This window comes from Myiozetetes cayanensis, unplaced genomic scaffold (assembly GCF_022539395.1).
Source record: "Myiozetetes cayanensis isolate MyiCay16 unplaced genomic scaffold, myiCay2020 scf6-25, whole genome shotgun sequence".
NCBI classification, from domain to species: Eukaryota; Metazoa; Chordata; class Aves; order Passeriformes; family Tyrannidae; genus Myiozetetes; species Myiozetetes cayanensis.
Window position 1 is genome coordinate 33,662,416 of NW_026087853.1, and position 288,358 is coordinate 33,950,773.

The 288,358-nt window shown below is 40.7% G+C and overlaps 4 protein-coding genes across 21 annotated transcripts; 2 read left to right on the top strand and 2 right to left on the bottom strand.

Moving 5' to 3' along the window:
- Window positions 1-536: 536 nt before the first annotated feature.
- MED6 (mediator complex subunit 6) lies at window positions 537-13,515 on the bottom strand. Of its 2 annotated transcripts, none has more exons than XM_050336990.1 (8): window positions 13,459-13,515; window positions 7,093-7,252; window positions 6,004-6,095; window positions 3,724-3,806; window positions 2,897-3,005; window positions 2,413-2,528; window positions 1,626-1,653; window positions 537-1,052 (listed from the first exon to the last, which is right to left on the bottom strand). In XM_050336990.1, the coding sequence occupies exons 1-8, from the start codon at window positions 13,478-13,480 to the stop codon at window positions 922-924; spliced, it is 741 nt and encodes a 246-aa protein (XP_050192947.1). In that variant the 5' UTR covers window positions 13,481-13,515; the 3' UTR covers window positions 537-921. The 2 variants fall into 2 exon arrangements, with proteins under 2 accessions (XP_050192947.1, XP_050192948.1); XM_050336991.1 differs by lacking the exon at window positions 13,459-13,515 and adding an exon at window positions 13,245-13,272.
- Window positions 13,516-13,944: 429 nt separating this feature from the next.
- MAP3K9 (mitogen-activated protein kinase kinase kinase 9) lies at window positions 13,945-145,451 on the bottom strand. 9 transcript variants are annotated; one of them, XR_007631595.1, is made up of 13 exons: window positions 144,951-145,450; window positions 139,325-139,738; window positions 118,026-118,206; window positions 110,590-110,738; window positions 107,013-107,188; window positions 104,772-105,012; window positions 103,637-103,759; window positions 102,727-102,880; window positions 100,835-100,947; window positions 99,354-100,169; window positions 97,801-98,138; window positions 93,335-93,455; window positions 13,945-14,190 (listed from the first exon to the last, which is right to left on the bottom strand). XR_007631595.1 is itself a non-coding variant. In XM_050336915.1 (12 exons), exons 1-12 carry the CDS (start codon window positions 145,249-145,251, stop codon window positions 78,668-78,670), a joined length of 3,042 nt encoding a protein of 1,013 aa, XP_050192872.1. In that variant the 5' UTR covers window positions 145,252-145,451; the 3' UTR covers window positions 73,829-78,667. The 9 variants fall into 9 exon arrangements, 3 of the variants coding, with proteins under 3 accessions (XP_050192872.1, XP_050192873.1, XP_050192871.1); XR_007631592.1 differs by adding an exon at window positions 78,511-78,703 and having other exon boundaries at window positions 93,335-98,138; XR_007631591.1 differs by lacking the exon at window positions 13,945-14,190 and adding exons at window positions 73,829-75,727; window positions 78,511-78,703 and having other exon boundaries at window positions 93,335-98,138.
- TTC9 (tetratricopeptide repeat domain 9) lies at window positions 31,129-59,191 on the top strand. The gene is made up of 3 exons (XM_050336917.1): window positions 31,129-31,510; window positions 52,745-52,927; window positions 58,037-59,191. Exons 1-3 carry the CDS (start codon window positions 31,144-31,146, stop codon window positions 58,114-58,116), a joined length of 630 nt encoding a protein of 209 aa, XP_050192874.1. The 5' UTR covers window positions 31,129-31,143; the 3' UTR covers window positions 58,117-59,191.
- Window positions 145,452-164,364: 18,913 nt separating the features above from the next.
- Window positions 164,365-253,931, top strand: PCNX1 (pecanex 1). Of its 9 annotated transcripts, none has more exons than XM_050336192.1 (36): window positions 164,365-164,632; window positions 172,483-172,691; window positions 178,789-178,894; window positions 182,009-182,054; window positions 182,943-183,032; window positions 184,518-186,218; window positions 196,859-196,991; window positions 201,535-201,716; window positions 208,924-209,014; window positions 210,717-210,774; window positions 212,870-213,087; window positions 214,139-214,292; window positions 215,038-215,070; window positions 216,134-216,305; window positions 219,787-219,897; window positions 220,396-220,487; window positions 221,739-221,848; window positions 223,567-223,672; window positions 225,378-225,470; window positions 226,922-227,072; window positions 228,895-229,036; window positions 230,440-230,617; window positions 231,017-231,125; window positions 231,730-231,859; window positions 232,880-232,938; window positions 233,719-233,934; window positions 234,321-234,574; window positions 235,481-235,711; window positions 237,096-237,196; window positions 238,406-238,556; window positions 240,232-240,462; window positions 240,840-241,114; window positions 242,446-242,687; window positions 243,747-244,183; window positions 245,549-245,689; window positions 249,192-253,931. In XM_050336192.1, exons 1-36 carry the CDS (start codon window positions 164,480-164,482, stop codon window positions 249,330-249,332), a joined length of 7,047 nt encoding a protein of 2,348 aa, XP_050192149.1. In that variant the 5' UTR covers window positions 164,365-164,479; the 3' UTR covers window positions 249,333-253,931. The 9 variants fall into 9 exon arrangements, with proteins under 9 accessions (XP_050192149.1, XP_050192152.1, XP_050192151.1 ...); XM_050336195.1 differs by having other exon boundaries at window positions 212,885-213,087; XM_050336194.1 differs by having other exon boundaries at window positions 196,862-196,991.
- The last annotated feature ends 34,427 nt before the right edge of the window (window positions 253,932-288,358 follow it).

Sequence of the window (288,358 nt, forward strand, 5' to 3'; positions counted from 1 at the left end):
TTAAAAAAAAAAAGTTCAATAAGCTGTCAGTGGTGTTTCTCTTCCACTGCCCTGCCTCCTCAGGTCTAAAAGCATGATGTCTAATCAAGGAGCAAGGAAGTGCTATGAGCACAGAGGAAGAGATGTAATTGATATATTTGAGTTACAGTGAAAAAATAAAAATATAAACAGCTTCACTGAGTGTGCCACAGCAAGAAATTTTATCCAGTTTTGTAACAAATCTCTCTCACAGAATACTAGCTTTTATAATAAAGTATCAGTTTAGCCTTTAATTAAAATGAGTACCCAAGAACATTTAGAGACTGAGAGCAGTCTGACATCTAATTACACAGATTTGAGGCTCCAGTTATCAAATCTTTTATCTTTATCCCAAGCATACTAAAGGCACAACAATTTATAGCAGGCAGCCTAAATCCTTTAGTTGAACTTTTCCTCCTCAAAATAGAACACAATATATTCCAATAGCCAAGCAAAAAAAATGCTGCCAGCATATATGGTATACTTGCTACTAACAAAGTATGCATTTAAGAAAGGCATTCCATGAACCAGGAGTTTTATTTGCCAAGAATTCCGATTTTTATATATATATATAAAGTTTTTTTCTTTTTACGTAGAAAACCTAGACACAAAGGATGCAAGAGTTTGTAAAGTTTTCAGGAGGCTGCTAAATATGTCCATCTAAAAACCACTCTCAGAAGCCAACATAAAAAAAACCCATGAAGAATGAAAACACCTTCTTTGAGGCAGCTCACATCCTGACATTAATATTTGCATGAAAGGTTTCTACAGAAAAAGCTGTTACAGGAACTTCAGTTCCTGAGTTGTCAGTCTCAGTGGAAGAGCTTAAATATAAAGAAAGGGGAGCAAGAATCTCATGTTTTCCAGGTAATGACTAATCCAGAAGTGCAACAACTTCTCCCTTCACTGGAGTCTCATTCGTTTTTCGGGTGGTCCTTTAGCAGCAGCAGTCTGCTGAGCATTCTTTACAGTCTCTTTTTCCTCTGGCTTGACAGCTTCAGGGGCTGGTTCTGGTTCCTTCTTGATTTGATCCACTAAAGATGTAACAGCAAAAGAAAGTCAAACCTCTGATTTTTATTGCTAAAATACTATTCAGAGTACATAGAAAATATTATTGCTGTCAAAGGGGCAAAACAAATTTCAAAGGCGTAAGAATAAGCAGGGAGTAAATTCATGTTTATGTGTGTTAAAAAGTGGATAGATTGAAGAGATAGAGTTCATCTGTTTCCTGTTTTGAGGTTGCTTACGATCAACTCAAAGTCTTCAGAGGCTTTCTAGAGCTTGTAGTACCATGAGAAATCACTAAGATGCTGGACTGACTAAACTGTTCCTCATTCACCCTTTCACCCTCCTACTTTCAAAGACCATTTCCTGCATTAGGACCTTCAAGCAATTCAGTTTTACAGTGAGAGCAGGAGTAGAATACACATTTTTTTCATTTTCATTCTAGCTCTCACAGAGAACTCTTATCCAGTATTTTGCACAATTAGGCAATGCCAGAATTCCAAACCACTTCAGTAGCAGCAGCAAGAAGCTTACATGGCAACTGGAAAATACTGCCATATAGAAGCTATTTTTTATGTCTTGTGATAATATTAGAGTTTTACCTGGGATAGGCTTTTCTCCAGGCTTTTGCTGTAGGGGAAGAAGAAGAAAAAATAAACCAGTATGTCAGGGGAACCAAACTCATAATTCTTTACCCTTCCAACTATTCATTTAGGAATAAAATCCAGGCAATGCACTCTTATACATATGAATTGAGGGCAGAATGGATCACTAAATACACTTCAAACAAAATCCAATTAACATTTTATAACGTCAAGATTTTCCTCTTACAACTGAAGAACATTAAAGCAAAAATATGTAGTTAGCCAGTCTTTACCACATCTGAGAAGCAAATGATTTTGTGAGATGCTGTAAACATAATTTCCTTTGCTCCCAAGCAGACCACCTGGTGGAACAAATGGGTACTAAAAATAATCAGAGGTAATCACAACAACTTCACAGAATGCCAAGAATTCCACACTAATTAATGAGTCTTCAGAACAATGGAGCAAATAAAACAAAATATTGTGGTGACTTGATTGAGCTCACAAAGCAGGAAAATGGAAGCAGCAGTAAAATCTGATAGCTGAGGCCCTCTGTGATTAGATAGGGAGTTTGTATAATAAAATTCACTCTCATAGTTTTGCCAAAGTCTTAATGACTCCTGCAATTACAAAGGGGAATCCTGCATGCCAATCAGAGCCTTCCATTTTACATTTATTATCTAATCCACGTTACCACTGCAAAAATACACAAAATTCCCATTCAGTTTCAACTATTCAAGTACTTATGACTGTCTTTTAATTTCTAAGTAAGCTACAGCAATATTGCAGCTTTTAAGTGTCATACCTGAACAAATTTGGGTGGAAACTTCTGTCTTAGGTCTAAAAGCAAAGCGTCTACCCGTTGCCTTTGGAAAATGGAACTTGGTTCTTCTTTCTTCTTGGCTTTTGGTTTAGCTTTCTCTACAAATCACAGAAACATTAGAGAAAGAGGTATTAAAAATTCTTTTAGCATCTCTTTGTTGTACAACAAGTTGGTATTTGACTCTCCTCTAATCTTACACTTGACAAACTTGTTTGACTTATGAAAATGTACACTGGTCTCCAGTTGCCCACTTTGTTGACACTCAGCTCACCATTTTCATCTCTGACCTATGCCTTGATGTTCATCCCCACCAGCACAGAAGAACAAGATGCGTTTCCTCACCTAGGGAGCTCTCACCCTTTAGACACTTTACCTCACCTCTAAACCATCACTGTGCATTGCCTCAAGCTTTTCCCTGCATTACCTTTCCTCTTCCTAAGTATGCAGGAGCAGCTAGGAATCGTACCTCTTTCTTCTTGATCTTTAAAATGCCACCAGTAGCCTTTGGATGGGTGGTAGCGACAGTAAGACATAGCTTCTTCAAAAGCAGACTGAATTCCATGCACTGCAGTGAGCTTTCAGGACAGGAACATATGGCAGTGTTAGAATTTAAGGAGAAAATACAACATAAACTTTTGAAGGCAGAGTTTCTAAAATTAGTATTCTGTATTCATTTTTATTCTGGGAAGGGAACTTGGGACATCTAGCTTTGGACCAGGAATATAATTTAACAGGTTCTCACAAGGCATTTTCTGAAGTGCTCTTCTAAACTGGCAGAGAAAAACTTGCAAAAACAGTAGTTTACAATAGAGAAGGAATCAAAGCAAACCCAAGCATGCAATTTGAAAAGAAGTACCATCATATCAGCTTAGAAAAGTAAGCCTCATTTAAAAATAAATATTAGCATTAGCATATAACATTAACATTCACATTTCAAAGCAAGCTTCTCTGAATATGTATTTAGTTACTATTTCATAAGTATTTGTCAAGTAATTTTTCTTTTGATTATTCAAACCTCATGCTGTTTTAGCAATTGTGTAGCTTCAGTTACTCTGATCCTTCATCCTTAAGCAATGTATATCACTTTTTGGGCAATACTGCACTGTCACAGGATCTTTCATTTTCATGTGGTATGCACACAATATTAACCAGTGAGGTTTGTTTTAAGTTATATACACTGTTACTACATGATCTTTCCTCAAAAAAGTGAAGGAAAGATTTAAACAGCCTGGAGAACAACCAAAAGTAAAAACAGACACAAACCAGTATACATCAAATGCACAGAACACTTACAACTCTGGAGTTAATGACAGAGCCTAAATCAGGTGCTTGATAAATCACTCCAGCAATAATATAGTAGTCAGCCAATGGAATAACTGTAGGGGGAAAAAAAAAGGCAGGATCAATTTAAAGCTCTGGCTTAAGACTGTGTATTTATTGCTGAATTTCAGTAGTAACAGCAGAAGTTGCAATATTTATCACAAAATTTTCTCTTCTTAACCTTTTCCTTCAAGATGCTTTATTTGCAGCTTAGTCATAGACTGATAAGAACAAAAAATCCCAAAGTCTGTTTTATAAATCGAAAAGAATCAGCTTTAAGACTTCAAACAAATTACTGGCCTAACAAGAGCTGGGGTTTTCAGAGCTACACTAGTAGAGTCCAGTGAACTGCACTGGAAGTAATTCCACTTGCCTTGGCTACCAGTATAAACCCACAACAATGTAAGATATCATTCTTCAGGACTCAGCTTTCTCCAACTCTGACAGTTCTCTCAGCTAGACTTCTCAAACCAAATAGTATTAAGCACACTTTCTAAATTAATAACATTTTGCAAAAAAAAAGACTACCTTCCAAAGGCATTTGCTAAATCAGATTTGGAACCTCTACTGACCCTTCCAAAATTCTTGTTCATTAGAACTGCAGTGCAGAGGAACATCACAATTGCCTCTGTAAAAATCTGCCAAACATTCTTCGACTGAGCAACAATCACAATGCTATCAGCTTTGCATTCCTAAGGACTTTACCTGTGCACACCTTTGTTGCAGTTCCTCCATCTGTATTAACAATTCATCCAGTACTTGCATTTAATGAAGCTTGGACCCCTGCTTAAATTAACAGTTCAACACAGCTGGGTGCATAGTACAGCCAGTACCCACTTACCCTCAAAAAAACAAAAAGATTCTCAGCACTTCCTTACAAGTGGAGCAAAATACAGAACAGCAGCTTTACTGCCTCAGAGCTCTGGTACCAGAGCATCCTACTTTCCTAGACAGGTTACTCTCCCTAATCATTGGATCTAAAGATTTTTCTAAAATCACTTCAAATAGGCAAAAACTTGTCTTAAAGAATTTGAAATATAAATACATCTTTTTTTAAAACACACAGAAGTCATAAGACAGGCCTGCACCTGTTGTATTTGAGTACCCTACACTAGCTGTGAACTCATTAAATTTTAGTTTTCCTTCCCCATTCCCATGACTTAAATACACTAATATTTGTACCATTACGAAATGAAACACATGGGTAACATCTGAGCTAGGGAACTATGTGACTCAATCAAGGTACCCAGCACAAACTGTACAGTCACAGGGAGAAAAAATGTTACCAAACAAGTCCCAGCTAAGATCCACCAAACACACATTTGCCTTACAGCACAAGCCTGAACACACATATTGTGGAAATCCAATCTTGATCTAAAAAGTGTCGAAATCAGAAATTAAGGGCTGCATGATATTTCCATACTCACCTTTTGGAAGCTAGATTCAAAACTTTAATAAGGAAATAAGTCAAATCTACCAAAAGAATCAATCATGTATGTTCTTTTTCAATATGGAACTGCAATATAAAGAGGCCATTTCCTAATATAAGCAAATAAGAAGCACTGCAAGACAAGGCAAAGTCCTGTACAAGACCAAAATGCATATGCAGAGCTTAAATCCCTAAAAAAAAGGAAGAATAACTAGCACTAAAAATGCCTTTCTTTTCTATAAAGTTTACTCTGTAATAATCTAAATTATTTTATATAAGCGTGCAGTAAACAGAGAAGATAGTCCAATAACTACTGAAATGTGACTACTTATCTGATTAATCACACACACACACAAACAAATTAAAGGTTAAAAAGGAATAATTATGCCAGTTGCAAGCAGATGGGGAAAAAAACCTAAGGTATTGGATTAAAATCTTGGAAAGGTCATCAGTGACACTGTAAGGAGTGGTGCTGTTGTCACATGATTCCATCACGATAAGAAAACACTCTTGCATAGCTTGACAGATAAATGGGACGTGGAATGAGTGCTATTACCAATTTCCCGTGGCAAAATGTACCACGGGGCAGCACTTTCTCATTTGCTCTTCCCGTTTCGCCACAAGATGGCAGTCCCTGCTGCTGGCACTGCAGGTCACTGCTGGAGAAATACCCCTGCCCCACCACAAAGCCACAGACCCTTCCCGATGGATTTAAGGTAAAGACAGAAAAGGGGAAACAGAAGTGCTTAGACACAAATTAGGAACTGATAAAAATTATTAACTGATTGGACTTCTCAACAGTGGGAAGAACTGGGTGACCATACCTTGTGTTGGAGATTGCCTTTGCTGCTTTCGGATAATGAAGAGAATGGGCTCTTGGGCATGGAGAAGGATGTACTCCACTCCAACCATCTGGCTGAAAAACAAGCAACCAGAATAAGTATCTTCCTCAAAGTAAAATCTGTAGCATGCGAAGAGCAACCAAAAGGCCCAGCAGTAAACTAATACAGTTCTGATGCTTTGGAAGCTCTTCTGTATAATGTGCAGTAAATAAAGGCACTGAGTTACCTATCAAACCCTAGGTGCATATATAAAGGGAGTTATAACAACCTGACACAACATCTAAGTTGAACATATTAGCAACAAATCAATGTCAAGAAAGATAACTATCTATCATCATCGAGATCTCATTTAAACACAGCAACTAAGAATCCGTGTACGATGTGACCATCTGCATGGCTGGTGTAAAATCCTCTCTGCAACCAAAATGAACCTCTAGCTCTGCTTCCACACTCCCAATCACATTGTGGAGTCTTTAAATAGTTCTCAAACAACTCACTTGTGCTCAGCGTAACAGATGGGGAACTGCAAAGAAAGTTAACTTGCACATCCTGCAATCTCATTACACCACCATATGTGATCAGTTTATTTACAACACTCACTACTCCTATTATCCATACTAAAAAGCCAGCTATTCGGAGGAATTATGTACTGATTATGGCACATAGCCAGAAGGATATGGAAACACAAACTATTTACAAACTCCAAGTATCCCCTAACATAAACCCTATTCACAACAGAAAAATGTTTAACTACATTACCGTTAATCAGGTTCTGTTGAGCTGGAATGATGAGAGAAGATAACTTTTCTATTTCAGAGAAATATCTAAAAGGTGATTTACTGGAATCTCAAAAGATACACAGAATACTTCATGCTTAACACCTCCTTGAAATAGCACAAGAGAAAATAGAAGACATCCAAATACAAAAGAAGCTGGATTCCCTGGCTAGTGGTGGGACTAAAAAGCACAGAACAGAAGGAGGTTTCCAGCATCCTTCCATTCAATCATCAAAGTCTTTGGATGGAGGGACAAGGGACACTGCACAGGAAGCAGTTGCAAATTACAACTTACTTCAAATGGTCCAAGGTCATCCGCTGCATTTTGACGACTTCATTGTTACACGTTCGGTCATAGAATGGGTTACTTCTCTCTGAGAAATAGTCCAACACACTCCCATTGTTTAATATTGGAATCCAGGAGCTGTCAACCCAGGAAATTCCTAAAAGGTTGTCTGGGAAGATAAATCTACACTGAGTACCAAAGCAGTCATAAACATACAAATACATCCCAGAGTAAATTGCCACCAGTTAGTGATTATAGCAGAGAAAGGAGATGGAACACAGCCTCACACAAAGCAGTTATAATTAAAAGTGTTTCACAGAGTTCAAATAATAATTGATAACTTTTAACCTGCTGCAGTTCTCTTGGAGGTACACAAAATAAACAGTCTCTTTTTATGACTGCACTTTTCTTTCCTTGACCACTAGTTGCTGATATACCTTTGTGTCTCAAGAATGTGAGCAGGGTCTGTGTGCAAATATATGTGCTCTGTGCTGCTGGGAGTTAATTGGCTCTGACACTGTATGTAATAATGCTATCATACCACATCTACTCAGCAGCATTATATACAAGTTTACTTTCTCAACACAGCATCAGCTGAGTAGAAAGCCAGTACAGTGCATGCTTCCTTTTGAAAACTAAGGCTGGTTAAATAAGATGAATTTACTCAGCTAAGTTAGAATCAGTTATGGAGGTGGGAGTGGAGTGGAAGTTATATAGTCCACACTAAATATGAACCTGGTCATGTTTAACACAATTTATTTCTTACAAAAATTGTTTCCAAGCTGTAAACTATGATACTGAAAAACAGGTAGAATTCTACAGATTAAACCAAAAATTTTCCATTGCTAAAGCCAAGGAGTAAACTACACTGAGTGAAACAAAATAGTGCTACTAGTAACATTTCTCATATATTCTGTTACTAAAATATGTATCACCATGATGTTTCAAAGATTGTTATTACACCAAAAAAAAATCCCAAGAAATAACAGCAGATACAGAGATGCTATCTTTGGGCAGATGTTTCCCATTAGTCTTGAACAAGAGATTCTATTCCTGGCTATGTAATTAATCTGACAAATTGCCTGCAGAAAATGATTTATATTATATTATGATTCCATAACTCAGTGGGTATTACAGAAATCAAAATACAGAACATTATATAAATTATATAAAAAGGAAGCTTTTAAAATGAAACATACTCGATAACCTACCAGTCATTACATGCCAGTTAAATTCCTACAGATTTAGGGAAAATTGCATTAATATCTCTGGATTTTATTATCACACTGCAGCAAAACCATATTCATCAAGCAGACCAAAAAGCCAGTGTCAACAATCACTTTCATAGTCAACAAATCTGATAACATTGGACGTCCATGAGGCTCCTTAAAAAAGACATTCAAACTCATCCATTTTAAATTGCAGAAGCAGCAAGAAAGCAGGAAAAGACATGCATTGTTTAGATTCAAAAAAATGTAAGTGATGAGAAGTCACTGAAGACTGACTGAAGAACTGAAATTCCCTCTGCACAGGAACCACTCCCTAAAGTTCACACATTATATACTTACCCAGAACTCCCACTATCATTCTGCTAAGAATATTTTACTTCTGTGCAATTCTGTGACAACTCAGCATGCTCAAGGATGACTGGATCAGTCCCAAAAATGTCAGCTCATACACTATTAGCAGCTTCTCTGAGGAACAGTTAATTAGGTAACACTACCTGCTCAGCTAACCAGGAAAAATGCAGCATAAATAGCTACACATAAACCTTGTTAATCTCAGAATTGCCAGCCTAATTCTTCTTGGGTGGGGAGCAGGAAGTCTAGCAGCATTCATGTTATTTCACATACACTATTCTCTCTCTTCACTATAAAAAAGGAAATCTCAGTAACACAGCACTAAGATCCATTATTAAGCACTTAAGTCATGGCAACACTGATTATTCCAAATGCCTTTCAAAGCCAAAAAAGCTTTCCTTTCAAAAAAACACACAAAATCTGAAGTGCTTGCATTATTGTCATAATAAATTCTCACATTATATTTCAAATACAAACTTATCTTTTTTGTATGTTTAATAATAACTTCATTTCTCAGAGGAATGTCAGGCAAGCTTTAGATCTATATATCTATAGCTATAATGTTGTATATAGACTGATAAATGCATTGTAAAATGGAATATAAAGTTGGACTCTAAGGCTCAATTATCCACAGATGCTTAGCACCAGTATTTACAATTGCCTTTATAATTAGCAAGATTGTTCTCTTACACTATTCTTGGAAAAGGGAAGGAAGAATAAAACCGACCATGAACCTGACATGCCTGTTATACAAAAGGAGTACTGTTTATTTTGGGTATGAGAAAGAAGGGATGGTGTTCCCGCCTCCCTCTTCCTTTCAAAAATAGGACATCTTGTTCAAAGCATTTCTTGTGAAATTTGCATCACAGATGCAAAAGTAAAGTGCTTGTGACAATACTGCCAATCTGTCATGAATTTCAAGACAATTTGGGAGACAAGCCAGCAAACCACAGCAAAAAAGAAGAGTAATTCACACAATGAGTTGTTCCTGGCCTTGACGGCTGGATAGCCCAACGTTAGGCTTTGACAAACCAGGTGAACACTAAAATAGCCTGATAAGGTATTGGGTTTGCATGACCAGGTTTTGGTAGTGGGGCTGCTACAGGGGTGGCTTCTGTGAGAAGCTGCCAGAAGCTTCTCCTATGTCCCACAGAGCCAATGCCAGTTGGCTCAAAGACAGACCTGTCACTGGTCAAGGCTGAACCCATCAGCAGTGTCAGTTCCACCTTTGCAATAATGTATTTAAGAAAAGGGAAAAAAGCTGCACAACAGCAATTTCTGCTGGAGAAAGGAGAGAGAAACAACTCTGCAGTCAGTGAAGAATGAGGGGAAGGAGGTTCTCCAGGTACCAGAGCAGAGATTCTCCTGCAGCACGGGGTGCAGACAATGGAGAAGTAGGCTGTCCCCATGGAGATCCACTTGCAGCCCCTGAAGGATCCCACAACAGAGCAGGTAGATGTCCAAAAGAGGCTGAAACCCCAGGGAAGCCATCATTGGAGCAGGCTCCTGGCAGGACCTGCAGTCCCATGGAGAGAGGAGCCCAAGACTGGAGGTTTGCTGGAAGGACTTGTGACCCTGGAGGACCCACACTGGAGCACCTCGTTCACATTTCTCCCAATGCCAAGTGCAATACAAGCCATGCCAAGCAGCCCCACGAGTTGCCAGGCCCTGCAGAGCTGCCAGGTCCTGTCTACCTCTCAAAGCTGGCCCAGAGGACAGGGCAGGTCAGAGGCCATGCTCTCTGTGAGAGAGCACAGTCCCTTGGGGGGTGATGTCCATCCTGACCCAGCCCTGGGGCTTGGTCATTTTGGAAAAATGAGGGATCACACATGTAACCAAGCTACCCATCCTGCGTAGGAACTACTTAAAAACTGTAAGCAGGTTGGTTTAAGTGCAAAATATTCATCTGCATTATTAATTCCATCAGTTTAGGAGACCAAGATGGATTAAACAAAATTCATTGCTGACCTGTATTTTAGATCACACATGGTCATTTTCAAAAATTTGTGGAGATAAAATTTTCTCATCTTCTTTGATTCCTGAAAACATAGTTGTTTTAGTGTCAGCAATATCTACTTTGAATTTAAATGGTTCTCCCACATTATTGTGGGCCCAAAGGCATAAGGTAAAATTATACCAACAATTCCATTTTTCAGAGGTGTAAAATTTTGGATTTTTCACTGCTGGTTTTGCTGTATGATGCACAGAAAACTGGGATGCCTTTTTATAGGTAAACCCATTGATCATCCACCATCCTACTTTAATTTCTAACCCTTCTTGAATTCAGGGAATATTATTATCAGCTTCAACCTTACCTGAGCCCCATTCATTTTTCAAATATATAACCAAAGTGGCTAGGCTTAAATCTGGTTTACTGGAATGTACCAACTTTTGGAATTGTCAAGCTGACTGATAATCCTAACTGGGGAGTTATGAAGGCTATGTGAAATATCTTTTTACTGTGAAAGAAAAGAGAACTGTATTAAGGCCGGTGAAAGGAGAGCAACAGGCAGGGGTGGTGGGCTCTAAAAGGGCTCCCACCTTTGGCCTGATGTTAACCTTAGGGTGCTAGAGAATTTTTGACAATGAGGAAAGGGGACTGGGGGAAAACACCAGGGCATCCCCAGATCTCCCAGTTCCAGTACAACCAGGGAATGGAGCAATAGATTTCTTCGACAGCAGAGCCACACATTCAGTAATAACTAGCTGCAAGGGCCTGCTAAGTAAAGTTACGATACTGATTGTTGGAACAATTGAGAAAAAGAGATTTACTGCCATTCTTGACACTCATGGAGTGCCCAACTGGACTAAACTGACTCACAAGTTTCTACATACAGAAAGTCCTCTTCCACTGTTGTTAACTAGTCAAATAACTTTTTTTGAGAACTCTGTACAGCTACACATCTCACAGGAAAAGGCATGGAAAGCTCAAATCTTTTTAGCATGAACCAGGCTTCAGAGGAACCCAAAAATGTCACCCTGGATGCAGTACTGAAGGCTGCTCAGAGACTGTCAATCTGAATTTAACACCAGTAAAGAAGCCTCATTCTCAGGAGCATAGGCTGGTACAGAGCCTATATTTAAGAGCAATAAATCAAATACCTCAACTCTGCGTGTGGATGGGCTTCCTGCACAATGGGTAAAAGAGCCCATTTCGTGACAACACTGGAAAAGTTCATGGAGAACAGTCCCCCATGGGAGGGACCCCACAATGGAGCAGGGGAAGAGTGTAAAGAGTCCTCCCACTGAGGAGGATGAAGCAGCAGTGACAGCATGTCTGAACTGATCACAACCCCGTTCCCTGTTCCCCCTTGCTGCTCAGGGGAGAGGAGGTAGAGAATTTGGGAGTAAAGTTAAGCTCAGGAAGAAGGGACAATAGAGGGGAGATTTTGTTTTATTTCTCATTATCCTCCTCTGATTTAATTAATCTGATTCAATTAATTTTCCCACATTAAGTCAGGTATGCCCATGACAGTAACTCATGACAGGTGAGTGATCTCTCCCTGTCCTGCTCTCAACCCACAAGCCTTTCATTATATTTGCCTGCCCTGTTGAGGATGAGAGTGATAGAGTGGCTTTGGTGGGCACCTGCCATCCAGCAAGGGCTAACCCACAGCAGACAGCTTAAAAACAGACGTATGCCTCCAAATCTACTTAATCTATTGAATCATGTCAGATAAAAGACTCTGAAGGAGCTTAAATGACCTGGATTAAGACAGAAGGTCCTCACACCAGTTAATAATTTACCACAGTGCTTCTCCATTAAATGTCCCAATAATTCCTTCCTGTAATCTCAAATAAGGCAGTCAGAAAAACACACAGGACTACGCATATCATTAAGAATTTAAAGAAAAAAGAAGAAAACTTCTGTGGCATTATCAAAATTGATTCTTCACAAGCTTTCCCTAAATATCTGCTCTTGATCACTGAGACTCCACCACAGAGGCTTCTGATGTGATTCCATTAGGACCGAAAAAGTCCTACTTAGAGAGCTGGTTTAGGGAAGAGGACGTCAGCAGGCACCCTTATGAAGAAAAATAATTTCCTTTCTCTTGCCTTCTCAACCCCCAATTCCTCTCTCAAAGTTCAAATTATTCACAGTAATTTAACTTATATTCTGATTACAACATAAACCTTCTTCAATACTTTATTCAAATATCACCCCTTCTTCAAAATATTATCTCTTTTTTTTCATAGTCCTGAATTCTCACACAAATGTTTCTTGTTCTCAGTTACTTCAGCTTGCTTTCTGGTCTTCCTAAAACGTGGCCTCCCTCATAACATCCACCTGAAATGCTTTTAAGATTACCAGCCTCACTCGCTGCTCTGGTCTCATGCAAGTCCCACACACGTGCCCGTGTTTCCCACTTTCCTCCAGACTTCAGAGCTGAAACTCTCTTTTTTTAGTTATTCCCTTATGGCACCATCTCACCCAAGGGGATGGTGGGTCAGATCCCACCTGAAAAGGCAGAGCCTACCAGAAGGAGGCTTGTTTTGCCCTGCTGGCCCTCAGCACACCCTCCTAACCTGCTGCATATCCAAGAAAACTGGCAGGGTTTTTTTAGCAGCTTTTCATCTCACCGCACGGGTTCATTAGCAACGCTATTTATGCACAGTTTCCAAGGACCGTCACAGCGTCACACCGACCGCCTCCTCAAGTCGCCCCGCCGTGCTGTGCCCCACAGAGGGGCTCCGCTGTGCCCCACGGAGGGCGCTCCCCGCCCGCGGGCGGCGGGCAGAGCCCCCCGGAGCCGCAGGGAGCGAGCCCCGAGCGGCCGCCCCGGGCCGGGCCTACCTCTGATGTCCACAGCAGCCATGGCCGCGCCAAGCACGTCCGGGGCGGGGCGGGGCGGGCCGCGGGAAGCGCCTTCGGAGAGGGGAGGCGGCGCCAGCGGGGCGGGACCGGCGGTGTGGGGAGGAGTCTCCTCCTTCCAGCGCGGAGCTGCTGGACAGAGAAGCACCTTGAAGTGCTTGAAGCGCGGTCGTTTTCACCTGATCTTGACTCTCTGGGAGTTGCCGGTCACTTTCAGAGCAAAAAAGAGGCGGGCCGCAGGTTTGCTGCTCAGCGTCACACTCAGCCTGGCTGAGCTGGCTGGGGTGTCTCTGATTTAGTTTGCCATGTGGGAATAATATGGGATGTTCGAGATCACGCTATCAGAATACTGCATGGCTCCTGTCCTGAGGTTTGGTCCTTTGCATTTTGGCTCTGAAGTGATACCATCGGTCATTTACAGGGTGAAGAACAGAACAATGTTCAGTGGGTGAAAGAATATACATGCACTAAAGATTTACGTGCTTTTTATTTAGATTGACAACTGCAATCTACCAATCTGCTGTACAGTGTCCAATACCCTTGTGTCACGCTAGCGTAGCTCCAGGCACTCATCTTGCCCGGGCCTTTGCAGAGGCTGCCGAGATCAGCCCTTCCCTCGCTGGCAGCAGCAAGGTCTGAGTCTGGAGATTATCAGCTCGCTGATGGCGCATCATGGTAGTTAGTGATGGAATTTCTTCCTCTTCTGTTAGAGACCTGTGTGAATAAAGTACAGGAAAGAGATATTATTATTGTAGAAGAGCAGTCAAAAAAAGTTGGACCAAACCCAAGCTGCTGCTCCTTATTTGCTCTTTATTCAGTCCTCTCATACCAATGCGTTAGGAGACACACATTATGTTGCAAAAACACATACTCTTCCTCCCGCCTCTCCCCGCCCAAGGTTTCCTGTTTCGTTCAATATGTAAGAGTCACTTCCAAATAGTCTGGGCTTATTTTCTGTGAAGGAGAGGTGCCTGCAGAGCACTTGCTTTGTGTGTTTCAGGTGATGAAAGATGTGAAGGTACCAAGTGAAGGCTGCAGAAAGTGACAAGATCAGGCAGAATAATGCTGCTTTGGAAAACTGGACTTTAGTCATGCCAGTGATACAGTCATACATTACATTAATGAAGCTTTCTTCAACCTAACATGCATAGATGTGCTGAGCCTCTGTTGCAAATGCAGTAATGGTCATCATGCTTTGTCTGTTCTGTAAGTCTTCTGCACACTGAGAAGTTAAGTTCTCTGAAATCTCTCACACTTTAATCACCCAAAACAAGATTTTTGTAATCTCAGTACCTCAAGGCTGTATCTCTAAAAGGGGGGGTGATGACATGCCCCTTAGCTCTAAGTGGTTCATGAAAATAAATTTAATAATGTCTGCAAAAATGTGAGGCTGGGGTGGTAAGTATTCTGAGAAAAATTATCTTCTCTTCAAAAAAAAAATTTGCTTATTGTGCAAAAAAATAAGTAAAAAAGATTGAGCAGTGAAAACAAACTACTGAACAGAAGAGCACTTTTCAATTGTAGCACTGAATTCAGAAGAAAGATATGAAAACACAGCACTTGGTAGTCTTTATTGGCACAAATACAGTAAAAATTGAATCTAACCTTAATTTTTCAATTTTATGATTCCTGAGTGCTCATTTTTGTTACCAAGATAGTATTCTGTGAAATATACTTTTCCATGGGGTAATTCACATGCACGTACACTGCACATCCCCATGCATTAGGTAGGTGCTACTTGTCAGCAGTTTTTACCTTTGCCAAACACATCTCTCTGGTGTTATCCTCACCAGAGTGTTTCCAAATAATATTATGATAGGTTGCCATTCTAAACCAAATACTTTAATATCTCTGTCATGAACAATCCTCCTGAAAGGCAAAAAATGCCAACAGACATAACAGCCACCCTTCTGGAGAATCTCTGACTCCCTGTCTCATTCTATTTTTGTGCAAACCATTTCTCTTCAGTAGCAAATGGGAACTCAACCTCTATTTTAATTATTCATGTTATCCATCTTTCCTGCTGACTCTGCACCTCTCCTGAGCGAGTATGTCTTTGGATGAGTGAGGGGATGAAAAGTAAAGATTCCTGGATGGGAAATAATGGGGTTTGATGGCTTACAATACATTTTCAATTACATGGTGAGACTAGCCAAAGCACTGCTGGAAAGAATTGTTCATCTGGTAACATTTTCACCTTCTGCTATAGCATAAAAGGCTAAGGCTTTTTCACTCGACTTCCTCTAAAGGGAGAGTCCTAATGAGCATTGTGGCTCTGTCCTTCTCAGCGGGAGGCATGGATTACAGATGGAGAGCTAATGAAAGCTATCAGGTAAAATGAGGAATTTATGCACACTGATTTTGATGTCAAAGAAAGGCACCTTAGGCAATGAATATTTAGACATATTCATTCCACTTGTGTACTTAAGAATGCATAAAATACTTGGATAAAAACTGGCACCTTTTCATGGCTTGGTATTTGGATGTCATTTAGTGTCACCCTCCCCCAGTGGAATTATTCTGTGTATTTCTCTGGTCAGAGTTAATGAGGAATCTCATCCTACTGTGCTCCCCTCTACACATATATATAACAGAAGAGACTATCCTTAATTTTACAATGTTTGTTATCTCCAGTGGATGCAGGATTGGTAATTCTGTGTGCTCCAAACCACATTATGGGTACAGCGGGGAGACTACCAAGGAGTCCCTTTATAGTCTCAAATAAACACAGCTAAATTGAGAAGATTACATCTTAAAAAGGATGGAAAACCATCTCTGTGCACATCTCTATCAGTCTGCAGGGACTGAACAATAATCTAGCTATATGCCATCAGGTGAAACGTATTGTGTGTGTATCCTTATCATTATACTCTGTGCAGTTTCCAAAACATATTAGAGGCTGCTGAAGAAGATCATCACAGCACTTTGGATTCTGCCAACCTGCATTTGAACTCACAGATTAGTAGTAAAAAGCTCCAAGTCCCATTCTGTGTTCTAGTTAATCTAGTTCTGCAGTGAAGCACAAGGGAAATTTAAATTCCTATGCTAATGAAAAATTGCTGGGCTTGAATTAGTTATGAAATGAGCAATTTGCTACTGTTTTTTTATAGTAAATAGGAATGGAAAAATATTCTTTTAAATCCTTATCTTATAAGGAAAGACATCAAAAAATAAACAAACCAGTGATAGAAACTTATGGGCAAAGCCCATAGGAAAATGCTGAAATCACAGAATTTGAAGGGGGGGAAAGGAAATGTTTGAGGGGGCTACATAAGTTCATCCCCCCCCATTTTGTTTTAAAATTTTTGCTGGTGAAGTTTCTTTCTTTCCACCCTGAAAACAATCACATGGCCAGTGTCTTCAGATGGCATTGCATATGAAGTAATTTACAGAACAGCTTCCAGTAGGCCTCAAAAGCCATCATTGAATTGTGCTTTAGAAACCCATAGCACAGCCAAATTGCAAAATTCTGGTTTCTAAATCCTTAATCAGGCACTTTTGCTGACTTCAAAGTCTGTTAATTTCTCCGTTCGCTCAGTGCATCTGCGTGTACTTTTCCTTTTCCTGAGATGCTGTTTTCTGCACAGTTTTTATAAATACTGCTAATCACATGCATTGACTATAAAAAAAATAGCCAGGCTTGTAAGCTCTTTTTTTTTTTTCTCCTGGAAAAATGCCACTGGGAAGATCTAACTAAAGTGGCTGCAATGATGGCTGCAGCTGGTGCTCTTCTCAAAACTGGATCTCCCCTCATTGCTCTTGGCTCTGGGCTGCAAAGAGTAGAAAAGCGGGGGGGCACTGAAAAGAGTGATGCTACTGGCATCCTCAGATCATTTTAATACATCTCAGTGCTTTATTCAAGTCTCCTGTTTGAAGGGATGGAGAAAGAAAAGATGAAACCCTGCTAACAGTCTAAAAGCTTCCTGAAAACAATTAATCTCCCAATAAACCCCAAAAGGCTATCTGTCAAGAAGTTAATAAAGATGAAATGTCAGGATGCCACATGGCTGCTAGCAACTGCAGGCAGGAGGGGAAATGAGCTTCCAAGCAAAGAAGCACCAGCTATGTCATCCTGCATATGATCATGTATTAAAACCACACTGAAACTTCAGATGCTGATTTTGTGTCTCTGCGGACATCTCTGATCTTAGCAACTCTGCTGCTGCATTGGCATTAGCAGCACAAAAGCCCATGACAAAGAGGGATGCAGGAAGTACAATCTGCAGGTGTTGCATAATCCAGAGGGGACTGGTGGGAGAAACAGAAGCTGCCCCATGTCCCAAGAGCTGCACAGGTTAGACACAGGCCAATGTCCAGTGAGAGGCCAATCGAGCTGCCAGACAACCTTGGAGTATGGCCTCCATCCCATACGGCTCTACTTGTCTGCATTTGTTTGATGGATTGGGAATCAAACCAATGTTTTATTTGCTCCCAGTTTCTGAAGGGCAGATCAGAGCCCTGGAGCAGAGCCCTGGCCCCACTGCCAATGAGCAAACAGTGCCTGCTGACAGCCCAGGCTTGCTCAGGACAGAGAGGGGGAGAAGAGCAAAGCAATCTTCTCACCATGCACCCTCTTTATTGCACAAGTCTAATAATTTAATATTCCCAACCTCTGAACTGCACTACAGATTTAGTATTTGAAGGACACCTCTCAGTAAGCTTTGATCCCTCCCAGTGGGAGGATGCAAAACATGGGCAGGCTGACCAGATCAGGAAGCTGAAAGAAACAATTTCAATGCTTCAAGATTGCAGAGAGCTACAAAATCCTGCAAGCAGCACTGGTGGCAGAACATTAATGAACCCTTTAGCATTTTCTCTGCTTCAACAGCCTCAGGCCTCATAATGTTAAAAGGATTCTATTTCTCTTCAGGGAAGAATTTTCATGTCTACTCCATCCATTTAGTCACATACGTTTTTCCCCTGCACCTTCTGTCTACCTAAAACAGATATCCTCACCTACTATGAGATCTTATGGTACACACTTCGTCACTGTCTCAGGTACCTAATGGGCCAGGCAGGTCCTTGATTGGAGCCCTTTTTCCCTGCTCTCCTTTTACATTATTTTTTACTAGTGTTTGTTGCCTGGTAACTCTAACACCTTTGCTTCCTTCAGAGGAATTTTATATGCCCCTGCTCCAACAGGTACTGAAAAAACCCACATTTTTTCCATCCTGGCTGCTATTTCCTTTTTCATCTGTGCCTCCACACTATGCAAAGTTGAAGTCAGACAAGTTGCCCAAGTGCTGACCCCAGGAAATAGCTGCATAGCCAGGGCCACTCATCCCTGGGACCAGAGCAAGCAGGAATTAGTGCTAATCATCTGAGCTAAGCTAAGGTGGGGAACCTGGCCTATTTGCTGGGCCTGTGAAAAATGATCTATTCAAAGTGTTCCTTCTGTGCTGGGTAATACTGCATTATCAAAGGTTATTTGCAAGGTAATTGGCACTGTTTTGACAGAGGAAAGGTCGAGTTTGGTAGAGGTGACCTAAGTTTATGAGGGCCTTTCATCTCAACAGCTCTTGACTGCTTAGTCTGAACAAGGTATTTTCAGAGGGGGGATTTCCTCAGTCACTGCAAATGTGGCTGAGAAGGTATGGGTTCCTCTTCCTTTCCATTCAGAAGTGGCTGCAGAGAGTGTCATTATAGGCTTCACCTTCTTGCTGTATAGCCTTTAAACTGCAAAGTCCTCTATGGGGTAGGAATCTACTAGTGAATCAGTGTTCAGCATGGGCTCTGGGTTCTGCACTTTATAGAGAAATCTCAGGACTATCCCTTGCTTCTCCTGCAGGATTAACAGAATTCTTATCACAGATTGCATTAAAAAAATATTATGGGTTTTCCTACCCGAATACAGATTATCTTATACTTGGCTTCAGTATGGTCCTAAAGAAGGTCGATCCCTTGTGTATCAGAACACTATCAGCCCATCATGTTGGTGCTGCACTCTGCGTCATCAGAGACTGAAAAGAGTCTTGCTGTGCCACTTCACAGAAACTTAGAGAGACTGCATTTGTGACCCTGAACTCACAGTGTACAAAGCTGGAAACAATGTAGCTTTGCAGGAGGACACTGTCCAGGACATTTTTGCACATGAGAGAACCCTCCGTTTGGATATTCTCTCAACCACATCAGCCAAGAATGGGCCAGTTGGAAATATTTTACACCAGACTTTGATAGGAAAGAGTAGATTAAATTAATTAGGCTCACATCAGAGAGATTCAGTGTCTGCTCCAAACAAAAACGAACCTGCACTGATACCAGAGCTTCATCTGCATAATGGAAAGCATCACAGCACCCCTCTGCTTTGCAGATCATACTGAAGTCAGTAGATACAGAACATGCTGGGATAGTCGCATATCCAGCAAAGAACTAGTCGTGTTTTTCTATCAGTGCAATGGAAAGTGCAGCCAGGACACTCACAGATTATCAAGCAAATTATTTTATTTGATCATTCCCCCCACTCTCATCTCCCCAGTGTTTTAAATATCCCTTTTGTTGAACAGGAAAAAATTAGAATAGCTAGGCAGGAGATATATGAATATATCTGACCTACTGGAGTGTAGCCACACCAGCAAAGTCAGGCATGTGTTTCTATAGTACTTAGCAGAGTGGGGCTCCACTGGGACTCAGAAGCTATCATGATGCAGTGATAAATAATGATAATAGGAACATCAGGAGATGAATACAGACAAGCTGTATGTGCTACAAATCTGTCAAAAATTATTAACATTTACCATTAGCATCCACCACATGACCTTCATAGCTTGATTCAGTGCCATGAAGTGTAGACTGTTGTTTGTGGGAAAAAATGGTAATGTGGGCCAATAGAGCTGTTTCTTCAGGATGGGACAAATCAACAGCAAAGTGTTTCATTCACATATAGAGCACTGCATCTGTAAGAAACTGCATTTCTGCCTAGTAGGAAATGTCCTCAATCAGCTTGGGCTCTGCACTGGTAAAGGACATCATGAACCTTAATGAGCTATACAGTCTGATACAACCATACAGCCCCAAAATAATCCTTGTTTAGTGTCTGATACTTTATCAGATCTCTCAATCATGTTAATTTTTTTTATTATTATTATTCCAAGTTATAACAAGATTTGGATTTAAGGAGGGTAGGTTAAGTTTCCTTGTCTTTGTAAATTCACTATCAGGCCTGTGGTAAAATCAATATCCTTCAGACTTTAGTTCCAGGATGACTGTAGTATATTTTCCGTCTTTATTATCTATTCAACTCACTGTTGTTCCTTCCTAAAAGGGAAGGTTGAGCAGAGAGGAACATTATGTGGCTTATGACTTACTAGCCTTTGAGATGAAACTTTGGACTCTATTCTGGGCAGAATAATTGATAATTTCAAACTGATTCTCAGGTGAGTATCAAGGATTGAGAAGCAGTATCTTGAATTTTTGTATTGCTCATGGGTTTTCTACTTTCTCATCCATACTTGCTTTTATGGCAGATCAAATGTCTCCTCTGTTGAACATTTACATAAGTGGACATGGAAAGCTGTATTCATCTTGTATTTCTTTTTCTGTATGAATCTCATTTGTTAAAATGCATATGTTTATCTGTTTACAGTCCTTTTAAACAAATTAATCAATAAATTTTACATAACACAGAATATATTAAATGTTGCAAATTCTTGGGTCTCACCACAATAATCTCAGGTAATGCAAGTTAGGACACATTGACGTTCCCGTTTGTGAATACCAAGTTTCCAAAGCCTGACTGCCTTTCAGTGCTGAAGTGCTGAAGTGACTATATATGGCATTTGTTTTCCAGATTGTAACTCATCTCCCATACCCATTTTCAGTGCAACAGCTTGTCTCAATGACTCCAGAATCTACTCCTCTTTAGAAGCAGTTTCTCATTTCTGTAACCCTGAGGCCTCAGTCAGCTGAACAGATAAAGACTGGATTTATGAGTGCAAGTGTATGTCAGAAAATCACCTCTCAAACGAAGAAAAAAATTATCAGTGAAACTACAAAGATGTTCCTACTTATCCAGTCCACACATATAAACCTTTATATAAAATATTTGCTATTATATAAAAGTGACCTGTTTGCTTACAATCTGTAGATGACTGTGGTGTCATACAATGATTTGTAACATGAACATGACACTAGGTGATTATACAAATTTTTGTGTTCCTCAATGCAGCTCAAATATCTCATTTCAGCATTTATATTAATTGTAAAGCACTCTTAAGGCATATGGTAAACAATTAAAAGCAAATTTCTAAGTACTGTGTCCACGCCTGTCTTCTCTTCATTCCCTCATTCAATAGGAAAATGCTAAAAACACATCATACATTTACAAGATGTGTTTACATTTACATTTACACTGATACGGGTCCTAATCACCAACCTCCTAGAAGAGTTGTAGCTGAGAAGCCTCATCCCACCAGGAGGTGCTGCAGGACACGGCAGGGGCCTGGGTCACTGGGAGACGTGGGACTCATAGGATAGAGGTGGGAAGGTAATTCGGCTGAGATGCTCGAAGATGTTGTTAAGAAGTTGGACCACCTATCCTGGATCATATTCCCAAAGGTTAATGCCCTGGCATGCCACAGGGGTCAGTTCTTGAAATCAGAAGCTTTGAGACCCCTATGCTGCTCATGAGCATGTGATCGCCCATTTTGTGTTATCAGCTGATGGGTTTGTGGCAGTATCCCCTGTTCACATGGGTACCTTTCTACAGAGGGCATTATCAAAGAGTAATCTGAGTAAACTGTATGACTTCAAGAAGCTCTTCATATTTATTAACATAAGCTATATGTATGATTTCTGTAGGAAGAACCCTTAAAGACAATGAAGAAAAAAGAATAATCAATAAACTAAACTGAATACTAAGTGGGTGAGCAAGCAAACAACACGAGGATGATTGCAACATACCCCATTTCTCCAAGCAGAGTGGCTGAATTCCCACCATTCCCAAAGCCTCTCAGTACAGAATGAGTGATCTTGCTAATAAGGTCAAGCATAGCTTATTCTTCTAACTGCTCTGCATTTTTTAGCACTGGTATTTCTAAGCCTAGCACTGTGATGAAAACAGTCAAATAATTGTACAACCCCATGAAGGAAGGAAACAGCTCAAGGAGAGATTTATCTAGGCGGACCCTCATGAGCAAACCATCCTTAACTGAAAACCAAACTGGCTAAGAATTAAATGAAGTCTGGATACCAAAGTCAGTGGGTGGTTGACAGGACATGCAAGCAGAGAAGTAAGCAGAGGCATGGTCAATGAGCAATTTAATAAATCTATATTAATACAGATATTTTAATTTTGGAGGAAAATAGTCCATTTTCTTTCTGTTCAGTCTCTTCAACACCAGGAAGCCTTCCTTTCCTGAGCTGCCAGGACACTCATACTCAGGGCTAAGAAATTATTGTGACAGCTGTGCACAGACAAGTAGGTCCATAAAGACTGCTCACCTGACTCTCCTCAGGGCAATTTTGTTAATATAAGCTGTGCATGGTAGCTATGGGGAAATACCTTTTGCAAAGAGTGTACCAATGCAACAACAGTGTGTTGCAGGAACCACAAAATAAATTTTCCGCAGTGAAATCCTCAGTGAGCTTCGATTAAATAGTGGTAGTGCTAATCTCTACATGTCCACACTGGGACCTTACATTTACAATATCACGTGGACCAACTAAATGGGTTTAAAAGGCTTTCATAGATCAAGGGCCATTAGAATTTCTGTGCTCTTTGCAGTATGAAGCAATGATGTTTCTTCACTTAAAGTTCATTTAAGCTTCCAGAATACACAGAGTTATACTGATACCACACCATAATGGCTACCTTCCACCAGTGCAGTGTCCTAGGAGATGAGGTCTGGCCTGGAAAGCTGTCCAGATAAGGAACAGAACCATTTTTGCAGCAAAAGAAGAAAGCTGAGAACCTTACATGTGAACTGCAGGGCTGATGCTACTGGGACACGGTATGCTGCTTGGGGCTTTGTGCCCATCAGACCTCACAAGTTTCTTTGAAGCAAATCTGGGAATGCATGTTCTCAGGAAAACCTCACATGTTGCACGATGATAAATATTGGGGTTGCACCATTACATATGCCTCTTTCAGAGGTTTTCTTCCTTTTTCTGCTTTTCTGCGAGCAGATCACTCATACATGTGGTAAATGAGCTTAAAGATGTCCGGTTTCCACTGCAGCTTTCACCCAAGTGGTTTCACTTGAGCACTTCTTTATATACAAGAATCCCTATTCTCAGAAATGGATCTGTCTCTAGGATGAAGTGAGACATCTGCTTAGCTGTGCACTGCAGCACCCTCAGCATGTTAGGAAAGAGAAAAGCAAGCAGAATAACTACATCCAACTGGAAAAGCAACTGCAAATGCATTTACACTGAAATTTGACCCAGGTCCTGCAGTTTACACTTCAAACTCAATAACAGCACAAGCGTATTAAAGGTCAGGAGCATAAAACACCTTCATCTCACCTCTCTTCCAAAGATAGCATAACCAACTGAGCTGCAGGGCCTGCAGTCTGCCAACACGGTGGCTAAGTGCTCTCTTAGGGGAGTACCATTTACTGTTTCGTCAGCCACACTTCTTGAAATAGCCTGTTTCTCCTCAGAGGCCACTCATCTGATCACCATCAACAACTTACAGGGACTTTAGAGACCAGACAGGGAAACAGTACAAACTTCTCTTTGACATCAGCCCAGTCAGGTATGTCTAGCATAGCAAGATCCTTCCCAGAGGCCAGGGTTTGGTACCCCTCAGGTATGACAAAATAAGTTGGCATAGCAAAGATGCCATGACACAAGACAATGAAAACGGATGAGATGTGTAAGACAATTAATGTAAGCCACAGTTTTCAAGGACATTGCCAAACTAGAAACTTTCCAGACAACTTTGCTTGTTGTGAGATCTTAACTCCTTCACACATTGCCAGAACAGGTATTAAAAGGGCAGACACTTCTCTAGCAGATCTGCTTGCTCTGTAAAATGAGCGCTCATAGTTTTCCTCTTGCAGTTCAGCTGTAAGAGGGGTTGGGAAGAGCTGCGCCTCACACTATCTGGCAGTGGCACAAAGCAAGCAATTAGAAGCACAAGCATCCCCATTTGCTCCCTTGTGTCATTTCTAATCTCATAAACAGAGACTAAGACATGAAACCGAGAGAGATGTTTTCTCAAGTTTAGAGGTAGTTAGATGCATATTTGATGTGTGTCTATATGTTACCACAGAAGAAGTCAGCTGAATGAGAGTAACAGCCATATGTGTAAGTTCAATCCAAGGGTGCTGGTGTTAGCTATAGAGATAATGGACAAGTAATGATAAATATGCTCTCATCCTGGTGTAAAGACTAGGCAACAGTTCTAATGTGGACACACAAACTGAACAGGCTTTACTGCTGGTGGTGACTGGATGCGTTTCTGTTCTGACTGCCAACAATCCAAAGTTCATGGGCAGTCAGTGCACTTTAGGATTCTTTTTATGTTGTTCAGTAATTCAATTTCTAGTTACACTCACATACTGTCTCATTAGACTCAAACCCAACTGACTTACTCCATACTCTTGTACAGATCTAAATGCAAAGTGTCACCTGGTCACTCTTGGACGTAAGTGACCCTTACTAACCTTGAACTACTTGGCATTTACCTGGGCAGTAAGAAGATGCCAGACAGGAGCAGACCCGCAGTAAGTGCTTCTATGCAGCCTCATTCCCCACTAATGCTGCACAATATGCAGCCTCCCAGCATTACGAGAATGAGTGTCTTCACCTTCATGGAGGATCAGAACAGGCACCCTGCCAGTCACAGTGGAACAGCTGATGCACAGTAACTTGAGCCCAAACTGCTGTGACAGCATTAGGCAGTTCTGAAGGTCTCCCTGGGGCAGTAGTAACTGTGACAGTGGAGAGAGGGTCTGCTTCCTTAGGGTCTCAGTAAAAGCATTGTTTTCAAGTCAGATCTAGGTCACTGCTAACTCAAAAGCCTCACACCAGGCTTGTTTGTCTGGTGTAGAAGTGTCTTCAGAATTAGGACAGCCTTGGATTCTGGAAGGTAAGATAGAGGAAAAATAAGGATTGAAAGATAGGGGAGTGCTTACTTAACAATTCTAAATATCTGTCTGATAAGCGAGATGTGGGTGTGGTTTTTCCAAATCTACTCTCTTCACACACAACGTAAGAATCAACCTTCCTGGTCTTTATTCCAGCCTGAATAAAGTGCAAGATTTACCCAGAGCACTGGGATTCACTTGAGAGATTATAACTGCAGCTTGCAGATAAGCTGTCAACAACTGATTTTAAGAGATTAAAAGTGTTTCTCAAACTTTGTTGGCAGCATTCCCTTCCAGTATGATTGTCCTGTAAATCAAAGCACTCATTTTTAATTAAAGTGCAAGAAGAAACAGTGGGAGTGATGTTAAATAGTTTTGATTTTACCTGTTCTGGGTCCCTGGTTAAGCCTCTTAGTTAGCAATTTGTTATCGCCTTCATGAAAAAGAAAGAATTCAGAATGCTAAAAACATAATTTGAAACAGTTGTTTTAATTCTGAACAGCTCATCTGTTTAAACATTTGCCCCTTAGTATTGTCAGCAAACATTTCTGTGACAAAGGTGGTGGTTATATACACGCCCAAGGAATGGCTTGTCATAGATACTCTCATTTGCCTGCAAACATTTCTGTTGACCCTTTTTCCTTGATTGTATACTATTCCTCAGAGTTTCATTGTAGTCCTAATTAACCATTCTCAACTAGGCAATCAGCAGGCATCAAACAGCCCAGCAGGATCAACTGACCAATCAAAGAACGCAGACCATGGAAGAAAACACAGGCACAATACCCTTTAAGTGGTTTGTTGCATTTGATGAACACTTATAAACTGAGGATCTTCTGTGATAAAAAGGACTTGTTGACTGCAAAAAGTGACATGGGGAGATCAAAGGAATTTGTACTAAGGTGGCATCTTCTGTTGCATGTGATTTTATTTCCTTTTCCTCTCTTCCTTGGGTATAACTACATAAGATGATCTCCCAAGCAATGGATTTCAGAGGCTTCTCTGGTTTTGTGTTTCTAGGCCTTTCAGAAGCTCTTTCTCTTCTTTTCCCTGTATATGGATGAAAGGCTATGGTGCAGAGCTTTACATACAATTTGGAAATAAATAATGGATGATTGACTAAGCTGGTGACAGACTGTAGCAGCAGCAGCTGTGTATGCTGGAAGCTCACTGCTGCTTGGGAATTCTGCAGCTGAATGGAGTCAACGAGGGATCTCTTTTCCACCATTTTCATCACAATCAGAAATGGATGAGGCTTGCGCTTTGGCATGAAGGACTTGATGAAACAACTCTCACACGGCCAACAGTCCCATCAACATGAATGAATGAACAAGAACTGGACTGAGGCCTTACATGCTGTACTGCTTTCCAAATGGATATCTGGTTTTGCATGTATATAGACTTGCATCCTCATAGTAGCCCTTAAAGTTCCAGTTTATAAAAAGCTCACCTCACAGCATAAATGCTACAATGGATTCACATCCATCTAGAAGAATCATAGAATGGTTAGGCTTGGAAGGGATCTTAAAGATCATCCAGTTCCAACCCTGCTGCCATGGACAAGGACACCTTCCACTAGACCAGGCTGCTCAAAGCCCCACACAGCTTGGCCTTGAACGCTTCCAGGAATGTTTTCTCTAGAAGCTTTTCTGGGCAACTTGTTCCAGTTCCACCACCCTCATCATAAACAAATGTCCTCTTTATGTCCAATAAACCTACCCCCTTTCAGTTTAAAGCCAATCCCCCTTGTCCTATCACTACATGCTCTTATAAAAAGTCCCTCTTCAGCTGTCTTGTAGGCCCCCTTTAGGTACTGGAAGGCTGCAATAAGGTCTCTCCAGAGCCTTCTCTTCTCCAGACTGAACAACCCCAGTCTCTCAGCTCATCTTCATAGGGAAGTTTCTCTAGCCCTCCAGTGCCCAACCAGAGCCCAAGTGCCCAGCCTCCTCAGCTGTCTTGGAAGCCTTTCCAGTGTCCTTATAGCAGTATCCTGAAATGCAGGGAATCTGTCCCATATGCCTGTAAATTAATCATCCTATGGGCAGGCAGAAACAATTGCAGCTAAAGGAAGGCTGGAAGAGCTCACAGCTGTGTGAGATCCAGTATTTTTCTCAATATTTACCATTTCACCTAAGAACACATCTCCCAACCATGAACATGACTCCAAAAAGACAATTTTCTTCAGGTAACCTGTGAACAGGAAATTATGGTTTAATGAGTCACAGATCCTAAAATATCCCTATGAAGCATGTGACCCCTGCATAACACTACTATTAATAATAATTGAGTGATGCAAGTGTATGCTTTTGGAACATGCTAAGGAAATCTCAGTGTGGAGGAGGAAAGACGGCACATCCAGGCAGTTTTAGACACACAGCACCTGGGGACATCCAGACAGACAGGCACACCCCATCTATTACAGTGTGAGACAGATAAGCACATTCTGCTTCTATGGACGAAACCCCATCACCATTGGACAGAAGTCAGGCACAACAGCTAATACTGACTAATACCATGACCTCATCTCATGGCATACAGATAATGACTCCAAACTGGCCTAATTTTATCTGAACGTATGTATGCCTTATTTCACAGTTCAGTGTATCGATTTGATATATAAGCTTACTTTTTCTGATGCTTTCAGGTTCCTGTCTTGTCTTCAAGCTGGATATCACTAGAGTTGTTGACCATGGCAAGCTTGTACGGTGAGTCTACTGGGCTCCAGGCAGCTGAAATCTAGACCTGAATATCACGTCATATGTTAAATGAAATGTGATGTATCTCTCGAGTACAAATCTTGTCTGACTCAGGAAGGTGATAGCTTCTCTTGTTTTCCCCTAAGTACTATGTTCCCCTTGAAAAAGAAACAAACACAAGGGGTCCCCTACATGAAGAGTCAATGGGGTGGCCATATGACTGGTGTGATGTTTCTTAAATATTTTAGTGCTGCCAACACACTACTTAACTCAGCTCCTGAAGGAAAGAACTGATGGGCTAAACTGACCTTTACCAGTCATCCTACACATCTTAGAGCAAGTTCTCTGGCTGAGAGATCCAGCTCTCAGGTGAGGGATACTGTTTACTATCAACAAGTCTAAGTTGGCCAGCAAAAGCAATCATTCATACACTTCTGTTATGGTCTGTTTTGGGATTGACAGTTGTGACATTTCTCTTCACGTGCACCCACAATATCAGGAAGACAGTTTGGACATTTCTTGAAGAACTACAAGATGGAAAACCCATTTGGGTGGTTAGGCAACATTCAGGACTAAGTCACAGTTTGGTATATTCAGTATAGTTCATAATGTGAGGAGCACCCAGTTTTGTCAATATTTTGTGACTGTTTCTGACCACTTCTGCACCCATATTGGCAATGGCTACTGACAGACTTTTCTGTAAGAAAACTTCCAGTTTTCATTGCTTGTTTCAGACCTCTGCTGTTGACCAATAACCAGGGGAAGACAACTCAAAAATTCCTTAAGCACAGGTGAGGGGAAGAGTAGGAAACATCACTTATGTCTCAGTGCCCCCTATACCATGTGTATCTATGGGCTCAGGCAAACTCTGAAAGAGGGAAGCAACATTAACTCCCAATGTCACTTTGCTACACTGCCCTCCAAGAAAACAGTTCCTTCTTCAATAGCTTCTGCAGCTGCTCAGATCTGAGTAATTAATCCTCTGTGGCAATCCCCTTTCCTCTGGCAAAGTCAGCGTTCCAGCACAAGAGATGTACATTGTCCTTGTGAATTCTCCCAAGCAGCAATCAATAATGGTACAATGAAACCTCTGAAATTACTTAAACTTACCTCGTGCAATATGACTAGCAGACAGATTAAAAAATGTCCCAACAGGAATTTTCCTTCCTTAATATTTAGGTTCCACACACAAATTCCACTCTAGCTACTGTGACTAATATCCACCACCACCACACCCACCCCCCAGGATTTCCTGATTTTAGATCAGATGCACTTTGAGCAAGATTTGTAAGTAATTTATCTCATTCTTGGCTTGAGGTACCTGAAAATACTGAGCACTCATTTCCATAAAGTAAGATTTCTTGAAGATGTCTAGTAAAGCACTTGAAATCATTTTATCATTGCTGAATATCTTAACTCTAATTTCTCTCATGCAAGTATTTACAACATTGTACATCTATCACACTAAGTATGATGCTATTTGCTTCTCCTTGAGGCTCCGATTTTTAGATTTAAGTGAGTAGATGTATGTCTGTCCCACACTGTGACCACAACTTCAATAAGGTCCAAAAACCTAGCAGCAGGGACCAATGCATAAAGCACTTGTAATAAAAATAACAGGTAAGCAAATTGGTAAGCAATTTATTTGCCCTGCTAAAAAGGAATTATACAGGCACCAGTCCCAGACCTGCAGTAATACCTTTACATGAAGTTGTGCTACACAGCTATCACACTTTGCCCAGCACTGCAACACCATGTGCCATCACAGTAGGCTGGTCATATTTAAAGAGAAACTCAAGTCCCATTTTAAAATGGCATCCTAGTTGCTGAGAGAGCTTGAATACATTGCACCACAGCTCTTTACCATGTAAGAGTTGCATGGGTAATGAAAAGATGCCTCCCAATATATTATTTAGAAAAAAAAAATCTGTGTTTTCATCCAGCCTATAATTTTTAAGCAAGAGGTATGACCTACAAAATATCTTGGCACAACAACGCATTCAATTACATCAAACTGCTCTCATATTCAATGCAGACATGGTGTTTGGCCTAACAAAGCAATGCCTGGTGCTGAGCACAGTTCTTCTGCTGTTTGTCTGCAGGAGGAGAGCCACTCCCCACTGGTACCACCCAACCGCGAGATGTTCCTGGCTTCAGCGAGCATCGCCCCATTTTTCAGCAACACATGGGGAAATCTGCTTCAGGAAAATCAAAAGCTCTGAGTGGCTGGTGCCAGGGCAGTTACTGGGCCTTGGCTTTTGCCTCACTGATGTGGAGGACACAGGAAATTTCATTGCCTGGCATTTGTTTGCCCGGCGATATGGAGTACACACACCAAAACACCTTGAGGGACCATGAGCAGATGGTGGTGGTGGGTGGCCACTAGTGGGATCTGGGAGAGGCAAGAGAGATGGGGAACGGGGGTGAGAAGAAAGGAAGAGGTGGGATGCCAACCCGCAGACAGGGAGGCGAGACCTTCAGGTACAGGCAGGCAAGGCACAGGGTGCAGAAGGGACTCGGCTGTGGGGTCTGGGGGGAGCCAAGTCTGAGGGAGAGCGGGAGGGTGGGCAGGGGGTCTGTGGAATCGGCCAGCCCGGGGATCGGGCGTACGCTCGCCCCTTGCCGGGCCAGCGCGGAGAGCGGGGAGTGGGGCCGGCGCATCCCCACGCCCCGGGCTCGCCCTCGCCTCCCCGCGCTGCGCCGGGCGGGGGTCGCAGCGGTGCGGGGGGCAGCGGTGCCCGCGGCGGGCGGCTGGTGGCGAGGGGCGGGCGGAGGCGGGCGCCTCGCGGGCGGCGGGGCGAGGAGGAGGAGCGGCGGCCGCCGGAGGATGGGAGCGAGTGGCGGAGCCGGGGAGCGGCGCGGGGGTAAGGCCGGGAGCGCGGCGGCGGGCGCCGCGGCATCGCCCGCGTAGGGCGGCGCGGGAGCCGGGCGGCGCCGCGGCCATGGAGAGGGCGAGCCCGGCGGCGGGGAAGCTGAACGCCGGCGGCCGCGGGGCGGGCGATGGGCACGGCCCCGCCGGGGGTGCCCAGCCGCGGGCGGCGGCGGCGGGCAGCGCGGAGCCGGGCGAGCTCATCGGGCGGGCGCTGGATTTCAAGACCGAAGGGGCGCAGTGCTACAAGGACAAGAAATTCCGGGAGGCCATCGGCAAGTACCACCGCGCCCTGCTGGAGCTGAAGGCGCTGCTGCTGCTGCTGAGCCAGGAGCCGGCCGGCCAGCGCCCTCCCGCCGCTGCCGCCGCGGCGGGGCTGAGCGAGGAGCAGCGGCAGGCGGTGGAGGCCATCGAGGTCGACTGCTACAACAGCCTGGCAGGTCAGCGGGGCCGCGGGCGGGGGGTCCACACCTGCGCCGCGCACACCTCCCTTCTCCTCCGCAAAGCAGCGCTGCCGCGCTGCTCCGCTCGCTGCATCTCCTTCCCTCCCGCTGCCTTCCATTTTCACGTTCGCGCTCACGCCGGGCACAGCGGTGCTGTCGGCGCACGGCCGGGAGCCTCGGGCAGCTCTGGGGAGGGGGCGCACGGCCGCGCCGCTCCTGCTCGTCGGGCTCGCCCGCGGCCCCCAGCTCTTCCCCCGGGCGGCTCCATCCGCCAGCGATGAATCCCGTGCCCTCCTCCCCCGGGAGACAGGTGGCAAGGCGGTGGTGCGTGCGTGGGGCGCTCCGGCTGACAGAAATCGTGGCTCGTCAAGTGGCCAAGATTGCATGCTGCGCTGTGTCCTCAGCCCGAGATGTCCTTCAGTCCCTTCAACCACAGCTCCGCTTTGGTGCCTGTAATTAACGGTATTACAGAGAAACAGGCTCCTTCTACCACATTTGATGTAAGGAAGGGGAAGGGTTTGGGCTCTGCTGCAGTAGCTCCAAATAGTTCTACTAGATATAAAAAGAATTTTTTTGCCTCTTAGCACTTAAAGCTGAAAGAAAATACAGCCCTGGGTTTTCGCTAGCTGCCAGTTACCACTGTGGTCAGTAGACGTTTGATCATCCCTCCCTTTGCTCCCTGCCATCTGTTTAGAAGTGCTGCAGAAGATGGAGGGGACGAGTGGAGGGTTTAACCACTTTGTAGTCTGATTCTGAAGTCCTAACAGAAACAGAACTCCTGTTGACTTCAAACAAGACCTGCAGGATCAGAGGTTATTTTTGGTCTGCAGCAGCGTATGTGGTTTTTTTTTTCTTTCCAAGCCTGAAAGCATCTCTGAAACAAAAACTCGTACCTAGGTACGAACAGAGAAGAAAGCATTCATAATCTGGACAAGGTGCACAAAATAACAACATTAATAAAGCTCTGCTGTTTTCCAGAAGAATGAAGAGTTGCTCATTACCCTTTATATCCTTGGGGCTAAAAAACGGAAAAAATCAGGGCATTAGCTTTTGGCTTCCTAGGCAGAGTTGGTTAGCTTTGTTTTCTGTTCTTTAGTTCTAAAAAAGATGCAGAATGAAATGAGTAGTTTGAAACACCAAGCCAGCATTCTCTCTTGTCTTAATGCATGCCAGTCTCTTATATTCCACATGCCTTTTGGGATGTAATGGGGAGCACAATTTAACTCCCTTTCATCATGTTTCCAAATACTCTTCCTTCAAAAGCCTATTGAAATCGCATAGAGGGAAAGGCAAGTGAGATTTCAGAGCGATACCATAATTGCACAGCTGTAATTTTGTCTCTCTACAAATTTCTGTTCACAGGTTTATTAAAATCCATTGTATTTGGCAAGGATCATTTAGATTGGCAGGGTTATACAAAGAACCTGTAATACTCTGAACAATATAGCTTGGTGAGTTCCTGGGCTTGAAAAGGGCTCACAATATCTCTACTAGATACAAATGAGACATGGTAGATAGAAGGTAAATGGAGTGGGAGGGAAGGATAGAATTTGCTTCTGTGGCACTTTCTGCAGAGTACACAAGTTCCACTTGCTAGAAACTTGTCAGCTCCTGCTGACAGAGTTGTCCTGTGTAATGGTCATTGTCCAGCCCATTTATTTCCCATTTCAGGTTTGTGCAAGGAATTTTTGTCTTTTTTGGTTGTATTTGATCTTGTCATCAGTAGCAACTGGTGAGAGAATCATGCTCCATCTTTAACCTAGATATGAACAGATTTTTTCCTAAATTTAACCAGTATGAACGCAGGAGGAGATGAGTATAATTAACCCTGGAGTTACAAGCAGCACTTTTCCTGGGATAACCTCACAGCAGGTCAAGCTGTCATTTTGCACAGACGGTTGTCACATGTTTTCAGTAGATGGCATGCACAGAGCAGAGAACAGCATTTGTCTTGGAAATGCATAACTTCACATGGGTCTGCTGGGCTGTCCGCAAGCAACTTTAAAGAAATGCCCTGCATGTTGGAGAGGGCAGTGTGCAGTTAAACTGGAATTGCAGTTACTCCTAGCCCATTCCAGAGCTCCCATTCCAGCAGGAGAATCTGTGAATTCATGTCTGAGGTGAAGGGAAGAGGGGAGTGGAAATTTCCCCAGAACTGTAACAATAATTAGTATACCTTTCTAATAACTACTTCAAGAGGTGCAGCAGTGGGACTTTATTTGCCAACTTTATTGCAGACGGCACCAGTTTCTTTACACAGTGGTCTCTAGCAGAGGCACCAGCACATACTCTTAGAGTTGAAGTCAGTGTTACTTGACCTGGGAAGGAGAGGAGATGCAGGGAGTTTTGCTTTCAAGCACTGCTGGGTGTCTAGAGCTTTTTCTAAAATATATAAATCTGTGTAGTGCAGAAAGCATAACAGCAGTTGATATTAACTCTAGAGAAGGCAGTTTTTCACTTAGCTCTGAAGTATACCTGGTAGCATTAGCAGCTGTCATCTCACTGTCCTTATTACCAAGTTCTTTTAGCACCTCCGCTTACTCTCCAGGCTTGGCATTTGACAAGTCCACCTTGCTTTTGCACTGTCGTTTTTCATGTGGCCCCCACACATCCACCTGTCAGAGATGCTTTGCTTCACAACTATAGATGCACACACACACACATTTACTTGTTTAGATGCAGGAAAAGAGTAAGAGGAGAGCATCAACTACAAGTAAATATGCACGTAGGTGAGAAATACACCCCGAGGGGATTTGGGGCGATCTCATGGATGAGGGCTGGGGTTCTTTGTTTGTTTGTTTTTTTAATCTGATCGATTACATGAGTAGGAACATGTGGGCAAATACTAAATTGTTGTCAGTGCCTGTCATTTCCTGCAGAAGGTAAATGTAGGCACAAACGTGCACACAGACTCTTGTTTAGCTCTGCTTCTTTAGCAGAGCACCTTCAACAGGCAATTCTGTTGTAAGATGTGGTGGCATGGCCAGCTCTCATATTTAATCAGAGCCCCACAGTATTTGGTGTGTTTTCTAAAGTACACTGTTGTGGAGTTGTGTGGCACCCCCACAGCCTAAACTATTTAGCCCATTTCAAAGGATCTCAGATCTGCTGGGTTTTAAATTCGTGTGATTTTAAAAAAGTATTATTTTAAATCAGCCTAGGATTTTCATGCCATGCTATTGGCAGAGCTCCTCATGTTTCTTTCACTAAGCTAGTACCTGGACTTCAGTTTAAGCTCCAAGAGTTTGGCCTTAAAGGGACTCCACATCTGCAAAATCCAGCGCTGCTGCATTCTTACACAGGCCTGCCAATAATTTTACCACAAGTCATTCTGATGAATGTCACCAGAGGCAAGAGCAGCAGCATGGTCAAGGCTCCCAGAAATTGCTAGGGTAGGCAAAGAAAAACCCCACCAGCAGCACAGAGCTTTGCAGAATGAATGCAGGCTTGTAAGGCAAACAGTCCTTTCTTTATGACTCACTGATGGTCTCTGACCTTGAGGGAGTCACTCGACCTCTTTCTGCCTCTCTCAGCCTGGTTGAAAAATAAAGAATGGAGACCACAATTTCATCCTGATGGCGCATTCAACTGAGTTTTCTCAAGTTAGTGGTTTATGTTCTTTTGAAAAACAGAGGGATATACAAAGAATGCTTGCAGAAAAGCAAACTGGCCAAATACACCTCAGGTCTTGGTCTCCTTTCTACTTCTGCAGCATCTTTGATGTAGAAGAAGCTTAAATGCTTTATGTATTGCATGCAGATGGGGATAATTTGCCAACTACAAATGCAACCATGCAACACAATGATTGTTTTATTCCACCATTACTGCCTAAAATTCTACAGGATCAAAAGGACAATGTCTGCTCTGCAGAGAGAAACAAGTCCTAGTCATTCCAAAGCAGCAAAATGCTAGGGGTAAGCACAGTTTTAAGCTTTTCTGGTGGTGAGGGAATGTTGCAGTGTGATAAGCAAACCTTTGCTGATTTTCCTAAGCATGCAGAAATGCTAAGCTAATCCTGGCAGGAGAAATGGAATCAGAGAGAGATCTGGGGATGATGAGTTGCACAGGGGCTCTGGTTTTTAATCCTTCCCCTCTGCACTAACCAATTGTATTATCTTCACCAAATCTTCCCTAAACTTCAGTTTATCCATCTGCATTAATGACCTCCTGGGAGTACTGTCAGGCTTTGCTAATTACATGAATGTAAATTAAATGCAGCATGTTTATATTCTCATTCAGGTATCCTTAGTTTACTATAGGAGTCTTGGCAAGAGGGTACACATACCTGCAGAGTATTAAAAATGTAGCCCTCCAAGATACACGTCAGCCTCGATAATGAGGTTTGGCTTCCTACACTGGCAGAAACATGCACTAGTACCAATCATATGACTATGTGAAGGTCATAGGGACAGTCACACAAAACATGGCACTTCCATCAGCATAGGAACCTTCAAGTGCCCTCGGCCTGGGGTGTAGGTACTACTTCCAATTGTCACCAGTTGCATGGACTTTTGGTGAGTGCTTCAAGTAAAAATACTTATAATACTTAATCCAAGTAAAAATGTAACTAAACATGAGAAAAACTGGTAAAACTTTCCACTGACCACCCACTAGGACACGTCACAAGGAGTCTCTGCTAAAAGCCCATTCCAGCATATAGCCGCTAGCAAGTACAGACTCTACCAGGACACATGGTGCTGTGGGTGTTAAAGCAGTCTTGGATTGTTGCTTGATGTGATTTTTTTTTTTTTTAATGTGCTGCATCAACAAAAAACACCCTCTGTAAGGATGCCATGCAGTGGGAGAAAGGAACAGCAGCAAACAGAGCAGCCGGATGTGGTCTGCGTTTTCACTGATTGCTGTGGGGGTGTTTCCTGACACTCTTGGTTTAGATATATCTGCCCAGCCCAGAATGCATGGAAACATCTTGTTTCACAGGATTGATGCAATTACTGCTCCAGGTAGGTGCAACTGCAGCAGAGAATAAACACGGATCACTGTGTATTGGTTTTAGTGATAGGCCCAAACTCTGACATGTATTTAAGAAAGGTATGGGTTTTCAAGCTATTATCATTAATTACTGTTTATAAATACTCAGTATTTACCTTTACCCTTGTATTTAGGATAACAAAATTCTCCCTGTTAAGGGAGTTTCTTGTGCATTGAAAGGATGGGATGGAAATACATCCAGATGCCGGGGGGAGGGAGGGAGGACAAGAAAGGATAGCAAGCTGCCACCAAACTTGGTTTAAATGATACATGTCTGACAGCATCTCTTACTGAGGCAGATGCGTTTTCCTCTATATATGTAACTATTCATCCTAAGCCTTTTCAAAACTTGAGGCTTTGTGGATTGGTTTGGATTTTTGCAGCCACTTCTACCACATGCTGAATTCCCTTTGCATGAGGAGAAACTTGTCCCAGCTGATCTTGTCACCATTTGCCTGAAACAGAGTACTGAGAAGGTACAGATTCCCTGGCCAGACTGTCCAGAGGAGCTGCAGTCTTGGTAAGCTGAGATCCCTCAAAGTCTAGCTACACCTTACTGTGGGAGATGAAGCAGGAGATATCAAAATCCCCAAAGCTTCTCCAAGAACAGCAGCAGTGGTTAATTTGTTTACCTAAGAGTACTGGTTGTTCTCCACCTTGAGAACACTGCTGTTTTCTCAGAGTTCTGTAGTAGCACATCGTTCTAGCTTTACTACATCTTCTGAAATGCTGTCCTAGAGTTTCCTCCAGCAAAAGTTATTCAGAGTCACAGCCTCTTAGACCTCCACACGTTTTCATCAGTGCTGTGCTGAAGATGTTTCAGCTGGTTCAATAAAACCTAGGGTTAAAATCAAAGCTGGGTCCCAGTCTGTTGCTAAATACACTCATGAGCTCCATGGTTACCACCTTTCCTGAGAGCTGGGCCACCTCTGCGTGGTTCAGCAGGTGGAACATCCTTCTCTTCTTGCTCTTCACTTGGCCTCAGGCCCAGAAATTTCTAACCCAACTCCAAACCTCTTTCTCCAGCCTTTCTCCTAGAACAGCTTATCAGTTCAGCAGCACATCCCAAGTTCCTCATCAGTGTCCTCTAGCATTGCAACTGATGCTCCAAGAAGGGAGAATCACCAGAAGTTCTCACATTAGGATTTTAGGATGATTAAGGAGTTACTATGAAGAAAGGAACTGTAAAAGTAAACAGTATAAATAAAAGGGGAGGTCTAAATGATGCCAGTTTGTTCCTGACATTGTGCCATCTCGCAGAAAATAACATACAAAGGACTATGAAACTGAGGGAACAAAATGAAGAAAGGGAGAAAATACATAATAAACTTTATTTTCTTCTTTATTTTCTTCTTTCTTCTTTCTTCTCTCACTTCATGGGTGAGAAACTGATACAGAAGGAGGACAAGTGTTTAATTCTGGTTTCAGCTTACTCAGATGACCATACCAGTGACTAATACAGAGGGTCAAAATGCTTTGAAAAACAGTCAATATTAACTATCATTAACTAGGAAGTTGTTACTAATGGCTGCTCAGGAATCTGTCTCCTTTTGTTCAGTTCTGCACTGCATCTTGGATGGGAAACAGTAAGCTTAGGACATTGATGGATGAATGCAGGTAAATCTTGTGGTGGCATGGAGTGTTGCTATTCTGTTCCTTTTAACAAAGATTGTAGTCAGTGCAGTTTCTGAAAGCTTTGCTGGAATTGCTGAAGGTACACTTGCTTATGTGAGGCTGGTAGGTGGTAGTGTTCTTAAACACTTGCCTAGGCAGCTGCAAATGGCATCCATTAAAGATCCATGGATGGATCTCCAAGGGGGGCTGGAGCAGCAAAATCAGTCTCAGTATAGCCATTCGGACTTTAGGACACTGCTAGAAACAGTACAAAGACAGTTCATGGCAGTGAATTAGGCACAGTCCCATTTTCTCTCTGATAACCTGTGGCCCAAGTGACAGCTGGGAGCAATGATCTTTAGCCGTCATAGCTTGACATTCCAGAGCTCATCTGTTACTGTGCATATGCAGTAGCTAATGTCGTGATCTTTCCTTCAAAATCCGCTCCATTTTTCCCATTTTCCAAAATTCTTGACATGCCACTGCCCTGAGGCTCATAGGCCGGATAGCACCATCTGCTTCTCCTTGTCTTTGCCCTGTGTACCCAGTTCTCCCATCTTATTTCTCGGCACAGGAGCTGGGGCTGCTTACACAGTCCATGCCTCTACCCTTTGAATTCTGTTTATCGCTCTCCTGGTTGCAACACAGCTTTGTCAGACGTTATGATCTCCCACACAAAGCTTTGTCCCTTTCCCAGATGCCCCCATCTCTGCTCTGCCAGTGAGGTCCTCTCATCCCTCTGTGGGTGCTGTGACGCTTGCAGTAAGGCAGTCACCTGGTGCTGGTTACCTGTTTATGTATAACAAGGAGGAGCACCTCTCTACAACAGAGTGCATGTGTGCAAGTGTGAGACTCTATTCTTTATATTTACACGTTTTGACATTCACCTTGATAAAATTACCAATTCTCCAATCAGGGTATGAATTTTAACACATGCTTGTCCTGTGTATCCATGATCACAACTTTGCCCACCAGATTAGCACGTACTTATCTGGAAAGCCTTAGCAAATGTAAGTCACCACCGCTGAACGGTTCTGCAACAACCTCCCAACAGGAGTTTTGGGGGCAAAAAAACCCTGATGCTGTTTGCACCTCTAGTAGTTGTGGATGTTTGCCAATAAAACCATAATTGCCTGACAAGTCCTGTGTCCCAAGCTCCTGACTGTCGTGACATCTCAGTCCTGTTCACTCACATGTAGCATCAAAAAGGCAGGAACTGCAACCCTTTACATGTCCCCAGGGGCAGAGAACAACCATCCTTACATTGCTGCATAAGCTTTTCAGGAAGCAAGATACTGATTGTTGCTTGCAAGACTACAGCACTTTTCCTTCTCCAACACATCCATGCTTGACAGGTCAAATCTCTGCCCTATTAAGCGAATACCTTTATAGCCACTGCTCAGTATTCCCTTTCTTTCTTTAGTAGGAGCACTGCCCACTGCATTTAGTTGCTGCCAGTTTAAGGGGCTGTCATATAGATTGTTCTGCATCGGTGGCAACAGCATCTTCTTTCATATCAGAGTGGCAGACAGCAAAACTCTGTTGATCCAGCAAATTATGTTTCTCAAATTTTGATTCCAAAGCTCCTTTGATGCCCTGATTACAACTGTCCTTTTCCACGCCTCTGACGTTGCTTTGGCCTGGCCACATCAGAGATATCTAAAGAGCTCATTTCCTACCCGATGAAACTCAAGTGAGGTACCTTGAGTATAAGGCACCTTATTCTTGCTGTAAGTCACCTTATTCCGTAAAGCAAGAGAGTTCAGGGCCCTCTTGGTAGAACCTAATCAGGCAATGGTGGAAATTCATTGCCCATCTGATGTGTCTGTGAGGCTTAGCCTAAAATGTAAAGACTGATTTCAGATCCGTCTGATTGGATGCTGCTTATCTTTGGCCTTTTCCAACTTGAAAACTTAACCCCAGACAGCAGAGCTGTTTACTGCAACTTGAAGAAGGAGGACAGGAGAATACGAAACAAGCAGTGGGGTATCCTTGCCCTGCATATTCCCCACTGTAGTGTATGGGAGAGGAAATTTACTCCCGGAAGCAAATTAAAAGCAGAGAAAGTGTCTGGGACTGGAAAATTTACGTCAGACTTTTAGTGCTTCCTTTGTCTATTCCTGGACCTGTGTGACTAACAAACATCTACCTCCGCTGTGCTGTGTTATCCCTGCAGTCACCACATAATCCAGAAATTCACCCTGAAATGAAATGCATCTTTATGATATAAAGAATGATCTTTCAATCATCTGCAGGGAAGAAGCTGTGAGAATACACATTCCTCTGCTCCAGTTTTGCTCCCAGAGAGGGAGAGGACAGAAAGATTGTGTTTCATCCACACTTTCAGAGAATAAATCCACACAATGGCCACAGCCTCTCCCAAACAGGAGCTGCCCACGGAGGCATCACCCCACCCAGTTGATCTTACAGAAGCAGAGATCAGAGAATGAGAGAAGGAGTCTGTTAGGATGCTCTGGAAAACCATAAGTCAGCCCTAGCTGTTGTTCTGCAAAGGCACTTTTTTTCTTGTCTAGTGATTCAAAAAGAATCAAATCAGGATCTCTGCACCATGCCTATAGCAATGATTCTCTCATTAAACACTGTGGTGCAAAGTTAAGCCTCGATTCCTTTAAGTCACCATATATTTTTAATACTAGGATAATTTAAATCCCAGATTGCTATCCTCTTAAATGCTTTTCAGTGATTAATTGCTTAAGACACAGTAGTGTGTTCATGTTGCAAGGAAACCAGAGCAGCATAAGATCCTCACCTATACTGGAAATACAAAGCAAATGGATTCATTGTCCTTTTTACATTCTCTAACAACTGTGATGGAACTCAAACTGAGGCAGCTTAGGAGCTTTGCTCGTGGGGTGGGGTGGTAAATTCAATTAATAGATTAATACAAAATAATTTTTAAACCCCAAGTCTGATTAACTTGGGAGTACAGTGCCAGAAGGTATCATGGAGTTAAAGAACCTAATAAGGTTAGAAAAGAAGGCTTAGGCATATAACTAATCAGAACACTCACTGCTCTATTAAATAGGATAAAAACTGTAAAGCAAATATTACATTTTCATGGTTGAGAAGCACTGCTAACTGGTTTGAGTTTTTGAATAAACTTCTCCGAGATTTTCATTTCCCTGTCCACAGCCATGTCACATAAGTGACTCATTCTGTGATCCAATAGCATATTCACATCCTTTTCCTCTTTGATTGGTTTCTCACAAATTCTAGCAAAAATTCTTAGTAGCCCCAAAGAGCACAGTCTTAAATTTTGTATCACCAAATTCCATCCCAAATGAATTTATTGCTGTGTACTAGGTCATGTAGTTCTTTTTATATCACATTTTCATCCTCATCCCTTTTGACAGTGTCTTTGAACTTGACAGTCAGTAGGTCACTCTGACTTTTACACAGGGGCATTAATAAAACACTAAACAAGCTCCATTCTGAAATTAATTTCTGAGGTATTCTACTGGTGATCTCTTTGCAGACCAATATGCTTGTCCACAGAACCCGTTTCAGTCCCTTCAGCCATCATATAATTCTTATACTGTATTTTCACCTTCCTTAGCTTAACCAAAAAGGTACAGTCAACACAGAGAATTCTACTGATTCAGTATAACAATTCTGGTGTTCATAGTGCCTGAAAACAGCCTCTCTATTTGGGGTGGAAGTTACCCCAAGTCAGACACACGCTCCTACCTCCTTCTTCCACTGCCAGCAATGCGTTGCACAGACGTGGTTCGTGAACACTTTGGGAGTGATCTGAGATCTTTACCTGAAGCACTTTGCCACAGCTTAGTAAGAGCAGGCATCTTACTAGAGTTCTGGCTTATGCTCCTTCACAGTTCAAAACCTGACTTTTTCAAGCAAATAATATATTGAATCATCCCTCTGGTCTTTAGTTTATTCATTTTCAGCCTGACTTCTAAAGGCAATGAGTCATGAGCATGTATGTTTTCTGCAGTCTGCCTGTCAGTACCCTCTCAATAATTTTCAAACCTGTTGGCCAACTAGATTTGATGTATCAATGATACTAAGTTTGTATGATATAAATGGAGGACAGGGAAGTGGTAAGGACACTAGAGGCCCAACTACATGAAAGGGTGATATTTAAACTCCCTTTACACGGTCTGTCAAAGCTCAGGCAAATGACAGCCTGGACAGCCAGGGTTAGTTCGCTGTTACTGACAAGCCACTCTTCTCTGTTTGTTTGTTTCATGCATTTTTAAGGAAAATAAGTTTGAGACTTTTGTTTTACACCTCTCCCTCTTCCATTATTTAGAAAACAGTTGACTTGACCATCCTTGCCTTTTTGATTCTGTCAGTTGTTCTCTCCATCCCTCCCACAGAGGCCATAAAGGTTTCTCTCTGTTTCAAAACATCATTAAAAGGAAAAGGCTTTGGGCTACACTGGACCTGGATAAAACATGTAAATGAGTAATTAATTTAATGAAGGAAATGCTCCTCCTCATTTGACATCTCGATGTTGCCAGATGATTCTTTTCAGCTAGGGAGCGTTCCAGGCAAAACTAAAAGCGTTTCAGTCCCTATCAATTATACATGGTACGAATATACAAGGAGGTGGCCCCAGGGCAAGCCTGCTCTACACCCCTTATCAGACTCTGCAATGGTCAGCTCTTTCATGTGTCCTGGGAGGTGAACTGTGAGCCACCACAGGGCACAGCACACAGATGTTATGCAGCCACGTCATCATGGCTTGTAGTACAGGCTAAAGAACTAGCTTTCATCCCAGATTGAGCATGCTGCAGTAAGCAAGCCTTGAGGCAATCATGGCACGCACAACTGTCTGTGACTTCATTTGAGAGTCTTCAAGCTGTTCCAGCTGCATTTCACAGTACTGTTGTCAGTTGTTTGAACCATTGTGAGCAAAGGATGCTTTTCTCTTCAGTAGAGAAGGCAGCTTGAAATCCACCACTTCTTCCAAAGTGCCTCCCTGTTTACAGAAATTCCCTCCTTGTCTCAGATGGGTTTTAAAATACCACCATTCTTCCATTAAGACCTTGATTTCACTGTTTAATATATTCCGGTAAGAATCATAGAATATTTGATGGCACTTGTTGGAGTTGGACTGCTGTTGAATGCCAGACATTTACTAGATGGTTGTCTGGTGTTGCTGATCACTGATAAAATTCTGTGTACTTTTCCCTTTTGAAAACAACTCAAGAGACAAGATTCCTTCAGTGGATAACAATAGCAACAGGAGGCCAAAGGAGGAAAAGATATGATGTAGAGAAGGTACCACAGTGAGGGAGTAAAGCAACATGAGGTGAGTAAAAGCAAACAGCAAGGAAGAGGCACTGGAAAAAATAGAAACTGGAACAGATCCGAAGGCTAAGCATATGCAATTGACTGGACTAGACTAGACTAGATGATTTTAAAAGGTAAAGACAGGTCAAAGATTACTAGATAAGTCAGAGAGGAGGAAACCTCCAGGGTGTTTAACCTGAGAAATCAACAATAGCAGCCTTGGCAAAAACAAACACAAGGAACTTCCATCTCATCTAATGTAGCTACAGTAGTAGCTAGTGTTTGTAGAATCAAAATTATCTACTAGTTAAAAGCTGACTGAAGCTCTTGTTCCACCAGTGCTTTGATAGGACTTTGCTCCTACCTCTGGGAAAAAAACAAAGGCATGCATGTTAGAAGATGCAATATGAAGATCATCTCCAAGTGAAGCTCTTTATTTTGGTAGAATAAAGATTTTCTGGTACACAGCTGGAGGCAGATTTTGGCTTTAGACAACAATTCTTGTTTGCATGACATCTAGGTTTCAACTACTGCTTTAATATCACCACAGCTAAGAATTTTCAGTAAGCCTCTGGTTTAATTTTGAAGGACCAGTAACTACAGAAAGTGGTAGCTCAAAATACTCTTTTGAAACAGAAGCTATGGGGATCAGATGAAAAGTTGGCTGAAATTCTTTGCTTCTCAAAGCTTTGTCCCTTTGAAGGAAAACTGCAGTATTATATCACTGGATTTGTGACAAAAAAGAAGCACAAATCACCACAAACTTACCTTAAAGTAGCTTAAGAAACATAATTTAGAAATAATGAACACTTTTAAATAACTGTGCTCTTCAAAACTAAAAAAGTCTGAAATATGGGAGTATAAACACATTGCAAAAGCCAGCAGTCATGCCAGCTCTTATTTAAATGCTCACCTGTTCACGTGTCCTGCTAGTATGTTGCTCTGACGTCCTCCAGCAGGACCTTCTGATAGGAATTAGCATTAAATGGTAGCTGGCAAGGACAACTCAGGATTTTTTATGCTCTGAGTGTTACAGGACAGTCAAGAATGGGACTGAAGAGCTGCCAAGAGCCTTCTATCCGTACCCATGTGTGGCACAAGTGTACAGATAAGACAATATCCCAGATAACTTTTGCTTAAGCTGTTCTTAAACACTTGGAAATGTAGGAATCTTAACAACTTTCCCAAGCAATCTCTTTCAGAGCTTCTCTCTCTTTACTGCTATAAAGTTTTCCCTATCTGAAATGTAAGCCCTCTTACTTCCTGAGTACAAGAAGAACAGATGGTATCCTGGTTATGCCCTTCTTTGCATTAGAGTTGGGGTTTTTTCTTTTTACATAGATGATCAGAGTTAGCCTCTCTTCCCTCACTGTCTCCTTGAGGGCTTATATTCTGTCCTCTCTGGACCATTTGTTTTTGTCAGGGTTCTCCTGTGGATTTTCAGCAGAATTGTTCTCCAACCAACTGTTCCCCTGCTGTACTTACACAGTGGGGGGCTTTCCTGCCTAACTGTAGGACTTTTAACTTTCCCCTGTGGAATTGCATCCTATTTTTATCAGGACAGCACCAGTTTGTGGGGATCCTTTGGAATTTTACCCGTATCTTCCACCAGACACCGGCTCCACACGTCTGGGTGTTATCCGCAAATTGACAAGACAGTCTGCAGTCTGTCATTTGGGTCTTTATTGACAATATCAAATACCATGGGGCCTAGGACAGATCAGTGCAGAACCCTACTTAATGTTGCCTTTCGTTTTGTTAACAAAGTTAAGTCTATTCATTGAGACTGTGCTCCTTCGACTTGCTTAAGAAAATGTCACTAAAATTTGTCATTTGGCTAGTGTAAAAGCCAAGATATCCACTGTTTCTCTTTTATCTTCAAGATTGATCACCCTATCACAGACTGAAGTTAAACTGATCTGTTCTGACAGCTCATATTAGCTGTCACTTATCTTCTTGTTATCAGCTCTTTGCATTCCAAGGGGAAGCAATAGGCAGAGCCCTAGTGTGGGCTGCCCACCACAGAAAGCCTGACACACAGGCTCAGCAGCTTCTTTGAGAACTACTGAACACCTTTTAATGTGTACCATGGTGGAAGCATCAGCATACTTCAGTCACTACCATTGCCTCTCTCTCTCACAGAGAAGCTAATTGGAATGGTGAACTCAGGGTCCTTCTTCTGGAAGAGGTATGAAGGACTCGGGAGCAGCAGAGGACTGAGAGAGACTGTGCTACCTATTGTAAGGAAAGCATGGCCAGGCTGGCGGGATGGGGAGGAACAGTTGGTATCTGTTTACAAATTGAGAGGCAGGATGAGAAGAACGGGAAGGTGGTTTGGAAGAGGTGGCTTACTTTGGGCTCTCCAAACATTTGTGGATCCACACTTCATTTAGCATTAAGCCCTCCCTATGGGGAGAAACAACCTGTCATATAGTTTGGATTTTAATTTTCCACACGTTTCCTCGCAAGCAGAAACATACGGGCATGTTTAGGCTTTTTTGGTACCTGGAGAGGAATAAATGAGAGCCACTGGCTGGAAAGTTGTACCATCATTGTGATATTCCCTTTTCATCCCATTAAGGTTGTCTGGGAACTAGGAGTCAGCTGATCAGATTATTGCCAGACATTATCAAGCTGTCTATAATTAGCTTTTTATTGGTGAGGAGCCAGAAAATCCTCTTTGTTTGCAAGCTTGGACTATAGAGAAAGAAGAAAAATATTTAATGGAAGAGATTGTTTGGAAACTGTAGATCCTAATTAGTGTCTCAGTCTAGTAGTGAAACTACATGCAGCATTTCTCTGAAAAAAAAAAAAAGATATTTTAAGCATCTTCTTTTGAGGAATGCTGGGTTGCATTCTTGAAAGGCACAGCACACGTGGAGCTCTGTGCAGCCATGGATGCTTTACTCTATTCCTTTGGCAAAGCTTCTTACAGTCAGCATGTAATATGGCTCCTTTTAGGCCAATCTATTGAAAATTTAATACAAAATAAAACATAGGTTAAAAATTGGGCTGTGCCTTCTACATGTAGCCTGTGCAGTTTGCAGACTCAGGATCAGTAACTTCAACTTTGGAGAAATTTCAATAAATATTTAAATAGCTAGTTCTTTTTATGCTGTGCATTAAAATTACAATAGTTTAAGTCCAAGGTGACTTTTAAAGATAACCCTTTACATTTTCAGCATCATCTTATGAGTCATGTTACCTGATTTATTTTAGCAGCTTTATTTAGAAGATTTATTTTAGAAGCTAATTATATTCAAATTACAAACACATGACTGACATTTTTAGTCTCATGTAGTAATGGTATTCCTTCTTCCAGTGTACACTGCAAGCTCCATGTGCTTTTTGTAAACACCATTTACACAGTCTGCAGCACACGAAGATTAATGATACATCCATTAGTAGCATTGTTAGAAGGTTGCTGTCTATTCCAAGACAAATATTTTTTCTTTTTTTTTCCCCTCCTGATTTGTTGTTTTTGTTGTTGTTATATTCCAATAATTTCTCTTCCCAAATGCTTAAACCAGAACTTATCTCTACCATCGTTTCTCTTTTCTGAGGAAGAGCATCACCATGAAGGATGCCAAGCCTTCTGAAGTACAGGACTTTCCTAGTCTGCCCTATTAATTTGAGTCTTAGATATGAGAAAAAAGCCTGTTCAATGATATATAAAGGTCTTAATGAAATATCTGAATAAAAACCTGAAGCCGTAATATCAAAGTATTAATCATGTTCCCAAAGTAGAACCAGAGGAAGAATATTCACCGTCTTCCTGCAATTTAAATATTTTAAGTGAGCTGATGGCTGCTATACTTAAGGTGAGAGCATATCTGAAAGCAAAGTATTTTACAGAGTTTAACTGTGGTTATTTTTAGGAATGACACTGTCAGTTTGTGAAATACAGGTTGAGTTTGTAGTGGTTGGAGTACCTAGCACTTGCTAAAGAGTAATAATCCACATAGGTTGTTAAACTTCAGCGATCGTGTCAAGAGTAAATACAGTAAAGAGGAAAGATCTACTTCAGGTTTAAGCAGTAATAGGTTTAGCTACTTCTCTCTGCATTGCAACCAAACAAATCAATACAGGCTGGTTTTTTCATTCTAAAGAGTGGGAAAAAACTAAGGTCATTTGGATTCAGACCCTTTTGCACCGGTATATGAGAGTGGTTCAGCCACGTGACTTGCCATTAGCTCTTGTATAGAACACCTGCTCCAGTCTCCAGGGAATATTTGCAAGGGCTGGCTTGCAGCACTGCAGGTTACTATCCCTTGGTGAGTATAGCCAGCAGAGAAAAAGGTGATTACAGCAGGAATGTGATTGGGGTTAAGTGATCTGCCAAAGAAGCTACTGCCATACACAGCTAGGGAGGCTGGTTTCCTCTGCACAGATTTCAGGGCTATAAATGCTTCTCTTGGTCTCCAGGCTGGCTGCACTGTGTCTCCTTAGCACCTTGTCCCAAAGTCTTAATTCCACTTCTCTGCCCAGACTTTGCCTCCTCAACACACCTCAGCTCCTAACTCCCTTTCACCATCCCCCTTTTCTGTGCCTCTGTCCCCACACTACTCTCAGCTGCAGTCTCTTCGCCTTGCATCTGCCTCCCTGTCTTTCTGTCATATGTGAAACTTGATTTCCACTTTCTGCTCTCCTTTATTCCTGTGACCGGTGAGCCAATAAGAGGATTTTTGTGCTCAAAGTTTCCAAATCCCCACTTTTTCTAGATCAAATTGTGACCTGGGTGGACTGAAATATTCAAAGGATTTGGGTACCAAATTCTAAAGCATATCTCTACAGTGTGCAGTACCATACTGGGTTTTATTTTCAGAAGGTTATCAGTTGGCCAGCTATAGATTACTGCAGGCATAACAGAAGGCACCTGCTTGACACAAATTTTATCTGCCAGATTTCCATTTGCAAAGCCAAATGGTGAGGAAACGAGATGCATCTAAAGAGACAATCACCAGAGATCTTTAACAAGGGAAAAATAAGATATGTTTCCCTAGCCTGTTTTTAAAAAATACCTGAACTGTCTTGGCTGACATTTTCCAAAAGCAGACATCAAAGGCAGATATCGCACATGGAATATTTTAGTCCATAAACTTAAAAAACAACAAAGTTACAAGTTACCCTATCCTATAGTGGAAGGCACAAGGCAATCTTAAAAATAGGCAGTGTGACCAGCTTACCTGAGTGATAGCAAACAGCAAACAAGACAGGAGTTTGGGAAACATTAACTTGCAACCCAGGATTCTCCTGTAAGGCAAAGGCATTTCCATCTCCCAGAACAACAGCAAATGGATTGCTGTTATGACTAACACAGTGTGCTGAGCCCAAGGAACATGCCACAGGGTAGGGATATGCTAATGCTGCTTGCACAGCAATTTGTCCCACTCACTTAAGTGTTCTGTAATATGGATGGGTCTCGAGCCTTGCCTATAATGGGGATTTAGCCACTGGTATAAAAAGTCTGGATGACTGTTCTGGCATGCAGATTTACCCTTCAGTGAAAATTGCCAGGTGAGCAAGGCTCTCTTGATATTGTTGTTGAAAAACTCTGTGTTAGAACCTGGACATGCTACTCCCAGACTTAGTTCTTAGCTCAGCCAAAATTAGAAGCCAAAAGTTCAGGCCAAACTGAGCTATTTGTGTAACCTGCAGAGGTATTCACACAGAAGAGGTTTCTGTGATAAGATGCTAAATGACAGCACTTTCAGTTGAACTTCATTTTGCAGGTTCAGAGAACAGCTGTAAAAGTGAGGAAAGATGAAAACTAAGGATATTTTTTTAGTAAGAGACTCTAGTTACCTCTTTATAGGGGCTAAGAAAGAGAAGATGGAGTGACTTGATCCTTGATCATAATCTCAGAGTACCAATGCAACAAGGAAACACAAGCCTTTCAGGGTAGCAAAGGTGTGGATAGTCAACTGCAGCTAAACAAAAAAATCAGAATAGAAATGTCAGTGATGTTTCTTAAACAATTTAAGTAATTAGCCTTTGAGAGAAAAGGGTGGTCATGGATCTTTTCTCATTGGCACCAGTCAAGGCTAGATAGCTTCCTGAAAGATATTCTAGAATTCAAAATTACTTCAGGGTGGAATAAAATAGAATCCAAACCCCTCAACTGCCAAGATTTTAGTTACAACTTCCCACCATTGCTAACCACAGCTGGTAGTAAAGGTTAAAGGTGTAGATGTATTTTGGCTCTGCAAGTGCTTTAATCTTTGTTTTGCCCAGCCTTGTGCTGAGCACAGATATAATACAAACTATCTCAGTTATCTACTGGTACCAGATCGGTACTGCACCTCCCAAATTGTTGCAGCTCATGGAGCTGGCTGGCATAGATTTGAATCCACAAATTAAAATGTACAAATCTAGGCTTAACGTTCCTCTTGTGAAGAAAAACAGCCAAATTTCCTGTTTCCTTGCTTAAACATCAGTTGGAATTGTGATGGACAGGGCCCCTCCTGTGGGACTAATATCATTAACCTTCTCCCTGTTCCCATGGCACATTTCACCCAGTAGTTTCAAGATGGCTATTTTATTTTATTTTACAGCAGATGGAGACTCTTCAGCACTATGTGACATACATGGTTTTAAAGTTAAGAGTTACTTATTGCTTAACCTGACACAATAAATTAGCTGCCAAACCAAGAAACATAACCAAATATGGTGCAGGAAGCAGGACAAGCAACATTTCTGAGCTGGGGAGATGTAGCCACCAGGTGCTGTATTACAATGACCGTGAGACTCACAGGGAACGGATGACTGTAGGCTTGCATCTGCAAGTAAAGGGCAGCCTTCTAATCACCAAAGAGCTACTAGAGCTGATGCTGAGCACAATCAAGCCCACAGAGTTTTGAGAAAGTAGAAGGAGGATCTGGATAAACCTCTAGATTTGGTCTTTCTCAGTGAGCTCTATTCCTCAGAGGGATTCACTGGGGGTTTATTATGAACACAGAAGGAGGGTGATAAAGTGTTTGATGTGGTAAACAAACATTCCCAGCCAGAGCTGCACATGTCTGTTTAGGAAAAAAATACATTTTCGAAACAATTCTCCCCTGACTGAATTAGGTAGGAAGTACAAGAATTCAATGTCTCTTCCATTTCTGAAAGCTGAATTACTAACAGCCTCAATATTTGCATTGGATCACAGTTGATTAAGATCATTTTAGTCCACCAAGAACTGAAAACACGCATGTCTAAATATTTATAAGGGAGATACTCCCTCCAGGTTCGTTTTCAACAGCCGCTTCCAATGCTGGGTCTCCAAATGGCCAACTCTTCCAGCAGAACTGTTTCCTGCACATCCATCTGCTCGCTCTGTTCAGATAAACACACGTCTCTCCTGCTAGCCATGTGGTACTGACTTCTCTTCACTGCATGCCTGGTTAGTGGGGATGCCCTGCAGAAGCTTTACTGTGAGTATGAGTCACAGAAAGAACCCAGCTGGATATCTGGAAACCCATTTTGGTTTGTGAATTAGCAGGACATGGGAGAGAGTTTCTTTTCTTTTAAACCAGTCCATGAAGCAAGTCCAATATGGAATTACTGAGTTAAAATATATCAGTACTGCTTGTATTATATATATTAGTTAATATATGAAACTGCCTGTCATTTTTCACAGAGGTATTTCTATGACTCTAACTGGAAATGGCAAGTAACAAATGAACAGAGAGACTGAAATCCGTCCCCTAGTTGCTCTGAAAGGCAGTTTCACAGAACGTGAAAGGCTGGCTCAGATTGGCAGTATGCAGAAAGCTACTGCCACTGCTGTACATGCTACTGGTCAGCAGATAAACAAAGCAATCCTGTTTCCAGGGTGGTAAAGCCAGTAGTAAATTTACACAGCCATCTTTTTAATAGCTTTGAAAAATAAAGGAAAACAAGGCACAGTCATTTCAAGCTCCATTAGAAACAGAGTAAGAAAAATCAATGTGTGACAAATAGGAAGGGACAAACTTTGGATAAGGAAATGCTGCTAAGCTTTTAAAAACATACATGTTTTTTTAACTGGCAATCAAATAGCAAGCAACCAGAATCTTTTGAAATACCTGTGCACATTAATGGCAGGAACTGTTAAAATATATTGACTTTCCATTATTAAAGCAAATGGGACAAAGCTCTGGTTACTAATGGCTGCGTCACTCAAACAAATGTACCAGCAGCAGGGCTAGTTCTGCAGTCCTTGTTCAGCACATCTGCACCATCAGTGCTCTGCTGGTAAAAGCCTGTTTATGATTGTTCCCAGTAAGCTCTTTAAGCTTTAAATGTGTAATTGGGTTAGGAATGTGTTCTGTCCACGTTAAGTGATCATAGTCTTGGACTAATTTATATTGGAAGGAATTTTTGGAGGTCATCTAGGCAACCTCCTGCCCATGAAATGTAAAGTGGGATAGAGAGAGGGTGTGGGGCTTACATTAGGGGTGCAGGGGAAGAGGATCAAGAACTGCATCATATTCTTGACCCAGCATCATATCCTCTCACCTGCAGTTACCATGGAAAAAATGAAATCTGGCTGTTAATTTGTGACACCTGAACTGTGATGACTTGGATTTCCAGGAGCAGTGAGTCTTCTTCTTGCCAGAGACACACTGAGTAACACCACCTGCCATGGGAAATTTCTCTCCATGCCCTGGCACTTGAAACTGCCAGTCTCTGAACCGATCCTTGTAGTGGCATTCTGCCTTCCTTCCCCAAATTGTGTCATTCCCAAAGTTGCCTTGGAATGCAGCTCTAGATGGGCTTATTTTTGGCGGCAACACATTCCAACAGGGCAGAGCCCCTTGTTTTCTATAGCAAAACTCCCCACAGGATCTCCTAGATAAAAGGCAATTACATGCTATTTTTAAAACTAACAGCCTTGGATTAAGCCATATACAAAATTTGATCTAATTTATCCCCCTTTTTCTTGTCACGTAACGATTAGACTGCCTTTCTGTATTTTTTGGAGCTGCAGCCATCAGTCTGAGAAGCAATGTCACTACAAATGATGCCAGCCACTGCCACGAGACTGTGTGGCATTCCAAAGCTGCAGAGGGGCATTTATGTTCTCCTCTCTGCCCCAGTGGTGTGTCCGTGAGTGCACTGTGTGTACGTGTGTCCCAAGAGTAAACACAATCCCTTTGCTTTGCAATGCCAAAAATAGAAGCATTGGTATTTAAATTGCGAACAATCGCAGGGTTTGGCAAACAATCCATATGACTGCACCCTTTCTGAATCACGGGGCTGAGTCATTTCCCTCACCTAAGCTGCTCTCTTCTCCTACAGATTGCAGGAGCAGGGACAAATAAGGCACTAATGTTCTCCTGTCTGTCTGTCTGTCTGTCTCCCTGTCATACCCGTCCCCTGCAGCCTGCCTGCTCCAGGCCGAGCTGGTGAATTACGAGAGGGTCAAGGAGTACTGCCTCAAAGTGCTTCAGAAGGAGGGCGAGAACTTCAAGGCGCTCTATCGATCGGGAGTGGCATTTTACCACCTGGGTGACTTCAACAAGGCCCTCTACTACCTGAAAGAGGCAAGATCCCGCCAGCCGACAGGTATGGGGAGGGGAGCAGGGATGTGGCTTTGCACCGAGTGCTTTTGTATTTCTTTTCATGAGACTTAGTCTGTCCCTCACTTGATTGCGTTGATTTCCACAGGGATGAGCATGACTCACTGTGTATCCTTTATTGTACTCCCCTTCCAGCATTCTCGGGTAGTGCAGCAAGGTTGCAGTGCCCAAAGATTAACCATTGCCAAGGCTGCAGCATGACCTGGAAGATGACAGCATTGCTGGAATGCCATCGGTATGGAGGGGATCCGTCCGTCCTCTCTTTCTCTACAGGGTTTATTTTTGAAGAAGAAAGCAGAATGGAGGAAGGGTGTACCCTGACCATTATATTTTCTGAATCTGAGAAAAAGCTTTTTCCCCTTAGCAATGCCAGGAGACTATTTGTAATCCTCAATAGCTGTGCCTTCCACCATCTCAGTAAAGATACTTTGATCAAGGAGACAGACATTTACCCACAAAGCATTCATTAGGATGCTTCAACTTTTGCCATGAAATCAGCCAATTGCCTGCTAAGTATCTGTCATCCATCTGTCAAAACCATACAGTTCATTTGGGGACAGCAATGAAACTGTATATCCAAACAACTTAGCCTTGCTAGAGCAATCATCGTTATTCTAACCTGCCCAGCCTCAGAAGGCAGGTGGCAGGCCATGAGGCAGAGGTGATGCTTTCATTTTTATATAGTAATAGGGAGATAAAACAGCACTATGGAAAATTAAAGGATCACAAGAAAGCAAAATGTGCAAAGAAAACCACACAGAGCAGCTCTTCAGCTGAACCTGAGAGGAAAGAGGGAGAACTGGGTGTGAAACAGGAGCGAGCCTGGGTCCTGGCAGAGCCCGGTGGAGCTGATATTCATTGAACTAGAGGAGGGAGGGGAGGCTGTCAGAGCCGGCTGTGCTCCATGTCCTACAGGCATTGGCCCTGCAGGGCTCCTGCAGTGGCTGTGCCCTGGAGGAGCATCAGGGAGGGTGTGCTTGGGAGTGTGCTGGGATCTCCTTCCTTTTCCACTTCCCATAAGGGTGCTTGGTCCCATCTGCTGCACTTGGCCATGGGCTCTGGGCAGTCTGACAGCACAGCTGTGCACCCCACACTCCCAGAGCAAATATGTTTAAAAGCTCAGTTTAGCCTATTTTAGTTTACAGTGTGCCCTTCTGCGTTCAGCCCGTGCCAGAACCAGGAAATGGAGAAGCATATGCAAGAGAAAAATAGTCAGTGGAAAATAAGTTATCCTAACCTTGAGGTTTTGACTAAGCTCAGATGTGAAAAATTACTTTTAGCTGAACCACTTTGCTTCCATTTTTTAAAATATATGTTTCTGTGCTCCTTTACCCACCCCCCCTCGTGATACTATTTATTTGGTATTCCTCATTGCTCCTTGAAATAAATACTAATTTATTCAACAGCAACAACTTCAAATACCATAGCTTGCTACAATGTCCCTAAAGGCCCTTTATGTATACAAAACCAGTTCTGGCCTTCAGCTCTGCATCAGAGGCTCTTTCCTGTTATTTGTAGGCCATTCAAGGCTGTTGTTTCACTGTTTTATTTATGATTATGGAAAACTTGGAGGGTATTCAGGGGGAAAGAATTGAGCATGTACAGTAAGAAAGGATGTGGCTGCTAAAACACAGCAGTAGGAATCAGGTAACATTATCAAGAATTATTATGTGACCAGCAGTAAGTCAGTGTCTCCACTTGTAGTGTCTCCATCTGCCAAGTGTGACTGCTTTCCTTTTTCTGAGGTTTCACTAGGCTCACTGGTAAAAGCGCTCGTTTATTATTACAGACATGTTCTGTGTGTTCTTTTTTTTTCTAATAAGGAATGTTTTTGGTAAAAATCACTGGCAGTTATTCTCTTTGGTGCAAGAGATTTTGAATGGTAAAGAGGAATTAGTTAGCAGAGGGTTTTACTGTTCTAAAAGGCTGTCAGTGCAGCAGATCCCTTATGGCTATTTACTATCTATCCAAGGCGAAGGAAGGTTGGGTTTGGCTTGAATTCTTGTTCTACCTCTAAACAAAAATCACAAAAGCAGATGGAACTAACACGAGATAATTGTATAACCCTCCTTACTCAGGGAGAGGGAAGCTGTTGCTAAGTCATGGAAAGCGTGGCTGGAGCCCTCCATGATCTTTGTGTGCAGAGGCTGCTGAAAGATGGGCAGCCAGACATGGCTGCAAGCCTTTCTCAGCCCTGTTGCACTGGGGTGGATTGTCAAAGCAGGTACTGAATGGGATTGGGACCAGACTATTAGCTGCTAATGGCCTGATAATATCAAACACAGGTCTCTGCTGGCCCTGTGCTGAGAGCCACCTTCAGACATCCCATGGGCTGCCTGTACAAGATGTTTCCTGTGCTGTGTGGGACAGGCTTGTGGTTGCACTGGGGTTCTGCTTTCCTGGACTCCTGCAAATCAGAAGTCCTGGGAACAAAACCCAGCCCATGGTGTCTGCACAGAAGATACGCAACTGGGCCTTGTAGCTACAGCAGAAACAGAAATTACCTTTAAAATGGCATTAGGCCACACTGCTGAGGGACACAGGCACAGTCCTAAGAGCCAGGAGACGTTCCCATTGCAGCTTTGTCAGTATGTCTTTGCATGGGTCCAACCCCTCAACTGAGTTGTCCTGTTATTTCCACATCAGCCGTAGGGGATCACTTCCTCACTGAGAGATGAGAGCCTTCTCATTAACATTTACACTTTGAAATACTTCCATGGGCAGAGCTAGTATGGTGCAATACTATTTGGTAGAAAAAACTTGACAAAGACTGGGCTCCGTTTCTATAAACAGAGTGCGCTGATCTCATTATTTCTTCTTGGTAAACTAGTGGCCCTCAAAAATGAAGCAAAACATGCCAAAACCTGCTGGAGAGATTTATAAGTAGCTCACAACAGGAGCATCTCCTGCCCTCTATCAGGCTATACCTTATTTTGCCCCTGGCTTTCCAGGCATGTGGAAGTCTCCCAGGTGAGTGAAGCTGTGCCATCAGCAGTCACTACCTTATCTGAAAGCTAAAGGAGGCTGGCAGCCTTTCCCAATTATGCACTGATCCCACTTCTGGCCCCTCAGCTAGATGCCAAGTCCCTGTGCGCCCAGGCAGGTGGGATTTCCTGCCATGCCCACGCAGTTACACCTTTCCTTTTCACCTGCACCGGGCAGGCATTTAGAGCGTGGACCTTGGTGGCAGGGATGTGTACCCAGAGTGCAGCCCTGAGAGCCTAGGAGGGCACGGAGCAGAGAGGTTGCAGTGAGGTGTGGGCAGCACAGCAGGACCCTGGCCAGGCTGCGTGCCCTGACTTTACACCACTGGGAGTGAGTCAGCCACCTGCCACCTGCACCCATTTTATTTCAAGTCTAAAATTCAGGACTACCCCCTCAACTGAATTTGTTCATTCCAGGAGGCTACACAACTAAAATCAATTTGGTTTTTAAAAAAGATGCTTTAAAATTTGCTGGGCTGGTAAGAAATGCTAATGCATGAACAGCCCAGGATGCTGGTGCACCTTGTTTGACACAAGCAACAGCAGAACTTCTTATCTCATTATGAATGCCCCAAATGGGGCAAGTAGCTTAGTCATCGAATCCCAGCCTCTGGAGTACCTAGGATGATGCAGTTGAACCTAAAGAAGACTCAAGGATACCCATCTCACCAGAGACAGCTTGAGAAGTCACAACAGCACCACAGTGCCACAGCCCACTGATGCCCCATGGCATGTTTGTGGATAGCTCTGTATGAAAAGAAACCAATCCATCTCCCACTCTTTCAGCACTAGCAGAGGGCTCAACAGAGATGTCACTTTCTCATATCTGAAGGAAGCTTTGCAACCACAACTGCTTTGGTGCTGGTGCTGGACATGTTCACAGTAATTTGTTCATTGCTTTGAAAGCTCAAGCACTTCTCTTTTCTCTAGCTGGTGTGGAGCATATCATTGTTTGGATGAGGAGGAGACAAGATTTCCCTCTGATTGGACTGCAGTGCAGTTCAGATTGGTTTCTGAGGATCTAATACATGGACCAAGCTGGTCCTGTTTGTATGTCTGAGCAAGGCTCTGAGCAAAGAACCATTTTTCAACCAATACTGAAGTGAAAGTGGCTGTGTTTTTGTTTGCTTGCTTCTGGTCCCACATGGCTTTTGCACTATGTGGGTGCTGCATGTGTGGGAGGTCACCCTCATGATAGAAATAAACATGATTTGATAAGGGATTGACCATGATTGCAGAATCATTGGCTCTGTCTGGAGGCACAAACCCCATTTAGATCAACCTGTGATTCAGGATGAACAGGTTCCTTTATAGCTGAGGCCAGGAGGTAAAACAAAACTCACATGTTCTGTGTGGTGTGTTGATGCTCTGAAATGCTGGAAGGAAAAAGAGGGCTCAGCTTATCACCTGCACAGTGCTGGGATCTCATAGTTCTCTGCAGGGATGAGTCAGTGTTTCTCTGCCCCTAGGAACTTTCATTAGACAGGACACACACAAGACAGTATGCAGCATACAGCATATGACAAAAATGCAGATAGCGTTGTGGTGTCAGATTGTGTCATGTCATTTTTATATTTCCAAATAGAAAAATTAAGGAAAGCAAGGATACCAAGAGAACATGAAGCATGCTCTTCCCAATTCTACTCATCATGGAATAATGTGAAAGGAGTGAAATAGACTGTAAATGGAATAGGAGAGTGAAAAGGCAGAGCATGAATGTACACAGAATGCCTTTAGGGGCTTGCTTGCAGGCACTGCAGGAAGGGAAGCCAATAGAGGTGCTGTTCCCCAAGTACAGGGAAGGACTACCTGGATAATTTCAACTGTGCAAGTTCGATTGTGCTGACCAAGACTAATCAGAGAGAAGGTAAAAAGTAGTGAGGCAAGACTGTGACCAACAGGAATGATGAGCACAACTCAGAGCAGGTTCTCCAAAACCAAAGCTTTAGGGTTTGGTTCAGAGCCCCTTTCAGCTGATACTGTTCCAGCACACAGCGCTGGAGCTGTGCTGCTCCCCAGGTGATGTACCAAGGATGAAGATGCATCCTGTCTGTCTGCCACAGGGAGTTGTGTAACCACTGTACCTGTATGTGTGCATTCTTTCCCTGCAGATACCAATGTCATACGATACATCCAGCTGACAGAGATGAAGCTCAGCAGATGTTCCCAGAGAGAGAAGGAAGCTTTGTGAAAATGAAGCCGCTTCAGTTGAAGTGCCCAAGGGGGAACATTTCCTTCCTAGAAGCTCATTTGGTGGATTTTCCTGTTTGCTCTGCCTCATCCTCATCTCCTCATCCATCCACTCTCCCTTGCTCTTCATTGAATACCAGTTTTGAAAAAAAAGAGACTTAGACGCTGGATATGGCTGCTTGCCAACCATGGTAATACCCCTTCCCCGTGGCAAAAGAGCACAACAACTACAGCCAGCCTTGTTCCCAGACAGTGTCACACACCTGGAGTAGGCAATGCTGGGGGACCTGTTCCGGTCTGGAACTGACTGCCTATTACCTATTAGGGAAGCAACCCCAAGAGCAACGACTTCCTGACCAGGCAGGTTGGAGACAAAGAGTTTCTGATCTGAGTGAGCACTGGAGCTTGGAAGAGCTAAGAAACCAAGAGGGCCGCTGGTCATTTCACAGGGGACAGTAAATGCCTTTTTACCATCAGTTCCCTCTGCCTGCTTCTCCAGTGTGTGTTATTGGTCTCCAGTGAGAGCTCACATGCTCCCAGTCTAATGTCAGTGAAAACTGTTTCTAAACATCCTCTTAATGAAAGCACAGAGCACCCTATGAACCCCCTGCAGAGCTGTCCCGGTGCTGGAGGAGAAGGCTGTGGGCTACCACAGAGCGCTGAACGGACTGTGAAAGCATGGTGTACAGTGTGAGGGAAAAACTGTGAAATAATTCATTAAAGGCAAATAAAAATTATTCATAGGCAACAAGTCCAGGCATTGCTTTTCAAAGGGGCCTGTTGGGTTCCCCATGTCCAGACAGACAACATTGCCTAGTGTTGGGGCAGCATGGGGTGGGGAAGAAGGGATGTCTCCATTCTTACCTTGGCTCTGCCAATGCCTTGATGTGTGATCCTGGGCAAGTCACTTAGCCTCTTGGTGCCTCGGTTTCCCTATCTGTACACTAGGGATAAATAATACTTCCCTACCTCGCAGGGGTGTTGTGAGGATGTATTAGTTAATGTTTGTAAGTAACAGTACAGTGATGTACAGTGCTAAGTATTATCAGTACATTGGATTGAGGTCTTGATTCTGCCACCTTGTGTTGGTGCTTCCTGTGTCCTGTTTTTTTCTCTTGTAGGAGAACACGGTGCCGACAAACAGGGAAGGACCAACAGCTTTGGAGCCTATTTCAGCAACCCATAGGGCCTGTTTAGACCTCCTCCAGCAGTTTGATTGTTTCCAAGAGCTCAGGCTCCTTGGCTCAAAGGTCCTTTTCTGAAACTGCCAGTAATGGGATCAGTAAGTGCCACAAATACACTTGCAGTGTGACTTGCCGCAGCAGTGGCCCAGAGAGACCTGTTTTTACAGTTGCAGGATGTACATGAGTGGTTTCATCCCATGGCGGTCACTGTCGAGTGAGTATACCCAGAGTTACTTCACTCAGCCCTCAGCTGAAACATGGAAACTGAAACAGGGAGCTGAACAGAGTTCAGCCAAGTGCTGTGTGCTTTAGTCCCAGTGGATGTCGTGTCTGCAGACAGTTGGTTATGACATTCCACGTTCCAGCTGTGGTATCTAGCCACACTTTTCTCCAGCCAAAATTTGAAGGTGGTGTTAAAGAAATATCAAGAGAAAAGGCAAATTGAATATAAGCCAACAGTGTGCCCTCGGGGGCATCAGGCGGTCGACAGAGGTGATCGTCCCGCTCTGCTCTGCAGTGGTGTGGCCTCACCTTGAATATTGTGTGCAGTTTTGGGTGCCACAATATAAGAAGGATACAAAGCTCTTAGAGAGTGTCCAAAGGAGGACTGCAAAGATAGTGAAGGACCCTGAGGGGAAGCTGTACGAGGAGCAGCTGAGGTCACTTGGTCTGTTCAGCCTGGAGGAGACTGAGGAGAAACCTCATTGCAGTCTCCTACTTCCTTGTGAGCGGAAGTAGAAGGGCAGGCACCGATCTCTTCTCTGCGGTGAAGAGACAGGAAATGAAGGAATGGTGTAAAGCTGTGTCAGGAGAGGTTTAAATTGCATATTAAGAAAAGATTTTTCACCAGAGGGTTGCTGGGCACTGGAACAGGGCCCCCCCAGGAAGTGGTCAGGGCACCAAGCCTGTCTGAGTTCGAGAAGTGTTTGGACAATGCTCTTAGGCACATGGTGTGATTTTTGGGGTTGTCCTGTGCACGGCCAGGAGTCAAACTGTAATGATCCTTGTCAGTCCCTTCCAGCTCAGGATATTGTACGATTCTATGATTTTATGAAATCTCTATCGTCTCTGAAAAAAGTTAAGTCATATTCTTTCATATCCAATCATATCCAGGTCACATTAGAGGTGGGGAAGAGACCATGTTTAAGTGGCATATAAGTCTCTGAAATAATGCAGACCTACATAAACTGTGTGAAACTTATATCAGCTGAGATGGCACCAGAAGTTCATGTTCCTCTGGTGGGTGGTGGAAGGCAGCTGCTTCCCAAAACTGGGAACACACTGTGCAGTGACTGTGAAGGAAAGGGCTGCATGCTGGAGGCAGCAGAGTCACCGTCTTCAGATGGCCCATTGTTCATACATCTGGACCAGAAACAGCAAGCACCCCTGCCCATCACTACAGATGTCTAAGCAATAAATGGCACTACACTTTTCCTGCTGCTAGGAAAATAATTGATTTCAAGGCAAAGAGGACAAATGAGGGAAATTCTGTAAGTGGTTTTAACCAGACCAGAAAATAAAGGTTAGGTAGAGATGTGCTTGGCTGCATGTAAGGTGTACCTGGTACTGCATAAAACAGAGTTAATAAGATTCTGGTTGTCAGATGCATGCAGTCCTCTATATCCTAAATATATCACAGCACATAAAAAATTCAAATAGAGGTGACTCTCCCCTACTTCATATTGCTCATGACAGTTCATCCCTCAGCCACATGTGTCTCTTCACTGGGAGTGAAATGAGGATTCATCCTGCAGGCCATGCAGGAGGAAAGGACACCACCTACGCAAACAGTCTCTGCCCCAGGAAAGCTCAGACAAGCAGAGGCAGGCTTGTTACTCATGACCTTAATGTAAGAGAAAGGGCATTCTCCAGCCACTGGAGATGTAGATCCATGACTGTCATTTTGTCTGAAAATAATTTTAGACCTCACAATGGCTTCACTGACATACTGTCACTGCATCAGTCTCGTGTATATATTAGTATAAAAAGGGCACAGCAGGCTCCAGTCTCCTCAGTTTTCAGCATTTTTCCCTCTGGGAGCACTACGAAGGGTGGGAGAAAGAGGGAAGTTTGTGAATGTGCATAAGAAAAAGATCTCAGAGAGCCTTCAGGGACTACACAACAACCTATTTTCTGCAGAAAACTGTTGTCCCTACATACCTTGACACCCAGAGCACCTGCAAGCAGTGCACACTCACAACAGAAGCTGAAGAAGGAAGTCACCAAAGAAAAGAGTCAGGGACTGTTTTGACACTACGTAGCATTTGTCTGTTTCCACAGTAACACTGAGCCTGAGAGAAAGTGGACAAAACTCCGTACTGGGGGCCCTCCACATGCAAGGAGAGACATGGCAGCAATGCCACTAAAGCCCCCAAAACTCCTTTGGGCTCTACTCTCCCAACAGTAGCCACTTCTGCCTTGCAGTCTAATTAGAAAAATGTGCAGACATATCACCTCTACTGTGTATGTCAGGAGAGTAAGAAGGAGCCTTTGAAACCTTCTAAAATGCTTTGTCTTCTGCAAAAGAAAGAGAAGGCATATTTGACATCTGACACATCAAGGGGCTCTTCAGCTCTAGAGAAGCAAGGCCCTAAAAGACCATGGGCAAATTTATCCCATGGCAACTCCTGAATTTAAGAATACCTAAGGGAGAAACTTGTGTTTTTTTCCAAGAACTGTCTTAACAGGAAACAGAAAAGTGAAATAAGGGTTGGCTGTAAAGGGGAGAACCTAGTACCAAGCCTCCAAGAAAAAGATCTGCATATACAGTAAGACCCTCTAGAGTCCATAGTTTAAATAGAGTTACACATCTTTTCCACTGAGTAGTCCTTAACATCCAGATGTGGAGGTGTGGGCAGAGGGCACCCAATCCCCCCCAAGTTATCCAAGCATTGTTACAGGGAGCTGGAGAGACAGAAAAGGACCTGTCTCTGTTGGAGGTAGTCATGTCCACTACAAGTTGGTGGTATGCTTCTGTGGAGCAGTCAAATGGCAATGTGAAGATACATATCCTAGAAGTCCAAAAAAGCAAACAAGGCTTTAGCTCAGCCAGGTGGTATATCCGTATGTCATCAACATGCGGTACAGAGGGGAATGAACACAGGTCCCTACATGTACCCAGCAGGGCTAAAATCTCTCCAGTGCAATGAGAAATGAGCCTATTCATCCATCATGTGAAAACAAATGACAGGTGCCAGGCACAGCACTATAACAGCAAGCAGGAACTGAGACTGAAAGGAGAGAGGGATGAAATGATCATGGGATGCAAAATATGAGCCAAACCCAGGTTCATGGGCAGAATGAGAATTGAAATAATAAAAACCCAACTGACCAAAGGCTTAGCCACACTATTTCCAGTTCTTAACAACACCCAGTTTTGGCAGGATACACAGCAGAAAAAAAAGGCAGCAAGATTAGATGTGATTTTTCCAGCTGGATGGGACAAAAGAGGGGGAGGCTTCCTTCCTCCAGCACAATCATTTTCGGTAGTGTGAGGCGAAGACAAACAGATGCTGGCTACAGAATTTTTCCAAATATATGTTAACAGTTGCTGTTGGTGGAAGTGGCCTGAATAGGGTGAAAATGTCTTTGTTTAAACTAGGAAGAGGGTATGACTGGTATATGGAACTGATGGGAAGGCAAATATCCAGCTATTTTTGCTTGCTAGTGAAATCCAGGAGCCTAAAAGATGAAGAGGAGGGTCTTAAGTGTGGAGCAACCCCCTTAGCAATGCATCTCCATTTAGCTTCCACAGAATTTCTCTGCAAGTTTCATCTTTGTAAATGTTCTCCCCAAAGTACAGCCAGCAGGCCCAGGAGTGGCTGTGTTCTCCTCATGTTTCACATGAGATCTCCAGAGGTTTTGTCTGCATGGTTTTCTTTATGCTCCGTCCCTTGATGATAATCTTTCTTCTCACTTTTTTTGGAGGGGCATGAGAGGGGAAGGGGGAGGGTATGCACTGGGCAAAGGGGAAATCAAACCAAATTCACACAAGACCTGCTGACTATCTCTTCTCTGCTTGTTTGTTCACCTTTCACTGATGTTCCTCCCAAGTTTCTATGACAAAACTTCTTGATCTGCACAGTAGTTTAGAGGCTTGGGCAGGGGCTACTTAAATAAGGAGAAACAGTGGTGGGCCAGTGTGTCATGTCACCCAGAAAGGATGCTTGGGAGGATGCAGTACATTATCAGGTTTCTTAATACTATCCATGTGTTTGCATAACCGATTAGTAGGACTTTGTATCACTGCAGTTGGTAAGTGCTGGATTCCAGAGGCTGTTCTGAGTTGATCTTCTTAGGAGTTCCTTGGTTACTAAGTGCTGCAGGCACACCAGCAACAGCCTCGATGCTGCTTCAGCAAAGGTGATGAAAAGACAAGACACCCTCCTGGCTTCTCTCACACCTGCAATTGAAGGAAGGTAAATTCATGGATACTTGATGAGAACATGAGAGGAAACCTGTGCCAATATGTGACTTTGAGGCAGTTAGCAGCTTGTGAGGTAGAAGGCACAAGGATGTAGAGAGGGGGAAAAAAACCCTCTCCTTTGCTTCCCAGAGACAGATGCTCTGTCTCTCACAGAAAGGGAGCAGCTCAAACTCTCTTCAGCCCAGAGAACTGTGCCTACAGCAACTGTTTCCAGATGTGGTTAGGAATCAGCAAAGAAACAGACTGTGTAGTGCCCAGCAAACTATGTTGTTACTCTACTTTCACCTGCTCTCTCCTTATCCTATGGAAAGCACCTGTTGTTACATGAATAGGTAAGGGGACACATGGCACTATTCAACAATGGCCATGGTGAATGAAGCTGCTCTCCAAGAGAGGCTTCACAGGCCCTACCCACAGCCTCCTTCCTTCCTTTATTGACACCCAGGTTTTATAAATAGCAGCAGCTCTGCAAAACCAACTTCCACAACTTTTATTTCCTTCCAGAGGGCTCCCCTTTTGCCTGAGGGGAGTGTGAACCTGTGCCAGCTGGTAGCTACACCTCTGGCAACTCCTGTCACTGGTGAGGAAATAGTTTGTAATGCAGCCAGGTGGAACTGGCAAGGGCATCACTAAATAAGAATTTGACTGGGGTTTTGGGGCCAACATGGATTCTCATACAAGCAGTGCCACCAGATTTTCAGTGATTCCACATGCCCAGGCTCCTGTATACATGTATACAGGAACACTGTGTATGTGTACACATGGCACTCACGAGATCTGCTCCCTATTGCCCACCAAGCCCAGAGAGGATGTGGCAGATTAGCTCAGAGAAAGGGTGAATCACTGGTGTACTCTCGTTGGACTATTTTCTCCCTACAGATGAGCTAACAGAAGCACATAAGCATATGTTCTCTTGTCTATTGTCAGAGCTGCAAATCAAAACTGTGATTAATGTGAAACCGTACATTTTATGTATTAGACCCCAGCTAACCTCAGTACTGTAAAGGTTTGCTGTTAACTATTGTGTAATATTGGCATCCAAAATGCAAAATTTGAGCACTGAAGATGACAGAACAGCTTTCTATAACGAACTCTGCCAAGAGAAAAATATCACTTTGCAAGAAAAGGAAAAAGATCTGGTTACTAGTAACAGAAACAAGATTTAATATTAAATCATCTCGACCGGTGACTTTTTTTCCATCACTTAAGGAGGCATTCCTCATCTATGCATATGTGAATGTGTGGGTGGGTGGGCACACGAGGGGGTTGTGAGGTGCAGCCCTGAGGGCAAAAATGTACAAGACAGAGCTGGACCAGACCACATCCTGCTGCCCAGTCCATCCCACAGCAGGACCTGCTCCAGCTCAGCCAGTCCTGGTATGTTCTTACTGACTGGTTGACTCCTGAAATGAGAGCAGGGCAAATGTTTGGTTACCCATTATTGCTACTATTATATATTATATTGTTACAGTTCCCATTTCTGCAGGCTTTTATCTGGCCATGAATCTGCAGTGAAGGTAACATTTTCCCCAGGGAGAGAGAGGAGGGAGGAGATATTCCAAGGGAAGCGAGAGCTTCATTGAATGTGAAAACCAGCCTGAGTACTCATGGCGAACCAATCAATCAAATCAGATGCAATTCAGAATCTGGGATCCTGTTTGAGCAAGAAAGGAAAGACTAATTTAGGTGGGAAAAGGAACACAGGAAAAAGAGACACCAGATACCAGACACCAAAGATACCCATAGCTGAAAGTCAAAAGGGCCTGGCAGGAGCTCTGACTGCAGGGCAGAGGAGGGGTTTTGGAGTGACACAAAAAAGAGTGAAACACAAGAGAAAGAGGAAATAGAGAAATGGAATATGGTAAAAAATAATCAAAATATAGAGCTGATAACCAGTCTTCCAATCCCAGTAGGACTTGGTCATCTGGATGACCAGATTCTACCACAGCACTGACTCTGAGGACAGAGCAAGGAATAGTGAAACTGATATCATCCTGAGGACAGAAGGAGATCTCAGGCAATGGCTATCTGCTGGACCTTTAAATGCTGATCCCTTTCTTTTGCCTTTGTATTGCTTCCAATGTGCTGAACCAAGAGACAAACCAAATGCCTTGTCCTGATGTATTTTTTAACACAAGACAGCAGCATCAGGGCTGAGGGGACAGGGACATCGTGCCTAGGGTCATTGTTTTAAGACCTACACTAGCTGGTAGGGGTAAGTCACCTTCGGTATGTATTTTGGGGACAGAGTTATTTTGAGACCTGAAACAAAGCAAATGAGAGCTTTTTTCCAAGCTGATATTTTCTTGATGACTTTCAGATTCCAGCTCTTCTGCCAAAGTTGTCCATAAAGCAGGCTGCTATTCCAGTTTGGTGGGGGGAGCTTTTGCTTCAATGCCTCTCCTTCAGCAGTGGTCCAAACTCAGATGTAGTTGCACCTGTTTCCTCCTGCAGCAGCATCTTTAATTCATGTTCTAGACAGAAACTGTTGCTGAGCATGTGATACTAAAATTAAAATGTATTTTAGTGGCCACTGGTAAAATGAGGCCAATATTCAGATTACCCAGATTGAAACAGATGGACTAAGCATTTCTCTGATTTTGCTTAGCAAAGACAGCTGGGGAATTTACAGTTGGGAACAAAGGATTTTCACTTCTTAATCAACAATGGATGCTTTGCAGCCAGTCTGGCTGCCTGTGTTATTCTCATTTCATGATAGCAGCCCAAAGAAAGCATCTTAGCATGGCCTGGAACAGCCTCAGGGGAAAGTCATGTGCTGGGTGGACTGTGTTATCAGCTCCCTGAAAAGAGCTGATGATAGAGCTACAGACTCTGCAGACTTCCTCCACTTTACACAGCAGCAGTACTGGGTTACAGCAGATCTCTTGGCAGCAGATAAAATCCCAGCTGTTCCATGTTACTTCCTACAAACTTCTGGTTAGAGAAATGGCCACATGCAAATGGCATATTCCTCACTCAGAGGTGGTCTCCAGCATCTTGCTGGGGCTGAATTAGATCCAACCAACAGCTTGCTGAATTCAACAGGTTGTCTTCGAAGCTCAGCTGCCTCCTGGCAAGCTCTGAGCATTGACTCAGGGAGACCACATAAGCCCAAGGACACAAGCCAAGATGGAAATCCTTTCATGGGGTCCTTTAGATGGCCTCTGGCTGAGCAAGATATGGGGGCTCAGCCAGCATGCTCCCAAAAAGCCAGGTCTCGGCATCAGCTGAGCAAAACAGATGTGTGACCCTTTCGTAGTCCAGAGGCCAGGCTTTCACATCAGCTCTGCAAACTGCAGGGGCGGGTCACAAAGCCAGGGCTGACTCTGACTGGCAAATCCACATTGCTAACAACACTGCTGGGACTGTATCACACAGGCCTGGGCTTCCATATAAGCACAGAAAAATAGTTATCTAGTCATTGGCCCAGCAAAATGGAAAGGTTGAGTAAGAGAAAAGCCTGCCTTGAGCATCACCAAAACAACATGTCACAGCACCAACCCAGACTTAAGTTTTCACCTCAACCTGGCAAGGTCAAGTTGCTGTTCAACAGGCTGTCAGTCTGGAAGATTTGATTGATGTCTGGAAAATTCTTTCCATATGAGAGAAGATGTACACAGGAATAAGGTCTGAATCTGCAGATTACAGGTAATTGTATAGCATGACTCTCAGATCTGTGGTTGGAAATACAACACCATCAGTTAGGAAAATCCTGTTATTTAGAGCATACACAGTCAAAATTCAAAGCAATAGAAAAATAAGGAATCCCACAGTGTCATTAGTACTGGTTCCCATTATAAAATGAGCTCCATTTTTCTTCTCAAGCAATGCATCTTCTCCTATGACATATGCTGCTGTTGAGAGACATCCCTGTTATTTTCAGTCTTCTGGGACAGCCATTTCCCACTCCACCTGTTATTAGTCCAGAGACTGCTGTGGAGCTCTAGGGATCCCAGATGTTTATATCTCTGTGATGTCAGATGGACTCACATATCACTAATGAAAGATGGCTGTCTAATAAAAGATGAGATCTCTCCTTTCCACTCATTATCAGTATAAACACAAAATCCCTGCAGGGACTTCACAGCTCTGTTCATGATGAGCAAGCCAAGCCAAGCCATATCATCTCATACCATAAATCTGAGGAAGTATCAACTCTGAAAATAGGACTGAAAAGATCCTCAGGAGAGCATGCACATCACCCATTACCTTAAGGCAATTGCGTCAGATCAAGTTAAACTACTCCTGAGAGATATTTATCTAACCTGTTCTTAAAAGCCTCCTGTGACAAAATACCACTGCCTTTTTAGATGGAAAGTTAAGAGACTTTTTACTAAAGCTTAAACTAAATCTCCTTTCCAGTAATTTAGACCAACTGCTTCTCTTTTCAGCTACAGCAGATACGACCACAAAGTTAGTCTCTCTCTTTGCAGCAATTCATGATTTTTGTGAAAGGCTCTTCTCTAGGACTGATCTTGCAGCTTCCATCAACGTTTCTGCAACTCAGCAAGTTTTCTGGCTTCTTGCTTGTTCTCATTATCCTCTGGATTTCTTCCAGGTGGTTTACCTCAGTGCAATGCTGAAGGCAGGACAGTTCTCCAGCTATGGCCTTCCAGCACAAGACAGAGCAGCAGCATTATTTCAGAGGTACTATATAAGATAGGCCTTCTTACATATTTGCTGCACTAGCAAGACATTGTTGACTCAAGTTCAAGTTTCACCCCAGACTGCTTTGACTCATCCCAGTTTTTCTTTTGCTCTGTCGTCATTAGGTCCTTTTGTATCTGTGCAGTCAACACTCCTTACTGAGATGCATCCCATATGACTGAGAAACAGATTCCACAAAAGCAGACATGACAATTCTTTTTCCACAGAAAGAACAGATCTCCGTCTCTCTACTTTTTAAAGGATGCATGTGGCCAAATTTTAAGCAGCAGCAAAAGTAAGATTCAAGCATAAAGTACCAGGTTTTGGGTGGGGAAAAATCAATATACATGTTCCACTTTTGTAATATTGTTAACAAATTCTACAGCTGCTCAAGCTCTTCAGTGCTTTAGCAGTTAAGAAAAACACTGACAGCTGAGAGGCACAGTCTGTAGGGAGCATCACTCACAGTTGTGTTTCATCATGCAAAGCAACTTCTGCTCTTTTAGATTGCCTTGCAGAGTCAGGCCCACTCAGATCATCCAAAATGAGCAGGAGTAATAATGCCTGAGCAACACAGCAACACTGAAGAGGGACAGCACAAAATCAAGTCTTGGTCACCAAACCTTGAAAGGTCTTTCCCCAACATCCCCCAGTCAGACAGAAGATATATGTTTCTTTCAAAACCTTCTAAGCAAAGTTCACAGGCACTGCAGCCCATGGATTTGAATTACCCTATCTCCTGAGTGTCTTGTATTTTCAGTGGCTCATGCACCTGACCATGAACAGAAAATCAGATGATGCTCAGCAGAAACTAAAATTAAGGAGAAGAGATGGGGGGAAGAGGGGGAAGAGGAGGGGAAATGTTAATTGAAGTTTTCCCAGATTCCAGTGAAGATTATGGCTTGGCTTCTGTTCCTAGATTTTTATCCCATACTCACAGGTAGTGAGTAGTTCAGTGTCATCCAGAAAAACATTCTGGGTATTTGACTTGCTGTGTGTGCAACAGAGGACTTGATTTGGTAGGTCATGAGGTTTGAATCCACACATTCAGCGTTTCTGTCTTTAATCAAGACCTAAGGAACATGCCCCACATTAGTTGCAAGCAGTGTGAGGTTTCTGAAAACCTTGAAGTGGTGTCAGTGATCTCCTAACATTACTGAGCATCTAATTCCAGGGCAAAGCCAGCTTTGAGTTGGATCTGCTCCTCCGTGTGGCAAGAGCAGAGTCAAATCCGTAGCTGCTTGGGTATACTGAACCAGGCTGTAGGATACTGCTAGAACTCCCTACCCATTGTGGGCTCCATGTCCAGGTTCATGTTGAAGGTGTTAATTGCTGAGACCAGACCATTGCTTGAGGGGCAGGTAGGTCCCTGATTCTCCAAGACTATCAGTGAAGGCATAACGCCTGTGATGTGTGCTGCCATGCCAGACCTTCAGGCAAGCACAGGTTCCAAGTGTGCCCCTGAAGCGCAGCTGAAGGAGCCCGATACAAACATCCATCATCCACCTTCACTAAATCCTTTGTTGCACGTACAAACTCAGCCTGTGCTCACAGCCCAACCTGGTGGGGTTCAGCTTCTGCCCAGAGAGGAAATAATCCAAATGCTCACCATTCTCGATGGGAGCAGTGAGCTAAAGACATCTTAAAAAAACGCTGAGTATCCATGGGAAATCCATGGGAATTTAGTCTGAGAATGTGGGCTGGATCCAGACAAATATCAGCATTTCCCCAAGCTGTTGAAGGAAGTAATGGTGATTAAAATGACTGAGGATCTGATAGATGGGTACAGGGATGAAAAACAGCTCAGAGGGGAAGAAAAGTTGCGTAAGGTAGTAGAAGCTGGACTTCTCTCCTAGCTCTGCACTCTCATTTGGCCCATGTCAGAGACCTGTGCTGAGACCCATTTCTCACTTCACTGAACTAGCCCCACCTTCTGTTGCTGAGTATGGAAGAGTTCAACAAATAATGTTTCCAGCACACTTTTGAAGGGACTCTATGAGCATGAAATATTATTACTGCTGTTGTTAGAATCAAGAACATAGTCTGCTGCTGAATAATTCATCTGATGTGAAAAACAGCCAGCGAGTTGTTGAACAAAAATGCTACATAACTACAGAGTGGTTATAGGGAGCAGGATGCAGATGGAGCTCTCAGGTTGGCCGATGGTGACATCAGACCATGGACAAGCAAGGATGTGTGTCAGGTTGCATACTTCATTTTCTGAATTACTGTAACACTGTGCCTTTAATCTTTGAGATACCCAAGGTTTATCTCATTTGAAGGGACCATTTCTGGTGGAGAAAGAGGATTTGGTGTTCCCAGCCTTTTTGGTACTTGACCTTTCTGGTAAGGTGGTAACTATTGCTGACCGGGAGGCATTGTCCTGTCACATCAATACTGGATGTCTTGAAAGGAGGAATGGGCAGAGCTGCTCATTCCACACAGATGTGTCATGTTGTGGACACCAAAACTTTCCTCAGCAGTTTTTAAAAATGGGAAGGGAATTCTCTATCTCAGATTGCTGTTGAAAAAAGATACCAGCATTCACACAGCCCAGCCTGCAGTGTGGGAGCCTTAGAGCTGTCTCTGTTCCTAATCAAATCACACAGGAAAATGCCTTGGCTTGCAGAGAAAACTGATTCCTCTACTCCGCTCTCGTGAGCCACCACTTGAAGTACTAAGTCCAGCCCTGGGACCCCCAATATAAGAAAGATGTGGACCTCTTGGAGCAAGTCCAGAGGAGGTCATGAAGGTGATCAGAGGGCTGGAGCATCTTTCCTATGAGTCAGGCTGAGAGAGCTGAGGTTGTTCATCCTGGAAAAGAGAAAGCTTAGGGAAACCTTATAGCACCTTCTAGTATATACAGGGGACTTCAAGAAATCTGAAGAAGGAGTTTTCACAAGGGTATGTAGTGATAGGACAAGGAGGAATGGCTTTAAACTGAAAGGGGACAGGTTTATATTAGATATAAGGAAGAAACTCCTTACTGTGAGGGTGGTGAGGTACTGGAACTTGTTGCTCAGAGAAGCTGTGGGTGCCCCATCCTTGGAAGCATTCAGGACAAGGTTGGATGGAGCTTTGAGCAACCTGGTCTAGTAGAAGGTCTCCCTGCCCAGGGCAGGGGATTGGAACTAGATGATCTTTAAGGTCCCTTTCAAACCCAAACCATTCTATGATTCTATAATTCCTGTCCCTAAGGCTATGTCCTTTGTTCATACTTGATCACAATCATCAGCTTGAAAGTGAATACAAAACCTCAAAATCTGTTGCAAAACTGTACTGTCATTTATGTGCACAGAGCTGTGGTGCCCTCATCCTTCTTCAGGGACACTGAAAGCCTTCATTGTACCAGTAAAAAAACAGGCACTGAATCAAAAACTAAACTGAGATATACTTCAGGCAACTTGTCATCAGAGTTAAACAAAAACCCAGAACTCCCAGATACTACTGACAGATTCAAGCCTGGCATAAGAGACTGAAAGGTCCCTCTGCATCCCAGGTCTCTGGCTCTTTCTGGCCTGTGAGCCAGATTCAAGGTATGTGGGAGTCTGGAAGATATGGATGGCTTGGAGCCAGGGAGAGAAAGGGCAACATGAGAAGAGGCTTTATCAGCAATTCCTTTATAATAGCCAAAATACCCTTCTGTTCTTTCTCAAATATCCTAGATAGAGCACAACTGAAGTGTGAAGAACTGTTTAATGGATTTAGTAATAGTATTGATCTTCTGTCATTTAAGAAGGGACTCAGAGCTTAATCAGATCTGTTAGAAGTGTCTCATTATTTATTTTGCCAAAGGAAAGGATTAGATATCAGAGAAAGAAAAGGGCCTTCTCCAGGAATGGGTTTGCTCTGCAGGATGAAAATTCATCCGTTTAATTTTACTGCATACCTATTTAAAAAGGAAAGAATCCAAACAACTCTCCATGAGACTCTGCCTAGACTCAGAAGAACAGCACCCTGATTTAGCTCCATAATCTGGTCACATAAGCATTGATGGTAGAAATTGTATTGTTGGTGACAGTCAGAGACAGACTGAGCAAGTTTTCACCTTCTGAAGTGCCATCCTACCACTTAGATACAAAGCGCTGTTTACTTGCAGGCTGAACACATCTGACTGGGAAGCAATACTGAGAAAGAATAAATCAGACACCCTCTAATGACATTTTTACAGTCACCTCTGAGACAAAAGAAAATTGTCTTATCACACCATTGCCCATAATGCCCCTGCCTCAGGAAACACTGTGATACTTTACTTTCCTTGATACTTAAAGCCATAACTTCCCAATTGTAGCAGCTGTTGATTGGTTACTCAGCAGGAGTTGGGTCTACCAGCAGAGCGAAATATTTCAGGTTGAACACAAACAGTGACGCTGCAGTGAGATTTCTTTTGCAGTGAGAATTTTTCTTGTGAATGTCTCAGAAATAAGCAGTAGATTCTGGGGTAGGCACACACACACACACGTATATATACTTGCATGATAATGACGATGAATAATTTGGTTTGATTTGGCTTGCAGGAGATACTTTAAACAGCTAATCCAATTCCATGCAAACTCTACACCAGTTTCTACTACTGAATTCCACAAACAACAGAGAGAATTCAAGAACCTCTGTATTTTCCATTGCAGGAAAGATTTCACATTAGTTCTATTTCAGGTACTTCTTTTTGTAGACTTTTACTTAAAACACCTCGCTGTTTAAAATAGGAAGCTTGCAGGTGGCTTACTTTTTTGGATCAACATAGTGCTGAGCAAGGCAGATCAGCCATTGTTCTTATTCATCCTGATCTACACTTGCATTTAGTTTTGGGTTTGCCATATCCCTGGCAGGTTTGTAGTGAAGTTAATGGAACGTTATTTGGGACATGAAAGTTTTGGACATCCCTGATGTCCCCACTACATATGTGAGGAAAGGAAGACACATAAAACCAAATGACCAACAAAGGGTTACTTCTTTCATTTCTCTAACCATAAGAAACCTTCTTCCAGGGGAGAGATGGGTTAGCATGTGAGCAGAATATCTGCTTGGAACAGCTCAGGCAGGCAATCCCAATGTCCCCAAAGCACAGGAACATTGCTCTATGAATCAGAGACAGTTTCAGCATGGCAAGAAGAGCCACTGCCAAATTTTGAGAAGCCTGAATGCAACTGACAAGCCCACAGCCTGTGCCAAAGTGGCGGAGAGCAGCAGAGGGAGCGCTGTTCTGCCACAGCAGCTCTGGCGCTGGAGAAATGTCCCCAGGCTGGCGGCTGCTCCCAGGGCAAAGATGCAGGCTGGCAGGGATGGCTGGGGAGGCACAGGGTGAGGGGGAAGGGGTAGTGGGAGTGTAAATTCTCACTCTTGTATAACCAGTGGATTTCACCTGGCAGTCACTGGCAGATGATAAATTTAGCAGAAAAGGAACACCATTTTTTTAGTGTTCCTATTAAGAAGGTGACAGCAGTGGAAAGGTGCTATTTATTTATTTACCTAGGCTGCAGTACGTTACATAGTTTGGTCTGACATTAGAATCCAGTATCTCAGAGACATTTTAAGAAACCATTGAAATTCTGGTGTAGATTCAAAAAGCTTGCAGAGGCAGGAGTAGCCAGCTGCTACAAATACATTTTCTGATTACAGGAATTCCAAAGGAAGAGCAGCTTTGTCTAAAAAGAGAACTTTTCCTTTAAGCTCAACCATCTATTTTGTGCAATGATTGAATGTCTGCTGAAAAACTGTCTTGTGATCTGTTGTAATAAAAGGAATATGTTTGATCGTAGCTTGGTTGTGCTCAGTGAAATGCTGCAGTCCACAGCCTTGAGGGCAGAAAGCCTGACACAATCCTTCTCAGAGCACCCCTCATTCATACAGAAACATTTTGGGCCCCTTGGACATTTTGCTTCCAGTGCCAGAGCCCTATCCTTCCTAAAGCAAAAGCCTTTGAGCTCTCCTTCCACCGTTGGAATATTTTTACAGGGAGGGGTACCTTGGGCTTTCTATCAGGTTTGTAACCTCCTTCCCAGATTTCATGCTCTGTATTATATCCACAGTTGATCACAAAAATAGATGGCAGCTTTTATTTCCAGAGTTCACTCTGAACCCTACTGACTTGGCAGGAGCAGGGGAGATGTGGTGAATTCATCTTAGCTTGTATTGTGTCCTCTCTGTACTGCGCCTTTGTATCTGTAGGAGGACCTGCCATTTTATGAAAGCAATTTACTGCAGCGTGATCCAGACAGCTTTACTTCTAATTTTTTTCATTTGTCATCACATTTAATCTAAATCAAGTCTTACAGTCCAAAACCAGATATTCCTCAGAAGTGCAGATAATTCAGAACAAGGAAACTGCCTTATTTAGAACTGTATTCTATAATAAGCAAGTATTACTAGGATTGTTAATATCATTAGGAGTGAGGAGACAATTTTGTTTTGGTTTTAAAATCACGATTTTGTGATGCTGAGAAGCGTACCACAGTTCTGTGTTGTACTCCAGTGGCTGCTGCAATGCCAGCTGTAACGCCCTCCTGGAAACCGTAAGGAATGAATGTGCTATTGTGAGCTGGGTGTGGGTGCCTCCCCTAACTCACACAGGCTTGGGTGCACGTGTGAGGAAGGACATGAATGCACAGGCACATACACACTTCAGAGGTATTTTATATTTCCCTCAACCTTATCCCACCTGTTGAATAATGGCCTCGGAATCTCAGTGCGTAGCTATTCCAGCCTTTCCCTACCTATTTGCTCCCTCACTGAAACTGATTTTAATTCTAAATCTACATCAGACTTCCCCTCATTCAGATTAACTTCATCCATTTTTGTTTTGACATGGGTGACCCAATGACACCAACTGATACCCCGTCTCCACCATGGTCCCTGCTCTCCAGCTCAGAGAAGCACCTCTCTCTCTCCTTGGCTACTCACCAGTTCTGCTACTCCCATTCTGCCCTTGGTCTCACCCCTGGGCAATAGGACTGGCATGCCAGACCTTTTACCTTTCGTTGTTCTTTGGTACAAAGAGGTGGTTTATTGGAGCAATGCCCAGAATATCATCTGTCTTTGTTGAACACACATAGAGGGGCATAAGAGAGGGCAAGGGCATAAGGAGAGAAGGCATTTAAAGTTGTGTCAAGGTCTGGACTTGTCTCTCTCTCTCTCTCTCTCTTACCTATGCAGGAGAATATGTTATCTATCACACCTACCTGGTGTGAGAAAGGTGCATGCAGTCCATAATGCCAATCAGAGGGTCATTAAATGAGATCAAGACTTAGAAATCAGCACTGAGTAGCTGTTAGAAACACCTGGTACTCCACAAAGTGAAATGTGCAGAAGAGCATCAAAGACAAGCTTCCAGGATAAAGGCAGTTCCAGGACATACCCTGCACAAATGCAAAAGCAGCTTTAGTTCACTGGGCTCCTGTCCCCTCACTCATTTCCCCATCAGTGGATAACAGTAACATATAACGACAGCTTGGGGCTTAAGTCCATCTCTCCTGTACCATTGACCTCCTTTAGCTGCTATGCTGGGTCCTAAGTAGTGTAAAGAACTGGATTTTCTTCCTTAGATTATGAGGACAGCCCTGTTCCTTTCTCCACCAAAAGGTATTTTGCCAGTTTTTATTTTTATGATAGCATTTCACATTATTCCACAGGAAACTATTTCCAGCCTCAGATTCTTTTCTGAGGTTCTGCTTCTCAACCAGCATTTCCCTGCTCCTTTCATTCTGGTAAATCTTATTCCTTTTATTTGAATCAATACTGCTTTATTTAGGATGGCATCTTTCATAGAAACTGTATTCTCAAATGCCTGTGAATAACACCGGATCATGGCCTGCATCTGGGACAAAGTACTGCAAGTAGCAAATATTGCAGGGTGTGAAAACATTTCACACTTTATTTGGAAACACTTTATTTGTTTCAGCAAACCTCATGTTATTGATTCTTTACCTTTTCTGCAGCTCATAGATTTCATATCTGCATACTTTTCCTCTCCCCTCAATTGCTGGTATTGCCCAGCTTTGTCCTTTATGAGGGTCTGATTACAGCAGCATGAAGTCCTCAGAAAGGGAGATGTTCTCAATTAAAATATGTGCCCAGCCTATACTTGCAATGGGGATTTGATATGCTAAGGTAGACAGCTCCCTACCTCCCAGTATATCCAATCTCATTAGTTCTACCTAATTTATCTAAAGTATTGCTTATTCAGAAGAGGTTCTGAGTGTTGGCCCCAGAATATCAGCACCCATGTGTAACATGCTACTGTAAGAGATACCAGAAGCATACACTGAAGGACGAGTACCTGCCCTGACAAGGACACTTTAAGCCCAGACTTGTCAAGGTCTCAAGTCAGTAACATCAGGCAAACGGCCACTCTGTAGTAAGAAGAGGATGAAAGGTACCTTGGTGATCTCCTGGGGGAGAGCACTAAAAGGGAAAATGATAGTTCTTCCCCAGCAAAGCTTCAGACCCTCTATATCCTATCCCTGTGACTACCTCCCAGCCCCTGTCTCCCTCTCTGCAATCCCACTGATACAGGGGTACCAATACTGACTTTTCCAGAGGTATTTCCTGTATGCTTAGGATTGTCCCCCTGAAATGTGAGCAAAATAGAGGACAAAATGGGAAGAAGAGCCTCTGGCATTAAGATTTGGTTGTTTTTATATGACTATAGACCACGGGAACAGGGATTAAAAAGTATTAGCACATGCAGTGAAAACTAGGAACAGCAAAGACCCATGTACTTTGATCCCAAAATAATTTGGTTCCTCCTGGGACTCACTGATGTTAAGGATGGGTGGTTAGCCCTGCCCACTAGATTGTCTGGCAGATAACCACCAGTTGCCAGCATCTGGCTGAATCCCTGGATCTGGTAGGCTCAGGAAGCTCCATGCGCTTCTCCGAAGGGCTGGGAGACTGCCAACCCCAGCACATCAGGGCACAGAAACACAACACAGAGATCACCTCTGGTGGTGCACATAAGGGAACCCACAGCTTGGACTATGTGGTCTAAGCACTGCAGTTCAGAGGTGCTTTGACTGACATACAGCACTGCTAAGGAACGCTCATACTTACTGTGTATTTTAAGTTTCAACCAAGAGAAATGCTTTATCATTCAGCACTCACACATCTATCAGTAACCTTTCTTTATTAGCTAAAGCCTGCAAAACTCACAACAAAATGTTTGACTGATCCCCTGAGTAGAATGCAACATTTTCGTAGGAAACAATGATCAAAACCAAAAAATATCCTCAAATTTTTTATGTAATTTTTCTTCTTAATGGGCCATTAAAAGGCTCGTTCTTGTGCTACATTAATCAGTACCTAGCTACAGCACTTCTCTCTTTCCTGGTAGTGCTGCTCTTATTAGAGCATTTCATGCTTCCCTGTAGACCTCTAGAGACATCCAGCCATTTTGTTTTAATATTATTATCCCTGCTAATAGCTGAATGCAATTGTCCAAGAGAGCAAGCTAATGTACACCTCAAGTGAAAAACATTTGTGGAAAATCGAAGAAGAGCACTGGGGCCAGAGAAGGGAATTAAGAAGCAGGACTCTCAGGCTCTACTTTCAGTTCCCCTTAGAGCTTGCACCTTGGGAAAGAGTTCTTTTTACCTACTATTGCCTCAGTTTCTAAACTGTAGAATGATCCATGGAAGAGGTTAGCTTAGAATATTAAAAAGTGTTTGAAAAGGTCTCGGATTTAAGATACTAAGCGCACTCACAAAAAAGTCAGTCTGCACTTCCGTCCCCCTTAACTACACCACTTACATCCAAAAATGGTGACGCTCTACTCATTTTCTTTTCCCACACTCCATCCTCAACTTTTTCTACTTATAAGTTTTCCCTCCATATTTGGTTATTCTGTGCATTATTTAAATTGCCAGACAGAAACATCTGTAGTGGATGTTAGGAAAGCAATTCTAACAGGAAAGATAGCAAGGTGATGATCATTTCCCCCATAATGTATTTAAAAGAAAGGAAATGAGCATGTGGAAATGCCTGCCCCACAATTACTCTGTGCAGCTGCCAAGTATTGTTGATCCTCAGGCCACATGGCTGGAAAGGAGGTCACAGCAGTGCAGTGCCGTGGTTTCATGTCCTTACTGCCAGAGTGGCTTTGCTGCTGTCTCTCAGCCATCCTGCCTGCAGCATCCCAGTTTACCTCTCGTCCTTCAGTAAGTGGCTTTGCTTTGCCTCCACAAGCTCCTGCACCCGAGGCCAGGAACAAGGACACGCTGCCCGGCCTTGATGAGTCAGAGGCTCCATCCTCGTGTTGATGTGTACGTGCAGTTCCCTTCCTTGGAGGAGCACAACTCATTTCAGCAATCTTCACTTATCTGGCTCCCTCCTTGAATCTAGAGAAAGTAAAAGTTGTTGATTTTGAGATGTGCTATGGCTCCAACCGCCCACAAGACGTGTAAGGGTAGCCAAAACACAATTCACAGCTCACCAAGGAAATTTAGCCACTGAACCACTTACAAAAACCAGAAGGGCTAGGAAGAAACTTTGGGGAGGTGGAAGCACATAATTTGCACACAATTTTGCATTTGAATCATGATGTTCACTGCCAGACAAAATCAGCACAAGCCTTAGCCTGTGACTGGGACAAAAATGACAAAAGGTTGATGAGCCTTGAGAGAGAAAAAAAGAAGAAAAAAAATCTGAAAAGCTGTTACAGAATCAAATGCAAGCAGCTGCCAGAGCAAAGCCCAGTTCTGTGACGGTCATATGCTCACCTTGGTTATTATTTTGTACCTCATTACTAGCCTGTGATTTGCACCTATTAATGCAGAAAAAGTCAGCTCAGCTAGAAATAGATGTGATCTATACCAATCAGTACCTCATCTGCTCAAAAAGACACAAAAAGGCACAGCTACATAAGCCTCAAAACAGTGCTGGTAGATGAGGCTCCAGAAACACATCCGAGAAGGTCAGGTGAGAATTGGGAGACAGAATGGGTACACACAGCAGCAAGAGGAGGTGAGGAAGGGTACACAGGAGGTCATGGCTCCCAGGGTTAGCAATAGGAGATAAGGTTTCATGGTGTTCAGCCAGCAGAGAGGGATGTGTAGGCATCCTTGTGTCTGATGACTCACTCTTGACTTAGGTATAAGGGTGCTTGGCAAAAACCACTGAAAACCCAGGGACTCCTGAGAAAGCCGGCATTTTGCAGCTTCTGAAGGCACTAGCTGCATGCTGGCAAGTCACTGAACGTCTGCTGTAAAATTCAAAAGTTTCTTGGTGAAATGCAGTTTCTGCACAAGCAGCATGCTGCATGAGGGGAGGGCAGCAAGGGGCAGGAACATGGCACACACCTGCTCCCCACTGCCCCACGGCTCCCCACCTTGCCTGCCAGAGCCCAGCCAATCTATCCCACAGATCCTTTATAGCATCATCTCTTCTCTGCAGGGCCCTCCTCCACCAGTGTGGTTCAGGCTGCAGAACTCAGATGGGAGTTCTGAATGTTTTCCTTTCTATCCACAGAAGCCCTTTTATCTTTCCACTGTCAAAGAGGCATGTGGATCCTGACAGGAAAACAAGCAGCAAGTCTATCAGCCAGAGACATCAGGGAAACAGGCGTGTTTAAGCCTCACTCCCATTCCCAGCCCTTATCTGACTCTATGCAACTGTCAGGTCCTTTGAAGAGTCTGAACTGCTCCCTCACCCTGCTCAATGTCCAGGATCATTGACCTGCCCAGATCCACTGTGAGCTGCCTGGCCTAACACCCTGGGAAAAGCCCCTGCCCTTTTAGCAGCTATCTCAGGTGAGTGACAAGGGGTGTTGAACAGAAAGGGAGTTGTGTAACAACCATGGGAACCCTTGTGACTTGTCACCTGCTATTGTGATTCTTCCCACTTCATCTGCTCTGAACTGGCACCAAGTGTACAACATCAGAGACTGCTTCTTGCTTAATAATCATACAAGAAACTTGTAATCTATTTTTAAATAAAGGTTGAGTACTCTGAAAGATGAGTGACTGGGCCAAAGAATATAACTAAAAAAATAAAATGAGAAAGAAAATACACACATGTTCCCAGTGTCTTCCAATACAAGCTCCAAGAAAGGTTAAGCAAGATGGTATTCACATCCACTTTCTGCTGCTGTTTGGAGCTGCTGCCTAGTCCTGGAGATAAGGAGCTTTCAGCCCTGAGATAGATGCCCTCAGCTTCTCTGGGCAGTGTCCTTCTGTTCTGCCCAGGAGAGAGCAGTAAAAAGAGCATGTAATGAGATGTAATTAAAAACCACCACCACCATTCCACCTATGAGCAACAGGAAGGGCTTCATACAAAATGTCTCCTACTCCCACAGAGAGGTCTCTGTCCTCATGACCTTTCTGAGAAGGAGCAGGAGCCCTTTTCTTGTAGGGAGGAAACTGAGGGGTGCACATGCTAACTAAAGGTTGCCAAGCTATTGCATGGCTGGGCTGGGAGCAGGTCTATGCAATGTCCTGCTTGTAAAGCCCAGAAAATACATCCTTCAAGTGTACAACAGGTCTTGAATGGGGTAGTGGCTTCTGTGCTGTGACTGAGCAGGGGGAACAAAAATGTCTACAGAGTATAGGGCTCCACAGCACTCGGTGCCAGCAGTGGCTGCTGGCGACCACAGGACCTGAAGCAAATCAAATCCAGTGATCTCTCTGAGTGAGGCTTCTTTACCACATTGTCCAGTGCTTGTGCAACAAGAGAAAATGTTTTATTTTTGGCCTGTCACTGACAGAGCATAGCACTGAGACGCAGATGTGGTAAATTTTCTCAGGCATTAAAGTGCTGAAATTAAATGGTCATTGCAGCAAATTTTGTCCTTCAAGTTCTTAAAGCAGGACACAGACCATCACATTGTGAGTCATCCAGCCTCAGAGCAGCACAAACTTGTTGTCTATACCCTGGGTTGCCTTTTTACAGTAAATCCACCTCCTTACCCGCCTGTCACAGCATAAAGCATTTAGCAATGAATAATATTTCTGCACCGGTAGGAACATCCCCTACAGTTTGAGGATGCAAACAGTTTCTTCCTGGCAATCCATAGTGCAGCTGCCAGAGGCTACCAATCTGAGCTGGAGCCTCAGTGTTATTTTAAGCCCTGTTCCCAGCTGCAGCAGCACTGTGTTCGCCAAAATCCTTCTAGAAAGGAAGAAAACTAGCCAGACCATATGGTGGCTTTCAGGGAGACCAAGTGTTGACTTTTCTCAGCATGTCATGAGGATAAAATTAATCCATGCTTTAAGCGGTGAGGAATACTGTACACCTTTGCATGTTCAAACCTGTGTATTTTGTCTGTCTTTTTAATTCTGAATTAAACACATGTTCCTCAAAAGGCCTAGATGAATGCTTTGTTTCTAACAATCACTGAACAAGTATACGGCACAGCTGCTGAGCTGCATTAAAAGCCAAAGGTAGGGACCTACATGTAAGTGAGGATGAATGAGGTCTTTGAAGGACAGAAGGTTGGTGTCCGAGTGACACAGAGGAGAATGACAAGAAGAATTTGTGCACTTCTGACTCACCTCTGGCTAGGTAGCCAGCCTCCCTGCACACTAAGACAGACCCAGGAGTGGGCTTCAGAGAGTTCCAGACTCAGAGAGAGAACGTTGACGAGCATGGGGTCAAACTGTTGAGCAGCGACACCCCAGGAGCACAGCCCACGCAGAGAGCGCTGTGTGCACATACATGCTGTCTGAGGCAGAGGGGACACACGGCTGTGCTGCACTTAACTGAGGGCTCTGCACTGCCTGCAAGCTTGAGAAGGGTAATTAAGACATGCGTTCTGCTCCAGGGTCACCAAGCACTTCTGGACAAGTCCTGCTGCTTTTCTGCTCCCCTGCCAGAATTGAAGTTTAGCCACATCCACCAGATACCTGGGTATAAGGGTGAATGCAGGCAGCACCCACAGAACCTTCTCAGCTGCCAGCAGAGAGGTTTGCCTCCCCATATGCATAGTCTTCCCAGGACACACACTTCTGTTTTAACTACCCATCAAGAGAAACACTTAACTATGATCTCAGTCAATTTAGCAAAGGTTTGCTTTAGATAAAACAAAACTGAAGGTGAGAGCCTTGCATAATCTAAACCACATTTACTCCCACACACAAAGAAAAAAAATCCTGTATATTGTGCACCATAGCCTACAGAGAAGTATATATATAATAAACATCCCCATTCTAGAAGTGGTTAAAGGAGGGGTGTAATGAGCCATGAAGGAAACACATTGGGAAGATGAATCCAAGTGCTCAGCCAGCTCCAAGGTCTCCCAAGTTCAGTCTGCTTTCCTGTGGTGGATCACAGCAGCCAATACCAGCAAACTGAAGCGGACCCATTGGCAAAGAAAATGGCTGTTTGAGTTACAGGATTAGGCCACTGGCACTTGGTTGGCACAGCGCTTCAGTCACAAAAGAAAGGTTGATGGGGATGTTGCTGAGTGACAGACCTTCTTCTCAGCTGGTTTTATTTAGATTATGTACAGGCATTCCAAACCTTTGGAGAAGAGTAACTTTACAAAGGGTCTCCCACAAGGCTAAGACTGCCAGTCTGAGACGGATCCCAAGGTCAGAAGAACTGCATCAAAATAAGGCTGTTTGGATGTGCCATACAGCCTGAGGGGAATCTCTTGTGGGATGAGACAGGAGTTGCACAGAGCTGGCCAGGCCCCCAGATTCCCTTTGCCACATGGTCCCAAAACTCTGCCCCTGGCTTATGTGAAAGCTTGCCAACTGTTATCCAATCACTGAATGGTTTAGATGAGGAAAGCAAAACTGTTCTTGAGAGGTATTAGCTAGCATTTACATCTTGAAAACTGCATTTAAAAAAGTCCAGAAAAGACTTAATTATTAAGCAGATTATTACAGCAAATTCCTAATTTCCATACACACTTTCCGTTTTGCACTGCCCAACAACATTTTTTAAAAAATCTGTTCCACGCTTAGTTGGATGGAAAATAATTTGTGATTGAGAGTTAGACATCTGTTTTTCTGATAGCTGTTTAAGTTGAAGAACCCTGAAGACTAAGTTTTTGTGATGCCATTTCAGAATTAAGAATAGATAATATTGATTCCTTGTCCATGTCTCCAGGCAGGAGGAGAGCGAAGAATATGGCTTGAAATAGTACTGTTTGGAGGTATGTGTACAATTTGTGAGAAAAAGTGTGTCCTACAATGCACATAATTTGTGAAGGGAAAAATACTTCAGGCTAACCCAGAAGAGATGATACGTGACTGCAAGAAGTGGTCCTAATGTCAGAATTGCTACCAGGTGAGACAAACAGTTGACAAACTCAGTTATGATGGACTGCTCCAGAGAAAGCTACGTGACTGCAGAAAAGGAGCTTGGAGTATAAAGATGGAAGATTGCACAGAGAAGAAGGTGGTCAGCAGAGAATCTCAGCTGTTTGTACTACAGATACTAAGCACTACTAATTCCACCAGACTTGGCAAAAGCTGAGGTTCTGAAATCCCCAGTGGTAGTAAAAGGCCCTGAGTCCTGGTCCTCCTTCTCATCCTCTAACTGCACGTGATTACAATGATGAACTGCAGAAATAGAACAAAAAACCCCAAGATAATTATGAACTTTAATGCATTTTGTCATTGAATAGGTATCTGCCCCCCTTGGGTGCCCAACAGCCTCTGTAACGTCTTTTCTCCTTCTACAAGTTTGGCTGCTTGGGCTCCCACTCAGCTCAGATAGAGCTGTGTGTCTTTGGCTGGGACAAGAGCTCTGAGAAATTTCATCACAGACTCCCCACCTTCACCAAGCAGGCACGTTTTCTTGCCCACAGTCCTTGCCTCAGCTAAATTATGATCCTGCCGAGATACCTTGCTCACCCAGATGCAAATTCTACCTCTCTGCCTTCCTAGCTTGACCTTGGACCTGTCTTATCCCTACAGACTTGCCTGAATCACTGGACAGTGGCTGGCCCTGGTTACTGTCACTTGATCTGCTCTGTTCACCTTGCTCAGGTACCCTGGGACTGTACCCATGCGGCCACAGCCCTGCTGCCACCCTTTGCTCCAGCTCACCTTTTCTTACAGAGCAGTACCTGACACTGCTGCACACTGACACAAAAACCTAATTAAGGAAACCCAAACACTACAGGTATAACCTTGATACCACCAATAACTGCCACCAGGTTGTTTAGAAAACCTTCACTTCTTGTCAACTATACAAATGGGTTGACTAGATGAGTAGAATAAAATTTTTAAACTAGTATTGCTGGAAGCATACCTGGAAGTTCTGCTCATGAGTTTGCAATGTTACTGATGCAATAAGGAGGGGATTTATTTAGTTTTTTTCTTGGACAGGTCCAAATTTAAAATCATTTCAGAGCTGACTTGATTGTCCTGACACCAGCATAGAAACAACAAATGTAGAAGTAGCAGAAATTACAGGTATGCTACAGAGCTGGCCTAAAAGGTTCTGCCTGCCCAGAGACATCACTGACATTTGTTTGTTTGGAAGATGCAGTGAGATAACCAGGCCTACAGAGACAAGGTTCTGAGTTCAACAGGGATTAAGACCTGAAGCTGATGATGGGACATCTCTCTCCTGCCATACTTGCTTCTTGTCACTCTAGGAATTGACCCTTTCTACCCTCAAAAACAGAGAGAGATGCAAATTCTACCTCTCTTTCACACCAGATAGGGTGTGAAAAGTGTAGGTTTGGTCTTTCTTGGAAACATCCTCCCTCTGGCTTCAAAATCACTGTGAGCAGATCAGTATTTCAGGGACCCCATGTTCTCTTTTGCTGTTGGAAACCAGTTGCATGATCAGGTACCAGCCAGAGTATTTCCTCTTCTGTAGAAACTGCTGGTTTCTCCTTATTTCCTGTAGCATCCCAACAGGGCCCAACCCATTCTCCTCAGTGCTGGTTCCTGTTCCAGCCATCCTTTCCCTACTGAAGGCAGACAAGAATAAAGAAACCTTTCACCTCTTGACTTCTTCCTTCCCCCTAAGTCTGAGACCTCTTCCTTTGCCCCAGCTTCTCCAGTCACAAGTCATCATCAAGAAGCAATTCTCCTTCATAATGCACACCAGCTTAGAAGATCTTTTTACCTCCAACTAAGACCTGCAAGATCTGGAGGTATCTGTAGAAGAAGTAAATGGCCAGATACAATTGCAGGAAGATCACCAAAAGCAAAAATGCCAAACTGCTGCAAAAATAGTAAGCTCAATGTACAATGTCCAGTTGTCCAACTGCTGCCTCAGGGTCCCTGTAGGAGAGGATGATATTCACATCCATGAGAGTCGATTCTTTAAATACGGGCTGCAATCTGTGACAGATAACCCCATGCATGCCTTTTTTTTTTTTTTTTTTAAATTTCAAACCCATGAATTGTTATAAAGTTAAGATACTAGAGCATGATTTGGGGAGAAAGGAATAAATTTCAGAGCAAATTTTGCAAGCATGAAGTGTATGCACTTCGGTTATATTTAGTAAAGCGATTATGGTTTTGTTGTACTTTGTGTTGGAATGCCATCAGTTGATCCTGCCTCTTTTCATTCCACTCAGATTAGTTCATTTTTAAATTAATGAGGACTTCACAGAAGTAAATCACATGCCATTTAATAAGATTTCAGATGAAGTAGCAAAGAGCCACAAAGCATGCTGAAGTCTACTTGAAAGCTCCAGAGCTTTGTCCAATCCTTAGTCACAATTATTTCCTCTTTCACTGCCAAAGGAAACTGCAGTGTCCATTGTACCCAAGCACGAAGACAAAGCTTGTTAACCCTTGTTAAGATACTGACGTTTGTTGCTGCCGTATTCACTCCAGAATTTTTGCTAAAGCTTAGTCTTCTTGAGTCTGATACCAATATGCCTACATACTTTGCATCTTACAATTAATTACAATTGTTAAGCCTAGCTTTAGCAGGACATCCTCTCCCTTTCCTTGCTTGTCAGAAGGGCCAAGAATATCAAAATTTCACTAGAAACAGCAGACTAATTCATCATATGAGCTGCATACTATAGAAAAGCCTGCCCTCTTTTCCCTTTGCATAGCCTTGGAAGGTTATTGCAAGTTTCATCAAAGTAGCACCACTTAAATCTATTATTTCAGCACGTACCATCTGAGGAACATAATGTAATCCATGATTTCCTCACTTGAGCGCATTCATAGCTAAAGGCCTACATACAAATTGTAGATCACTGTAGAACTTTTATGCCCAACACTTGCCCACACATCAACCAATGAAAAACTGAAGCTACTCAGCCTAAAGCATCTGCTGGTGTGTTCATTCTGCATCCATGCTGACCCTGCCAGCTTTCATTTAAGATGTTCCCTCTCTGCTAGAAGTGGTTAGATTCCACTGCTTAGAAAACTATTTTATTTTTCTACTCTGTCCCAGTGCTTTGTGTTTCTGCCATGGTCTGCAGATGCTGCAGTTGCTGGCAGAAAGGTATCTGCCATGATGCATGTAGATTTTTGTTGCTGAGGGCAGCTTGAACACTATGGTAACCTTGTGGTTGTGACAGGGGAATGAATTCAGCTAGAAAATCTGCTTCTTTTAGGAGAGAATCCTACTCTGCAGAACATTACAGAAGGCAGAAATACTCAGTTTCAGATGGGCAGGATTTGGGAAGGAGTGGGAAAACAGTTTGAAAGACAAAACACTGCAAGATACCTTTTGTTGTAACAAGTGAAAAAGCGACTCATTTTGCATGCTATTATTTCTAACTAAATTGACTGCCTGTCCACTTTCCTCCCAGTTTATCACAAAGCAACACTACAGCAGTTTGAATGGAATATATGACTGAAGGTACCTACCTATGCATTGTTCAGTCTCTGTATCTGTTGGAAGGCTGTTGGGATTTCTTGCACATACCTGCATTAGAAAAAATCTTTTTTCAAAGGAAATTATGAAACCTAAGTTCTTGTAGTGCATAGTCGTTCATCAGTACAGGTACATTTCTTTAAGCAGAGAAACATGAAATGATGGCTTGGTGGCAGAGAAGAGCAAAGGTACAACCTGGGAATCAAACACATGACCTAGGAATCAAAACCATGTTATTTTGGCTTGCACACCTACAGCAGATGAAAGACAGCTTGGAAAGATCCTTGTTCCTGCAAATGTGTCTCACTGAATGACGTGGCAGGGACAAAGGCACAGCAATAGAAGCGAATCTAAACCATCTGTTAAATGTCAACATGCACAAAACATGTTACTGCATTAGCTTCAGATTCAGGCATTAAGATTCACATTTTGGCTGGAATACTAAATAAAGAGTAGAAAAATCTCAAGCTAACAGAACAGAAATATTAGCCTTAATAAAAATGGTATGCAATTAATTACCCGGTTCAGAGAAAAGCCAGAAGGGAGTTTAGCAGACAGTTACCGTGTGCCAAGACTTGTACTAAACTGTCAGGGGTTTTCCAGAAACATTTCAAAAGCCCTATGGAGGACCCAGAGCTGGAACAGTTGATCAGGATTGAGATACCTAGCAAAGAAAAATAAGCTTCTTATTGCACTGGGCAAAATTCTCAAATCCTCAGAGCAAGGTAATGCCACTGCTATTCTAAATATCTGCTTGAAATTGTTTGAAGCACAAACCCAAGAACTCAAGGCCTAAAGACAATCACTTTTATAACAGTTTTATTCAAGTCTGTGTGCTCTAGTGTTGAGACAAGGCCTAGATCAGCATTACACTGTAATACAATAATTTTAGCCATTGAACCAAGCCTGCTTGGCATCCTTGGTTTACAATTTACAGTACATCCAAAAAAAGAGCAAAGAGAAAAGAAATCCCAAAACGCCAACAACTTCCAATAGCTCTTTGCTTCGCTTAAATATTGTTCTATAACATAAAATAATTTAATACAAAAAGAACTGTAATCCAAATACACATAATACATTGACACGGAACAGAGGAAAGATACAGTAGATTATGCACAAGAGTATTCAGTTGATGTGTTACCTACAGTGAAACAAACCGGACATTAATATAATTTAACTATTTAAGCCCAAGAGGGTCAGAGGCAACAAGTCCAGGTCACAAATAAAGCTTTTTAAAAAATAATGCAATCCTCTTTTCCTCTAAGCTTACTGCTGTACAGAAGTTAAAGGAAGGCTCCAACGAATCACTTAATTTGACAACATTTCATCACACAAACAAGAAAAACTTGGTGGCCTCTGTTATTTTACTCAACTCTGGGGTACATTGCCATTTGCTAATGCAACTGCTTCACTGCAGGTTCTTCAGGCAAAATATACCTTCAGGTGCTACTTCCATAGCAACAAACTTTTCAACACCATAAACAGAAGAGAAGACACAGAGAGGTCTCCAAAACCAGACTGAAATACTGGAGTTGTAAGATGAATCTCAGTCCTACAGAGTTTGGAGTTCTTTATGAAGTACCCAACATCCTCTACACAGTGATTTCAACACAAGTAGGAACTACCTCATATCTCAAAGGATCAAACATGGGGCATGATCTTATACTAAAGAGATCTACTCACCTGGTTCTTCAGATTTACAACATTGTACCTAGGAAAGTCAGGTCACTGCTTTTTGCATCTGGCTTTAAACAGAAGCAGGAGAAGATCCACAAATAATAAGGCAAAAGAAAGAAGTAGCTTATAAAAAGAGGGAGGAAATACATTCTCTGGCTGAGAAATTCTTGAACTTTCAAAGCCACAGAAAAGACATTGTTAAAAGCACAGGTATTTTCCCTGATTTTTCCACCACTGCTGCCTGCCACTCCATTTAAGCCTCTCAACTTGAGTGAGGCAAAATATCTCAGATATTTCTAGCTTGTTGTGAATTTACAAGAAAGGATTCACATACAGCAGCACAAAGTGCTGTGCCAACAGCTGACAGACAAGAACCCTAGAACTCTAGTGAAGTGGTGGATGTTGATCACTGCTGAACCTTGTCATGTCTGTCCACCAGCCTGGAGGGATGCATTTTGAAAATGAGAACAAACACCAGAGAAATGGCCCCAGGTTAAACTGCCATTTGCACACACAATCTCCAGTCACCACTTAACTGCCCCTTTACAGATATCAATCTGCTAATGCAGAAGTTGTTGCTCTTTCATCCTATGTCAGAAAACATTCTCAATGCTTACCCTGCTTATGGTAAGAATTAGCAGTCAAATAGGCATGGCATGTGCAGTCATGGAAAGGCCACAAGAGTCAGCAGTCAAACCAGCATTTACCCAGAAGCTTGTTGAGGAACTCTTTCCTCAGGTTAACTGACTCTTTTCTCTGGCAATCCAAGTAAAGAGCCTGGTCCTTCACCACTGGTCTCTATAGGACAATCCCCCAACTTAAAGAGCTTTGCTGAACCGAGGTCTTGTGCATTTTGACCCACAGACACATTCCACTGACTTCAGTGATGTTTAAGTATGTGATGAAGAGTTTTCTGAATTGAGGTCTCTTCCCTTTTAACTTGAAAAGTAATTACCCTAAATATGAACTCTTCCTACTACAACAAGCCTAATGTGAATATTTGGGCAGCCGACAGTAACAACTCATTTTGAGACACTGACTAGGCCTGGGAGCAAAGACATTACCCGAGCTGAGAAGTGGCCACATTCACAAATTCCAGAAAAACCTAAGGAATAGAAAAACCTCAAGAAGCTCAGTGTGCAACGGAGCTATGCCACACAGCAATCAGAGGCCATGTTTGTTCTGAAACTTAACTGCTGTTAGCAGCATCTTATCAACAAAGCTTGGAAAAACACCAGCATGTCTTCCTGCTCCATTATAATCTCTCCTGCTAAGACTGCGAGACACAAAAGCATCAGCACACGCCTAGAACAATGTTTCTTTTTTTCAGACAAATATGTCTCCCCAGACAAGGAGGTTAGTTTTATCCAACCTCAACATCTGTTCTTGAGAAAAATCTGAAGTGAAACAAAGATAGAACAGGGAGACAGCATCAATCACTCTGAAATAGCATATTTAAAATGCATTATTCTAGTCTTATGTTTCAGCCAAAAACTTTTGAACACAATGTAGTTTCTCTAGCTATCCTGGCTGCTAAAATTTAGAGCATGGACAAGATCCTAGAAAAGTATTTCTGAATAATGAAAGGCCTTTTTCCCCACCATGATTACTTTTCAAATTGCTTATTTTAAGCAAATAAAACTTTGGCATTCCTCCTGCAGATTTGTTCTAAGCCCTTTTTTGCTAGCTGTGCATCCATCTGACCCACCAGCTACAGATCTCACAGTAGTCCACTTCAAGCTGAGCTTATGAATCCACTACACTGCACACTAAAAATGTGTCATAGTTTCTTAATATCAGCTATATTGTCTGCACATTAGTAGCATTCAGACACAGTAAGGACTGTTATTAGGAGCTGATACATTAGGAAAACAGGACTGCAAATACAGGAAAACAATCAGGATCATGTGTACATCCATTTTAAGAGCACATGAGATAATTAAAAAAAAAAAAAATCTGTTCTGAAAAAAACAGACTGTTGCTTGTAAAAACAGTAGTGACCAATATGAAATCACCACCTTTTGGTCTGTGGACAATCAACTCTTCCACAGATCAGAAATCATCATGAAAAATGCCCTGCCTTGTCCTTTATTGTTTATTTTGGAGACACCAATCTATAAAGAAAGTATAATCTTAATAAACCAAACGGTTGGTTTTATTTCTCCATCAGGAATTTGCACATCAAAGAGCCAAACGCAGTGTTTGCCTCTGCTCTCCCATCTCATTCCAGCCTCAATTGCTTACTTAGTGCAATTCTTACCAAAACTTGAACTTTCTTCCCATTCTATCTCTATAAATGAGGTAGCTCAGGGTAAAATACAACAAACCAACCAGAAACTGGATGAGTTGGATGGGACTTTGAGCAACTGGTCTAGTTGAAGGTGTCCCTGGCCATAGCAGAGGGACTGGAACTAGATGATCTCTAAGGTCCTTTCCAACCCAAACCATTCTATGAAATTAAGTAACTACACATTAAGTGACTACACATTCCTCAAATTCTTCTTTGGGACCCAAATGACCAATGATGCCAACAGATTACCAAGCAGCTCTGTTCTCTGACTTACATTAAGAAGGATAACTTCATTCTTATTTGTTATTTCCTGCCAACCTCCACTTTCACTTCACCCAGTTGTATCTTATGCTTCTAGCTTGGAAACCTTTTAGGTCAAAGCACACCTAAAATATGTATTGTTTTCTGTCTTAGGCTTGTTACTTTGGTAACAAGAATAAATAACCAATAAAGATGGGGCAGGGGCAAAATTCTAACAGAGACACTGAGAGCCAGTGATAGCACATGTCTTCACAGAGGGGTGTGGGCACATCTCTAACTGGGAGCACATGAGCACTGTTCTGGTATTTGGCCTGGTGTGTGATGAAGAACAGTACTGAAAGCTACAACCAGGAGTTTCCTCCAAAAAACTCAGCTCCTAGCAAGGAAACACGTGAGATGGAAGGCACCTAGGAATACAGGATGCACCTCAGACATATATATATTTCATAGGCTTAAAATACAAACCAAAAATAATCAACATCCCCAAACAAACAGAAAACGAACAAAAACACAGAGTCCAAGAAGCCATTCTTAGTAGGAAAATTATGTTCCTGGTCAGAAAAAGTAAGAGGTTTTTCACACATGTACAGAAGGAGATAAAATGTATTTCTTGTGTACAAACACTGATGAAGTGCTGGAGACTTTCCAGTAGCAAAAAGAGAGATCCTTGTTAGAGAGGAATAATAATAATCCTGGTAGCTACATCAGATCCACCACCCAGTCACCAGTGACAAACTACTTTTTAATCAAGCACACATACCTCATTAGCCTGGCAGTGACTACTTTCGACATACAAAAATAAAGTTGATATAGGTAATTTCAGAAGTTGTGTCCATCTCTGACCAATAGCAGAGCTGCTGAAAAAAAACTCAGCATGGGAAAAACCAAAAGCAAATGCACATCTTAACTGCAGCATATGACTTTCTACTAGTGTGTTCAATAGAGGGAGCAGCAGAATAAGCCATGAATTCATTTCCATACTGCCTTGTGAAACCACGAAAGTAAGGCTAAGGAACCAATAAAACCTAAGTTCTTCTTAAGAAGACTGTATTGTTTGTTAAACACACACACACACCAAAAAAAAATAAAATAATAAAAAAAAATTAAACCACAAACTTGACTGAAAATAGAGGAAAAAATCAGAGAGACAAATTTGGGTAAAAATCCTTTCTGTCCAGCTAGCTACCATACTGTGAAAACCACCATATTCTAATCTTAATCACAGTCTAATCTTAAAATAGTAAACGTAACAGAAAAACATTGGAAGGCATTCTTTCCTAAAGGTACCCTAATTACATAATCAACCAAATGTTTATGAAGTCTGAAAGTTATGCTCTGTGACAGCATGAGTATATTTTGGTTCCCATATTTGGTGTTCTTATTGCTTGTTCGCAAACACATTTTAAAACATGTTTATCCCCTCACTCTTACTGTCCAGTTTTATCCAAATTGTAGTCTTAAGTGATTTAAAAGCATGGAAGCTAAGAAACTGATCTGCAGTGACAGGATAAGGATCAGAAATCTTAGTTTCCAAATATAGATGTTCTTGTTTCATACCAAAAAAAGCAAAGCCAAAAGGAGGGCCTAAATCACTGTGAAAGATACAAACCTCCTTATTCAACACAGAATTGGTAAGAGTTCTTGAGAACATTTCCAAAATAATGAAAAAGGTTAGAAAGCAATAAGCACTTTTTCCAAGAAGAAAGATTTAAAAAAAAAAAATCCAAAAGAAACAAGCCCATTATAATTGGTTTAAAATTACTTACAAAAGTAACAGGCTGTCACTGAATTTTGGGATACAGTATTAGGTTTGGTTCCATACATCTAAAGGGACTCCAGCTCCCACATTAATCCCACAGAGATTAATTAAATTCCAAATAAAAGTTAAGCTCAAGCTAGAAAGGTGACTCAAGATGAGAGGTTTCCTGTCATGTTCTATTTAACAGAACACTCCAGGTGGCAAAGACCTTTCTTTACTCGACCATTACTGCCTCACCTTCGACAGAATGAGAGGTATCCAGTTTCGTGACATATCGAAGCAACATCTCTACGCAGTATTGTCCACAAAGTCTTAAGATAACAGCATGCTATGAAGAGGAAGGCAACTACTCCCATTCCTAGAGGTACAGAAAAATACTTCATCATAAAAACATGTCAAGCCAGAATAGGTCTTTCTACGTCAACAGCAAAATATTCACTTTAAAAATACTCCTTTTTTTAGAAAACCTTTACAAAAAGAGTATTTTCACTGAGGTTTCCTGACTCATAATGAATATCAATCCACTGCAATACTCATCTGGAGAGAAAATACCTACAAAAGGTTACATTTGCACCTCTGAAAAGGACTGAAAGGAGATCAAGACCTGCTTGCTGGTAAAACAGAGCATTGTGCAGTCCGTAAGAAGCAACGGTATCAGCAAAAAAAATCCAGAACTACTTAATCACCTTAGTTTTGACACAAAAGCTTTCTTCTTTCTACTTGTCCCACACTCAATTTCTGTGAAACCAGTAGAAATTTATAAAATAAAATCATAATTTTTTTGCACTGGTTGCTATGTCTGTGCTTTCCCCCCAGTTTCACAGGAAAACCAAACAGGCTACAAGAACAGCATATTTTGAAGGGTCAACAAACTTTTTTGTATTTCCTAAATCAGCATATCAATTACATAGTGATCCATACTGGTAGCTGACTAAACAAAAGCACAAGCATATTTCTAGACCACAAACATTTCTCTCAGCTACAATCTCATTACTACTATCAGTTAAAAAACTGCCCCATCCTCCTGTAATTAGATACACTTTACTCCATTCTTTTGTCATTACGTTTCAGACTGCTCAGTGATTTTGTGCTCTCATGTTATCTTTTTCTAATTTTCTCAGAAAAAAAAAAGTGCAACTTATTCAGATACTTAGGAAGCAATGCATTTATTGGAATTTTTTTAAATAATGTTTTCACTATTTCCCTCAAGAATACTACTAGAAAAGTATGTTAATGAACAATATTCTGAAACTTTTATCTCCCTGAAAAATGGGAATAATAGTGGTCAGTAGGAAAAAAAGATTTGTGAGCTGACGGGCTCACATCTTCTCACTATCTAGTGGACTACAGTGGAGCATTCCTTTGGAGATGTGGAACACCTCACCTCACACAAGTGGGAAGGAAAAACACCAACAGATTAAGAAAGAAGCAAATTCAAGCCAGGATGGCACAGATGGATATAGGGAGAGGTTTGGGAATTCCTAAGGTAAAACAGCTCTTTGCCTTGAGAGCCCCCTCTGCCTGTCAGAGAATACCCTACCACCTACTAAAGTCAATAGTCTTGGTTCCACAACAGTCTTCTCTTGCCTGATACCTCAGGTTAGTCACCGGAGGACAGTTATGGGTTGATGCTCAAAGACTGCCTCGGGTTAATTCATGTTCTAGATTCAATGAAGATAATTGCATCAAGTGAGGGTTTAAAAAAAACCAACAAACAAACAAACACACCCCAAACATTATGCTTCTACCTAATCTTTCTAGCAGCTTTGTAATAACAGTATCTAGTTTGAAAACCCTGACTTGACTCCTTGTCACCTGTCCTACCCATTTGATGGAGCAACGTCCATTCCGTATTAGTGAAGATGCTCTTACTGTTCAGCTACATAACCACTTTCACCAAGTGATTATCTAAAAGAGAGAGAGTGGCAAGGAGGGTTTGATATGTCATCCTCAACTTTCTTAAGCAAAAGAGGTGACAGAACGACTTGTTCTTCCAGCTGTCTTGACTGATGGGAACTAGACAGAAACCTAGAGTTTACTTGGTGAACTTACAGAAACTTTAGCAGGTTGAGTTAAAACAATGTGACCTAAACAGGTAGCCTTCCATTTCGTGCAAGTAAATGGATTTTAAAGATTTCTGTTCAAATGGGGCTATTCCAGGTGACACCTTTGCAGAGCACATGATACTCCCCATGACATTTATAACGATATTTTTTGGATAGAAAACATTACATTTAAGAACAGCTGATCCTGTTTTGTTTCAGTCTTTTTAAAATGGTAAGGCAGACTTTGAATAACAGACTGTTTTAATCCCTTTCTTTTTAGTCCCTTTGACTTCCTTGAGCTTGATTTATAGCACAATTAAAATCAATCATCTGTTGGATGGGTTTTGTCTTTTTGCTAGTCTCGGGATCACAGATTAATTTTTCAGAAATGGAAAGTAAAACTATGAATGCTTAAGAAATCAACAATGCTAAGTTCTACATTTAACAAAACAGTCAGAAATGTAAGTTTTCTTTTTTAAATGTCTTAGTCCCACATCACAACACCTTGTCTACACAGTCTATCCAACTTCAGCACCTAGTATAGCACAATTAAAGCTAGCTCTGGAGCATTTAATGGGGACCGTGGCAGAAAGTAATTCTGCCATTAAAAATTTTTCATGGAATGTGATAAATAAGAAATATGTGACCTTTCTACACAAAAACATACTGTAATTGCTTGGAAAAAAGGTGCACTTGACTAATGGCAACATGCTAGTTTCAGTCCTCAAACAGAACTAAAAAACCTTATGTACAGTTCTTCCTCACATGCTGGTTTTTAAAGTCCAGTTACATGCACGTAAACACACAGGTTCTCTGTGCTGACAGCTGCAGGAAGTATTTGGCTACACTGCTTTCACACCAGGACTGGACTGCCCCAACAGGCTGAGCACTGCATTGGCGGCACTGTCAAATGAGATATTTGCAACCAAATGGTCAGTAGATCAGCAAAATGAGCGCAGACCTGTACAAAAAGAGTGAACAGATATGCTTAACCTGCAACAAAGCAGACTACCCTATTACACTCATTTAAAGGCTACATCTCTTATTTATAGTGTTGAACCTAGGGAAGCGTGAAGCTTTCATTACAGCCACTAAGTTATACCTGTAGTGGCACAGACACACTTGGAAGTCCCTGTACAGAAAACTGTGAGCATAGGCACAACCTATTTATGTGACTTCCTCATTCAAGACAGGGGTCTGTTCTTGCTCCTGATTTAGTTTTTTAATATTTGAACAAGAATGAAGAATTTATATGTCTATAGGGCCTTTCACTTAAAGATCTCAAAGGACCATTACATATGTCCCAACCCCTCCCCTTGTGAGGTAGGTATTATTCCTATTATTTACAGATGGGGAAATTCAGGCACAGAGGTTACATTATTTGCCCAGGGTCACACAGTGAATCAGAGACAAAATGAAACAGAATCCAGATGTTCCAATTCCTGTTTGCACAATCCAACTACTAACAAGCCTCATTTTCAAAATAGCCTTAAACAAGTACCAGTGTGCATAAGAACAGTCTCGGGTTTCATGGGTCACTCCTAAAAAGTGTAAGAAAGGAGAAAAAACAGAAGATAAATTTGGGAACATGTAATTTACTTCTGCAAGTCAACACAGCTTTAAAGAAAGAGTTCCTGCTAATTCCCTTCCCAAAGCTGAGGCAATTTCACTACAGCCTGAGAAACAGGCGGTAGGAAAAAAGGGACAGATGGAACCAAAGTTTGAAACAAAAAAGCAAGATAAACAGCCATACCATAAGACTTCATCTTCTTGAAAGCACCAGGTCATAGAAAAATAGGGCTGAGAGGGACCTCAAGATACCACTGAAGTTCATTCAACCTACCTTGAAGCCAAGATCAACTACACCTACTTGTTTCATCTGGTTCACCTGCTCTCAAAGACCTCCATCAGTGGAGATGCCATGCCCTTCCCCTGCAATCTGTTCCACCTTACACTATCAGTTAAGCAAAAGAGGACAAACAAGCCTTAAGATAGCTACTTTTGCTCTTTCAGTGGGGGTACGATGATTCCCAGGCCTGTCTAATGATTTGAATATATTTCAGAGAAGGTAGTCTCTAGACAATTAATTGTTTCTGTCCTGGATTCCTTGGGAAAACATCAAACACTGATGTCTGCTATTGTATAATATCTGAGTTTTGAAAATACTGATTAATACCAGCATAGATACCAATATACTTACTGCAAGTGCCAAATCCTACAAGGTCAGTAACAAAAGGCTTTGATATGATAATTTTAGCTCATTGCAGATTCAAACTGCAATAAGAGGACAGGGAAGACTACAGAAAAACCCCACAGCAAAAGTCAGCAGCTCAGAGTTGCCAAGTTTCACCCAACTGCAGACAAAAAATTAGGCAGTCAACAATACATCTTCAGCAGAGGCAGCACCATATGATCTCTGTAGCATCCCTCCATCTCATCTGTCTTCAAAGTGCATTCTCAGTGCAAAAAGTAGGATTGAATTTAGAGGGACTCACTGTCCCCATTGGTTTCATATTAAGACCAGAATTCTTGCTTGAGTTCATATGCTGCAGCTTTGTGTGTGTTAAGTTCACTTCTGCATAGCGGAATGGTGCTGTCCTGGCTCTGCCCCTCAGCATCCATGTCCAACAGTGTCCGCTCCTCTACAGGAGGACCCACCTGGAAAGGAAGCAGTGCAGGCAGTCCAGGTCTCTCTTCTACAGTGCTACTGCTACTAGCAAAACAAGAGTCCAGATTGCTTGGAGTATCAGTACTTGAACTGTTGGCAGAAGATTCTCCCTTGGCATTGCTGGGTGACACAAACCACCAGGGATCAAGCCGCTGCCGACTGGCTGCAGGACGTGGTCGGGGCAGGAACTCCAATGTCTTGGGTCTTTCCAGTGTGGGATCCTGCTGTGCATTCCATCGTCTTGGGGTTGGAGGAAAAACAAGGTTGGGGTCTGGCAGGCGAGGGACCTCAGTGGGATCTCTACTTGGACTAGGTGTTTTTAATACACCTATCCAAACCAGACAATGTAAGAGAAGAGGGAAACATGTTAGATGTCACTGTTCCAACAGATCTTGGCTTATTGTATGTACAGTGCAAAAACATTTTCAAAGCAGAAGGCCTCCGTTCAGAATCTACAAACTCCGTATCTTCAAGATGATGCAAACCTGAAGTAACTTGCTTCTTTAACCCTACGCTGTTCTCAACACATTGCAAGACACTTGTTTCACTGACCTAGCGCATGCACCAAGTTTTGTTCATCTCCTCATTTGCTTTCTTCAATTTTCTGACTGGAGACCATGGATTTGACCTCCTACCAGAGGGGAGGGATCTCCAAATCCTTCAGAGGGCACATTACCCACTAATAGCTTGAATGGATCAGGGAGACAGAGCGTGATACACAACACCTGTTTGTCACAAGCAGGACCAACTTCCTGGAAGAGCCACTTAACACTACCTACTGCAGATGCTTCCTGGTTTGTTTTTGTTTAGGAGTGGGGGATGGTGTTTGCTTGATTTTTTTTTTTTTTACAAACACAACATAACTTTTACCATTTTAATGAGAATTCTCAACTGCATTAACCCACATTTTACTGCAGACTTCCATTCAAAATACAACCTCACATTTTGTTTTACCATTGGGAAAAGATCTAATTAAATCAAATTTTAATTTATTATTCTAGTCCTTTTTTTTTCCTCTGAATTACTAGAGCAAGAACACAGGAAAACATTTTTTAAGTTATGAAGTCACATCCACTTTTAAAGACTGCAACAGTGAGAACACTACCTATTTGTGAAGACCCCTCTTATTTGCAAAGGAATAAGAGCAACAGTGGCACAAGCACCAACTGTTCTAGAGATCCCGTTTTTACTGCCTTAAAGATCAGAACTCACTTTGAACTACAAACAAGTATATAAAGGCATTGAAGATGGAACCCCAAGGAACTGTTAAAAACGTGCAGTATTTGTACTTTGGCACCATTTTTGTCTAAGAAACAATACTGTGCTCTGCCTTACAGCACAGGGGGAGCAAGGAGTTCCTTAGTGCAGAGATGCTGGAACAGAAACCATTACTGCATTATTCTGTTAACTATTTGTGTAAAGATAGCATCCATAAGCAATTCTTGCAGGCTGGTCATCACAATGGATTCTGTATAAGTAACAAGTAATTATACTGTTTGTGTCTTTATTCTGAAGAGGAAAAGGAAGATGGCTGAAAACCTACCTGCTCCCAGTGCTCCAGTTAAACAGCTACTGGAAGGGCATCCACTGGTTGGGCACCCGTTGACAATGAGTCCACTCCCTTTGATGGCCCCATCAGAAGGTGTGCGCCTGTGCCCACTTTGCTGGGTGTGGGAAGAGACTGTCACATGTGTGGGAGTCAGGGACTGGTTGGGGTCTTGTTTGAACCTCTCAATCTGGACGTTGACCAGTGGGTTCGTAATGGCTGGCAAAGGAGCCTTGACTGTCACTGGGCTGACAGGCATTTCATACACCACAATCTCATCACTGTCTGAGCGCAGCAGGGACCGGGTGGAATTACATTCGGAAATGGAAGACAGGGAAAGAAGGGTAAGGGATGTGGATGGCTCGCCTAGCAATAACATGGGATCTTCTTTCTTGAAGATCTTCCGGGAAGGTGGACTAGTGCTCCTGCGTGGGCGTCCAGCTCGCTGAAAAATGCTGTCACGCTTCTTCTTCTCTTCCTTGGGCACCTCCGGCTCCTCCTCAATCAGCAGCTGACACTTCCCTGCTTCTAACAGATCAAAACCCAGGCCTGCAGCAGCCAGCACTGCTCCACAGCCAAGCAGTGCAACCTCACATCGCTTGTGGTGGGAGCCACTACGTTTGAGGCTGTTGGTGGGTGTCAGCTGTGGGGTACTCGTAGCAGAGTTTACAGGGGTGGACTCCTCATTGGCATCACTAGAAGGGCCATCCCAGTCTTCATTCTTCTGAAATGGGATGCAGAGGTATGACTGATTGTGCACAGGTGAAGGGTGCACTTTGTCCTCTCCATTAAGACATTCACTGTCTTCATCATCTGGAAAGCAAATGAAAACAGACTTTGCATTGACGCAACACTTCCACTAGCAAATTTCACTGTCTTACAAATATACATGAAAACAAGCTTCTCCTCAAAAAATGCAACTGTTCTCATCACAAGCATCATTCATCAACTGCCAAATACTCACAGGTTATTGTCTCCAAAGCAGATAGGTTGAGACAAATACCTGGAAGCACTATCAAAGTGGAAGAAATTAATGACTCATTAATCTATTTGGGATTAATTGCAGAAAAGCATTTCAGAAACAACCTGCACCTCAGTTACTTCTAGAGTAAATTTATATGTTTGTGATGAGCAAAAGGCAGGAAAATTATAAGGATCGCTCCTTGCAAGTGAGGGTGTGACCATGCTGCACATCTAAGTATCAATATATAGGAAAGGAGCTGAGAGATAGCATGGAGCTAGAGGAGAATTAACAGAAGCTTATTAACTTGACAGACAACAAGCACATGCAGAGAGGTGAAAAAAAAGAAAATCTAGAAGGCGGAAGTAGACATTTCACAAGGGATAGAAGAAAAATAGGTATCAAAAAATTAAGACATTGCTGTAAGGTATCAGGTGAAGGTCAGAAAAAAAAAGAGATTTATTCAAATGTGAATCAAAGTGGGGATGAGAGTATCAAGTTCAGGGAATTCCTTTACCCATCTCTGCTAAGCTGGTGAATCCTGGAAAAGCTGGTGCAGTTCTCTGGATCTTTCCAAGGTTCGGTGCACTGGATGACCACTGTTTGTATCCTTCTACCAGAGCTTTCAGACTGAAATAGTAAAAGGATGTGAGAAAATGTACCGTGCTCACCAGCAGTTTCCATTTTCCCCTTCTATATTCTCTATCATTCTATTACAGCATACACGTATCCATCCTAACTACACAGATTTGAAGCCCTCCCACAAAAAGAAATTGTGACATTTTTACAGCACCTTAAAAAAAGTCATAAGGTCCCTCCATCGTTTATTACACAACAGCAGTCAAAAGACCTCTGCTGATAACTAACAGCTATGAACGCAGAATAATAAAAAGCACCACTACAAAAATGAGATTAAACACTTTCTCTTGAAATTAAGGCACCTTGATTTCTTTTGCAATCAATCTTGCATGTAAAAAATCAAGCACTAAAGAAAATTTTAAAAAAAAAAGAGGAGGGGAAAAACACCTCCAAAAACATTTCCATGTTTACTGCCATTTTGTTCCCTTTAAATTAAAATTTGCAGTCCAGCATGACCTCAGAAAGAAGTTCATTGTATGCTAGCCATACTGCCCTCTCAGCAACACTATCCTGTTTCAAATAGTCTGCAAAATGCAATAGCTGTATCGAGTCTCTCTAGGAAAGACTCTGAATACTACAGAACATCTCAGTTGCAGAGAGAACAGGATAGTCTTATGAGTAACTACAGTTAGCAATCAACTCCCTTCCAGCTGTCTGTGCCCAAAAGCCATCAGTGCTTCAGACTGTACAGTAATGAAAACTGAAGAGCTTTATTCCCAGAATTCGAAGAACATGATTTCAAGATAGAAGTATTTTTTTCCAGCTTCAGTGATCTCCTGCCCTTCTATATAGTTAATGATTGTGAAGTCTGACATTTGTTTTAATTCTGTAGAATGCTATACTTCATCTACAGAACAAGTAAAGCACAGACATCAGTCAAAGAACCTTCCTCCACATTGCCCTGTCAACATGTGTAAGTTTATTTGAGACAGAACATATTCTAACAGATCCAGGTTCTCTTGCAGAGGACTGCAATAGTAATGCATTATGCAAACATCTGGTTTTCAGGCATTTCACACCTGAGCACACAATAGTCAAAGATTATAACCAGTTATTTTATTTTCCCTGCTAAAAATACGCCAAGAGTCAAACTATCAACTTAGCAGAGTGAAAAAGCTTCAAACTCCATGAAAAAAGTCACAAAGCATTCAAACTTCTCAGAAGATCAAAATACTCCTATGTTTAAAGCAGCATTTCAGCAATGATCCATTGGAGTCCTTCTTTAAATAATTCACACACACACCAAAAAAAGAGCAGCCACAGAACAATAACCTATAGAAAAAGAAGTACAATCTGTATCTCTGGAAAGATCACTTTCAGGATGTATTCACTCCAAGGACATATATTTGTCCTTTTCAAATGACCAAAGATATTTGTCTGGCTCTACCAGATAAATGCTATTATTTAAAAATTAAGACAAGAAAAAGCATATCTGAGAATTTTAAGAGAGAAGTATTTTCAGATATGATATGAAACTACAGAAAGTTGAGCCTGAAAATAGAGAAAACCTACTAGGTAAAGAGTTTTGCTCAGCTAGGAAGTCCTACTGATTAGAAACACACCTAACAACATAATAGCAAACAGTGAAAGCATCACTCACCAGCAAAAGATTGAATGCAGTTCTGTAATCTGAATCTCTAACATATCTGGTACAGAAAGTAAGTCTGGGAGCAGGAAAGTGTTTGGAAGAGGATAGGCAAATTTCCCGAGAGCCAGCTCATAAGCAGTTTTAGAACCCGGAAATTAGTCTGCCTCCAGACCCTCTCTTACCCATCTTCTCCTGCACCTAGCTCCTTGTGACAAAGTGAGCTTGGTCCCCAGGTGCGTCCCTTTTTCTTCTGGCCTCTCTTCTCTTCTTCCTCTCCTTCCTCCTTTGGAAGGACTGAGCTTCGCCCCCACGTTTTACTGCTTTCAGCAGGAGTCACTTCACAAGTGGGAAGAACAGTGGAAAATGGGAAAGAAAAACAGACAGACAAATTAAAGAATTGCTTCCATGGCAACATGAAGAATAAAACATAGGCCAAAACAGGAATAGTAGCGAAAATTATTTTCCTGTATTAATGACCATTTATCAACAAAGATCTAACAACCAAATCCCTTCAAAATTAGGTATTCCCTAATCCCTCAAAGTATAGGTAGCCTTTACAGCTTTATTCCATCACTGTTCTCCCTTCAGAACCACCAGTTTGATACCAGACACACAAGTGTCATGGTATTCAAAGCAAACACTATACACTAGCTAACATGACTTCCATAATTCTAAAACATGCATGTCTGCCTAATTCTGTTTTATTATGGCAACATTACTTGCATGACAAGCACCCTTATTTTTTTTCTGTTTCCTTACAACAGTAACTTAATCCACTTCAATAATGTTTCACAGATCTACTCTGCAAATTAGTATTTTTAAAAATTAACTCTATACCTCAGGAATGTATTTTCTATACAAACAGCAATACTTCAAAGACTTGGTTAAGTATGGTTTCGACTCCAAAAGAGGTGATATTTCCCCCCATCACCAACACACTCCATTTTTCTCTCTAAATGCATACATACAATGTACAAGGAAAACATTTTAGTACTTTCTTTTAAAGTCTTGTCCTAGATATGGAATCTGGACATCTTACCACGCTGACAGACTGCACATTTCCCAAATTCAATACTACATTGAGCTCCTTACACTGTATGGCCCTGAGTCTGGGAATAATGGTAGGACTTGCAGGAGGGCTGGAGCAGCTACTGATCAAGCTTTTCCTTTTATCCATCGTTGGAGAAGCCTGCACAGTGAATTTATGCTGAAAATCTGTTCAGCAAAAGAAAAAAGTCAAAACAAAAGCAGAAAAACAGTTGAAGTTTTTTTTTTTAAACAGGGAAAAAGAAATACTTTATGGTAACTTTCAAAGAGCACAACTTATAGGATCAAGGTAGAAATGAAGTTTTACAGCTAATTGCTATTTGCCCTTTGTACACACTGTTACTTCAGAACACAAATGTGTGCTCACACTCTTGAAGATATATCTTGGCATATGTGTAACACACATACACACACAGGCCCCATATGTTGACTGACATTTATGCCAAAGTATATCCCTGTATAATTCCTTTCATCTTATCTCTCAGTTTCTTAAGCACCACCAAAACAGGCATTTACAGACCTAAGGAAAGGCATAGTTAACATACACATTTTAGCATAATTGCTCTTCTGAACAGCCAATATCTCCCAGCAAATAAATCATTTCTGAAAATCACCATCATTGCTCTTAAGAGTGACTTCCCTAAGACCTCACTAATATTTAGCATTTCTTCCAGAAGGGTGGTATTAGAGGTCACTCGTGTGTTAATACAAGTTTACATAAGAAGTAGTAATCTAGAGCTACAGTCTCACAGCTATAAATCTATTTTGGTAATTTTTAGATTCTTACACCAAGAAATCCAGTACATTACAGTTTCTGCTGCAGCATTATGTAAAGTATTCCCAGAACAAGAACCTCCATCATTTTTTATGCACATCCTTTATTAAACTGGTACTTTGAATATTAACACGCTAAACTGCAACACCAGCATTTTAACCATTAACCATTTACAACCACTGATTAACAAACCTGTAACATCTCAAGTTTATTTCTGGCCTTTATCTTGGAACTTGGAGCAATGCTAGCCACAAAAACATCACATTTATTTTACTGAACCCATAAGGTACGTTTTTTTCCCGAATTACATCCAATACTTTTTAATGCTTAAGTGTCAGTAGTAAGGAGCTACCAAGCCTGCAGGTTGCTCCCATTTCACCTGGCACAGCACAACATGTCACCAACCTGAAGGTAGGCTGATATGATTGCCATCTTTTAACTTGAGCCGGTTCCTCTTGAACTTTCCCATGCGTTTCTTTACTCGAGGCTTCTCCTGACACAGCTGGTGAATGATGATGTTGAGCTCCCTTTCCAGGATGTCAATCTCGCGTTCTGCCAGCTCCTGTTCCCGCCTTCGCAGCAGCTCTTCATGATTCTTCTGTTCAACAGCAGCACGACTCAGCTCTTCTTCCCATGTGCGCAGCTCCTGTAGGGAGATAAGTGAAACTAAAAAGCTACCTTGTGACCTGTGCATTAAGACTAACCTTGCCTAATCTGAAGGTACAGCAGCAATGACTTGTGATCACAGCACTGCTACCACCACTGTTTAAAGGCTCAGCTGGAAGCCAAAAAAAATCCTCAAGGACTTCTGTGCTTGCCATTCTAGGACCTTCATACCAATACTAAAGTTTGGACATCAGCACTTGTGTGATCACACCTGAAATCCTATTTCAAGTTCTAGGCTCTCCAGTACAAGACAGACAAGGACATACCGGTGACAGAGTCCAACAAAGGGCCATGAAGATGATTAAGAGACTGGAGCACCTCTCCTATGAGAAAGGGCTGAAAGAGATGGGACTGTTCATCCTAGCACAAAAAAGCCTTGGGTGGGCCAAAGGGGGATCTTATCAGTGTACATAAAAACCTGAGGAAAGAGTAGAAAAAAATATAAAGCCAGGCTCTCTTCAGCAGTGCCCAGTGACAGGACAAGAGGCAATGGGCACACACCAAAATACAGGAGACCACCTCTGAATGCTTTTTTACTGAGTATGTTACTGAACGCTGGGCATAGGTTGCCCAGGGAGGCTGTGGAATCTCCCTACTTAGGGATATTCAAAAGCCATCTGGACATGGTCCTGGAGAAGATGCATAAGGCAAACTTTTCAGTCTAACTCTTGCTGACAAAATGAATCAAACCGAAGTTGTCCTTGAAATCTCAAAAAGACTTCTCCCTGCACTCCTGTCTTCTCCCCACAAGTACGTAAGAATTCAGAACTCGGAATAATTCTCTCCAACTAGCTAATTCCGGTGCAGAAGGTAAAAACTGAAGAATTCAAATTAAACTTCAAAAAGATAATCAGATAGATTTTAGTTTAGATTTTTTTAAGAACAGCATTGTTACCTGTCTCACCACCAGGGAGATCTGGTACAGTTTACTCTCTAAATGAACAGCACATGAGATTATTTCCCCATCACTAAAGAGGAATACTCAACCTGAGGGCAGTCTAGTAACTACTGTTTGGCTTTCTCCTTGTCTGTTGAAGTTTCTAGTTTTCAAAAGTTGTTCCAACACAGGACAACAGCAGCAGAGAAAAGCCAATTAGCTATTCTATTTTCCCCAAAAGCTACTATAACAGGTGAATAGAAATGTTTTAAGTATTGTTGTAGGACTTCTCTCCTCTGACCCAAAATCATCTTTTTTCTTCTCTCTGCCTCCTAAATCCAATCTCAGAGCCCTGATTAAGTTGGGGGCTCATTATGAGTTTATTTTTAGGCAAGAGATTGTGAACTTGAAAAAAATATTACTTTAGCGATTTTGCTGCAGTTTTTACCATTGACTGTAAAGACAGTCTCTGTCTTTAGATGCAGCAAGCTGTGTTGAAAGTATGCTTAAAGACAATTTCATTTTTTTTCACTTCTCTTTGAGGCTGATGGTCACCACTCCTTTTATTCCTGTCCGCATTTTTGTTTCCTGCTTTCTGCACAGATGGACTTCAATTAGAACAGTTACTACACCATTCCCTTGATAGCTCTCACGTTTATCATTGTCTATGCACTTCGGTTGTCTTCAAAACCCGGAAAACACAAACCTGGTAGAATCAAAGCTGCAGTGTGTACTAGAGTATATATGCTGAAACTACCCCTCCAAAATCTCCTCTTATCACTGGGTTTCTCAGTTAAGTGAAACAGTTATCAGATGTTTAAACAATTAACACAACTCATCATAACAGTTGCACAGTGTATAATGGAAGCTCCCTACAATATTAGAATGAATTAGCAGCTCAGGATGAAGATATTTATTTTTCTCATGATTCTACCCTTGTGTGCATCATAACCTGCCATTGATTCAGGGACTTAATACAGGCTCCAGTAAAGCACAGTCAAAATTATATCTGGGATGCACTATACAATGATCCCTGTTTCAATTACAAAATGGGGAAATTATAATCCAGAGAGCACAAGCAGGGAGCACTGTTCTCTCCTTACCTTTTCTTTGGCTCTGAGCTGATCAAACATCTCTTGGATCTCTTGTTTCCAGTCTTCCTGCAGGGAGTGGAAGGAATCTTTGGGCATTTCAAAGAAACCAGACTCTTCTATGGCAGTAAGATGGTCTAGGATACTGGCAAAGGAAGGTCGTGAGTGTGGGTCAGGGTTCCAACAATCTAGAACAGGACAAAGACAAGCAACTGTCAAGCACCTCTAAGTATGGAGGCTTGAGAGGATTAGTAGTACTTTACTGATCCCCAGTGGCTAAGAGTGGCATGTACACTATCTGTGTTACCCCACCTTTCCCATTTCCCACTTGCATTGACCATTGTCAAGTATGAAATTCATGCTTTCATGACTATACAATATCCAACATCACTTAAAAATCCTGAACTACCTAACTAACTGGTCTCCAGATTCTATTGCAATAATATGTCAAGTGAAATAGAGGTTTATTAATTCTACAGAAAGTTACATTTTCAAGTATTTTTAAGAAATAACAAATAATTTCCTTAAATATTTTGCTTTAAAATATGTGTTCACAGAGTGGAAATTTATGCAAGGTTTTCGTAAACAGTTCTTTTATAACAGTTACACCGCAGAGTTAACAGCCATAGTGCAGAAGGGTATCTATCAGGGTTTTTTCTAACGCCAAACTCTAATACTAAGCTGAATCATTATGGATCTCTTCTCAAAACTGAAAACCTCTCCTACAAGGCAAACTGGACATAACTCCAAATGCACTAGTTAATGTCGTTATTTTACTCAAGTTTTCTTATTTGTAAGGGTTCTTCTTTATCATTTGAGAGGAAATTGTTTGATCAGACCTTTTGCTTTTAAGAGAAACAACAGATAAACAAGTTTTTTCATTTACAATCTAAAGCAATTACTTAGCCAATTACAGAGCTCTAAAAATGCAGAATTTAAGGTAGCCATCTTATCACATAAGGCAACTCAATGAGCAACAAAACAAAAAGTAACATTTTTACAGTGATGGGAACTGAACATTGAAAACAGAAACAGAAAACAGTACCAAGTAACTGCTCAAGCTACAAAATCACTAAGAATATGTTTTTAAAAAGTGTTTACATCAAAACATTTGATTTAACAACGCTTTTGAATAGGAAGTCTGTACTCCTTCAGTCCTTCCTCTTACTGCCCCCTCACCTTTACTCCTGCAGAAAACATCACTTTTTCATTCTATGTTGCCTCATATTGACATTTACACAGGTTTTTGTTCAACAAATACCCTTATGCTCTTTACTACTGCTGGATGCCAAATTTCAGAGCAACCACAGAGAAAAACTTAACATTCAAGCGTATTTCTAGGGAACACAGCTTTTCTGCATGAATGGAAGCAACTAACACGTGGGTCTCTCTCAGTATGTTCATATTATCATTGCTCTACGTGATCACTGGATTTAAGACACACATTACTGCAGCATGAAGCAAAAGTTATAAAAAGGTTCTAAAAGTTTTTCAGACTTTGAAGTTTGAGAAAAAAAGAAACATTTTTAAAAATATTTGGTGATGTCCTCAAAGACATTCATTCATCAGATTTGTGAGCTAAAATACACCAAGGAGCAGCTGTAATTAAAAATAAATATCACTTCGCAAAATCTGTGCAACTGCTGAGGCTTGGTCTTGCAGGTAATTGATTTTAGCGTCGCTGAGATTTTGCATTTGGGAGCTTTAGTTTCAAAACTGTGGGTATCAACAGGTTCCATGAGACATAAGCTGGAATGTGTTTATGTTTATGGCTTTCAAATTGCTTCTCTTATCAAAATAGAGAACCAAGGATGTTAAAGAGTGCTCTGAAGGTCCCCTGCTGCTGGCCAATTAGTAGCTATGGGTGTTACAGCTGGACTGTCAGTGCCATAATCCCTGTCTCTTTACCCCAGGTTTTAAACATGGCAAAGCAAACATGACCCAAACTAAAATAAAATGCTGCAGCCAGCCAAATGCATGAATGAGTGAACAGGATAACTAGCAGGTGGCCCGTGGCTTTTATTTTCCCAGGCCTAGATCTGCCATTATTTGCACTAATGAGGACAGTTGTAACATACAAGTCTTTTCTGTGAAGACCGAAAGTTCAGCTTTGTTGTTTCAGTGAAGACCACCAGGGCAGTAATTCAAAAGTAAAAGCAGCATTAGGGGAACAAGAGTTCACTCGAGATGGGAAACAGCCTGTTTGAAAAACAGTTTTGGTGAAGGGGCAGAAAGCAATTGGTTTTTTTTTGTTCTCGCCTTCTCCCTGCGCATGGAGAAGCCAAGCGTTCCAAAGCCGAGTGGGTGCTCACCCCTGTGCTGCTGGGTTCAAGCACTGGCCATATGCCTCTACCTGACTTTCCCAATAGAGGGCGTTATTTTTAAACCCAGCTGCAGAACCATGACAAAAAATAACCGCCTGGCACAACGCTGAGCTGGTAGTTCCATTAACTCTTTCAGGTGCAATTTCGTGCTTTATGTTGCTTCCAAGTTACTCTACCTGCAACTCTGCTGCTGTTTACTACCCAGTAGGATATTTCTTTTTAGCAGAAGAGAACATGAAATTTGCTATTTTAAATTACCTAAAGCCTGTAACCTAAAGAAAAGACCAGAGAAAGGCAGAATTATTCTAAAAGTAGAGAAATCCGTCAGAAACATTTTCTTACAGAGCTTATATTCCTTTCTTGGGCTAAAAACACCACTGGAGGCCACAGAGTATCAGGTCTATGTTGACATTAACTCTTTGCTCACCAAGACTATAAACCAAGTTTGATTTCTCTTTACCTCAGTTTTTCTTTCTGCCAGATAGCTATCCAAATGTTTATTACATATAAACACCTGGAAATCCTGGGGAATAGGGGCACTGACAAAATTACTAAGGGTAATATTGGAAGAGAGAGAGAGGGAAGGAGAGAGGGAGGCAAGGAGGAACAACTGAAGCTCAGGAAACAATCTGCCCTCTGCAAGGGCCAGCAGAGTAGGATACATAAGTACACCCCAAAAGCTAGCTCACACAATGCTTTCTAACAACTGCAGTTGCACAGATGAGATAGTCCTTTCATGTCTGTGTAGCCCACCGTGGGCAGGAACTATCTCCACCTACAAAACAGAAAATAACATCTTTCTGACTGAAAATATTGGTTGTTTTGAAAATGTCAAAGCCACATTTCAACCCTCTCCCTGAAACGTCAGTAGGATAAAATTTCATTTCAAATCACTGCCTAGCAAGATGTTCAAGCTATGAATTGTAAAACAAGTTGAAGACTTCAAACCAGACCAAAATATGTGAAGTTTTGGTGTTGGTGAGCCTTCACTACTAGAAAACAAGCTAGATGATGACAGAAATAGTCCCCATTTTCCTACAAAGTCAGTTGATAAAAAAAGGCAGAGAAATTTCCTTCACTACTCTGGTAATAGAGGAACTGTCACAACACATTAACAGCCAAGCCTGGTCCCATAACAACCTGCACCACTGAATAAAGCCATTTGAGAAATCTGTGCTCTTGGCTATCAAAACCAACACAAAGAGGCAGTGCTCAACAGCACTCTAGAAATAGCACAAACCACACTCCCATCACAGCTGGCTTACCTTCCATGAGTTTGGCAAAAGGCTCTGGACACGTGGAAGGGATTGGAAGGGCAAGTTTATTCATGGCAACACCGTATGCTACTGCAAGACCATCAATTCCTCGGAATGGCACTTCTCCTGTTAGCAGTTCCCAAAGCAGCACACCATAACTACCAGGAAGAAACAGAAAAGAGAGTAGGTGTTTGACTTACACACATTCTTTGTTAAGCAACAAGAAGGTACCTGAACTTTTAAAAGTGAATCTGGTATATTAAAGAAATTGCAGTTTTCTGGGCAAGCGTATCACAATTGTCAAGCTGGTGATGTGCCTTATTTTAACTGTCTTTTTTGAGTAAGTCTGAAATAAGATGCCATTTTCACCTTTTAGACAAAAATAATTTTTTCTCTGGAAACTGGGAACAATGGAAAACCATAAATCTTCTAACTAATTTAGCAAGTTTCAGAGTAGCACCTCTCAAAACACTTAAAAATGTGAAGGAGGGTTGTTTGATGGGATGTTATTTTTAAAAATAAGTCAAAAATAATTCTTCAGAATTAAGTTGTTCTTAAGATGTTCTATGAAATATTAACTATGAAGTTATGGAAATGGTTTCAAGACTGTTCTCCCCCCAAGTATATGATGAATAACATATCCTCAGAATATTTTCTCTACTTCTAGGAAACCCGAACCAGAAACTGATTCTTCATCCTTAGTGACCTCACAGGTTTTTCACTCAGTCTATCTGTCCTACTCTCTTAGGACCCTATTTACCATCCAACTATGTTCTCTGGTAGTGAACTCCACAAATTTAATGATGCATTGCCAAAAAATACTTTTGTGTATTTGTTTTGAGCTTGTCACTTGGTAATTTCATTTGCTTCCCTGTAGTTCTTTCAACACAAGAAAGAGTGAACATATGTTCCCTTATTAGCTCCTTCTATGCCATCCATGATTTCACAGGCTCCCATGCATCCTGCCTAAATCACCTTTTTTCCAGACCCCCAAATCCTAATCTAGCTAAATCCTAATCTAGTTAATATCCTAAACAGAAGTCATTTCATATCTTTCATTGACCTTGACATCTTCTGTTGGAATGAGCAACATCACAAAGTTTTAAAGATACAGGGAGAGGCACAAACGGTACTGTTTTAATTTCCTTTTAAATTTTAATTTGCCACTTGCCTTTCTGACTCTTCACAAAATGAGTTAGATTACCACAGTAGCTCAAATATCTTTTTACTGACACATCATAGTAAAATTTAGAGCCTACCACTGCACCTGTGAAATTCTCCCATGGGTACTACTTTGTATTTATTACCATCTTCTTTATCATTCATTATAGTAAAACTTTTCTTCAGTTCTCTGCAGTAATTAGGTTTTCTTAATCCTGAATAACTTGATATCATCAACCATGCTACCTAACCATTTATTGTGGTGGGTTTTTTTTCAAATCACTTACAATTGTGTTGAGCACAGAATTCTCCACCAACATAACTGATTTATTCCTTTAGTAATTAAGAATTGACTAGAGTGATGGGAAACAGACTTGCTCTCTTTTTTGTCCATTAATTTACCTTCTTTAAAAGTTTTTGCTGAAAGATTTTGTTTAAAGAGTTTATAAATCCAAATATAATATAAGCAATCTTACCCTTATCCACACGCTCAGTAACTCCTTCAAACATTTTCACAAGGCATTATATTCTCTTCTATAAAAGCTGACTCTTCCACAGATGTTCACCAGCTCCCTGCTCTTTGGTGCTGTTTCTACCATTTAGAAGAACTGCAAATCATACTTGCTAATCCTCAGGAAGCTCTTTAAGACTTGTCACCATGTTTGTTGCCTTCCATTTCTGTGGTACTACAGTAGCTTTAAGCAAGAGATTCCACAGGACAGCTATTAATTCATCTGACTCTCATGTTCTTGTAGAAATCTTGGGTGTTACTGTAGATCTCAGCAATTTGTTACTGCTCATTTTATCAGTCAGTTTTGACACCTCTGTGGACTGTACTTCAGTCAGATACATCCTTTAGCTTGGCTCCCTTATAGAGAAATTTTCAGCTTAAAAAGCCTCTCTTTGCTCCATTCTGGCAGACACAAGTCACTAATGTTTTTTTCCTGTTATAGCCTTATCTTCTTTGCTTTCTTACATGTTGGTCACCTCTGGGCCATATGCTCTCCTGCAGGGTTCTCACCTGTACTGCATTTGAAAGCAAATGATTTGGTTTTATGCTTGAAGACTCTCCTCAAAACCCTTTTATCTTCTTAAGTGTTTTATGTTCAACTTCCATGCCTAATTTTTCCTCACTGGATACAGATTCAACTTTTAGAAGGAAGTCTTTCAGAAGTCTCTTCTCCACTGACTTCTTCATTTTTTAAAGCCTTTCCTATACATTCATTCAGAGATTTAACAGGTGTCTTTAAAAGGTATTCATGTTGTGTGTTCCCCTTCTGTTGTTTTTACATGAAGTTCCCAATGTTGTCATTAATCTCCTTGAGATTAAACACTGCTTTAATGGACTAATTTTTCTTCATTGCTCTTGGAAAGATATCCAATCTAAGTATACCTAAATTTGGATCATGTCATACTGTACAATCTTGAAGGTTTCATAAGCACACCTGAAGACCAAATGAAAAACCACTTCTCCTCCTACAAGCTCCTTAAATAGCTGCTCCATGAAACAGTCATTTCTGAAGCTAAAAGATTAAGCTTTCCTTATTTCAAACCAACAGTTGCCCTATCCACTTGGGAGTACATTATCACAACCTGTATTTTTGCCATCTCACCCCCCCACTCTACCTACCAAGTCTTTAACATTCACTGTAACTCCTCCCACTTTAACTGGACAGCCTTAACAGTATTTTTCCTATTTAGATGTAGGACTTGAGTCACTAAAGATTTCACCTTTGCTGCTAACACTGCTAGTTAACTTTATTCAGCAAAGTATATTTTTTCACCTATACAATATTTTGCATTTTTTTCTATGTAATTCATATTCTTGATATTATAATTTATTACTTCTTACCACCTCAAGAACCTTATTTATAAAAAACTAACTAGAGTTAAGGAGTTCCCATTTTCTTTTTTGGCCTTCTAGGATTAATAAACACTCAAAGAAAATGAATACTGGACTGAATGTATATTTGGACTGCCTAAATTTAATTGATCATTCATGTTACTCTTCAGTTTGAATATGACTAGTGGTAGCAAGAGGTGGTAAAAGCTAACAAACAGCTGTATTATTACTTTACCACTAGTATTGGATAAAGCACTACTGATGTGCTCAAAGCACTTCCTCCCCAGGGTCATTTTTAAAGGACAAAGGAATAGACAGGTGGGTGTTTCTTCTAACGTGACACTGTATGTGCATATTGCAGGAAAGGTCACTTTGCTTCTGATAAAACTGAATGCCACCTCTTCCTCACATACTTACAAGTACATTGCTGAGAATACTGCTTCCACAGAGCTAGGGGAATACTGTTTTGTGGCACTTGAACAACAGTAATCCCAAGTGATTAAACAGCAAGAGAGGTGCTGAACAGAGTGTTTTCCACTAACTCTCAAGTAGAAAATTGGGAAGTACAAAGGAAAAAGCCAGAGTCAGAAAACTTATTAAAAAAAAAAAAAAAAGGCATAGGAAGAAAGAAACAAGGGCCTCTACTCATTCTCAGCAGGGAGAAAGAAAAACTGATCAAGCTCATTTATTTTTCCAGCATCCAGTAGTAATTTTTGGACTTTAATTACAAAATGAACCATGTGATACAGACCATGCATCCAAGTCAACTGACACTTGTGTGAATAATTAACCATCTTTCAGTGATCCAGTAATCCCTTAAGCCATTTAACATCAGGTTCAATCCTACACACTGGATTTTCAGGGTGAGGGAGGCTGGAAGTCTGCAGGATTTCACATGTGATTTTGCCACCTCCCTTGTTAGTCTATGAACTTATAAAAAAATCAGTAATTCCTTCTCACTGATACTGTTCCATGCATTTGTACCACAGGTTTCTCTTATCCATCTCCCTAGGTTCAATACTTTCCCTGGGTTTCAACACAAGGAATTATCAGCTCAACAAGGAGACCCCAGTTGCAACAGAAGCTAGAACATCACTTTTGTTAAGAACAAAACCCACAAACCTGATTACATTTGAATGGCTATTAGCAGTTAGCATTTTGTGTATTACTGAACTGGCAGTTTCAGAGCTGACCTTTCCTGCCCATGGCACATCAGTCAATATGCTTCTCCCGGGTGAACTTCAGCTAACACTGCTAGTCAGCACTTCCTTGCCAGGTACTGAAGTCCTGCCAGTGCTTCATTACACACAGGGAATTACAAAAGCTTACCATCAGTCAGGTGTAGATGGAAGTGTTTGACCAACACTTGATTAAAACAAAATATTCTAATGACTGAAGTTTCTACATGCAGCACTAAATACCTCCAACTTCCTGATCTGCTAATCTGATGATTTTAGCTAGTGCTGGTATTCCATTTCCAAACGAAAATTAAATTCCCAATTATTTCACTGGTGTCAGAGCAGATACATCTTAAAAGCATCTAACTTGAGGAACATAGGGAACTCAGATGAAGGTTGTATGGTGCCTTTATATTCCCTATACCAATCATACTGACAATATGACTGTCTTTTAAGCAGCACAAGTAAAAAATGAAGTGTATTTCTTGTTCACTGCACATTTAAGCAGTCAAATTACAGGGAAATTTGATTTATATGCCTAATAACATGAGTTTGCTGTATAGTACTGGATAATCTGCAATATCCAGGCTTCAACTTCAACCCTGCAAATCCAAAGCATATCTGAACGTATAAATAGATTTACAGGAACTGACTTATTTAAATAAAACTGTGGCTTCTTTGTCCTCTGTGCAATATAAGCACAAGGTTTCTACTGTATATCTAAAGCTTGCAGGTACAGCACAGAAAAATTCACAGTAACAAGTGTTCACTAGCAAGTTTTACTAGGTACTGGTACTACTAACAGGCTTTACAGTGGCCCAGACCCCGGTGATCGATACCAATGTGTGGAGCCATTCCTCACTCTTTGAAGTTTTTTGTCAACCCTGGTTTACAGTGGGACATTAAAAAAAGTTTGAGTTTTTTAAATTGAACTTGATACATGTTCTGAAAGGATAGCAGTTAGTTACGATGTGATAAGATTGACTCAGGAAATGCCTAGCAAGCATCTTCTTCAGCATCTTCTTCACCTGTTTTTGCAGTGACAACGCAAGCTGAACAAGATTCTTGTTCAATGGCTGGGCAACAATTCAGCCAGCACTATTATTCTAACGAGCTTTAAAGAAAAGGTGTTGAAATAAAAGGGTTTGTGAATGTTAGAGACAGAGACAGCCAATTCTGTTGAGGCTGCACAGATCAACTGTAAGTTTGTCAGGTAAAAAAACTCCCGATGACTCCAATGATTAACTAAGAGGTTGAACTGGACAAGAGGAGGGGCAAGTCTAATAGGATAAGAGAATTCATCCTGTTAAGAATTTCAGGTTGCATCCTTGGCTGGGGACAGAATTTATTACACACGTCCATGACTGCTTTTGTAAAATCTAGTGCTTACCATCATTGACACACTGGTAGTGACAGCACTGGAAAGTATTTGTCCTCTGCATACACGCCTCAAGCATCACGTTCTTTTCAGTTTATTTAACTATGAATAGAGGTTTTAGCCACACAGGAGAAAAGGTTTATTCAGAGATAGTATATAAGTTCTCCTAATAGTGATGACACTCTGTTTAAGGGTGAATACTGTGAGGAACTCAACCCGTTTTCAAGGCAAGACTGGTAACTACAACAAGAGAAAGCAATGAAGGAATCTTAAATGTAGAAATAAAGTATTCTGAAAAATGACCAAATCATTTAAGTTATGTACAATCCTTAAGTCCTGAAGTGATTCACAGTTCATAAGTCAATGACCAAACTGGTACTTTTGCACAGATATAGAGGCACTTGTGCTACCTTCATGAAAATCATCAACCACTGAATTAAGTCCTACCTTTTTTAAAATGAACTCATAGTGGTACAGAACATCTACTGATCTGTTCATAGCATGCCTGGATAAGTAAAGTTACAATTACAGGGAAACGGTTTCCCCTTGGCCTTCTCCCTTTCCCTCAGGTTACCCTTAAAGGCCATTCCTGGCACAGTTTCAGGGAAGAGCAATTTGATGTTGGAGCTGTGTACAAACCAGTACTGTCATCATGTACACAGAAGGGTGCACAGCCTTGAGATTTTCACTTCTCTCAGACTTCACCCAGAATGAAAGCCTGATTCTTGCTCAATTTGTCTTAGGTTAACTAGAGAGGCAACTACATTTCATTAGAGTCAGAATTTCAGAATTTTACCCACACTATTAGTGTGCAAAATACAAGTTCACAGACTTATCACAAAGCAGTATCTATTCACCAAATCTGGATATGGAAAATGAAAATCCCTACACCAAATCTCTGCCATAACAGCCAGGCAATTCTGCCAGCTGGGGTATTTCTTGATCTGACTGATTTCACAGTATGCACTCACTTGTGCAAGAGCGTTACTGGCCAGCAATAGAACCTGACTGCTCTGAAGATGAAGTCATCCTGACATTTCAACACACATCTCCACAACAAAAACAAAATTCTCGCCAATTCATCTGTTTCAGATGTTCAGTACTAATTCTAAGTCATCCAGCATCCAGAGAAGTCACCATCCTAGAGCTATTTAATGAATTCTTTATTTACTAATTCACTTAATAGCAGTATTCAAGTTCAGCTTCTGGAAGTCTATGGGTTGATTCTTACACTCCTTCCCACTAAATGAATTAATTCACAAAAATCCCAGTGCATGAATGGAAAAGACAATATATACATGAAAGTTACTACTTATGGATTATGTACTCAGATAGACCTACAGAAGAGACTTATTATCCCATGAAAGACCAGAAGAGTGGAAATAATTAATAAGAATAATTAAAGAGAAAAACATCAATTTGGATTGAAACTGCATGGAGAATTCAATTAAGTACAGTGTGTTCGTGTATATGTACATCAGTGACAGATTACTACCAAAACATAAAATTATCTTACTATTGGTAAAACAGTAAAGTACTTCTCAAATGGTATTGTGGCCTTTGATTATGTCAGCCAATAGCCAAATAAGCACAAAAAGTTTAGTTTAGATAAAGCCGAGGGGATTTGGATTATGAGTCCCAAAATTTTCTGAATGCAAATTTATAGAACAACAAAAATTTAGAGGCATGCAGTAGCTGATCCACCACTTTCTATAGTAACAGAAAGTCTGAGATAAGTCTGACAGATGGAAAGCTGATGGATAAAGTTTCCTTAAGACCTGAATTTTAATATTTGGTTCACCATTACTCATTCTTAAACATAAAGAGGTTTCCTGGCAGGTCTAGTTACTCTTTATTATCCAATCGCTTAATGCCAAATCAATACCTCCAAACATCGCTGCCTTTGGAGAACATGGAGGAGCGGATGACCTCAGGAGCCATCCAGGCATATGTTCCAGCTGCGCTCATTTTGGTAGTTTTATGCCATTCCCTGGCCAAGCCGAAATCCGTGATCTTCAACATCTTGTTGCTCAGATCTCCATTTTCCACCTTTTCGAGTATCAGTACTGGAGAAAAGGGAAGGGGGGGAATAAAAGGTATGCAGAGTAAAGCTAGTATTTATGCAAAAAAATTCTCATGGAGATCTCCCAAATTTCAAGTTTTTCCCTGGCTTTTAGTTATTCAAACATCATACTCTATTACAAGTTATTTCAAGCTGATCCCTTCATCTGACAACTGAATAGCTGTCTAGCAAATAACTTCAAATTTAACAAAAGTACCAAGACACAGAGAACAAATACATAATAACAATTATTTAATAAAGTGTCTAGTGTTCTGTATAATAATTCTCTGCTAAGACAAAGTGAACCACTGTAACTTCTAGAAATCCAGATAAGGGAAGACATTTCCTAATTAATCCTCTCTCAGCAAGCCAGTAACAGCATCTTTTTCTCAAACTGCTTAGAGGACTTTTTTTTTAAATCCAGATGCACACACAGGCTGGATATGCCCTTCATTTAAATGTGTTAGGAGTGGAAGCTCTATGCATAATTTTTTTTTAAAGTCACATTGAAAAAATATATTTATCACTGGTAATAACACACTCAATTCCAGATTTCATATACATCACTACAGATTCCCTCTCCCATCATTATTAAGGTACTTTTTGGTTAAGCTGCCAAAGTTTTTATCTAGTTTCAGTGGCAAAGGAGTGTAAACACAAGAACTTCAAAAACACCTTGAGGCAGAACTCCAGAATGCTTTTTAGCCACAAAGTTGTACTGTCACAGCACTGGGAAATGAGTGTAAACCAGAGGCCAGAAGTATCCACTCTCCTTTAGCAGCATCTCATTATCCTCTTCATCTTAGTGTAAAGTGACCACACAAGTTGTGCCAGCAATGTAACATCAAGCAACAGATTATAAGAGGGCACTAAACTTCCATAACTAATGCAACCACAAGCCTGTGAAAGAATTTTCAGCTACTTTGTAAAGAACCACAAAGTAAAATAAATATTTGTATTACTATTAGTCACATCAAAAATCATCAAGCCAGTAATACACATCATCATGCTGCTACTCTGTTTTAATGTCATTACACTCACAGGTTCTTAGAAAACATGAGGGTGTTTTTTTTTCCTTTTCTATGTATGCAGGAATTAGAAAAAAAAAACCAAACCAAACAAACAAAAGAAAACTCCCAACAACCCACAACCAAAGAATCATGGATTATAACAAAACCTACAAAAAGCAAAACTGCTGCAAAAATTACTGAACATATAAAAATCATCTTCAGGACCAGTTTTATCAGTCCATGAAAAGACTCAAGCGAACACAGGTTTTTTTTTTGGGGGGGGGAGGGGCAGGGGGTAGGGAGGGGATGGAGGAAGGAGAAGGAAGAGGAATCTTGCATTCAATGTCATACTTCCCCCTACAATAATCCAAGTGGGGATTCCCATGAAATAGAAGCCAAAAGTGTTATTCGAACCCATCTGCATAGTTGGTAGCACACATCTAAATGTTAAAATACTGCATTTACTTTTACTAAAGTTAAACAAATTGTCTGTTCTTTGAAAATGTAAAAAAATCAGTTACTCTTTCTACATGGCTTCAGAATTCACAAAAATACTACTTCAAAGATTGTTGTGGGCCAACTCAAGCTGTGAATAAATTAGACCTGTGGTTAAGCTTTTGGGTCTTGCTTCTTTTGCAAAATCCCTTTCTAACATGACTGAATGCTCCGTTTTTTCTAATTGCAGAAAAAATAGGAGACTGAGGCCTAGAGTTACTATTCTCTTCATTTGGGCAAAAGCATATGCATTTTTAGAGCACCACTTCAATGTAGAAAAGAACCACCACAAGAAACCAAGGAACAGAAGGCATCTTCCTTTGAGCCTCTTCTTCTAGTAAGCCTACCATTTTTCCTTCTTTCTAGCAGATGAAGAACTGCTAAGAGAAATTGCCTACCAGTGATTCATTGATTACAAAGTGAAAAGCTCCCAAAGAGAAAAGCTTACTAGAACATACATATTATTTCTTCTTCTAGCACATACTCATTGTGCCTAAAGAGCTGTAAGAATAACAAAATCTAATTTTAAATTTAAATGCAGTAATACAGAGATACACAGTGATGTTGTAAAGGCAAAGTAAAACTCTGAAACAAGAAAGAATGAGTTTAGGTTTTGTTGTTTGTGGTGGGGTTTTTTTTTGTTTCCCTTCATAAGCACAATGAGGAACAACTAAATTCATTGTTCACAAGGCACATCATACTCTGTCTGAATGAGCTCAGCAGCAGGACAGAGCACCATATACTACAGTTGGTTTGTACATCCCTTCCTAGTAGGTAGTTATTTAAATCTCATTACCTTGATTTGTACCAAGTTCTAACAAAATAATTAGTACTTACATACATCTTCTGTATCCAAAACTCGTTCTTTTGTCAGATGCAGGATATTAAGAAAGTTACCATAACGAAAGACCACAGACAAGGACAATGAAAGAGCTGGATTTATTGCAAGCCCTTGATTGCTTAGTTACTAGAAATAGTCTCTCCTATTTCTTTGTAATAACTGCTTGGGATAATAATCTTGTAATCCAAAATTTTATAAATTAATTTTAAGAATGGTATCTCTTTCCAGCATCTGTTTCAGTTCTCCTCATCATTATCATATTATTCAGTATCAACGGGCTCACTTGTAACTGCCAGGAGTTTCCCTAGCCCATCTGTCAGATTTTCAAACCAAAAACATTGACTCTCTCCCCTTCCATTTGCTTGAATTTCAATGAAGAATTTTTAAATAGGTGAAATATTAATTCCTTTCAGTTTCCTCCTTAAAAATCTCTTTTATGGAGAACACAAGGCAGGTTGCTAGGACACGGCCAATGCACTTTTTACTTATGCTAATCAACACGGTCTCATTTACTTCTGTGTTTTATCTATGACCAGTTAAGTGCATCTTGTTTAATACCCTTGAGGGCAAGTCCTCTTGTATAAGTACTACTTCTTCTGCACTCATGTTAGTCTATCACAGAACAAACAAGAAGCATGAAACACAAACAAGCAACATACTTCCTACATTTACAAACATACCTTTCCATCCCTGAATAGATTTGATCACTCAGGACTGAGCTAAAGTGGCCAGATGTTGATCATCTGGCCTAACTATATAGAGCACTTACTCCAAAACACAGCTAATCTACCAAGGCAGTAAATCTCATTCTTGTCTGCTGATTTTAGAGATCTGCATGTGATATCTAAGTTTAAAATAGGTAGAAAATTTAACAGAAAATCTTTGACATTGCCAGCCTTAAAGAACGAAATTGTTTGGCAGCAAAGACACTGGGCCTAATTGTCAAGGAACTGGGAAAGAATGTGATTCTTATCAGCAGGAACATGCAGAATGTGTGTCAGCTTGTTAGGGGTGGATCAGTCTCTCCATGTTCCAGCAGAGTCCACGCAAGAAATCTCTTCCTGTGTGCATGCATAGAGCCAGCCAAGTTGTAGAGGAAAGCCTGCTATGTACCACTGCTCCTCTTTTTCCTCTGTAGCATGGACTAAAAGCTGATCTTAAGTAGCATGATGAGGAGCCAAGCAGCAGTGTGCAAAGGGGACTGGTGAAGCAAATCGGGTATTACAAGCACATTCGACATCTTTGAGCACTCAACTGCTAAAGCAAAACAACTTTATATAAGCAAATCATCAATACCATGTTTTTTGCAAACTGCAAGAGCGAAGCAAAGCGTGGTGGCTCAAACTAGCATTAAAAATTGCCAGCAACTTTAGGTGAAGTGTACCATGAACATGTGACCTTACAGGAGTAATACTCCAGAAGTGCTCACATATGTTTCCATATATTTCTGAAGGACTTGGAACTTGTCCTCTGGAAAATAAGCATTTGACAGTGAGAAATTAACTACTGCTCACAGGATTTCTGTCCAACAAGACAGCTCTTCCGTATCTCCAGGTGTCCCAACATGGAAGGACTACAAACAAATTTGCCTTAGTACCTCCTAACAAGACTTTCCCTGGATCAGGAGGTCATCCAGATGCAGATACATACAATTTAAGTGTGTAATTTCAACCATTAAGAATGCACTAAGAATTTTGTTACCACAAGGACTCTCAAGATTCATTACTGGTAACGATTCAACTCCACTATTTTATTTCCTGAGAGCCAGGTACACTGCAAGCGCTAAAAGACTACAGTCAATTAAGACAAGTAAAGTCTGAACTTACAGAAAGAAACAGAAGTAGAAATTAAATGCTGGGCCTCCTCTTATCTAGGTTATGATGAAAACTAGTCTTTTTTCTTTGAAATGAAAATGTCTGTTGAGGTTCTTTGAAATGAAAATGTCCTCTATTCTTCGAGAACATCTTTGATGCCCTATAAGAAGCATTGAGTCTATTTTCCCACCAGACTCTTGTGAAAAAATTTCCTGAAGTACAGAGAAGGAAGTAGGCACCCTACAAGCAAAGGGGTTAGGCAACCAAAGGCAATAAGGAACACATACTAATGAGACAGACTAACCAGCAAAATAGTACAAGGCAGAATTTAAAGATTTGACAAGACTCAGTCTAGTGCAGTCCTTAATCATACTGTCTGACATTACAGCAAGTAGATGAACAATTGTATTGCTAGACATGAGAAAACTTGTTATCATTAAATTTTCAGTACTTTTAGCACAGGTTTCCATCTATGTTATGCTTTGGCTTCTGCTCTGGACCAAACAAGTTGCAGTAACAAAGAGGAAAGGCAGCATTGCACGGCCTGTTCTCATCACTAACTTCACAGTCATTTTCAGTCATCTCTGAGTAGCTCAGATCTATAGGTAGCAGTCTGTAGTCTGTTCTCTGAAGATTTAGGATACCCTGTGACTGTAACTTTGGTATTTCATGAACAATTACCATCATGCTCACAGTAGTAAGTGCAGCATCCAGGCCTGCAAGACCATCCCAGATACTAAATAGCCTTTCTTAATTGTGTGCTTTAATTTGCCTTTGTTGCCATGAATGAACTGAGCAATCAAGATCCATATTACCAGCAAATCATCCTTAGTCAACAAGTCCTGGTATTTATCCCTTCTGAACCACAGTAATGTGGAAGAGTATCATTTCCACAAGAAATCCAGTGACTTAATATATGGTTCCATTTACTTGTTTTGAATTTTGAAGCAATAGTTAAGAGGCCAGAGTCAAAGCAGACAGATAAAGTTTACAAAGAGCATCTTCAGTACAGCCTGCAGATCATTGAATGCTGGCCATTAACCAGATCTTTCATCGGGTTTAATGCTCTTTGGTTAGTACGTAACACCAGATGCTAAAACAGAAATATCATTAGAGACTTGCCTGACACAAGTTGAGTTTCTCATTCCAGTCTCAATCTGCACAAAAATCATGGGGTGTTAACTCAGTCACTGGTGGTACCACACAAAAATGGTTTCTTAGGGCAGGGAAGAAAGAACGGATGATGCACCTAAAACCCTCTTATGCTTGTTTGTGATTTGATGTAGCAGCTTTTCCAGCAGGGTTGGAAGTGATGGAAACCATCTTCCTGAGGTCAGGTGAGGCCAGTTTATCTTCCCCAGTTTAAGTATCATTCTGTATGTACATTAATACCTAACAGGATATTTTAACAAAATTCAATGTCAGTCTTACTGAAAGCCATCAAGCCTGTAGAAGTACACATATCCTAGTACTAACAGATCCCAACGGATACATAGGATTATCAGTTTCATGAGTCGTTGCATATCAGTGGCATCAAGAAGAATTATGGGGTTTTTTCTAGAGCCGGGGTCAACTGAGATGCTTTTGCTGTTTAAACAAGGATTTGTACCCAAAACAGACACTACAGAAACAGATCGACCAATGTATAACTGACACAATGGTATCTGACACTGAGTCAGCTCTTCCTCCTGTTCCACCCCATTCCAAATTATTATGCTTTACTAGAAAGACAAAAAACACCTGATTCAAAGCAATACAAAAAGCAACTCAATTAAGACTTCTAAAATGCTATCATATCCTTCAGCCCTCATGCTGGATTCCTCAGTTCTGTCTCGTCATCACAAGGCATCATAAAGAGAGATGCCTTTCAGAAGCAGAAATCATGGAAACTTGCAGCTTTAAAATTTTGTTAGTGTAGACATCCTGTACTGTACCAAAACCAGAGGTTAGTTCTAAGTAGGCAAAACAGAGGATTAAATGAATTCTGAAGGAATACAGGCTGAGGTTAAGAAAAAGTGTACGGATTAAATGCTGGCCAAGTTACAACTCTGCCTTAAATTATCAGATAAAACTACAGAAGGGCTGCCCTGGAGGCAAGTAATAAACATTTCTATAGAGATGAAATTCCGTCTTGCATGCATGAAGCAGAAGCGCCCCTGCCACAACCTCACATGTTCAAAAGGTGAATTTCTTCCCCTTCCCCCTCCTCCATTTGTATGGATCATTACAATGAAAGCTGGCTTAGATGAAACAAACTCACAGCATCTCAGAAGGCAATCTTCCTAGACTCCAAACACAGTCAGAGAAAAGACAAAGCCTCCACAGAAGGGGATTCCAAGCATAAGTCTAATACACATTCTCTGAATTACTCACTACAGGAGCCTTGCTTGACTAGAACATCTGTGCTAAGTGCCCACTAAAACCACATGAATCTCTGTGGTCTGGTGTAAGCAAGCTATTTCAATTACAGAAGTTCCCCTACACACCACATGTTAGAGAGACATCTGGTGAAAACAAATTTACTTAGAGTTGCAAGATTACTTAGTGTTCTAAATTTCTTTAAAATTGCCAGAAATATATTGCTTTATTAGTGGACAGCTAATGTAAGTCAAACTGGTACTACTGTGAAATCAATCTTAAGTAAAATGGTCCCTTTGCCCATAAAGGCAGCTTGAGGTCACAAATCATTGCATCTTGCATCGTTCACCTTAATAATCACTGAATCAGTCAAAGTCAATGGTCAACATCACTGTCAAACACCCAAAGCCTTACTACAAAGTAGTATTTCCAGATATTAAACAGCTGTGTTTTCATTACTCACGCATCTAGCAGAAAGTCATAACAGCAGATATACAAATACACTAAGACACAGGAAACATTGGGGTATAAAGCTGTATAACCTTTGAGGGGTATAGAGCTATATATATTTTGATCTACTTGTACCTATATTTTAATAAACTGTAAGAGGACTGCGTAAGCCACATCTAATATGTCAGTATCATTCCTGCTTCTTGGCCATTGCTGTAAGAACTCTAAAACTGCTGAGCAAAATTTTTTTTGGCAATCTTCTCAACTTCATTACAGCGTTCCAATGCAAAGAACTGCATTGTGGATATATTTTTCACTCTGCTTAACCCAACTGATTTGTATTACAACGTGTGTTTCATCTTCCCAATTATGATAGAAGCACAAAACAGTTCGAATTTTTCCTTCTGACAAAATATACACATTTCTACCCCTTTCCTCTAATTTTCATCTACTCTCCTTGTAAACACACTCCTCTATCCTACATAAACAGATAAACCATCTGCAATCAATCTTTCAATTCAATCACTAAAAGCAACATAATAAAAGCTTTACTTAGGTTTCAAGTTGATGATTTTACAAAACCTCAGTCATACACCTATTTTTAATTCAGTACCATACTACCTCCAGTATGCATAAAAAGATAGTTTAAAGAGGTAGATTTAATCCACCAAAGGAAATTTTTCACTAGTGAAATTAATAAAAAATTTTTGGCAACAAAATTTACAGCTGCTGTTTGAATTCTCAGTTCCGCTCACATTATATCAGCAGAGTCAGAAAATGTATTTTAGCCTTCTTACACAAACTTCCCCTGGAAGGTAGTAACACTGTCAGATTTTTGTTTCTTTGTTTTGGAAGGTTATTTTAGTTTTCAGCGATACTTTTGGGCAGTTAGGGCAGCGTTCTTAGTGTCCAGTAAGCCAAAGTAGTGGGAAAGAGCAAGTAGGGCAAAATAAACACTTGAACCCATGCTGATCCAGTTGCTAGTAACATCAAAGTCCTGGTAGAAAATGGCTTCTCAACTGTCAAAATTAAGTGTCAAGGCAGCAAGACGTGGTAATATAATTGCCTTTTCCTGGTTTCTGCGCCTAGAGAAAGGATTAGGTTAATCTGCATAGTGTGGTGCTGAATAGAATACTCCTTTGCTTTGCTTTTGTGCTAAAAGGCTGACTCATCACTTCAGAAGCAGAACATTCAGGGAGGAACTACTACAGTGTGATCTTCCACAGCAAAATAGCCCATTTTTATACATAAAAGGTAGAGGAAAGGGGTCCCTGTCTACTGCACAAAATAGTATGAGCAGCCAGGCATACCAAAAGCTGGTTTCAGCTTTTACAACTACTCTGTTGTTGTATTCCCAATTTATTTAGCACACAGAACACCCAGAAAATAAAGTTCTTGACTTAAAAGGCAACAGATGGTAACAAGAGAATACCAGGGAAAGCAGGATTACCTTGCAATATCACCACAATAGTTAACCACCAACATGCCCCTGCCCCCGGCATTTCATGACAAGAGCAGTATCAGCAACTTCATGCTCCATTTCCCAGTCCAGAGACTCTGTGTGTTGTATAAGGAACATGAAAAAAATTATAAAAAATCCAAGACAGTCTCTTGCACGGGCCAGCTCACAGTTCACAGCAAGTCATTTACCTGTGCATGATGCTAATTGGTAAACCTGGCACACAAGAACAGAAATCCATTAACTAATGAACATCATCAAGCCTGATGGAAATGGTTCCAATCATTAAGTGAAAGGAGAAATAAAAAAGACAACTATGAAAAAACTTGATGATGTAGACTCAAGAAGGCCTGAAACTCCCAAAAGTGACTGATACACCTGAATACCTGTAAGTGTCAGAGCACTTCAGTAGTTTTGTTTCAGTCTTCACCACCATTAGCACTGCTGTGGGTCAAAGGCTTTGCCATCCAAGATTCTAGGAATGTGGAAAGCAGCCATATCAAGATATAAAGGAAAATCTCCAAGCAAAAGGATTTAGCCTGCAAATGCATCCCACTCACACCCATGCCCAAGAGTCACTACCCATTACTTTGTGCTGTGCTCTTGGCTCCTTAGGGCCACATCAGCTGCTTACACAGTCCAAGAGGCAGATGGCAGCAACAGTGATGGGCAGGAAGTGACAAAAGGACGGACTGTAAACAGGATAAATATGTTGTCTTTGTTATTTTACTTGGTGTAGAAGCATTAAATTCTAATATTTAAATCGTAAAGTGGTCATCCAACTAGCTGCTTAGACTCAGTGAAGTTTCTTCCCCAGTCTCCCTTACTTTGATCTGGACTCTCAACTAGGTTTCTGCTTTACTTTGAATGTTTCACCATACCTATTCTCATTTTGTTAGGATTGAAGTAAGGTGAGAATACCACTACTTACGATCTCAAATGCTGAAAAACAGCAAGGTAACTCAGACTCAATGAAATGACACCATTCTACCCAACTTATCTTTTGCCAGGATAATAGCACATTTTTTTGCCACAGCTAGGTGTTTTTGCACATCACTCCAGAGCAACTCAAGCACCAATAGATACAACAGCCTAGTACCAGACTTGTTTTCCCACAGGCCTTTGCTCATCTGCTACTGTATGATCACTGTTTTCAAAATCAGCAAGGTCAAACAGAAACTACAAAGAGGCGAACTAAGGCTTCCCCTGTCATAGCTGGAACATGGAAGACCATTGCTGGAGCTGAGTACTCACTGTGAGTGGAAATACCGGACACACTTTATTTCTTCCTCTATCCTAAAAACAGAACAGCTTACTGTGGCTTCACTTACCAAAATGTAAAATACCAAAAGCTGTCAGATAGAATAAGCATCAGCCCATCTACTTCCTCCATTTAGATAATTCAAGTACCGTAAAGGGGTATATTAGATACCAAGTCCATCAAATCTCAGGTGCAAGAACTTTCCAGAAAAAAAAGAACAAAGTACAACCTTTAGGAAAACCAATGCTTTTTCATTCCAAGACCCTTAAATGCAAAACATGAACAGGGTTTCAGTTCTAAATAATGCGAGTCTTTTCTGTGGTATGATTTAAGAGCAGTCCAGATCCGTATGGAGAGTTACTACCATTAAACTTCTCTCTGCCAGCAATACAGCACAAGTCTCAAGTGCAAGAGTTGAAGGAAACAGAAAGCACTTCCACTTCCAAACTATTCCCACTTTATTAAAAAAATTGCTTTACACAAGTTTACCAGAAAGTTAAAGGCTTCCCAAAGTCCAGGGTTTGCCAAAGAGGATAAAAGACTGATTAATATCACAAGGATCCAGACTCACCCACCCACGGCAAAATGTGTCCAAAACTGAGCCAATCTGTCACAGGAAACCTTGTCTTGAACAAAGAATCTCCTCACTCAACCCTGTACATTTTCTAAGGGTTTGTTTTTCAGACCACAGAATAAAGTTATCCAAGCCAGGAGAGCTCTGAAGGCTCTTTATGAGAACTTCTACTCCTAGCCAGAGGGTCCTTGAACACTGAAACATTAATACTACACTTAAATTTTAATTTGTTCCCTGATACACATTCTGGAATTTCACAATTGGGACAGATTTTTTTTGCCTACAAAATATTTTGCACTCATCTCCCCACATTCCATGTATAATTTTCACTTTGTACAGATCCCTTTCACTGCCTTCTAGGTCTATTTCCACTCAAAACACTTTTCAACTACTGTGAAATTCATGAAGATGTGGATTAATTTTTTTAAATGAAGATTAATTCAGAAAAATAAGTATAATTCAGTAAGCATATTTTGTCTCTTGCATGGGCCAATTACTACTTTTTATACTTGCTTTTATCTGAAAAGTGAATTAAAAGTTCCACTGTACTCTGAACAAATGCAATGCTTTCTGAAATCTTCAGGGTTCTTATTTAGAAGGTACTAAAGTAATACAAGTATTAACCTTTGTCCTCTAGCTTTTGAACAGTCCTTATTTGAAGGAGACAAGTATTCATAGATGAAATAAAAACATGCTGGCACAGAAGATGGTTTCACTAAGCTTAGAATGATTGTTCCAATCCTATTTTCCCTTCTCACAAATAAACACAACTTCCCAAGATACATTTCAGCTCAGAGGGCAGTGGTGGGAAATACTGCATGCTAGATAAAAAGATAGCCTTAATATACTGCTATATGCTGCTGCATGGCCTCAGAGAGCCAGAAGATAGCTACTAAGTCTGCAATTAGCCTAACAAGTCAGAAAAGCAGCACTATTGCAAAGGGAATAAGAGACTGAGATTGCTAGGCAATCCTTTTTTTTAATTATTAAATCTTATTGGCAGTACAGTGGCATTCTGTCTTGAGGGCAGAACAAAGCATTTGGGAAAGGATTTCAAAAATTCGCTCCAAAATGAGATTCTATATTGTAGTGGTTTGCCAAAACCTAATTTTCAATTTTAGCTCTACCTTCCACAGTCAGCCGGCACAGCTTTGCTTCGCAAGTATCCAGATAATGAGCAATCTGCTCTTGATCCTGCATTCAAAGTACTTAAAGTGATTAACAGATCTGCACATGGAGTGAGTTAGGGCTTTCCACATGTAGCCCTTACGTACCTTCTGTCGGGTACTCTGCTCTTTATTTCAGTATGACTGCATCTTTATTCTAATTTGTTTGTGCTACAGAAGGCTAAGTGTTGCACAAGATCCTGGAGAGGACAGAACTTAAGACTCACTCAAAATTTCACATCTTAGAAGCAAAAGCAAAGAACACAAATATTGTCTCTAGTAATATGCAAATATTTTCTCTCTTTTATTATTAATCATTCAGTAACAGTATATTTAAAAACATAAATGTACCTTGGAACCAAAGCTTTTTAATTACTAGGTACGTGGAGGGTTCAGCAAATCCATAAAGCTGGCCAACTGTCCTCTTCTATCAACCTAGAGGAGGTGATGGATGTGACAGCACAGCAGTTCTTGGATTTTAAGCCGTGCAGTACAGTAACGCTAAAGAGCTTCATGCATAATGGGGGAGGGGATAAGAAAGGCCTCCAGAGCCACAATATATTTAGAATCGATCCTTTTACCTAGCCAAGCTGAAAAAAGTCTTATCACCTTAGTGATCTGTACAAAACACTTGGAATGCTCCTGAAGAATGCTCAGGTGAGTTTCTGGGAAAAGTAGAGCTATTTAGCTATGGTTTCAGACTAAATCCTACCATACTGCTGACATTGGAACAACCTTCTAGCTCAGGCATGGATTATTGTACTCTTAATAATCAGTTAAATGCTCCGAGGAAAAATATAATTACATGAGTACCCAACACAGGGCATCACCAAACCGTATCAGTCTGAAAGCTTGCAACAGATCCAGAAGGCAACAACAAAAAAAAGGAAGGGGAAGAGTAAAAAAAATGACACTCATCATTTGTCACTCAAGGGACTGTCTGAAAAGAGATTTAATAATACTGCTGCTTCAGTGGGAGCTGTTTACAGTCAAATAGAAACACAAAATTCATGATAAAAAAAAAGTAGCACAGAACTGGTTTTAGTTTCAATTAAGATGCCTTTATGAAACAGTAAATAACACCAAGTACTATTCATTAATGGAATAAACTGATACTCCACAATCTACAAGGTAAGGAAGACGTAAAAGCTTCACAAGCAGTAGCACAATCCACATGATTTGTGTCTTCTGCTTGATTTTTTTTTTAAATCAGATTCAATTAAAAAAATTAGGAAAAGGTAGAGAGGTCTATTTACATTCATCAGAACAAATGGTAAAAGGCTCTTAGATGCACAATCAATGCCAAGCTACAGCTGACAATAGTGAAATTCAGAGTTTCTTAAATACTGCAGAGTTTGACCTTAAGCTGAGCAGAACAAGTTGGTAGCTGCTGAGAAAGAGAGTGGCCCTGCACTGTAGCACATGGAAGTCCACACAAGACAACAGCTCATGCAGTAGAGCTATCAGAAAGCTGTTCACTTTTTGATGTGCTATATTTCTGCTAGGTTTTTTTGACCCATCTTACTCTGTAATCAAAGAGTCTGACTATACACTAACCTGATGAAGATTAGGAATATTCCCCTGGTTACCAGATGACCATAATCACATCAAAATCACACAGTATGTGACTGATTACATCAAACTAGAAAAAGCAAATCAATAAATCCAGAATCAGGTATATCGAGTTCTATCAAAGTCATGGGATTTTTCTTATTTGCAGGATCCTTGAACAATGCAAAGCCAAAAGCAACTAAAGACTATTCTCTCTCACATCTTTTCATAGGTCCATACTCATAGGGGAGAAACAACTAGAAACACAATACTTTTCTGGTAGGTGGACATATGGCCGGGTTCACATACATCCCACCACCCTTAAACACACCATCTTTACAGCAATTATTCATGCTAGTAATTTTTTATAGTATGCCAAGAAACCCCCAGGAATCCCCAATTTAAGCCCAGCTATCACTGCGATAAGCAAAATTTTAGGGGCAAAAGTACTTACCTGTTATTAGTCAGTGGAGGTACCGGCACATGGTTATTTGGTTCACATCTACACAACGAGTCTATACATAACCAAGGTTGAAGCCCTGCCAGCATTTTAGATGTTTCCACTTGTAATAAAAATGGCAAATCTCAACATTTCTCAATAGCCAAAGCAAATTCCAGAAGCCTGTTTGATGAAGCATCAGAGAAAGATACACAGCAAACTAGAAGCTTGGCTTGTAGCTGTAAAAATCATCCTGAACTTAAGTAGTACAATATTCAAAGCACACACAGGACTTCAGAGATAACGTGAAGAATCCATATATGCACTAGATAATGTTTGCTGGTTTGGAAGGGTATTTTTATTCCTAATAAAAAATGGTGTTATAATAAACGCTTGAGCAACATAAAAGTGCTTCTAGAAAGCAAAGTGGAAGGGCAGTGTGTGGTAGTAATACAAACAGTTCAAAGGAAGGCTGCCTGTCCTTTGGCTACTTCCTTCCAAAGAGGACCCTACGTGATGCTGCACCATGCTGCCATTACCACTGTAACTATCTAGCCTACAGGGTGGGACCCAAACATTTACTATTCTGCAAGCGAGTCCTCTTCTTCCCAATCTTAAGAAACACTGATGAAACCAAACAACACACCAAACAACACAATTCTAAACCATTATGTATTGCAATAGTTTCTCTTAATCAATGAGGTTCTGTTATTATTTCTTTTTCATATCTGCAAAAAGTTAAGGTCTGAGAAAGACTAAATTTACCTTTCTACTAGCAATCAGACAATTAAGAAGCAATTAAGAGACATGCCAATCAACTTTAGCACATCATCACACCAAGGTAACAAACTATCCTAGAATGAGAAAGTAAACGTGTACCTAAAAGCAGCTACTTAAAACCATGTGCTACACCCTGTTTTCTTTCCAACAGCTTAAGGCTTTCCTTGTCCTGTCATAAGGAAATATGCACTGTGTTCAAAGTGGCATATTACTTAATATTAAGGAAACATCTTGGGTAATGAATCACCACATCAAAGAACAAAACTGTGTTTAACATCTGATGCTTCCAGAGTGAAATTGTTTCAGATATATTGAAATTCTGAATGGAATTGTTTGATAAGAAAAGCAAGAGTGAGGCTGCTGACAGAAGTCAGTCAAAATTCAAGTAAGTTTACTGATGTGGAAGCAGTAAAAAAAATAAAAAATAAAAAAAGTGGAGCTGAAAAAGTTATTCTAGCTTCCCAGAAATTCCACAAGGTTGTTCTCACTCTTGCCTTGCTTCTTGGAAATTTCAGAATACAGATTTATCCCAGTCACAGATGGTCAGACAGTGAATTCATGGGATGCCTAAGCACACCTCCTCCATGTCAGCACTTAGGTCTGTTCATATCTGTTCTATGGTTTCATATGCACAATTTGGAAAAATTCCTTAGTGCCAAGAATCTCAGGTGTTTTTTTCTTAGGAGCAGAAAGAACCCTCTAAAAAAAGAATGCAGTAGTCCAATGACTTGAAAAGGATATTAGGTAGGTTTTCAAAAGTAATAGACACAATTTCATTTCTTAAAAACAAGAGGTACTCTTTCCATAGTTGTCACTGAAGGTAATAGATTCTATCTGTAAAATGCCTGTTTACTACTTGATCTGAGCAGTAGGATACCGAAGTGTTCTTGGGGACATCAAACTTATTTCATAAAGACTTTCTATTTTTGACAAACAATTAATAGTGAAGACATCAATTCACACTCAACTAAACCAAAGCATTTACAGGAGACATATTTTGATTTTGAAGCTCTCAGAAATCTACTAAAACATATGAAAATAGTAACATGAAAGCATCTGTCAAACCTCTCAGAGGAAAACAGCTGCAACTAATTTACAAAAGCTAAGGAAGAAAAAACCCAACAAAGTGCTGAAGTACAATATTGTCATCCTACTTCTGCAAATTCCCAGTACCTCAACATCTTAAAAATTAGCAACACTTTCAGGCATAATTTACATTTTCTGAATTGATGGTAGATTAATTTTTTCATTCTTTTAAATAAAAACTTGTAGTATTAATGGCATGCATTTCCTCATCATATTACCACATGCAAAAAATTCTAGTTACTCAAAAATGGTTTTTAACCGCAATACAACTGATCAGAATATCAGCACAAAGGATGATACTCTGGGGAGACAGAGAAAGTAGTGAGTAACCAGAACTAGAAATTATGCACCATTAGCAATATCTTATAGCTTGTCCATAGAATCAGATAATTGCCTAAGGGCAGAATCTGAAAAGTCATCTTTCATCATCCTTAGCAGTATATCCAGGCTGTTTGAAAGGCTTGATTTCTACTGTACACATTTTTTAAACTTCAAAGAAATATAAAAATTTTTCCTCCCTGAAAATTCATCTCCCAGCTGTTATCTTCCCTACTACCAATCCCTCCCCCCCCCCAAAAAAAAAATCACATTTTTACAGGGCAAGAGACTACCCAATTAAGGTCAGATCAGTTATTCACCCAGTGAAAAGCACTCAGATGTCATTGAAATAGTTTCACTATACTTTACATAAAGCATTACTCATACTCATTTAATTGCACTGACAAAGGAAATCCATTCTGATAGAAAGTACAACATTGGAGAATTAGTCAGCAAATTACACTCAAGTACCAGAAGCAGCAGTAATAACAGTGCTCTCTGAAAGAGCTCTCCTCTACAGCATTGCCAGACAGAAGAAAAGGTTTACATCAAGTACTTTTCCTTCTCTGAAAAGACCAAGAGAAGAGTGCCAACTATGACTGGACTGGGATGTGAACACTGCAACAAAGAATGAGATAACAAATCCAATGTTACCAATATGTAACACTGAAGTCCTACTGTCCTTGAGTTGAACTACTTGTGTCTAAAATCTGTCTATACTTAGAAAAAACCCCAACAAAACAAAAAAACTCCAAGGAATATTGTGAGTTCCAGGAAAAACTATCCAATGTGAAAGTCAGCTCTACTGGCATCTTTATGAAGAGAAAAAGGCACTACATTAAATAAGCAAAGCTATAGGTAGAGTTTGGAATTCTTTATGAAGCTAGAGCTTGGAAAGGCAGGATACCAAAGCTCACTTTAGTGGTCCAGAAGTAGGAAAGGTGAAGACTTCAAAGAACTAGAAAGGAAGAACTACTGACTTGGCTGATTCAGAACTGGGGTTTATTTTGAGCTCTGTCCTTAACCTCTTTCTTTGACCTTGGCCGTGCCACTTTGCTGCTTATTTTCTGTGCCACTTTGTGGAACACAACCATGGTGACTTTTAAAAAGCACTTTGCTAACTGGCATGAACATCCTCAGCAAAATGTTTCAATGTAGTGTAAATAACAAACATGTTTTGCTGAGGCAGTCAAAAAAGGAGCAAATAACGCTTTTGCTAGTTCTCTGCAGTATTAGTTATCTGGCATTAGTCCTACAGCAACGCTGGCATATCTGACATTGACAGACAAACAGAAACAAACAGAACTAGCTTCATTATTTACAATACTTCACTAAAACCAACAGGACTGTCCTTTTTGATCCTAAGCATTATGTGACCCTCCTCTGGTCAGAAATGAGACTCGAATCACAGGTAAGAGATAAAAGGAAGGGAAACTCCTAAGAGCTGTGCTAAACACAGCGATGTTGACTTCAGTGGGCATTTCCAGTTGTTTTTTTTCTATATCTCAGCATTTAGATTATTTAGGTGCCTTCACACCAGGAAAAAAAGTATTACCAATTCTGTAACATACGCTCAAATGGTTCACCAACACGCAGCTAAAGAAGGAGAGGTTGGCAATATCACCAGATGAAGAAAGGAGAGGCAACCAGTGAGGACTCTGTCAGATTAATAAGATTAAATTTCATATAGAATAAATTGAACCCCTTATATCAAATGCCAAAATAAAAAGAGAAATACTTATCTCCTCACACAGCAGAACCAAAGAGCTTTCCCAAATCATCTTCCTTCTCTTGTGTAGTTTATACGACTGTTGGTAATGCCACTGAAACACTTGCCCACCAGACTCACCTCTGACTGAACTGACATTCAACAAAATAATTTCAGGGACTCTAAAAATAAATCACAGGTGTGCAATTTATTCTGTAAAGACCTTTATGCACTCATTTCCTGCTAGCATCCCGAAATCAGTGAAATAGGCAGCCCCCAGAACCTCCAAGATTTACAATAAATCTGCCTCAAACAAACACGGTAGTAAACTTATAGGGCACCTTCTCTACTCTCTAAACTTGGTTTGGTATGCTTTTTGGCAAGGAGAATCTCAAGAAATAGACATCTTCTGGAATTGTCAAATAAATCCCCTTAAGTTCAGTCCCTGTACAAGACGAAGTTACCTCCTAAAGTAATTAAAATCCTATATTCATTATTTACACCATCAGAAACATTGACAACTATTATTTTGGTATGTACTATTTGAGTCCACAAAGCTGCCATAGTTTAAATTAAAAGGGATTTTTTTTTTAAATCCTTATATAATTGGGTAATTTCTCAGACTTGTATTAATGTGCCCACTTGACACGTTACTGTTCAAAATGTAATGTGACCTTAAAAGATTCAACATAAAGCACTGTCCTTATGCATTCTCTATCTGCTGAAATATAGGCAGACATCTGAAAACAAGACATTCTCTGATTTTCTTCTATTCCAGTAGAAAACTTGATTCTGAATAAGGAAACTCTGTTCTTCTGCACTCCTCCATATGGTTCCCTAACTCCAAACTAACTCATCGTGCAGCTTCAGGTGCATAGTGTAGGTCCCAGCTGGTGCAAGACGAGAGGTATGAGAATCACTATTACTCAACATCGGCAGTACCAATCAGTAGATCAATACAGCTGATGCTCCCATGAAAGCTCTACAGTTCTTATAGATGTTTAGTACATTGTAAGAAATGTGTCTGCAAGAATCACTTCCAAGTTCTTGCAAGGAGAAGCTGTTCCCTCACCAGAGACACATTACTGCCTATCAGTAGGTGGGTGGTAACCTGCACAAAGAAAATGCTACATTCATGTAATTCTGCAGAAACAAAGCTATGGAGAAAACCCGTTCTTGATTACCCAGAGTAATCAGGAAAACTAAGCACATCAGGAAAATAGAGAAAATGCAAGCTGTATAAAAATCAGGATGCAATAACATACTTAGTCCACTAATCTTTATGAAACTAACAGAAAGCCTTCCACAGAAAACAGAGCAGAGAAAATTGCAAGATGCTTATTACATATAATGGAATAGTGATTTGAGCAATGCAGTGACAGAATAATCAAGAAAAACATGACTTGGGCCTACAGTCCCCTATCCCTATAAAAAAGCTCCACCATTGTCATAATCTAATATTTATGATACTTGCTCTATAGATTCACTCTAAAAGGAACATATGTATTTTAAAACATTCCTTCCACGACACAGTCCAGAATGAGGAACTCCATTTTGTTTAACAAAGTAAATAGATGTTGTAATATCTCAAGCCCATACTCAAGGTTACTAATTCATCTTATTTCAAAAGACAGAAGCAGAACAATCAATTTGCCCTAAAATATCTCAAGTTCTTCCCTCCAGTATCAGCTCCTACTATTTGTTTACCTTCCTGAATGTAATGCTGCTTGCTCCAGACTTAGCTGGGATAGAATTTTCCATATATCCATCATTTCTGTACTAGATTTGGTGCTATCTTTGGTCAAGACCACCTTTCTCCTACAAACATAGGACATCTCTGAATCCTCCCATGGGCATTCCCACTCGTTCTTCCTCTTTCTTTACTATCGTTTCCTCTCAAATGAGGGAAATTAAAGCAATATATATAGCAAACCCCTCAGCTTCTCACTGACAATTTACAGTGCAACACCATTATGCTCTGCTGATTCATTGTGACAAGAGACAATTTACTCTTGCTGCTGATGGTACAGATGTTTTCTAGCATCCACATCTGTTTGACTGGCAACATTGTGCACTGGTGTCCCTCCAGTTGGTCTGGTTCTCTTGTTGATATGTTTCCCTTTTGACAGCTAGCAGTCTCTGGTCCGAATAAAACAGTGAAATACCCTTAGCTAGCAATTTTTCATCTTAGAAATACCTTGCATTCTAAACTTCAAAAATGTTCAGCCAGTACTAAACAATAAAGTCTTAATGGCCTGTGAGTAAAATAAGCAAGTAAATATTTTCTTTGCTAAGGAGGAAAGGCGCAACACTTAAAGGCAATTATTTCTTATTCACAGATGCAGCCAGTAATCCATTAATTAAGCAAATCATTCCTTAATTTTACAGCATTTATCAACATGCCCATATATACTGCCATCTGTAAGGGAGGGTTTAGATATAAGGGCATCTTTATAGACATTAAGATTGCCTTACTCTAACAAAAAGGGAAACTTTAATAGTATAAGAATAATATTGTAGAAGCTAATTTGAAAGCTCTCATAGTTCCTATCTGCAAACTCACTAATGATACTTTTTTTACACCTTCACAACAAACCATATAAATTCACTGTCACAGCATTTGAGGCAAAAGAAACACGAGAAGATTCTGCAAGGCCTGGAAATTTACAGCATTTTAATAGTTAATGCTAGCTCATTTGAATCTATTTAAGATATTAAAATTCCCATCTGTCAGACCTCTTTGCTAATATCACTGCCCTCAAAGCAAAAGGGAACATATGCCTGCATCCCAGCCACTCAGGTCACAGTGCTCCTTTTTAACTCAAGCCATAAATGAAAAAGAGTTCATACTAACACACCAACCTAAACCACCACAGCCATCATGCAAATATGTGTTTGCTCTTGCCATCTAGACATAGCCAAGCAGAGAAAAAGGCTAATCAGCTGCATAAGGCATCAGGAAAGGAAATTATGAGCTTTAAACTACTGCAATAATTTGCTCCCACACTCTTCATGTTCTATATGTGTGTTTGAATTCAAGGCAATTTCAAGTCTGTGAAAAGAGACATACTATCAGAACAATACCCAAGTGGCAGACAGTAATGCTGTTGGTATTTCAGAGTACCTAAAATCACCACGATTCCTACAATCCTAACTACCAAAGTTCAATCCCCATGTTCTATAATGGCTCAGCTGCATCCCATGTAAAGCATCACAAACATCAGCTGAAATCCTGGGTGTACAAGGACATTTTATTTACCCAAGTTAATGTTTCTGTCAACACCAGCTCTATGATGGATAAAGAGAAGATTCAATTCAGCTGGGATGGGTTAAATCTCCCATAAGGAAAACAAGCTTGTATCTCACCTATACAACAAAATCTAGCAAGTAAATGAAAGCTTGGGAGCATTTATCTTAATAATACAGAGGAGTATTTACGCTTCCAGAAAGTGGAAAGAGAATACACATTTGAAGTTCAGTAAGACTTTCCAACACAAGGAAGTCTGCTGAAATGCCAATAAAACTGGACGCTATTTACGTATGTATATTAACTACTGGAGAAACATGCTTCAATTACAATTGCTTTTGCATCCAATCAGTAAAGTTTCTTATATAGAATGAAAGTATTTACATGTTTCCTGCAGTCTGTAGCACCATACTATACAAAAATAAACCCCTCTGGGATTAAATTAGAGGATACAGTGGTTCACAAGAAAGGATCACTAGATTACCATTACTCGTCTTTTTTCTTTGTATGATTTCTTTTCAGACCCATACCCCAGCACCCTGACTGTTCACTGTGTAACACTTACTGTTGCTGGACTTCAGGTCACGGTGAATTATGGGAACAATCGCTTCCTCGTGCAGGTAGTTCATTCCCCTCGCAATCTGTACTGCCCAGTTCACTAGTATGTCAGGAGGTATCCTTTTACCAGACAACACTCTATTTAGCGATCCTCCACGAGCAAACTCCATGATCAGGCAAAGATTAGGTTCCTTTAAACACACGCCCCTGAGGGCAATGATGTTGGGATGTTTTAACATCGCAAAGAGCTTGGCCTCCTGGCGGACATTCTCAATGGTCTGGCTGATGTCCTCGTCAGGGTCATAGCGAGCTGCCTTGACAGCAACCTCATCTCCTATCCACACAGCTCGGTACACTTTTCCGAAGCCCCCTATGCCAATGATTTCCTCCAGAACAAGCTCTGAGAAGTCAATCTCCAGGACTAGGGAAAGAGGAAAAAAAAAAGATGTAAATGTTTAGCAACAATGCAGCCTGTACATCACCTGAAGGTCCATGTTGCCCAACCTCACCCTTACCCTTGGAGGAAGGGCTGATTTTCACTCCAAAACAATACGAATGAAAGCAGTAGTCCCTTCCAACCATCTTTTAGTGCCAAATAGTGTCGTAAAATATATCTTGCAGTATCATAAAACTTGCATGAAGTACTTGCTGTAAATGACGAATGACAATAAAATAGCCTCCTCTTGCCACACTTAAACTCTTACAACACTGATGCCCCCTCCCACTACTTACAGCGAAACTTGCATTGACAGTACAAGATTCCAAAAAAGAAAAACACACAAACTAATCTTCACTGTGTTCACAATACAGTGCTTAATGTGAGATATCTAAAACTCAGCACAAAATGCATCTGCTTCTGCATTTGTCCTTCATTTAAATGTCTCTTATTCAATTGCCACAACAATCTTCTATTCCTTCCCAAATCAAGCTTATTCTTCCATACCTCTACAGGCTCTGCAGATTCATCCCCCACAAGAGATCTGTCAACCAATTCTGATGCTTCTGACAATAGTGTGACAGACAGATGGATCAGACCACACACTGAGTATGCAGTGCTTGCAATAAGAAATTTTTTTTTATTACCACATACTGCATTCTTATTACAGAAACTTCCTACTCCTGTGCACTCACAGCTACACTTTACAGGCTGACATAGTAACTGGTGGATATTTGGCATTGTATAGGAAAAATCTACAGATGCAGGTGTCTTAATTCAACACACAAATTGCATCTGGAGCAAAAGCAGTGAGAAAATGCGTCCTGTACAATGCACACTAAACACAGCTTATGCTCATGGGTGGCCAAAAGAACCCATCCAATACTGACTAATGTAGAATGAAAGCCCCAAATAATGACCAACGAAAACATGCTGACACAGCTGAATTTACAGCAATGGTAGGCCACTGGAGAGATACCATTCTGTCCAGTAGAAATGCTATTCTGTCTGATATTTGGCTGATTACAATTACAGTCAATGAAATTTTTAAAAGTTTTAAAGGAAGAATATCATAATGCAAGATTTAAGCAGAAAGTCACCAAGACTTTTAATACTTTCCTGCATTTGGAATGCCAAATCTGACATGGTTCCCCTGTTTTGTTTAGTAGAAAGGAAGTTAATCCTGTAAGGGAGCAGATTAGATCACATCAAAGTAAACTATTTTCCTTATTTCAATCAAATGTCTTTCCTAAGAAGACAGGACTTTGTTACAAAACTGCATGGACTTAGTACAAACTCTTCTGTCCAAAGCTGTAGGCTTTTTTTCTATTTTTGCCTGAGCTCTGTCTTTCCTGAACACGATTTTTCAAAGTCTGGCTTACTATTTTAAGTCAGTCAAACCTATAAACTAGTTCAATAAGGATACTTGTGCTCCTTTTCCTGGTGTTCCATGAACAAAAGACTCATGGAAAACAAGATAGAGAACTGGCCAGGAAAGTTTTCCAAGAGGAGAAAAGGTCCCTTCCAATGTACAACACAAAAATAATTTACTTTTCTGCTACTGTGAGTACATATTTTGGGTAACATTGACCTTCAAGGATTTGCAAAACAAAGAAGATTTCACTCCTGCAGTAGCAGCCTTGGTGCTGATGAGATAGAGATTACCAGAAAATACGAAGAAGACTCTGACCTGAAACACTGAAATTTTAGAACAAGGTTGTAATGACAATAACTCCAGATAAGAGACTGAGAATGTCACTGAGACTACACAAAAGGAGCTGCTCTTGCATTTCTCACTAATAAAAGAGCAAAAGAAATCAGATGTTGAGTCCTATCTCTTCAGTCAGTAGAATTTCAGCACTGTTATAATCCTCAATTAACCTGTTCCTAGGGACGAGCTCAGTTACAAGACTGAAAATGAACAAACACGTAAGCCACAGCACCGGGCGACTGCCTGCCCCGCAACCTCGGGACACACAGCATTCCGGTGCTGTTCCCAGTCCGTGTTCTTCTCCTCCGGCATTCCACGCACCGAGAGCGCAAGAAGGAGGCGCCGAGCGAGCCGTCCCGCAGGTGCTGAAGGGACAGCTCCGGCGGCAGCGATGCCGGCGGGGTGGAGGGACGGGACACGGGACGGCCCCGCGGCCGTGCAGGGGAGAAGCGCGGCAGGAAGGGGTCAGGCAGGAGAACGAGATGGGCAAAGGAAACCGAAGGGATGGAAAGTAGAAGCCTTTGTGTGCCGTCACCCATTTTCCGTCAGAAAAAGCACATGCCTGCTGGACGCACAAGTTAACAGGGCTGGGACGTAAAACAGAGAGACTTCAGCTTCCGGATGAAATGTCATGAGTGACGCTGAATGTTATTTTATTTGCAAGTACGGCCTTAACTTTAACTTTGAAAATGTATGTTTCTTTAAGGCAGACTGCCCAGCTCACCCTGATGTGTGGCTTCATCAGAAAAACCCTTCATTTTAATAAAAAATATTCTGGGGTGGTTTTTTGTTTGTTTGTTTGTTTTGGGTGGTTTTTTGTGTTTTGTTTTGTTGGAGTTTTTTTGTTTGGTTTGGGGATTTTGTTTTGTTTTTGTTGTGTTTTTTTTTAAAAGCTATTTTGTGCTGAATTAGCTTGTTTTCAAAGACTGAATTATACAGCTACATTAGGGCACAAAATACTTGTTTTTCTCCATATTTCTAAACACACTAACCCCATCTCTAAACTCCATCATAATTTGGCAGACACGTTGTACTGGACTATACAGGCAATGGGAATGTTTAAGGGGCATTTTTGCCTCAGAATTTAAGAAATAAAGCACTATCATTCCTCTAGGGACTGATAAAGAATTACAGAGCCTGTACACCACGAACCAGTGGCCATGCTGACAACTGCAAAGCAGGTGCTTTTAATCAGCACTTACTATACCATATGATTAAGCTATTTAATTCATTTTGAAGCGTATAAGAGCCCACACTGCAGATGAGGGTCCTTCAAGTTGGTCCACTGCTGACAGCCTCTACAAGCTACTTACTTTTATCATTCTTGCCTCTCTGAGGTAAGATTCAGGCACACTAATAGGATGACTAAAATTACCAGCCATACTAGTTCACCTCTCAGTGAAAGCAGAATCTCAAGGACTTATACTCCTAATCCATCGTTAAACACGAAGATAAACTTTACGAAAGCAAGTAAAAATATTTTCTGTGCAGAGGTGTATGTCTGGAATGACACTTTGCGTCACTCCTGCAAAGCGTTAACAGTTCACTGTCCAGTAAGAGTAGACTGTTATTCCAAACAGCTAACAAACTAACATCACCAGCTGTAAAAGGAAGTATCATTCCTTGCAAAGGATTTCTAACATTAAACTTGAAAATCCACTTCAACAGCGGCCAACTTTAACAAGACTGTCCAAATTGCATTGTTTCTTTTAAGAAAGAAATGTACTCCTTAGGCATTATACGCACCTATTGGAGGGCAGTAAGTTCTACTCTGTCATGAACAGATGATGATGATCATCAAGGCTGATAACTTGACAGAAGAGAAGTATCATAGCCCTGTTGTGGCATGAAAGACAAGAGTAAAGGGGGAAGATACAACTCCACAACTGTTCTCGAACTGTCAAACCATAGAAAATGCAGCAAGAAAGGAGAATCCACAGTTACAAAGCCTGCACTTGAACACTCAAAATAGGATGGGAGCTGAGGGTTCAAAGAGTTCTGTGGAAATGGTTCTCCTAACCACCTCAAAGGCAAAACCTAGTAAGATTAATTCATAGTGTTTTCTGCATGTGGGGAAAAAATAATTTATCCATACTGTAGCAGCATGAAAGAAAGGACCACCACTGCCAACCTAGTCCCTTCACAAGCCCAAGGGCAATGCTACAAATTACAGAGTTTTACCTAAATACTTTCAAGCGGAACACAGAATAAGAAAAAAAAAAGCTATTAGTTGTATTCCTTGGAGATATGACCTACATAGGACAAAGCATCTTTTCACTCTTTTACTTTCTAGAAAAGCCTACTAGTCTGAAGATTTTTCTCTGCCCTCCAAAAAAAAGCATTATCCTTGCCTGAATTGTCAACAGTGTTAGATAAACAGGATCCAGAAACAGTCATGCCATGCTGTTTCTCTTTCCACAATTGTATGTAGTGGCTAAAAAAATGTAGAGATGAAACAGCCCTATTCTCTATCTCTAACAAAGGCTTTCAAACTGCCATGAAGTTCACTGAAACAATTCCTTCATGCCTTCAGCATCACAACTTACTCAAGTAACCCTCAGGCAGGCCTAGCCACCCAAATGCAGATAGAACTCATTCACAGGTATTTCAGGACAAAATTTGTACGAGAGTAGAGGAACCTGGTAAGACAAGTCAACTTAGGAATTTTTCAGTCAGCAATAATAAGCGTTTGGTTAGGAGGAAGGAAGATACTAAACAAGTATTAGCAGTGAATCAACACTGCAGAAGGCAACTGCTTCCTATCCAACAACCCTTCCTTAAGGATATTCTTAAAGGGAGAGTCACCAGAGCCCCCACTGACACCACCACTGCACAGCCGCCAGGCTTCAGCCGTTTGATGAAAATTTATCAGCCTCTGGAAACACACTTAACAATGGGAAACTGCTCCTGGCGCCGGTGAAACGCCAACAACACACTGAGCGAGGCTCGGCCTCCCTGGAGCGGCGCGCTAGCCTGGAACACAGAAGGGCACTGGTGCAGCAGGAATGCGTCCGCGGGTGGGAAAGGGAACGGACCAGGGTCCTGGGGCAGCCCCAGGGCGAGAGGGGCCGAGACGCGGCAGCCCCTCCGCTCCTCGCTGAGGGCCATGGCAGGGCCCGCTCAGCCCAGCTTCCCCCGCCGCCGGCCGGGCCCGCGGCCTCCCACGGCCGTTCCCCACCTGGATGGGCCTTCCCTTCCCCTTCCAAGGCGGACCCGGCTCCCGGTAGGACCCACCGCAGGGCCGGCCCGGGCCTCCCCACGCGTCGGCGGCGGTCCCGCCTCCCCCGGGCACCGCGGGAGGACCGGGCCACAGCTCCCCCCGCACCACCTCGGTAGCCCCGCTGGCCCGGTCCCCCTTGCCCCGGTGACCTACACCCCTCTGGCCCAGGGGAGCATCGTGACCGCGCCTCTTCCCCCTCCCCCGGCTCCTTCCGTCCCGGCGGAGAAGCCCCGCCGAGCCCCCCGCCCCGGCCCGGGCCCCCTTACGCTGTATGGCGGGGGGCGGCGGGTATCGGGCGCGCAGCTCCGGGCCGCCCCCCGGCACGCCGCTGCTCACGTAGTTGCTGGGGAAGATGCCGACGCGCTGGTCGATCTTGCCCGTCCACCAACCCTCGTCGCCGGACACGTGCGAGTCCCGGGACAGCACCTGCACCACGTCCCCCGGCCGCAGGCTCAGCTCGTCCTCGCCGCACGCCTCGTACTCGAAGACGGCGGTCCAGAGCGGCCCGCCGCCCGGCGGCTCCCCGCCGCCCGCGCCCTCTTGGCTGAGCTCGGTGAGGGGCTCCATGGCGAGGCTGCTCCATAAGGGGAGGCGCCCACGGCAGCCGGGCACTGCGGGGGACGGCGGGGCCGGGACCGCCGCCTATTGTTCATGCGGCCCGGCGCCCGCCGGCACCAGGTGCCGCTGCCGGGGAATCCCGGCGCGAGGCCGCCTCAGCCCAGCGCGGGCAGGGGCGACAGCGGGAAGTGTGTGCCGTGGAGGTGTCGCCGCATCCCCCCCATCCGCCGCCTCCTCCGCGCCCGCCTCCGCCTCCCGCCAGCGCCGCGCATCCCGGAGCCACCTGACTCTCTGGCAGCTTCGGCGGCAGCCGCGGAGGGCAGCGCGGCCCCGCCCCCGCGCCGCCATTGGCCGCCGCCGCCGCCCGTCAGCACCGCCCTCACCTGATTGAAGGCCCGCGCCCCCTGGCCACGCCCCCTCACGGCCCCAGCGTCGCGCACTCCCCGGGGTCCTCTCGATTGGCCCCCGCCTGGGCATCGCGCGCTTTCCATTGGCCTCGAGCTCCGAGCTCCGCCTTCCCCGCCTCTTCTCATTGGCTGGGAAAGGGGCATGACACGCTCCGGGGTCGGATGGGCGGGGCGACCTCTCCAGCCGGCGGCCGGAGGGCGGGGCGGGGCGGGGCGGGCGCCCCCTGCCGGGCTGAGGCGGCGCACACCTGAGGGCAGCAGCGCCCTCCTCCGACAGGGGTGTGCCCCGCACCCGGGGAGCCGCCACGGCCCCGGGGAGCCGTCTGGGCCGCGGGCTCGGGCCAGAAACCAAAACAAGGTATTCACTTGTGTTCACTTATTCCGTGTTCCGCCATGCTCCGTCTGTGCTTAAGCGCAGGTGTCAGGTGGTTTCAACACGAGGTTAACCTGGGTGCGTCCTTGCCTTTGTTAAAAATAAACAGAATCTACTTCTCATTCTTGAAATCAGCATGTAGCTTCTTGGTCCTGAAAATCCAAATTCCTCCTCCCTGCTACCGAGGTTTTTACAGCTTGTTGAGAAGCCAAACCTTGCAAATGGAATCTGTTTGCTCTTGATGGTGTTATAGGCAGATTTTGTTTCTATTTCACTACAGTTTTCTTTAAAAATCATCATTCAATTTTCAGTGGTAAAACTGGAAATGAAAAGTCCCTGTTCATGATTCGTCGTAACAAAGCCTGGTGAAGCCTAATGAGAACTCCAGATATCCTGACCACACCTGATGTCTTGCCACTTATCTTGGGCTTAATTACTCTTTAGTGTTTAGTAAATGCAATTACTCAATTCTTCTCTGCAAGATGAATTTAAAAAAAAAACACACCATACCTGAGTGAGGCCTCTCTTTTGCTTTATGTACAGAGTAACTGATAATAAGTCTTTAAATTCTGTGCATTGTGGTTTTGTGTATTCATTTATCCTTGTGTTAGCACTGTGCTGCTGCTCTTCTAGGAATCACCAGGGGTTAGGCTTTTAAAAGAATTACGAAGATCTTAAGTGTAACATGCTCTGAGGTCATTAAAAATCCTTATCAGTGTTTGTAAAATATTTGAATTTACTTGTCTGTTTTCTGGGAGTACATCCCCACTCAGCTTAAACCTAGTAACAAGTATTGCAAAGAACCCTACAGGCAACTAAAATTATTTTAGTTTCTTGCTTTTTTCCACAAACTTCAGGGCCTTTATTTCTCACAGAAACCAAAAATACCTTGCCTATAAAGAGCTGGTTTATTAATATATAAATATCTATATAAATATATCTAGTTGCGGTTGGAACTAAAATTTCACTGTGACACATGCAAGATGCTGCTGCAGCACAGGTTTTCAATTGAATAACTAACTAAGGATTGAGCATTAGATTTTCACCTCTACCTCCATTGCCTCTTGCCAGTGGGGGCAGAACAGAGGATGCATCCTCTCCACTGTTCCTTTGTTATTTAAGGGTGTGTTTTCACAATTAGCATAGGCCTATCCAATACTGCTCTGTTGCTGAAAGGGACTTCCTTGCCCCTCATCACATGCTTGACCTGCTTTACTGATTGCAGCAGTAGTGACTGCGACTTCGTGGCTGTGGAGCCATTTCAGATCATTTACCTAGCTGAAAGGTAAGCCTCCGAGTAAAAGCAGCTAGTTTACAATCAGCTTTTTAGGTTGATATGACTTGTGTTGGGACTGTATGCACAGTCATTAAAGCCAGCACAGGGAAGCGGATCAGGTGAAGGGGACAGCACACCTGGGTCTTTCAGCAACATCCCATAGTTAGGTTACCTTGTCTTGATCATGAAGACAGGGGATAACAAATAGCTGTATTCATAATTTTGGGAGTTCAAATAATAGACGACTGAGATGGAACATGAAGGACTGATGTTAATGTCCCTAGTTAAAACAGCTGCAGTTGCATGTAATACTTTTCTGTCCAATTTTATTTAGGGAAAAAAAAATATTTCTTTAATTCACGCAGTGAGAAGTTATTATGCTTTATGTGACTATTGCGCTTTAAATGTTGTAATACAAAAATGTGAGATGATAAGAAAATAGAGGCCTCCTGTCTTTCAGCTGTTTCCCACCAATTTTGATTGTTGCTTTGATCAGAGCACTGGTAGCTTTAAAGTAGAGAGTTGTATTACCAATTGTCAGAACTATGATAGAAGAAAAATTACTGCTGTAGAGGCTTGGGTTGCTTGCTGTAGTGACCTGCCAAGACAGAACCCTGCCATCTTGTGGAATGCCTTGATATCGAAGCACACAGCTTTGCTTTTCAAAAGACATCTTGCTTCCTCCACCCTTTTTTTTTTTTTTTTTTTTTTCACGATGATGTGTTTGTTTCTACAGAAACGGTGTGACTGGCTCAGGAAGCCCAGAGCAGCTAGTGCCTAAAGCTGGGAGAGTGTCCAGGGAAATGCTCTGAGGAGCCATGATAGGATTTTCCCACTCTCACAGACTTCTCTTGGCGTCTTTTACCAGCCGTGCCAGACTGGATTCTGAATGAAAAGATTTGGCCAGATTGGATAGGCTGTTCTTAGCATCAAGGTAAATAGAACAGTCAGTGGATATGAAGCTCGTATTTCAGCAGGTGGCAAAAGGTAAAAGAAAAGAACATTAAAGACTGTCTGCATGCAGTCTGTGAAAGATGACATTTTAGCATTTGCAAGATACAGAAAGATTTTTGAAGTGGTACATGCCTTTCTGATGAACAAATAGCCCAAACGTTACATTGAAAGTTTTTTTTCTCTTACGTTTTCTAATAAGAATGTATTTTTTCCCAGTTCTTAAAATCTATGTTTGAATACACACCCTGTGCTTCTCAAAGTTTGGACATGGATTTTGTTATAATATGTTTCAAAAGTAGAGTATAATCTGCAAAATGCAGATGATACTCTGACTGTAGTTCAAACTTCCTCCAAACTGGGAATTATGGACTGAAGCTTTTAATTCAGACTCATTTTTGCATCTACATTTTAAAAATACCAACAAATTATTAGAAGATGGACAAAACTGCCAGTCTATCCCCAATCCTTACTTTAAGAAACAATGGAAAGTACTCAGCTTATTCAATACCATTATTAATATAAATTTAGGATTATGATCTCAGCTCTTGTCCTGACTTTTCTAGAGACTTGTGCAGACTATCAAACTAATATTCTTTCTTTCAATTAATGTCTTTTCTCTCTCTTCACTGGACTTAGCAGTTCTATAACATGTTAACACTTGGAAGTCCATAGTTATAGATCTACACTGGATATCAAAATGTTGGCAAGTCTAGGTTCCTACTATCTGTGCTCTGTGAGGGGAAAAAACCAGAATGATACAAAAAAAATAAAATAATAAAAATAGAAAACAAAACAAAACCACCCCACCCAAAACAAAACAAAAACCCACACACAAAAGGAAGAGGAATGTCCAGGAAAAAAAGAAAGAGTACCAGCACAGTGCAGCTGCACTGCAGTACTAGAAACACACTGTACTTCCAACTGTATGAAAGCACGTCTCTACCAGCACAGCAAGAAAGTATAAAAGATTAAGGAGATGCCCCTTGGCACATCTGCTTATTGCAGCTCACTCCTTTTACATCCTCTGGTATTTTTATATTGCATCTCAAATTAACCCAGCACTGATGTTCTCATTTGGCTTTTATACATTTCAGAAGGTGTACCTCAGCTGTCTTACGTGCTTATATCCACAGATAGAGCCATATATACTGCTCTGGAGATGAATCTCATGCCAGAAGCCAGATTTGTTTGATCAATTGCGGATAACTCCTACTGAAACAATGTAAACTTTACTGACAAATGGATCCTTCTGTCATTAAAAATTGCCCCTACATGGCTGTAAAACTGGACTGTGTTTTTTCCCCCATTTTAGGACAGTACTGCTTTGACAACATCACTTTAGTGTGGGTTTGTTCTTCATGCAGGGAGAGAGACAAGCCACTGGCAACAGAAGCTTTATGAACTGTGCTGTGCTAGCTAGGAAGCAGGCTGCAAATCTGGGTCTTTAGCATCTGAGTCAGGAAAGAGAGAGCTCTACTGCGCTTCATAAAATATATATGCTAATCTCCCAGATGGCTATATCTCCTTTCTCCATAGAACAGATGACCTGGAAAAATAAAAAAACTTAAAACACTGGAGAGTGGGAATTCTGGGCCAAAATCTGGGAGCTTGCAGTAGATTTCACAGACAGACTTGGCTCTTAAATTTAGTTGGAATCTGGTTTGATAACAAAATATAGCAATGGCTATTATTATAGCTATTATTATTATTATAGGTCACAGTATAATTTCACATGTAACATGAACCATTCATACATCTGCATCCCTGTAATGAAAAGAAAACAAAGGAAGACTTTCAAAAGAGATTTCTGCCTGCACTAAAAGATATACAGTTAACAGAAATAATGTTTAACTTCGGCTTAGTAATGATTAACATTTGCATACTGTGTATTACCACAGTCCAAGCCACATGCATAGCTCTTATTTAATTTGTCATTGACTGAGTTGCTGCTCCTGTAAAGGAACATCAGAATCGTGCTGCCACACCGGCAACACTGTGCCACAGTTTTGCAAGTGTGTGGAACAAAAATGTAACTTATTTGAATAGAGGAATTGAGATTAGTGCAGTGCATATACTCTCACCGGAGTTCAGCAAAGATGCTACAGCAAACCTTTCAGGTTTCTGAAATCTTTATATGTGCAGATGGCATTGATCTTCCTTTTTATGTTTTATGTGAAAAATGAAGCAGCAGCACAGTAACCTTCAGTGCCACAGCCAACATATGGTGCAGCACTCATTAAGAGTGTTCTGCACTGCCCCTGGCACCTCATCTCCCAGTCAAGGCCTTCTGCCCGTGGAATGACCAAGTCTCCCATGTTTGTGAGGGCAGTGAGATTTTGTTTGGAAATAACAAAGACAAGAAGGAAAACAAGGTATTTCGTTTGGGCTTTAAGTTTGCAAACAAAGCCTTTGGGCCAGTTTTCAGATCACTCAAGTCACCTTTGAATAGCTTCAGATAATCAACACAAACCCAAAGAATCCTGCCTCCGAGTTCAAACCATAGGGGACAGATGCAAGCTTTATTTTTACAATGCAGAGAGACATAAAACATCAGACGCCAGCATTCATATGCAAATCATAGCTTCATATCCAAATCATAACTCTGATAAATCTGTCATTATAAAGTTATGGACATAGAATTGATAGCCTTTTCATTGCTCACTGAGGCTAGTGTTGAGTCTTTTTTTCCTCCAATTTGTATTTAGGAAGTTAATTTACTATTCAGAATAATAAACCTCAATTTAATATAAGACAAATTAGATTAGTGCAATAGTAATTATCATAGAGTTATATAATGGTTTGGGTTAGAAGTGATCCTAAATAGCATCTAGTTCCAACCTCCCACCATAGTCAGGGACACCTTCTGCTAGACCAAGTTGCTCAGGACTTCATCCAACCTGCCCTCGAACACTTTCAGCATGGGACATCCAGAGCTTCTCTGAGCAACCCATTCCAGTTCCTCACCACCCTCACAGGAAAGAATTTCTTCCTAATATCTAATCTAAACTTATCCTTTGTCACTTCAAAGCCATTAACCCTTGTCCTATTGCTACTTGCCCTTGTAAATTGTCCCTCTTCAGCTCTCTTGTAGCCCCCTTTATGTTCTGGAAGGCTGCAATAAAGTCTACCTGGAGCCTTTTCTTCTCTCTCAGCCTGTCTTCATAGTAATTGGTTTTTTTCAATGTTGTCTTGAGAGAACAGATGAGATTTGCCTGCCGTCTCCTTTTATTTGCAATCCCAGTTTAAATCCTTAGGAGAATTAGAAGAGCCCCTTTCAAAAAATGTATGACTACTGGAAAATTTTCTGTCTTGATTTTCCCTTATAGTGTCTACTCTGTGCCTGGTGACTAAGCTCAGATATCATACTGTATCCATTCGATATTTCTTAAGGCAACTAGAAGATTTCCTCGTACTTACATGGAAATAGACTTAACTCTGTTTTGATCTTTCAGTTAAGTGTGGGCAGTGAGACACATCATGTTTTTATCATGCCATCTTTCCAGACTGGCAGCACCAGATCCACAGACAGCCAGAGACACACATGGAGCAGAGATTTCATGTTATAAGCTTGTAACATCCTCAAGGAGTCTGCCTTTACAATTTGGAATTGATTTGCATGTCCTATTTATTCTTTTTTGTTCAAAAATTGGTGGTCTTAATTGGTGGTCTTAATTGGTGGTCTCTGTCACACCGTCAAGGCACTGTACGGTTCACTCAACAGCTGAAGCTTTTGTAGGACGAGGGAAAGATGATTCATAGAGTGAGCCTACACAGATCAGTCCTAGACTACAGACTGTTCAGTGTCTTTGAGTCTAATTGCTACCTGAGTGGTTCTCAAAGGATAAAATTAAACATAATTAACCTTCCTGAAGGATACGTACCTCCTTCTTTCTCATGGTGTGGTATTTCCCCTCCAAATTTTGCCACTAGAAGGGCCTGTAAGAATAAGATTTGTTAATGTATGAATGACAGAATATTTGCACATATGTACTGCTTTAAGCATGACTCTTCCTGCTTCATTGCTGGTAGGCTCTGAAATTTTCTATCCCTGGGAAGAGGAAAGTCTCAGCTTTGATCCCAGAAGGTCTGCAGGTGAGACTCGAGCAAGACTCAGATCTTTCTTGTATCCAGCTTTGCCCCTTGTGGGGTGTGCGGCGTGAAGCCCCTGAAGCCCTGCGGGGGGCGCCGGGAGCCCGCGGTGCTGCCCGCCCGCTGCCGGCCCGCAGCGTCCTCGGCCATTCCGCGCTTAACCACGGAGGGATGCGAGCCCGGCTATTTTTGGCCCTGCTGGAGCCGCGCGCTGTTTCCTCAGGGCTCAGAGCTCATTGTTTTTATTCACTTAGACGGACCAATTGTAGTTTACGCGGGACGTATTTGTTTTCCAGTTCCTCAAACCATTATTACCTTTTTCCTGTTCCCCTTGAGAAAATGAACCTTTGACACCCTGCCAGGATGCATTATTATTGAATTCCCTTGCCCATTTCAGGGTGAAGTCATGATAAAAGCAGGTGCTTTTACTGCAAGGAGAAAAAAAATCACAGAAAAAATGTGGAAGAAAACCTTACTGTGGAAAAAAAGCAAGTTGCGTAATAGTGAAGGAATGAAGTGGTGTGAGTCATCCTGCTCATGAGCACTTCATCTGGTGAAGTTATCACCATCCAGAAGGGAGTTTGCCAGGCCCTGCTTACATCCCACAGCCAGTAAGCCTAGCCAGCGGTATAGCACTGAAAATAGAACTGTATCTAGAAATCCCCTAGCATTTATGAGAAACCATCTCGCGGTTGTCCTCAGTAGAAGCATCATCTCTCTTTACTTGCATTTTATTATGAGTAACATCACCAAACATGGCCTCATCTAGGTCCACAAGGTAGTCTGGAAGACTTAGGTCCACAAGCTCCCCTACACACCCAGTTCCTCCTTGGAAGATCCCTTTTTATAGTCCATGCTTCTTACTACCCTTACCATATTTTTCTCTAGCCTTACCTTCAGAACAAGTTCTTTTATCCTCTGAAACTGGGCTTGATTTCAGTTTTTTCCTATTTGTTCTCCAATTTACCCTTCTTAATCTTCTGTGAGACTTAGGTGTGCCATTACAGATCCAAAGGGTGATAATAAGAGTGAGAGAAAAGAAACACATGCATTTGGGATGTAATCTTGTTTCTTTTTGTTAAAAGCTCTGCAGTAGGTGAGAAGGTTAACTAGTTTTCACTTGAAGTTCGAATTAGTCTTAATTCAAATGTAACTGTATATGCACACCTAGGACTTCTGTTTTTTCCTCAGCTCTGATATCAGTGGACTCAGAGAATGTGACAGTTTTCAGGTTTGTGTCCTCAGAGACTGACTGATCCTCAACTCACTTCTATTCTTTATTTTGTATAGGGAGTCTTAGAAAGAAAGATGGGTCACAAACACAATGGCCATTGCTATCTTATTGGTGGGAAGATGAGGTGTTACTTTAAAGGACAAGCTTTCTATAATGAAATCTCTCCTTTTCCTCAAGCCTACACAAGGCCACACACCCTGCCTGTGCAGCCACCTCCTAAGGAATTTCCTTGAAGGTCACTCTAGCTAACTGAATTTGATGGATTTTCTGGAGGCATCAGTCCCACTCTTTCTAAACACTTCTAGCCTGGAGCTGATGTTCACCATTAAGCTCAGTCCCTTATAATTTCTCTGTTGTATTTATGAGCTAATCTGACAGTTTAAACACTTGTCTCGAAGTTTATGAGACGATAAGGTTCATAGAAACAAGAGATGAAATCAGCTAGTGAGAATAGCATCTGACAGAAGCTCCTACCATACCTGCCAGTAACATAGAAGTCTTTTTGAGAAAGTATGTGTTGTTTAGATCTGTTCTAAAGAGTGAGGCAGAAGGGAGTACAGTGCAAAGCTGGATAATTATAAGCTCTGAAATGTTTACTTTTAAGACTCAGATCCTAGAGACTTTCTACATTAAAAAACAACTGCAGAGATAAGTGCAGTTTTCCTAATGTCAGTAGAAGTAATACTTTTGAATAAAGATGCATTTCAATCTATAGCTTTCAAAATTATGCAGGAAGCTTTGACGTATACTTCTTAAAAAAAAAAACAACATTAAAATGTTTTGCTTGTTTTCAATCATATGTCATTTAAAGATTTACAAGAAAGCATTTAGGTGCTTTGCTACAACATAATGGTGAAGCAGCAGCGTGTACCAGAAAATTTAAAATTCGGTCCAAGAGTCAAATTACTTTGGACACCTGTGCTTAATTCTGCTGTTACCACAGTGAAACTGTTTTTCATATGATTTGTGTAACGGTCAATATTGAATTAAATCTTGGAAGTACATTTTCTGCTGCAAAATAGCTTTTTGTGGTTAAAATACTGTTTGCAATGAAACCTCCTCTTTTCGTGTCATGTCAGATGCTGAAACAATGGCAAAGAGATAAATCACTCCAAAACTAATTTTAACTGCTGCAAATTTTGTAACAGGCTCTCTGATTCCTATAATGTTTATAACACTGTATATAGCAGCTATAGGCATATAGCTTACAGATTTCTGATGCAACCTTCACCAGCATTTCTGGGTTCTATAAGCAGCACAAAACAGAGTATAAGTCTCTCCAAAAGAGTTGCTTACTCCACCCCTTCCTTTGTTTCAAAGTGGTTTCAGATTTTTTTGCCTTTTGGGTTATTTTTAATGTTAGATCATTTCCATTGTTTATCTCCAGAAAAGTGTTTCCAGACTGTTTTGCAGTCATCACTGTTCTGGGAAGGTCTATGAAAAGCTGAAGGTTATATGTTCCTCCAGCAGATGTGATCAGAAATACATGACTGTCATCAGCATCATACACCTACATCTAACTCCTTTGATTACAATAATTTTCTCCCTGATCATTTTCATTACTTAATCCATCAAACATTTCCCAAGGGGCTGAACATATCTTTCCATGTTGCAGACAATAAAGAATGCACCAAGACAAATGCTATTGATATGGACAGTGCCCTGGAGTGAAGATCATACCAGCTGCTCAAGGCACCCACGAGGGTGGCCTTGGGAAATACAGGTGCCTCTGGATGCCTGAAGATCCCTAAGAATCTACCATGAGGGACTTACAGGCTGCTCCATAATGGGCAAAATCCTTCATTCCCTAGCAAAAGATCAGGAAGAAACTCTTCAAAGGGTGCACCCTCTCAGAGCACCTCCTGTGGGTTTTAGCACAGGAGGGATGGACCAACAAGCAGTGTCTGTACAAAAACCTTTAAACTGGCTGAGAGCTGGAATTCATCCACCTGCAGAGCTGGAATTCATCCACCTGCAGTTCTCTGATCTGTGAACTCCACTGCTACTGTGCTGATCAGTATCTGCTCTTGATACAAAGTGGGGAACACTCTCATATGATAAATAAGCATAGAAGAATGAATAGTCTTAGTGTCATCGCACTGCCTTGTCTCTGAACCAAGAAAAAACTCACTTGTCTAGCACCAACTCTGCAGAAGCTGTGACAGCTTGTATAGATGCTCTTCATGTAAAACATCACTCTGTTTAATGGATCAAGACTTGGGAGATCTGAGTGCTGGCTTTGCCAATGGTTTACATCATGAACCAGAGTAAATTACTCTATTTGCAACAGTTTTAACACCTGTGCAAAGGAATTAAGGATACATCCTTTGCAATCTGCTTTCATCCAGATTAAAAAAAAATATATATCCAACATATGCATTAGTATCAGTGCCACTTAACAGATAACACCGAGTTGCAAAGAGGTAATCTATTTTTAAGTCTACTTTTCTTGGCCACATATAGTTCCCATTCAATCTGGTACTATTGTGACACTGCTCATGACAGGTATCATCAGGCCTTCCCTGTATGGGTGAGGACAAAGAATTCTGAAGACAGACCTCATGGATACAAGAGTAATGCAAAGAATGAAACACAGTCTGATGTGAAAACAGGCTAAAGACTATCAGCTCATTTAAATGAAAAAATACTTGCATGAAAAATTATGCTCTCTCAGAACCTGGGGTGTATCTATATATGTGCATGAACACATGGGTCAATACACGTGTTCTTTGTTCACAGAGACTGTCTTACTGCGCTATAGCAAAGAGCTAGCTGAAAGCAGAGGCTGCAAGGAGAGACAGGTTGAATGTGTGCATATGTTTTTCTATAGCTATGAGTTTCTTTTACAGTAAGAGTTTCCTCCCACATCAGCTTAACATGGAATGCTATTTTTGGTGAGTAGGTCAAAACCAGTTGCCCACTGAATGGCTGCAACAAATCCTTTCAGCCAGCAGGGGAAGAATACCTTTGTAGCTGCTGTTGTTTTCCTGATGAATACTTTGGCCACATCCAGCTGGCTGCCAAAGACCCTTTCTTTAAAAGCCATATCTCCTCTTTAATAAAGCTCTCATCACACCTCCTTCAGGCTTCCCTCATTCTGCTGTACTTATGCCTGATTTCGTTTAGTTCATGGAGTGGTACAGCTGTAGAATGATGGCTTCCTCAGAGAAAACATGGCCTAGAGAACAAGGAAAGATTTTCTGGGAAAGCAGATGTTACTCACTGGTAGCTCATATGGGTTTTGTTTCTAAATAACTCTTTAAAGGGTTGCTGGATCCCAAATTACTTTAGATATGCCATAAAGTGGCAGTGTTTCATGGCACTCCCCCCAGATTAATAATTTTCACATTTTGAAATTTGTGAACTGTACCTTCGGGCACTGCCAATTCAAGCAAATACAAAAAATAGTAGTCATGACACCTCAGGGCATTATTTCATCTGATCTTCTCCACTAAGAAGGTCCAACCTGCTCAATATTTATCTGGGAAACCCCCCCTGAGAACAGAAAGAAGGGTATAGGAATGGGCAGACCTTGTAAGGCAGCAGATATTTCTTGCCAGTATAAATCATACAACATCTCTGGGAATTTAAACCTTTGTTGTTTAAAAAACAGCACTGCTTCTTCTGTAGCTGACCTATATTGGCACTAAAGCAGCCTGTGGCTACCTTCAAAAAAGGATCTAAAACTGAGATTCTGTCTTTCTTTTCTCAAATTCAGGTTGTTAACTATGGCCACATTCCATCTCAAGGCAATGAATTTCATACTGTTTCCAATAGTCTTGAATGTCAAAATTATTCTTCACACCTCCTACTAAAGCACAGAGTCACTGCCATATTCTGCTTCAGACAAGGCTGTATTCAGTGAGGACTCTTACATACACAGTTTGCACAGGAGTTGAAATCAGACAGAAATATAAAGTTACTTTTCCAATTATTCATAATTAAGCTAAAATCCAAGAAAGATCTAGGGAAACTGCTAAGACTTGCAGGACCTCTCAACTAATTTGCCCAAGCAAATCCTTGGACTTCTAAGAAATCCAGCTGCATGAAGTTGTGAGTTATATCCACTACAACATTATCACCTTGCAATACCAGTAGTTATTCTGCACGTTTCCACGGTTCCCTGTTGATAAAGCCAACTGTCTTAAGACTGTTGTCCAAATTCTGCAAATTCTGCCTACATTTCCTCCTCAGTTTCTGATTTTGGCCTCTTTTCATTACCCTGAAATTCACAGGCATTTAATATTTGTTGGAATTCTGCCTCTGACAATGTACTTTAAACTGGAACTGTTTTCTAGGCAGGGATTGACCAAGTCAAAAGGCTTAACTTTCTCAGAAAAATGGCTAAAAAGTGCCATAAGAGAGAGGAAATCCTTTAAAATTGAGAAGATGATCTTGGGGACTCACTAGCATGCTATGGGAGCTTTGTACTTTAGACAGAGAGTTTTAACTGTGAACAAAGATCTTAAATTGCAATTTATCCCAGTGGCATTGTGAATCATTGTTTGGTAGAAATGAGGCACCACTGTGCTGTACTTTAAAGACTGTGGTATAAATGCTGCTAAAATACTGTCAGCTGAGTGTTTGGATATTCTAATTTTAGCCTTGTTTATTATGTTTCATCTCCATGGTGTTTTTAGGCAATGCATGTATCAGCAATGCTAGCAAATTCCTCTTTTTCAGAGAGACCTTGCGGTCACTGGGACACTGATGATGCTTTTCATTGTGATTTCTCTACGGACACGTTCACACAATTAGGTCCTGTAGTGTGAAAGTGCATGATGCCCTCACAATTTTTTTTGTAAGAACCACTGACAGAGCTATCTTTAGGAGGAAAATCCATGCTAAACCTCTACTTTTTCTCTAGCAATGGGACCATTAAGCCATTCCAATTGATTTTTCAGCCATGCTGAAGCAGCTGCAAGAGGTTAGGATAGGGAGACTGTGGCCCACACAGTTGCTAAAAGTGCATATCAGAAAGATGCATAGATATAGATTCTAGATAAAAAATAAAAGGATGGAATTGAAGATGCTGTTGTTCATGTGGCAACTTACAGAAAGCTGCTATCAACAAGTTGGTAAGAATTTGTTTTTATTAGCTGTCATGGGACTCCTTTGTCTCTGTGGATCTATTTTAAATGGTTTTCCCCTTTCAGCACTCCATGATAATAAGAAACTTATGTAAGTGCTTTTATTCAGAGAGAATCTGGCTTTGGTCTTATTTTGTTTTGAGAAAACCACAGGGCTCAGACAGTGTATGAATAGAACTTACATACTCAAAAGGTGGAGCAGGCAGCTGAAACGAACTGCAAGGGCAGGGCAGGGCAGGAATAATGGGACTGTGGGCTTCACAGTTCAGCTGTTTGCAGATGAGTAATTAGCATCCTCCACCCAGTGAATTAACTCTTCCTCAGTAGAACTGTGAGGTACTATGGAAAGCTAAATTAGTCATAGCAATAGCTGAAAAAAAGAAAGAAAGAATCCAAACCAAATCCAAACCTTTCTTCCCCTTTCCTGGTTTGTGGGGGCAAGAACTATGTTGTCCCACATGGAGAGAGGAAGTGCTTTGGCTTTTCCCACAAGCTGCTGGGCAGAGTGTATCCTGAAAGCACAGGTGGATCTCGGAGTGTGTTTGGTGGTGCAACTCTTTGTGATAAGGTGAGTAACCTGCCACAGCTGGGGTTGTATTATGTGCTGTGAGTACTGAACCTGCCAGCATAGCATGGAGAGGAGGTTTCTTGCCATGGAACCTTCCTGCCTGGTCTGAAACACTAGAGAATAGGCACATTTCTTTTTTTGGTTCTAAAGGCTGTATTCCGGTGGGGAGTAGGGGTAATATACTGGACTGGACTTGACTTCATGGAGTAATGTCATAGTAATCCCTTAGTGTGTAAAGCTGAATCTGGTGTGACTTCTCTGCTAGAAAGGAATTGTGATCTGTAAAAAGATCTGGTTCTTGCTTAGTAGTTTGTATAAGCCCCATGCAAATAGCAGGTAAACTGCTGTCAGATGCTAATGTGATGGCAACATGTTAAGTAGAGTCCTGCAGTTGCCAAAACCTACTCTACTGTAATTAAAAGTAAATCTAGAACAACTTCCTGACAGGCTTTATAAGAAAATTAGCTATCTTACAGTGAAACTAGGCTAGCACATGTTACTGTAGAATGACTTTCTGCTTCCTGTCATCCTTGTAAATAACTCTGCTTCTAAATTCTCCTATAAGATAATGAGAGAGTAAAACACATCTATCATTATTTATGACAATGTTCCGAAAAACCTTTTTTAACCATGTTGCAATTACAGGGAACAGTGGGGAATAAAAAAGTCAAGACTTAAAATTATGTAAAGGCTTCAAGCCCAAGTAGCAAGTATATATTTTACCATTGTTTCTTCAGGAAAGAAAAAGGTAGGTGCACTTCTCTCCTAGGTTGATCAATTATATAGAAAATTGACTTTTGTCTTTTTCTTCCTTTTTTTTTTATTTTTCGAGCCAAAATTGCTGCTTTGGATACTGTATCCAATCCACAGAGAATGACACAAAGAATGTGTCAGCAGGATGCAAAAATTTCGGTTGAAATGCTGTTGTCTAACTATAGATCCTGAGGAATTGATTTCTATCAAGAAGTTGATAGGAAGAAGTATGTAAAAGTTGGCAGTGAGCCACCAAGGCCTAGTTTGTCAATGTTCATCTGAGAATAAATGCTGTATCCAACCCTCATAATTGTAAAGCAAGTAAATTGGTGATTTTCTTATTTTCTGCTGACTGTTTTATTAGCTACTTAAAGTTTAGTATCATACTGTGATGATTTATTGTAATGAAAAGTTACAAGGCAGTGGCAGTCATAAGCTTGTTTCTGGACATAAACTTTGCCCAATTTAGGCAAAATATTCTTTTTAACTTTCTGTTTCACCTCTTGTCCTAATTATCTGAGTCATGTTCTTATAAAATTTAGGAATTCTCTTGATAACTAATTTAAAAATTATAATTTTGGGTATCCCACAAAAGATGTGTGGAGGGAAAGTGTAGAACCTCATTCCCTTGAATAAGAAGAGAGACTAAAGTACTTCTAATGGTTCAAAGCATGCTGCAGTATTATTCTTAGAGATGGCAACATGTTGAAGTGTTTTTTTGACAGGTTTGTTTTGATTAACTTTCTGTTCTTGTAATAGCACACATTTGTTGGTCCCCAATACTTTGATTTAATGCCCCCTTTCTTAAATTTTATCTGTTAAATTGATCATTCTTCATTGATGTCATGCTCTATATTTTTTCTAGAGCAAACTATTTTCCTGTACCCATCCTAAAGAAATACTGTAAGGCTAAAGTACAGTGCAGATGATGAACTAGTTATTTGTTGGATTGCAGATGTTTGATGCTCAGATTAAATTTACTGCTGTTACTTTCTATCCAGATGTGGATTATTTGCTTTTTTCCTCTTAAAAGCTAATAAAGATTTCTTTTTTCTTGCTTTGTTAATGATGCCTACAACTGGGCTTATTATCAGTTTTACCTTTGGGCATGGACGCATTCCAATAATATTATTTCCCCATCTTGTGTCCTAATGTTTTCAGTCTGTCTGCAATTAAATAGCTAAACAATGAAATTTAATTGTCCTCTCAAGCATGTGATATTCTCTCTTATTCTACTGGATGCAGACTAGATGATCCCCTGATGAAGTGCTCTTGAACAGAGCTATCTGTGTGGAATTAGGTTACACTCCTTGGGATCAGGGTTCAGTCTGTAATATTTATGTTTTGTTTCCTCTGTTTATTTTTTGCTTTTGCCTCTTCCATCCCCCCAAGCCTCTGTCACTTCATGGCTGGTCAAATGGTCCAATGACTTTAGGAGTGGGGCTGGGAAAACAGCTGTAAGAATGCAGCCTCTCACACAGGGGCACTGTTTAACACGAATCATTACTAGGACACCGAGGCTAATCTGTCCAGTGGCTCATAAGCAGGAGCATAAAGGTTTTTAAAGCATTTACTGAAGCCTTCAGACATGTTATTAATGAATGTTATCCCTCTTGCCTCCTTTTTGTGGAGAAGGTGAACAGCTTTTATGTAATTCATAAAACAGCTGCTGGAAGAGCTAATGCTTTATAATCCTGATCATTACGTATCACAGTATATTTATGGATAAAAAAGTTTTTTTAAACAGCTATATTTGTAATTTTAATTTTTAATGGTATTTTGGCAAATTATGTAGTTGAAACAGGCTTCATAGTTCAATTTTTTTTCTGAGCATCCTGTAACTGGTGAGCCTTGTCATGCTTGGCTTTGACTCAAAAGGATAAAGGGAATTCCCCCTCCCCATCCATTATAATCCTCTGTAGATTTTCACTGTTTTTTTTTTCCCTTCCCCCATCCTTATTTCCTTTCATATCTCAATCCTGTTTGGCAGAGTTAAAAAATGCTCTTTTGCAAAATACTGCTAGAAGTTTTGTATTTGAAAATGCACTATTTGAAAAAGGTTTGTTTGTTTGTACTGGAGGAGAGAGCCATTGTGGTTAAGATTTTGCGTCCATCCCTTCTCCCTACTTTCCAACTGGGGAAACAAAAATAGATGAAATACATCTGCTTTGAGTCAGTAACTTCTGTCTTCTGGTTTTCCAAGAATAGCCAAATGCTGCCATTGGCTCACCAACTGTCAGGGAGACAGTGGAGACTGAGGAATTAATGCAGCCTCTTGAAAACACCAGCCCAAATGCATGCTCATCGTGAGTCATGGCTGAGTGCTTGAAAGAAAGCCTGTGGCAGAGACAGGCACTCCAGGGTTATTTAATTCCTGTGATTCTTTTGCTGCAGAGACTCACAGAGTGGGTAAGGTTGGAAGAGACCTCAGTGGGTCATCTAGTCCAACCTCCCTGCTCAGGCAGGGTCATCCTAGAGCAAATTGCACAGGATTGCATGCAGATGGTTCATGAATATCTCCAATGATGGAGACTCCACAACCTCTCTGGACAATCCATTCTAGTGCACAGTCACCTGCACAGCAAAGAAGTTCTTTCTCATGTTCTTCTGAAACTTCCTTTCTGCCTGTTGCCTATTTTCCTATTGCTTGGTTCTACTAAGCCTGGCTCCTTCCTCTTGATACCTTCCCTTCAGGTACTTATATAGACATTGATGAGGTCCCCTCTCTTTTTGAGGCTGAGCGGGCTCAGCTCCCTCAGCCTTTCCTTGTAGAAGATGCTCTAGTCTCCTATTGCCTTCATAGTTCTTTGAACCAGGAGCTCCATCCTGAGGAGGCCAGAATTGGACACGGCACTCCAGATGTGGCCTCACCAGGGCTGAGTAGAGGGGCAGGACTACTGGCGATGCTCTTCCTGCACCCCAGGATTCCGTTGGCCTTCCTAGCCAAAAAGGCACACTGCTGGCTCAGGGAGAGGTTGTTGTCCACCAGGACCCCCAGGTCCTTCTCTGCAGAGCCGCTTTCCAGCATCTGCTGGGGTGGGACAGTAATTTGGTTTCAGGATAGAAACTGCCTGGGATCCTTCTGCCACTGCGGTGACAGTATCATAATGTCCTCAAAGTCCCAAAATGTTACTGGAGAATCAGGTAATGTAATGAGGGATCCTCAGTGTTAATAATTCAAAATATTGGAAGGAAGAGGGCTTCCCTTTCCACTGCTTGACAGCAGTCTCTAAACTCCTTCCTTAATCTGTCTCTTTTTAAATAACATGGCTTTTGGGATGTGCTTGTTTAAGGGAAAAGCTTGAAAAGCTGTGGCTTGATGAGAATTAGTGACCTGTAAACACAGGTGAATGTGGAAGTTGAAACTTAAATCTGAAGAACTTGTGGTGCATTCATGGCCTGCTGTGTTGTGTTCTCCCAGCAAAGCCCAGTGATTCTGGCTTTGTAGCTGTTGCAACCAACAAGAAAACCAGTGGCAGAGACAGGCACTCCAGGGTTTTGGAAACACCATGTATTTATTATTGATAGTAAATGGCGGGACTCCAAAAACAATGAGGTTGTTGTCTTGCTTTACTTTTAGAGAATTAAAGTGTATGCTGGACAAATGTGCTCCTGCCCTGCTGCAAGAGGATGTGTCACCTCACCAGGAGTCAGGCCCTGGGAGAGGGAAAGAAAGGAGGTTTGAAGAGGGAAGGGGATGAGCACGGGGGTGGTATCCCTGAGTTAGGGGCAAAGTCTGTAGCCCTGTAGTAGTCTGTAGCTGAAGTGCATCTACACAGTGTCCACAGGATAGGTAACAAACAGGGGGAGGTGGAGGACATTGTGCAGCAGCAATTCCCACAAACCAAGTCTGGACGTGTGCAAAAAAAACGAAGTAACTTCTTAAGCTGCACCAGGAGTTTAAATTGGACATTAGGAAGAATTTCTTCACAGAAAGGGTGATTAGATATTGGAACGGGCTGCCCAGGGACGTGGTGGAGTCACCATCCCTGGAAGTGTTTAAAAGAAGACTGGAGTGGTGGTGGTCGGCCACAGGTTGGACTCGGTGATCTCAGAGGTCTTTTCCAGCATAACTGATTCTGTGATTCTTTGATGGAGAAAGCCCTCTGCGAGGGTTGTGTCTCCCTCCGTTTTCTGGAGTCTCGCCCCGCTCGATGCCGCCCCCGCTGCTGAGGGCGGCCCTGCCCGCGCCGCCAGGGGGCGCTGCTGCGGCCATGCCCGGCAGGCGGGGGTGGGGCCACGGGGCCGCCGCGCGCAGGCGCAGCGCTGCCCCCCCCCGGCGGCGGCGGCGCGCGGCCCCTGCCGCAAGGCCCGCCGGTCCGTCGGCGGCGCGGGGGCGGGCGGCCGGCCCGGGCCCGGACATAAGATGGCGGCGGCGTTGCTGGGGCGGCGGCGGCGGCGGTTGCGGCTGTTGCGGAGCACGGGCGGTGCGCGGCTCTGCCCGGGCTCGCAGGGCGGATAGAGCGGGGCCGGCGCGGTGGAGCGGGGCCGCCATGGGCTCCCAGGTGCTGCAGATCCTGCGCCAGGGTGTGTGGGCGGCGCTGAGCGGCGGCTGGTACCAGGACCCGCACCAGGGCGCGGGAGTCAACGCTCTGCACCTCTACCTGTGGCTCTTCCTGCTCGGCTTCCCCTTCACCCTGTACATGGTGAGCGCGGGGCCGGCCCGGGCCGGGGGCCGAGCGGGCCTGGCGGGGCCCGTGGGGGAGGGGGGCGGGAAGGGCCGCGGGGCCGCCGCTCGCGCGCCCCCTGCCCGCGGCGCGGCCCCGGGAACGGCCCCGGCCGGGCCCCCCGCCCCTGGGACAGGGCCCCGCGGCCGCGGTCGGGACTGCGGCGTTTCGGGCGCACGGAGCTGGTACCGGGAATCTGTGGGTGGGCGCTATCGGGGCGCGGCGGGGCTACAGGCGCTGGCGCTTTGCCTTCGCTTTTCTGTTTACTTTCCTTCAAAATCGGGCATAACTCTGTCAGCTTCCGCTGCGGATCCACTGGCAGTCCACTAAAAAACACAGTTTCTAAAGAAGCTGTCAGATCTAGCCGGTATTTCTGTCTGGCAGCGCTATCACCTGGTTTTTGAGTCTGATGGAAGGATATGGGTCCATAGCCTAGAAGTTTATTTGTCTGTAGTGTGGTGTACTCTGTGATGGCTGGCAGTGCATCTGGAGTGTGTATTATTGACGAGAAGTTACTTTGGCTTTTTCGCTTCCGTCCAGATTTTAGTGTACTTGGTTTGTGGGAAGTCCTGCCCTATATATCTTTGTAACTGATAGTTCAGTTAGAGCTGTTAAAATACTAACCTTTAAACCTGCAAACTTTCTTGACATTTGGACTTGGGAACAAATGCAGGAGAGGTGTGATCAGTTACGAGAGAAGGGGGAGGTTTCCTGTTGGCCAGTCGTTTTCTTCTTGTGTAAGTTGAGTGTAAATTATGAAATGCAAATAGTTTACTTCGGAATTTTTCGTAGAAGAGTGTGGTTATGCTAGGTGTGTTGTGACCAGTTTTGTGCACGTGGGGTAGAATGTAATTTGCAAGCCTGCTGGGTCCAGATGCTGTGACAACCTAAAGTAGAAACTGCCTTGTGAAAATTTTTGGATTAGTGAATGAAACATTGGAGGAAAAATTCTACGCAAGTGAAGTTGCAGAGATTGAGAGCTCTGGGGTCAGGCATTTGCTTTGTTACAAAGCAGTTGGTAAGATTGCGGTATGAGACACTTAATACTAAGAAATAACTAATGTGGAAGAGGAGGTTTCAGCTCTGTATGGTTAGTTTTTAATTCATGTTACAGTGTCATAGAAAAGGCAACTCCAAGGCTTTTTGTTTGAAAACTTTTAGACTGCTGGCATGAAAACCGCAGGCTGAGACCAACTGCTTTTAAAACCAGAGTTAATATGACAACCGCTAGATAAAACTTTCAACTAAGCAGATCCTTTCTATAAAAACTATGAATCTGTATCTATTCAAAGTTCATCAGAATACAGGAAGAGGAGAGAACTTCTGGTTTCAAATGTAGCTTTTTAATTGTTTTTTTATAAAAGTACTGTTCTTCTGTTTTACAGAATAGTCTGTTTAATTAGTACTGTCACGCTGAGAGAGCTGTTCATAAAGATGTGGTGAGCTATATTCTGAAAGCATAGGAGACTTTTGAAAGGCGAGTGATTTATATTGTACGTAGTTATTTCAACAAATGATAAATCTAGGCCAGCATTTGAATCTCCTGCTACTCTGAAGGCTGTAGTTAATCTTCTGTTACCTGTACTATGGGTTAAACTTCAGTGTTACCTAAACTTTTTTCCTGGGCGAAGGGAGAAGGCAGACGAGCAAGCTGCTTCAGGTTTTGTTGAGGTCAGAGAAATTCTCTTGCTTCATAGCTCTGGACAAGTTAGAGGTGCAACAAGTGCCAACTTCCCTGAGAATAAGTAAGGAGATTAGTCACAAGTTAAAGCAGATTGAATCATATTTGGCTGTTCTCCCTCTTTCCACCCTCTGCAGTTTAAGTGTTGTCTAGACATAAACTAAACAGGCAGTACCGTGTTGGTCATCTTAGCTCTTTAGTATCTCTTAAGCTCTTTTTCAGAATAAAAAGCAGTAAGTGTTGCATTGCTGTGGGACATACATAAATAAGCAGGACTTGCTTAAAAAGTCTTAGGTAATCATAATCTGAATTCTGAGCATGGCTCACTGGTGTGTAGGAGGGAGTTTCTAAGCTAGCTTCAAGTGACTTGTTGCTGGCAGACAACCCCGTGTGTTTAAAAAATCAAGGTATGTACAAAGACTTAAAATGCAGTCAGGTTTCATATTGCTTATAAAACTTCCTCACATAAGGAATTGCAAAATCATAACGTTACTTTTATGCATTGAGGCAGCAATAACTGTAGTTACTCCTAAATTGTTTTGTAGCAACAAAGACAAAAGTATCGCCTAAGAACTTTGGTTGTAGCTGGCTCTCAAGGCTGAATGCGTTTTACAGTGAGCTAATCACTTTTTTCAAATGTTATTTAACCCCCAAAAGGAATAGAACGCTTTGGGATATGGTGATTTGGGTACGCTTATTGCTTCAAGACTTGGTTTATTGCACCCAACATTACTAATCTTTTTTCTATGCATTCTTTCTATTGATCTGGTATTTTCAGAATGGAATTTGGTTATAACTGTGGTCAGCAAGTAATACCATAAATCTGCGTTTTTCTTTGTGTGTGTATGCTAGTGCTGTTAGGGTTGATGGATTTAATGTGTGGTGGAAGCCAACTTAAAAAATTACCAGTAGAATTCAGCTCGCCTTTCCTCCTTGATCCCTCATCTGCCTTCTGAGCTTAAGCATATGGAAGTGGAGGTTGTACCCTGTGTGAAGACAGCTGTATACATAAATGTATCTGTATTACCGACCCGGATACTTTTCTTTTTCTCTTGTATTTACACACTTTAACCATCCTGTTGGATGTGTGGTAAAAAGAAAATTGTAGATAATGGAGGAACTGGGTTGTAGAGTAAGAGAAATTTCTGCTTAAGTCTGTATTCTTAGAGCTGTGGTTTGGCAGCATGCATACAAAAATACTGCTTTCTAGACCAGTTAAATCTATCCTGTTTGCATATTTGTGTTCAGTAATAGACTCAACTGTGCTTGTTGATCTGCCTATCTGTTGTAAGAGCTGATCCTTGTTTTTACTGTAATCCAGAACTGGAATTGGGAGAAGAAAATATGCTTTCTATATGGGGAAGCTGTACAACTGTCTTGTAAAATATAGTGGTAGAGTTGAAAAAATACCCTACATGCAGAGGCCAGTGTTATGCATCAGTGTTGCAAGGGGGAGGGGAAAGAGAAGGCTACCCAAGTACTTCCCCCAGTCGGAATGCTGTTTCAGCCCCACCACATGCGCAGGAGCGGGTGAAGTCTTGGCTCTGGCAATTGTGGAATTTTGCCAGTGATGGAAGAGGAGCCAGGACTGTACCTTGCTTGGGGCGATGGGCTCATATGTACCTACAGAACTTGTCTGTCGAAGTCAAGCTCATTTAGACAACAAGTTCACTTAATTTCCTGAGTTGTGTACATAGTTATAGAAGTAGGTCATATAAATGTAGCTTCACGTGAAAGTTTTTTCCAGTGAGTTTCTGAAATACATCCTTTTTCTTAAACTGAGATTTTAAATAATTGAGGTTGGATCTGTGATAACGATCCCTGGTATCCCATATTGCTCTAAGACACTTCTAGTTTCTCGGCTACTCAAGTTTCAGTTGCACACTTTTGAGTTTTCAGTCAAAAACTAGGTAACTTGTAACTGAACTTGCTTCTTGATAACAGCAGTTCTTAAGGGCTCTAACTGTTCATAAACAAAAATTGGGGCCAAAACTGTATCTGTTGTTTCTTGATTTCTCCTGTTCTCCAGTATGAGTGTTTATATAAAATACTGGGCTCAAAATGCTTGAACTGGTAAGCGTTTTAAAAGATGCCTGTTACTTCTTAATGAATGCTTGATTAATATGACTTCTATGTAAAGATTTGCAATCTGATTTGGGTTGGGAGACTTTCCTGTGAGTGTTCTCAATAGGTAACACCTACACATTTTTTTTTTTTAAAGAATCTGGAAGCTTCATTGCATCTGTGGGGTCTAGGTAAAGCTACATGTGATTGGGTAAGATCCATATAGCCTTTATTTCTTCATAAGTGTGTCGCACAACCTGCGATCAATGAAATTCCCTCCGGTTCCTGGCACTTACATGCTTAAAACGTTGCATCAAGATACAGTGACTTTTTGTAGTTCAAATGGGAATATTTTATGGCAGTGACTAGTGGTCTGAGCTTTATTTTCTGTTCTAAGTTGGAGTTTAGGAGTGCTTAAAGCTTTTTCTACCTACTCTTTCAAAGTATCAAAAGATGTGTTGTGATAAAACTGAGTTAACTTAACAGCCAGCAGCTTCCAGAAGGGACAGTCCTACTCCTCAGCTGTGCCTTCCTGCTTCTTACTTTTGTGCATATGTATAGTGTGGATTTCATAAGTTGTCTCGAAAGGTTTAAATTTGGAAAGTAACCCTTGAGGGAAAAGTGGTAGAAAATCAGTGTCCTTCCTCTTCCCCCTCCATATTTGAGAGTACTACTTAGCTTCCCTTTCAGCTAGGAGTTTATCTAAAGCTTGGGTTTGTTCAGCCATTAGACGACTAAAGTTTTCAACAGAATGTAATTAAAGTAGTCAGTTTTTGTATGGTCATGTTTAGCTTTTTATATTCTACAAGAGCTTTAGTTGTGACTACTGATGTGGAGTGTATGTTTTCTTTTGTTGCTAATGCAAGTGACTAGAGATGTGCGGTAAAGTGGGGTGTTCTCTGAAATGCTGTTGCAGCTGCAGGCTTGTAGCCATCTGGTGTCTACTAACAAGCTCTAACCTGAGGTTTTTTAGTCTGCTGTGCCCAATAAAAATGCTTTAGTACTTGTGGAAAGAACTGAAATAAAATCTAGCTGCAAATGTATAGGACCTAGGTTTGTATTCCAGTTTTGAAGATGGTATTGTGCAGCATGCTGGTGAGAGACCTGTCTCTCCTCAAATGTGGTAAAATGCTAACCATGTCTTAAAATGCTAATCTTACTTTAGCTCGCCTTGGCTTGTGGTTTGAAGACCCCAAATGGAAGTTGAACTCTTCTAAGTTTGGCAAAGAAAAATGGACAAGGCACCAGTGGTTTAGGTTAGGTTGCAGCAAGTCTTCCCTTTGAGGCTGGACTGCAAACAAATTACTGGTACCCTGGGTGGCAGTGCTGTACCATGGCCTGAGACTTAGTGTGAAGTATGATCATACAACAGAGTCAACTAGGCATGCTAGAATTTGTATTCCCACAGTATGTACCCTATCCAGACATGAGTAGCTACTAATGAGTATGAAGAATGAAAACTAGTGAGTTAATTTACCTTATTTTTAGCTTTTTGCAATCCTGTGAAAATGGGATGTGAGGAAAAAAACACCCTTTAATTCTTTATTGGGTTTGCTGCAAGTTACATGAGGTGTTTTGCCTTTTTTCCCCCCACTTGTTTCTTAAAACTTTCCTTTGCAGAACAGGATGTGTAGATTTTGCTTTCCGTAAGATAAATTGGATACACTGTGTGACCTCACTACTGACAAAATTTAAGAGTTCTCTAGACAGATAAGTACAGACATGTCTTTTATAGACTAATTCTATTTTTTGTTATCCATTGTTAGACTGACTCTTCTGGTAATGACTTCTATACAGTAGGTACTCGTAAGGAGCAGGGTAGTTGAAGTTGTGTGGGTGATTGGGCAGCAGACGTGCTTAGCAGGTACAGGAAGCTCATGAGTTTTGCCAGAGTTAACGGATATTTCCTTGCCTGCAGGGAACCGATTGTCTCTGAAGTTTTTGGAAGTGGAAACATGGCGTTTTTTAAGGAAACGCTTGTAGCATTGCTCCAGGGGTTGTAAGGAGACCTTAAGCATCATCTTGGCTTCTCTTTGCTTACTGATGCTGGTTTTTAGTAGCTTTGTTTCCTCTTCCTCCTCCTGAGGTAGTGCTTGGGAAGTGATACGTGTAATATGGTGTTGTTCAGCTCAGCATGCAAAATCTAAGTCAGCATACCTGAGCTGAGTTTGCCTGGCCTACTTCAAATGTTGTATTAGGTGTTGACTTAACTTGTTTTGGGGGAAAAGGTAGGTTTAATTTGATCTCTTTAGCAAAAGAATCCTTATAAATAACCTGCCTCCTGATTGATTCCAGATTCAGTTATTTATATTTGTTTGACTTCAGGAATGTTATATTGATTATTTGGCTTTGTTTACGGCCAGAAAGTGAGAGCAGCCAGATTAAGAATTGGTTTTGTTCTAAAGTCAGCAGTCAATACAATACTTAGAAATATTTATTCTTTTGTTCCCTTTATTAGTACAGTATTTTGTATTTGGAGATCTCTTTAAGCATTTTTCTTTGACAAACTCATTGCTTGTGTGGCAAGCACTCCCTGTATTTCTAGGACTAATAAGCTCTTGAATATGTGGAAATATTAATATTGTAATCAGATCTCTTTTAAATTACTAAAGCTGGTTTTATGTGCAGAATAGAGAGGGCTCTCTGTCTTGTTCTCTAGTAATTTTCCCCTTCTGATTCCGCAAGATGTGCATGAGGCTTTGATCACCATGAAGACTCTTCTCTTGTGATGGTCTGTATAGGGAGGGAGATTGGAAGTCTTCTTAGGCTTGGAGGTCTAAAAAGACTGTTCATTTGTTCTAATCATCTACTAAATAATTGTTCATGCTGAATATCAGATGTTGGTTAATTCTGATTGTCATATATCTGTGTGTTTTTGAAGGTATATCTCAAACTACACCATCAGTGGGGTAAAGGATAGTGATGCAATGAACACACACTTTCGCTTCTGTAAGGGAAATGGTCTATTTTTGGATGAATACTAAGAGTTAATATCTCGTTTAGTGACTGGTGACTGCCTAGTGAAATAGCAAAATTAAAAATATGGATAAAAGATAAATTAGAAGGATGAAAGCCTTGAAGTGAAATCTGAAGTTTAACTAGTACTCTGAACATTGCTTTTAAATAGCTGTTAGGCTGTACTTAATCAATATCTTTTGCTGAAGGGATTGATCTGTAAAATCCCTATGTACCTCAGCAAAAGCTACATGAGAAGTCTTAACTCGGAATGGAATTTCAAAAGCTGAATTCAAGACTGAGGTTTTTTATGTGGCTTCTGGCCACCTTTGACACAACTGAAAAATTCTCTTCAGAACATGAATTGGCTGCCTTTTTCCATGGGCATGTAATGATCTAACACAAATAATCTTTGCAGCCTTTGGTCTTGCAGGTTATTGAGGGCTGCTGCTCTATGTGTGAGTCACAAATGTAAACAGCCTCTTTTTTTTTTTTTTTTTTTTGTATGCAGCTAGGAAAAAGTTTGGCTTTTGTGACTGATCGGTATCTTGTCATGCAGGAGTAGCTGTTGGAAGCTGACAAGCGAAGACAAAACATCTCTGTTCGTTATCTAAGCAGATTTTCTCCCATCCAACCATGCTGTCCGACTTGCAACAGTTTTTCAAAAATGGACTTGGTGCTGTGTGCTGGCCCTGAAATAAGATCACATCCTGTGCTTGGTTTAGTTTCCAAGTTGCTTGAAATCTTCCCATCTCTTTTTATTCACAACAACTAAGCAGAAATACTGCGTGCCATGCAAAAAGATCATGCTAGCACTGAGTTTCCTAGTTAGGTCTTGTATTCCAATAGTCTGTGAAAAGAGAGTGAGAGTTGAACTTGGTTCTCAGACTTCAGTGTCACAGGTTTATTTAGGATGCTGCTGTGGCACTTTGGTATCTTGAAGTCAAGCTGTTCCTTTTTTCTGTGTTGCTAGACTTCTAACATTCTTCACACAAAATCAGACTAGATGGTGTAATTTTCAGTATGATCAGTGTTTTCTCCATGAAAGAAAGTGTGAGACTCTAGCTAGGGTATTCTTATGGATGTTTGACCTTGTGTTCATTAACTCTTTCTTACTTTTTTTTGAAAGGCTCTTCCTTCTTCCATGATGATAGTAGCTGTCTACTGCCCGGTGATAGCAGCTCTCTTTATCGTTTTGAAGATGGTGAATTACCGTTTGCACAGGGCACTGGATGAGGGAGAAATTGTGGAGAGGAATGCCAGTGAGCATATGGATAGAGGTGCAAAAACAGAACAAAGCAATGTTTCAGCCAAGAGGAAAGACAGCAATGGGCCCAGGTAAGGTGTCTGCTGATGTTTGTGTACTGCTTCAAATGATAAACAGTCCTGCCTTCATCAGATGTGTAACTGGATGGTGGTTGAGATGAACACTGAGAAATATAGATACAGACCTCTGTAGTTCTGAAAGACTGTTTTAAGTCTGGTCTTTAAAAGCAGACTGATTTATTTATTAGGTTTGAAATGATGTATTCCTGTTAATTTCCTGATTCCTCTCCCAGAGGCATTCCAGAACAATATTGAATGTGCTGGAAGCACTGAAACAATAGCGTGGAAAATCTGTGCTGATTAGGTCACTAAAAACTTCACACAGCTAGTACAAGTAATCTTATTTCAGCAGTAGATGTAGTTCTAAAAATCTAACTGTCGAAGACCACGTACTGCTTGCTAATCTTTTATCACTAGGAGGAGTGTCTGATTGGGTTTCAATTTTAGTTTTTAAAAAGCAGGAGTCAGATACAATGCTTGACTCTAGCTATAGTCTTTCTTCAGAAGAACACTGTCCTATGAATTAGTAAATTCTGGAATTGCTCAGCTCAGTAATGAAGATAATGATTCTGTCAATAGGAGGTGATTCCTTTCCACAGATCTCTGCTGTTGCCAGCATAAAAAAACCCAGAGGTTTTGCTCCTCTGACCAGACTATTTGGAGAAAGAAGAGCAAAAGATGACTCATCAACAAGGCCAGCCTAACCAGTCTGATCAGACTGTGGATGTGTTACGAGCTTTATTATCGAAGTCTCTGCCTACCTCCAGATAACTGAGGCCATCTTCAAAGTTAAACTGTATGAAATAAATCGACCTTGAATTGTGAGCTTTTAAGGAAGACCTTTCTCTTGTCTGTGGGTTTCTGGTACTAGTAGCCGTGAATAGTTTTCAAAGTGAGGAGTATGCCGTCCTGACTCTTAAAAGGTTGTGTGTGTCTTACTAATAAAAACCAAACCTGTAACTTCTAAATGGAGACATGTGAACTGTGAGGAAATGTAGTTGAAAGAAACCTCTTGAGTCTGTTTATTAGGATGCTTAAAGAAAGGAAGTGTTAAACTACTGCTCTTGAAAATGCTCAGCCTAGAAGCAAAAGGACTTCATGTGTGCATATAGGGTAGCATCTTATGAGATGGGTCCTGGGTTCTTCTCTGTCTGCTCTCAGCTCAGGTATTGTTAGCAAAAACGGTGTCTTAGATTCCTCTAAAGTTGATATACAGTAACTTCTTGTATCAATCTTTTATAACCTGCCCCTTTTTCCATGTTGTGTTTGGCAACAGAACCTGCTGATTTAATTTGTGACTGTTTAGAGCACCATATACCTTATCAAAACTGTGCTGAGCTACTTTGGCAGACTGTTTCCCTAATTGTATATTAATGCTTACTGTGCTTAATAAAATTCATTGAAGTAAACAGTGGTCTGTTCTGTTTCAATGCAGGGTTGCTAATGCATGTTTTAGGTGTGATCTTTAGATGTTTTGTCTCTGAGTGGTTTTTGGTGGGTTTGGGTTTTGGTTTTTCTTGGGGTTTTTTCCATGTAGCTTTTGCTTCCAAAACAGTAGCCCAAACTTGGCAAGGGAATTTCTACTAGAGTTGTGAATTACTTCTGGATGTTTCAGTTCTGTTTTGTCTAGGGAGCAGTTGACATGGGACAAGTTACTACATTATAAGCGTTGTGAGCTCAGAAGTAGAGGTTAGTTTGATGCTGTGTGTCCTGCTTGCCAACTAAAGTTTCATTAACTTTTATATGATCCTTGTTCCCACTTTCAGGTCTCTTAACTAGAACTGGGAACAAGGTCAATGCAGAAATTACGGAGTTACTTTTTGGTAAGTGGGATGTACAGTATATACTAATCTTTGCCTGGAAGCTTACAAGAACTCTGGGGTAACATTCAAACTAGTAGATGGGATGTAGAGTGAGTGTTTAATATTGAGCTGTAACCTTCTTAAGTTTAAATTGGAACACTAATAAAAAAACAAACCTGTCTGGGAAGAGAGTGTGTATGTAGGGTTTTCTTTTTAAACTCCAGTCTCTTTGCAGAAGGTGGATATAGGGGAGATCTAAGCAGACATACTGTCTTTAGTATTTACATTATCAGAATATTTGTTTTGATAGTTTAGGCTACAGCATGTGATACCAAATAAATATGTATATAGTATAGTTTGCAAAGCCATCCTAGAGCTTTTGCCCTGTCACGCACACATTCCCTGAGACCACATAATGGTATTTTTGAAGGATTAAGCAATAGTCTGGTTTCTGTTCCAAAGTCATGTTTGGGATTCTGTTAGCTTCTAAGAACTGCTGTTCTTTCTTTCTGAAGATGTTTATCTGTGAAGTGGTGCTTTCACATATCTTGACAACTTGTGTGTTGTCATCTGTAGGCTTACTCAAACTGCTCATTTATCTTCAGTTCGCACAGGTTTGTGAATAGGATTGAACTAAAGGTTTCTAATCTTTCCATGAAACTTTAGCATGTTTAAGCAAAGAACAACTTACTGTTCCTTTAGAAATGCCTTGTTTATTTTTTTTTTGGCTGTGCTCATTATAAAGCTGAAATTCTCTAGATATTTTTGGAAGAAACTAGTTTTAATTTAGAGATGGGAATATGAGTTCCCTTCTTCTGTAGCTTCTAGTGCATTTGCTGTTTTCATACTTCAGGTGTTAGTAATACTTCTATGAGGTTTTGTGAAAGCAAGTAGCGAGGATACAGGTTCCTGGTTTCATAGAAAAGGTGGAAGAAACAGTGCAAGCATAATCTTTGTTGGGTATCAGTGGACCCACATAGATACTTGAAAACATTTCAATCAGTCTTGACTTTTGGGTATATGATTATGGCGTCTCTTTTGTATCAGTGACTTCTGTGGTTCAAAGTACCATCAAGTGTTAATCTGATGACACTGGTGTTCCTGATCTCCATTAGCATGGGGGAGCTGTAATCAAGATGCTACGTGAATTTCACATGTACCTCTGGACAGCTGGACAATGTTGTGTCTTTGAGATATATACAGTCTACTTAAACAAGTATGAGCAAGAGAAATAAAATTTAAAAAATGTTATCTCAAGAACTCTTGCCCTACCTTTGCTGTTTATTCTTGCAGTTTTCTGTGGCTGGCAGACTGGTTTTTGAATTTGGAGTTGGTTTGCATTTTTGACTAGTGATTCAAACTTGAAAGGAAACTTCTTTTAATACTTCAAGCTGTTGTGACCTAGCATTTGCAGTACATGCTCTGGTCCTTCTGTGTTTTGAGAGCAACCTCCTAACTGGTTATCCTGCTATTTGAGTTGGAAATTAAGGACAGAAAAAGGTGTTCAAAAGAAAGTAATAAAATTCTTCCTCTGCTTTGTCCAGAAGTCAAAATTGCTTATTCCAAATTCTCTTTCAAAGTTCTGGTCTGAATATCAAATTCCTTCAGTCAATCAGCCTAAGTAAGATTTTAAGCTCTTGAATTCATGTAGACTTACACCCTCTTCAGATGTCTGGTTAGTCTCTGACATGCTAATGTAATGTACCTGCAGATAGCAATTTTATTTAGGAGAGTTACTAATAACTAGAAATACTACTTATATATAAATACTAGAAATACTAGTAATATAGTGATCTTTGAATGCCTCTTGCTCAGCAGTCTCTATTGCAGGTAGCTGGACATAATTTTTTCAGTCTTCTCAATTTGGGTGGTAACTTCACTGCAGTTATTTTACTTGCAAGCTGAGAAATGGTAGCACTTGCTCTAAGGTATGAGGTTGGCAAACTGTAAGAAACTGATTGTAGAACTTCATAGCAGAAGGGAATGGCCACAGTGGTAGCATCAAATAGCTCCTAGAGGACTTTGTGCTGTTATAGTCCAGATACTTAGGCATTCAATGGTTAGTCCTAGGAATATGTATTACCTGCTTTTTCCTGTGGACGTTATTCTTTGTTGTTTGTTACTAACTTTTGTTAATCCATTATCTTGTGTGTGTCACAGAAAATAGAAGCTGTGAGTACAGTGACAGTGTTGGATTGTGGTGTTGCTTATGTTGGTATCTGTTGGTTCAGTTTGAGACAAAATTACTTCCTTCTGCCCTGGCTAACTACCCAGTTCTGTGCATGAGAGCTTATTTGCAATGGCTTATTTTTCTGCTTCATAGGATGTACTTTAATAACATACAGTGTTCTCAATGAATTATTCAAGCAAGAAAGGGATTTTGTCTTTTTGTGAAAGGCATTCTTTGTTATATCTTCTGTTGTCGTTGTAAGGCATGTTGAACTTAAACACTGAGAATTTTTCAGTTTAGTCTTTAATTTCATGTTATGTCCTTATGTATTCTTAAAATATTTACCTAAGGAATACTTTGGCTAAAGCTGGTGGTAATTATTGGAGCTAATTCTGTATCTTGTTTTATTCATTTTCCTTACCTGCCTCTAGCATAATTGATAATACCAGGTCAGAGAGGACTCTATAAACAGCCATCATTAAGAGCATGCCTATGTCTCATTGCTGAGCTGTACCAAAATGGTGGCTTTTCACTTTTTTATTTTGCTGGAGTTAGACCATAGTTGTTCTGCTAACTAATAGCTGGTTGTCTTTTAAGTTAACTTATTTTTACTGAAATAATAAATTCCTGACTTCAAACAGTCTTTTTTGTAATCTCTTTGATGTAGGAAGATTCACAGGCTTCTTACATGATCTAGAATGATTCCCAAGGTTGTACCTTTTTGCTTCTCTGAGATAACAACAACTTGAAATGTCATGCTGCAGAATGAATCATGTCTCAGGTTCTTTAGTCTACAGACAGTTTGTTTATAATATCCTAGATTGATGGCTGTATATTACAAAAGTGATTAGAATTGTAGAATATGCTGAGTTTGAAGGGACCCATGAGGATCGTGGAGTCAACTCCTGGCCCTGGGCAGGACACCCCAGTAGGTGTTGGTCTTATTGCATGAGACTTTCTTGTAAGACTAGCTATCTATTAAGTAAACCCTGCAGTGCTTCTGTCCTTTTCTGTCCCCTTCTCCAGAGGGGCTTCGTCTTTAGTTTCTTCGGTCCAGCCAGAGAAGTATTGTGCGTATGTACTTTCTCCAGCAAAATGTTGGAGTGGGCTTATCACAGGTCAGAATCATTCGTTGTTGGGAGGCAGTTGTTAATCTTTGGGATGAAGCAGAGAGGGTCAGTGTCAAATTACTCTGCAGTTACTTATGTTGAGAAGTTTCCTGTATCAAGATCTTTGAAGAGAACTGCAGTGAGAGAGGAAAAGGGATACCTAATTTCTTCCTCTTTGCAGTCAACAAATGGTGCTAAGTTGTATCCCTCTGTTCTAGTCCTCAATTTACTTCACACCTCATTTGTCTTAGTGGATAGATCCAACTTGCTTTTGTTTCATATGATATCTGTCTTTCACAAACTGAATTATATTGAATTACAATTTGGTGATGTTGATCTAGAAAATACTTTCAAACCAATAGCTATTAATCCTAAGTGTGAAATCACTAGGATGTAATGATACATATGTTGTACTTGAAAATATATCTTGATAGAGCCTGTAAAGTATCTGAGGGAAAGTTATTTTTCGGTAGAAAGATGTAGTTTGCATTCCTGAGAGAGATACCATGTCCCTGTATGTCTCTGCCTGTCCAGTAACTTTTACTGACAGCGTGTGGCTTTCTTGATTAACCATCCTTGTGTTTGCTCCTAGATTCAATCTAAGGAAAAGACCAGAGTCCTTTTCCATGGTCTTTGAAAGAACTCTGTGTAGTACATTTTCTATTGATGGATTTCTGGGTATTATAGTTGGACAGGTGATCCAAAAGTTACGTGTGTGTATGTATAGACAGAGATAATTCAGTATGTCAGCATTGCAGAATGCCTCGTAGCTCCTAAGTCTTCACAGTTTGTGTTGGCTGGTGACAGTGGATTTAGGGCAGCAGCTTCTATGACACTATGTGGGGTGCTCCAGCTCTGGCTGAGCTTCCTGTGTCAGATTGGCAGTATTCATCTGAGATACTAGGATGTATTGGACCTCTTGATATTTGAAGAGGGAAAAATTGTTTTGAATTTGCATTCAGGGTAGACAAACTTAGGTTTAACTGGTAGGCTAATGTTATTTTTTTTTTCTTTTATGTTTCTCTTAGTGATCCTGGTGGAGGGATTGAGATGTCAGAGTTCATACGAGAAGCAACTCCCCCTGTTGGCTGTAGTTCACGCAATTCTTATGCTGGGATAGATCCAAACAACCAGGTGAGAATTAAAACTACTGCAGTTGTTGCTTTAGTACTGCTGGCTTTGCTATCTGTAGAGTAACTTTTCTTACTATTTTACATTTTTTTAATTGGTATTAGATTAAACCACTTACCTTTCTGTATTGAACTGCTTTATTAGGACAGCACTGCACTCTCCCAGCAGTGTTGGTCTTTCTCATCCTGTTTTGTATTTACTTTATAAATGTCTGGATTTTGTAAGGGAATCTACTGTCTCATGAGAGACAGTAGCTGTTAACTTTCTTCTGGTTTATTAAATCAGAATGGCTCAGAGCATGGTCGGATAAGGGCCCAGAACCCACTGTGGTGGGATTCCCTGGTCATTTTTGTATCCGTGAGCTCAAGCTGTATCTTCATCCTTATCTTCTAACTTAATTTTCCTCGTTACTTTTGTTTGGTCTTCATTTAGAAGCTTACTTGGTAAATTTAAGTGCTGTATTTGAGGAGGCTTCTGTTGTCTTAGATCATATCCGTTGCTGATTATCTCTTGCAGTTGTAAATGGCTTTCAGAAAGTTATTATACCTGACAGTTCAGACTCTGCAGTCAAAAATGTTAGTTTGCTCAAGTACAAAGCAAGATAAACTAGAAATGGAAAGACTAAAACGGTTTATTTTTGGATGACCTCTTCAAAATCTGCACTGTTTTGACTCTTCAACAGGGGTGGGAAGAAAGCAATAAACAGAGACTCCTGCAAGATGGAAGTACTGAAGAATGTGGCTTTATTACATTTTAATGCAACTTTATTATGCTCTAGTTGCCTTGTAATTTCACTGGGGAAGTTGTTCTGTTTCCTTATTATGTCTGCCAGGTTTATGCATTCAACTTCCATAGCGTTGGATGTGTTCCTTCTTTTTGTCTTATGATGTATTACTGGTCATGGCATCTTTTACCAACCCTTCATGAAGACAAGTAGATTGACTGGCCATACTGTTTGGTTTTGTTGACAATGAGCAATGCAGCATCATATTAAAGATACAGAACTTATTTTTGAATGACATGGAAATCCTTGGTGTGGTATTACAATATCATGTTCTTCTAATTAGCTCTCTGAGCAGTCAGGAGATAACAAGGGGTGGTGGTATGCTAATGTTGGTGTTTCATCTGAATAATGCTCTGTTATGCAGCATAGATACTCTAAGAGATTTTTCTCCTTTGAAACAAGGAGGCATTTGGTAGTGTTCAAAGGAATGGGAAACAGTAGTCCATGTAGGAAGATAAAAACATGATCCCCAGACTAGTTCTTTGACTGGTCTTTGGAAAACAAACTATTTCAAACATATTATAACAGTTGTAATGTTAAAGCATCTGAAGAAGTTCAAGCTACTGTGAAAGAAAGTATAGTGTTCACTGTGTTTGTCCTAATAAATTAGTATTCTCTAGTCCCTTGCGATTGAATTTGTAGCATCAAAAGGGAATATGAACAGTTAGCGTCTGAGTTCTGTTCAGGTTTTTGTGTGAACTAGCTTTCCCGTGCTGATGCATTTGCATTCAGCTACAGCATTCAGCAAGGCATATTACTGAATGGGAAAAAAACCATTGAAACATGACAGAACGACTAACTGAAAGTGTGTGTGACAATGTAGTGAAGAAAATGCATTAAACAAGCTCTTAGCTGCTTTTTTGCATTATACATAACAAAACCATTGTTCCTCTGTGGTATGGCTGCAGAGTCTTCAGATTACCTGAAATTGCTGTACTTACAGAAAAGAATTAGTACAATTATGCCTTTGCCCCAGAGTCATTTGAATTAGTGATTTTTGAAAAACAGCATCCCAGTAAGTTTGTATGTATATCTGTATCTATCTGTCTATATATATCTGAAAGTCAAATGGCCATCATTTTTATGTATCTTGGGTTCAGATTTTGCTTTTAAGTGCTCTTCTGTATTTCTGAGTAGTTTAATTATTTGGCACATGCATTTTTTTGTGCTATTTGCAGCTCTTTGAGAGATGGTCTTGAAAACATTATTGAAGGAAAAGACTAAATTCTCTTTAGCATCTCTGCAAAATAATCTACTGTGGATTATAGGATGTATGTAGAAAGGTAGATTGCAAACCGAAATGGCTAGCTCTTTTTCGTATGAGGAGGTACATGCCTGCTGGTTTACCACTGAATGTGAAAACTAGTCTGGAAAAGTATGTATCTCTTCACGTGGAAGCAGTTTCTGGATTAAGCTTGGTGTTCACTGTGTTGAACAGGTAAGTTTTATACTAAGATAGTGTTTTCTGTAAGCATTAGATAGTGTCCAGAGCAGGGCAACCAACATGGTGAAGGGCCTGGAAGGGAAGCCGTGTGAGGAGCAGCTGAAGTCACTTGGTCTGTTCAGCCTGGAGAAGAGGAGACTGAGGGGAGACCTCATTGCAGTTACAACTTCCTCAGGAAGCGAAGAGGAGGGGCAGGCACTGATCTCTTCTCTGTGGTGACCAGTGACAGAAACCAAGGGAATGGCCTGAAGCTGTGTCAGGGAGGTTTAGGTTGGATATTAAAAAAAGGTTCTCCCTCCAGATGGTAGCTGGGCACTCGAACAGGCTTCTTAGGCAGTGGTCACAACACCAAGCATGACAGAGTTTGAGGCATTTGGACTACACTCTCAGGTACCTGGTTTGACTCTTGGGGATGGCCCTATGCAGAGCTAAGGTTTGGACTCGATGATCTTTGTGAGTCCCTTCCAACTTAGCATATTCTGTGATTTCACACAACCGTGATCACTGCATTAACCATTTGGCTTTGCAACAGTAGTTGTCATTGTGCTAGTGCACTCGTACTTTGTTGCCACATTAAGTATTTTCAAGAGAAATTCCTAGGTTAAAAACTGTTTCTCAAATCAACATAGTAAAATCTCTTAAGAACACTGGCTGAGAAACAGAATAATACTGTCATGTAGTTGGATGCATAATTACATGCCTTGTCATCATCTGTTTGCAGTGGAAACTTATTGAGTCAGAATTTTATAGCACTGTGCTATTGGATGCTTTTGTGCCTTTAAAAATCTCTCCTAGGTGTATAGGCAAATGCATGCATTGAAATATTAGGAAACAACAGTTGGTTATTTTCTTAAAATTTACAACTTTTTACGTAATTCCCTGTTTCTAGGTTGGATCTGGGTTATCTCGTCTGGGAACAGCAGCAACTATCAAAGGTGAGATTTTTAGCTACTTGTTAAATTACCTTGCAGAAGCACTTCAAATCACTACTCTTTACTATGTTGTTTCTAAATACTGTCTACCTTATCTTCAAAACTTTTTTTTTTTGTGAGATAAGTGCAGCATTTACTAATTGGGAGAAGTCTTCCTTGGACTTGCCAATACTTGGACTCCTCACAAGGAGAGGATATTACGGAGTCCATGTTCTGTTTCATGTGTAATGACAAGTTTTTCCTTTGCTTGTAAATGCAGAGCTAAGGAGTTGGTTTGGCTGGACTTTTCCCTAGCATTTTTCAAGTCACTGCAACCAACCACTCTTCTGGTATTGTATTTCAATGACATAATTATTTCTGATTGCTTTGCATCTAGCAGAACTATTGTCCAGGGTAGCCCTTGTGAACTCCTCTAGATGAAAAGATAAATTTTTTGTAATATGCAAAAGTGTGATATTGTAAATTTGTCCAACCAGTAATAAGACAAAATTGAATGTGAATTTTTGTCACTTTCCTGATTATTTTTTCCTTACTTTTTTGATCATTACAAGTATTTTCTTACAGTCTACCCTTCTTTTTTTATGGGCAACCATGCAAAAAGAAATACTCAAATAGATACATCTTTAAGAAAAACATAATCTCTGTTTCCATTGGGTTCTATGGAAGATACTTTTCTAGTTTTTCATGGAAGATAAATGAAATAGGATAGATAATATTTGTCTCTAAAAGATAAATCTTTTCTTGTTTCTTGTGTTTCTTGTAATTATTATTTACCTTCAAATGAGGAAATAAAAGCAACAGTCTTTCATGACAGCTGAGAAATCTGCAGTGTATGTAAATGTATGTGTTAATACTTTGAGCACTAGTACTCTTATTTCTTAAAATTCACAGGTGATACTGACACTGCCAAGACCTCTGATGATATCAGTTTGAGTCTTGGCCAGAGTTCTAGCCTATGTAAAGAAGGGAGTGAAGAACAAGGTAAAATTTCTTCTTCTCCATGTTAAACATGGTATTTTGTTACCAGAGACCCTTTGCTTAATATGCTAAATAAATTCATGCCGTTTGGTGATAAGACTCTGAGAAAAGGTATCTTGAAGTTCTTTGTTTCCTTTCTTAATTACTCAAGTTTCTCCGAAGTGTAGTTTGAATGCTTTTAACTTGATTCAGTGTTTCTTGTTCTGACATCTTCCAGCAGGTAATAAATATGTATTGTCACCTTACTGCTGAAAAATAGCTAGTTTACATGTCTTTAGACAGTATCCCTCATACTACAAGTGGCCTGGGATTCAGGGACTTCATTGTAGACTGCTTTGCTTTCCAGTACAGACAAATGTATTTTTTTAAAATCTGGAAGGCTTTTCTATGAAGTAAATAATCCTATGCAGAGTTCTGTGTTTCTGGAGCTATAGACTGCTTCTAAGATGCAAGTTATCACAGCTTTGTGTTTCCTTTTTTTTCATTTTTTTCCCTCCTAGTATGTAAGGAAATTGCTAGCTTGTGTTCTGAAACAAAACTGGACAACTGAAGATCTCATTTGTCTTTTATCTTCATTGTCAGGAAAAAACCTGTTTAAAAAAGGCACAGTTTAAATAGAGCATAAAACTGCAGGGAATTCTTTTGTTTGCTGATTTTAAAGTACCTGGTGATTAGCAGGAAATTAACTCTGGGAGTACTATGGTTCATTTTTGCCAGTCTAATCACTATTGGACGATTAGACTGGCATGGATGATTCAGTTAGTAATATGTACTTGAGTGCAGAAAGTATGTTTGAAATAAAGCATCATAGGTGACCATGCTGTTGTAATAGGGAGCAAGGTTCTACTACTTTCAACTAAGTAATGTAACTGTTTTGAAGTTTCTTAAGTTGCAGATGTTCAAATACACTCTACAAAAATTTAGCAATCATAAAAACTTAACTTGGCCTCCAGATCTTCTATTTTTAGTGACAATACCAAAAGGGAAGGTACTGACTTTCAGTGCTGCCTGCAGGTGGACACTTTTACATGAGGCTGCTTGTGATGAGTAACAGGAACAATTGTTGTAATCAAAAGCTAACAGCAAATCCTCATGATTTGCTTGAAAGTCACCAGTTTTAGAGGTAGTCAAACTCAGTAACTTCATAGGGAGTTTTTTTATAGTACCAATAGGCCTGTGCAACATTAAGTCTGAAACACATAAGCAGTAGAGGAGGTTGGGGACTTGTCAGAAGTGCATTGGTTTTTATTAGTTGCTAAGGGTAAGCTACTATTTATGGTTTCTTTTTTTTAATTTAAAAATACCCTGTCAGGTTTGCCCAGGTGTTAGGAAATAATTTTAAATGGTAGTGTGATGTATTCATAGTATACTTGCAAATGGACTAGTCAGTTCATTTACTTTGGCTGATATAAGCAAGCAGTTTTAAAGCAGATTGTGTAACTTACATGAACATTCTACATGAATATTTTTAAATATGTACTTAAACAGATCTGGCAGCTGATCGGAAGCTTTTTCGTCTGGTATCGAACGACTCGTTTGTCTCCATCCAACCTTCATTGTCCTCTGGACAGGATTTGCCAAGGGACAACAGTGACAAAGTGTGCCTCTCGAACAACCAGCTTGTGGACCAGTCTAAAACCAGTGCATGTGACACAGAAGTAGCTTCGCTTGTAACTCTGCATTCTCACTCATATAGGAAGGATCATAGACCACGAGGTGTACCAAGGACTTCTAGCTCTGCTGTTGCTTTTCCAGATGCTTCACTAAATGACTTCCCTCTCTATCAGCAAAAACGAGGACTAGATCCTGTCAGTGAATTAGAAGCTTCCAAGCCCCCTTCTGGATCCAGAGAGTCTTTGGGTGAGAACTCTTGCATTTCAGGAGTTTTTCAATTAGATGACATTCTGAAAAGTAGCAGCCCTCAACCATTGACTAAGAGTGGGAAGAGCAAATCCTTGAAAGCAGACAAAAGTATGGACAGTCTGAGAAGCCTGAGTACTAGAAGCAGTGGTTCAACAGAAAGCTACTGCAGTGGGACTGATCGCGACACTAACAGTACCATCAGTAGCTATAAAAGTGAACATACTAGCTCAACGCATATAGAAAGCGTGTTGTCAGAGCACGAGGAGGAGTCTCCTAGAGAAGAGGAAAAGGGTGGTAAGAAAAAAGACTGTGGTATTGACTCAGAGGATGACAGTAGTTCTACTACGGATAAAAGGACTAGTAGTGAAAGGACTGCTGTTGAAGTGAGCACTATTGGTGGTGTTCAAGAGGTAAAGGGTTCTAATGCATCTGACGAGATGCACAGCCAGAAAGGTCTTGGTGCCTCTGCTTCGGAAGAGGCCAATAAGAACCCCCATGCCAATGAATTGACTATACAAACTGACAGGCCGCTTGGGAAGGCTGCTGAACAAAGAGATGAGCAAAGTGAGAAACTAGTTGTGTTAGTAGATTCAAGAGCTTCTAAAGAAACAAGTGGAAAACAAAAAGAAGGAGATGTTCGACCAAAATCTTCTAGTTTAATACATCGAACAGCCTCTACCCACAAGTCCAGCCGGAGAAGGACAGGAAAAAAGCGGGCTAGTAGCTTTGATTCAAGTCGGCACAGGGAATATGTTTCCTTCCGAGGTGTATCTGGTACTAAGCCTCACAGTGCTGTGTTTTGTCACGATGAGGACTCCAGTGATCAAAGTGACTTGAGCAGGACATCAAGTATGCAGTCAGCTCACCAGTTCAGCAGTGATAGCTCTTCCAGCACCACCTCCCATTCATGCCAGTCTCCTGAGGGAAAGTACAGTGCTCTAAAGACCAAATACGTTTCTAAAGAACGTGGGGGCACAGACCTTGAAAATGCTCACAAAACCCACGTAAGCTCTGAAGGAATTAGCAAAAAAAGATCTACACGACGGACTTCTAGCACAAACAGTGCCAAGAATCGTGCCAGAGTTTTAAGTCTGGACAGTGGTACTGTAGCTTGTTTGAATGACCCAAATAGTTTAATGGCACCAGGTAACATAAAACAGTTAACCACTTCAAAATCTGATTTGGAAGCCAAAGAAGGAGAGGTGCTAGATGAGCTATCTCTGTTGGGAAGGGCTTCACACTTAGAGTCAGTCACTCGTTCTAGGAATAGCTTACCAAACCAGGCTACATTTCCTGAAGGGGAAGAGCAAGAATCAGCAAGTGGAGGTAAGTAAATGACCTACCAGAAGTACATTGTAATATTTTGTTAATGAGTCTGATATGTGTGATTTAACTTAAAACTATACTTACATGTCCTCCTGTTTCTTTGTTCCTGCCCAGTAAAACTGAAAAAACATTTCCTTCGTAATCTCTTGGAAGATACATAGAAATGGGAGTTGAATCCAAACAACTGTTAGGAAATATATAGGCAGAGGTGTTATGGTTTTGTTACCAGACGTCTTTGTTAATTAGAGCTGTGTATTAAAACTACTATTTGTGATTAAATCCAGACCTGCTCCATTGTACTGAAAAGTACAAACCACTGCTACCTCTGACATGGTGGTATCAAAAAATAAAACCAATCCCAAACCCTTACCATGCTGCCCTGAATTGTGCATTCTTATAGTGATCTGGTTACAAAGCTGAATTCTCGTAGGGGTTTGATTTTGCTTAGCTTTGCCATTGCTGGCTAGACAGTGTTTGCTTTTGGTTTGTTTTGTTTTTTGGGTTTTTTTGTCTTCATTATGTGAACACAATAACATTCCAGTGTTTGAGAAGAGTGTAGTTTCCTCTTTCCCTAACTATTGCTTTGCTTAGTGTAATGTGAATATGAAGCTTACCTGTAGTAGCTGTTATTAATATAGATTAATAGTAGCATTTAAAAAAAAATTTGGAGCTTTTTTTTTTTTTTTTAATCGTTACGACATTTCAGTGTATTTTCTTGATTAGCTATATTGACTGCCTTAACTGAGAAGACTTCTTGTGTCATGGAAGATAAGTGGCTTTAAAATACATTTTCAGGACAGTATGGGATTGCTAAGATTACCTCAGTCTGACTTTTGGGATTGTTGGAGGGCAGTAGCTACCACATAATCTGGATCTCTATAGCTAAGCACACAAATGCTTGATAACATTTTATTTTAGATTGACATAAATGTTTTTAAGAAATCGTAGCAAATGTACTGTTCTTGTTATATAGACTGCCGGAACAAAATCTCCCATTTTAAAAGGAGAGGCTTCCAACTGGCAGCGAGATAAGATATGACCAATAGTGCGGTTTTCTTTTGGTTTTGTTTTGGGTTTTTATGTGTGGTTTGGGGTTTTTGGGTGTTTTGTTTTTTGGTGTTTGGTTTTTTTTTTATGTATGTGTTCCCCAACATTGACCCAAGAACTATAAAAATAAGTACAATTAATTTCTGGGGAGGAAAAAAAATGTACCACGCTAAAGTTCAGCTGTATATTGGTCACTGATCAAATCTGAATGGTTAACAGTAAGTTCAGACCTATTTAGATGCTTTCACTTTACCAATATATACAGATTTTTTTCCTTTTTCTTTTTTTTTTTTTTACTCTCTTTCTACTGTTTCTAGTAACAGTAGGTTTAATGAAAGAGTCCAGGTTGCTCTTCTAGTACTAACTCTGCAAGCCAAACACTTAACACTTATTTTTCTTATACCTTGTTAAAGTGTCAACTCTTCTTTGTCTACTGAGAGTAATTTGACTAGTAAAAAATCTGCTTATGTATTTACTATTTTGACTCTATGCTTTCCTTAGCATAGAGTTTTTTTGTGTTATTACTGTTTAAAACTGTTAAGGTTCTTTGCTTATGTGCGAAGGAGGATTAATATACCTTACTTTACGGAACATGTCATACTTCATATGTGCTTACTACTTGTCAGTAGTCTGAAAGAATTAATTAACTGATGCTGTATATTGTGAAATAGATTGATTGCTCTTTTAAAAAATGAAATGGTGGGGAAGACAAGCCTTGACATATTTCAAAGCAGTGCTAAAGATACATATCTGTACCAGTTTAAGCAGGAAAGGCTTGCTGTCATTCTTCCTGGTCTAATTGTTTTCCCCTTTAAAATTTTACATGGTGGTCATTTTGAAGTTGTTAGTATTTTAAGTAAGTGGCAAGCACCCAGGTGTTACTTACCCATGGGTTGCAGGCAGTCTTTAAGAAGCAATCTGGAATCAGGTTCTGCAGATTTAATGACATCGTGGTTACTAACACTTGCAGTATATTATGTTTCTTATTACCAAGACAAGAGGAAGTATTTCCTTTATGATTGTAAGAAATTAATGTCATTCTGCTTTTTTTTTTTTTGAAGAACAACAACAAAATTGACACAGCTTTCTTCACCATTACTTAAATATTTGTGCAGTCTTGTCTAGCATTAAGCCAGTAATTACATTGAATTTATGTATTCATGATCAATCTGAATAATTCATTCATGTTGTCCTTCTCTACTGGTTTTTCTTTTGTGTGTGTTTTGTTGGGTTTCCCCCCCCCCAAATTTATAGCTTATATTACAGGTTTTGCAACACCTGTCTGCATCTTTAATTGTGGCTTTCTTCTTCAGGCTTGCCTATGACTAATAGTAATGAGAGAAAATGCTATAACTTTTTAGAATTGAATTGCTTTATAGCCAGTATTTCTCACTATTGAATTGTCTTCACCTGTAGGAGGTTTCTTAACATACATGTGTAATATAAATACATATCATATTTGTATATATGTATAGCAATTATTTGAGAAAATTAAGAAGTTATTTTATTTATTTGTAGCAGGTGAATTGTAGAATAAACTTTGTTCAGATTTTCATAGGATTAGGGGATATTGGTTGGATGTGACTTACAGAAGTAATCTGGTCCAACCTCCTGCTGAAAGGATTATTTTATAATTTTATATAAGTATTTTTAATTGTCTGTGATTACTTATGATAACTTTCTGAAACAAATAATTAACAAATGCACCCTGGATAACCAAAAGACTGATATTAATACCACCTTCTGTTTTTCAATCAGCAGCTTTCATTCCTGTTTTTTAAATTTGACTTAAAATTAAGTTCTAATTACTGATTTATCTTTCAGTCTTTAGGGAGTAAACTAAAAAGTACATTCTTACATGTTTGTGTGATGGCTAAAGTGTGTTTTATAATGGAGATAGCCTTTACTAATCTTCTGCTAAGAAGGATGCTATACAAACTTGTACGTATTTCACTTCTGCAGATACAACTTAGCAGTTCCATTTCTATATTATTATGTCAGGAAGTGCTGAATGACTCACTATGAGATAGTGTGTGCATTTGAATAGAAATTGCAGTTCATTAAAACGCAAGAAACGGTATCTGAAAATCCTGAAATTAAAAATACGTGGTGGATGTATAACAAAAATGGAAGATGCCTTACAATAATTGTTATCCTTGTTAGCTACTCAGACTCTAAAAGTAGCTAGTGAATTGATGAGTCATGAAGTTGCTTACAGCTCTGAAAGTTTTCCTACGTATCTAGTGATATTTTGGAAATACTACCTTTGCGCTGTCCTGTGCCTGGTCTGTGTGAGATGTGTGCTATTTCTGGATTGCTGTTTGTAATGGTTTAAAGAAGCAGCATAACACTGTGACACAGTCACGTTTTGTAAAACTGTCAAAGATGCCCCCTTTAAGTTGGTACTCTGTTTTACAGCTTGCTGTAATTTAAGGTTTATTAAAGTTCTGGAGATGCTTCCACACCCTTTTGTAAATAAAGCTGCATATAATGTAATGCATTTTTCCTCCTGTACATTGCATAGCAGTAGTGAAGTAACAGCTCATATTGTTCTTCTGCATGTTTTGTGGTCTGCATTACATCTCTGCAGGCAGACAAAATAAGGTTTTGTAAGTTTGGGTTAGTTTAACATTTTTTATAGCATATGGAAATCTGTTCATCTTCTCAGTCTGTGTGTATTTGTACATATATGCTTAGCGTATCTGCCTGTAATTGCACACTATCCTTTCCAAAATTAAAAGTGCAGTTCAGTTCTCTGCTATTCAACCAATGGTCATGTCAGCTGTTACTAATATATATTACTTTTTTTGCTACTATGCTTATGTTGCAGGTGGTCTACAGTTATGACTTATTTTGCCTGTGTTGTAGAGCTGTTCCATGCTTCTGATGACTTTAGTTTGATACGTTTTCTGCAGGTAGAATTAATATAGTTACAGAGGATGGAGCTTCTGCTCTGTTTTCTGTGAGTCTTCCAGTTCACAGTCAAACTGCTAAACCAGTTTTGCATGAGAAATTGGAGTTTAGAAATGAAACTGAAATATGTGTAAAGTTACTTGTATTGCTTATGTGTATGTTAGCTATCTCTATTCGTGTGTTCAGCAGGACCGCTTCTGTAACTGGATCCAGTTAAGCAAGTCTTTTCTATATGAGGTTCTTTATTGGGACCAAAAGATTGTATTCCCTTACTTGTTTTTTTTAGCTATTAACTAGCAGTGTCATAATGTCCCTGGATTTTTGTTCCAGCATGACCAATATCTGACTTCCAAAACAATATGTTTTACTGTCACAGCTTTTGTGTGTAAAGGTTGGGTTTCACAGAATTACCTATGGTCTTGGATATCTCGTTATCTCAAGAGGTGAGATTGTTACCATTCAACACTTAAAGATGTAGACAGTGTTAGGAATGATGTTTGAGGCTACAGTGGAGTTCTGCAGGTTTGGAATTCAACAATAAAATAACACTTAGAATTAATCTTGCTTCTACTAATTGTTAATCACTCCCTAGTAAAGCAAACTTACAGTATATTTTGTGGGGTTTCCATCTTGTCTGTTTTGTCCCCTTTCTGGTATTTATGGATATAGGCTTTCATTAGATGCCTTTTACTTGATTTACAAAGCGTGATTGAATTTTGTTGACATGTGCTGTTCATAAATTAGCTAAGGATTCATCTCAAGCAGGAGTTGAATAGGAATTCTTGATATTAGATAAGAATGAAGCTCCATCTACTAACTTAGGTTTGTAGGCCACTTTTTTCATGCTGCTTTTTAGATGTACCTGGGTTTACTGTTATGCATACAACCAAGAAGGTTTTAAGAGCTCTATGAACTGGGATGGAAGAAGTCAAGTTGTTGCCAAATGGTGCTATGCAATGTAACTCCAGGATGTATCAAAGTTGGCTACCTTTGGTGTTATAGTTAAGGCCATGCAATGCAAGTATGACTTCCTGCATATGATACACTTAATATAGTATGCCACATATGCTGGAAGAACTGCGTTCTGAAGGTTTACAGCATCTTTTCCTTAAGGTGAATAAATCTAAATCCAAAGTCAGAATTAACTTTCATAAAGATTATTGTAGACTATGAATGTTTGTCTGCTACGTAAGCATAATACTAGCTATTGATATCCAAATCCCAGGACATAGGGACTGTATTGGGCAGGGGATCAAATGAGATATAGCTTTAGTTCTTTGACCTGAAGTCAATTAACGTATTAGATTCAAGAGGTCTGTGTGCCTGCTTTTTAAAAGCAGAATAATTCAAGTGGGAAGTACAGTGAAGTAGAATAACTAAGACTCCTAGTTTTATCTTCGGCATTAGTATAAAAACGTGACTATCAAGCTGGTCTGTAAAAATGTTTGGTTCAGAATTCAAACCAGGTGGTTTTATTGTCCTGCTTGTTTCCTCCTTGACAGTGTTTTGCTTTTCAGATTGTTGTAGTGGTTTTTCTGATATAATTGTAAATATTTCTCCAGGCTAGTCTCAGACTTGGTTTTCTTCTTTTTTATTTTTTCCACATAAATTCAACCACAACACTCAAGTCTTAGGCTTTGCTTTCCTTTGTAAATTGTGTGTTGTTTTCTTCTGCCCTATTTTCTAGCAAGTTTATATCTTGGAGATGTCCCTCTGTTCTTTATTGTTTCTTCCTTGCTACCCACATGTCTGTTCTTCAGAAATACTCATTAGTGATATTTTTCACTAGACATTCATAGTACTCTATTATAATACTGTAAGCCAGTACTTCAATGCTTCATCCGCAAAGTCTAAGAAATCCCTCCAATTGTAGGTTTTATTATAGTGCATAATGATAATGTGATTAACAACTGCGTAGTGAAGATAAAGTCTTCACAGATTACTTTCTACTTGGGTGTCTTACAAGTATGGTTTTTAAAATAGTGTTAGGGCACATGAAAATAAACTACGAATGCCTCAACCATGAGGAGAGTGGTTGTGTTAACCCCTAAATGCATGTGAAGGATGTCTTTTCTCAGCTTTTGAACACAAATGAGATGTTGTTCCGTACTGAGCATCTTCAAAATTTCATCTGTTTGGTTTGGCGAAGTATGTTCTGTTTCAGAAGACAGATTTCATTGCTTATGCGAGTGCATGAGCTATAAACTATTATTTTCAGCTCTTGCTGAGAATAGGTAGGCTTAGTAATTAAAGTGATTTGAAAATAGTTAGATCACAGTTTTCCATTTGACAGGGAGAGAAATGGGCATGTCCAGGCATTGCTTGGTTCCGCGTACACCTCTAACCATGCTTAACCTGACTAATGTTCAAAACCATTTAAGCATCAAGTGATGGGGGAAAAGAGTGGATTTTGGTTTTTTGTGTGTTTAGTTGTGTTTTTTTTTTTTTTCCTTGTTTTTCTTTTTTCCTGAGAAACGTGAGGGACATGATTTCCATTGTAGTATTTTGGTTTAGGGTTGTTGTTGTTTTTTCTTGCCTTCCAGTTAGACTGATGTTTGCAATTTTTATTTGGAGAACTTCGTGGTTTTCCACATGGATACTTCACTGCTGTATTACCTCCATGCCATATCTTTCCAGGAATCTTCATGTGAAGAATTTTTCTGTGTTTCAGAATTTATGTAAGGCACTGGGTTCAGCATTTTTGTGTAACAAAGTGAAATGGACTAGTTGATGCAATAAAATTTCTAAGTTCTCCTTTTTCATATTTTGCTTCTTCAGCTTTCATCTTCTAAGTTTTGGGTAGAAGCAGTGGTATATAGGTGCAGGGAAATGTTGCAAATGTTTTGGCTTGTTTTTATAAATGTTGCCGTTTGAAAGAAAATATTTGTACTTTGTTTCTTAAAGCTAGTTACATTATACAGGAGTTGTATAGCTGTAGTGTAAAACTATGAGTTTTCACTTCTGCTTAAAATTCTGAGGAAGTACAGAGGTTTAAGTCAGAAACTTTAGTATCGTTCCAAGTGGCTGATGACAAAACAATATCCTCATGAAGTTTTAATAAGTAACTGATAATTTGACTTTTTCCCAAAAAAGTCAGAAGTGTTAATTTTTTTAGTGCAACTTGCATGCAAATACATATTCATTAACAAATACAAAAGTGAAATTATTTCCTCTTTGAAATTAGATATACTATAGTTGGGAATAGGTGTGTGAGGGCTTAAGTTTGCTCCAAAGTTGTTAGGTCTCCACCTCTTATTTTATTGATCTGTGATATGTAGGTTTGTATTTCAGGCTCATGCACTTTGAACTTCAAACCTGATCTGCAAACTTGATTTTTCCATTCTTGAGAACAGATAATGCTGGGGACTCGCATTCATATGACAACATGCAGAGGAAATGTATACTTAAGTTTTGACATGAATTAAGTGTGGTGTTTCAGCACAGAAGTGTAGAATAAGACAAAAATAGAGTACATTTTAACAAACACACTGTAAGCTGAAAAGCTTGTCTTCCTCTACTGATATAATTTAAGTAAGCAGGAACCTTAAAACTATAACTTATGTTATCTCTTCCTGTTACATCTAGATTTTGTACATGAGTGTAGATGTTGGATGTTATCTTTCTGGAGACGAGAGTAAGTTCTTTTAAGTAGCAGTATTGGACAAGTGTGTATATCGGATTGTAAATGTTAAAGGAAACTTATTTATTTTAAACCAGAACAATTTCCTTCATGATTAAGCTGCTCTCAGATAATGCTAGAGGGTAATTTAGGAAATTTATTGACTTTCTACTAGTGAACTCACAAGCAGTTGCACTGTTCCTTCTTATTAAAGGCAAGTAAGAACACAAATAATACAAATTAACATGGGTAACTTTCTGTACTGGTATATATTTTTTAATTGTGTGTCTTCTTTAAAACGATGTTAAAAAACCCCACAACACCAAAAAGTTCTCCACAAAAACAATCAAACAAAGCCCACCCAAGAAAAAAAACAAAACCACAACCAAACCCAAATTTTGCTTGGTTTGGCTTTCCACACCTCAAACTAATCATCTCTGCTCAGCTGGTTTTTTTTGTTTTTTTTTTTTTTTCCTTTACTTTCTTAGTCATGATTTCAACGTGTAGCTTCTTGACGTTGCATGGTGTTAGCAGTCTTGGAGGTTGTTGGTCTGAAAAGGCCTGCAGTCTTTTCAAAAGAACTTTCAGACTTGCTTAGTGATCCTGGATGTCACCACCTACATTCAGGAAGAATGCATAAAGACGTGCATTGAACAAAAGTTTAAAGATAAATCAAAAATCTCTTGGTACACTAGGTAGAAAGCTACATCAGAATCTACTTTGACTTTTAAAGGTTAAAGTGAAATAATAAAAAAGTTAGAAAATGCCAAAGTTATTTGCCTGTGCAGCATCGAATTTAATCCCCAAGTACATATGAGGAGGTTTTTTCCCCAACATGTTTATATTTGTATTTTTCCCACAGGGCACTACCTCTGTCAGTCCTTGAGGTAGAATTGGTTTAGTGATAAACTGGAGCTGTGTAGGAAGGACTTCGGATGTTCTATTATCTGGGCTTTGCTTATTGAGGAAGGTTATGTTTGCTGAATAAAGGACATGAAAAGAAAACCAGATGTTGTCAGTGTTAAGTATGCTGCCTTGAAGAATTGCACTTGAATGCTGCTTTTGCTAAGTAGTTGCAAATGGTAATTAAGATGTAATGCTGATGTTTACCATCTTAATGGTAATTCAGATATTTACATTTCAGTTAAGATCAGTCACTGTTCTTTATTTCGTGGTGTTTAACTATGGCCTGATTACCAGAATTGCATTTGCATCTGAAGTCAGTGGAAGCTGTGTTGTGAATATGAATTTTTGTATGCTGATGTGTATATTAGAAAAAATGAGTTTCACAAATAGGCACCCAGAATTAGTGGGCAATTTTGACCTAGTATGTAAGGATTCATACTGTCTTCTTTACTGTGTTTTACTTGCTTTGTACTTCAAGTGTGAGAGCTGTAAGGAAATCCTTGAAGAAATTAGGCAGTGTATTAAAATGAAACTGTGTATTAAACCACAAGAGAAATTTATTGACTTCTTGCCAAAATCCACTTTAAAAGAAGTATAATCTATTTGTGCCTAGAATTGTAAAACAGTTGCGGAGGAATGAGGAGAAAATGAGCAAATCCCACAGTTTCCTAAAAATACAAGAAAGGACTGAATTAAGGATGCCCTTTTGGTGTTTTGGTAATGAAATGCTTGTAACTTGAATATTGATGTTAAAGTATATCTCTTCATGTAACTTCTTTGCTTTTAAAGCAAGCTGCAGATTGAAGCTTCATTTATAGTATTCTTAGTAACCTGTCGTTCATGGATGGACTTAGACTCTTGTTCCCCGCAGTCTTTATTGCCTGAGCTATGGCAGTAATACACAGCAGCAGCAGGTTGCTATAGGTTGCTACTCCCTGTAGAGACCAGCATTAGAATATTTGCTGGCAAGTTTTGAAAGTTTAATGACAACCATGTTATAACTTGAACTGTGCTGAAGTGAAAATGGGCTACTGTGCCTGTGATCTTTCACCATCATCAAAAAAAGCATTGCTCTCTGTGTTGGTTTTTTGTGGTTTTGGTTTTTGTGGGTTTTTTTTTGGTTTGACACAATTGTTGGTTTTCTCACTCTAGTAACTATTAACTTGGCTACCAAGCTGTAAATTCCCTGTCAGTGTTGTGATTCTTCTCTTGCATTGACTTCATGTCAACTTTTTTTTCTCCTCCTTCACTTGCGTGGCAAACCCTGTTTTCTCTGTGGCCTGTTCATTTATACTCTCCAGTGCTTTGCATTCAAATTGACTAGGAACTTCCTTGGCTCAGGAGGAAGAGTCGTGAATTGTAGACCCACCATGGAGCAATCCAAATCTGAAATTGTTCAGACTGTGAAGCTTAAGGCACACAGGTGGATTTTAGGGGAGAATATGTGGATAAACATTTGAATCCCTTGAGTACATACAAACTGTTTTTTACAATGTTGCTTTATAAGGGAACCAAACCTTTTGTTTGGGGAGTTGAAATAGCAAAACCATCAGTCCTTACAAAGTAAAGTTATTCTCTCACTTATTCTCAACCCCCTGCTTCTGCAAATTATGTTGTAACTAGTGTAGAACGAGCAAAATATATCGATGCTTATGAGGAGAAAAAAGTGTCTCTTTTTTTGTCCCCTGGAAGTGTCGTGATGAGGTTAACCTCTGACCTACCTGTTTGGCGGAAGTTATAAAATTTAGAAGATTATGGCAACTTTGCTAGGTTGTCTTTTAGGCTTCTCTTTAATTATTTGTTAAATGAGATAAAGGGTGAGATCAATCTTGTCTCTTCCTGCCCTGTGTAAATGGAAGAGACTTGGGATATCCAACTTCTTTTACAACCTGGCTATTTGAATCTGGGGGTAAAAAAAAAATAAAAAAAATCTATATATTCAAAAACAACCCCCAACCACCCAGATTTTTGATAACTGTGTGTTGTGATCCTGTTTTAAGGCAGGTTATTTGAACAGTCAGGGCATAAGCCAGATTTGTTGTTGCAAGTCAAGTTCATTAACTTGGGGAGGGTCAGAGGGAAGAAAGCAGTCTTAAGTTACTGTGTACATAACTAGGATGGGTTCTGATTTGACCTAAAGTCTGTCTTGATGCAGCAGCACAAGCCAGCGAGGAGACTGTCACATTTCGTCGTGAGCGCAGCACATTTAGGCGTCAGGCAGTACGACGCCGGCACAATGCAGGGAGTAACCCTACCCCTCCTACATTGCTCATCGGATCACCCCTCAGGTAGGGTATCTAAATGTTCCACCATATTTAGCATGCATGCAGCAGACCACTTCCCCACACCCACCAGTGTTGCCAGAGAAGCACTTCTTACTTCCTTCCCCACCATAACTTCCTTGAGCTGTCACTGCATGTCACTGTGGGCTTGTTGAATTGTGCATGTATATGTGGCACTATTTAAAAAACGGTCAGGATAGCCAGTCTCTAACATGTTATAGGTGTTTTCAGATTGATATAAAAGTTAACTAATGCTAACAGACTTAGACCCAGTGTTTTTTATCAAAAATTTTATAAACTTTTACTTTCAGTCAAGGACAAAACCCCAAAACGATAGTATTCACCACTCCCCATTTTGTTTTTCTTTCCTTTAAGAAAGTAACCATTAGGGCCTGGTACTATGATCACTTTTCACATCTGTAGATAGTGAGAGAGAAGCATAATAGCAAAATGACAGAACCTTATAAAGAGTTGAGTCATACAAACAGAGGCTCTAAATCTAAAATACAGGTAAACCCTTTTGAATAATATCCTGCAGCTTTTTACAGCAAAAGAGAAATAATGAAGTGAATAGAACGCACAGTATTGCTTAGTATTAGATCTAGTTATGCGGCAGTTTACATGTCTTGGCAGTGTTTAAAAATATACTGTATACATGTATCCCAGGAGTCCCCAACCTTCACTGGCCCATTTGCTTAATGCTGAGCTGAGTGATTTGTTACATCCAGAAGCTTTGTTTGATCTGTGGGCCTGAACAGCAGAAACAGCAACCACAACAAGTTTTTAAACTTGCTTTTTAAATCTTTCAATCTCTTGGTTGCCTATAGTATTGGATAATCTGGTGAGCAAAAGAAAGAACCCCCCCATACATATCAGAATAATTCTTCCTTCAGTTATATGATAAGTAGGTAGGAATACTTGTATATGTTGTGTGTTCTTAATGATCTTTCTTTGTATGATAAACTATCTTTTAATAATAGAAGCAGTCTGCTTTTGTGTTTTGGGAATATTTGTGTAACTTTTTGAACTAGAAAAAGCTATAGAAACTGAGCAAATAAAAAGAGAATGCTTTACAGGAGAAGGTGGCAGAGAAATTGTGCCATCTTTGTTGAACCATTAAAATAATCAAGGACTGTAAATTTTCCTCAGGCAGGGAGATGGTAGGAACGGTATCTAAAAATCGAACAGGACGATTGACTTCTGCCATATCAAGGACTGAAACCAGTTAGATGTGTTTTCAGTGTCTAGCGCAGTATGTAGCAGTAATCACATAATTGCAGGATTTTTGTTAAGCTTTTGGTCTTGCTGATTGTAGCTTGTTCAACTTTAGGTTGGTGACTTACTTCATAGTGAAGGATGATAAAACTTTGCTTTCTCTCAGATCACTTTTGCTTTACCTAGTTACCTTCACTTGCATTTGATTTTTTTCTCCTTTTTTCTCATAAAAGAGGACAATATAGTTTTGTGTGTTGCCTCATAAGAGGCTGTGCAGACTAATCAAAGCTCCTTAACTGTGTATTAGTTGGAAATCAGTGTTTTCTTTCTCTTAAACAGGTATAAAGCAGGGAAAATAAGGGACTCTGTTTTAGACTTTGTTTGACAGCTGCCTCATTTTCCTATGTTAGTTCAGTCATTAAGGTTCCTATGGCTTAAGCTCAACTTCAGTGAGAGATCATGAGAAAACTGAAGTTGATGGAAGTAACTTTTCAATCAGACAAGATGTTCAAGGGCAGAAAAAAGACTGAATATTCTAGCTTTATATTTCCTCTGCGCATCTTCCAGTTAGCTAAAGTTGTTCCATTCTAAAGAAAAAAACCAAACCAAAACAGAAAACAACTCTGTGTACTTTCTCTGTGTACTTTCTCTAACATAATGACACACACTATCAAAAACACTTGTTTTATAGACATATTCAGAATTAATACTTAGTGAAGTTACTTTGCTCAAAGCATTGTTTGTAATACTTAATGATTGTTCCTTGGAGTAGAGTTAAATTGCCTTAGTCCAACCAAACACGGAAGTGCTTTCAGATTTGTTGACAAAATTCCATTTGAGCTATCAACTGTGGAATGTATCTGAAAAAATATATTACTGGTCTGATTTCTAGAATAAATAGTTTGAAAAAAAACTTTATATGAGTAGCTTAATTTTAGTGTAAATTCTCTGTGTTTCTGGAAGAAGAAAACCCCTACGAAAGATTTTTTTTTTTAAAAAATCTTGCATAAGTGAAGAACTGCGGAGAGATTTTTAGCCAGTTACCACCAAAATGTTTTCAAAATATCGCTACAACTGTACTGGCGTCACTCGTATATGCTGTTGGTGAGCTGCCTCCATCTAGTTCCTGATATTGCTAATCTATATGACTTCAGATATTAAACTTCTAAGAGTATTAGATTTGCAAATCTTTAGTTGCCCTGATGTTACTTCTTTCTTATTCTTGCCAGCAAATCTTTAATCTCCAATCTTCTAACCTTGTCATAAAATTGGATGTTGTAGGGATGTTCCCTAGAACCTGTTGAGCTAAACCTGTTTTTTTTTTTTTTTTTTTTTTTTAAATTTCCAATCCATTATTGCAATTTCTTTTCACTGCCTCTGTGGAATGTTTAGTAGAAGAGACAATGGCATTATATATGTGTGTCTTTGGCAGTGATAGACAAGTAAAACCTGGTCTAGTAAGTTCTACTGGTTTCGTGCTAAATTAGACATAAGAGTACTGGCAACTTAAAAACCAAAATAAACCCAAAGCCCACCATAAAATCACCATCTACCCCCACTTTTGTCCTACCGAAATGTCAACAGTGTTTTGGGCACTTTAAAAGTAAATATGCATTGGCATCCCATGCAGTCAGTGGTGTATGCATGTGTGTAAATGACTGTCTGAAGCAGAATTTTATTCTTATTAATTAGGCAGAGAATAAACACATTTATTGCATATCTGTACAATCAGTTGACATCCATATTTTGGTAGGATTTTTTAATTGTAACAGATGTGGATAACTACTGAAAGAGCAGCTGTGTATATACCTTCTGATACATACCTGCTATTCAAGGGGAAGCAGTACTGTTTAGCATTGTTTTGGTGTTACTGATAATACTTAAGGGAGACAGTGAAGGCTGGCACATCCGAGAGCTTCATTAGGGCTTTTGTTGCTGCATAGCTCGCTGAAAGCCTTGTGTACAGCAGTGAAACACTGAATTTAATTTCAGATTAAAATGTTAGAATATCATAAATAACAAGTTGCAGTTCTTCTCCTTATGAGCTGTCTGCATGTCTCCATTACTTTGCATGAGCTTTTCTTGACACTCCTTCTTGTATCTATATTTTATTTTCCAGTGATGCTCTAATAAAAGAACTGAAAAGTAGATGTTCTAGAAAATATTGTTAAAAACAAGTACATCAGATATAGCCCCTCAACTCTTAGTAAGATCTAATTTTTCTAGTTCCCTCATTTGCCAGCTGTAGTATCACACTCTAAACAGTGAAGTGTTAAAAGCAACAGGTGATACAGATTGTTTTTCAAAAGAGTGTGTTTAAGATATGTTCCACAGTCTTTAAAATCTTTTTCCTGTCTAAAATAATTTCACAGCTAATGACTGCAATATGTAATTTCTTTAAGTTCACAACATGAAGGATAAAGAAAACACTACTGTTGCAAAGATGGGATATCAACTGTGAATGTCCTGTACTCTTTTTGCCATGTCTAGTATTAAATATTTAATATTAAACAAGCAATTAAAAAACCTGACGCTGTTAAATAGCTCGATAAAATAGTTTTGCAATGAGAAGGCTGTGAAGAGGAGAATTAACGTTTTCAAGCATTGTCTGCTTATGATTATAAAGGTACACATTTCTCTGAAGCCCAAGTTAACTTTTAAAACCTGCATTTTGGTGAGTAATAAAGCTTTTCCTGTACCATCAAAATAACTTCAAAATAGACTTAAAACTTCTACTAATTATTAACTTGGTAGTCTTAGTATGTTCAAAAAAATTCTGGATCCAAACATAAAACTTGAATTATCATACAAAATCTTTGGTAGTGCATGGCTGCTAACAGTGCTTAAAGGCGTTTTCTAGTTAGAGTGCAGAAGGTGATGTCACTGTGACTAATAAAAACCCCAAACAGCAAGTTAAACAGCTGATCAAGTCATACCTCAGTAAGCAGAAGGGACCCCAGCTATTGTGAGTAGACTAAATAGTCACTGCTATGTGTAGGTGATACCTCAGGTGAGACCTAATTGTAGATTAACCACCAGTAATTTACTTTTGCGCCCGCAATTTAAGAATTATAAGAATATACTTGTGAGTGACTTGGGGAGATGTTAGAAAGCAATACTACTTCTAAGAAGTTGATAGGAACAGTGTCTCTAGGTTCTAACTAGTGTCCAAATATTCAGGACATATGGGTTACTTTAACCCTAATAATTGGCTGCCTAATGCTATGCTCTTTCAAGGTTTTCCTCTTTAAACTGAAAAATCTTGTTTTGCTTCAGTTCTGGCTATTTTTCATTTCTTCCTGGTAATGTGTCCCCAATGCGTGTTTTCTCGTAGCCTTCAAGATGGTCAGCAAGGCCAGCAGTCCTCCCAGGTCAGAGTGCAGTCCCGCCCCCCTTCCCAGGCAGCTGTGCCCGGCGCTAGCGCCTCCTTGCTGGTGAGAAATGGGAGTGTCCACTTAGAAGCATCACATGCCACTGCATCTGCTGTAGGCGGTAGCAGTTTGCACGATGAACTTGGTATGCAGGCCTTATGTAACCTTGGTGACATGGAAGTTTTAATACGGCAGATTTGTTGGTAATAATGTGGTGGAAATCAGTTAACCTGAGCTTTGTTTCTGAATCTTGTGGGTGTATTTCTAGGAAGGTCGTATTGTTCATCAGTTACTTGCCTTTGTCAGTTGCTTTTCCAGGCACTTTCCCAAAGAAATGCATGATGGGAAATCTCTAAGGATGCGTAGATACAAGTAATGATGGTGTAAGAGCTTTCTTGACTTGAACAATGTACAACGTATAATAAATAACTTTTCTTGCAATGTTGCAGGCAGTTGAGCAGAGATTGAGACTTTGGGGATCTTCTGGTTCCTGAAAAAAGTACTTATTATGGTCCCTAGGAATTCTTGATCTTAGTTTTTTTAGATGACTGTTGCATAGCTGCTGTTCAGAAAAGAAATACCCTTGTAAATAAATGCTTTGCTTTTCATGTACACCTTAATGTAGGAACTTTATATTGAAAGGAAATCTGGACTCTTTCTTATATCAAATGTCATCATTTTACAGAGCTTTATAGTGCCTCTTAGTTCTTCGTGGTCCATTTTATGTGGTATTCTTAACCATTAACTTCTTAATTAACTTCTGTACAGCTGAGAAGATTGCTAGGGAGAAGGAAGTTAGGGCGGTCCTAATAAGTGACTTATCTCTTGCCACATAGTAATGCAGGGGGCAGATGCGGAAAAATTCTTGTCAGGGAGCTCTGCATCTATCTGTACATGGCCTGAATTACTTATGACTTCAGCATTAATATGTAACTCTTCCTCGAATTATTAAAATGGGCATCTTTAGAACTGACAGTTATTAGTGACAGAATTTTGAGGAGCTGTCAGCTGTAATAACCTAAAAGTACAGGTTTGCTCAGAACACTGACAAAACACTTGTTTCAGACCTTACTGCAATCCATTACTAAAAGATAAGTGGATTGCCATCTTACCCCACCAGTGTGGAAACTTTAGGAGTTTTCAGTGTGTGGCAACCCTTTTAAATGTGAGTTTGACTGAGTCTTCATTCTTCTGCATCATTTAGCTTCAATGTAAGGAAAAATTGAATGCAAACAAAACTAAAAACAACCCTGACCTTCTGAGATGTTTTATAAAAATTAACTACAGATGTACTAAATACACACAATCTAGTTACTTCATTTTAGATTCTCTTGCTTTACTAGTACTAGATTAAAAAAATTCAGACTTCTATCAATGCTTGTATGTGTGTCTGAAGTATGAAAGCTTATCACATGAAAGTACAGATTTCTTTATTTGATTAGGACTCTTATTTCTTGTTTCACAACATATTGGAATGTAACTCTGTAATTCAGGGATACTGGTTATATCTGTCCAAGGTTAACATTGAAATATATTTTTGAAGCCACCATTATTTGAAGGATTTAGCTCATCTTACCTGAAATAATAGTCAAGTTTTGTAGAACTTGAGATTGAATACACAATCTAGATAAGTCTAAGTTATTTAAGAGCTTATATTCCTGTGCTATAGCAGAAATCAAAGTGGACCATTTAAGAAATTCAGCATGGTATTCAGGCTCTCTCAAAAGGCATATTCATCGCACTTGGTGTGTATTGAAGGCTTCAGAAATTTATATGGCACAATTCTTCTGAAACTTTGCCTGTACTGTGGTTACACTTACATGGGACATCACAATTGTCTTTGGGATGCACAAGACTTCCAGGATCTGCTAGGTAAAAATCTGATGTATAATAGGGACTTTTTTCTCTGTTTTGAAACTCTGAGCATCTGCTTAGGAACTTTTGAGGGAAAGCAACTATTCTAGGCAGGATCTGTTTTTATTATTTAAGGAAAATCAAATTTTCTAGTTTGTATAGCAGGCTTTGTGGGACAGGTACTATCTTTTGGTAAAAGTAAAATAGTTGGCAGAATGGTGCAAGCTTTCATGTGTGTGATTCCTTTATCAGACCTGACAAGAAAGGAAAGGGTTTTAACTGGTACATGGTTTGTTCTTAATTGTCATTCAGGGATGAGGTAACACCACTTCTGTTTCTGTTACCACTAAGGTTTTGCTGTATTATCCTAAGCTACCTCACAGTGAAAGATGACCCCATTACTTTACTTTACTTTAGGTTGTGTATGGTTTGGGGGTGGGGAAAGGTTGTAGTTTGTTTTTCCCTTGAACATCATCAGGAATAAAAATTAAAACAATTCAGGAGATATGACCAGTTCTTTGTCACTGTGGAAATCAGTGTGACTGCTCAGGGCAGAAAAAATACTGAAAATACACGCTGAGGAAATACATGGAAACAAAACCTGGTTTATAGCAACTGGAAATATGGGTGACAAATGTAGCAGATGGGGTTATATATTTCTGTACAGTGCATACATGAGTTCCTTGTCTTAATTCACGTTCTCTTGGAAAGGCAAGCAGGGCATGTGTTAAGTTACTTTAAAAGCCCTCACATTTAGAGCTCCTGTTTTTCTTTACTAATGGATTATCTGCTTCTTCATTTTTTCCATTTATGTGTTGGTGTCAAGCTGCAGCTCTTAACAAGACTTACACTTTGTTTTTGTTTGCCTTAAAGTTTCTTGTCTGTGAACTTGAATTCTGGTGGCTTATTTTATGAAGGACTAACCTTGCAGTATTATACCCATCCTAGACCTGGTCTGGTGACTGTACAGTTGTCTTTAACTGGGCATTGTCCTGAGAGTAAGGAAAGATGCTTTGAGGCATTATTATCTTCAGTCTTCCAGGTTCAAAGGAGAAAGATTTTTATCAATTATGTTGTTTTTTCTTGAGGGTTGAGAGGTAAGGAACTTGAAAGGATGGAAAAGGAGTTTGATGTGGAGCAGTAAACATGAAGTAAATCATAGAAGGAATGCTGGACAGAAAGGAAAGTTGGCAAACCAAATGCTGTGATTATAGGCAGGATTAATATAATTATAATATAATACGAATCTAGAAGGCAACAAAATGCATGCCGTGACTTAAGTGAATGACAGTTTTCAGAGCACAGTGTGACAGTACTAATGCTTTTTGTTCTCACTAATATCTGATTCTTGAGACATGTAGGTGATGAGTGGGATTTTTCAGTCCTTGCAGTGAAGGCTGGTTAAATTCAAATAAGAATTTGTGAAGTTCGTAGGAATCAAAGTACTGAGTTTAGAACAGATGCCCAGTTTCTGAAACTGGGGTGAAATAACAAAAATAACAGCCCTTTGTCCTTGGCTAGATGATTTTTTTGTTTGTTTTTATACTTTGGGAATATTGCTTTTGTGCTTAAAGAGAACTGGTCACCTGTAGCTTTACAAGACAATTATGCCTTTATGCTGGACTTCTGGTTGTAATATTTATATGAAAGTGATAGTCTTTCATATTTATTGAAGTATTCTTATTTATGAAGGCAGTTGGATGGTCTTGAATATTAAAAGTTTTCTCTAAAGAGAAATGTGTATACAGATTACTTACTTGATTAAAAAACAATTTAGAAGCAGTTCCTCGGTACTCTTTTTATAATGGAATAGATGTCATTTACTTGGGATGGATGTGGAAGCATTTTCAAAGGTACGGGTAGAAAACAATTATTAATTTCCCATTATTCTTATGGAAAATATCCCTGTTGTAGTCTGTGGAATTCAGCATGATAGGTAAGTTATTCTTTTGAGAAACTTCATATAGGAGCTAAAAATTAACTGCTTTGAAGTGTTCTAACCGAAAACACATAAGTCTTCATATCATAGATAAAGGTAAAATTTTGATTTTTGGTAATAAAGCTCCTAGCACTCTAACAAGTATTCAAATGCTGATGGCTTTGGTTTTGCTGACTAGGATTTAAAAAAGACTGACTGAAGAAGTAGATGACTATATCTTGATCTAATGTGGCAGTAAGTGTCTGTAACATTCTGAACTAACCTGAGAGATTTGAAACAAAGTAATATTTATTAGTTGTAAAGCTGGGAAATAAACTGAAAATAACTTAGCTGAGGAAACCATCAGAACACCATTTTGGTTGGATCCTGAGCCACTTAAATCTTTCAGGTTTCATCTGTGTAAGCTCATCAGCCTGTTGCTTTCACTGATGCCCTTAACTGTGGGAACACCAGTTTGCACCGTGTGAACTGTTACATGATTGTCTCTGTATGTGATGATGAGATATTTTTGTCTTTTCGAACATGGAAACTTTTTTTCAAAAGAAGTACATTCATCTTTTCATGCCAGAGCCAAGATGCATTTTTGATTTGTGTGCTTGAGTATCAGTGACTTGGTTTTGTTATTTTGTAACCTGGTCCAAATAGAATAGTTTTGAGTGACTTAGATTTGCAAAGAACTTAGAGCTCTCCCTTTTGTGTGTGTGTGTGTGTAGAAGATACTAACATTTCTGTTGAGTGGGTAGACGTGCTGTTGACAGTATTTCTTGATTTGTAAAACTAACATGGAGTTTCCTATTTCTTTGGAACTTGATAAAACTACAGATTTTAGATAAGGAAAATATTTTCTTAAGCTTATTCAGTGTGATACTATTAAAAGTATTTCAGAGAATGCTGTGGGAGACCAAGGAATGGGAGGAAGAGAAAGCCACTAGGGTAAATAAAAATGCTAGGTATATCCATATGTATTGAATCTTGTGGGTGCTGAAATTCTTCATTAGAGTGTATTGTGAGAAAGCTATTCCTGTCTCATAAAACTTTTTAAAAAGTATTCATGGTAGGACTTTGGAGCTTAGACATATTGTTTCCATCACACTTTATAGTTTGTGTCCTCAGCAGTGATGAACAGACCTGTGAAGTTTTGCCTCACATGAGTTGAGGCTTTTCTGAAAAGCCCCTTTTTAAAAAAACCCCAAACAACAACAAAAATAAGACAGAACAAAACAAACAAAAAAACCCAAAACACAAAAAAAGAAATAACAAAAAAAACCCAACAAAACAAAAACCAAAAGAAAAAACCAGGCAGACAAATTGTTTTAATGAGAAGTTGTACTGGGCTTGCCAAGGGGCTAACTTTCAAAGGGAAGCCTAGGTGGGTGAATTGCAAGTATGTCATAACTTGAGTCTGTTTGTAGTTTGTATATAAACAATTGGAATTAAGTGTTTTATTTGTTTGGCACCTCTCTGTTAATCAGGTTTGTCATATCGCACCCCAGCAATGCAGTACTTACAGCAACAATGTAAATGCAGTAAATTTTGACAGATTCAAAAATGAGTTGCATGAGAGGGAACTGTAGATACTGATGAGCGTAACAGTTCTGTAAACTTGTTATTAAATAAATATGTCTGATGTGTTAGCCCAAGAGAATGGGAAGTTATATGTCCAAGTAGTATATTCTAAGTTCTGTTAGCAAAATTTCATTGACATAAAAATTAAAAAATTTAATGTCCAGGATCTATTCAGTAATGTAAAAACATGAAGAAATTACCTAAACTTCTTTGTTTCATTTAAGGGCTGATTGCTCAGGGGATTTTGCATATTTTTATGCATGTTAGTATCCTGAGTAGAACCTGAAGTGTATTATCCAGTATTTCCATGTTTGCTGTTGAAATTTTTTTTAACTGATGCAGTTAAGAAGAAATAAACCCATGTAGCCAAGAGTTTTTATTAGTTGTGGGAAGATTACTCATATCTTGCACTAGTTTAAATTTTAAGCTTCAATATCAACTGTTCTCTACACTATGCATAAAAAACCAAAAGATAACTACCTAAAGTACTTGATTAAAATCTCAGCTTAAAAACACTAAAAAGCGAACTTTGTACTTATGCCTATAGCAGAAGTAATTGGGTATTGAGAGAGAGCTCTTGGTTACTGAACTCTGACACATGCTGTACGTGACTCGTGAACTACGTAGCAAACTGTCTTATCAGAATGGTTGATCTGAGCATGGCTGTTGTTTTCTCTGAAGTGCTCCCAATGAGGGTAGAAAGCTTAGAAAGCTTTATGAAGATTCAATATACCAGTATTTTTTCTTAGTTTCACTGGTTTTAATAATCTAGTTGGAGGTTTTTAAGCTGCTAAGATTCAGACACTTCTAAATCAAACTTAATTGTCTGTGGTCTGAAGAGAGAAGCAGGAGCAGAATCAGAGTGTGTTAAATAGTAGTCAAACCCTACTGTATCAGAAGCAGGTTATGTTCTCACAGAGAGGGTAAAGACTAGAAGCTCTGATCTTGTTAGATGTTCCTCCAGGGACTGCTTGTTATCCTCTATCAGCAGAAGGAAGAGCTGCAAGACACACAGCTTAGAGGTGTATACAGTTTAGGTGTATACAGCATCTCCAGATGCTCCAGAGTGGGAATTTTTCTTTTGTATAAGCTGATCTTAGAATATTTCATGCTTTGCATCATGGCTTAAGAAGGGTTTCAAGCTAGAAGAGAGGGAAGAGTTGGCACAACATTTCATATGAACTCACAGTATCAAAATCAGCTCTGTATATTCAGAGCTGAAATACACTGAACCTGACCTTCAGGAGAAGTTATTTTATCTCTCTGATCAGACTATTGTGGGAGAAGGGCACTGTAAAAACATCATATTGTGAATAAGGTAATGTATCATCTGAGTTACAGTCTTTGCCTACTTTTAAAAATTACGTCTTTTGGAAGTAAGTCCAAATGGTTTATCTGAGAAGTTAGTTTGCAGTCTTCTCTTCTTACACTGCAGCATTTGCTTCTGGCTTGTAGAATAAATCTCTGCCTCACATTCCTTTTTTTATTTTCTAGAGGTATAACTTATGAAGCATCTCTGACCACTTCTTTCAGTCTTTGCGTTTCTTTTGAAATAGACCTGGGCTTCTTGAAAGAATTCAGATTATCTCTGTTGTATCTAAATGTCATTGTTCTTAAATGCTGATAGCTAATGATTTACAGATTGTTTACTGGGAGTGGGGAAGAACTGAAGAAGCTGGTCATCACAAGTTGTTCATGTGGTTATTCTCTAAAGGGGAAAGAAAGACTTACACTGGGCTTCTGTTGTGTTAATGATGACACCTTGTAAATACAAACTCTGTAATTCAGTAATGCAGTTACAGTATATATGTTAAGAGTAGCTCATGTCTTGTCTGCCCTAGTGATACGTTTATGTGTAATCACATTTTGTATTTTGACACTGCAAATTTAGATGTCTAAATTCGTCTCAGTAGTCAGTTAATGAATAGGAACTGCTGCCAATGGGACAAAGCATTAGGAAATTTTGACCTGCTTTTGACCTTTTCTTTAATAGGTAAGTTCAGTTCTACGCTCTACGAGACAGGGGGCTGCGACATGTCACTTGTGAACTTTGAGCCAGCTGCAAGAAGAGCATCCAACATCTGGTGTGTGTGAAGGCCAGTCAAGAGTGATGGTTCTTGTCTTACTGCAACAAAATATTTGATTTTAATTTTAGAAGGTTATTTAGTGTGGACTGCTAAAAAATCAATACAAAGTATTGTCCATACACTTTTGCAACCTAAGTGATTTTTACTAAGAGGTGCCACTAACTGTATAAATAATCTTCTCCACTTAAATAAATTGCAGAAAACGAAGAGTACTATTAGCTTAAGCAATACATTTCCAAACTGAGAACATGAAAAACACATTTTTGATTGGCTTATAGAAAGTTTTGTTAAAGGATTTAACCCACCTTTTGGGCAAGTAGGTGGCTGTTGACCATAATGGCTATTGAACTTCCAAATGTGAAGCAACTGTAAACTGATAAATTTCTCTGATTTAAACTGATAAAGTTCTCAAGTTCATAGATGGCATGAAACAATACATGGAAGTGTCAACATGCCTGAGGTTGAAATCTGACTTGTAGTTGAAATAGCCAGCTACATACTGGAAAGTTCATCTGCTGTTGGAAAGATGCCCTTTTTCTGTCTGAAGGGATAGGAGGCAGAAGAAAGAAAAACAATCCAAAACATCCTGTGGCTCCCCACCTGCCCCTAATCCACTTCACTGTAGCACTGCTCTGACGCTATTGCATCATGCTGAATACTATAATTCCCACAATGAGTAGGTGGAATAGCTCTTGGAATTGTGGAGTAATGAGTATAAAACCTCCCATCTTCAAATCTCTCTAGTGAGAGTATGCAAGTGCTTTTTGTAAAATTGAACTTTGGCAGAAAGTTCTGTATTCCTTGCACAAAGCTGCCAGTGCCTGCCTCTACTGCTTGCATGTTCCAACTGCAATGGCTTTGCTGATGGCTGCTGTTATGAAGTTGTATGTCCTAATGGAAGAAGCATCAGATAATCAGATCTCAGCTTTAGAAGTACTTGAGTTTCAGTGAAGTAAAATTGATAACAAAGAATGTTTTTATCTTAAGGCAAGGAACTGAAGGAAAGTTGCATAAATTTGATACAACTCTTACAACCATGTGATTTACATGGAAAACAAACAAACATCCAAAAGCTATCCAAAATTGGGGGAAAAAAGCAGTGGTTGGATATGGACTCTCATACAGTAAGAGAAATTTCTCCTCATCTCTAATGAATGGAAACTGCAAAGTAATTTTACTCTTCTTACCAGAGGTTTGAGTTTGTGTAAATTTTTTTGACAAGCAATTGAAGTACTCAGTACACTTCTGTTAAGTATGTACCATTTTGGCAGTTTTGGAACCTTGATAAAACCAATGTAGAATAAACAGAAACTCTGCATGTGAACACATAGATGCCTTTGCACTTCTTTAGAGATGTGTTGCGTGTTTACATATCAGGAGCTACCAGATTATAAAACATCTTTGTTTGTTCAAGTGGAAAAATTACTATTATTGTAGTCCAACGTAGGGACTGGGTTTTGAGAAAATTTTATTAAGGGTAAGATTAGAGTCTCCTGATTTAGTAGAGCTTCAGAAGGTACCACAGTACATGAGACTAAGCAGCTACTTGTATTTATAATAAGTAATGGAAGGAAAAACTTAAGGATATTTAGATAAAATTCACAAGGACTTAAAATTAATTTGGGACACTAGAAAATTAGAGTGACATGTTGAAGTAAAATGTAGTATATAATCTGAAGTATTTTCCCTGTTCTTATAGTGACACGGACTCTCACGTATCGAGTTCTACCTCAGTTCGCTTTTATCCGCATGATCTAGTAAGTTTTTCTTATATATTTTTAAAGCATTTGAAAAATCAGAAGACTTGTCAATTTTATAGCACTGATTAATCATTCTATATGGTAGTTCTTTGTTCCTAAGAAGGGATTTTGTCTGAATTTAAGTGAAGATAAAGTATTTATTGTTGCAGTGTCTTCATACATACATACAAATTAACCTTTATGCATAGGGATTAAGAAAAATTGCATGGAAATTGGATATTCTAAGATACCTTTTAAAGGTTTCCAGAGATATGTGTACAATTTAGACAGGTTTTCCTTCTGTCTATTACTAAGATTATCAAACAGCAGAAAGAATAAATACTGTGTTCTGACCAAGAGAAACTTCAGTAAGTTCCCTGAAAGGAATTTATAAATCCGTCATTAGAATCTGCTGTACAGAATTTAAATTGATATGCAAGGAGTGACTGGGAAAACAAGACAGAAGCTTACCATGTTTCATATTGAAAGTAGTTTGTGATCTTAAAACTTTTATATTGTTGTCAAGTCCAGACATATCTGTACTCTGAAGTCGTATATTGCTGTGTCATGAAAAAAGTGCAAATGGTGCCTGATTCATAAGTTGGCAAAACAAAGGAAAGTATATCAAAGTACCTAATGACCTAATAAAGAAGGAAAATGAAATACAGCTTTAGGAGTTGGCAGAGGAGCAAGAGACCTCCATTTGCCTGACTGTACTTTTGATCAAGAATGTGCTCTTCTAACCTGGTGTCCGCTAGAGAAGCTTCCTTTGCTTTCCACCATCCCCTTTGAATGTAACCTTTAGAAAAGAGGCTGCTTTACCTCTTCTGTGCTTTTGGTTTGCCTGTGTAGTCCCAGTGGAGGGAATGATTCTGTTTAAGGCAAACTCATGACTATAAAAGCTTAGCCCATGTGCCTAAATGGAAATTATACTGAAATGTATTATTAGTGCCATGGTGATATGGTTATTGTGATTCTACCTTTTAAGAAACCAGGTTTTTAGAAGTTGTCAAGAAAAGGACCTATTTTCTGACATAGCTTATCTTAAATAGTATATTTTGTATTTTTGAAATGCCATTAGAAAGGGAGTGTTCCTGCTTGTTGTTTTCATTAGTATTTTTCTAGGAAGGAAAAACTGGCTGAGCAGAGTTAGAGTACACTGATGATTTAAGGAATGATGAAAAAAATTTTATGAAAAGAGAAATTGAATATTAAAGATAATTGTAGGAAAAGATCCCTTCAAACCCTAAAACCTATAGTTTTGACATTTCAGGGTGAGGTGAGTATTGAAATTTCACTCTTTGCCTTAAACAATTGTGAAGTTTTTCATTAAATGACATCTTAACTATGATATTGTTTAAGAATAAAGGGCAGTGTATTAAGATGTTTCTTGGCCTGTTCATGAAACGTAAAGTGGATTGGATGACACATACATACTGTAGTACCTTTTTAACATTGAGTACTCTCCTTAAATGTCCTTAATGGTGGTTAGTATTGCTGTGATTTTTCAGGATTACTCTAGAGTGGCAAACTACAAAATAAGTGAGAGATGTAGTCAGTCATAAGTAGTACCTGACTGCTTAGGGTAGAGCTTTTTTAAGCTCATTTCTGAGTGTATTCTGGATTCAGTGAGTTTGAATTTGACCACTGCTGCTCACATATGATGCTTTGTCATGCAAAAAGAACTATTAAGCATGGATTTGCATGCAGATTAGATGACTATAAGAAATGTGTTGTAATTTATTTAAATTAATAATTGGAATATTCTTGTAGTGTATGTTATTTCTGCTCATGTATCAGTTTACTTGTCTTCAAATTTGAAGTTTTCAGAGTAAATGGGATAATGTACTTGGAAGACCTGTTCGTTTGAAATAAGGCATGTAGTAAAATGGCAAATGATTGTGTTGTATGCAAAAATCATTGCTGCTAGTGCTATTTATGTGCCGTGATAAGGACAGGAAAAGTAAGAAGAAGCCTGTGAACTGACAGTGCTTCACATGTAACTTCTCAAAAGTGAAATTAAAGAATTCCAACAATTTTCTTCAAAACAGTTTTCAGTAGAATACAGTGATACAATAAAAATGAGCTTTTGTTAATACTGACTTTCTTTTAGCTTTCTCTTCCTCAGATCAGGTTGAACAGGCTGCTAACAATGGATACAGATCTGCTGGAGCAGCAAGATATTGACCTGAGCCCTGACCTTCAGGACCACATGCAACCTCAAGAGGAAGCAGCTCAAAAAGTCAAGCAGTACTATCGCTTTTGGATCCTGCCTAAGCTTTGGATTAGCATCAATTTTGATAGATTAACTCTTCTGGCTTTATTTGATAGGTGAGATCCTTGTATATTACTAGACCTCAGAGAGCAAAGATTGAAAAATGGTGACTAAACTGTAATACAGATAAACCTATCCTTATAGAATTGTATATGTTTACTGCACTCTTAAAGATCAAAGAATAATACAAAATATATTTTTTCTGAAAGAGTGAAGGTTACTCTCCTTTTTTCTTAAACAATATAAGAATATAAGAATATAAGAATGAAAAAGGAAACCAACCCTCACTTTGCCTGAGGGTCAAAAAGAGACATTCGTTGCTAATCTTTAAAACTAGAAAATAGTTTTATTCAAAAACTAATTGAAAGGATCTAGAACCTGGCATGCACTTAGTGTTTCAACAAATAGAGAGAAGCATTTTTCCAAAGTCATCTAATACTGTAACTCATTGTCCTTGCTGCATTTATCTAGTGGAATAAAATTAAGGTGACCCTTCAATTACCTGCTTTTGGAATATGTGGAGTATTTCTATTTTGGTAATGAACTTCCTTGAAATAAACAACAGAGTAGTGATTCTGTCCAGAGAGGAATACTGTTAATTCTGTTTCCTAAGCACTACCAATATCATATGGAATTATCTTTATTCCACTTGGCATATCATACCCAAGCGAGAGTATTTTTAGTTTCTTCATTACAAAATCATGAATGACAGATTATATAAAATAAGCTGTCATGCTTGTTTTTTTTACAGGCTTGTAATCATCCTGGATGTACCTTGAATATAGACTTGTCTTACAGACCATGATTCTGGTTAAATATTTGAATTATTTCTGAAATTATCTGCTGAAGTTATCTTCTACTTTTTAAAGTTCAGTTCTGTAAGATACTAATTGCTTTCAGCTGTCACTGAAAGCTTGGTAGCTCCTAGCTTTGCTGAAGGACAGTGTGCTAGTATAGTCTGTGGAAGTTCAAATCTATTCTTAACTACTTTGCTACCCGCGGCATAACTCTTGTAATTTCTGACCCTAACTGTTCCCTTGCAGCTTTTCCTAGACGTAGTTAGCTTCTAATTCTATCTTTTTTTTTTTTCTTTTCCCTCTAATACAGGAATCGTGAGATCCTTGAAAATGTATTAGCTGTCATCCTAGCTATTCTAGTTGCATTTCTGGGCTCTGTACTTCTTATAGAGGGCTTTTTCAAGGATATTTGGGTCTTCCAGTTCTGCCTGGTAATAGCCAGTTGTCAGTACTCGCTGTTGAAGGTATTTTAATTTCTGTCTTTGCTTTCTATAAACAATAGATATAACTTTGGTTGGGTGTTGCAGGTTAGTCAGAACTTTAAGGGAAAAATGGATGTTTATCATTTATAAAGAAATGAGTCAACTTTAGCTTGGTGGAAAGTTTGATAAATGGTAATACAAGGTCACTTCACTAGAATGGTTCTGTGTATGTTTGTTAAACAACCCGTTATTTATTGTTCTCATGTGCTTTTTGTTTTCCCAAAAAGAAACACATGCTCACTGGTTAAAAGCAACCTACAAACAGAATTTGGAATTTCATTGTTTTGAGGTTTTATTTTTTTTTAGTGGATATACCTCAATGCATTCATATGAAGCAATTATATCTAAGCAAATTTTTAATGAGGTTATTGAATTTTTTAGACTATTGTTAATGGTATATTTGTAATCTAAGAATGATTGTTTATATTTATGATTAGACTATAGGGGTGGAAATTAGATTTAGAATTTGAGTTCATAACTGTTGAAAAAACAGTAAAAGTCCTGAAAATGAGGGAATTAGGGATTTTTGTCTTCTAGAACTTTGGCTATAAACATGTACTTTTGTGGCTTATCACATTTTGCTATTCAGAGACCGTAGTGTGGCTTGACAATTGTAAAATTAATTGTAGATATTGTTAAAAGAACTTCAGTCAAGAAAGCGTGTATGTGTATGGAGGTAAACATATCTGTAGATTGGGTAACTTTCCTCTTTCTATTTTGGTTTCAGAGTGTTCAGCCAGATTCTTCTTCCCCTCGACATGTAAGTCATGGGCACGTGCTACTGTACTCACCTTTCAGATGCAGAACTCCTACGGAGAACTGATCATTTTGGTTTGATCTTTTGGCATTTCTTTTATGTGCCTTCTCCTAAGACATGAAAGGCTTATAATTGCTTTAGTGTGTGAGAAGGCAACTGATACCGGGTTTCCCCCCTGCGATACTGTTTGTATTTAGAAAATCATGTCCTTCCTCCCGGTTTCGAGCCTACCTTTTGCTCTGGAGCCATGCCATGATAGGTTTTTGATGAATCTTTATTATTCAAGCAATTATACTGAGAAGTGTTCTTAATGTTGTAATTTGCTCTGCTGGCAAGAACTGACACGGCTTTGATGTTCTGTTCTAGTCTTGTAGGTCATTCAACTGTCCTAGTGTGCACACTGCCTCTTTTTTTTGTGCTAATAAGCTGAGTATGCCATGCTCTAGTAAGCATTAATGTTTGGGCATGGAAATGTTCATGTGCTAGTGTTGCACAATATGTTTATATTCTGTTGCGCGTCTGCTAGATTCCCAAGATAAAATATTCCCTGTGTGTCTTATGATATGTAAAAGCATTATTCCTTTGCAGCAAGGAATTCATACTATTTTACATAAGAAGTTGTGTGTTTTAATAAACACACAAATAGAGATTCCCTCCCCACCCCCCAGCAGGAGCAGTATGAGTAATAAACTTTAATCGCTTTTTCTTTAAAATAGATTTAATCTCTCTTGCTTACAAAACCTAGTCAGAGCTTTTCTAGCATTGAGTCCTGCAAGCAACATAGCATAAAATACAGTGGAGACTAAGAGTAATTATAGCTTAGTCTAACTTAATCTTAGTGTTGTGTCTTTCTTATATCAGAGCCAGAAAAAAGACAGACTAGTATCACTGCAAGGATTTTAAGGATTTTGTGAAGAAAATTTTAGGTTATGCTGAGGTGACAGTACATTAGTTAATGAACAGTGATTAATTTTGGTTCTGAAGCTGTCTGTAGGAGAAGAGTAAAAATCACTTTTTAATAATAAACAAATGTTGGTGGTTTTGTGTTTTGTCTTTTTTTAAACAGGGTCACAATCGTATCATAGCCTATAGTAGGCCTGTATATTTCTGTTTATGTTGTGGTCTTATTTGGCTGTTGGATTATGGCAGCAGAAACATATCTACAACAAGATTCAGGTTGTATGGAATGGCTTTCACCAACCCATTACTGCTGCTGTCAGCCAGGGACTTAGTTATAGGTGAGTGACTTTTTCATGGATTTGAATTATGTGCTTCACAACAGTAGAACTTTATGGGAACATTTCCCCTTTCTATAGATTTGCTCTAGCAAATGGCAGAGATGTCCTCTAATGTGGTGTCACAGATACTTTTCATTATGTAGAATCTTAGCCCTCATCCCTAAACTTTCTTCTGAACTTTAATCTGCATCTGTTACCCCATGCTTGGACCTAGATGCTCAGTAGTTAAAGAAACATTTTGATTTGGACTCTTTCATTTATTCTGGAGTATCTTGTGGCAAGTAAGTAGGAGATCTTGTAAATGAGGTTATTTGTAGTTAGCAATTTGGTAGAACAGTACAGACACAATTAAAAACCAAACCAAAATTTTAGACAGATTAAATCTTATTCAATGTGACTCTTCTTAGAATAGGCCTATCAGAAATACAATTTTGGGCAGTATGAGGTACTTTCATTATGTTCTGAGCAACACAGTGCACTCACAATACTGCTGGCATTTAATACCCACCTCCCCCCAAAAAAACCAATGCAAAAACCAAACAATATAAAAAACCCCAAAGCCCTTTCCCCTGTGTACTTAAAAAATTATGAAAATGATAACAGCTATGTAATCTCAGGCAGAGCCCATAGAAAGGAGAGGGCATAAACATTTGAAGGTCATCTTCTCACGGGAACTTTGTGCATTACTTTGATGGAGAAAAATTATTTTGGTGATCTTTTGTCGATCACTACTTTGGGAGGGGTAAGAAAATCTGTAAGAATTCATCTATATTGAATTCTGTTGCTCTTCAGTTGTGTCCAGCTATCTGTGCATGAAAGACTCCAGCAGCTAAATGTTATGACTGCATGCTGACAGTTTTCTGTCCAAGAAAAATGAAAGCTTTGTGTGAGTTTTTAAAATTTTAATTGATTAATAAGAATTATGGACTTAGGCATTTTGGGTATTAGTTTTTATTACTTAATTTTAAGAATATCTTGAATTTCATGCCTCAATAGTGTTTTCCCCTTAAACTTTCTGATAATAAGTCTGGTTTTAAATTTAAATGTTCAGAGGGAAAATGTATAAGCCACATAGGTATGAAAAGAGTATTGTCCAGACACTTTCAAAGGTGCTTTTGAACAGATTCTTTGGCTCTACTAATGACTGGCATACTTCATTCTGTGTCTGTGATGGAAAAAGAAGTTAAGACATAAGATACTTTTGACTCATTCAAAATGTAAATCTACCCTCATTTCTCTTGATTATGCTCTGTCAATTTTGAAAGTATTTTCTTCCCTTTCCTCCTACCTGGAGTCATTGCCATAATGTATACCCCTATCCCCATAAGATGATACATAAATGTATGTGTAAATGGTGTGTCACGTTAGGAAAGTGAGCTACGTTTTAAAAGTACTTAAGAGTCTTTATCAGTTTTAAAAGATGTAGTGGCATCTTCACCAGGCCGTGTCCATCTTGGGATTTGCTTTTAAAACTTCTAGTTCAAGAGTTCTGAGTGGGTTTTGATCCTTATGTTTTACTCTTCTACTCGGTTATCTTGCAGCAGTTTATGTGGTTTATATTTCTTAGCAGTTCTCCCCATAAAAAATCAGATTGCTAGAACAACTCACTCTTCTTAAAAAACACCAACCAAACAAAACCCCACACCTCACCCTCTCAAACCCCTCCCTCTGCAAAAAAACCCCAAACCAAAATAAAAACCTACACCGTACATCCCCCCACACATGTATACCCTTGCCTTTGGAGAAACTCTTAATGTTGCTGAAGTACTGGTTCGAAAAGCTTTGTGTGTATCTCAGAGCAAGCTGGCTGCTAGCAAACATTCTTTGTTAGCATAAAGTAAAAATCTCAGCTGCCTTTTTTCCCATTCCCAGGCATAGCTACTAGAACAACACAGGTGCAGGGCACGGCAAACTCTGTGTGTAAATAACATAATTGCTGTATCCTTGCCAACAGACAAGTGAGGACTAGCATAAATTCTATATTTTGGGTCCTAAATATTGGACTTGATCAATTGCTTTAAATGTACTGCACACTTATAATAATTATTTTCTGTTTTCACCCACGTGGTCCCCATTAGAGAACAAATATTATGGACTTTAAAAAGCCTCATAAATAGTGACTTTTTGCTGGAGTACTCTTTAAAAATTGTGTATTCCCAGTCTGTCTAGTAACTTTGTTTTCAATGGGCACAAGATAGATAGATTTACAGGCCTTTAGGAAACAACTTTTTAACCTTTAATGATGAAACGTTGTATTTACCTCCTGTGTAGGCTTCCTTGAGTAATGATTTGAGATGAAAGTTTGGTTTGAATTCTGAAAAAATACTTTCTTCAGGTCCTGAGGAGCTGGTCTGTAGTCCTTTATTTCCTAGTTTGTATCAATAAAAAAATGCAGAATTCAGTGTTTCTCCCAAGCCTAGAACCTACATGATTTTAAATTACATTGTTTAACTTTACCACTGAATAGGGAAAAAAATCAGATTCTCAGTTATCTATCTCACCTATCACTGTAGATATTTTTAATTCCTTCGTTGTCCAAACATTCTGCAGATATAAAATTAGAAACTTAAATTTACGATTGTGATGCTTTACAGGATACTTCAAAATCAGTTTCTTCTTTTGATCACTGAAGCTCCAAGTCCATAGGATTATAGAAAGTCCTCCCTAAACTGCCAGACTTGGTCTGCCAAGGTTATTTTCATTATTTGATCCTCATGTCCCTCAGAACGTAGAACTTCTGAAATGCTACTGCATGTGGATTATATCAGAACTTGTGTAGAAGATTGTTATTCCTGCATCTTTTAGTCCTTAAAATGGAAAGTAAATAGTATGTACAGGTTGGGACACACCATTTATACCCTTTTCTGTATCAATATTAACTGGCATTCACTTATCTTTGCATTCTGAAGTCCTATAATTTGCAGAGGTTTTCATGATTCATACAGTTGCCTGTTTTCATTAAAATAAAAGTCATTTAGGATCAGAAATTTCAGAAGTGGTGTGAGAAAATGAATAAAATTGTCAAATGTTATTAGTAGCAGAAAACCCAGAGGTGGAATGCTTGGCCTCTCTTACGTCAGTGTGGCTGGTGTTAGCTTGCTCCTGTAAGGCAATTAAGGTAGATAAACCTCACTTACAATGAGTGAAAATTTACAAATCTAGTCTGTAAACACTGCTGGCTGATCTTTGTTAAATAAAAATGAAAAGCCTGAATGGGCCCATGTCCATTTCTAAAGCAATTAAAACAAAAATACAAGAAGTCTTCAGACTGTTGGTCTATATAATCTGTGTATTCAGTCAGTTTTCAGTCACTGAAGTAGAACTTTACATAACATATATTTTCCTTAGATATTATAGTAGAAATACTTTGGTGATGTTGAGTTAAATGGTGTGTGTTACCCTGGAACTTAAACTGAAGAGTACCTTATCATGATGTATTTTTAATATTCACCACTTTTTCAACTATTTTTTTCTTTTGTAGTGTTTACACTATGTTTCCCTATAGTATTCTTCATTGGTCTCCTGCCTCAGGTGAATACATTTGTGATGTATCTCTGTGAACAGCTGGACATTCATGTCTTTGGTGGCAATGGTGAGTGTTGTGATCTGTCAGTGGCAAAAGCAAGAGGCTTGGAACAGCCAAGATTAATATGCTACTTAAAAAACTTACTGATTACACTATTTGTAATCCTCTCCTCTAAACACAGAATACTTAAGTGTATTTTTAAAAAGTTTCAAGGTCTTCTGATTGATTATTGACAAATAGAATTACTGTCCTAGTAATTATGTCAAAAAGTACATGTTCTTCCTCAGCTGATTTCTGGTGCACTTGTTAACTATTTTATTACCATGGTGATGTTGCTAAATAAATGAGGATGTAAAAAAAAGCCACATAAAATGCTCTTTATAAAAATCATTTGTAGGGGAAAATACAAGTAGTTGCTCAAGGTTGGATTGTTAATTTTTTTTTTTCATCAGAGGGATGTTTCAGCTAAGGGGGCTGATATCTTCTTAAACAAACTCAAGTACTTTGTATTCTGACTTAAGTACATAACACTGTTTTTTTTTTTTCTTTTTCTGTGATATTCAGCTACCACAAGCCTGCTTGCAGCACTTTACAGTTTTATCTGTAGTATTGTGGCAGTAGCATTGTTGTATGGACTGTGCTATGGTGCCCTGAAGGTGAGCAAAATTTTATGCACAGTATATATTAATATTTTGGGGTTTGTTCTCTGCATCCTTCTGTATTAGATAACTTAAGTATGCAGAAACTGAATTAGAAATATAAGTCTGATTTGCTAGGGTTCCATGCTTGCTTAACTGTGCCGTCAATAGAGGAGATGCAATGCAGGAACAATTTTTTTGTTTTTAAAAGGTGTGTGATTTGTGCCTGCAGTAACAGGCTATTTCCTGGTTGAAAACACATGATATTTGCCGTTAAGTTCCATTCCACATTGATTCTTGGGGGAAAAAAAAGGTTGCTTATTTCTAGCAGAGTTTTCATGTATTGGTTTATTAACTCTCCAAATGGCTTATGTTAGTATTTTTGTCTGGTGCTGCGAAAGTGAAATAGTCTTTTCAAATTAATGTTTACTTGAAAAGTAACCAGGAAATAGTCTGTAGTGTCAAAGTGAAGATGTGTGCCTATCTGAAAGGTAGCAGAGGGGACATTCGCCACCTCCACCCCAGTTTTCCTTTCTTGAAATGCCATTCTGTTAGAAAACAGTGTGTAGTGTGGTGTTGGTTCTGTTTGTTCATTTCAGGTGTGACAGTAATCAAATATGTTTATTTTACAATTAATTGTAGCATGTGTACCATCCAACTCAGAGTTGACTTTTTTCCCCTCTGTCACAGAGAGTAGAAAGGTCCTAGAGGAAATACTCCCATGATGCTATCACCTGCAGAACATCATTAGCTTTCTGTGAATTTGTACACTTGTCTCATTAGCCTTTTGTAAACACATCTGTTAAAGATAAACAAGCTTTAGCAAAGAATCACTATCTCATTTTGCAGATCCAATACAGATCATGAAAACAAAAATAAAGTCAGTGTTTAATCTGCATTCAGCAAACTAGGAAAAAATACAGTCTGAGTCAGAATGTTTGTAACTTTCAAAATTGAGAATTGACTAAATGCAGCTCTTAAGAACTGTGGTTTCAAGGAATGCAGGAAATTCTTCGTATGAAAAGTGACGACTGTTTAGTGATTAAGATGCTGTAGGCTTGAGGGACCTACACTGTGTTAGAGTTCCTGATCTATAGTTAGACACAGGTAAATATTGAGCAATGTTTTTGTACAGAAAGTCCTGGTTTATTTTTGTGGAATTGTAGTTAAATTTTCCATACTCTTTACTATGATATACAGAATTCTTGTATGTCAGGTAAGTGGTGTATACTTGTCTGCTTTTTATTAATATTTTATTTCTGTCTCCAGGATTCCTGGGATGGGCAGCATATTCCAGTTCTTTTCTCCATATTTTGTGGTTTGTTAGTGGCAATATCGTATCATCTCAGCAGACAAAGTAGTGATCCTTCTGTACTTTTGTAAGTGATAATTTGTATCCCTTTCCCAAGGAACAAGCAAGCTGCAAGGAAAAACTGCTAATAATATTAGTTATTGGTACTGTTTGAACTTGTAGTCACCCGCATGAATCAAAAATAGTATGTTCTTGGTTGAGTAGTTAGAGACAAATTCTCACATTTTGCACCTAGTTCCTCCTGTAACAACAACCTTTCTTTGTGGCTTCTAGTAAGTCACTTACATTCCAAAATCTGATTTAACTGCCTGCTGATGTTCTCCAAAATGTCAGTCAGATGCCATCTGTCTGCTGGTGGGTTTGTACTGAACAACATGTATCTTTCCTGTATTTAAAGACATGCTCAAGGCACTGGTTGAAGCTGAAGTCCACAGGAGGATTTTCTGAACAGTTTCTCTCAATAATTTGTTTATGCATTCTTATATTGAATGTGTGCTCATAGTACTTGTTCAAATAATTTCATCTCAAATGCAAAACAATAAGGATCTGTTTTGGTGATTAGCATTCCCATCTAGCATCAAGAAGCAGGTATTCATGTTGCTGTTCCTGAGTTGGAGTATTGATCTGATACTGCGAGTATTTCTGATTCAGTTAATAATTACGCACCTAAATCAAAATCGTTCCAGTAGGAGAAACACCTCCCCCAGAATAGCCAATAGAAGCTCAGCCACATACCTGGCTGGGTTAGGCAGAACTTCAACTTGGACTTAATTGTAGTCATAATGTTGGAAGAATTTGATAAAGAGTAGCCTGGGTTAGATAGTGAGAGAACTCTCCTGTGAACAAGGAGATTAATGATTCGTTCATGCAAGAGGAAAATGCTTATCTTTGGGTTGACCAGTAAACCTTGCCCTCTTGTTCCTTTTAGTTCAGTTGGCTTTACTCAGTTGGTTTGTGGTCCTTGTCCCTAGATACTTGTTCTTTTGTTCTTTCCAAGTACTAAATTCTGGATGCTTGTGTTTGACCTGTGGTTTCACCTGTTTAGCCAGATGTGGCACAGTTAAGCACTGTAACAGGTTGCAGTATGTAATTTCCTTTGAAGATCTAGGGCTTGTTCTGTAGTGATCTTCCTGTCCATAAAATGAATTAATACTTCTGTACTACATACTGTATCGTAAGAAAAATCACATTGAGGGGTTGAGGGACAATTAGTAGTGGCTAGTAGTGCTGCACGTGGTCTCCTAAAAGCTTATCTATGAGGTTTTTGCATTTTAGTGTCATCAAGACCTGCTGAGAATTTAGTAATTTGGTCAGAATGGCTAACTGAATGATTAATCAGGGTAATGTAGATTTTTTTGTTGCTGTTGGAGTTTGAATTAAACCAAAGAATTCGTGGTTTTCTGACTGGCATTGACAAATAGACCAGGTCTAAATTTTGCACACTTCTGTTTGGTTATTTATGAATTCAAATTTTGTTTCATGACTGCTAAGAACTTCACTTAAAATTCAGTTTTGGTACAGTTAGTGCTGTTGCTTCTACTGAAACTGGTGTTCGAACATCTGGCTGCTGTTCTGTAACAACAGTCATTCTGTGCAAGAGAGAACTAATTCTTTTATAAAGTTGAGGTGTCTGTAAATTTACTCAGCTATGTGAAAGCATTAATATGCTAGAATTAATTTTTGTTGTGATCAGCTTGTAATAGAACTTCTGACTCCATTATTCTTCTAAAACCACATAGAACAATGCATGCTTTTCAGTGGTTTTTTTTGTTGTTTTTCTTTAAGCTCTTTAGTGCAATCAAAATTTTTTCCTAATTCTGAAGACAAAAACCCTGAGGATCCTCTGTCTGAAGTAAAAGATCCTTTACCTGAGAAGCTTAGAAATTCTGTGGTAAGTAGGCTTTTTAGTTTGGTTTGTTTTTTGTTGGTTGTTTTTTGGTTTTGTTTTTGTTGTTGTTGTTGTGGTGGTGGTGTTGCTGTTGTTCTTTAATTTATTTAAAGCATTTGCTTTATGATGGTTTGTATAGCATCAGTCTGGGTCTTGCTTAGCTCACACTTGTCACCATGGTGCTGATTAGATGGATATCAGAGCATTTCCTTGAAGTCTGCAGGTGAACTTATGTGCTATAAGAAGAGTATAATGCTTGTATTGCAATTTTAAGTTATTTCGAAGTAGACATGAGAGAATTGGAATTCCCTAGTATGAATTCAGTGAAGTATCATTGAGGATTTTCTTCTAGCTCATTGATAGTAATAAATGATACTTGGTTTTGTGCAGAAGTTAGTGGGAAAGAGTTAATTGTGGCAAGAACTACATTAACCCAGTATTTCTAATAATGTGAGGAAGAGCTTTGTGCTTGCTGTTCCAGAAGTGGAAAATAAAAATGATGGAAAGTGTTGTGGGGTTTTTTTGTGGCTTGCTTTGGATGTTTTGAGTTGTTTTTTATTTGATTCCTTTGGGAGCAGACGTAACCTGTTCCATTTACTTAGGCTCATACTTTGAAATTTTAGTACCAATTCACTATAAGTATTTGTAGAAGTAATATTTAAACATGATTCTTTTTCACACAGTGTAGCAATAAATAAAAGACTTAAGAATTTTAATATGTTTAATTTGTACAAAAGAGGGTTGAACATTCACTTATCTTTGTGTAGGGCTTGGCTGTAGGTGAGGGACAGTATAACTGGGTTCCTCATAATACAGCAGGCACAAATGTGATGAGGTGCAGTGTGTGGGAACTGCAAATAAATACTTAGAGCAGAGAAGCTGCAGTTCTTTAACACTGAACAGTAGAGAGTGACAGGAGCTGCAAACTCCTCTTTAGCTCTCAAACTGGTATTAATCTCCAAGGGTCCAGGGGAGCTGAGGATTTTGATTATAGTCTTTTTTCAGTGGTTTTTAGAATCAAGACTAATTGATTTAAAAAAATAAAAAAAAAGAAGTTGTAGCGCAAGAAGTTAAAACTTTGCAGCAGTAGTTGTTGTGTGTAATTATTTGTCTTAATTTTAGAGTAGTTAATCCTTCAACGATTTTCTGGGCTGTAAATATCCGATTGCCATGGCCCTAAGTACATGTTGCCCCCTTGTGGCCGACTCTGGCATTACTAGTTTTGTTATTTTTTTACTCTTTATCAACGACTTGTTTTCAGTTTTTAAGAGGTAATGGAAAATTCAAACTCATTCCTCAAGGTGATTCCAAAGCTATCCTTTACCCCTCTGAAAGGTAGGGGATAAAGGGTTAAAACCTCATTGTTTTCCCTGATTAATACCTCTGCCTAGGCAGTACTCTTCCAGAGCTCTTAATTACCCCATGGTTGAGATCATAAAGGGGAGTTTTGATTATCCCTTCCAGCTCTTTCATCAGTGCTTTACTGGGGGCAATTGTTACACCCACTCACAGTCCAGGAGAGAGAGAATATATTGGGTGTATTGATTTGTCCTTCCCTGCTATTGATATGCATCTAACTTAGTTAAACTCATGCTCTTAGCTGTAAGATTTGTCCTGTGAAATTTTGGATAACTTCTCCAACCTTAATGATTCTAAGAGGACAACTAAAGCTGGTATTTTCTAAAGTTATTTTATTTTGACTCTGCAGAGTGAACGATTGCAGTCTGACCTGATTGTGTGTATAGTCATTGGTGTACTCTATTTTGCAATTCACGTCAGTACAGTATTTACAGTTTTACAGGTAAGGTGTTACTTCATTTCTTCCATTTGCCTTCTGTATGCAAATACATTGTGATATAAAGCTTATTTTGGTAGTTCACTGAGTCTCCTGACTAGTTTTAGATGGTGTTTAAATATATAGTGTGATAAGTGCATGACTGTAGCTCTTCACTGTTATGTGCTCAGAAAATCATCTTCCCCTGTTCTTTCCTAGTTTCTGCTTATATTCTGGACTTGTGTTTTAGCCTCTGACACAAAACACCCTCTTTTGTTTCATCTGTCTCAGTTAAATAGTCAGGATCATTTTGGAATAAGGAAAAATGGAACTTAAAAAAAAAAGTTTAAAAGGTGTGATTCCTGAAGTTTGAGGGTGTGAACCTTGACACAGCAGTTATATGCTAGCATGGCTGTTTCTGGAATATAGTACAGGGGAGTACCTCTTTGCTGGAATGGTTATTTACAGGACTAACTAATGTCATATGTGACTCCTACTTCATAATGACATGACACTAGATCCTGTGCTTGAATTTAAATTAAGCATTTACCTAGAGAGTTTTGGTATTCCTATAATGGAGCCATTGATTAGGTTATGAACTGCTTTATGTCAGGCAAATGAAAATTTCTTTTATGTATTTTAGAAGAGTTTTGTACTCCTGCTGCTGCCTAAAGTAAAAAACTAATTTAAAAAAGCATATGTGTTTAGGTAGCTGCATGTTTTCAGGTCAAGTGCCCTATTTAACCAGGTGTACTAGTGTTTTCTAAGGAACATCTCTTCTCTTGTATGGTTGGATTTCAGCACTCCTCCAGAATGTTGCATTACCCCATGTTTGAGAAAATTGGCTGTATGTTATTCACCAGTTGTATAGTTCAATAGACTTAGGCTTCACAGGATTCACAAAGAGCTTATGGCAAGACAATGCAATCCCAATTTTTCTATGACTTATCTAGAAATTTTGAGAAAGTTTTAATATATGGAAAGCATTACTGTGAAATCCAACCTTCATACTATGTTAATATTGCAGTATTTTGTGACTTCTGTGGAAGAGTTTGGTCTTGTGGGAGGCTTCTTACTTTCTCAAGAGAATATAAAATTAATGATTTGTTTTTGCTTATGTTTATACGTCCTTTTATCCAGCAGATGGAAATGTAAATTGGGTTCAGCCTTTAGAGAATAATACCTTTTCAAAATGAAATGCATATGGGTCAGAAGCAATGGACTATGAAGGAAGATTGGTTTACTATTTTTACTTTAAAGTACATTTCAACTCAGTGAAAATTTGCTAGACACAGAGTTTTTTTCTTGCAGGTTTTCTTGTTTTATCTTAAAGTTGGTGGTATAATCTTTCATGAAGAAATAAATTCCCATCTTAGTATTACAGGAGCATTTGCCTAGATGCTGGAAAAAGTATTACATTGTTAGTGCATTATTTTGTTTATAAAAAACATTAATTTTTTTCAATTTTTTTTTTTTAGCCTATTTTAAGTTATGTTCTTTATGCATTGGTGGGTACAGTAGGCTTTGTGACCCATTATGTTCTGCCTCAACTTCGAAAGCAACTTCCTTGGCACTGCTTTTCTCACCCACTGCTGAAAACCAAGGAATACCATCAGTTTGAAGTCCGAAGTAAGTATCATTCATAACACTTTCTCAAACTTGCTATAGTTGCTGACCTTTTAATAAATTTAATCTCTTCTCTTTATTATTCTTACCACCAGAGTTTTTAATTATATCGAGTCCATAAGTGTCTTAATTTCTCAGTTCCTCATGGTTTCATTCCATGATGTTTTGTCTATCTCTTAGCTGATGATGGTAATACATGTGCTAACATTATCCCAGGGCAGTTCCACTAAAGCACAGTCTTCAGAATCTTAAGTGGCCAAGTTTGTGTTTATCATTGCTTCAAGAATTTTTCATAAAGAATGACTGTATTTCATTAGGTATTTCCCCAAAATGGTAAGTTTGCAAATGTTTTAGAGGATTAGGTGTGGTGAATGCCGGTAGAGATTTCATCTTATGGAGATTTGATTTTTAAAAGTATTTTTGACATGTTTAACAAGAGAAAACAAGTGCAGGTGACCACTAATGGATAAAGATACCAAGGGACCAGTCTTCGGAGTTGATCTTCATAGACATGTGCTTGCAGGTTGTATTCAAGCCTATGTTTTCATGAAATCTTTCCCCACAGGCTGCAGAAAAGATCAAGTTAATTGTGCTGTTGCAATAGATTGTGGGGACTTTACTGTTGGAATGTTTTTATTGTTAGCAGAAGACTTAAGAAATTTCTGTCAAAAAGGGCTTGGCAACAACTGAAACTATTTTGATTTTTCTCTTCAGTTGGTTGTCAAGACAAGATGATAATGAAAAGAAAGCATTCTACTGCTTTCAGGAGAAGAGGATTGTCAGAATTGATTCACAGACTTACAACCTTTGTAGCATCAGTGCAATGTGGCCTTTTGGTTGATGTCTAAATTGTGGGGTTTTTTCCTGTGACTGTATGTAAAGATAAATATGAATAGCAATTGTAGTATGATTTTGAACTTTATTTGGAAGAAGTGAAAAGTGATATATGCCTTAAATTTTTAATCTGTAAAACTAGAGAAGTTATAGTTGATGCCCTTTGGATGATACATGGTTTTAAAATTTCTATATGTAAAAGTGTTTTCAGGAAAAATGGAAGTGATAGCCACTAATGTTAAATATGAGTTTATAACATCTTCCAGTTTGGTCCTGTAACTTAGGAAATTCATGCCATGTCACTGACTAATAGTTCTTATGGCTTCTGTTGTAGAAAAGGAGCTTCAGTTCTTGCTGGGGTTCTTGTAGGACACGTTCACAGCACTGACAAAGCAGTGGACCTTTTTCTAGCCTCTTTGCAAGTATACCTTAGCCCTTTATTTATGCATCAGTGTATGCATCAATGTTTAACACAACTTTTGACATAGGTTCTTCTAGACTGTATTGTAGAATACATTTTCTTATTTTAATTTGCATTAAGTTGAAACGTACTTTACAATTCTTGTAGAAGTTTAAAGGTTCTCAAGTCACAGATATTTGTGTTGGCAGATATGTAGGCTCTTCTGTATTGTAGAGTTGTAAACCAAAAGTTTTTCAGATTGAATATGGTTGGAAAACCATCCTTTTACATGAGATAAAATAAATAATGTCAAACAGCTTCATCAGTAACAATGCTGAAATTATTGAAGAGGTGGCAACCCAGTTTGTTTCCTTTCATATGCAGTAAGCAAGTTGCCTGTGAACTGTTCTATTGCTGTATGAACAGTGCAAAAACTCTCCTCTTTGTTTTGGTTAACTAAAACTGTGAAAATCTGGCGTGAGAATACAGTTAATGTTTGGCTCCACAAATTATTTGGATCAAGAATCGTCATTCTGTTAGAGTTTGATTTGACAGTGCTATCTGATTTTTCTGTTTAATGTGTCTTGATAGATGCTGCACATGTTATGTGGTTTGAGAAACTTCACATTTGGCTCCTTTTTGTAGAGAAGAATGTTATCTATCCACTGATAGTCCTCAATGAGCTTAGTAGCAGCGCTAAGAATATTGCTAGTCCAAAGAAACTGGATACTGAGTAAGTAGAAAAGGAGATCAAGTAATCTTGAGTATGTCTGCTGTGGTGGAAAATTAAATAGTGAGTTTTGGCCTCAACAGGAAGACAGTTAATGCTATTGTCTTAAGACTAAGGCAAGGAATAAATAAAGCTTTTCTTTATGTAAAAACCCTTTTAAAGCCTAGTCACCTTGCTGACTTAGACTGAATGGAATATTACAGTGTTAAACTGAAAATGCCCACAGAGATAAATTGTTCAATTCATAGCACATACTGTAAAGATTGCAGGTTGTAGAGTTACCTTATAGTGTGATAACAGTTTCCATGTTTATCTTCAGAGTCTTTAATATTATTATGCAGACTCAAGTTCAAGATAGTCGTGATTTTTGCTAGTATTTTATCAGGTGTAAATTTCAGACTTGTTCTCCAAGTTGGTGTGCCAGCTTGCAGTCCCCCTACAGCTTTTGTCTCTCATCAAGGAATTCCTCAGGCCTTCTAGCCCCTAAGTGTAATCCACATCCAGATGGAATTGCACACTACTTCTTAAATTGAGCCTTTGTTATAATCCCTTGAGCATTGTATCTGACTGTTTCAGCAAATGAGAGTTCAATAATAGGCTCTGCAATTTTTAGCCTTCAAGAAACAGTAACGAGTTGGCTTTTTTGGATTTGAAGTTCTATTGAGTTAGAACAAAAGAGAAAATGAATCTTGAAACAAAATGGAATATGTACTGGGGGGCTGGGTACTAGATTTTTTGGGGGTGGGTGGAGAGGATGGCTTTTTTAATTTTAATCCCTGTATCTAATAAGTTCTTACCTTGGGTTCCTTATCACTGTCACTACAAGACCTTTGGGAGGAATATTGCCATTACATTACTTTAACGTTTTTTTTATAACCCTTTGATCTGTCAGTTACTATCTTGAAAAGGAATTAAATTGCAGTTCCCCCAGTAAACACTAGAGCAGTAGTTTTTACTACTAGTAGTAAAACTGCTAGTAGTAGGGTCATGCAGGAAATGATAACCCAGTGTTGATTAACATTGTCTTGATGATTAATATAGTATTTTTGCATTACAGTATTCATAACCTAAATTAAGGACCAAGTTTCAGAATACAAAGATATTTCATTTCCAAAATTTTTTAAATAGTGGTACTCTTAAAAATGATGCTAATCCTTGAATATTGATGGGCTTGAGAATACTGATAAAAAGACTTAGTAAACTCTTTCAAAAAAGTCCAAATTCAAAGCTGTCTTTTAAGAAACCGACAAACCAACCACCCCCAAGTTCCAAACTCAAACTCAAATCTAAACCTCGAGTTTGAAGAGATTTCAAAACTGGTATTTCATGACAGCAACAACTTATATGGTCTTTAAACCCCTTTTGGACAGCAGATTGTAACTGTTTTGTGTGAATCTCTTACACAGGTTGGGTGCTTTAATGATCACAATAGCTGGCTTGAAGTTACTGCGTTCATCATTCAGTAGCCCAACGTGCCAGTATGTCACTGTTATTTTCACAGTGCTCTTCTTTACTTTTGATTACAAAAGTTTTACTGAGACCATGCTGCTAGATCTGTTCTTCATGTCCATACTCTTCAGCAAGGTAACTTTGACTCTATTCCTAGATGTTTGTTATCCAAAATGGATAGTCCTAACTGATAGGTAATCTTGCAGATCCTCAGTCTTACTTGTACTGTAATTGATATGCTGTAAGGCAGCTAAGACTTCTCCTTCCCAAAGCATTTTTGTTTGCTTGAGAAACCATATGTAACTTTCTAAACATCTCCTGAGTTTCTGTTAGGAGAAAAATGAAGCATATTATGTTACTTGCTTTTGTAATTACATCCCTTTTCTAAGACTGAAGGCTTCTAATAGAACCAGTAAGAACTCTAGGATGACCAGTAAATTCCTTAGGATATTTGTGTACTGCAAAGCATATTGGTTTTTGGCTAAATCACTGTTTTTCTCTTTTTTCTTTCTTTTCTTTTTTTTTTTCCTGTAGCTTTGGGAACTCTTTTATAAATTGAGATTTGTATATACCTACATTGCTCCATGGCAGATCACCTGGGGATCTGCCTTCCATGCTTTTGCTCAGCCCTTTGCTGTGCCACGTATCCTTTGAAAACGGAGGCTTTCTCCTGAAGTCGTGTATTTATAACTTCTGAATAATGTGTTATAATGGACTATGTATTATTGGGTAAACGTACTGAAGGAACAGGTTTGTCTAGTGAGTATTTATGAAAAAACTGTGCACACTTTCTGCCTTGTTACAATGCTATGAATTATACAGTGGCAGATAAAGTAGGAATGGAATGCTGGCATGAAAGAAACACGGAGCAGAATTCATTCTGAAAATGACACAGCTTTTCTTCTGACAGTCATTCCCTTTTATGAGAGTAACTAACTATGGTTTTATTCTTGAGTTTTGCATTTTAAACTTCTGTAGACCTGTTGGAATGGACTGTTGCATTAGTATTCTTGATAGCATTTTTGAATGACTACCGTGTCTAGTGACATTTTCATCTATTTCAGTTTTTAAAAACAAAAATAATCCTGTAATTGGTGGAGATCTGCAAAGGCACTTTGCTGCATAGAAATTCGTAGAGATCTTGTTTTGTTCTTAATTGGTGGTGTTATCTGTATCAGGTAATACCTCAGGAGCTTAAAAAAAAACATAGTTGTTGCTTCGCTTTCCTTAATTCTCTTATCCTACAGATTCTGCCATGTTGTTTGTCCAAGCAGCTGTGTCAGCTTTCTTCTCTACTCCACTGAATCCTTTTCTGGGAAGTGCAATATTCATCACTTCATATGCCAGGCCTGTCAAATTCTGGGAAAGAGATTACAAGTACGTGAAATCAGATCTTTAAAGTTTGTGACATTTGTTTCTAATAATGTAAATACGTCTAAATGTGTTGGTTTCGTGGTTTTGTTGTTTGTTTTTTTTCCTAGCCAATTTCTGCTACGTTTTCCCTCAAAGTACACTAGTGTATAGTACTGAAAGTTTTTAGTTAACTGATTTCTGAAATACTGTAGCAACTGTTTTTTACACTAGGAACATTTGCTTTAGCTGCTGAAAGTCATTTCTACTTAGAGATATGCCATCCTGATGATTTTTAAATAAAAATGATGTTACTGTGAAATGCAGTTGTAATCAGAAAGTGGATTTATGGATAAAAAGGTTTGGAGGAGCAGGTCATAAGTGTATTTTACCTGTGTTCATTATTGCTTAGCTCACTAGTAAAACTGGCTAAACTCATATTAAGATTCTTTTAAAGTAAATATTTTTTGATCAAGGTGGGATCAGTAGTAAAAGAATCTTCATTTCAGATTATACCTCTTTTTGTTTTATTTCTCTGAAGTTCACTATTGTTGATAGAGTAGCAGCGTAGCACAGGATGAGGGGATATTTCCGGTATTTATTATTTCCCTTCTAACAGTTTTAAATACGATGTTCCAAATCTTAGATTCAAGAGTTATGGTTGTAACTTCAGACAATGAAACAACTGTCTGAAAATTACTCTTTCAATAAAGTCTACTGGAATGCTAACTGTGTTAATTTAATTGTTTAAAAGTTTATTTCTCACCTCTAAAGCTTTATATCTGTCTAAGAAAATATATACACTTAAATCCAAAGTTAAAGATTATTCTATGGCTATCTGCTATGGGCAAAATGCTATCACAGGCAGAAAATAGTTTTACATGTGAGAAGAGCAAAAAATTTGCATATAAGATTATTTAAAAATAACTTTTTGAAACTATTTCAATGGGAATATTCTTTAACAGTTTTATATTAGTAGTTTCTTCCCTTAGATTTTCTTACAGTAATATATTTTGTATTAATTATGCTTTATTTTATTCTTTTCAGCACAAAGCGTGTGGATCATTCAAATACTAGACTGGCTTCGCAGCTTGATCGGAATCCAGGTAGCTTTCCTAGTCTGGTTTTGGTGGTTCATTCGGAGTTTTTGGGGGCTTGGTTTTTTAAGGGGTGGGGGGGGTTTGGGAAGTGGGTGTGAGTTGGTGGGTTTCTCTTTTTCTTGAGGGGTAGGTTTTCTTACAGTGGCATTTTCTTCAAATGTAAATGGCTTTTATGGGATCTTTATAGGATTCATGTTCAGTTTTCCCTCTGATCTTCTACAACCCTGCCCAAACTTTCTGTTGCTCTGTCTTCTGTTACTTTCTCTTCCATTATCTCTCTTGCTTTATTCTTTATACTTTCCCATGAGTTTTTTAACTTCACCTTTACCTTTGTGTTCCCACTTTACTTTTTTATTTGTAATTCTAGTACGTATTAAGCTGTTTTACTTTGTATTCTTGAGTAACTAAAAAGATGTCAAGTATTATTTTAGGATGTCTCAGTGTCATGGTGATGAGACCAGTACAAACAGTCATTACTGAGATACTTCTGTGCTCGTTTGCTTTTGCACTTTATTGTCTTGAATGGGTTTATGGGAGATGGATGAGTGGAACTGAGGTATTACCTTGGAAAATGGAGGAGTAACTAAGAAAAATTTGGTTCAAAGTATCACTTAGGATTCATTTGGAGTACTTGTGCCTTAAAAAAAGGGGGAAGTGGGAGTGAAGTATGACCTTGAAACAGCATTGCTGTTCAAAAAATGTAGGGTTCAGTGTGAAGTGATAATTGACATTCAAGCTCGATGTTTTTCTACAGATTCAGATAACCTAAATTCAATCTTCCTGCAGGTTCAGATGATAACAACCTGAATTCTATCTTCTATGAACATTTAACCCGTTCCCTTCAGCACAGCTTATGTGGAGACTTGTTGTTGGGTCGCTGGGGAAACTATAGTACTGGGGACTGCTTCATCCTAGCCTCTGACTACCTCAATGCACTAGTACACCTTATAGAGATAGGAAACGGCTTGGTCACCTTCCAGCTGAGGGGGCTTGAATTCAGAGGTGAGTGTCTTACATTTCCTGAACTGTCTGTACTAAAAGGTTGACTTCTGCTTTGGAAACAAAAGTAATTTTCAGTTCCATCCTGTAAATTAATTGCTTTGAAAATGGGCTGCAGGGCCTCTTGATGCTCCTGTCACTTGATGCGAAGTCTGTCTTTCCATTTTAGTGCAATATGCCTGCCGTAGTTACTTCTTAGAGAAACTCAAGTCAAATGGGATCCTAGAGTGATAAATTAAGCTATCCAAATCTTTTGTGTTCATTGGCAGATGGTTCACTTTGTGTTAAAAAATGTAATTGGAAATTTTTGAACTCTTAAACACAAGTTCACATTAAAGCAATCACACAAAGCTTTCAACACTTTGTTCTTTTCTCTTATTTTCTCTAAGGAACTTACTGTCAGCAACGAGAAGTAGAGGCCATCACTGAAGGTGTAGAGGAAGATGAAGGTTTTTGTTGCTGTGAACCAGGCCACCTTCCTCACATGCTTTCCTTTAATGCTGCCTTTGGGCAGCGTTGGCTGGCTTGGGAAGTGCTTGTGACAAAGTATGTTCTGGAGGGTTACAGCATCACTGACAACAGTGCAGCTTCCATGCTTCAAGTCTTTGATCTCCGGAAAATTCTCACTACTTACTATGTGAAGGTATGATTCAGATCACCACAACCCTCAGGGGAAGATAGGCTGGATTACACTGGGAAACTACTTAATGTCTTGAACTTCTAATGTCTGTAATATGAGGATCATAGAATGTGATGATAATTAGAGATGTATGAACACCTTCTTTAAAGGAGGACAGAGTTTGTTGTACTGATGGTGACTCAGACGGTGCATGAGTAGGGTAATGACCTTGTAGTCTAGATCAGAGAGAGAATACTTCCTAGCTGAAGCTGGAATAGAAACTTGAAAACTATAACCCAAATATAATAGCTGTGTTGTAAATAAAAAGTTAAATAGTCTGTTTCTTTTAGAGAAAACCAGCTTTTGGTCCTTATAAGCTGTCCAAACCCATCTTTGAGTCTTAAAAAAGGAAGAAAGTCCTGGCCTGCAGTTTTAAGAGGACTCTAGACCACAGATCCCTTCAGATAATCAGTGTACTAATTGACATCTTTCACAACCTACTCTCTGTCAGAGAGCTGAAAATTTTCAGATTAAAATATTTCCAAGATACTTCCTCTCATACACACAGAAGTTGTGTTTCCCAGCACAAGAGTCTTAAAATATTTTGTGTTTTAGCACTATTTTATTTAGAATTCTTTGGAAATTTAATCTAATTCTCCATGTTAACTAGATAAAAAGTTCTATGCCTTCTGCCAAAATTACACTGACAGTCTTGTCCCATCCTTTTGTTCTTTCCTTATTCCTTCAGTGTAGGTTTCAGAAATCTTGACAATCTTTGAATAATACTCCTATATACCAGCTGTGCTTTCTGTGCAAATATGTTGTACCTGTGAGCTAAATAAATACTACTGTGTATCAGTTTTGTTCGTTCCCAGGAAAATAATGCAAATAATTTGAAACAATCAATATTCTTAAATACTACTGTTTCAGGGAATCATCTATTATGTCACGACATCCCCCAAGCTAGAGGAGTGGTTAGCTAACGAGACAATGCAGGAAGGACTGCGGTTGTGCACAGACCGCAATTATGTTGATGTAGACCCAACATTTAACCCCAATATTGATGAGGATTATGACCATCGTCTGGCGGGGATCTCAAGAGAGAGCTTCTGTATGATATATTTGAACTGGATAGAATATTGCTGCTCTCGAAGAGAAAAGGTAAGTACAGACATGTGAGGAAAACCATTCACTATTCTAGGATGCTCTCATTTTTTCCCACTGGTTTGACTTACTGTCTGGTTCAATGCTGATTTTTAAAATAAATACATATAATCAAAGTATTTTCATTGAAATGGTTTTGATCTTCTACTTTTGAGAAGCTAATAAATTCTGTAAGTAACTTATGGTTTAACCAGTTAATTAATGAATTTTATTTGCTAGCTCAAATTAATCAGTTGAGTCTTAGGCATTTATCTACATACAGAACAGTATGCTTACAGAATTGATGTTTTGTGCTTAGAAATCACTGTTCACAAATCAAGCCTAACTTAAACAAAAAAGTACCAAAGCGAAACAAAACCCCATAAAACTCCAAATACCTGTTGCCAGCTTATAAGACTGGCTGCTTCTTTCTCATTGATCATACTGTACTGTTCCTTTGGACTGCTGGAATTGTTGACTTGTGAAAATGATCGTCCTGTATTCAGTCTTTTCTTCTCTCCAAAATCTTTCCACCTTTTAAACAGGAAATGATTGTAGAGGAATGCCTTGACTTCTTACTGTTTACAAAATAACTGTGTATGGTCTAGTCTAATTAGTGTTGCCTTTGAGAATAAGCAGAAATTGATTGAGATTAAAGGGACAGGAATATAATTGGAATTTACGTGTTTAACGAAGGATCCAAGACTTAAAGAGTTCAGTTTTGCTTTGGAGGTAAAAGATGAGTAAGAAGCCCATTTTAATGGGTGTAAGACTTAGTGTCCTGTGGTCAAATGACAAACAACAACCAAAGGAAATTGTTTCCCTCCAAGTCATGATCATGAAAGATTTTATGTATGTATTGAAAATCAGATTTAATCATTTAATTGCATTATGCCATTTTCTAAGGCATTATATACACTGTACAACTACTAGTGGCTTTGAACTGAAGGCAAGTTTCTCCAGATTAAAGCTTAGTCCAGGGAAGTTGTTGGTTAAATCAGGATTAAATACTCCTAGTCAGCTAGAATCCACTGTATTCACTACAAATATTTTTGTCTAAACCCCATAATTTTGCTAATCAACAGTTTGCTTACAAGATACACAGTATCCATGAGGAATGTACCATACATCTATTCAGTTTATGATTTGTCTTCTTTCAAATAATAGTACATGTGTGTTTGCCTTTACAAGTATCCTTACGTATTTGCAAAACTCTTGCTCAGAGTTTCAAACAGGATTGTTTTCTTAAGAGTAGCTGGTTTAGTGGGTATATATGTACACCTGAGTTTGTGAACTGTGACATGTTTGGGTCTTTTACTCCTTCTGGTGGAATTGACTTTTTCAGTGGTGATTTCCTTACTCCGTTCACCTGACTTACTATTTTCTCTTTTGTTATTATAAGCCACTGGATTCAAGTAAAGACTCACCCCTAGTGACATTGTGTTATGGACTGTGTGTTCTGGGGCGGAGAGCATTGGGAACAGCTTCACATCATATGTCTAGGTAATAAAATACTGTTGTTGTAAGCTTCCCATCCTCAAAATCCTTCTGAGTTCCTCGGTTAGGTGTTAGGATGAGTACTTTTTCATAAAAGAAATGGATAATTCATGTTGTCTTCCCTTAAACTGGACAGATTTGCTATGTAACTTGTCTTTATTATAACAGCCAATGAAACATAACCAAAGAAAAGCAAACAAGGGAGAACTTGAATCTGAGCATCTTGTCTTATTGAACTAATGCAAGATGAGAATTCTGGTATGGGTAATGACCAGTTATAACAGATGGGGGGAAAAAACCCAAGAACTGATTGAGTTCTAAAAGTAAGCTCCATTTCCTGCACCAAGTAGGTGCCCTATGTGGAAATAAGGGGAAGAAGAGGGAAGTTTCTTAAAATGGAGAACTCATATCTTGGTGGATGTTAGATCAGACGGTTATGATAAGTTTCACAGTTTAGCTGGTTCTGTGGCAAGCGGTTGTGTTTTGTACAAGTCTCCTTCATCTCAACTCTGCTGTGATATGGCACCTTCTTTCTTGCAGACTGACAGCTTCAGCTCTAGAAATCCAATGTAAAATATAGTTAAATGTTTCAGGAAATCACAAGGTGGTGGTTTAAAAAGAAAATAAAAAGCATAATCAGATGCAGAAGCTATTGGTCAGCTGGGTGCTGACCGTTCTACTTCACTTTTAGGGCAACTGTTGACTAATTCTTTTAAGTACCCACCAATTGCCTCCTGAAAGTCTTGTAAATATGCAGTTGCAAGGGTGATCAGAGCATATTTGATTTTTCACTCTTTAGTTAGTAATTGAAAACAACGCCTTTTTATTTTGTCCTGAAGCATGCACAACTGAAGTTACATATCCTCCTATGTGTTATATACCTTGAAAAGTTTTCTCTAAAAATCTTCAGAACAAAGTCAGGCAGTCCTTATGGTGTTCACATTTACTTTAGTCCATGTAAATAGCCTGTTGTGTATGGCTTGTTCATTACCTGTTCAGAGCACATAGACATCTGATGTCCAGGTTTTGCTTACACGCACTTCTTTACTCATGTTCTCTTCTCCCTGCCTTATCCTGCAGCTTTATAGAGAGGAACTGTGTGCCCTTCTGTACAGCTCAATATTGTATGTTCTTTTCAGTGATGATATCTGTGGATATGTGTGTATTTCTGTTCATATTTGGGCTGTTTTCTTCATTATTTTTTCCCCTCAACAGTAATCTGGAATCCTTCTTGTATGGCCTGCATGCCCTGTTTAAGGGTGACTTCCGTATATCGTCAATTAGAGATGAATGGATCTTTGCTGACATGGAATTGCTGAGGAAAGTAGTGGTTCCTGGCATTCGGATGTCACTTAAGTTACATCAGGTAAGAGATTACACAGAAAGATGGGTCCAGTTCTTTTTATTTCTGTGCGTTTGTTCTTTTAAAAATAAGTGGCTGGGAGAGAGAAAAAAGAGGACGATAATAAAAGGCATGTGAGGGAGATTGACAGCTGAAAACGAGGGAATATCATGTCTTGTCCTTTCATTTATTACAACTCTTGTGGAAGTTGATATAGAGGAAAAGGGAATGTCGTTTATGCTCAGAGCTTGAAAATTACATTAAATGTAGATCAGAGAACATGTCAAGCCTTGTTTCATACCTGTCTAGAGATATTTCCCTTATGAACAGCTTCTCTCATATATTCCCTCTCTCTCCCCTCTCTACACATCTGTAATTGGCTTAAAAGGTTATCGTGCATTCAAAGCTGCACAGCCCTCTCCTCCAATGGGAGTTGTTTTTCTTGTTCTTTTTACTTTGAAGTGTTGTAATCACAGGTTTCAGGTGGGAATGAGAAGGCTGCTTTTCAATAAGCTGAAATTAGAGTTGGTCTTTATAGCAAAGTGAGGGTGAAGATGAACAATCTCAAATTCTGTCCAGTGAATGTATTGACTCATCTCAGCAAGTACAAGAAAGCATGTACTTAGTGATAAGCACTCTGTAAGGATGGAAAAGTATTGGTACTCTAGAAGAATAGATTGCTTGAAAATCATAGGCAAATCGAAGGCACATCTTAATTGCACTTTTAAAATTATTATTAAAGGTTCTTTTTTTGCCTTCATTGCAGAGTCCAGAAGTCTCCCCAAGCTAGCAGCAACTGAATCAACTCTTTCATGTAACACAAACTCTGAATTTAGCAGTATGTGTATGTTAGGAGTACAGGTAACAAAGCAGAATAATTACAAAATCATTGCTGAAACCAGCAGAAGTACTACTTCAACATCTCTGGAGCGTTCTCAGAGGGTTACTGTGCAGAATGGGCTTGAATTAAGTCAGGAAATGAAAAATGAGAAAAATAAAGATCAGTCTAACAAATAAAATGTGTTTTTTTGAGCATTATTTTATTAATCTATGAAAGGTTTTTATTTGCTTGCAGTGCTTCAGCCAGGATATGGAAATTTGGCTATTAACCACAATCCTTTTTTTAACCAGAAAGTAATGTGACCTGACACTGAATTGAACTTGTAGATTTTGTGTTTGTATTTGACTGGTAGTAATGTAAGTTGTCTTGATAGTATCTGATGCTGAAATAGTTTGTCATCAATTGTCAGTGTGAACTTTCTAATAGTAAATATTGTTTTTCTTCCTATTGCTCTTTTCATATAATGCAGTCTCAGTGAATAATCAGTGCTTTACTTCAGTGTGTTTTACAGTTGGAGGCTTGTGATTAAGAAAAAAGCTAAAACTAAAATACTTCTGTAAGCAGTATAAATAGATAGAAATCTAGTGTAAAATTAACCTAGAAATTTACTTGAATCAGTGATAGGCAGGTACTTCCGATCATTTTGGTTTTAAGTTAAAAAAAGAAGCAAACAAGTGAACAGAACCAGTCTGTTGGAAGAGGTTATCTTTAATGTTCTAAAGTAGGTATTCAATATTTTTGATGGCTAACTTTGTGTAATGCTCTGATCATTTCAAGAGTTTGAAATGTTTGGTGTTTATATGTAGCTACATCTGAAATGCTAATCATACCTAATTGAACATGTATTCTTGGAAACAGGATCACTTCACTTCTCCAGATGAATATGATGATCCTTCTGTCCTTTATGAAGCTATAACAACCCATGAAGAAAATCTAGTTATAGCACATGAAGGGGACCCTGCTTGGCGGAGTGCAGTTCTTTCCAATTCTCCGTCCCTTCTTGCTCTGCGTCACGTGATGGATGATGGCACCAATGAATATAAAATCATCATGCTAAATAAGCGGTATCTCAGTTTCAGGGTCATTAAGGTAAGCTTTGTGCACATTTCACAGTGGGACAGTATGTTGTGTGTTTTAATAACTGTACCAAACTGCAACTTGAACTCCAATCTTTGTTTTGTTATTGCTAGGTCTGCTTCTTCTCATACAGTGCAAATACTGTTTCAGAAAATCAGTTCCTTCTGACTTAAAATATCTTACTTCTCATTCCATTCTTAGATTTGCTTTATTGTCATTGTTGCAGACTGTGTCCCTAAGTTCAGCCTGTTAAGGAAGTGCATATGCATGCTTGCAGTTCTGCAGGGCAGTATTGCATATGCTCATGAAGGCTTTGGTATATGGCACAGCAGTCACCACACGTTCTCATTGCTTCACTTTCTGACTGTCTTTCTACTTGGCTTTTGCAGGTGAATAAGGAGTGTGTGCGTGGCCTGTGGGCAGGGCAACAGCAGGAGCTTGTCTTCCTGCGTAATCGTAATCCAGAGAGAGGAAGTATCCAAAATGCTAAACAAGCTCTGAGGAACATGATTAACTCCTCTTGTGACCAACCAATTGGATACCCAATCTATGTCTCACCTCTGACTACTTCTTATTCAGACAGTCATGAACAGCTAAAGGACATTCTTGGAGGAGCCATCAGCTTAGGAAACATCAGAAACTTCATAGTGTCTACATGGCACAGGTGAGCTGAGGAAATGAGTTCTCATTACTATTTGTTCATGCTCTCATATTCCACTAACTAGTTCTGTACAACAGGCCCAACACAACATACCTTATAATAGTGAGTCCCATAAAAATAAATTCACGTTGAGTTTTATTTTGGGCACATCAGTAGCATGTGGCAACTACTTTGGCACAGCATGAATCTTCAGGGCTGAGACCACAAAGTATGTAAATAGAGCTCAGAGGAAAGAAGACAAAGTCTAGATACAAGAATCACAACTTCAGTTCTAACATGAGGTCTGATAATGAGAGACAATTCAACTTCTGTACTATTTTTTTCAGTACCTTTGCTTTTGTAGTCTAAAATACCATCTTTATAGAATAAGGACTTTTTGATAGGGTTCCTGTCTGGCACAAATTTGGCATGAAAGTGTCAATATTAATGCTGTTAGGGTATGCTCATATATATGCATAGTAACACAAGCTGTTGTTCAAAATCTCATGAGTACTTACAAATAATCCTGAATGTCAGAGCCAGAACAAATAACTGGAATGGTAATATAATTGTTTCCCCACATGACCCCTGGGTAATTCAGTACAAACTGTTGCTGTGCTGTGTTTCATAGGCTATGGAACTTTTACTGCATTTCTGGCCACTGTGACTGTGGCTCCAAAAGCAACAGTGGTAGCTGTGTGTGGCATTCAGAAATGTGCATCCCAGTTCTCACCACTTCCAGGAGTTGGTGCCATAGTCTGAACAGTCCTGTAGCTGTTCTGATAGTCATATTTAACTTAGACATCGATGGCACATCAAAACAGAACATTGCTGCTTCACCTCAGAGTATGCCACATTTACTGCAGTCCAAGGTGTTTGTCTTCTGTCACCATCTGCTTGTCAGACTCTATAGAAAAAAAAAATCCAACAAACAGTCTTTTCTTTCTATTCTGAGTAGATGAAGATTTTGCAGTATAACAGTATGCATGACTAGTGTGTTAAGTAGCATAAATTTTACTAAACTGTTACAAAATAATTAGGATGTTCTACCAACATTTTAGAATTTTATCACTTTACTGTACTTCAGAGGTAGGATAATTTTTAAAAAGCTGTTTTCTATGAACATTTGACTTGTCATAAATAAGTTATGGGATAGCTGTCATGAGGAAAATTGCAATCTCTTAGAAAGCAGCATTTATATTTGCAAAGCATATTCTGAAAAAACAGAGTCAAGTTTGATTATGGGGAGTGCTTTGGATTGTGCTGAGTAAAGCTTTTTGCTTGTCATGAGGCATTTCATAGAATCCTGATATTAGGAGGCCTGACTTAATGTATGAATTGTATTACATTTCCAGACTAAGGAAAGGCTGTGGAGCTGGCTGCAATAGTGGTGGAAATATTGAAGATTCAGATGCTGGAGGTGGAGCTTCTTGCACAAGTAATAATGCAACTATCAATGAGTCACAGAGCAGCATGTCACAAGGAGGAGGGAATGCAACTACAGGGCAGGGACCTGGAGCAGTACAGCACCCTCCTGTTGCAGCTCATCCCACAACTTTTCCTGCAGCTCATCCACCAACTCATCCCTCCACTCTGGGTAAAGTTAAAACAAAGAAACAACTTTATACAAGTTCAATCCTATAGCCAGAACTGACCTTTCAGCTCTTTTGGCCTAAGTTAAAAGAAAAAGCACACAGAAGTGATGTAATTTTATATAGTGTTAAGAGTTGTTGGATTAATCTCAAACTACAGTACTATTTTATGCAATGCAAGATTACCAAACAGATTTGAGCAAAAGGGGTATAGTTGTGCTGATAAAATAGATTAAATAACTTTTTATAACATGTCTCCGCACACTGGATCTTTTCACTTCTGTTCTATTGTCTGCGATTGCTAAACTTGTCGGGTTTTGTGAATGACTTGTATTACTTATTTATACAGTGAAATGATTTCTATTTCTGTAGTATTCGAGCTGAATCCTATCCAAGGGTCCATAGTGATCTGTAGTTAGGGAGGTGACAAACAGTAAAGCTGAGAAAGTTTTTCAAAGACTGCCTTTACTCATAAAGAAAATATGCATCTATGTAGCTGAATGAACATAATTAGATCTATCTCTGTGGAGAGGTATTTGCAAATACTTATTATAGGAAAAGCAGTGACACCAATGCTCATGAACTGCAATTTGTTTTTAACTTTAAATGCATTAAATTCTTCTGAACTTGTTTTAAAGCAACTGTTTTTCTAACAAATTTTCTGACCCAAAATTTGAATGTGTAGTCAGCGTATTAAGAAAGAATATTCAGTATTTTGAAACATGAACATCTGTACCTGCCTTGTTGCCTTAAGTATGGGAAACTTAAGTGTTTCATATTAAGGAATAAATTGCAGAAAGAGCAAGACTGAAACATTTTTCAAGCTACTTGTCTGACAGGGATTGTGAATTGAACAGAATATGAAATTCCGAGATGAGTAGAATGTATTCAGATGTTCTGCTGTGTGAAATGCAACAGAGATCTGTGATACAGCTGTTGCAGATGACGTTGATTAGACCAATCAGTTTTGTATATCTATGTACTAAAATGTTTTTGTGTCAGCAATCTAATGTGTGTGGGAGGCTTTATCAAACTTTCCTGATTCTGTGTCTTTTATATTTTAGGCACCAGTCACAGCTCTCACTCTGTGCAGTCCAGCCTTGTCAGACATTCCCCTGCCCGTGCCTCAGTAGCTAGCCATTCATCTTATTGCTACGGCAGTCGTCATTCATCTCTTCGCACATCCACAACAGGCTTTGTGCCTTGTCGGCGCTCTTCCACCAGTCAGATATCCCTTCGTAACCTCCCATCGTCCATCCAGTCCCGCCTATCTATGGTGAACCAAATGGAACCTACTGGCCAGACTGGGGTCAGCGTGCAGCATGGACTGCCCTCTTCTAGCAGCTCCAGCCAAAGCATCCCAGCCTGTAAACAGCATGCCCTTGTGGGCTTTCTAGGGACAGAAGGAGGGAGTAATGCAGCTGAAACTCAGTCAGGTGGCAATGCAAGCCCTGCAAATCAAATGCAAGCCAAAAAGGATGACGTTATTTACAGAATCCAGGTGAATAGTCTAGAAGAACAAGTTAATCTATGTTTCCACATGCTTTTGTTAGTTGTTACTTTGTATGTTGTTGAAATCATTACTTTTAAATACATATACCTTCAGGAATGTCTGGGTATACAGTTTCTGCGAGGTTATGGTTGGAGAACTAATCTAAGGGAAGAGTTTTCTGGACAAGAAGCCTTCCTGCATGCTCCTGGTTTACATTATTTATGTTTTACTGTAGTACAGCATTGAGAAGGTCAGCGGAACTCAGTTCCACTTCATACTTAGTTTGCCTTTATACATTGCAGCATGTAAAGCTAAACAGCTTCATTTGCAGGGTACAAAGCAACTAGCTTTTTTCTTTGAAGCCAAGTAGATTTTCTACAAACTTAGTGTAAATATACTTGCTTTCACTTTCACGTGTATTTATTCCTTGGTTATTGCTATGTCAGGGTTTAATGAGCAGCAAATAGTACACTATTGACTAAGTTAATCCTGGCAGCCTTACTTGTTTTGAAAATCCAGCAACTTGTATTCTTGCTTTCCTAGCTTTTATTAGCTCAACATACATGTCTTTGGCATTATATTAGTGGAAAACATCAAGAAGTGTATTAAATAGACTAGATCATAATAGACATGATTGCTGATATTACCTCAGTTTAGAGTAATTTTTAGTAAACTGCATCATAGTGGGCAAAGTTAACAAAGTAAATTTTCAGGTCTGTGCTTAGTAGCTTTTTTTTGCGGGCAAGGGCCCTTTTATGAAACTGCTTACTTTGTGTGAGGAGGATCAAGGCAAAGTAGACATGTGCCCTTGATTCGTGGACATTATGGAGTTCTCTCTGTCCTTAAATAAGTAGTTTTCAGGAGTTTTCTCCTGCTTCCCCTGGGGGAAGACCAGTTTACTTCACAGCACAGAGTGCTAGTAGATAAATTCTTTTCTGCCTAGCAATAAATTCTCCAAGACCATGTTTCTTAAGATATTATATTCTGTAAGAAGTTAGGAACCGATTTTAACAGCTCATCATCACTTAACTCTTCCCCGCTACTATGCTGTGTGCTGCCAATGCTTACATTGTGCTGGCTCCCCAGACCCTGCTGTGAGCCAGTATAACGGAAGGAAGTGGGAAAGGGAATCAGAGCTGTTGCTTCAGTGAACTGACATGTTGTCAAATGTGTCTGAAACCACAGCCTCATTTCCAAATTCAGTGCTGCACAGGCTTTTTCCTAGCCTGGAGCTTGTTTCCAACATTGAAATGGGTCAGAAATCAATTTCAGTGGGTTAAAGCCAGTTATCTGGAAGTATGCAAAAGGTTACAATTTATCTGTTTCTTTAAATTTTGGCTGAACTAACAGTCAAAACTCAATTCCTACTTATAGTTAATGGATCCCAGTCAAGTACTGGAAGGGATCAACGTGTCAAAAAGGAAAGAGCTGCAGTGGCCAGATGAGGTGATACGGCTAAAAGCTGGAAGAAACAGCTGGAAAGACTGGAGTCCTCAGGAAGGCATGGAAGGCCATGTAAGTTTTGCTTAGAAGTTGCCAAGCTAACCGTAAGGCAGTGTCTTGATTCTACAGCAGTCTGCCTAGATGTCAAGGCCAAAGATAGATGTACTAGTAAGTTAGATCAGCAGCTGTCCTTGAAGTCACTGTTGCTGTGCTAATTTGAAGCAAAGAGATATTTCTGTAACTTTATGCAAAAGATGCAGGATGGTGTTTTGAATGTTGTCAACCACCTCTCCTTCCTGCCTGCTTCCTGCTCTTGTCATGAACTCTCAGGCATTGCACTCATTCATCCAATTTTCATTTTCATTTTCTTTAAATTCCTGAGCAAATACAGAAGGTCAGTTTACCAATGGCTCCTAAATTGAATGATTAACAGTATTTGGTTCTAAATTATTCTGATCAAAAAAAGAGCCAAAAAAGATTGTCTTTAGATGTCTCTTTATTAAATATCATAGGTATTTTCTTCCCTTTAAGAAGAAAATCTGTTCTAAAACTTGTGCAAGCCTATGACTTGAAATTCCATCTCTTTTCCTTAGGGGTGTTACATCTGCATTTTATAAAAAATTACTGCATTAGTTAGAAAACTTATCTCCCAATTTAGGCTCTTCTTATGAGGGAAAAACCCAGATCTGTCTTTGAAGCTTTTTGATTTTACTGAGGTATAGACTTTTTTTTTAACCTTTGTGTTTGTGTCTGTAAAGATGCTTCAGTGAGTATTCTTTCAGTGATAAATAGTAAAAGGGAAGAGTCACTGATATTGTGTTTGCATTCATCAATACAACTGTATTTTCATTTGGAATATGGCAGTTTTGACAGTTGAGAAGGAATGTCTTTGACTGCTTACCTCAGTTGGAGGCGTTACTTATAAATTGGATTCAGGGGATGGATTTTGCCATCTGAAAGTCCACATCGCTGTGGATGTATTTGCAAACTTCAGGTGAGAAATGGCAATACGCTGGTAACAGAGCGTATGCTGGATTTACCTTGTTGGTATGTGTTTGTGCAGGAAGGGCCCTGAAAATACAATTATTCAGGAATTTATCAGAGTTAACAGCCCACTCTTAAGATAGAGTTACCTTGTAGGTAACTCCTGGGAGTAGAATGCTGTTGTAAACATTCACTGTTATGTTTGGTTTAGACATACTATCGCAAATCAAGAATGTCACAAGGATACGGAATGTAGAGGGTTATATTGAAACATGTCCTGTTGTCTGGTATCATGGGACAGTTTTTTTCAGGAGTTTGAGTGTAATTTGTGAACTGCAGCACACTGACATGTGCAGTAATTGATGTTACAGAAAGATTAAAACAAGAGGATTTAAAGGTCAGAGTAAGCTGCTGTTCTGAATGCTTCTCATCTATTTTTGGTGCAGCATACTGGCAGGGTTTTTTAGAAGAGCATCTTTTAACCTAAGAGGAAAGGGGAAAGCACCAGATTATCCAGTGTGTGATTAGGAGGAGAGGATTTAACTTGATGACATCGTTTCTACTGCCTGTGGTTAAAATACTAGCCTCAGTAAAGTCCTTAGCTCGTAGGATAGTATTACCTTTCTGCTCCTACAGCTGTGGTCCTTACTGCAAGTAGGCAGAAATGATTCTTACCTGCTGAGATGCTGCTCATCAAGCAGTTTACCTGATGAAGCCTTATGTCAGTGCTCTCAGTATGAACTTCTGCACTCAGTAGTTTAAAACTTTGCTGCAAAGTAGAAAAAAGTATTTTTCCTAACTTTGCTTTTTATTTTGCTAAGTATGCAGTACAGTGTATATTATAAGGCAGAAAGACATGATAAGGTTTCTTCAAGGAAATTTAATTTAGCAGTCCTCTTTATAATGTAGATGCTTTTTCCAGATTTTGAGATAAAGGTACACTCAGCATTATCTTTCTATGACACATGACACTGGCATGTAGAAGAACTTTTTCCTCCCAGGAGATTCTTATCACTTCTTGATTATCTAGAGACATTTTGCATGTTATCACTCATTTATAGAGACCACATAAATGCCAGTCATGATAGAAGAGATGGTAAAACTGAGTGTGGGGGTATGGCTGTGGTGAGTTTTAATCTATGTACAACTTTTGCATGTAAACAGTTTCGAAGGAGCCAGGATATTGATGCCTTTGGAATCAGCCCTTAGCTATCTCAAAGGCACCAGTTTTTAAGTTGGACAACAAGGATGTAGTACCTGGGACTTCACTGGGCGATGTTTTATGTTCTGGGGATAGAATATTCCTGGCCACATTCCATACAGCTGTCGAAGAAGTTTATATGGACACACTTTGAAGTCAGACTTGAACGGACCGCTTACATATGCTGTTGCATCAAAGGGGAGCTAAAGATGCCATGCTTCCCTGGCTGAAATGCTCTCCCTGGGAATGCAGCATAGATCTCATGCAGTGGACAAAGCTGAATCTCCTTCACCCACTGTTCAAGAAATAATCAGCTGGGTTTAATGAAGATGAAGTGGATCTCTTGAATTTGATCTTGGAAGATACAGATCACTCGTGATTTTCTGCCTTTTTTTCTCCCACCTGTATCTTTAGAACTCTTGAAAACTGTACTGTCTTGGATTTTGTAAAAATTAATTTTATTTGCTTTTTAACTTACCTTGTCTTGAACTAAGGGTTGTTTTCTCACAGCTGGCAAATTTGAGGTAATTCTGTTTCTGTGGAGCTGGCAATATTTCAAACCACGTTACTGGAGCATCCTTATGGTTTCTTTGGGGCACCCAGAAGTTAAGGGTATATTTTTTTGGAGGCAGCTGAGCAGAGACATTCAAGGTCACACAAGGACCTGTATGGAAAAGAGACCTTTTGATGGTCAATATCAGGCAGGATCCTTGGGAGCAGCAGATTGAAGTACCTGAATTCTGTAGATCCAAAGAGTAGTTGGTAGCTCTGTTTCTGAAATTTTTCCTCTTCTTAATACTTCTAGTTTTAAATTATCTTTGAATAACTTAAGTCAGAAGATCAGTCTTGCATTCACACTGAGTAGGGAAAAAATTAGAGCAAAGGCTCAGAGGAGACTGTAGTTTTCATCTATCTCCTGATAAACTGGAGTTCTGTGCTGCACAACACTAAGGTATTTTAAGACTTACAGCTAGAGCATCAGAATATCCCAAATCTGTATATGTGCCCATTTTTCAATTGTTACTCACTTTACCATGAACTGTTTGGTTCTGCTTTTGGTCAAGTTGTTTGTCCCTGCTGAAATCTAAATCAAAGACTGGCTGTTCTCAGGTAAGCAAGCTGTTCTCACAGTTGGCCTCACTGTTCTTAGAGATCTTTTCCAACCTAATAGATTCTGTGATTTTAAGAAGCACATCTTCAGCAAGACTTAAACAAGTAGCTTGTCTGTAGATATGCTGTCACTGAATCATGAACGACTAAGTCAGTATAGCACTTATATTTTTGCTCCTTTTACCCTGTAAGAGTCTTGAATTATCAACCATAACTTTGATAAGGCAGCTCTCCATATGGAGCTTACATTTTATTATACTTTTTTTTTTTTCCCCCTAGGTGATTCACCGCTGGGTGCCTTGCAGCAGAGATCCAAGTAGTCGGTCACATATAGATAAAACCATCCTGCTGGTTCAAATTGAAGATAAATATGTTGCTGTTGTTGAAACTGGAGTCCTTGAACTTGGGGCTGAAGTGTAAATCTCTTTGAGACTGAAACTTCCCCTTCTCCAATGGTTCAGAAGAGAGAAGGGTCCAGAAGAAGCAGCTCCTGGGACTTGAAACTTTGGTCCGGTTGTAGGAAAGGACTTGAAACACAGATTTGTCTAAGTCCCTTTCCCCAAATAAACACGTGTAAGAAAATTTTTTAAGTTGTTAGCTGCTGAAGAAACACTTGCATGAAGGATAGATTTGTTGAGACATATCTTTTTGTTTATAAATTTTGTTATGCATTGCGTAATGCTTTAAATCAACAAACTTTTCAGTTCTAAGATCAGAGCACCTCATATTTTTCTAATTGTTTTGCCAAAAATTGCCATGTCTTGTCACAGAGTGTGTGGAATTCATCCACCTTATTTTAAAGAAATTGACTACAAACCTTCAGTTTGGTAAAACAGTGTAAGGGTTTCAGGTGTGGCAAGAAGAGACTGAACAGATGTATAGATTCTTATTCCTTATGAGCTAAACATTAATGAGAACTGCACTAATTTTTTTACAGCAATGCACTAAAAACAACCCTGAGATTGCTGAGAACATTTATTTATATATATAAATATAAGTATATAAAATACCATTATTTAAATTGCCTTTGGGATTAATCCCCTCCCTCTCCATATACATGTTGATGGTAAGGGCTGTGCCATGGGTTTGGTTCTATGTTCTGTATTTCGTACAAGTGCATTTGCTGCATCCTCTTCACAATAAATGGTAAAATAACAAATACATAGAAAAGCACCTGAGTATCCCTGTACTACATCAGACTTTATTGTGGTGGCAGTGGTACCTCAAACCTGTACAACACGTCTAGCTTTAACGTGGGCCCCAGTATATGACCTTTCATCTGTCCTCCCTTCACTAGCCATAGCTGCTTGGCTTCTTTACCCAGAGCTGGCTGTGTTGTTTCATTGGCTTTTCTCTGGCAGGCACGGTTGTTACAGTTGTGTAGGGGGAGGTGCAGGGTCCGTGATTTCTTCATGGATGCTTGAAGGTTTTTTTTATTCTATCCAATTTAAAAAGAAAAAAGACAACAACAACCTCCCTCCCTCCAACAACAAAAAAAGAATGCAAGAAAACTTGACTTCTGTTTTTAAAGGTCTTTTATAGAAGGCACAGCCCTAAACTTGTATCACTTTTACCACCTTGCCTTTTCTTTCCCTTTAGTCTTCATTCTTTTCTATGACTTGAATTTTATTTTCTGTGGTTATATATTCTATGTAAGTGTAATTTGAGTATTTATAACTGTGAAGTTGAATTATTCATGTGTTACATATCCTAGGTTTTATTGTATTTTTTTAAAAGTGTGTATTCAGGGAAACAAGTAACTCAGAACTATCATGGGAGTGTGAGAGGGAAACTGGTTTGTTCTTGACTTGCAATTCCTGTGATTCACTTTTCTTAATCCGTAAGAAAAAAATGTACCTGTTGTGATTGTTTCCTGTTTCTGACCTGTAATTACATAGGACTCTGTGGAGAAACTGCATACAGTCCTAGCTTTTGGGAGCAGCCATCTTCTTCCCAGCCACCTCCACTTCTTTATATGTATTGCAAGCAGAAGAGACTTCTGATATACCACAGAGGTTGTAGTAATTATTTCTCTGACATCAGAGAAACATTGTCCATTACGTACCTAATGTAAGAATGAAATTGTATGGGATAAGGAGGAAAAAAAAAAAAAGGAAGGAACAACTACCTACGAAGCATTAGTATTTCAACTCAAGTCACTGTATGCCATCTAGCCATGAAAGGGTAAGTGTGTGCCTGGTAGCTAGTCAATTCTAGATACTGTTCCCAGTGAATGATACTGGGACCTTGCTTGTGTTGTATTCTATGCAAACTTGTCCTCAAAATACTGTGCATCTTACAGTTGCATATTACTATTCAATTTATTCATATGCAGTCCCATTCAGTCATGGTATAAATGCACAGTTCTGGATCTGCCGCAGTTAAAACTGTCGGACAACAAAATTATTTGTCATAAGTACACATTATAGTGTAGTTGAATTCATCTCCTGCATATCGGAAAATGTACAGTAGATGAACCTTCTTTAGCAGTCTGGTACTGCTGTCATCAGGAATGAACAAAGTGTGTAAGTTTTGAATTGAAGGTGTTTTAGTTAAGGTTTTATTCTATGTCCTTCCTTTCAGGTAAATATCCCTTTAATTAATTAACCCTTCAGGTTTTCTCTAAGTGTGATAGAGAACTTCATTTTAGAAAGAGAAGTTTGTTTGAAAATAAGCCCCCATTTGATATTAGTTGCATGGTTGTGTTTTTTGTTGTTTTTTTTTTTTTTTCTTGTACTGAAGCCTTGAGGTAAACAAATGACTGAAAAACAAAATACATAGTTGGGTTGTTGGGGTTTTTTTTAAACTTGACTGAAGCAACTTTCAGTATGTTAACCCTGGGCTCTGAACACTCACTCTCTTTAGGGCAAGATAAGGACAATGTCCATTGTTGATAATAGGCATTATAGGAATTAATGGCTTGTTGACGTGGAAATTTTAGAGCATATGTAACTGCCTGGAATTAGATCAGCAAACAGCAGATGGGGAAAGAGAGAGGCTCTTTTTTAAGGGGCAAAGAGAATTGATGGATATTTCTGGGATTTTTTTAAATAATAAGGCTTTTGGTGTGTTGCCTTCAGGAGACGGATTTTAATGTGGCCAGCAAACAGTGACAAAAACATGTTTGTTTTCTTTTAATTCCCACAGGATAGATCTATCTGTGGAAACCTCTATTTTAGATGGAGGTACTTTCATCTTTTGCTTTCTCTTCTTGGCTTTTGTCTTGATGTGTAATATTTTTCTCCTCTTTTGAGGAAAAGATGGGTATTCTCAAGTTAGTCCTGTCAGTCCAGATTGAGTTTACCATAGCATAGTATTTTATAGATCTTTCTTTCATGAAAATCCGTTAGAGGTGAGTGTTTTACTCTGTCCATTTGCATTGTGATATTTTCTTGCCATAAGAACATTCCATTTAAGTCCCACTGTTGTAGCTTTCGAGTAGATCCCAATCTATTTTCTTTTTCTCAGATTTCTTTAAAGGTGGTATCTATGTGTACATGTTAGGACTTACTTCTCCCTAAAACACTCAGTTACAGAAAAATTCTTGAAAACCCCACCACTTAGATCATATTCATTAGTAAAAATGGCTACTACCTGTTTTTTTAAAAACTTCTTCATATTTCACTTCCCTGGGAAATCTTTTAAAATGTTCTGATTAAAACAAAAACCTCAAACTGTGTGACACCACTGATGATATCTAAGCTTCTGTGCCACTTGCACTGTATGATACTAGTGATGGATTCTGGGGATCTCTCTCATGGTTCAGCATATGGGAAATGGTTTCAGAGTTTTGGGAAGATGATGGTTATTTTCTGAGGTAATTCCATGTAGGCTGAATGGTGCTGCAGCCGCTTTGCCTGGGACATCTGGCATGTCTGCGTGGTGATCTCAGTTTTCCAGTCAGGTGTGCAGTTATCATGAGGCATTCCTCATCTCTCATGTTCACAATGCCCTGGGGACTGAAGAACTCTGAGAAGCCTGGATAACTGGTGAGGTGACAGATGAGGACTTGTGGCACAGGTGCTTTGGCAAGCAGCCCTAAAGCTTTGCCTGGACTTGGGCAAGGGGGGAGAAGAGATGCCTTACAGTTGGATTCAGCTTTCTCTGATAATTCGCGCACCACCATACGACCTAGGACTATAGATACAAAAACACTGCTTTAAAGATCTTTCTCAGTTTTAGAACTCTCCATTCACAAAATGGAGCTGGGTAGATTGCATTTCTTGCCATTAACAGTATTATTCAACTTATATTGGATTGGGGTTGTACCACCACAGGTTTTATGTACTTGATTTTATTAAGGAATTTTATACCTATTATATAGGCATCTGTTCTGTTCATGTCTGGCTTGCTATTTGATAATCTAATGCAGTACATTCAGTGACGCTGGACTCTTTCAGAAATTATATTGGTAATTCCTGGTGCCTTAGTAAAAAAGTGGGTACATAACACCTTGGTGGAAAAGTAAAGCATGTGACTTGTTTCACCCCAGCATGATATGCATATTTCTAAAAAGGTGATTAAGATGGCTGCCCCAAAAGATTTTGGGAATATACCTACATCACTTGGTCACAAACATCTGAATATGAGCAATTTTTATGACTTCTGGTATGTACAGTTTGAATAGATAATCCTGGTATACTTAGGCAACAACTTTGAAAGATGGCAATCAAATAGCTGGACATATAACTTCTTACAGACGCCCCCAAAAGCTTGACAGTAGCTGCTGGTTAGAAAATTGAGAGGGGAGTAGAGCATAAATGAGAGGATGGCTTTGTATTTTAATGGACAATGAAAATATATATTGCCTCTACCAGCAAACGGTTACCTTGCCAGGGATAGGGATATGTGTTCCTGCGTGTCTGTGAGTGTGTATGTGTCTGCGTGTGTTATTGGAAACAGCCTGTAAATATTGTAGCTGTTTAAAATGGAAAAGGCAGAGAGTTTTTTGCAACATGTTGCAGCAAAAGGACAGTATTGACAGTGAAGAAACACTGAGAAATAAAAAACCTTTTTTCACTTGTTGTCATTTATTGCACTATTACATTCTCTTCAGATGTCGTTCTCACAAATTCCCTATAAGGACTATTTTAAGTTTATTCAAATCACCCTTTAATGAAAGATTCTTTTGTTTAAAAGTTATCTCTTATGTAGATATAGTAGTAGAAAAGATAACCTCAACTATTCCTATTTTACTGCTAGCATCATCCCTGTTTTCATGCTTTTACAAAAATGAGGGCCACATACCTTCTCTTCTACAGTTAAAAATGGTTTGTCTTTGTTGAAGCATTTTCTCTCTATCATTCGTTTCCCTTTTCTTGAATGCTTTTCAAAGCCCAGAACACTACTGTACTGTCTTTATGCTCAGTAATTTTTCATACTTCCCAGGGAAATATTTTACCTAGTGTGGTTTAATCAGTCATTTCTAACTTTCTGCAGTCCTTGATCTGATAGCTGAGTGCAGCACTGGGTCAAGTCCTGATGAGCACTGTGCTTACACGAAGCACTTGTTGACATGGTGATACTAATTTAAAAATACTCAGCTGCTCTCTCTCCATTCTTTCAAATCCCTTCACAGTAGTACAGGGAATTACATTCTCATCTTGTCCCTCTGAGTTTGAAAAATTAACTTGTAACAAAAATCGTTGTCAGACAGCTCTGTGTCTTTCAAACTAAAACTTGAATGGTTTTGTTGTGTGTGGTTTTTTTGTTTGTTTGGGGGTTTTTTTGTGGGGCTTTTTTGTTTGTTGGTTTGGGTTTTTTTAAATCTGAGCAAGCATCTGCAACTTGCTTCTGTGTGGTTGCACAAGACAAGGTGACTTGACCTTTAGCTGCTTCAGGCTTCAATTTATGAATGAGAGAGGTGTGTACAAATATAGCAAGTGTTCTTGAAGGAAAACAAGTTGTCTTTAACGTAAGCAAGTCTCATTGAACAGATCAAAAGTTCTGTAACTGATGTGCATACAAAAAGCAGCTGAGCTTTCAGCTGCCACAATCAAAAAAAGGATGAGCAGCACTTCCACTAGTGATTTAGGGGTCGCAAAGGATAAGATGGATTTATGCTGTAGTCCACTGTTTCTTGCTGTCAGTGAAGGACTGCAACTGGTAAAAATTGGGGTACTGGAGCCTCAGTGTTTGGAATCTATTTTTGAGTTGAGTTTTGCCTGAGAGAAATCCAGTTTACAGACTCCAAGACTATCCCTGTGAGCTGATGTCTGGGAACTGGGAGCAGGGCCTTTGCTTCAACAACGTACACCTGGTTGGTGTCAATGTGATGCCTCTCTCCTGCCTTCCTTCTATTGCCAAAGGTGATCCTGTATCATAATTTTAACTGGTCTTCCTCTAAAAAGTACTTCTTGTGTAGAAAGATAATACTTGAGTTCCAGCGCACCTTGCCATGCTTACTTTCTAGATGTCCTTGGTTAGATAAGCTTACGTGAATTTTCCTCTGGTCATCAGAAAGTGGTTTGGGTTTCTTTCTGGTCTCCCTAGGCATGGCACCGCCCGCCGTGCCAAGCGGAGTTAGTGGGGGAGCGATGTGAGGCGGCTGAGCCGCTCCTGCGAGCGGCGGCTCTGACGTGTGGCTGAGGCTTCGCCCCTGGCGGCTGCGGGCGGGGCCGCGCTCGGCTCGGCTCGGGGCGGCCGCGGCCGGCAGGGGCCGCCAGAGCCCGCCCAGGCCCGGCCCGTGTGGGGGCGCGGGCCCGGGGCCGCCTCTGAGGGCCCGGCGGGAGCGGGGGAGGCGGGATCGGTCGGCGCGCTGCCACCCCGCGGGAGGGCCCCGGGAGCACAGTGCCTGTGCGTGCGGAATTCCCGCTCGCTGCTCTGCTCCGCTCTGGGCTTGCATTGGGGTTGTTCTCCAATGATGCCATTTGCATCCCCGCTCCCACCGAAGGGCCCGCTGAGCCGGCCGGCAAAGCGTGGTGGGTCCCGGGCCCCTGCGCGACACTGTCCTTCCCTCTGCAGAGCAGGGCAGGTATGAAGGGTTTTAATTGATTTGGTTATCCTTTTTCTTTTCTTTTCTTTCTTTTTTTTTTTCATTTTTTGCATTATTTATAATGGCCTTTCAGATATCAAGAAGAAAAGAAAACACCCACCCACCCACCCACCCAATTATTTTCTTTCACCATCAGTGATCCCATGGCCAGGGGGGTAAGAAGAAGAGGGAAAAACAGAAAGAAAAGGGAAGACAAAAATATTGGGGAATGACACACAAGGAAAGAGAATGACCATCTTTGTCTTTTCAGAAGCTGGAAGAGATGGAGTGGGCAGCTCCAATATAACTTTGCAGCCTCTTTCCAATAATCTCCCTGTGTCAAAGTGAACTAGAGGTGAATTCCTCAAAAGTGCAAATTAACTTCTTAATACAGTTTTGATTTAGCAGACACCAGTCTTGGAAACTACTAAAAGGTCATATTGTGTCACTTTCTTCACTGCAGTGTATTGTATATAGTATAGTACATTGTCCTGCTCAAGCAAAATTGCAGATTAAACCTTGGTTCAAGGGCACAGTGTCCTTGTTTCTCTGTAATGTCTGCTGTTTCCATGTGTTTCCATTCTTGGAAATGCATGTCTAACTCCTGCAACCCAAACATGTATCCATGCTGCACTTGTGGTACAAATATAGGCTCATGAGGTTCTGTGTAGTCTTTGCTGCTTGTTTGGGCCCTGCATCCCTTCTGCTGGTGTGGCAGGTCTCACAGGATGGCTCAGAGCAGTGTACTGTGAACTTGCACAGAGTTCAGCAACTTTTTCTCTCCTTCTGTGGAAAGAAATGCTTGGACCTGTGCCCTTGTGAAGCTCACCTGTGAGCCTACCTGCTCCATCTGATGTGGGTGCCAGAAAATGCAGGCAGGAGATTGTTTCCAGGAAGTCAATGCTGTCTTTGTAGAAAACAATTTCCACTTAGTTGATGGAGCACATTTTACGCGTCCTGGCAGTGGCTGACAGGGATGTAGAGACCTTAGTGATGTTCCCCAGCAACAGGAACTGTTCCAGCCTTCCTCATTTTTCACTGTGAGAACATCAGAGGTTTGGAACACACCAGCTCCCCCTCCCCTGCAATGTCACTGCTGCAGTACATTACTTTTTCTGTCTTGTGCTGTTCATATTTACCAGCACTTAGAGCAATTGGCCGTCTGTGTTCCCTGACCCCCTCTGGGGAAGAAAGCCAATGCCATTTGCATCTTCTGTCCTTGCCAGCACATTTGCAAGCCCCATCCATCACTCAGAGGTGCGGGAAGCAAAACTGGTAGCAGCTCATCTCTGCAGGTTACAAGACAGCAGTGCTCTCTGGAAGAAGCAGCACTCGCATATAAGAGCAATTAGATACTACAGCTTCTTGCTTCTTGTCATTCTTGCTGTTTGCTATTAATGGAGAGTTTTGCTCCATCAATGTATATTGTGTACATCAACAGTGAGATTGGGGCCGTTTCCTCCCCTGGAGCTGGAAAGGCATCAGTGCAGTGGGGCTGGCAATAGCCTATTGCTCAGTCCTTCCCTGGCTCTCTCTTCCAGCCACAACAGAGCCCAAGAGATTGTATTTCTTGCTTTCCCAGGATCTTTCCTATGAATAACACTGTAACTTTCTTGCTGCACCCTGTTTTTAATGCTCTTCACTCACCTTTCTTTAAGGCTTGGAAATCTCTGGGCTGTAGCTTTCGGTAGCACTCTGTCTTTTGTCACTGAACCTGTAAAAATGATCTCTGAAAATAATTCTTGGGTGTGGCCTGGGTGATCTGCTTTCCTGGTGCCTTATTCCGTTAAAAAAATTAATTGTATTTGTAAAATGCCTCTTACTTCAAGGTAGGTTAGTTTGTTGCTGTCACAGAAGTACCTGGGCAAGAGTCCTGTGGCCAGCCAGGATACTCACTGCCATCTAGGGAGCCTGCTTCTGTCTCACTCCACAGCTGCACATGCTGTATCCACCTCCCCAGTTGACCCCTGTACTTGTCCTGCCCACCAGCAGACCCACAGTGGTGCCTCCCGGCCTGTTTGCTTGCTGCCAGTTCACAGGGAGACACATCTGAGGTCTGAGAGCAGATCTACCTTTTCCACTTTTTTTTGTTTTTTTAGTTTGGCGTGATTCAGAGTGCATTAAGACCAAGAAAGCGAGCACCTGGGAGAAGAGAAGCCCTAACATCATACGGAAGTGTCTCTGCTGAGGATCTCTGAGTCAAGTGGGCACCGTCTGCATAGGCAGGTCTTCTATCTGCTGTGCAGACCCTCCAGTCCAGGTAAGGATTAGATGCTGCCTGGGAGCTTGTGCCTGGATAACATGTGCTGAATGGGTACCTGCATGGGGGTAGCATCACGGGATGGCTTGGGCTGGACGGGGCCTTCAAAGATTATCTAGTCCAAGTCCCCTGCTGTAGGCAGGACACCTTCCACAAGGCCAGGTTGTTTAGAGCTCCGTCCAACCTGGCAGTGAACCCTGCTAGGGGTGCAGCATCCACAGCTTCTCTGGGCAACCTGTCCCAGTGCCTCAGCACCCTCAAAGAATTTCTTCCTTATAACCCTAATCCTAAACATACTCTCCATCAGCTTATAATTGCTGTTCTTCCTTCTTTCTGTACAGGCCCTGGTAAAATGTCTCTGTCTTTCTCATAAGCCCCCTTTATGCACTGAAAGGTGAGGTATCTGCTGGGTATGAGAAATTGGGAGCTCTAGACATCAGAAACAGCATTACCTGCTACAAAGCTGATAACCAACTAAAACTAATGTCAAACAACCAAGTGGGAGCAACCCACGGGATGATTAAGTGAAAGCCCTGTACATTTCTGCCTGAGCCTCACCACCACTCCAGCCTTGCTGTTGCAGCAGATGTTGGAGCCCTGCACACGTGCCAGGCAATCTCTGTGAGCATCCAGCCGCTCCACGCCCTTGCCTCGCACTGTACAATCCCCCTCGTGGATAATGATGGATGGAAGTGACCCGTGTAATGAGTAATTGGCTCAGAGCACGGCACTGGCCGCAATTTACAAGTTCATCTGTACGTGATGTTATGCTGCACGGCTCCCTAACTATTTTCAACACAATTGATTTTCGTTATGGAAAATGCATTCCCCGAAGGAGACAGAAGCAGTGCTGTGCAGTAGCACGGCAGAGCTGGTCTTCATCTTGGGGCACAAAACACACCACATGCTTTTTCCACTGCTGTTCCAAGCCCAAAAATGCATGCTCACTCTTCACTGTGGCCAAGGAGCTGCCAGCACTGGGGTAAAAAGGAGGGAGGGGAGCAACCGTTCCTCTCTCTCACCCCTGGCCACTGCAGCTCCTCAGGAATGGGAGCAGATGGCCTGCCCCAAGCTCACTGTCACCTCTTGCTGCCCCTGGTCCCCCCACTGCGGGAAGGGAGTTAAGTGCTGTAGTGCTGCCCCTGGGAGGCCTTGGCATGGGCACAGCTGGAAGACTGCAGGGTGGCTGTCCTCCAGCTTCCAGCTTGGGTTTTAGAGGCATGCCATGACTTACTGCTAAGTTATTCTTTATTTTATTAAATATCCAGCAGTGACTGTTCTGGAGATTAGTGATGAATGATGGGGAAAAAGCCCAAACCTCACAGATGACTTTTACAGTCGGGTTTGGTGTACCAGTACTCCTACGCCTGCATTTCCCTCCCAACAGGAGCCAAATTGCACAGCTTTATGTAAGCAGCTATATAAAGAGTGCCTTGAAGGAAGGCAAAAACACGCCCACACCACCCCCCTCCCATCCCCAGCACACCCTGCCCTCCTCCAGGTGTGTGGGGCTGCCCTCCCAAAGGCACTTGCAGCCTCTGGGCTGCTGCTTAAAGATGCACAAGTGCCACTCAAAGATGCCCCAGTGCCTGCTCCATGCCTGATGTGCACCCAAATACCCGAGGTGCATCAGTCCCTGTCTGTTCCTCAGGAAGCTGCCTCTAGCTCTGGCATGTTGTTGGCTGAGGTTTTTTTGTGGTCAGAAATGGAGCAAGAGGAGAGGGAGTTGACACACACCATTCAAAGCATTCAGGCTGAAAGCCTTCACTTGCCCAGCCTGCAGAGAGCATTTGGGGCAGGATGAACAATCATTCAGCTTTGTGGCTTTTGAGAGTAGCGCAAGGGCAGCCCTGTGTTTGCTGAGGAGGTCCCATGACGCGCTATTCTGTATATGTGTGTGTGTATATATATCTATACATACACTTACTTATGAAACAAGGGCTGCCTTACAGAGCTGTGGCCTGGGATGTCTGCAGCACAGCAGGCATCACATTAAGATTTAGGCACAAAGCATGTGGGTCACATGAGCTTGAAGCTGGAAGAAAACTGTAGCTGTAGCTCAGTGTTCCTGCCTGAGCCCAGCTCAGGGATTTGCTACAGGGTGCTCGCACCTGTGTCACAACTGCCTTTGCATTTTCATCCTGAAAACGTTTTACAAACAATGCCTGGGGACAAGCATGGCTTTACACTCTCTCTCTCTCTCATTCATAAACATGCAGATGTTCACCTTTCCTAAACTCTTCTCTGAATATTTTCCTTCCCAGTTCTAAATGATGCCTGGGAGGATGCAAAGGGTTACAGTGAAGGTAACTGTGCCTTTGTTGTGCACATAGTTACAAAACAGGCATGTAAAATACATAACTGCTTGAGCAAGAACTGCTTAAAATATGAATCCTAACTCAGCTGACAGCTGCTGTAGCAGAGGCCAGGGATGCCATGGAAGAAGTTGTCTGTACAGAGGTTAAAGCAGAGCAGCAAGGCACAGGGGGCATGATTGCTGTCAAAACTGTTTCTATGGTGATTTTTGGATAATTTTAATTATTTCCAACCCCCCCTTTTCATGCTTTCTGATAAGAGAAAAGAGTTTTATCCACTTCAGGAGAGTGTTGTGGGTGGCAATTCATATATATATGTGTGGTGCTATAAAGGTTTTTCTCATAGTGATGTAGAAGTGAGCTTAAGATTTTTCTCATTTTTGGGGGGAAGCAGGATTTATGAATCAACTCAGTCAACACTGAGCTAGAAACCAGCCAAGAAAGCAGCACAGCTCCATGAGCACTGCCATGATGAGGGATGGAGGAACTCCAAACTCACAGCCTTGAATTGTGCAGTCACAGCCCCTTTCCCTGCAACAGCAGAGCCTCAGCTCTGATAGGAAGGTTCTCTGCAGCCCGTGCACTTTGCAGGGGTCAGGAGAAAAGCCTTTGGAGTGATATAAACATGCAATGCACCAGCCTAAGCCTGGCTGCCTGTGACAGGGCTGGAGACAAGAAAAAGGTTTCCTGTGAGAAATGCCTGCTCAGGAGAAGGGGAGCTACATAAGCTGATTTTAGCATGGGAGCAGTGCATCTCAAGAACACTTTGCTCTGGACTTCCTTCCCTGTATCACTTCTTCTCATTTCTCCCTTCACCTTCCTCACTGTACCTTGCCATAGGCTACATTCAGTGCACAGATCTGGTGTTTTATGTTTGTACAGCTCCTTAGACAATATGGCCTCTGAACCGTTATTGTAACATGATTATCTTAGGGCATTGCCAGCTGTTCAGATTTCCTTTATGGTACTTTTTCTTCAAATGTGAAAGTATTGGTAGTGCAGGCTGTGCTGGTAATGCAGACTAAAACAAGTTGATTTCAGTATGTATGAGATTTCTTCCAATGCAATATGGGAACCTTCCTGAAGTCAAAATGAGTCATTACTCCCTCATAAACCCGCCGTAGACAGTCCCCTCTGCTGGCATCAGCTCAGAGCCATCTCTGTGTTACACCACTTGCAAAGAAATGGCTCTATGTGTATATCTCTTTCTTCCTCTCCCCCTGCTGCCCCTGGCTTTCCACAGTAATTGCCATTCTTCTCCATTCCCACATGTACAAGGAGATCTACAGGAAATTACATTGCTAATTAAGCTATGGAAGACAGTACAAAAGCCCTAAACTATAAATACTCTGTCTGTGTTAAAACTCAGTGACATGTATTGTCATTGCTGGTTGGAAGCCAGCACAGCCAAGGAGGTAGACAGAGACTTCTGGGAGCAGGCAGCACAGGCACCAACACTCTTGGAGAGTCTCTGACTGCTGCCCCCAGACTCAAGTCACAGCATCGCTGCAGGAAGAAACCAGGATGACAAGCAAAAACATGATTCTTGGATTTCTGGCTCTTCTAAATACAAACTGCATCAATGTATAGGTGATGCCTGTAAGGATTTTTATATAGTGTTATGCTAAAAGTAGCTTTCTAGCAGCAGCGTAGTCCGTGGTGATGGGATGAAGCTGGAAGGCTGCTCAAGCTGCTTCAGCAGCATCCTTGAGAAAGGTGTTTGCCGGTGCATTAGTGCACCCCAGACTCCCCTACTGTGCCCCAGTTATGGACCTGCATGGAATGTTGCCCCAGGGCAAAGCCTGCAGCCAGCAAGTGCCTGTAGCAGCTGTTTGGTGCCCTGCTCATCCACACCCGGCACCTGCAGGTCCTGCCCGGCTGGTGGGGCTGTGGGGGCCTTCCAGAAGGACAAGTCCTCAGGGCAGGGGCGTGGGACAGGTGCCTTGCTGGGTTCCCTTCCTGTCGCCAGACCGCTCGCTGGCTGACCATTCCCTCTGAACCCCCACTTCCTGCCTGACGCTGTCGTGCCACGATGTGCCTGTGCCAATCTGTGCTTCGTCATCGGCTGAGTTCCTGCCGATGAATCCAATCCTGGAGCGTGTGCTGATGTGTTAAAACCATTCTGTGTTACTTTGTACTGAGGCAAGTGGCTGAAGAGGGAGAGCAGGCGCTGGGAATGACGCCTGCAGCTGAGCAGCCCTGGCAAGTTTTGCCTTCTGCTATTGCACCTACAGACTGCACCCCGGCTATGAGTTTTGCTTTACAACCCAACCAAGTTTGGTTTGAAATAATCCAAACTTTGTTGGGTTTGATGGAATTTAAAATGTTCACATTCTTCACAGGTGAGAGATTTAAGAAAAATACCAAATATTCAGAGAGAAACAATAAACCTTGAGACTCGGCAATCCTGCGTATGCACAAAAAGTAGGTTTTCTAGGTTGTGGAAATAGGTTAATTAAGCACTTACAGCAACTGAGATCTGGTCCCCAAAAGTACTTATAAAATGCTACTGGTCACTGCAAGTGCTTCAGTTCAAAGTCTCAGTCCTCACAACGTACACCAAGATGCTGAGTTGATGAACATTCATACCCATTAACCAGAGCTACAGGACATGCTGGCAGCACTGCTTCTCCCTAGAATGGTCCTAGCAGCACCAGATCAGTGAGCCCAACTGTTCATTACAACAGAGGGGGCCACAGCAATGCACTCACAAATAAGCTCGTGCACAGCTGGATGTTGTTTTGGTAAATTGTTCTGTTTACGTGCAGTTTCTCATAATAAAACTAAGACTACACTAAGAGCTACATGTAAAAGGACACATTTCCCAGTGGAAGCACTTCGAATTAAGACATTTAGGGAAATAAAGTTGTGCTTTCTTCCTTAACTTTGACATTCAGTGCCTAGTTGTTCCAATGGTTCTTCATTGCTATATCTCTTAGGCATGTTTCTTGCCAAACATGTTGGATGTTGTGCAGTGAATGAAACAGAATTTTAGACAGCCCAACTTACCTAGTGAATGAGGCAGCTGTCCTGAGGGAGAATAGTGCTGTTATCAACTTCACTGTTATTTTTGTATGCTGAGAAGCCAGATCCAAGTGTTTCAGGCAGGTTTCATCTCACTCTGTTTCGCACCAAGGGGAAATTTGCACCTTTCAGCCAGTGTGATCCAACAGCAATCTGCTCCCTTCCCTCTGCCACAGCTCCCAGTCAAGGGGTCCTCCTGCTCCCAGTTTCTGCTCCCCTGGGACTTCCAAAGGTTGCCTCTGCCAACTCAGAGAGTAGAGCCAGCTCAGAGGGCTGCCAGGGCTGGTGTCATTGCATGGGGAGAAAAGTGGAACTTCTTGGCAGGAAGCTGTTAGATCAGTGCAAGCCGTAAATAATGCCAACCATCCTCTCTAAGGAAGTTTTTTACCCAACAAGCACACTGCCCCAGTTCTTAATTAACTGCCCAACCTACAACACACAAACTCACTTCTGTACAAAATAAAGTCCCTGCAAAATGAACTGCTCTGCTTACCACTGCCTGTTCTGTGTGAGAGAACTGTTTACCCACAGGGCTTCCACGTGCAGCCCTGCTGCAGCAGGATAGACACTCGCCAGACACTGATGAAGAGCAGGCAAACCTTCTCACCAGAAGGTTGTTTCTCCTTGGACACACCCTCCCCCCAAGGGGCAGCTACAGAAGGCTTTCAAAACCCCAACCTTTTGGAGAAAATCCTCTGACTACACTGCACAGTGCAGGCTGTGCCTCTCCCCAAGTCGCATGAGAGGGATACACCATCCCATCTACCCCAACACACCACAGGCACCACCACCATTTTTTTGATAGCAGTAGTTGTTTATCTCGTTACTCAGCAAAGCTCAGCATGAGCCATTAGATTGTTGCAGCAAGCAGTGATCCATAGTTCTGCAGGGTCCCTCTGCAGTCAGTAGAGGGAGATAAGAAGGGCAGAGTCATAGAATCATAGAATAGTTTGGGCTGGAAGAGACATTTAAAGGTCATCTAGTTCCATTCCAGCCCCCTTCAATGAGACATCTTCAACTAGATCAGATTGCTCAGAGCCCCATCCAACCTGACTCTGAATGTTCACAGGGATGGGGGGCATCCACCACCTCTGTGGGCAAACTGTTCAAGTGCTTCACCACCCTCATTGTAAAAAACTTCTTTCTTATACCTAGTTTAAATTGACCATCCTTTAGTTTAAAACCATTATGCCTTAGCCTATTGGTATAGGCTTTGCTAAAAAGTGTGTCCCCATCTTTTTTATAAGCACCTTTTAAGTACTGAACAGCACAATGAGGTCTCTTTGGAGCCTTCTCTTCTCCAGGCTGTCCTCGTAGGAGAAGTGCTCCAGCTATTTGATCATTTTTGTGGCCCTCTTCTGAACCTGCTCCAACAGGTCCATGCCTTTCCTGTAGTGTCGACTCCAGAGCTGCATGGAATAATCCATTTGGGGTCTTACCCGAGCAGAATAGAGGAGCAGAATCCCCTCCCTCAACCTGCTTTTCTGGGCTGCAAGTGCCCCTTGACAGCTCATAGAAACATTTAGGTTGGAAAAGAACTTTAAAATCAAGTCCAACCATTAACCTACCACTGCCAAGTCCAACTAAACCATATCCCTAAGTGCCACATCTACACGACTTTTAAACACCTCCACAGATGGCTATTCCACCACTTTTCTGGACAGCCTGTTACAGTGCTTGACAACCCTTTCAGTGAAGAAATTTTCCCTAAAATCCAATCTAAACCACCCCTGATGCAACTTGAGGCCATTTCCTTGTCCTATCACTTGTTACCTGGGAGAAGAGGCTGACCTTGCTACAACCTCCTTTCAGGTACTTGTAGAGAGCATTAAGGTCTCCCTTGCCTCCTTTTCTCCAGGCTAAACAACCCCAGCTCCCTCAGCCACTCTTCATATGACTTCAGATTCTTCACCAGCTCCATTGCCCTTCTCTGGACACACTCCAGCACCTCAGTATCTTTCTTAATGTGAGGGGCCCAAAACTGGACAAAAGATTCGAGGTGTGGCCTCACCAGTGCTCAGTACAGGAAGCTGATCACTGCCTTGGTCCTGCTGGCCACACTATTGTCCATTATGTCCAGCTTTTCATCCACTGGCACCCCCAAGCCCTCCTTTACAGGCCTGCTCTCAAACCCCTCAGCCTCTATTGATACTGGGGGTTGCCTCAATCCAAGTGCAAGACCTTATACTTAACCTTGTTGAATCTTGTTGACATGAGCCCACTTCTTGAGCTTGTCCAGGTTCCTCTGAATGGTATCCTGCCCCCCAGGCACCATCCTCTTTACCTTCCCAAAAGTGAATTTAGTTAGATATGCGTCTGCTGAACCTTGCATGCTTTGCTGCCCCAACCCTTTAGCATTCCTGGAATATGCTCCATATTTCCATAGTGTAATGCTGTAAGATAATTTCACTTTTTTATTTGATGGCTTGTAAATGAGCTTTAACAAGGCTGAGTATAAGAGGATGGGTGTTCAGTCTCATGGCAGCCTCTCTGCTCAGGGTGCCTCCACTTTCGGAACAAAGCTCTCTTGTGATTTTTCTCTTTGAGAAGCTCCCAGCTGTGCTGTGGAAGGATGAACAAGCCCTCACTTGCCCCACACAATTCCACTTTGGTAGACTGAGCTTATTAACTATTTCCTTGCTTTGCATAATTTAGAAAAATTATGGTCTCCTACAAAATCAATAACCAAACGTGCTTCCTGAGGGTAGAAAAACATCCTCTCTAAAGCAAAGGCTGTACAGACTGGAGGGAAAATTAGGAGCTTCCTAATGCAATTGTTAAAGCTTTCTCTTCTCTCTGCACCAGCAGAGCACCAGTAGCTCAAACCCCAACCCACCATGAGCTCAATGCTGAACAGAAAGGATGTCAAGATGAGCAACTTTTGTCAGTCAAAGCCTTGCTCAGCAGTTCCCCATGAGCCAGTTTGAGGGATCCACCTGCATCCTGACAGCCATCAGCAGGCAGGGAGATGAAAATGGTTCCCACGACCATCCTCCAACATCTCTCAGAGAAGTATCTTTTAGCTATTGGGTAACACAGCTGGTCATGCAAGGCACATGGTGTTAGTCCAGGCTGAATAGCTGTCATGACTGGATTAGACATGTTGTCTTGTGCACTGAGACATCACATTTTTAACGCCATAATTAGAGATGTTTTGGGTTTTATTTTCCCCATTAGATCTCTGCTTCATTAAGAGTCTGTGAAACACATACTAGGAGAAAAAATGACAACATAGAAAGCTGTCAGTCCCTGTGCAATTTTCAGGTGCAGGCATCCTCTGTTAGCTAACCTGTGTCAGCGATGCCGTAACGTGCTGCACCTGCATATACATATGTATACACGTATATATGTGCATACATATCGCATAAAATGCTTATATTGCAAGGCAAAGGTTGGAAAAAAAATGTTCTTCTTGTTCATGAGAATGCTTATACCATTCTGCTAATGGAGAAAGTAGATTTGCATGAGTTTGGACTTGCAGTATTAAAGTTTGTAAATAATTTATGCACATTTTGTTGATTTAAACTAAATACTGTGTCTAATACCTTATAAATGAAGTTATTAGGCTCTGTAAGACTAAACTCAAACGTGATGTAAACATAATGCAAGCTGTACATCAAAAGAATAGGGACCCTTGTTCCATCAGACTGGTCTGTAAATGAGACTTATGGGAGCATGCATTTGTTTCACCTGATGGGAAGATTTAAGCCTATTCAAGCGTCTTTGGTCCAGGTATGAGGGAGAAACAGGGTCTTTTATCCCTGTTGTAATGCTTTGTAATAAAACAAAATACCAGTAAGTAAGAAAAATAGTCCTTTTTGACATGTTAGGTATCAATACTTTTAATGAGTAAGTCTGTATGTCTGCTAGTCTGGATGTGAGAGCTTTTTCTTTCCCTTGCTCCAAGGTTACAGCTAGTTCAGAAAACTGGGCTAATGTCTTCCATGTGGGTAAATGCTGAAGGTGGCATTTCACAGCTGTGCTCTCCTGAGAACTGAGTTTGAAAGGGATGATTTATTTCTACCTGTGAAATTCCTGGGTTTGCCAACTGAGATTGTGCTTCTTCTCACTGGTAGCTGAAGCAGTTATGCCACTTGTGGGTGAGATAATGGTGAAACCACATGAGGTTCATGTCTCAGATCATATGAAAATCCTTTCAAATACCCCAAAGAGTAACTTTTCAGGCTGAATATTCAGTGTGGGTCTATTAGAGAGACACTGCTGCTGAGGGCAGGATGGTAACCTTCTGCTTGAGGCTGGATCAAGCAGGATGGTAACCTCTGCTTGAGGCTGGCCAGAATGACGTTATTAAAATGTGTTGACCTTCATGAAAATCTTGCTGATGAAGTGAAATGGCCAGGAAGCAGGTAGAAATGCAGCATTCCCAGTGTTGCTGGCCAGTTTCTGTGTCAGATATACTTCCTTTATTGCTCTAAAGTGGTGCAAGGAAATAGGTTGGTTTTTTCTTTTTAACGCTTTAGATATCCATCCACCCATCACCTGAATTTTTCTTGATATCATTCCACTGCTCCGGGGGGGCACCTGGCATCTGTTTATTTGTGTGCTGAGAGCTTGCCTAAGTGAACTGCTGATGGAAGCGTTTGGCATTTCTCTGCTCATCAGAGCTGGTTTATTTGTTCCATCAGCAACTCTGTGCTCTAGGTTGTCTGTACCCTGTGAAGCTATGACTGTGCCTCCACATCAGTATTAGAGGAGGATTACGTTGCCATTCAGCTTGATCTTTTCATTCAGCATGCAGCTATGCTTTCTTTTTTATGTGTGTTAGGCCAGACCATCACATTGCAACTGAGCTACATCAGTTAATGCCCAATGAGGGGTCCTGCAAACACAGTGTGCTTTGAGCCACTGCCAAAAGCAGCCCCATAGATTAATTGCCCACAGCACTCACAATGATCAAAGCAATCACTCTCAGGTGAGGCTATGAAGAGAAATAGGGGGCAGCCATCATGACCACACCATTGCTTGAAGGAATAACTAATCCCTTTGATTCACTGACCTTTTTCATTCATCCCTGGAAACTTGCTTTTGTAATGGCAGAAAGTTGGATAAGCAGTGTGAAAAGATTTGCTGCCTGCGCTGCATTGCTTGCTTGCTCTGTTTTCCAGAAGTCGTAGCAGAAGGTGAATGGTAAAGAAGCGTGTTAAGACAGGATGAAGAAAGAGTTCTGTTACTACTGGTGAGGGTGTATTTTTAAATGGTTCTTTCAGCAGGCACATTAAGACACATACATTTAAAAAAAAAAAAAAAAGGCATTACCTGCTGTTTTCTCACTGTAGGAGGAACAGGAAGAAAATTACCTTCAAGAAGGACCTGAATGAAGATTTTGTGAAGGTCTAAAGAGGTCATTTCCTTCAGGACAAGTAATGTCCTGTAACCATAATGGACACACTCTTGTAGATAAAATAAATTGGTCAGGCCACTTGAAATGAGTATAGAAAGGTTGTCAGAATAAGCAGAAATCAGACAAGGAAGGCCAAGGCCCATCTGGAATTAAATCTGGCCAAGGATGTCAAGGACAACAAGGTGGGCTTTTTCAGATGTGTCAGAAACAAAATGAAAACTCAGGATAACATGGGCCTGTTGGTAAATGGAGGAGCGGCCCTGATAACACAGAGGACACAGAGATGGCAGAGTTACTGAACACCTTCTTTGCATCGGTCTTCACTGACAAGATCAGTTCTCAGGAATCTGGGACCCAGAAGACGAGGTTAAAGGAATGTTGGAAGGAAGACTCTTCCTTGGTTGAGGAGGTTTGAGTTAGAGACCACCGAGGCAAACCTGACATCTACAAGTCCATAGACCCTGACAGGATGCATCCACTAATGCTGAGAGAGCTGGCAGACACCACAGCTGAGGCCACTCATGGTCATCTTTGAAAAGTCATGGTGATCAGGAGAGGTGCCCAATGACTGGGAGAAAGAAAATGTCAACCCAGTCTTCAAAAAGGGCAAGAAGGAGGATCCAGGGAACTACTAGCCCATCAGCCCCACCTCAGTCCCTGGAAAGGTGATGAAGTGACTCATTCTGGTGGCCATCTCTACCCACATGGAAGATAAGAAGTTGAGCAGGACTAGCCTGTATGGATTCACTGAAGGTAAATTATGCTTAACCAACCAGATTGCCTTCTACAATGAAACAACTACCTGGATGGATGAGGGAAGAGTAATGGATGTTGTCTGCTTCAGCAAGGCTTCTGACACTGTCTCTCACAACATCCTCATAGGCAAACTCAGGAAGTACAGACTGGACACATGGATAGTGAGGCGGTTTAAGAACTGGCTGAATGGCAGGTCTCAGGGAATTGTGATCAGTGGCACAGTCTGGTTGGAAGCCTGTCACTAGTGGTGTCCTCCAAGGTTCAATACTGTGCCCAGTATTGTTTAACTTATTCATCGATGACTCAGATGAAGGGGCAGATGCCTCCTCAAACAGTTCACTGGTGACACAAAGCTGGGAGGAGTGGCTGATACCCCAGAGTGCTGTGCAGTCATTCAGAAGGACCTTGGCAGGTTGGAGATGGGCAGAGAAGAACTGTCTGAAATTCAGCAAGGGCAAACGCAGGGTCCTGCATCTGGGGAAGAATAACCCCCTGCACCAGTGCAGGCTGGGATCTGACCTGCTGGAGAGCAGTGCTGTAGAGAAGGACCTGGTGGTCTTGGTAGTCAAGCTGTACCTGAGCCAGCAGTGTGTCCTTGTGGCCAAGAAGGCCAACAGTATCCTGGGGTGCATTAGAAGGGCATTGCCAGCAGATTGAGGGAGGTGATCCTGCCACTGTACTCAGCTGTGGTGAGGCTACATCTGGAGTGCTGTGTCCAGTTCTGGGCTCCTCAGTACAAGAAAACCATGGAGTTCCTGAAGTGCGTCCAGCAGAGGGCAACAAAGATAATTAAGGGAGCATCTCTCTTATGAGGAAAGGCTGAGGGAGCTGGGCCTGTTCAGCCTTAAGAGATGACTGAGAGGGGACCTCATCAGTGTCTATCAATATCTGAAGGGACAGTTTTAAGTGGATGTAGCCAGGCTCTTCTCAGTGGTGCTGATCAATAGGATGAGAGGCAACAGGCAGAAAATGATGCACAGGAAGTTCCACCTCAATATGAGGAAAAACTTCTTTACTCTGCAAGTGACCAAGAACTGGAACAGACTGCCCAGAGAGGTTGTGGAGTCTCTCTCATTGGAGGTATTCAAGATGTCTGGACACGATCCTATGCAATGTGCTCCAGGATGACCCTGCTTGAGCAGGAGATTGGACCAGGTGACCCACAGGTCGCTTCCAACCTTACTCATTCTGTGATTCTGTGATTTCGAAATTCTTTGTGCTTCATTAACAAGTCTTGCATAGATATCTGATGTCTGATCATTTGTACCAATGTTTTACTAATTCATTTTGCTCCTAATTGAGGCTTGCTATTATCCTAGAGGAAGGCTAGGGGACATGGCATGACTAACAGACTGATCCACTGGGTTTTCTGTATTCATGAGGCTCCACTTCCATAAAGAGGAACTGGAAATCTTTTTCACCAGGGGGTAATGTATGAGGCTCAGAGTGGATGAAGTTTGTGTGCTCTTTCTAATAAGCACTGCTTTTCTTTCCATAGACACTCAAGCTCCCAGAATTAGAGCGCTGCCTGAAGGGACAGATATTATGAAAAGAGCAGCCAAAGCCTTTATGTGTCAATGGGAAGCCCCTGATTATCACAAGAGATCTAAATGGAAAGGTGACATTCAAAAAAACATTAAGATAAAAGCCAGGATGAATTTCCTTCCAACCTCACTTAATATAAACTTTTGTTTAAAATCACCTTTCCTGAGAGAAGGAAGAAAAGTCCAACTTGTGTGATTTCATATACACAGATTACTCATTAATTGGGTACAGTCAGCTGCTTAAGAAAGCAATCTCTTAGCCAGGAAAAGTAATGAGATTAATTGTAGAGGTAATAAGAATGCCAATATATGTGACTAATAGGTATTTCTAATCTTTCAGCCATGAAAGCCAAGTGGAGAACATAGGACCAGCTACTTCCAGGTGGTTTTCTAGGAGAACAGGCACAGATATAGTATAGACAAAACTGCCTCTACTAAGAAAGCCACCTTTCCTCATGCATGGTTTTGTGCAGCTTAAGGAAATTGAAATGGAGAAGGGGTGAGTAGTAGTGCTTATAACTATTTTTTTGTGTTTCCATTTGCTTATCCTCTGAAATCCCTTCAAGACTGTTGCCTAAAGTGTCCTCTCCAAGGCTCTTGGAAGCCTAGTTTTGAATGAAGTACGAGACAAGGCTGTGTCCATTCTGTGTGAAAACTGTCCCACAGCTTCACAGTTCTCCCTGCTTGTCAGGGCTTGTAGCTGAGTTCAGTTTTGACCCATTTTTCCTGTTATAACTGTGTGACTTTTTCCCAGAAAAACAGATAGGAGTGTGTGTGCCTGTGACTGGTTCTTGCTTCTGAGCATTAACCAGATTGCAATGTGAGCCTAAGATATAGAAGTGTGGATTGAGGAAAAAGTGATGACAATCACTGTTAATAGTGACATTTGTCAAGCATAAAATATATACTTCCATTTTGCCAGTCCTTTCCCTGTAAAGTCAGTGATGCTGTCAGCCTGGCTGATCCCTGGGAGCTGCTACTGATCAAAGTTATTCTGCAGCTTTGGGATGAATCTGGCCAAGATCTCAAGACCCAGACTAGTATCTAAACAATGCTCCTCTGCTGTGATAATAGACATTGGCAGCAGCACAAATCTAGCTCACTGTGTCTTTTCCTTCCCATCATGTACTACCCATGTGCACGTCTCAGCAGTAGCAGAAATAGGCAGTAAATGGATTACTTTATTTGCTGAAGTCATATTTATAAGTACCACTAGGCTGTATGACGGTGTGTAGCACTGCACAGCTGGGCCTTGTAGGTCCCTGCTGTTGTTGAAGGAAATGCATTAAACGACTAGGTCACTTTTGTCATTTGGGAGCTGTGCCCATTCAAAGCTGCCTGCTGTCTTCATGAGTTATGGCAGGCTTTTTCAACAATTTCCTTTATTCCTGAGGGTTGTCTCTCTTGCAATGCTGGATCAGAGATCCTACAGCCCCTCCACCAAGCCTGCAACAGGTACAGAGCCAGGTGCAGGATGTATCACATCGTGCCTTCAATCGGGTGCTGCAGCAGGTGGTTGCAGCAAGCTGCCCTCAACCCCTGCCTCCCACCTCTTAACCAACTTCTTGGCTCACCAACATGTTAAGGCTGCCTAAAACTCTGCACCTATCTGAGAAACCTTGCAAGGGAGCAGTTTTAACCTTTAGGAGTTTAAATACTCCTATTAAATTCTCACCATAGTAGGCTGTGACTTTGCTGACTGCACTTCACTGAAGTCCCTGCTTCTGTGCATGACTAATATTTCCCAAGCTGAAAGATTCTTGTCTTCAGAAGAATTTGAGAGGAGATGTAAGATAAAGCACACTTGGCAAACAGTCCCATCCAACTGTCATGTTATCAGGGTTACCCTGGGGAAGGTGGAGGAAGCAATCCTGGGTTTTGCAGGAAATCAGTGGAAGAACTCATCACAGCCTAGCCCTGACCCTTCTATTGCCACAGGAGAGCAGCTTTTTTTTTTGCAGCATCTCCTGCAAGAAGTATCTCATTTAAACTGGGTCCAGAAAATATTGGTGATGCATCTCTTTTACAAGGCAATTTAGGGGAATGTCATGGATAGCCTAGAGGTGTAAATTCTAGTTAGGATACTATAATGACTGTCTATTACATAATAAACTGAATTACCTCACTATATGTGTGTGTATATATCCTACTTTTTCTTTGCATCTACTTTTGAGTTTCTGTCTCTCACACTCTTTATTTCAGAATTTTGGTTTGTGTTGGATTTTTCTTGATTTAGCATAGAGTTCAAAAGCAGTCTCAGTCCTCATGGTTTTTCCTGTTTTTCATACATCTGTCTGGCAAACTGTCTTAAAATTGTCAGAGCTAGTAGTAGGTAGAGGCACGGTTCTCTGCTACCTGGTATTGTGTGAAGACTTTAAGTTTCCTGCGTGGAAACAATCATGCTAACAGCCAGCTCCAAGGAATTGAAGATGAAAATAGCCTGAGCCTGTCTTCCTGCTGGAACAGAACTGTTATCTTGCATTCACTCACTATCGCTTTGTCCAATTTAATTTTAAATGTACCAAGTAGTAAAGCTTCTGCCACGTTAACTTTTGGGAGATAATTTTGCATATCTCAGTGGCAGGAAGTCCTTCTTGATAATCCACATTTTCCTTTCCTATCTTTACCCTTGAATGCTAATTCTATCCTGGTCCATTCTGCTAATTGGCTCCTTGCTCTTCATAGTATTTAAAACCTCTCAGGTCCTTCCTGTCATCACTTGACTATGCTATAAGCATTAACCCCTTGAACCTTGGTCTCCTCCTGTTGGCAAGTGATTTAAGTTTTGCCAATGACTTAGGAGGCAACACTGAAAATCTCCAAACCTGCCTCGTAGACAGATTGGTGGAAATTGTTTTTTGAATTGCTATTAAAAAAAAAAAGATAGAAAAATAATGTCAGCACAAACAGAGCAATTTGCTTACTTTTGAGAAATAACATATTTAATCAATGTTGAGGTTGATTAGAAATTGCAAAATAAAGCTACTTTGTTTTTAGCAGCTTTCCTAGACCTTCTTTGCAGTCATTCATTGCCTTATGTTTAGTTTGTTCACCTATCTCCACTAACTTGCAGCTACATGAGCTAATGAAAGTGTTCTTAGCCAGGCAGATCTTTAAATGTTTGCAGCATCCAAAAGTAAGGTCAATAGCCCAAATGCTCTAGCATTCATAGGTGCCTACAGCATGAAAGCTTTATTTTTCATTTTTATTGTTTGAGATGAGAAGCCACAGCAGATCATTGTAAATAGTTTGAGGGGATGCCTTTGGCATGTGTGGAAGGACACATCCCTGCAGTGCTGAATGCACCTTTTTTCTTGGGGCAGGTATGAAGCGCACCAGGGGTCTCGGGCCCGCAGCTGTCCTATTAACCACTCACTGCAGTAGCTGGCTGAGAGATTTGGTCTTTACCCACAAAGCTGCTTATTCAAACAGAAGCCCTTGAACTGCTCTAAGGAAAGAACAGAGGACTTGGAGCATTTTAAAGGTCATCTTCCACAACTGGTTGTGGTACATCACAGTCACTGTCTGTGTGATGGCGGATTCCTTTTGTCACCGACAAAAGGAATCTGAGTTGTGATCTGCAGTTCTTTATCAGCAAGGTCCTTCCCTTCTGCGATCCTCTTGGTCTTTCTCTCTTCTCAACTAGGATACCTGCATTCTTGACAAACTATGACCTTGCGGGGTACGGAGATACCTGCTTCAGGAAAGTCTGTAAATGTGGATACTGACACATGGAATAGGTTAAAAGGGTCAGGGACCAAACACAGTGGTGTTGGTTGTGAATCTGCAAGGTGAGGGAACCACAAGGCAGATGAATCCCTCTCACCCTGCGAGGTGTGCAGCTGCCACTTCAACATGCATGTACTCATGGCCAGCAGGCCAGCAAGCCCTGGGCTAGGACCTGCCTCATGCTTTGGCAATGTGTCTGTTTAAAGCTGAAGCTACCCATTATTCCTCTCCATTCTGGTATTCCTTTCCTTTTTACATCTGGAGAGCTTTTAGAATTGGGCTGCTTCCTGAATAACAGAGGAAAAAATAACAGAGGGAAAATCAAACCAAAATAAAATCTTCAGCAATGCTGAATAATTCATATTTTGTACATATTTACAGATAGTCCAAATATTTTTCCTAATATCTCAAGTGCTTAACGAAAATGATGCGTGACCTCTCTGGCATCAGATGAATATGTTAGTAAACCATCCATGTAAAGCTGTAGCCTAGTCCTTATTCCCCGAGGCAGGTCCTCTGGATGCTGCCCATCTGCCTGACTTGAGCTTCACAGCAGTTGCCAGGGCCAGGGAGAAATCAGATATTCTTGCAGGACTCTGCCAAGGTTAGTATCAGGGTTGTGAGCTTACAATCACAATTGATTGATCACATAAAATGAGCAGAAGAAGAGAGTTTCTAACACGGCTGGGACCCATTAGAAGGCAGCATGAAGTTTGCAGACAGAGATGAAATCGCTTCTAATGAGTGAACCACTACAGGGGCTGGATGTGAACTAAACACTTTCGGACTTTGGTCTTTAGACTTCCCAGCAATAGAAGCCTGCCTAAAAGGCAGTTTCCTCAGAATATGGGATAAGCAGTCTGACAAATATACATATGCCTCAACAAAATGAATTTTAAATGAATCTTCCATGTAGAATTGCAAGCTTAGTAGATTCAAGGAGCATGTGATTAGGTGGAATATATTTGGGTCTCAGTAAAGTATTTTAAAAGGGCTCATCAAAGATCATTCAAATTGCCTTGGCTTGACAAAGACTTAGCCATTTTTAAAACTGCCCAAAGTGCTGCTAATAAAGGATAGCCAGGAGCGAGGTATCAGTGGAGAGCACAAGGGAATTGTGGAGCGATGATGAGATATGCAATGTTAAATAGTCTGCAATCTATATTCAGAAATATCCCTGTGCAGGAGCCAGGTAAGGGAATAGGTATTACCTGTCTGCTGTTTCTGGAGAGTACTGGGCAGGGAGGAACTGTGGGCTAAGGGAAAGGAAAGATGGTTAGAAACAATATGGTGAAATTTGTGGAAAATGCAATGTGGTTCCAAAATATGGCTACTTACTGGGGCAAGCCTGGGGGCAGAACACTGAATGAGTTTTAAGCTTGGCAACAGCTTGGCAATACATGAAACTGCAGTGAAACAGGCTCGCCAAGATATTATTCTTTACTAATTTCCATGGTATCTGAGTGCTGCAGAGATTTTTATAAATAGACACTTTCTGAATAAACTCTTCTCCCTACTGGGGTACATTAGAAATTTTATTTACCAGCATTTGTAATTTGCAGTGAAGGGGTGGGCTATATTGAGAAGATGGGCTTTAATTCAGGCTTGGTTGCAGCAAGATCATCCCATTGCTGCGAGAGAAAAAAGAAGCTGCACTTATAATACTGCTGGTGACACTCCTCTGTCCTGAACGCATGCAGGGTTCTCCCAGTGCAGAAAGGACCGCTGCCCCTGATAAATGTTGCTGATGTGAGCCCCTGTCTGTGAAGCACATTCCTGCTCAGGAGTCGGAGCTTGAATCCAATCTGCTACTGAGGAGCAGCCCAAAGACTGCCCAAAGCACTGGCATGGTACCTTTGCAGCAGCATGCGTGGGAGAACATGTGGGCTGCTGAATCTTCAGGCAGATGACATGATATTTTATTTCACTCTATTTCTAGAAACCCTGAACCTTCGTTCCTAAGTGGTGTATGGTGCATTAGTGACAGTGGGAGGTGTCAAATGCATGATTCAGCAGTGCCTGGGTCTTTATCCTTCAGTACAGGCCCATCATAAACAGTGGAAAGAGCTTTTAACTGAGAGTTGGAATAGGCTGTTTGGCTGCGAGGGTGGTCCAGAAAGATGCCCCTGGGAGAGGGGCGTGTGCCTCTGCACGTGCTCTGTCTCTGTCTTATTAACCTGCCCTGCTTCCTAACACATCACACTCCTTCACCTAATTTGAGGTATTTTTTAGACCTGTTTCTTATGGAACTTTCATGGTATCTTGTGGATTACCTGTTTGGTCCTCATGATCTAACTTGTTAGCCAATTTCAACCACAAAGGGGCCTCAAAAATAACAAGGGTCCTCTAAGTACCACCAAAGTTGCACGCAGGAGAAATCGTTCCCAGGGTTGCCTCTGAGAGTCACCAGTGCTGCAGCACATGCCAGCTTGCATATTGTCACTGATGTAATCTTCTGGGGAGAGCTGGAAGGCAAAAGAAGCTGAAGGGATAGAAGGAGATAAGAGTGAATTGTACTATGATTCACTTAAAAGGACAGTTAACTGCAGGGCACAGACCCAGAGAGTGCATGGCTGGTCACGTCTGTTGTTCACTGGGCTGCTCCATCCTTGCTCTGGACTTGGCCCAGCCCCGGGCAGCTGGACAGTGCTGGCCATGTAGGGTCAGGGGCTGAGGTTAGGGACAGCTGAACAAACTCCATGTGTCTGCACAAAGAGATCTTAATGGGAGGAGGAGGAGGAGACAGCAGCAGAGTCCAGGATGTCCCCAGACAGTACACTAATATCCATGAATCATAAGTTGCTCTGCAATCACAAGGCTGAGTCCTGTCCTTTTTCCTCAGAATAATCCTATTAAAGATCACAGAGTTGTAGCTCATCGTGCAAAAAGAATTTGACCTACGCTTCCCCCCAAGCTGCCGTAATGAGGGCTCTCTGTGGTGAGGGCTGTTGCTACGCTGAGGGGAAGGCAAATGAGGCAAGTGTTTGGGGAAGACATTGTGTTTCCTTAGTTTTTAACCGCTAATAAGGCAGCAGAGGAGAACAACACATTGATTGATTCAGTGTGTCTTGGGACTGGAAACACCCTCATTTGCAGCTGCAGTAGCTGATCAGCTCTGTTAGCCGGAAGAAAACCAGGACATCAGGTGGAGAAGTGCAGCTCCTGCATGTTTCCTTTTGCATAAAATTACAGTGGTGGGTTTATTCCGAGCTTCCTTACTCTAGCTACAGCTTAAGGGCATTAGAGCCCTACCCTGGAAGAGGTTGAACTGGAGCTGAAGCATGAACATTAAGTAACACAGCAATAAAATTACACTGTGAGATGTGCTGACCCTTCACGGGCACAGGCTCCTCTCAGAAGTAGCACAGTTTGCAAGCCAAGACCCAGGCTCTGGGAGTTTGTAGTCGGGGAGGACCGTGCAAATCACAGCACACTGGTTCATGATTATAGAGGTCAATTAATACTGAGGGTCATTTTATCCCCAAAGGTCCTCAAGCTTCCAATCTCACAGAAAGTCAGATGCCTGCAAGGGTGTCATGCTTCATGGACACTGCCATCTGTGGAACAGGAAAAAAGAGAAATCAGCCAAATGATTTGCAACCACAATAATCTAGAGATGATAAACGGTGAGCAACAGCAGAGTCGTCAGCTCTATCCAAACCGAGTATTAACTGTTCCTGTGTCAATAAAGGAAAAAAGATAATAGTTTATGCTGCCCAGGGTCATTCTGCTCGTACTTAATAAACACTGAATTTCACCCAACTTCCCTGCCTGAGGCTTGTGCCACTGCTAATTCACTGCCCAAGAGCCTGGCAGGCAGCACTGTAGTGCTTTGGCTGAGGCTGTGCAATAATCCTCCGAAAGGAGGGTTCTCTGCACAGGAGCTGTGCCCTGGCCCTGCAGCAGCCACTGGTCACCTCCCCTGGGAGGAGGAGGATGCTTGGGATGGCCACCAGTGCATGGTATTCTCCAGGGATTTCAAAAAGCTATGGAGCCCTTTAAAACATACTTCAACCCACCAGAGCAGCACAACTTGCTGCTACTGAGAAAACAAAGCTGTGCTCTTAGGAAGTTATGGCTGAGTTAGTCCTGGTAGTTTGTTTTAGATGCATTATAAAAAATCATTAAAAATATTTTGCCTTTACCCCTTTCCATATAGCTGCCACACCCCTGGAGAAGTGCTAGTGTTTCAGCTGGATTGAAGAGATCCCATTCTCTGCCTGGCTGTGCAGGGGGCATCAAGCCTGGCAGGGAACATGCCTGTGGAAAGGGCTGCTGGAAGCTTGGGGTTTATTCTTTGTATGAAGCCCTTGTTCTTGGTTTTGTTCCAATGCATAAATGAAAATACTCTTTGCAGAATTGCCCAGGAAACAGAAATCACTGGAAATGTGATGGCAGACATAGCTACATTTTTTTGTTTTCCCTTTGGTGAGACGCATTTCACAGACCTGGAGTAGCTGCTGCTTCGAAGTGACGCGATCTCTGCTGTTACCCTGGAGAGGTCTGAGTGCAGATATTCAGCTGTAGAGAGTGGTGGAGATGACAAGGACGATGCCAGTTTTAGTCAACAGTTGTCAAGGGCTTCCTGAGTTCACATCTCCCGGGAAACACTTCATCAGGGAGTGTAAAAGCCCTGAATTCCCAGCTATCACATCTCTTTCAGTGAAGGGCTGGGGAAATGTGGCAAGTATTGGTGGGTTCCTGAGGAGCCAGGAAACTTGTGGGAAAATCCGTGTGTAATACTGATACAATGCTGCTTGCCAAGCAACTTTAAAAGTCTGCCTTCGTGTTGTTTGAAAATTCATGGAAAATAAGGTGTTTCTGAAAGATATTACCAACTTAGTATTTTCCCACTGGAAAACATTTTATTGCAAAATTCACTACTGTTTCCACTCATGTCTGTAGGGCCTTTATTTGGAGGAAGATGCATCTTGCTCAGTGTTATTTTCAAGTGGAGACAAATAAAGCACACAGGTGTCTTCCATACATGAGCTAAGGTTGAAACCCTCGGTCACTGTGGGTGCAAATAGTTCCTTCTCAGGACAGACCCTTGCACATGGCACCATTTGCAGACCAAGAAATTGCGGTCTCTCAAACCAGTCATCAGCACAGAGGTGAGAGTTGTCCTTCTGCTTTTCTACTCAACTTGCTGTCTTACTGAATAACTTGGCTGCAGCTAAACTTGGCTCTACTATCCAGACTTCTTTTAATAAACTTAAGTCTCTGTCGGAGTGCTCAAGGAAGTTTGATACGACATCACTGCTGAATCAACAGAAACCAGTATTGAGTGGATTTGCTTGAGAATGCATTCAAGACCTCAGATATAATGCCAAAATTTGAAGTTGTTCAAAACATCATAGATCCCTTGTGATTTATTACAATCTAATCTAAGCAGTTATGGGGAGTCAGAGAAAGCAAAGGTGACCTCCCACAAGTAATACCCATGAGAATAGAAAAAAAAAACAGAATGAGAGAGCACCATTCTGGAAACAATTTGAAGCCCTGATGTGCCTCTAGATACTTATGTGAAAAGAGACACCCCACAGTTCCAGACTTATGAGACTGGTGGGAATATTTGTATTAATGTCAGTGGAGTGGGCTCCGAAGCAAATGCTCTCCCGTGTAGCCCTTCCTGCAGCATTAAACCTTGGCCAGAAGCAGGACAAGTCATCTGTAATTACCTGCATCACTCTTTCTCCCCTTAACCCCTTCACTACTACCAGGTGCCAGTAAGCTCTTAACAACTCTACTGTTCCTCCAAGTCCACTGTTCCTCCAGCTCCAGATGATGTGGGCACTCTGCAGCTGTGTGGCTGCACTGATCACCTGCACCTGGAAAACCTGGGTCACACCGAGGGGGAGACAAATCTGGAAGAGGCTGCCCTCAGCTGGGAAAGTTTAGAGGAAGCAAGAGTCACAAAGGACAAAATCTGAGTGACAGCGTGGGCATGCTTACACAAGGAGGCCAAGACCAGTTGTTGTTTAAATGTTTCTAGGCTGTTCACAGGCACTGGGGAAAAGTTAATTGTTGTCTGAAAGAGGAACTGCATTTTGTGGTTGAAATAGTATTTTCCAACCTTGTGGTTACCAGAGTAGTCCCAGAGGGCCCACAGACCAGAAGAAAAGCCCATGGCAAGTGCAAACAGGTGAGGGAAGCTGTGACTGATGAATATATGCTTCTGCTGCTTGGGTGATAAAAGGATCTTTCTTCTCACGCTGCCTCTAACACATGTACATACAGGTTTATCACAGCAGGCTGCTGCCAAGCAGCTCCCTGGGACGGCACTGTAGATGACTGTCTTTCAAGCTGCCTTCAGATGGGGAGCGTAGGAGAAGGTGTCCCTGGAGGAAATGTCAGAGATGGGGTAGGAAAAAGGAACAAGCCACGGGGAGGACCAAAAAAGAAAGGAAAAAGATGCTGGAAGGTAAAAAAACCCAAACAAACAAACAATTAAGGGGAAGTTAACAAGAAACTGAACAGCTGAGGAAGGAGATGCCAGTGGACACAAGGCACAGACCAAGACCAGTGACGAGGTGCTCCAACAAGGGGGTAAAAATGGAACGGTAGTGTAGGACTGAAGTGGATGCCTGGGAGATACTCACAGCCTACATTTGGTGTCTAGTTCACAGAGAGGAGCTCTGACATGATCAGCATCAACTGCCATATGGTCGCTGGCTGGGAAGCCCTCTGAGCAAGCTGTAAAAGCAGTAGAGAGACAGATCAATATTCGGATGCCCAGTCCTGCTGTGTCCTGCACTGATACATCTGCCACATGTGCCGGCACTGCTGGCAGCTCCAACAACAGCAGAGACCTTCTTTAGCTCTGGCTCCAACCAGGTGCCCTTGTCGTGTTGCCTCTGCTGGCACCAGTAGCTGGTTCCAGCCCCAGAGCACCTGAACGCTGTACGACTTCTTGCTCCAGTGAAGCAGAAAAGAGTTAACTCCCCCTCAGTTCTCCTCCAGAAGAGAGTAGATGGAAATGTTTCATACTGTGCTATTTTTAAATCGTTCAAGAAACACATTACTAACAGAAGAACAGCATAACTGACATTTCCCAGAATCAGCTGATGAAAGTGCACAACACTGCTCCTCTTGGGCAGCCCAGGAAAGGTAGAACAACTTAAAATAGCGTCCAAATAAAAAGAAAAAGCAGAAAACCATTACAGACCTCTGTAGGCAACTCCCCAAAGTCCATTTTTGCTATTAGCCATTGTACTTAAGGCAATAGAGAGAAATTAAGCAATGAGACCACTGAAAGGTTTGTTTCCCCATTGGATCCTAAAATAGCTTCAGGTCGTTGCTAGTGAAAGGTATCACAGTGACAGGGCTGGAGACCAGAGGCATCTATCCAGGTGTTACATAAACCCCTGTAACAAAGGTCTGCTTTAAAGTGGGGGGTCCCCAGCAATTCAGGCTGTGGGATGGACACTTGGGAGCACCCTGTGATGTTGACATCTCTTCACTGTGGCCTGGGCTAAGACCCACAACTAGCTTCACATGATCTGCCAAATGGCTCACATTTTCCTTATGGAGGCAGAGTATACCATCAGTTACTGTACTTAAAACTCACTCAGAACCAGGGACAGGTAGGACAAGTCATAAAAGCTGCATATGCAAGGATCTGAAATGTCCTGTGTAATCAAATTGCTAAGCTTAAAGAGCAGAACAGTGTCTTTCTAAGGGCTTTTTATTTCTGAGGGCTGTTAAGGATAAATTCTGCAGTGGTTATTACAGACTAATATTCATGTAGAATAAATTCAGATGTGAAAGAACTCGAGCTGTTCTGTGGCCTGCAGGAGGCAGGAAGTCAGGGCAGATTACCCTGGCCTCTTCTGAGTTTATAGTGTCAGAAAGAGCACAGCTCCGTGTCAAAACACACCAGAGAGCAATAGCGCCATAACTCCTGGGAGATGTGCTGCAGTGAAAAGCAGGTGTCCTGAAGACCCTGTCAGGAAGTGCCCATTATGTTATGACTCAGGCCATAAACATAGCTTCCCCCCCACTTCCCCTTTGTCTTCATTATAGATTAAAAAACCAAAACAAAACAACAACAACAAAAAACCAAAAACACCCCCCCCAAAAAAAGAAAACAAAACCAAAACCACAACCTTTTTTTGCCTTGGTTTTGAGGAAGCAGTTTGACATGTAGTTTCTGTGCTGCAGCTGGCTATTACTCTCATCGTGAGGAGTGAGCAAACTCCAAGGCGAGTACCTCCTGCCTGCTGAGGAGCACCATCCTTTGACAGTGCAGGATGCCCCAAAGTGCTTTTGGTGCTACCTTCAAACCTGACATGCAGCAGCCCCCAGAGCAGCGCTGTGCACGTAATGTCCCGAGCTCCAGCTGGGCTCACATCACCTACCTGCTGTGCTGCTGCGATGGGGGATGCTGGAGACAGCATCTCCCAGCTTCGAAGGGCTTGCACAGGAGAGCAAGTTAACAAGTCTGGGAGCAGTACAAGCATATCTAATGTGTGACTTGCTGTGCCTTCCTCACTTACAAGCCACCATTTGTAAATATTGGTGGTGGTGCTCAGCAGGAGGCAGGTGAAATGCACAGAGATGGGGAATTTTTTTCAGTCACAAATAAGATATATTAGCAGATACCAGATTAGCGTAGACATTCCCTTGGACCAAATACAGCTACTAGGAACTGCCTGGGGACCTGGTATGGGTTATACACTGAACAGCTACTGTGCACAGAGATATAACTATGTTTTGATTCAGTCTTTTCACTGCAGGGCACCTTTTAGAGGAGCTTATCTTACTGCACAGCAAGTACTGCAAGTTAGTTAGAGGTAGCTGTTGTAAGTTCACCAGCATGCTTTGCTCTCCAGTGGAAACTTTGCATTCATCTTGTGAAAGTGATCCGTGATCTGGAAGCCCAGTAGTTACGTTTTCAGTCCAGCTGTAATGTTACTGCAGGTGGATCTAAAAAAAGTATTCCTGCAAGAGGGTTTAAGATTTGATGCTCTCCTTTCGGGAGGCTTGCCTCTGTACAAAAGTTAAGTTTTCTTTCATGTGAGATTCTCTAAATTGTCAGGCAAATTTGTACAAAAGGACTGGGTCTATTGTATTGGGTCAGTGTGGCCAGGTAGAGAGGCTACAGGGGTGGCTTCTGTGAGAAGCTATTGGAAGCTTTCCCGTGGCTGGTACAGCCAATGCCAGGCGGCTCCAGGATGGACCTGGAGTTCTTAGGCAGATGAAGAGTGTAGCCAGAGAAGAGCAGAGTGAGAACATCTGAACAAGTCTGCAGAGAGCAAAGTCAGTGCAGAAGGAGAGGGAGAAGGTGCTCCAGGCACCAGAGCTGAGGCCCTGCAGCCCGTGGTGCAGCCCATGGTGGAGCAGCTGTGCCCCTGCAGCCCATGGGGGATCACAGGGATGCAGAGATCCACCTGCAGCCCAGGGGTGAGACCTGTGCTGGAGCAGGTTTTCCTGGTAGAACTTGTGGTCCTGTTTGGGACCCACACTGGAGCAGCCTGTGCCTGAAGGACTGCAGCAGTTTGTGAAGAACTGTTACCCATGGGATGGACTCATGTTGGAGAACTTCATGAAGGACTGTCTCCTGTGGGAGGGACCCCACACTGGAGCAGGGGAAGGACTCTTCTCCCTGAGTAGAGGCAGAAACAACCTGGGATGGATCGACCATAACACCCACTCCCAGTCTACCTGCACTGCTGGAGGGAGGAGGTAAAACTTGGGAAGGAGGGAGGGGTGGGGGAAAGGTGTTTATAAAATTTATTTTACTTCTCTTTATTCTACTCTGATTCTCTTAGTAATGACTTTAATTAATATCCCCATTTCAAGTCTGTTTTGCCCATGATGGTATTCCATGAGTGATCTCTCCCAGTCCTTATCTCAACTCACAAACCCTTTGTTGTATTTTCTCTCCCCTGTCACTGCAGAGGGAAGTGATGGAGTGGCTTTGGTGGGTACCTGGCATCCAGCCAGGGTCAACCCACTGCAGTCTATTTTCATGTGGACTTTTGTCCTCCTACACAGACTCTGCCCATGCAGGCTGCCAGTGGCTCCCTGGTACTATTGTGCCTCTTCGGTCAGGTGGTGGGGTTATGCTGCTTGCAGTTCTGCCAGGGCAGGGTTTTGAGAGCTATCCTGTCCAAAGAACAGATAGGGCTCCAGCCAGAAAAAACTCTTAATCCTCTTCTGTCTAACACCTCCTACCAAAGGAGGTCTAAACTGCTCTGTGGACACTTAACATGAGAAGAGTGGGGGTGGAAGGACACAGCTCGTCTCCTGGCCATATAGATGCAGAAACTGTCTCAAACATGGTTAAGATATTTATCCAGGGTTGCAAAATAAATGGGCAGTAAAGCCAGGAGGTGACCCTCACACTTTTCTGACCCAGTCACTAGAGTAATCTTCCCTGCTGTCAAAGAAGCCCCAGGAAGGACAGCTGAAAAGGAGTGAGTGAGTGGAATGTTGTGTACACGGTAAAAATGAGCCTATCCATTGTTATTCTACGTTTTGTGTGTGCAAAGGGGGAAGAGATGGTACAACTTGTCTAGAAGGTGGTTTCCACAACTGGAAATATTTAATTAAGTGAATTATTTTCCTAGTAGTACTTTAAAAGGCATTAGACCTAGCCTGAGCCCCATTTTGATATGCTCAGTGGACTGTGAGGAATTTACTGTCAGCTTAAGAGAGACAAAAAAGGTAGAAGTCAAATTGGTGGCAAAATGCAGTTTCTGGCTCCTTGTCAAAGCACCCACATGCCTCATTACCTTGGTTTAAAGCCAACGGACTAGCTTAACAGGGCTGTTTATTACTCCTTCCCCTTCCATCTATACCAAAAAGGGGGTTTCAGCTACAAATCCTCCATTTGCTAAGTTGTACTTTGCTTCTATTTTATTTTTTTTTTAATTGATATATACTCTTTCTTAGAGCGCCTCAGTGAAGCACGGCGTTTGCATACAGTTGATAAATGCCACCTGGTGAGGACGCCTCTCGGGCCATTTCAAACATATCCCATCTCCATACCAGCTGTTTCTGCTGGGAACATTATTGTACCCTGCTGCCAGTTTTGGAGCCAAATGATCCTGAGGAGGAAGGGAGAGGGTGTTAATGAGGTAATAAAAGTGTACAGTCACTATTTTCTACTGCGGTGTCAATGTGGCTTTTTCTTGACTATAAAGCCTGTTTAGCCATTGGAACATGGCTCTGTCAAAAAGAAGCGTTGACTCCTTTTTTTATTGCAGCCCTCACAGCGCTGTACCACATGAATTGTCAGCCTTTTCTTCCCCTCCTTACCAGAAAGCATCTGTCCTGATTTCCTTCATGTCCCATGTAGCACAGACACCCAGCATGATGCTCAATTCCTTTGCACCAACCAACCTGCCATAAAGACACCCCCAGGAGATGGATATCAATGAATGCCTCTGCTACAGCAGTATCCCTTATTGCTGAGGGGATGGGACCAAATGAGCGTCTCCACAGAAAAATATAGCTTCAGGAAAGGAATTAGCTATATACTGTCCTAAAATTGTCTAGCCATCTTAGGTACAGCAAATGTTCAACAGGGAAAACAAAATCCTGAAGCATAAGTGCCACAGCTGGTGCTGGAGCTGCTCAGCCACAGCCCTGCTCCCATCTCCTTCAATGCTGCAAGTGCAGTTCCACACGTGGGAAGTGGTCAGAAAATGGGAGCAGACACAAAAGTGCCCTTTCTTTCCTGCTCATCACTTCTTGAGAGCTGAACTCCCACCTCTGAACGGCCCACAGAGCTATTAGCAGTTGACCTCTGGGTCTATATTCAGCTAGGTAGTTTCTCCTATAAGGCTGTGTCAGGTCCCTATGGCCAAAGCCTCTCCCTTCTCTTTCTGCAGGCTCTGCTGAAGGAGATGCTCTTAGCCTGTGTCTACGCCCTACTACATGGTGTTTTGCAGTGATTCCGCTTCTGGTGTGCTGAGGCCACTGCCTGCTGTACTGACAGGTACAGTCTCAGTAGTTCATTGTAGCATTGTTTGTATCTTTCTTCTCCCTATCTTATCGCTAGCTGTTTGCAGCAGGAACCTTCCCTGTAGGTGTCAACCACCTTCCTAACCACAAAATGCTAAAAGTTAGCAATAACAGGGATAGTCATCTTAGGGTAACAATGTTTAAAAGAGCAGATCTATAGGTGAATAAACACATGATTTTGTCTTCAGCTACCCCAAACTTTAACAAAGCTTTGGGCTGAACAGTCCTACTGTTCCTAAAGCCTTTCCTGTCCTGAATGATCCTCCTTCATACAAATGCAAGCAGAGCTCCCAGAGAACCAGCCTGTGAACTCAGCTAATTAGTCAGCTTGCTTGGGGGGAACACAGATTAACACCTGGCTTCATCTCTGCTGATGAGCTGTCTTCAAAAACCTGTTTAGGAGGCAGGGGAGCCCTTCAGCTGAGAGAAGGTTTTAATAAGGTCTCTGCGTGCTCATCCGGAATGGAGAGGTGAGGGCTTTGTTCAGCGCCAGTACTGCCGCCTATGCGTAAGTAGGGCTGCGTGGAGTGGGATGGGGTGAGGGGCTCCAGCACCCTGGTCCATTTTTGCCTAGTAGAGCAAGTGGTACACAGGGGTTGCTTTTCCATCCTCACCTACTTCCCTTTGGTTTTCATAGGGATTTGTTGCAGCTGTAAGCACCACTCCAGTTCTTCTGAAACATTGTGAAAGAATGTGATGATGTAGCTTTATTATTTTTAGCCTATGTTCCAAAGTGAATTATGCTTACACAATTACGGCTCTGCAGCCCTACCCTCCCTGCCCCTCACACGCAAACACTCCTAGCTTTTACATTCATATGCTAATTTTAAACAAATCTGAGAGTGAGCAGAAGCCGCAGAGCATTGAAGGATAAGTCTCTGGCATGTGGGTAGAAGAGAGGCAAAGACACACACACACACTCACGGCTTATGATCTTTCTGCTGGCAGGTGGGCAGAAATAGCTTAGTCCCGGACTGTGCCAAAGGCAGTTCCCAGCCAGCCCACCAGCACAGCCAGCCTCTCCAGCCTGCCCTTGCTGGGACTCACTCTCCCAGCCATTAAGGGGAGAGTGGCAAAAGACCCAGAGGAGTCAGGGGAAATGAGTGTGGGGCTCATTCACTCTTCCTATGAAAAGTAAGCCTGAAAATGTAAAAGAAAATCCAAAGCTTAGGGCCCCTGGGCTTTATCCTTCCGTGCAAAGATGGTTCTCTCTCCATGTGCAAAGACTACCAAAGCTGTAAGGCATTTGTTAAAACCTACACAAAGCCCCAGTGAGGTGAGAAATAATTTGCACAGCAACTGTAAAAGGGGTTGGGTGAGTGTTCGTGGGAGCTGCTGTCCTGCTGGGTACGAGTCCTAAGCCCTCTATGATACCAGGCCAGCCTGGCGAAGCAGAGATGCTGCTGTATGTGAGGTACCTCCCAGGGAAGTGAACAACCAGTCTCTGGTTTCTGAGGCTTCACGAGCCAGGGTGAATGGGTGGTGGGTATAAATGCAGGGTATGTGGTTG

Bases quoted from the DNA above. Each gene is read 5' to 3' on its own strand.
- PCNX1 (XM_050336192.1), top strand. From the start codon at position 164,480: ATGGGCTCCCAGGTGCTGCAGATCCTGCGCCAGGGTGTGTGGGCGGCG. The intron at 233,935-234,320 runs GTGAGTGTCTTA...ATTTTCTCTAAG, and splicing joins GAGGGGGCTTGAATTCAGAG to GAACTTACTGTCAGCAACGA. The intron at 242,688-243,746 runs GTAAAGTTAAAA...TTTATATTTTAG, and splicing joins AACTCATCCCTCCACTCTGG to GCACCAGTCACAGCTCTCAC.
- TTC9 (XM_050336917.1), top strand. From the start codon at position 31,144: ATGGAGAGGGCGAGCCCGGCGGCGGGGAAGCTGAACGCCGGCGGCCGC. The intron at 31,511-52,744 runs GTCAGCGGGGCC...CGTCCCCTGCAG, and splicing joins CTGCTACAACAGCCTGGCAG to CCTGCCTGCTCCAGGCCGAG. The intron at 52,928-58,036 runs GTATGGGGAGGG...CTTTCCCTGCAG, and splicing joins AAGATCCCGCCAGCCGACAG to ATACCAATGTCATACGATAC.
- MAP3K9 (XM_050336914.1), bottom strand. From the start codon at position 145,251: ATGGAGCCCCTCACCGAGCTCAGCCAAGAGGGCGCGGGCGGCGGGGAG. The intron at 118,207-139,324 runs GTAAGTGTTACA...CCTTTTCTCCAG, and splicing joins TGACCTGAAGTCCAGCAACA to TACTGATACTCGAAAAGGTG. The intron at 100,170-100,834 runs GTAAAGGAATTC...TTTGCTTTCCAG, and splicing joins CACCAGCTTAGCAGAGATGG to ATGATGAAGACAGTGAATGT.
- MED6 (XM_050336990.1), bottom strand. From the start codon at position 13,480: ATGGCTGCTGTGGACATCAGAG. The intron at 6,096-7,092 runs GTAAGTTGTAAT...CTTGTTTTTCAG, and splicing joins ATGACCTTGGACCATTTGAA to CCAGATGGTTGGAGTGGAGT. The intron at 3,006-3,723 runs GTAAGTGTTCTG...CTGTCCTGAAAG, and splicing joins CTGTCATTAACTCCAGAGTT to CTCACTGCAGTGCATGGAAT.